Source organism: Talpa europaea (genome assembly GCF_964194135.1).
Source record: "Talpa europaea genome assembly, chromosome: 12".
NCBI classification, from domain to species: Eukaryota; Metazoa; Chordata; class Mammalia; order Eulipotyphla; family Talpidae; genus Talpa; species Talpa europaea.
Window position 1 is genome coordinate 47,781,506 of NC_140079.1, and position 248,850 is coordinate 48,030,355.

General features: G+C 52.1%; 13 protein-coding genes across 20 annotated transcripts in view; 7 read left to right on the forward strand and 6 right to left on the reverse strand.

Annotated features, from left to right (window-relative positions):
* LSM4 (LSM4 homolog, U6 small nuclear RNA and mRNA degradation associated) overlaps positions 1-7,596 on the reverse strand; it is a gene marked incomplete at its 5' end in the record, with an annotated part of 9,500 nt that extends 1,904 nt beyond the window's left edge. Inside the window, 4 exons of the mRNA XM_084250035.1 lie at positions 1-117; positions 4,399-4,497; positions 6,860-6,901; positions 7,558-7,596. The exon at positions 1-117 is cut by the window's left edge and continues 67 nt beyond it. Coding sequence (XP_084106161.1) covers positions 1-117; positions 4,399-4,497; positions 6,860-6,901; positions 7,558-7,596 — 297 coding nt within the window. The remainder of the gene's footprint in view (positions 118-4,398; positions 4,498-6,859; positions 6,902-7,557) is intronic.
* Positions 7,597-22,450: 14,854 nt separating this feature from the next.
* PGPEP1 (pyroglutamyl-peptidase I) lies at positions 22,451-39,617 on the forward strand (the record flags this gene model as incomplete). 2 transcript variants are annotated; one of them, XM_084249327.1, is made up of 5 exons in its annotated part: positions 22,451-22,484; positions 24,533-24,585; positions 31,580-31,711; positions 35,755-35,987; positions 39,425-39,617. In XM_084249327.1, 5 exons carry the CDS (start codon positions 22,451-22,453, stop codon positions 39,615-39,617), a joined length of 645 nt encoding a protein of 214 aa, XP_084105453.1. The 2 variants fall into 2 exon arrangements, with proteins under 2 accessions (XP_084105453.1, XP_084105454.1); XM_084249328.1 differs by having other exon boundaries at positions 31,580-31,696.
* A 29,158-nt stretch (positions 39,618-68,775) lies between these two features.
* Positions 68,776-71,128, forward strand: GDF15 (growth differentiation factor 15; the record flags this gene model as incomplete). Its single annotated transcript, XM_084250036.1, has 2 exons — positions 68,776-69,019; positions 70,491-71,128. The coding sequence occupies 2 exons, from the start codon at positions 68,776-68,778 to the stop codon at positions 71,126-71,128; spliced, it is 882 nt and encodes a 293-aa protein (XP_084106162.1).
* Positions 71,129-74,607: 3,479 nt separating this feature from the next.
* Positions 74,608-77,157, reverse strand: LRRC25 (leucine rich repeat containing 25; the record flags this gene model as incomplete). The annotated part of the gene is made up of 2 exons (XM_084250037.1): positions 74,608-74,776; positions 76,388-77,157. The coding sequence occupies 2 exons, from the start codon at positions 77,155-77,157 to the stop codon at positions 74,608-74,610; spliced, it is 939 nt and encodes a 312-aa protein (XP_084106163.1).
* A 12,814-nt stretch (positions 77,158-89,971) lies between these two features.
* On the forward strand, positions 89,972-102,945 carry SSBP4 (single stranded DNA binding protein 4; the record flags this gene model as incomplete). Of its 5 annotated transcripts, XM_084250840.1 has the most annotated exons (18): positions 89,972-90,030; positions 96,282-96,354; positions 96,646-96,707; positions 96,792-96,876; positions 99,871-99,960; positions 100,416-100,481; positions 100,681-100,740; positions 100,826-100,895; positions 101,062-101,129; positions 101,207-101,274; positions 101,491-101,536; positions 101,622-101,657; positions 101,741-101,795; positions 101,886-101,956; positions 102,045-102,123; positions 102,360-102,388; positions 102,476-102,583; positions 102,916-102,945. In XM_084250840.1, 18 exons carry the CDS (start codon positions 89,972-89,974, stop codon positions 102,943-102,945), a joined length of 1,155 nt encoding a protein of 384 aa, XP_084106966.1. The 5 variants fall into 5 exon arrangements, with proteins under 5 accessions (XP_084106966.1, XP_084106967.1, XP_084106968.1 ...); XM_084250841.1 differs by lacking the exon at positions 100,416-100,481 and having other exon boundaries at positions 99,871-100,000; positions 100,667-100,740; XM_084250842.1 differs by lacking the exon at positions 100,416-100,481.
* Positions 102,946-103,523: 578 nt separating this feature from the next.
* On the reverse strand, positions 103,524-106,534 carry ISYNA1 (inositol-3-phosphate synthase 1; the record flags this gene model as incomplete). Of its 2 annotated transcripts, XM_084250993.1 has the most annotated exons (10): positions 103,524-103,775; positions 103,908-104,125; positions 104,204-104,317; positions 104,401-104,565; positions 104,655-104,870; positions 104,947-105,096; positions 105,330-105,523; positions 105,600-105,732; positions 106,080-106,241; positions 106,409-106,534. In XM_084250993.1, 10 exons carry the CDS (start codon positions 106,532-106,534, stop codon positions 103,574-103,576), a joined length of 1,680 nt encoding a protein of 559 aa, XP_084107119.1. In that variant the 3' UTR covers positions 103,524-103,573. The 2 variants fall into 2 exon arrangements, with proteins under 2 accessions (XP_084107119.1, XP_084107120.1); XM_084250994.1 differs by lacking the exon at positions 106,080-106,241.
* A 4,697-nt stretch (positions 106,535-111,231) lies between these two features.
* Positions 111,232-171,206, reverse strand: ELL (elongation factor for RNA polymerase II; the record flags this gene model as incomplete). Its single annotated transcript, XM_084249095.1, has 12 exons — positions 170,972-171,206; positions 133,382-133,429; positions 128,509-128,630; positions 127,984-128,147; positions 126,689-126,954; positions 122,396-122,520; positions 117,214-117,310; positions 115,856-116,330; positions 113,151-113,223; positions 112,832-113,003; positions 112,022-112,066; positions 111,232-111,348 (listed from the first exon to the last, which is right to left on the reverse strand). Exons 1-12 carry the CDS (start codon positions 171,104-171,106, stop codon positions 111,232-111,234), a joined length of 1,839 nt encoding a protein of 612 aa, XP_084105221.1. The 5' UTR covers positions 171,107-171,206.
* A 10,925-nt stretch (positions 171,207-182,131) lies between these two features.
* FKBP8 (FKBP prolyl isomerase 8) lies at positions 182,132-189,753 on the reverse strand (the record flags this gene model as incomplete). The annotated part of the gene is made up of 8 exons (XM_084250995.1): positions 182,132-182,659; positions 183,033-183,164; positions 183,601-183,678; positions 185,719-185,891; positions 186,442-186,662; positions 186,971-187,059; positions 187,320-187,489; positions 189,444-189,753. The coding sequence occupies 8 exons, from the start codon at positions 189,751-189,753 to the stop codon at positions 182,573-182,575; spliced, it is 1,260 nt and encodes a 419-aa protein (XP_084107121.1). The 3' UTR covers positions 182,132-182,572.
* Positions 189,754-203,028: 13,275 nt separating this feature from the next.
* Positions 203,029-206,489, forward strand: KXD1 (KxDL motif containing 1; the record flags this gene model as incomplete). Its single annotated transcript, XM_084250344.1, has 4 exons — positions 203,029-203,135; positions 204,367-204,519; positions 205,577-205,623; positions 206,260-206,489. The coding sequence occupies exons 1-4, from the start codon at positions 203,035-203,037 to the stop codon at positions 206,487-206,489; spliced, it is 531 nt and encodes a 176-aa protein (XP_084106470.1). The 5' UTR covers positions 203,029-203,034.
* On the forward strand, positions 205,588-210,339 carry UBA52 (ubiquitin A-52 residue ribosomal protein fusion product 1). The gene is made up of 5 exons (XM_084250343.1): positions 205,588-205,623; positions 208,836-208,949; positions 209,153-209,239; positions 209,930-210,032; positions 210,152-210,339. Exons 2-5 carry the CDS (start codon positions 208,847-208,849, stop codon positions 210,243-210,245), a joined length of 387 nt encoding a protein of 128 aa, XP_084106469.1. The 5' UTR covers positions 205,588-205,623; positions 208,836-208,846; the 3' UTR covers positions 210,246-210,339.
* A 2,017-nt stretch (positions 210,340-212,356) lies between these two features.
* REX1BD (required for excision 1-B domain containing) lies at positions 212,357-214,658 on the forward strand (the record flags this gene model as incomplete). Its single annotated transcript, XM_084250592.1, has 5 exons — positions 212,357-212,458; positions 212,545-212,627; positions 213,004-213,208; positions 213,955-214,034; positions 214,586-214,658. The coding sequence occupies 5 exons, from the start codon at positions 212,357-212,359 to the stop codon at positions 214,656-214,658; spliced, it is 543 nt and encodes a 180-aa protein (XP_084106718.1).
* A 716-nt stretch (positions 214,659-215,374) lies between these two features.
* CRLF1 (cytokine receptor like factor 1) lies at positions 215,375-224,892 on the reverse strand (the record flags this gene model as incomplete). The annotated part of the gene is made up of 9 exons (XM_084251124.1): positions 215,375-215,395; positions 215,851-215,898; positions 216,001-216,188; positions 217,924-218,092; positions 218,161-218,318; positions 219,310-219,479; positions 219,650-219,779; positions 220,101-220,382; positions 224,781-224,892. 9 exons carry the CDS (start codon positions 224,890-224,892, stop codon positions 215,375-215,377), a joined length of 1,278 nt encoding a protein of 425 aa, XP_084107250.1.
* A 6,177-nt stretch (positions 224,893-231,069) lies between these two features.
* Positions 231,070-235,672, forward strand: TMEM59L (transmembrane protein 59 like; the record flags this gene model as incomplete). Of its 2 annotated transcripts, none has more annotated exons than XM_084250345.1 (8): positions 231,070-231,231; positions 232,055-232,220; positions 232,304-232,410; positions 233,508-233,660; positions 234,464-234,566; positions 234,867-234,984; positions 235,077-235,194; positions 235,525-235,672. In XM_084250345.1, 8 exons carry the CDS (start codon positions 231,070-231,072, stop codon positions 235,651-235,653), a joined length of 1,056 nt encoding a protein of 351 aa, XP_084106471.1. In that variant the 3' UTR covers positions 235,654-235,672. The 2 variants fall into 2 exon arrangements, with proteins under 2 accessions (XP_084106471.1, XP_084106472.1); XM_084250346.1 differs by having other exon boundaries at positions 232,073-232,220.
* Between the last annotated feature and the right edge of the window lie 13,178 nt (positions 235,673-248,850).

Sequence of the window (248,850 nt, forward strand, 5' to 3'; positions counted from 1 at the left end):
GCCCTTGGCCACCACCTCCTCCTTCACCATGTCGATGATCTCATCAGGAATGCGCAGGTACTTGATGGTACTGCCACGGATGTAGCACTCGGGCATCCGCCAGAACTTGTCCCCATCCTGTTGGGGGAGGGAGATGTCATTTCATCTCAAGTCTGGAGCATGTCCCAATAGCTGGCTAGCGGGGTATCTGCCCCTCATGTCCTGGTCCCAATCAGGCCCGGGTCCCAAACCATGCCAGGACCCGGGCTGTATGCTGTGGAGTTCTCAGGCCTGGACACTCCTTGGAGAGGGGCCTGTGGATCTCACCAGAACTTTGGGAACCTCCACATGAAGCATATGGGGCTGCATGGAAATCAGACTGCCAGACAGGAGTGGGTGGTTACCTGCAGCCTGAGGCCCAGAAAAGGGCAAAGCTGGGCTGTGGCAGCCTTCTGAACCACCTTCTGGAGCCCTCTCCAATGCCCTGACTCATCCCTTCATCCACAAAGTGTCTCCTGACGTGGTGTGTGTGGGCGTGAGCAGGATAGAGACCCTGTGTGATGGTGAGGAGGGCCCGAGGGATGGGGGAGGCAAGTCTGAGCCCGCCAGGGGCAGCTCCCCACAATACTAGTTTTCAATGCAGCTAGAGACAGGGCTGGCAAAGCCTTCTCCCTACTGTAGACAGAGCCTCCCATCACATTCCTTCCTACTGCCCTTGGGCAGGAACCTGGGGCTCTTCCATTAGAATTGTTCCCCAGCTCCACCCTGTTGCCCTTAGCCAAAAGCCCAGTCTTCCCCCCACACCCTTAGAAATCAAACCAAATCTCTCTGCTTAGAACCTAACCAGGGCCCCCTTGGCTCAAGGATGAGGTCCAAGTTCTCAGTGTGTCTCCCAAAGTCTTGGAATCCAGCCCCACCCTAGCTGCCCTTTCTGAGTCCTCAACCTGACCTGCCTTCCAGATGGAACTTTCTGGAATACACACAGCAAGCGTCTTGCCTCCAGCACCTTGTACATGCTATATGCCTAACTTTGGCCCTCCACAGACCTTGCCTCCAGTCTCCTTGAAACCCCAGTGCACAGCTTGTTAGAAGTGCCTGGGCTGGGCTGGGCTGGCCTGATCGAGGTGCTTGGTGGGACCAATGCAATGTTCAAGGGCCAACTTTTCCCAGGAACAGCAAGAGCCCCCAACTCACACAGGAACGTCGGGAGGCATTCCTTTCCCAGAGAGAGTAGGCAACGGGCCAATAAATCCATGGAGATGCAGATCACAGCCAGACAGAAACAGAAAGATACAGTCTTAGACTGGAGCTGGGGCTGACGGGTAGCCCACGGCCTCAACCACCTCCCAATCTAGTTCTCCCTGTGATTTCTCAGGCCTGAGGGGTTTCTGCATACTGTTGCCCACTCAGTGCCTGAGGGAGAGATGAGGACCCAGAGTGTATTCCCACCTCATTCCAGCCTTCTCTTCCAACCTCCAGGGCAAGGAGGGGGGTCTGCTCAGCAATGCCACTTGCTGGGGATTGTAGGCTTTCTACAGTGAGGTTATTCTTTATTTATTTATTCTTAAAGATTTATGTATTTATGCATACAAGAGCTGGGGCACAGGCCAGAGATGCAGGGAGTGAGATGATCCACCAGAGACAGAGTGGGGAACAGAACAGGCAGATCGACTGAAATACACTGCTGAGGGAAGCAGCGGGTGAAACAGGAGAGGTCTGTTGAGCCATATGGGTTCTCCCTGGCTGGCCAGGGATGGAACTCATGCTGCAGAGGCTGCGGATAGCTTCATAGGGCGGTGCTTAACCCTTTGTGCCACCAGGGAGGTCCTGTATTTTGGGTTTTTTTTTTTTAAGATTTATTTTGCATACAAGAACTGGGGTACAGGCTAGAGGTGTGGGGGTTAGAGGATTCACCAGAGACAGAGTGGGGAGGTCCCAATGAAGTTATTTTTTGTGTCATTGAAACCAACCAACCAATCTATCCACAAGTCTTTAAAGGGACGACCAGGGGCTTCCTGGGTGGCGCAAGGGGTTAAGACACAGCACTATGAAGCTATCCGCAGCCTCTGCAGCACGAGTTCCATCCCCGGTCAGGGAGCTACCCACATGGCGCAGCAGACCTCTCCTGTCTCACCCGCTCCTCCCCTCAGCAGTGTATTTTAGTCAGTCTGCCTGTTCTGTTTCCCACTCTGTCTCTGGTGAATCCTCTCACTCCCTGCACCTCTGGCCTGTACTCCAGTCCTTGTATGCACGAATAAATGCTTTTTAAAAAAGATTTATTTGTATGCATAAATAAATAAATCTTATTTATTTATTTATTTATTTATACAACCACTGGGTACAGTCAGAAGCGCGGGAGGGCTAGAGAATTCACCAGAGCCAGAGCGGGGAACAGAACAGGCAGACTGACGAAGTACACTGCTGAGGGGAGCAGCGGGCGGCAGGAGAGGTCTGCGCGCAATGTGGGACCCTCGCCGGAGGCCGGGGATCGAACTGGCGCTGCAGAGGTTGCCAGCAGCTTTGCAGCCCAGCGCTCAACTGCTGCGCCACCGGGGAGGCCCCAATAAACTTTTTTTTAAGATTTATTTATTTATGCATACAAGAGCTGGGGTACAGGCCAGGGGCGCAGGGGGTGGGTCGTGGGAGGATTCACCAGAGACAGAATGGGGAACAGAACAGGCAGACTGACTGAAATACACTGCTGAGGAGAACAGCGGGCAAGTCAGGAGAAGTCTGCTGCACCATGTGGGTTGCTCCCTGGCTGTCTGGGAATCGAACTCGTGCTGCAGAGGCTGTGGATAGCTTCATAGGTTGTGTCTTAACCCCTGCGCCACCAGAGAGGCCCAAATAAATAAATCTTTAAAAATAAATAGGGCCTCCCCGGTGGAGCAGTGGTTGAGCGCTGGGTTGCGAAGCTGCCGGCAGCCTCTGCAGCACCGGTTTGATCCCTGGCCACCGGGGGAGGGTCCCACATGGCGCGCAGACCTCTCCTGCCGCCCGCTGCTCCCATCAGCAGTGTACTTCGGTCCTTCTGCCTGCTCTGCTCCCTGCTCTGGCTCTGGTGAATTCTCTCACCCTCCCGCGCTTCTGACTGTACCCAGTGCTTGTACAAATAAATAAATAAATCTTCAAAAAAAATAAATAAAAATATAAATATAAATAAATAAATAAAGGGCCATCCAAGGTTAGGCTAATAGTGGCCACTGACTGGGTAGGCATTCTTTTGGTAGTGTACGCTTGTACTTTGGTGGTCTGGAAACACTGTTTCCCATTGCAATAATTACATGTGCCCGCTGTCAACTGACCATGGAGGCTAGACTGACCTTGCTCTAAGGTTCAGTGGTTCCAGGTTATAGAAGTGAATACAGATCTATTGGCCACATACAGAAGGACCTTGCTCGGCTACATGAAGACTGTGTGGTGGCACAGTCTTCAACAATCACAATGAACCACCCAGATACCTGCTGCTTAGAGTCGGACATGGGAAACAAAAGGAAGTTTCCAGTAGGCTGGGACCATAAGAAGCAGGCTACTGAGCCCCTCAAGAGAGCTCCCCTCTCCAGTTACCTTCCCTGTAATATTAAGAAGGGGGAAGATGTTGCCAAAGTCAGAGTGGAAGGAAAGCTCTAACACAGAGCCCAGAGCAAGGCAGAGGGAAGAGCCATTGCCTTCATCTTCATTTCACCCTGAGGGCAAGGGTAGACCCCTAGCCCTGGCCTGTCCAGTGCTGTTCCTGGTCCTATGCTTTCTGGTTTAAGGTCTCTGGAGTAAACAAGTTTCCTCGTTCACAGGGCCCTAGGGCAGTCCTAACCCACTGGAGGTTTAGACACCCCACTGCCATACCACCATGGCCTATAAGGCCAGATGACTGTCAATGTCAGGCGCAAAGGTGAGGAAGGTCTAGCCTTCTCTAGAGGCCACTTCCTACAACACAGCAGAGCAGTAGGGATTTGTAGCCCACGGTGTGCCTCAGGACTAAGTCCTTCATGGTCAGAGGTAACACCACAGACGCAGCAGCTGAGGACTGTAGGCTATCTCAGCACCGCCAGCCTTAGGCAGATTCTGAGCAGGTGCAAAATCTAGTCAACTATGCGGGCTTGGTATCCTGGTCTCCTCAGCCCAGCTCCTCCACAGCCAGTTTAATCCCTGATTTTATTCACCCAAGACTCCAACCCATCCACAAGCCCCACCCCAGGCAGGATGACAGGTCAAGGTGAGTTGGTAGGCTCAGAGGTACCTTTCCTTCCATTCCCCCTGCAGGGTCCAAGGAGGGGCTGTCACCCCACTTACTAATAAGAATGCCAAGATGAGAAAGTCGCATTAAGTAGGTCCTCCAAGTTGTTTCTCCTACTCCTTGCACCCCCGACCTAACTGGCTGTATTGGTCCTCAGCACAGGAGCAGACTCTAGGGGCACTCACCCTGGATGTGCAGATCACCTCTCGCAGGTTGATGTTCATCCAATTGTCACAGCTCACCAGGTGCCCGTTATATGTCTCCCCATTTTTGAGCTCCACCAACTGGAGAGAGATAAGCTCCAAGTCAGTCGTGGTCCCCATTCAGAAAATCTGCTTCCTCCTGCCCCTTGGCCACAGCACATGGCACCCAGGTTCCCAGCTGCCCTTCTTACAGGCGACTCATCCTGATTCCTCTATACACTTGCTGGCCATTGTAGGCTTTCTACAGTGAGGTTATTTCTGTGCAATTAAAAAAAAACCCACAAATCTTTAAAGGGACAAGCATTAACCTAAGCAAGGTTAGGATAACGGTAGTTAGGCAGGCATTATTTTGGTGGTATATGCTTGTGCTCTGATGGTTTAGAACAGTTTTTCTTTTTATAAATTTATTTATTTTTGGGCCTCCCTGGTCGTGCAAGGGATTAAGTCGCAGCACAATATTAAGCTATCAGCAGCCACTGCAGAATGAGTTCAATCCCCAGCCAGGGAGCTGACCCACATGGCACAGCAGACCTCTCTCATCTGGCCCGCTGCTCCCCTCAGCAGTGTATTTCTTTCTTTTTTAAAAAGATTTATTTAATTTATTCAAGAACCGGGGTACAGGTCAGATGTGCGGGAAGGTGAGAGGATTTACCAGAGACAGAGTGGGGAACAGAACAGGCAGGCTGATGACATACACTGCTGAGGGGAGCTGCGGGTGCGACAGGAGAGGTCTGCTGTGCCATGTGGGACCCTCGCCAGCCGGCCTGGATCGAACCCGCAGTGCAGAGGCTGCGAACAGCTTCACAGCATGGCACTCAACCGCCTGCTCCACCAGGGGAGACTCCCTCAGCAGTGTATTTCAGTGGATCCTCCTGTTCTGCTCCCCACTCTGTCTCTGGTGAATCCTCTCAACCCCTGTACCTCTGGCCTACACCCCAGCTCTCGTATGCATAAATAAATAAAATACATCTTTTTAAAAAACATTTATTTATTTTGTAACAATTTATTTTAAATCTTAAAAAGATTTATTTATTTATTTATTCATTTTTTGTGGGAACCTCGCCAGTGGCCGTGGATCGAACTGGCACTGCAGAGGCTGTGGGCAGCCTCGCAAGCCAGCGCTCAACCGCTGCGCCACCAGGGGAGGCCCCAAAAAAGATTTATTTTTTAAAAAGAGGGTTTTTTTTTTTTTTTCATTTATGCATGCAAGAGCTGGGGTATAGGCCAGAGTGTGGGGTTGGGGGTAGGTCAGGGTGAGGGAATTCACCTGAGACAGAGTGGGAAACAGAATAGGCAGACTGACTGAAACACACTGTTGAGGGGAGCAGCGGGCAAGACAGGAGAGGTCTGCTGCGCCATATGGGTAGCTCCCTGGCTGGGGATCGAACTCATGCTGCAGTGGCTGCTGATAGTTTAACAGTAAAGAGACTTAATCCCTTGAGCCCCCAGGGAGGCCCTTACTTGCCTATTTTTATGTGTTTTTTGAAAAACAGCTGAATAGCATATCATTCCGATAATGTGCTGTTGCTAGGGAAAGGCTGAGAATCCACCCAGGTTATCTGCCCAAGATAAATGAAGACACACATCCACATGTGTACATATGTGTCCACAGCAGCCAAAGTATTCACAGAATGAAAAAGTGAAAACAAATCAAATGTTCATCAGCAGACAATGGATAAGCATAATGTGGTTCCATCCATACAACGGATTATCATAGGGAACCAAGTCACGACACAAGCTACAATGTAGATGAACCTCAAAAATATGCTGAAAAGCCAGACACAGAGCATGTGATCCACTCATATAAAAATGTCCAGAACAGGCAATTCCATACACAATGTAGATTAGTGGTTAGGGGGAGTAACTGGTCATGGGGATAGGCTCTCCTGTGGTGGTGATGGACTATTCTGGAATAGACATAAGTAATGGTTGCACAACATGGTGAATATGCTAAATGCTACTGAATTGTTCACTTTAAAGGTTGAACTGTAAGGTATGTGAATTATATATGAATAATAATAAAGAAAAAGGAAAACATACTGGCAGATACCACACTGTACTGTTAAGGACAGAAGCTGTTTAGGAAATAATATGTATGCTGTGACCCTATCTGTTTGAAAAAATTATATTCATGTTTACATGCACAAGTTCAAAGTCTGAATGAGCATGTACCAAAGAACTAGTTATACTGCTAGGAAAGAAGACAGGCTTCCACTTTCTGTGTCTCTAGCGTCTGAAATTTTAATACAAATCACTTTCATAAGCAGCAGAAATGACACAGGTCCTGACATGTGTGGGAGGGAAAGGAGAGCGAGCTGCTGCTTCCTGGAGTGGCAGGAAGCAGGTTTGGCTGGAGGCCCTTCACCCTTTCCCTGGTGTCCCTGTCCCTGTTCTGAGGCTGGTTCCCACTGTAATCCACTGTCCCTGACTTGCATGTACTTACCATGGGATGATTCTGAGCTGTCTTCAGCAGCGACAAGGGAAGCTGAAAGGCAAACAAAGGCACATGACCCAGTGTGTGATCAGTGTCTGGATAGGTCAGGGTCCCTTGGGCATCTCAGGAACATCAGTCATCACATAGCATTAGGGTGCAGGACCACACACCCCTCATCCCTAATGAATCTCCTCACTTTGTCCAGCCCCAAGACACATACCTGTTCTCCAGTTTAGGAAAGAAAGCTCTGGGCAGCCTTGTGACATCCCAGAGGAAGTCACTACCTATCCCTGGTACTGACCATTCCTGGTGCAATATCCCTCCCCCCACCCCCACTTATAAATTGCACCACAGCACACAGATCCTGCTGCTACTTGTGCCTTTTGCCCAAATGATGGCACTGAGTCCCATCCACCTTGATGGATCAAATCTGGTTATCATCACAGCCATTTCACTGAGGTACAGACAACTTGCTGGGCACCAGAGCTAGAAGGTACAGAGTCTGGCCTCACCAGGTCTATGTGCAGCAGAGTGCTAAGCTCACTGGATCAGGAATAACTCCACTAGGCTCAATTGGGAGTCAGTCTCCCAGAGAAGTCATATTTGAGCTAGGTTTTCCAAGCCAGGATTTCATCAGGTGAGAAACAAGAAACATCCACTGTCTGGTGACAGTAAGGGAAGATAAAGGATAGAATCCTAAAACTCACCCAGGTTAGGTGAGCTTCTGAGACGTTTCTCTTTTCCATCATTACTGAATTTTGTTTGCTTTTTAAAAAAAGATTTATTTTTGCATACAAGAACTGGGGTGTAAGCCAAAGGTGTGGAAGGGCGAGAGGATTCATGAGAGAGAATAGCGAGCAGAACAGGCAGATCTACTGAAATATACTGCTGGGTAAGCAGCAGGCGAAACAGTAGAGGTCTGCCGTACCATGTGGGTTAGCTCCCTGTGCTGCAGTGGCTGGTGATAGCTTGATAGCGCTGTGTCTTTAACCCCTGCACCACCAGGGAGGCCCCTGAATTTTGCTTTTATAATGTAAGTGGAAAAAATCAGTTCTTTTCATTTTGGGGACACAAATCAGTCCACATACCTCTGAAACCTCTGAGCTTGTAGAGGGAGTCCTGGGTAGCCATGCTTTAGTCTGGGCCCAGCAACAGCACTTACAGTATGCACCAAGGGGGCCTCCCCGGTGGCACAGCGGTTGAGCACTGGGTTGCAAAGCTGCCCGCAGCCTCTGCAGCGCCGGTTTGATCCCTGGCTGCTCCCCGGCCACCGGAGGAGGGTCCCGCATGGCGCGCAGACCTCTCCTGCCGCCCGCTGCTCCCCTCAGCAGTGTACTTCGGTCCTTCTGCCTGCTCTGTTCTCCGCTCTGGCTCTGGCGAATTCTCTCACCCTCCCACGTTTCTGACTGTATCCAGTGCTTATACGTATGTATAAATAAATAAATAAATCTTTTAAAAAAACAAAAACAAAAACAGTATGCACCAAGGGCCCTACAACTAGAAAGTGACCAGATTCCAAGTCATTGAACCCCAGCTCTTTGTAGGAGAATCCAAGGCCCACTTTGTGCTATGCTGGAGATTCAGGCCTCTTTGGGGAAGAGGGGGCAAAGGTGGCCCTCAACCCCCTCAGTGTGCCTGGTTCCCCATGGAAAGGCTTGGGTGGGGGGATCCTATATTCCATAGGTCTTCCTGAGAAGACCAATATGGGGGTGGGGAGCGCCAGGAAGCCAGGCCCAATCCCACTTCCTGCACTGACTTCCTGGAAGGGCAAGATAAGGAGGAAGAAGGGGTGGTTGTTCCAGGCACAGACGGAGGATGTGGGTGGGCTGGGCCCAATCTGTGCTCCTATCCCACCTTTTGGAATGTGTCCATGTGATGTTGCCCCAGTGCAGGTCTGGTGCCCCGGGGCCTTTTACTATGGAGAAGCCAGCTGTGGGGATCTGCACCAGAGCAATGAGACACCTGGGCCCTCCTCCCAGATCTCAAGAGCGGACGGGGTCAGCTAGCCTTGAAAGATGAGAATGAACTAGGACTCAGCACCAAAGGCAGAGACCCAGCTGTGGCTGAGGCACCAGTGGCCAGAGCTGGGACGTGTTCAGAGACACACAGCAAAGTCCTGGCAGCAGGGGTCCACAGATGTCCTTGTAAAGCATACTCAATGCTGGTGATGGCCTCACTGGGGCTACCACCTGCTCTCAGCTGCTGTCACTGGTAGTGCTGTTCATGAAGCAGCACAGACAAGTCTGACATAGATGGGACCAGCACCTACGCATAAGCTGTCCCACGCGACCAAAGTCAGGCCTGATGTGTTGCAGCCAAACATCTCTTCTATTCCCCACACACACCTGTCCCAGCTGCCAACCTTTGTTCTGCAGCTCCCTCTGCGTGGGGTGCCAGATGCCAAGCTGGCCGGGGTGCCAGAAGTCACCTCCTTTGGCCAGGCTCTAGTAAAACCCTCATCTGGGGAAAAAGGTTTCCACCTGGGCCACCCTCCACTGTTTCTATTATAGGATGTAGTCAGTCTCTAATTAGCTTGTTTGTTTATTATGTCTCCCTGGCTAGACTGGAAAACTCAGTGGGTGTGGACTTTGTTCAGCACCCAACAGGACCAGGCACACAAGAGGGACTCAGTAAATATTTGCTGAACAAACACATAAGGGAAAGGCACATGTCACCAGGGCAGTGGGATACTCACCCCACCCCACAGATAGGAAGAGGAGCTGAGATGGGGAGAGGTGGCATCCGGAGTCTTCTAAGGCCACAGCAGCTTAGGGTAGTGGCTACATCCCCATCCTGTATCTTCTATACCCACATTCCCAAACTGTGCCAGAAACAGAGAGGAGTTCCCAGAACTTAAAACCAGGTGAGAAAAAGGAAAATGCCAGGAGGAGGTGAGGAAGATAGTAGAGGGTCTGACAGCCACTTCAGGGGGAAGTCAGGAAAGTTGTGAAAGCTTCAGGAAGAAAATCCTTTCTCTGAGGTTCCTCAGAACTTCTGGGGTTGGGTCCTCAGGCCTAGACCTCATTGCTTCCTGCGACTCTCAATTGTCTCCAACAACCCTCAGCCTCCTCTAGACCCCGGTTTCTGACTCCACCATGACCTTAAGAGCTGGGGGAATGATGCCTTGTCCACTCCTGACGCTCTTCAGCTGAAGGCAGGAGTCAGTACATCATCCAATGTTTTCCACAGGTTCTTAGAAACTGCAACTTTAAGTAATACGACATAGAATGTAAGCAGGTCCTCAAATAACATCAGTTTATTCAACATCAGCTGGGAATTTTTTACCCGCATCAACCCTATAATCAAAGCAATGTTGAATAAAACGGACATTTGAGGACCTGTTCTAGGTTCTGGGAACATACTGGGGATAAAAAATGAAGAGTCAGTCTCTCTAGCTCTGCCCATCCCATGAGGCCAAGAAGAACAGAGCCTTCCTTCCACCTCTGCAAAGCCAGCTGATCTTAGTGCAGATCAGTCAGTTCTCCTAGCTCTGAATTCTTCCATGGCAGCCTCCATTTCCCCGTCTGTATATGTGGGTACCTGCCCTCTCTGGTTCAGATTCGACTTGCCACGAACAGTGGGCAGTGTGGCCTTGGTGGGCTACTTGTCAGGGCCTCAATCTTTCCTTCTGTGAACTGGGAGGACGATCCTCTCTGCCTGGCTCAAGGTGCTTTGAGGCTCGGGAAAACCCCCTCCCTGGGTCTGTCTTTCAGTCTGAAAACGAGAGGCACAGGAGGTTGCGCTGCTGACATTCTAACGGCCTTCCAAGCCCTGGAATTTCCAAAACTAGCTCTAATTTCAAGACTCAAACCTACTTCATGGAGCTCCTTTCAAGTTATAGACTAGGTGGGATGCACTCGGAGACCCTTCCAGTGAAAATCACTCAGCACGTAATCCCCGGACCGTAAGGCGGCTTCCCGCCCTCAGTTTCCCTATTTGCAAAATGGAAAGACTGAGGCCAGGCCGCTGTGCTATGATTACCAGCTGTTCCAACTCTAAGACCCCCAAGACCGATGTGCTTGGGGGCCCCCTGCTTCCTCCGGCCTGAGCAGGGAAAGGACCAGGGCCCCGGAGGGCTCGCTCGCGCTCCACGTGGTCCCGCCACAGCGCCCACCCCCAGGGCCCACGACGACCGCGTCCCCCGCCTCCTCGCCGTCGCCCTGCCCTCACCATGGTGCCGGCGGGGACCGGACTCGCCGGTCACTTCCGCCGCTGCCGCTGCCGCTGCCGCCCGTAGCCGCCCCGCCTGGCGCCACAAGGCTGAAATGGAGCGGCAGCGACGCGAGCCAATCAACGCGGGGTTCGAGGGACGGACAACCAATCTACGCGGAGTAAGGCGGACCCGCTAGGCACGAGGGACAAGGTGGACCGCGTTCCCGCCGGAGGAAAGGAGAGAGCCGTAAAGTGTCGCGGTGAGTGCTGCAAAAGGGGGCGGAGCAATGTGCGCCCGCGCATGCGGCCTTGTGGGTAGGGGCGCGCGCGCAGGCAAGAGCCCTCAGGGTCGGTGCTCTGCGGTGGAGGAAGTCGGTTATTTTCTCCAGTTTGCAAATGGGGATGTCGGGGCTCCTTGGTTCTTGGGACAGGCGGTTCCTGCTCGTCTGATTCTCATGATTGTAGTTGATCCTTATCCAAGGCAAGTCTTTTACGAGGTTGGCATTCTGCCTGTGCACCTCTGAGCCTCAATTTGCCACTCCGTGAAATGGGCCTAACATAGTATCAGCTCCAGGAGGTGGCAGTGAGCATAAACCGAGTTAAACAACGGAAAAGCACTTTCAGCGTCTGTCACATACTAAGCATTTAGTACACAGGTAAGACCTACTGTGTGTCAGCCTCATGAAACGGCGAACAAATTTGAGGTGGGGCTTGGGAACCCATTTGGGAGAAAGAGCAAAGTAAATAGGCAAACGTGTTTGTTTCTTCGGGCGGCCGTAAAAAATTGCCACGAACTGCGTGGCTTAAGACAATAGAACTCGGGCTTCCCTGGTGGCCAAGGGGTTAAGAAGTCTCAGCGCTATCACCTGGTTAGGGAGCCACATGTCGCAACAGACCTCTTCTGTCTCCCATGCTGCACCCCTCAGCAGTGTATTTCAGTAAACCTGCCTTGTTCTGCTCCCCACTCTGTCTCTGGTGAATCCGCCCCTCCCAATACAAATACACCCTCAGTTTTTCTACGCAAAAATAAATTTAAAAAGCAAAAACAAGGGCCTCCCCGGTGGCGCAGCGGATGAGCGCTGGGTTGCGAAGCTGCCCGCAGCCTCCGCGGCACCGGTTCGATCCCCGGCTGCTCCCCGGCCACCGGAGGACGTTCCCGCGTGGCGCGCAGACCTCTCCTGCCGCTCGCTGCTCCCCTCAGCAATGTGCTTCGGTCCTTCTGCCTGCTCTGCTCCCCGCTCTGGCTCTGGTGAATTCTCTCACTCTCCCGCGCTTCTGACTGTACCCAGTGCTTGTATAAATAAATAAATCTTAAAAAAAAAAAAAAGCAAAAACAATACAACTCAACTCAGATGTCTGAATTTAAGGTGTCAGTCAGGCTTAGTTCCTTTGGAAGGCTCTGTGGGACAATTTGTCCCAGGTCCCCCTCAGCTCTGGCGGTTGTCCAGTCTTTGTTCCTTGACTTGCAGATACATCGCTCTAATCTCTGCTTCTGTCTTCTCCTGGCTTTCTTCTGTGTGTCTGTGTCTTAAACTGTCCTTTCTTTGATAAGGTCCATTCTATACCCAGGAAAATCTCATCTTCAGACCCTTAGTTACACCTACAAAGCCCTTATTTCAAATAAGGTCATATTCACAGGTCCTTGGGGGTTAGATATGTTAGAACACATCGTTTTAGGGGATATGACTCAACCCACTGCGACAAATATTAGCTATGACTTCTTTGAATGTAGACATTTATTTAATTCTTCTAGGGGACCATGCATGTATTTCCCACACTTGTGAGCCTGACTAAATTCCCAGGAGGGGCCCAGCTAGTTTTCCATGGAGGGGTCCTTCCTCTGCCTGGATCTCAAGTCTGTAAATGACCTAGAGATGCCCTCCTCTGATGAATACCCTTCTCTGGGTCTCCAAATATCAGCATTGACCTATGAGCCTTTTCTTACCAAACCCAGGGCTGGCTTCTTCCAGCTAAAAAGACCCTGTGCTTTTGGGAGCCAGTTTGGGGAGCCCTTGATGCTCAGATTCCCAATAAAAGATTCTCCTTTATCAGGCACTAGGGGACTGGGGAAAAAAGGATGGGAATGCCCAGACCTAACCACCCAAACAAACAGATGTTGAATGCTAAAATTTCCTCTCCCAGGATTCAGCAAGGAGAGAGTGGTTTAATTGCTTGACTCTGCTATGAAGTTGTTGAGTGACTCCATCAAGTTCCTCGCCTTCCCTTACTAAAAACAGGAGTAATCATCTCTACCAACCTGCATGATTATAAGGATGGATCAAATGTGGAAGCTATAATCCTGGACTGACAATGGTCCTTTATGTTTGAGTTTGGGGTCCTCCCCCAGGTGAAGACACAAGAGTACATAGTTTATTCAGGAGGTAACCTTAAGAAGCCCCACTGGGGTGGGCCTCCAAGGTGGCACAAGGGGTTAAAGTCTCAGCGCTATGAAGCTATCTGCAGCCACTGAAGCACAAGTTTGATCCGCAGCCAGGGAGCTACCCACATGGCACAGCAGACCTCTCCTGTCTCGCTCACTGCTCCCTCAACAGTGTACTTCAGTGGATCTGCCTGTTCTGCTCCCCACTCTGTGATGAATCCTCTCAACCCCCACACCTCTGGCCTATACCCCAGATCTTGTATGCATAAGTAAATAAAAATAAATCTTAAAAAAAAAGAGGCCTCCCTGGTGGCACAAGGGGCTAAGCACCACACTATGAAGCAATCCCCAGCCTCTGCAGCACAAGTTCGATCCCTGGCCTGCCAGGGAGAAACCACATGGCGAAGCAGACCTCTCCTGTCTCGCCCCATGCGCTCCTCAGCAGTGTATTTCACTCAGTCTGCCTGTTCTGCTCCCCACTTTGTCTCTGGTGAATCCTTTCATCCCCTGCTCCACCCCGCATCTCTGACCTTATATGCATAAATAAATAAATCTTAAAAAAAAAAAAGTCCCACTGGGGCTAGAGACCTGATTTAGCAAGTGAGGGATCCTGGCAGGGATCAATGAGTAGCCAGTTGAGTGGGTAGCCAGGAGTTAGTCTAGGGGGGCCCTCAAGTGGGCAGCCTGCATCTCATAGTGTGCCAGGATCAGAAGAGCTGGAGAGTTTATTCTCCAAGTCCAATCTATTACTGGCTTGGGGCTGCCCCGCTTGGGATGTGGGCAGGTGCTAGTGTAACAGGGTGGTCCCCAGGAAAGGGGGAGGTTCCCTGCCCCACCCAAGGGAGGGTGGAGCTGAGCAGGAGGAGGAGAAGCTGCAGAAGAGACTGAGGAAGGAAGCAGGATGGAGCCAGGAGACCTGGAAGAGGCGCGTGGAGCCTAGAGACACGTGAAGAAACTGTGCTTGTCTTTTGGTCGTGGACTAGGTGACAAGATGTGGGTGAGACCCGTGGGGAGGTGACCATGGCAGCTTTTATCTTAATGTTGATTTTACTCTTTTCCTTCCGGACTTGTCCGGTTGTTTGTGACCCTTTTCTGTGGGTCCCCCCTGGAAGATGCTTTAGACTTGTAGCAGGCTTTGGGGCCTTGTTCTGGGCCGATCCCATATGGATGGACTTTTACCCACGAGGGGCGGGTAACTTTGGGTGCTTCATTTAGAAACTAGACTCTTTGCCTTTCCTGCATTGTTTCCTAACTAAAGTTCCTTCCCATTAAAGTCTCATATGTTTTGTGTTGATTCGGCGGATGGCAGAACCCATTTAGAATAGGCAGGTTTGCGGGGCTTGGGCTGCCCCTCTCCCTGTTCTATAATACTAGTAAGAGGCCAACAGTGATATGCCAATTGGATTAGAGGGGTCAGGGTGATCTGCCAACTGTTGTTTACCCAGGGTAAAAGCCAGGATAAACAACAGAAACTGGTTCTCCTGAGGAGTCCCAGTATCAACATGGTGATGAAAGCAGGAAGAAAATCTCATGCTGGTTCACCCTTTTCTGAATTTTCTAGACTTTTCTATGTAAGCAGTCTTTCTCCTTTTGCCTAGCAGGCAAAGTCCAATTCATGCCTGAAACCTCTGCTTGGGTGACACCGTGTGGCAGTCTATGATTACTGCAATTTTTTTTCTTTCCTTGTGCAAGTTCTCCATTCCCTCCCCATAGTAATGGTTAAAAGAGGAGCACATGACCTGTCAAGGCCAATTAGAATCTCCCATGGGAGAGATCCTGAGATCTGAATGAGAGAAGAACCATTTCCAAAGAGGTTGCTAAGATGAGATAGTGAAAGCCCATTGCCATCAAGTCTCCTTAAAGAAGTTTTGTGCAGTTTGAATCCAACATACACAAGACAGTGCAGCTAACGGGTAGAAAGGGAGGCATGGTTTGAGCCCCTGGACCCAGTTAGACTTAAAGCTGAAGTTAAAAGGCATGGCTTTCCACTTACATGAGTCCAAGAAGTTGTACTTTATGGCTTAATCCACTTGGAGTTTGGACTCTTCTCAGCAATTGGCAAAACCTGAACAAATGCAGTGCTACTCCATGAACACTGCATGAGACTGTTAACAAAAGCTAATCATTCTTTTATACTTTGAACTTTAGTACCTTACAATCCAGAGGGAGGGAAATTTGGCAGCTGCACAATCACAGGAATGAAGTGAAATTACAACGAGTGACACTTGTTAGGAGACTGGAGATGGCATAGAAGGAGGTTGGGGATGGAACTGGATATGTTATAGGACAGGGAGAGGGGCAGCCCAAACCCCGCAAACCTGCCTATTCTACATGGGTTCTGCCATCCGCCGCATCAACACAAAACATAGGAGACTTTAATGGGAAGGAACTTTAATAAAACTAGGAAACAATACAGGTAAGGCAAAGAGTCTAGTTTCTAAATCAAGCACCCAAAGTTACCCATCCCCTCGTGGGTAAAACTCCATCCAAATGGGATCGGCCCAGAGCAAGGCCCCAAAGCCTGCCACAAGTCTAAAGCATCTTCCAGTGGGGACCCACAGAAAAGGATCAGAAACTACCAGACAAGCCCGGAAGGAAAAGAGCAAAATCAACATTAAGATAAAAGCTGCCATGGTCACCTCCCCACGGGTCTCACCCACATCTTGTCACCTAGTCCACGACCAAAAGACAAGCGCAGTTTCTTCACGTATCTCTAGGCTCCATGCGCCTCCTCCAGGTCTCCTTCTGGCTCCATCTTGCTTCCTTCCTCAGTCTCTTCTTCAGCTTCTCCTCTTCCTGCTCAGCTCCACCCTCCCTTGGGTGGGGCAGGGAACCTCCCTCTTTCCTGGGGACCACCCTGTTACAGATATACATAACTAAGCATTTGTTGATTGACTAAGCAATACGTTATGCTTATCCTTCCATATGCAAACACACAGACCCATTCTGTACAAATAAAAACAACAAGACTATAAAGACATTCTGTGTGCAGCAGTCTTTCTGCCCACCTGTGACTATGCAGGTGCTTCTGTTATAGGGCAGCCCCGATATTGAACGGGTTGCCTGGCTGTGGGTCCTCACCCGCGCGCTTAAAAGGGACTTATTAATACTTCACTACAGTTATACACAAAAGGTTAATAAAAGGTTTATTTACAAGGGAAAAAGGAAATAAGGAAAATGTACAACTCAGGGAGAAAATAGGGAAATAAAGTCTTTAATGCGTCCTACCAGATCCGACGACCTGGAAACCCAAAAAGCACTCTCAGAGCTGGCTGGAAGCTGCGAGCTGGCGGAGAGCCAAAATGGGAGAACCCCTCCAAAGCCCACGTGTCTGGCTTTATACCAACCTGGCTGCTTAACCCCACCCTCAGTTCCCAGCCACCTTCCCTTTGGTGGTGATGGGATTTGGAGTTCCCAGTGTCTTTGGCTTTGGCCTGGGCTGGGGGTGGAGTCCACAAAGCCTGTATGGAATTAGCTTTAGGACAACCTTTTCCCCCTAACAATTCCTTTTGCCAACTCTCCCTGTGCAGGGCAGCAGCCTTTCTGTCTGCCCATGACCTGTGCCATGCTGGGACTTCTCTCCACTGACCAACTTTAGCGGGGGCAGCTCTCCTCAAGGCTGCCCACCTGCAACCATGCAGGCCTCTCTCAGCAAACCTGTTCCTTTCGCGGCAGCTCTTCCTGCCTGCTTGTGTCTATGCAAGTGTCTTTTACTGTCCTATCCCTTTTCTGATAAACCTGCTCTTTAAATAAAAAAAAAGAAAAGACGTTCTGTGTAACCTCTTTGTTATTCATGCTAATGCTCTTAGACTTTACTCTCCCTCTGGCATAATCATGCCTTGCTTAACAAGAGCATGTGCTTAACAACCAGGCTGTGTTCTGAGAAATTTTGTCATTAGTTGATTTTGTTATGTGAACATCATGGAGTGTGATTACACACACGTAGATGGTACAGCCTACTTCACACCTAGGTTGTGTGGTACAGCCTATTGGGACCGCCACTGCAGGTACGGTCCCTTATAGACCGAAACATGACTGTATTATAACCATCTGCATTTTCTAGATGAGGAAACTGAAGCTCAGAATGGGAAAGTAACTCCTATGAGGACACACAGCGTGTGAAAAGTGGGCAGAATTCAAACCCTGGCCAGGTGACTCTAACCATCATACTATCCTCCCTTCTCTCCTTAAGAAAATTGCAATGAAAAATAAAAGGAACAATTCTTTACAAATATGAAGGTTGGTTTCTTTGTTTACAACTCTGGAAAATAAGGCGTGGTACCTGAGTACATTACATTATACCGATGTACATTTCTTGGTTTTGAAAATGGTTTAGTAATGGGCCTCCCCAGTGGCGCTGCGGTTGAGCGCTGGGTTGCAAAGCTGCCTGCGGCCTCTGCAGCGCCGGTTCGATCCCCAGCTGCTCCCGGCCACCGGAGGAGGGTCCTACATGGCGCGCTAGACCTCTCCTGCCGCCCGCTGCTCCCCTCAGCAGTGTACTTCGGTCCTTCTGCCTGCTCTGCTCCCCGCTCTGACTCTGGTGAGTTCTCTCACCCTCCCGCGCTTCTGACTGTACCCAGTGCATGTATAAACAAACAAACAAATAAATAAATAAATACATGCCTCTTTAAAAAAAAAAAAAAAAAGGCGCGGGAGGGTGAGAGAATTCACCAGAGCCAGAGCGGGGAGCAGAGCAGGCAGAAGGACAAAAGTACACTGCTGAAGGGAGCAGCGGGCGGCAGGAGAGGTCTGCGTGCCATGTGGGACCCTCCTCTGGTGGCCGGGGAGCAGCCGGGGATTGAACCGGTGCTGCAAAGGCTGCGGGCAGCTTCGCAACCCAGCGCTCAACCGCTGCACCAATGGGGAGGCCCAAGGATTGAACTTTTGTTGCAGTGGCTGCGGATAGCTTCATAGTGCAGAGACTTAACCCCTTGTGCCACCAGGGAGGCCCCAGAACGTTCTTCCTTTGTAATGACTGAGTAAAAGTCCATTGCGTGGATGGACCCCCATTTTATTTTTTTAACGATAGATATTTTTTTCTGACCTTTTAACTTTTGTGAATAGTGCTGTCATGACAGTTATGTACAAGTATTTGTTTGAATATCATTTCAATCATTTGAGGTTTATCCCTAGGAGTAGGATTGCTGGGTACTGTGGTAACTAAGTTTAACTTCTTGAGGAATTGCCAAACTTTCCCATAGCAGCTACACAACTTTTACACTTGGATTCTTTTTTTTTTTTTAATTTATTTTTTCATAGAAACTGAGGCATAGGCCAGAGGTGCTGAGAGTGAGAGGTTCACAGTGGGGAGCAGAACAAGTGGATGTATTGAAATATACTGCTAAGGGGAGCAGCAGGGAGCTCTCGGCAAGACAGGAGAGGTCAGCTTTGCCATGTGGATTAAATCCCTGACCAGGGATCAAACTCAGGTACTCAGGCCTTAGCGGTAACCCCTAGGCCACCAGGGAGGCCCTGCACTTGACTTTGTAATGTAATCATCTTACTTTTTGTTTTAAGAGTCTCTATTCCCTTCCCTACCCTCTATGGGTTGTGCTGGTTATAGCCAATCTTTGAGCCCTATTTTGGCAGCTCCAGGCAGGGTGATTTGGGGTCCCATTGTCCTCCCCTAAGAGTATGCTCTTGTACTCCTGCTCTAAATGCCAGCCCCACTCATGTGTGACATGTGACATGTGGCTTAGCTGTTCTGGTTCTCAGTTTCTTCACCTGTAAAATGGGGTAAGAATAGTTCCTCCTGCTAAGGGTTTTGCGAATTTGAAAAAGAGAACACCAGGGACATGTCATTTGTGGGTCAGGCTGCCAGGAAACAAGGGCCTTTAGCCCTAGTCACTCTTCTTTTTTTTTTTTTTTTTTAAGGGCCTCCCAGGTGGCACAGAGGTTGAGCGCTGGGTTGCAAAGCTGCCCGCAGCCTCTGCAGCGCCAGTTCGATCCCCGGCTGCTCCCCGGCCGCCAGGCGAGGGTCCCACATGGCACGCAGACCTCTCCTGCCGCCCGCTGCTTCCCTCAGCAGTGTACTTCGGTCCTTCTGCCTGCTCTGCTCCCCGCCCTGGCTCTGGTGAATTCTCTCACCCTCCCGCGCTTCTGACCCAGTGCTTGCATGAATAAATAAATAAATAAATCTTTAAAAAAATATATTTATTTATACAAGCACTGGGAGCAGCCGGGGATCGAACTGGCGCTTTAGAGGCTGCAGGCAGCTTCCCAACCCAGCACTCAACCTCTGCACCACCAGGGAGACCCCAGCCCTAGTCATTCTTGACGGCCACGCATGACTTTCTCCCTGTACCGCTGACTGAGTGTGCTTGGTCTCTCTGCTTTTCCTCAGTGTGATGGAGGAAAAGGAAACCTACTGTGATTTTCTTCTTGCCACATCCCAGGCTTCTAGTAATATGCACATTTTTATGGGCACATATTACATGCTGGAATTTTAAACCTGACTCTTGGTGAGATGTTTGTTCCGATCTTTTCTCCCATTTGGCTGGGGTCCGTTTCCCAGGCCTAACCCAGGCCGGCTCCCAGATTTTCTGAATTCTACCTGAAGCTGCCAGAGACCAAAATAGCTGCTGTGTGTATGTGACCTTCAATTTGAGATTGCAGGCAGGGCTTCCCAGGCAGCCCAGGAAACCTGCCCTGGACGATGTGAGGCCCTGGCCAGAGGCGGAAGATTTTTGTCAGCATACCAGCTAATCAGGGACCAATATGGCTGGAATGAGATGTCAGTGACCCAAGTTCAGGGTATGTTTCTAGAAAAAACAAATCTTGTCTCTGAGGATATAGCTAGAAAATGTAGTTTTATTTCTCTGGCTGTTTTGCAAGGAATTCTGGTCTCTGATGAACGTTGGCAGGGATCTGCTGTGTGCCAGGCAAATACTGGGTGCAGGGACATGGTAGCCATGGAAACAATACCCCTGCCCTTAAGTCCTAGTCCTATGTTAAAAGAAATAGAAAATAGGGCCTCCCCGGTGGCGCAGCAGTTGAGCGCTGGGTTGCGAAGCTACCCGCGGCCGGTTCGATTCCCGGCTGCCCACCCCACCCCACCCCCCACCCCCGCCACTGGAGAAGGGTCCCACATGGCGCACAGACCTCTCCTGTGCCAGCTGCTCCCCTCAGCAGTATACTTCGGTCCTTCTGCCTGCTCTGCTCCCTGCTCTGGCTCTGGTGAATTCTCTCACCCTCCCGCCCTTCTGACTGTACCCAGTGCATGTATAAACAAACAAACAAACAAATAAATAATACATGCCTCTTTAAAAAAAAAAAAGAAGAAATAGCAAATAGGTCCAACCGTTATGGAAAGCTGTGTGGAGGTTCCTCAGATTACTGAAAATGGAACTGCCACACGACCCAGCAATTCCACTCCTACAGCCCAAAGGACACAAAAACATTAATTCAAAAGGATACCTGCACCCCTATGTTTATTGCAGCACTATTTATAATAGGTAAGACTTGGAAACAACCCTAATGCCCCAAAATAGATGACTGGATAAAGAAGATGTGGTACATATACACAATGGAATATTATTCAGCAATCAAAAAGATAAACTAATGCCATTTGCAGCAACATGGATGGAGCTAGAAGAGATTATGCTCAGTGAAATAAGAAGGAAAAGGAAAAATATTGATGGTTTCACTTATAGGAGGAATATAGGGGAACCAAATAAGGGATCAGGGGGAGAAAAACAATTAAAAAAAAACCACAACAAAACAAAAATAAACAGAAAACTATAAATCAGAGACATTCTGCAGGGGAGGGGGAGAGATCAAAATAAGGGTGGAAAGACCTGTGGCGCAGCATGTTGAGCACAGCGCTGTGAAGCTGTCCACAGCCTCTGCAGTGTGGGTTCCATTCCCCACTGGCCAAGGAGATACCCACATGGCCTGGCAGACCTCTCCTGTCTTGCCTGCTGCTCCCCTCAGCAGTGTATTTCAGGAAATCTGCCTATTCTGCTCCCCACTCTGTCTCTGGTGAATTCTCTCGCCCTCCCGTGCCTCTGGCCTGTACCCTAGTTTTTGCATAAATAAAAATAAATTAAAAAAATAAAGAACTTTAAAAAAAATAAGGGTGGGAAGAGCATAAGGGACTATGGTGATGGTGCACAGGTGAATTGGTGGTAGAAATTCTATGAGGATGACACTTGAGAAAAGAAAGCAAGCACTGTCAAAAAAAAATTTTAATGAACAACGATGTGAAATATAAATAAATAATTCATGTACTATATAAAAAAGAAGAAATAGGAATTAAACCAGAAAAGTAATGGCAATGAAAGGAAGGGGATTTCTGAATGTGATCCCTGCTATAAAAGAGCTTGGCACAAGGAAATAACGGTGGGAACTGCAGCCAGGGAGGGGAAGGAGGACCCTGAAGAGAAGGTGATGTTGGAGCTGAGCCCTGAAGGAAAAGCAGCCGGGTTTTCCGTACCTGCGGGACTTAAGCCAGGAGAATGGAAGCAGCAAGGGCAAAGGTCCTGGGGTGCCTCAGCCTTGCAGGACTGCTGAGGTTACAAAGGGGTGAGTGTGGAGGGAGAGGAGCCCTTCACGTGTGTCCGCGGCCACCACTGCCCACTCCACAATATGGGGGCCTGCAAACAGCCTTGGCACCCTCCACACAGTTCCACACCCCAACCTCTCGGCCGGGATGCCAGGCAGCAGGCACACAGCAAGCGCCCACGGAACTCCTGCCGCATAAAAATGACCAGCTGGTCCCCAGAGCCTGGTCCAGAGAAGTCAAGCGACCACACCACACCCCACGCATCTCAGATGGGGAAACCGAGGCTGCGGGGGGGGCGGGCGCGGGCGCGCCAGCGCAGCAGCTGCGGGCGAGCGCGGATGGGGGCGGGGCGGGGCGGGGCGGGGCGGTTCGGGGGCGCGCACGCCGAGGGGCCGTTGGGGGCGGGGCGGGCTGGGGGCGTGTCCCGACGCGGGCGGGGGCGGGGGCGGGGGCGGGGCGGGCCGGGGCGGGGCCCCGGCGGGGGGCGCGGGCCGGGCGCGGCTGGCTGCGGCGGCAGATGCAGCAGCCGGGACTGCAGCGGGTCGGAAGCGCACCCGAGCCCGCCATGGAGCAGCCCAGGAAGGCGGTGGTCGTGACGGGTAGGAGCAAGGCGCGCCGGACGGCGGCGACAGCGGCCGGAGCCTGGGCTGGCTGACGACTCCGGCGGCTGGGGGCCGCGGGGGGGCATGGCGGCTCGGGCGGGGCAGGTGCCAGAAGTCGTCCCAGGTTTGGACGATGTCACCGCCCGCGGGAGCGCAGCTCGGTCGGCGCGACGTAGAAAGTGGAGAAGGGGGCCCACTGGGGTCCCAGTGTCAGGGGGCGGGGTAAGTTGGGGGTCTGGGAGTCCCGGCAAGTGCCTCTGGCGGAGCTAGCGGCTCCGGCGTCCCTCCTAACCCGGGGAGGACGGTGAGCCTCTGGGCACCTGCCCATGCAGTCCGCCTGACCGGCGGGCTCCACTGAAATCCGCCGCCCTGCCCCTCCCGGGGTCGAGCCTGTTCCCACCCCAGGCCCCAGGGGACAAAGGCCGATTTGCGGGCAGGAAGTGCCCCGGTGACAAATGAACCTCCTGCCAGCCTCTGCTCCCCAGCTCTGCGCGCAAGGGTAGCTGTTCTCCCGTGGCAGGGCAGGTGGAGGTCGGCGGACCTTGGGTGCCTGGCGAATCTCAGGGTTGTTCCAGGGACCATCTTGGTAAAAATGTTTTCTGCCGGCTGTTTGCTGGTCATCCCGGTTCCCCTTGTCACCAACTCTCTATTCCTTTTGGAGGAGACTTTGCCGCGGGGGGGGGGGCACGTGGGAGTCACCTGCAGCAGGGCCTCTGGTTGGAGGATCATTTTGATCAGCTGTCTGGAGAAGTCAGTGGGAAATTCGCTATGGTTCACAGAGGTGTTTTGTAGTGCCTGGAGGGTGGGGCTGATCCTGGAACTATCAATAAGGAGGAAGAAGCCAGGCACCAGCCTAACAGGTGTGTGTAATGTTGAGGGGAATGTCACCTCTCCCCTGCAGCCCTCCTGATTCTGGTGATTTCTCTCTCTCTTGCACTGACTATGCAGGCAGGTGCTAGATGGGTCATTTTCCTGACATGAACTCATTCCATCTTCATTATCTATATTTTGCAGAGGGGGAAAATGGGGCCCAGAGAGATCACCCTGTTTGTAAGTGACTGAACTGGGACTCAACCTGAGTCTGTGCATGAGGAAGTGGACAGATCTTGACCCTACAGAAGGGGAGGGGCTGCTTTCCTAGGGCACAGCACCCTTACTAGGGCCTTATCACCAGTTGGAACTCTCCACCCAGCTGGAGTGACCCAGGCTTCCAGGGCAGTCTCTCTTGGAGATGTTTATTTTGTAGGCAGTGTCACGGGGTGACTAGAAGAGGGAAGCTGTGGACTCTTGATGGGTCTCAGTTTGAAGCTCAGTTCTTCCATCTTCTCACCGTGTGTTGTCAGGCAGCTGACTGACCTCTGTGTGTCTCAGTCGTCCCTGCTCCTGTAAAATGCCTAAGAAACACCCTTGCTGGAAGAGGGCTACAGTGAGGCCAAATGTTGCAGTGCAGTCATTCTCAGCTTGGGTTGTAAATGGGGCCTAGAGTTGGTGTGAATGGATGGATGTTGGCAGGATGGTGCCTGGACAGCCTCGCCTGGGAGACACCCGCATGTGTCCATCCCTACGGGCCATTCCTCATTAGGTGAATGGTGGTGACTCATGGAGTGCCTATGTGACTTTGCATTTATAGAGTCCAGGGAAGAGGCCCTGCATAAAGACAGTGGTAAAATAATTATCACTTACGGGTCAAGAGTAGTAGAGAAAATGAAGGAACAAAGACTTTTCTGGGATAAAAGGAGACCACTGGTCACTTGCAGGAGGTCAGGTGGAGGTGAAGACAAGAAATGACCCACAGTTTCAATTAAGAGCAAAAAGTGGGTATGTGTATGTTTTGTGTGTGTGTGTCTGAAGGGCCACTGGATACACCCTAGAACTCGGGGCCGGGGTCCAATGTTCTTTCTGGTGGCAGCTGTTCCTTGAAGCTCCCTGCTCTGTTCCTGGGGGCGGGGGTAGGGGGTAGCAGCTGGTCTGGAGCAGACTTGGAAGGGCCACTGGATGGTAACATGCTGCTTATACTGTTTTGTTTTGTTTTGTTTTTTCCTCAGGGTTCGGGCCTTTTGGAGAACACACTGTGAATGCCAGCTGGATTGCAGTCCAGGTAACTCGGATCTGGAGGGTTGGAGTCAGACTGGGGGCTGGGCTCTGCCTGGAAATATTTAGCTCTAAAGAAAGGGAGGAATCTACAGAGAAAGTCTCCTGCAAAATATTTAAATGTGATGTGTACCTCCTCCCTGATAGCCACTGCTGTAGCTTGTATTTGTTGAGGGCTTCCAAGTGTTTTTTGCTGTCCAGTACTCTGAATTGTCCCAACTTGTACCCACTTTATAGATGAGGAAACTGAAGCCCCAGAAGAGTCAGCCCACCAGTCAGGCCGCCTTAGAAGTGCCCATGCCTCACCGGGTTTGGGGGAAGCAGGCAGGGATATAGGGGATGTGTTAACTTCATAGAGAGGGTATATTGATCCTCATTGTTGCCTCCCTACAGCTTGAGGGGTGGGGAAAGACTGCATATGGGGGGTTCTTTTCCACTATTCTGAGCAGGTTGTCAGCCTGCAAAACCTTCCAGTTTCTTTGTCAGATGGGGTATTTGGAGGGACAGACTGGGGAACAATGGACAGAGAAAAGAGGGAGACGTTTTCTCCTTATATAAATCAGATCTGCAGAGACCGGAGCCAAACTCGTGTTAATCTTAGCCCATTAGCTGCTTGATTTAAAGCATCCCCAGCTTTCCACCCCAGAGCTCTGAATTTGGAGAGAAATCCAAGTTGAAACCTCAATGTGTCAACCTCTTCTTCAAGCCTCTCATCTTTTTAATCATCCCTACTCTGAGACCTCAAAATCTTGGCCACTTTCTTCCTTTAAAAAAAAAAAAAAATCATCCCACTTTGTGAGCAGGACAGAGGGACAGAGTTCCCGGGATCCTGCAGATGGGAGCGTGTCCGAGGCCCTGCTTGTCCACTCCCTGGAGCCCCAGACAAAAAGGAAACAGCGTGTTTCTGAAGACGTGTGTGTCTGGCTTTGTGCGGGTTTCAGACAGGAGCCTTCACGGGACTGAGTGGACACAAAGCCATGTGTCTGAATTCCTGGGCCCCAGACACTATAATCTGCATCTAAATAGGAGAAAAATCAATTAAACAATCTTTGGAAATCCCTCAGATGGCGGAGGACGGATGGCGGACGATGGCAGCTTTTCAGCCTGCTGCCCAAGGGGAAAGACCCCTGGTATTTCAGTCACCCATCTTTGCAGACCTGGTTTCTGGAAGACTTTCCACTTCTATCCTCAAGTTTTTGAAACAAGAAGAGAGGATTTTCCATCCTTCCCCCACTAAAAAGAAGCCAAACTTCCCAGAGCTGGTAGTTTACCTTAAAAATGATAAAGGAGGTCCCATGTACCTCCCCCAGTGCAAGTGTTGTAAGTCCATGAAATTTGATCTGTGTGCACTGGATTGAGCTCTAGAACTTTCCAGGATGCTTCTTCGTACTTCTTCCTCGCAGAAGTCCCTTGTGTCACTTCCCAGCTTCTCCTTGCTGGAGATGTAAACTCTCTGCAGACTTCTCTGCCACACTTGGTGGCCTTGCTTGTTCTAAGACGTGGCATCGGTGGAGATGCCCAGGAGGCTGTGGTGCATGTGTCAGGTGCCCTCTGCACTTCGGCATCTGTGACAGCCTTGTATAGGTGTTCCGAGCTGCCTTTGGTACAGATTAAAACAAGCAGGCTTGCCCATTAAAAGAGTGCGGCTGTTGGATGATTGCAATCCATTCCTCAAGAGGATCTGCCGTGGAATGTGCTTGATACTGTCCAGAACCTGCACACTGCAGCTGACGGCTGTCACCCCAAACTGAAGAAGTTGAATATTAAGTGAATGTTACTTCCTGTCCCAGCTGAGTTTTCAGAAGCCCAGGTTGCCATCTGTAGAAGGAACCCGCCTGCTCTCTGAGAGAAGCGAACTTCCTCTTTGTCTCTCCCTTTCTCTCCATATCTTTGTTGCTGTCTCGTCTCCATCTCTTGTTCTCTTTCCATCTCTGTCACTGTCTCTCTTTCATCTCTCTTTCCTCTCTCTTTTTCTCTCTTGTCTGTCTCTCCTTTGTGTCTCTGTCTCTGTTTCTCTCTCTGTCTCTGTCTTTTCCCTCTGTTTCCATGTCTCTTTTTTTCTCTTTCTCTCTCTCCCCCTCCCCCTTTCTCCCTTCTGACCTTCCTTGTTGGTTTCCTGGGAAAATTTGTGTCCTAGTGAGGGAACAGTTTCCCAGCAGCCTTGCAGGAGATGTGGGAGTGTGGAGTTGGAGGGACATACCCCTTTGTTTGCCCCCCCATCGTGTTGCCCTCCAGCACCACTCCCAAGAGGGACTGTGTTTTATATTTCCGTGTCCTGTCTCCCCCACGTCTCAGGTGGGGGATGTGGGACACTTGCTGTGGGTGTCCCTTCCTAGGGGGCTCAGGTGGGTGTGAGGGCCAGTATCCCCTTGACTTGGGGCATTTGGAGCATTTCCTGCTCAAGCAGGGTAAGGAGGAGCTGGGTCACAGGTTTTGGTGACATCACGGGACAATTACTGCCACAGTGAGTCTAGACAGACCTGCTAAGGATATTACCAGGGAACAAAGGGGGTCTTTGTTGTGGGGTCAAGGGAATCGGTCAGACGCAGCTACACGACAGGGTCTTGTCAGGTAGACAGGGTGTAGACAATGTGCTGTCTGGGGCACCCGAACCCAATTCTTTTAGGAGGTGTGCTCAGTGACTGCACTCATTGCAAAGTATCATGGAACCTGGGGTGCGCTATCACCCCCCAGGAGAACCCCCTACTTTGTTGGAGCAGAGGCAAAGAATTGTACTTGATTATGGGCCTCACTTATTACTTGAGATGAATTTTCTAGCTGCTTCTCTCTTTTCCTTGTTAAAATTGGAGAAAATTTTGCATAAAATAATATGCAGCGCTTCAGCAGCCCATCACTTCAGTGGCAGGTATTAATGCCCATGTCTTACACTTTCATCAAGGTATAGAACACTTCAGAATATTCTGTGTGCCTCCCCACCCCCTATCCATTCTGCCCTGGAGGCAGCTGCTATGTTGGTATAGGTGGGGAGGTGCAATTGGTTCTTTTCATGACTTAGCCCTTCTTCCTTGGCATTTGGAGTTTTGAGGTTTGCCCCTAAGAAGAAAGCAGCTGAGACACTGATGGTCCTTCGTGAACAACACGTGGATACCTCTGGCCTTGGGGTGTGTATGAATCTTTGATGGTAGTTTTCTTAGTTTATATTTTTCTTTCCCCAGATAGGGTAGGGGTAGGTGGGGACAAGGAGTAAATGTTAGATCAAGAAGGTGGCTCACCTTGTGACTTCCTGGTGATGCCAGCTCTAAGATCTCCCGGCACTAGACAGCCATGTGGGCAGGTGGCCATTCCACTCCACCCAGCGGGACTGCATTTGAGTTGTTCAGGGTAGGCAAGGCTGCTTGGCACCTAGTGCCCATTCCTGGGGGTATAGGGATAGGGAGAATCCATGGGGTCTCCCCAGCCGGGCATCTAGCCTCCACATACATGGCATGACCAGCTGGTTACTAATCTAGTTAGTGACCTCCTCAGTCCCCTCCTGTGGGGGTGGTACTACCAAGTGACTTGCCTGGGCTTGTGGGGGAGCCAGTCTTATGGATAGCAGGCTCAATTTGGGGACAACTCCCCCCGTATAACAACTAAAGGTGATCCTTCCAATTTCTCACTCAGTCTGAAAGACAGACATTTATTTCCTTTCAGTTTATTTTCTGTCACCAAACAAGAGTTGCCAGAGTCACAGGAAAAAGATGGGAGCGGGGACAGTAAAATTTTAAGTAGCAGGAGATCAGAGGGGAAGAAAAAGTAGGGTTGTGGTTGCAAGGATTTAAAGATGGATACGATTATTTACCTTGGACTGAAATAAGGTCTTTGCTGGAGACTTCTCCCAGCCCTTGAATCTTTATCCCTATTCAGTTAACAAAGAAGTCAAGCAAAGAAGTCTTTTCATACCCTCATTCCCCAAATGTTAATATTATGATATTTACTCTTTCCTTATAGACAAATAAATATAATTTATCTAAATGAATATATAGATAAATAGATAAATACAATTTAAAAGTTTTTCTCAGTTTCTAAGTAATTTTTATTGTGACTATGTATGTGTGTATGTGTGTATGTATGTATATAATATAAAATTTACCATTTTACCCATGTTTTAGTGGCCAGTTCAGTGATGCATTCACACTGATGTGCAGCCATCACTACCCTCCATCTCAAGAATGTTCTTATCTTCCCAAACTGACATTCCGTCTTCACTAAATACTCCCACCCCTCCCCAGCCCCTGGCGCCCACCATCCTACTTTCTAATTTCATGCATTTGACTCCTCTAGAGACCTTATATGAGTGCAGACACACAGTATTTGTCCTTTGGTGACTGACTTATTTGAGACTAATGTTCTCAAGGATCATCCTTTTTGTAGCCTGTGTCAGAATTCCCTTCCTTTTTATGGCTGATGATTGTTCCCTGGTCTGGATGGCCCACGTATATTTATCCTTACATTAGTTGGTGTGTATATATAGGTTGCTTCCACTTTTTGGCTGCTGTAAGTCATTGCTGAGTGATGCATGAGCATAGGTGTATGTGTATCTATTCAAGATCCTACTTTCAGTTCTTTGGTGTATATACCTAATAATAGGATTGCTGGATCATAGGGTGAGCTTGTGTTTAATTTTTGAGGAATTTCCAGACTGTTTTTCACAGTGACTGTACCAGTTTACATTCCCACTGACAGCGTGTGTGTGGCTCCAGTTTCTCCATATTCTTGCCAACACATATTATTTTCTGTTGTTTGGATAATAGCCATCCTGGTGGGTGTGCAGTGGAATCTCGTTGTGGTTTTGCTTTGTATTTCCCTGGTGGCTAATCATGTTGAGCATTGTTTCATGTGCTTATGGGTCATTTGCATGTCTTCTTTGTAGGAGTATCTATTCCAGGCCTTTGCTTGGATTAAAATCGCTGCCTCATCTCTAAATCCTCAAATCCTTCCAAGAATGTCACTTCTCTTCCCCTTACACAGCCAGGAAATTAAGGCTTTGATGAAAAGTGAGCCCAAAGAAAATAAATATGAATGACCAAGGAAAAAGACTGTGAGAGAAGTGAAATGTTGGGTTTTTTTAAAGATTTATTTTTTATTTATACAATAGCTGGGGTACAGGCCAGAGGCATGGGAGGGTGAATGGATTCACCAGAGACAGAGTGGGGAGCAGAACAGGCAGACGGACGGAAAGCACTGCTGAGGGGAGCAGCGGGCGAGACAGGAGAGGTCTGCTGCGCCATGTGGGAATCTCCCTGGCTGGCCGGGAATCGAACCTGTGCTGCAGAGGCCACGGACAGCTTCACAGCGCTGTGCTCAACCCGCTGCGCCACCAGGGAGGCCTGAGAAGTGAAATGTTTGATCAAGTTTTCTCTTGAGTATGTTTTAAAATTGTTATTACACAACAATACAACTCCCCATCCCCAACCACCTGCCCAAAAGTTCTGTGGCTGATATGGGTGCCACTATTGGGGAGCAGGTTGGCCATGAGCTTTCTCAAGAAGCCATACCTAATCCCACACATCATTGACTTGGCTAAAGGGATGGGGTCCCAGTTTCCATGTTGGAGTTTGAGATACTACCTCTCCTCCCCACATCTTTCCTGCCTACCCCCCAGGTGTCCTTGTGTTCATAACTTTGATGTACCCTCTTTGGGGAGCAACTTGGAATTATCCATCTTTGACAAAGGACTCTGCCTCTCCAGAACAGCTTTGGTGGAACCGGTGCAGAACTGGGACAACATGCACAACAAAGTCCAGGCCAAGGATCAAGAAATCCCGAAGCTGCTGCAGGAGATGCAAGAACTTACCTAGGGTGAATTAAGCAAGACCAGACATGAGAATGCTTCTCCTAGGACTCACCCATAGAATTCGATGATGCCCAAGAGTAGTGGACTTTTCAACCTAGCACATGAGAGCTGAGAATAAGAAACAGGACTGTCAATAATAATTATTTGGAGTATTCATTTTACTCTGAAGAATGCTTAGTTTTTCATATGGAGGTGAAACTTTCCTCACCAAACATCTCTGGGTGTCAGGGCTGGTGGGATGATTTTTCTTCCAGCAAATATGATTCTAGACTCACTACACTGTACCTTGGGCTGGCTGGGGGAAAGAGGCCAGCTGGCGCCTCTCCCTGGGAGGAACTAACAGGCGATCCATGGCAGACCATGTTCAGAATCCCAGGAAAGCATTGGTGTTGTCCCAGAGAAGTATGCACACCGTGGTCAACTGCCTGATTTTGTAAATAACTCATGACCTTCTAAAACCCTGTCCCCCACCACCCTATGTGGTTAGAAGCTCTGTACAGAGTTGGGTCCATCTGTAAATGCATAGTGAGACCCTGCCATGCACCACAACTAATTCTTACCAGGTCTAACCAAGGGGCAAATGTAGTAACATGACAAAAGCAAGAGTGGTTTGGTAGCCAGCGTTATTTGAGTACTTATAATGTGCCCGGCATTGCTTGGAGCTCAAGTGTGAATTAGTTCATTGAATTCTTATAACTACCTTGTGAAATACAATCGGGCATCAATGAAGGAAGGGAACACCTGAGAAATGCCTTGGTAGGTGATTTCATCATTGTGTGAATGTCAGCGTGTGATCACACACTAAATGATACAGCCCACTGCACTCCTGGGCTAGACGGTCCTGCTCCATCGTATGTGGTCTGTTGTTGATGGGAACGTTAAGCGATGCGTGACTGTAGCATCCCTCTTTTACAAATGGGGAAAATGAAGCTCAAAGAGGTTAAGTGGCCTGTCCAAGGTCACAGAGGCAGGGTTCATTCCCAGGAGCCTAGTTCTAGTGGCCACAAAGTCCTGCCTCTGCCCAGAAATGCACAGTTCACACGAGTAGGTGAAGAGGCTGAGGACAGGCCTTTGAAACAGAGCAGCACTCACACCTCCATTGTGCTTAGTGAGCCAGGAACCCCCACTTTCTGGGGTAAGTCAATTTCCCCTCTTAAAGCAGTTATCCCTGCACCCTACCTAAAGCCTCTCTTCTCTCTTCCAGGAGCTGGAGAAGCTGGGGCTTGGTGACAGCGTGGACCTGCATGTATACGAGATTCCAGTGGAGTACAAGACTGTCCAGAGGCTCATCCCCGCCCTGTGGGAGAAGCACAGCCCACAGGTGAGTGGAGCAAAGGCACATGCTTCCTTGTTGGGATGTGCAGGTGGGCGCCCCACACATGTGACTTTTTTCCTACTCCTGTGCCATGGCCTTTTCCCCCAAAGGGCCACATTTTCCCGATTGCCTTTGTAGGTGAAGGAGGAAAGCAAATGTCTGGGACTTCACAGAGCCTGGCTCTGTCGCACTGGAATTCTGTATTAGTGACGGCATGTTTGGGCATAAGTGATAATCAGAACATGCCCTGGCCCTCCCTGGTGGTGCAGATGGGTGAGCACCGCACTGTGAAGCTGTTCGCAGCCTCTGCAGTGCAGGTTCGATCCCAACCAGCCTGCGAGGATCCCACATGGCGAGACAGACCTCTCCTGTGTCGCCCGCTGCTCCCCTCAGCAATGTATTTCTTCAGTCTGCCTGTTCTGTTCCCCGTTCTGTCTCCAGTGAATCCTTTCACCCTCCCACGCATCTGGCCTGTACCCCGGTTCTTTAAAAAAAAAAATGCCCTGGTCAGCTTAGGCACAAATGTTGGCGCTCCAGGTGTAGCTTGATCCACTGGATCACGTGGTGTTATCGCCATCATTTCTTGACTTCTCAGCTTTGCTTTGCAGTCAGCTTTTGCTTTGACTGCTGGTTCATATCTTTGCAGTCTAGCCAACTCAGCAGAGAGCACTTGTCCTGCTAATAGTTCCCTAGAGTCTTTGACTGATTGTTTTTTTATTTTTAATTTATTTGTGCATACAAGAGCTGGGGCATAGGCCAGAGGTGCGGGGTGGTGAGAGGATTCACCAGAGACAGAGTGGGGAGCAGAACAAGCAGATCTACTGACATTCACTGCTGAGGAGAGCAGCGGGTGAGACAGGAAAGGTCTGTTGCACCATGTGGGTTAACTCCCTGACCAGGGATCGAACTCATGCTACAGTGGCTACGGATAGCTTCATAATGCTGAGACTTAACCCTTTGTGCCACCAGGGGAGGCCCCTGTGACTGGTTCTTACTGGCCAGTTTGGGTCACATAGCAATCTCTGGGCCAGTCGTTGTGGGTTATGGGGAGAAGGAATGTTCTGACTTGCCAGGCCTGAATTACATGCCCACTCTGGTAGCCAGAGGGAATGAAAAAGGGGAGTGTGCGTGTGTGTTGGGGTTGGAGGGTCCTGCAAAGGGAAAGTGGATGTAGCAAGGACTGTGGCATTACCAGATGTGGTAGAACAGAGGCCATAGAGCAGGAACCACAAACTCCTGTGGTTCAGCCGAGATGCCTGGGAACTTACCTGCACTGGTGCCTCTCATAGGTGAGGTCCCGGTCCACTGTAGGACTCCATCCACCCCTACCCTAGCCTGCTAGTTTGTATTCTTTTTTTTCTTTTTTTTTTTTTTTGGCATAAAGAACTTGGGTGTAGGCCAGAGGTGTGGGTGGTGGTGATGGTGGTGGTAAGAGGATTCACCAGAGACACAGTGGGGAGCAGAGGAGATATAGCTACTGAAATACACTGCTGAGGGGAGCAGCAGGCAAGACAGGAGAGGTCTGCTGGGCCATATATGGGTCAGTTCCCTGGTCGGGGATTGAATTTAGCTTGTAATGGTGATAGCACTGACTTAACCCCTATGCCACCAGCAGGCCCGGTTTGTATTCTTTAGGGCTAATCAAGAATCTTCCTTTAGTAAGCCCTCCTGTTGCATCTCAAGAGGAATGTGCCACTTTTTAGAGGGAACCTGGACATTTAGTGAGGAGGAACTAAAGCCTCTATGAATGGACTTTTCTGCTTTGCCTATTCTAGTTAAAAAATAAAAACCTAATACATGAGTATGCTTTAAAGTTTTCCACACTCTATACAAAGGGACAAAGAAAAGGATTATGGAGTCAGGCTATTACCAATGAGTTGTGAGTTCTCAGGCAAACCCCTTGGATCCCCATGCCAACTGTAGGGTGTTGAACAGCATTCCTGCTAGGTGCTAAAGATGCTGTGCCCCCAGTGTTGCTGCCCTGTAGACACTCCAGACATGGCTGAACATCCCTGGGGGCAGAGCCGCTCCCAGTTAGTAGTGGTTAACAGGTGCTGTGGTTGTTGTGATTGTACCACTCACAGTCTTCAGACAGGTGTTTCTGCACTGCATGTATGCATGTACGTGTGCATGTGTTCTGTCTTTTTTTTTTAAGATTATTTATGCATACAAGAACTGGGGTACATGCCAGAGATATGGGGTGTGAGAGGATTCACCAGAGACAGAGTGGGAAATAGAGCAGGCAGATGTACTGAAATACCCTGCTGAGGGAAGCAGCAGGTGAGACGGCAGAGGTCTCCTGCTCCATGTGGGTTGCTCCCTGGCTGGCTGGGGATTGAACTCGTGCTGCAGAGGCTGCAGATAGCTTCATAGTGCTGAGACTTAACCCCTTGCACCACCAGGGAGGCCCATACATGCGTTCTGTTTAAGCAGCATGCGATGAGGAGTGGTTTTCCATGGCCGCCATAAAAAGTGACCACAAACTGGGTATCTCAGAATAGCAAGAGTTCATCTCTTCACACTTCTGGAGCCCAGAAGTCCAAAATCAGGGTGTGGCAAGGCTGAGCTTCCTCAGGAAGCTCTAGGGGAATATTCTTCCTGCCTCTTCTAGCTTCTGGGGGCTCCAGGTGCCTTTGACTTACGACTGCTTCACCCCAACGCAGCCTCTGTCTTCACATGGCTTCTCCTCTTCTACCTCTAGTCAGGGTAGAATAACTTTCAGTTATAATTGACTTACAAAAAAAATTGTGATTGGATTCTCAGCCTACCTGGATAATTCCAGAATCATCTTATCTCACAGTTCTTTGCTGAATTACATCTGCAAAGACCCTTTTCCCCAATAAAGTCTTTTTTTTTTTTTTTTTTTTTTTTTTAAATAGAGGCATGTTTTTTTTTTTTATTTATTTATTTGTTTGTTTGTTTGTCTATACATGCACTGGGTACAGTCAGAAGCGCGGGAGGGTGAGAGAATTCACCAGAGCCCAATAAAGTCTTAATCACAGTTTCCAGGTGTTCAGACGGGGACATTTCTTTTCTTGGTGGTGGGAGAGGTCACCACCTGACCATTCTTCTACAGCTTCTGTTCGGTTTTCACATTCATGGGTATTGAGTGTTTGAATACCCATGATAAGACAGTGCAGGCATTAGGCATCCAGTAGTGAATACAGTGGTCAGCCAGCTCGTAACTCGGGGAGTTAGGTTCTGGGGCAATGGCCCACGACTCATTCTCATGCCAGCAACTCAGGACAGCTCAAATAATTTATTTTCTTTTATTTTTTAAGATTTATTTATTTATGCATACAAGAGCTGGGGTATAGGCCAGAGATGTGGGGGTTGACAGGATTCACCAGAGACAGAGCGGGGAACAGAACAGGCAGACAGACCGAATACACTGCTGAGGGGAGCAGCAGGTGAGGCAGGAGAGGTCTGCTGCACCATGTGTGTTTCTCCCTGGCCAGCTGGGAATTGAACCCACGTTGCAGAGGCTACAGACAGCTTCATAGTGCGGTGCTCAACCTGATGCACCACTGGAGAGGCCCCTGCAATGAATATTTTTAAAAGATTTATTTTATTTATTTATGTGTTTGTTTGTTTGTTTGTTTGTTTATGCATACAAGAGCTGGGGTGTAGGCCTGAGGTGTGTGGGGTTTGAGAAGATTCACCAGAGACAGAGTGGAGAGCAGAACAGGTAGATCTACTGAAATACACTGCTGAGGGGAGCAGCAGGGGAGACAGGAGAGGTCTGGTGAGCCATGTGAGTCAGCTCCCTAGCTGGGGATCTAACTCGAACTTGTGCTGCAGTGGCTGCTGCAGATAGCTTCATAGTGCCAAGACTTAACCCCTTGTGCCACTAGGGAGGCCCCGCAATGAATATTTTTGCTTGTTTCATAGCTTTACATACTTTCTGCAAGAGTGACTATAGGATGTATTCCAGCAGCAGGAGGTCAGAAAAACAGCAAAACTGCAGGTAGAGCAGCCCAGGAAGCATGATGCCCCTTTTTTGGCCTGAGGGAATCCCCAGACCCATGGTCATACCTTGTTAAGCCCTGCCTGTCTGTCTGCAGCTGGTGGTACATGTGGGGGTGTCCGGTATGGCAACCACAGTCACACTGGAGAAGTGTGGGCACAACAAGGGCTACAAGGGGCTGGACAACTGCCGCTTCTGCCCTGGCTCACAGTGCTGTGTGGAGGATGGGCCTGAGAGCATCGACTCCATCATTGACATGGATGCTGTTTGCAAGAGGGTCACTACGCTGGGCTTGGATGTGTCGGTGACCATCTCACAAGATGCTGGCAGGTAAGGCACCATGGACCCCATGGGGTAGGTGTGAATAGGGGTTCCCTCCTCCATGGGAATAGGCTGGCATTGAACCGCCCAAGTGTGTTGACTTGGTCTTGCTGGGCCGAGTCCTCACTGTGCATGAGGGTCAGAGGTGAGTGTGTAGATACACTTCTGGGGCTCATTATGTGTAGATCTGCCCACTTCTGCCCCTCTAGGCCACTGGCATCTCTCTCCTGGACACTACCCTGGTCACCTCCCTGGTGTTCTTCCTGTCACTGCTGTCCCAATCTACATTATTCTTCTCCTTCCAGTAGCCAGTTTCCGTATTAGTTTACCAGGGCTGCTATAACAAAGCTCACAAGTTCAGTAGCTTAGAATAACAGAAATTTATTCTCTACCAGTTCTGGAGGTTAGAAGTCCAAATCAAGGTGTGGGCAGGGGAGGCTCCTTTAGGAGGATTGGAGGGCTAGTTAGTTCTCAGCTTCTCTCCCTGCTTCTGGTGGCTGCTGGTGACCCTCAGGGTTCACAGTCTTACAGATGCATCACCCCAATCGCTGCCTCTATCTCCATATGACCTTCTTCTCTGTGTGCCTTCACATGGCCTTCTTATAATGATGCCAATCTTGGACTCCCTACTCCAGTATGGCTGCATCTTAGTGACAGGCGTGCCTTGTTCTACTGTGCTTTGCTTCATTGTATTGTGCAAAAACTATGTTTTTTCACAGATTGAAGGTTTATGGCAGCCCTGCGTTTATCAAGTCTGTGGGTGCCATTTTTCAACAGCGTATGCTGCACTCACTTCATGTCTCTGTGACAATTCAGGCATGTACACTGGTTTATAGATATAATGCTATGGCACACTTAATAGACTACAGTGCAGTATAAACATAACTTTTTATGCACTGGGAAATCCAAAAATTAGTGTGACTTACTTGACTGCCATATTAGTTTTACTGAGGTGGTCTGGAACCAAACCTGCAATATTTTTGAGTTGTGCCTATAATTACCTCTGCAAAAACTCTATAATCCAACTGATGCTACATTTGGAGGTCTGGGTGAATAGGACTTTGGGAAGAAACTGCTCAGCTTACTGTGAGGCTGCTTATAAATTTAAGTCAGTTGATGTCCTTTCTGAATCCCTCCTATAGTTCTACTGCTTCCAGAATAAAATCCCAGCCTTTCCCCACCACTCACAGGTTCTGAGGGCCTGATGCTTGACCCCGTCCACTTTCACCTGCCTCCACTATCCCCAGACCCACAAACTGCTCCCCTCTGGTTCCACAAACACACCACAAACACACCAACTCCAGCCTCTGGGACTTTGCACAACGCTTCAGCCTCTTCCCCAGATAACACCACTCTAAGATCTTAGCTCCAACATGTTGATTCCTTGGGGAGGCTTCCCCAGCCTCTCAGATCAATCAAATTACATCTTTATAGTCCCTGGTGTCTTCATTTCCAACACTTTGGACACTTTTATAGCTTAAAGGTGGCAGGTGTCAGGTGGCAAGTTCAGATGACCGAATGACGAGTGACTGAATTTACTATTGTTCTCTTACTGGAATATATTCTCATATGATCCCATTGTGGAAAAGTTCTCTTTCTCTCCCTCCTTGCCCCCAGCAATCCCTTCGATAAATCAGAAACTTACATTGTGGGCCCTCTTACTGCCTCCCACATTTGCATTCATACAGTCATATACCACTTAACTATGTTCTGGTCAGTGAGGGACCGCATAGACGCTGGTGGTCTGCTACAAGAGGCTGTACCATACAGTCTGGGTGTGTAGTAGGCTGCACCGTCTAGGTTTGTGTAACTACACTCAAGATGTTCATACAACAACAAAATGACCTAATGACATGTTTCTCAGAACATGTCCCCATTGTTAGGCAGAATGACTGTACATGGAACACTTGACTGCAGGCTTTGGACTTTGCCCTGTTTCGATCCGCCTTTACCTGGATAGGGTTACGGAGTGTGTGTTTTCCTGAGAGTTCCCTTCCCCAGTTTCACTTGTGGGCATCCAACATGGGTCTTGGGGAATCCTGTTTTCCCCTAGATCTGCTCATACGGTGCAGGTTGCATAGTGGTTGTGCGGATAAGTTCGTGCTCAGCTACTCAGCTGTTAGCGAATCTGTGTCTGAATCTGTCTGGGCTGCCTCGGTAGTTTATGAACAACAGAAATTTATTGCTCACATTAGGTGATTTTGTTGTCGTGCGAACATCTTAAGAGTGTAGTTACACAAACCTAGACGGTGCAGCCTACTACACACCCAGACTGTATGGTACAGCCTCTGCAGCAGACCGCCAGCGTCTGTGTGGTCCCTGGAGTCTGGGAAGTCTAAGCCACAGGCGTGAGCATGGTCCTGTCCTCCTGACGGTCTCCTGGCTGCAGACGGCTGGCCCCTCGCTGCGTTCTCGCTTGGCTGGAGGGCCAGGGAGCTCTGCTGTATCCCTTTTCTATGGATACTGATATCATTCACAGGGGTTCATTCCTCAAAGCCCCACCTCCTAATACTCTCTCTCTGGGACATGGGACTTCAACAAAGGAATTTGAGGGGCACACAAACATTCAGACCCTAGCAAGTCATTCCTTGTTTTTCTGCTTTTATACTCATCCCTGCCATGAATGCCTTGTTCTTACTCTCCTGTGCCCTCAGGCAAACAGTTCCTGAAAGTAGATCATTAAAACTAGAAATATCACAACATAAAATCTATACATTTGTAACTTTACTAGCCTGCGTCATCACTTTTCCTGGGATAGGAGGGGGGGCAATTTACACACCTCACACTCCTGCATGTGTGAGTATACTCACATTTCTAACACTCCTATACTACACACTTCTTTTTTTTTTTTTTTTAAAGATTTATTTATTTATACAAGCACTGGGTACAGTCAGAAGCGCGGGAGGGTGAGAGAATTCACCAGAGCCAGAGCGGGGAGCAGAACAGGCAGAAGGACCGAAGCACACTGCTGAGGGGAGCAGCGGGCGGCAGGAGAGGTTTGCGCGCCATGTGGGACCCTTGCCCAGTGGCTGGGGATTGAACCAGTGCTGCAGAGGCTGCGGGCAGCTTCGCAACCCAGTGCTCAACCGCTGCACCACCGGGGAGGCCCCTCACTCCTACACTTCTAACTCCAGCACTTGGAGTTAGAAGGTTGTTTCAATTTTGCAAATCCAGGGAGGGAGGAGAAGCTATTTCTCTCAGATTTCTGGTGAGGTTGGGGTTGGTGTTTTTTGTTGTTTTTTTCTTTCTTTCTTTTTTTTTTTTTCATTTTAAAAGGACAGGTTAATTAGGAAAAGGAGAAAGAAAAAGGCACCTGCAGTCAGGCAGGCAGGAGAGCTGTGTGGGGTCGGTCTTTCGGCGCATTGGACAGCGGTTGTCTGGTTAGTCTGGGCACTGACTCTCATTCCATTTTGGTCTCCCTCCCACCCCCACACCCTGTGGCTTAGGTACCTGTGTGACTTCACCTACTACACTTCCCTGTACCAGAGTCATGGCCGCTCAGCCTTTGTCCATGTGCCACCGCTGGGCAAGCCCTACAACGCAGACCAGCTGGGCCGGGCACTGCAGGCCATCATCGAGGAGATGCTGGATTTGCTGGAGCAGTCAGAAGGCAAAATCAACTGTCATCACAAACACTGAAGGCCTGTCAGGCCTGCCAAGACACTGTCCACCCAGGGACCCCAGAAGGGATATCCACCTGCCCTCTGGGACCTGGCCGGGAAGCTAAGACCGTCGACAGAGGAGCTGATGTGGATCAGATATTCTTTGTTCTCTCTTTTTCTCTGAAAAAGCACTGGTCAGCGTGAAGGAGGCCACCGAAGAGGTTTTTCCTCAATTTCCCTTTGTATCTGGGGACACAGCCATGACAGCATCAGCCACAGGGCCCTGTTTCTGCAGAGAACCCTCGTCAGGTGGCTCTCTGCTGGGCCACCCCACGGCTGGGCCGCTTGCTCATGCGCTTTTCTAGATCTTAGCTGAGGGGTCCCGGAGTTCCCCCAGTTCCTGACTGGTTTTACCCAAGCCAAAAAGCCTCACAGAGTCCTTGCCCTGATCTGTCTCCTAACCAGCCTGAAAGCCCCAGAAAGGAATGCCTTGGGATATGGCGCGGGTTGTTTTTTCTTGTTCTCTTTTTTAAAAACTTTGCCCAAATTACTCTGTTTGGGCACAGAGTAATTTATATTCTCTTTGGTTAAAATGTGGGCTTTAGCCAGCCGCAAAAGTGTCTTTTCCTTTTCCTGGGGTGTGGCCCCTTTTGCCTTCTGCCCTGAGAGCTGGGCCTGTATCTTTGGAACTGAAGGAATATCCCCTTGCTCAGAGGGAGGCAGAGTCCACGACCAGGCTAGAGGTGGGGGCAGGACAACTGCAGGGGCAGGGTGTCACGTGCAGCCCCAGAGCACTTGGCTGGCTACCCCTTTCAACAACCTAGCAGAGCTGGGAGTTAAACCCACTGGGGCCTCCAAAGGAGGTAGAGGGGGAGGGTCACTTTGACATGCACAAGACTGTTTTCTTAATATGTAAAAATCTGTAGCAGCTGCAAACCTACCCAACATCTGGCCCGGATTTCCTCAGTCTCTGCCAGGGTCCCAATTCTTACTCTCCTTAAGGGGAGCCCCACACAGGACTTGGGAGCCAAAGTTTGCTGAGGTCTGTGTGTGCCAGCGTGTTTGAGCAGCAGGGCAGCTGGTCAGCCAGTGGGCTTTTGTGTGGATGGTTTTTGGACACTTGCCCAGGACTCAGGAGTAAATTGCTGTCTCACTCCCTGGGGACTTTGAACTTACAGCACAGGACAGGATGACATCCCCCGGAAGGACTGACTTCAACTGGACCTTGACACTCATAGAGAGGGAGTGTGGCCCAGTAACCACAAAGCCAAGTGAAAAAAACCCATTTTGGAAGTATTTTTCTATTTTTTTGGAGAACACATGGTCTTATCGTTCCCCTACGTGTGAAATGTGCTAGAGTCTGGCACTGTGTGGGTTCACATTGGTGCTTCCTGGGGCTTAGTTCTTTTCAAAACAGATTTATGTTTTGTTTTCTTAAGCATTTACCGTCTTTCCCTTGTGTGCTGATGACCAAGGTGGTTCCCACCTCTGCTGAGCTGTGTCATTTGGGAACTGGCTTGAAGGTTTCTGTTCAGTGCATTTTCTGGCTTTCCCTGGAGAGGGAAAGTGAGGAGTGAAATGGCCAGTGGGTTGGAGTGGTCTGGACTCTGCTTTCAGCTTCTTGCTAGCACCCCTCCTACCAGAAATGCCCCCTTCGAGTCCTTCATGCAAGCTTGCCTTCTGAGGACCTGGGGTGTGGATGTCACTCCACCCTCCCAGCGTCTGTAAGCAGAAGTGGTGATTCTTTTGACAGTGAAGAGCTAAAGCCTGAGGCCCCCCTCAGGTCTTACACAGAACAGCATCAAGCTCTCCCTAGCCCTGCTCCCCAAGCTCTGATCCCCAGTGCTTGCAGAAGGAAACAGGTCTGAGCAAGATGGAGAGGGGGGGAGCACTGAGCACTTACCAGAATCCAGATGCCTTCCCCAAAGTCCACGTTTTCATCTTCCCTTGTCTTCCTTTTGCCTCTCTGTTTAAAGCAACATTTTTTTTTTTTTGGTTCGTTTTTGTTTTTTAGCAACTTAGAGATATAACTTATTGTCCAATCATCATTAAATGTATGTGTCATTTTTGTGTTCCTGCTACAGTTTCTGATTTCCTCATCCATCAAGTCAGAGTCCAGTCATCCTGGATGAAGAGCATTTAGCTCATTTTGATTTCATCAGGCAATCATTAAACATTTCACTCGCTCCTTGCCAGCTTTTCCATTTCCCTGTTTTACTTTATTTTATTTTATTTACTTATTTTTTTTTTTTTTTGCTTTTTCTTTTGGTTGAGCTCATCCACTCAATGGTGTGTCTGTCTGCATGTATTGGGGCTCAGCCTAAGATGTCCTGAGTGAGAAGGGAAGGCTGAGTTCCATTCCCCTTCCCCAGTCATTTTCAGTGTCAGACTAAGGGGCACCACAGGCCCGAGCCGCTGTTCTTGTGCGTGGGCGGGGCTGGGCAGGTGTGGACAGCTGTGCTGAGGAGGTGGAGACAGCAAGTGTTCAGTGGAAGGACGACATCTGAAGGATGTCGTGGGAGGTTGGTGGGGGGAAGGTGAGAAGCAATGAGGGGTGTGGGGTAGGTTTTGATAGGAAAATTGAGAGGGTCTCTCCCTTTGGTGAACCCCCGAGGGGAGCTGAGGAGGGGATGGGAGGGGGACAGAGACAGTGATCTGGTGATGGCATCACTAACGTGCCAGACTCTGAGCCTTACACAGCTACTCTTATCTCAGTCCCCTGGCCTCCCCTCCCCACTTAAAAGAAGGTCAGTGGTTTGTGCTTGAGTATGTAGCTTGCAAGATAAATAAGATGGAGTGGATAGAAAGAAAGGTGGGACTCGAGGTAGCGGACTGGGTTTGGTGCTGTCTCGCCTACTTGGTGCTATCAGTAGTGGGAACAGCCGAGGACCCCTGGCTGCTGGCATAGACGGGGTGGGGATAGAAATCATGGCTTCCCAGTTGGCATCAGGTCTGGATTTTGGGAAATGGAGTTGGCTTTCTGCCTGTCAGCTATGTTTCTGGGGTCTCCCAACATCTGAGGTGTCTGTCTTATTCTAAATCTCTTTCTAGGAAGGACCCCTTCTTGCTGAAGATGATGGTAGATTCTGTCCCCCATTGGAGAAATGTCCAATTGCAATAGTTTTAGCTCAAAGAGAATCCTTGCCTGCTCCCCCTTTGCTACCATGGAAACTTCTGGAATAGAAAGGGCCTGCTCAGAGGAATGGCTGGAAAAGTAGATTTGAGATGCCTTTTTATTATCTTAGAAGTTTCTGCCAGGAAGCCAGCCAGCTGGCGTGTGTGTGCGCGCTCATGCGCGCATGTTGTGTGTGTGTGTATATACATGGGTATGCCTGTACCCCCCAGGGGTGACTGTGGCAGAGGAGGAGCGCTTTCATGGAAATCCATCCACCACACCAGCCTCTTTTTTGCTGCCACTGTCTAGACTGTTGACCTTTGACCTCTCCGCCCCTCTGAGTGTCTGAACCCAGAAGTCCCTTCCGGGATAGTGGGACAAAGCCCCATTCTTCTCCATGGCCTCAACCTCGCCTCAAAGACCCAAGTCTGCAGCCTGCATGGGGCACTGGTGGCAGCCATACGGGCAGGGGCAGGCTGCCTTACTGCCAGGTCACCAATCCCACAGCCTCCACAAACTTAGGGATGCTGAAAAGGGCTTTGTTTTTATAACCCAGATTAAATTTCCTTTCTCTAGAACAAGTGCCTAAGGGCCAGGCAGCCCAGCTAGGAGGGAAAGCATCTCTATTTGTGCTTTGAGGAAACACAGAAAGGTCATGATCCTCCTTTAAACCCACAGCAGAACAGCTATTTGGGGGGTGGGAGGCATTTGCCGAGATCCACATTTTCAGAGATAATTATTGAATTACCTTTGGATGCTGAACATACCTGTTGAGAGACCTGTCCTCTGGTTCAGTTGTCACAGCTGAGTGTCAAGGGCTCCCAGACTTCTGGGAGACATGGCCCAACCCCAAACCTCTCCCCCAACCCAACATATCCATGTGTTCTCTCTCTCTGCACCCAAGCCTTGTGCAGAGACCCCCAGAAGTGCCTGCCTTTCCCACATGCATGGGGCACAAAAGGAGACAGGACAGAAAGCAAAACTACTGAAGTCTTGGAGGTGGCCCTGGTTCCTGGCCCTCAGGCCAGAGTCATCCAAGCCCTTCCCAGGGGTGGGGCCTGCATGGACTGCACTTGTATCTTCCAGGAAATCCCAGACAGCTGGTTTGGAATCCAGCTCTTGGATACCATGACCACTGGTGTCTGGGCCTTGGCTGGATGCCATGCAGAGCCCATTTGGATCTCTGGAAGTAAAATTGACTTCCAGCCTGCCCGGGGGTTACCTGATATTTCTGGGACACCCAAAATATCTCAGGCTCCTGTCTTGTCCTAAATCTCTCTCTAGGAGAATTCCCTTCCTGCTGAAGGTGATCATGTTCTCTGTCCCCAAAAGGGGGGGGGGGGGGTCTAGCCCCTCTGGCCTAGGGGTGGCTTCCTTCCCCCAGAGTTCCTTTGAGTGCCTTGTCTAAAACCCCTATGTCTGGAACCCCAGGCCAGGGAAGGGTCTGCTGGACTTTGCTGGGGGTTGAGCTCGGGGAGACCCCAAACGTGACATCCCAGAAAGCAAATAAAACTGTTGAAATGTGTGATTTCTTATGTGTCTTTGTGAGAAGTTGTCATTTACCAGGGTTGTCAACAGAGGGGGCCGCAATCACAGAATTTCTATCCTTGTTGCTTGACCTGATTCTTGATTTGTGGCAGCTGCTATGAGTTTGCTGAATGAATAATGATGAAAAGATTCTTGACTGAATCCACTTCCTTTGTCTGATGCACAGAGAGGTTGAATAACTTGCCTGTGTTCACACAGGGGCTGGGGATGGCACTGGGATTTGAATCATGTTCATGCATACCTCCAGTGTGTGAAAACTCACACAAAATCCTGCAAGGAGGTGCCATTACCAACTCTTACAGAAAGGGAAACTGAGTCTCTGCCCGTTGAAGGCCCTGGTCCCACGGATCTTAGCCAGGAAAGCAAGTCTGTGAGCCAGGCTGGCTGCTCTGGAGTGGAGCCATTTGAAGACTGGAAATAGGACAAAGTCATTCCCCCCATGTTTGCCACCGCTGGAATGAGGACATGCCAGAGTTGGCAGTGTCTTTCAAAGAATAAGCCTTTGAAAACAAAGCAATCAGGAAAATATCTTGTTTCCAGGACAGTGGGTACCAGGGGAGGAGGGCATGCCTTTGAAGTGCTGAGGAGTCAGAGTCTCTGCACCCCCAGAGGCGATGTCCATGGCTGAGTGGTTCTGCTCTTAAAGCTGGCTCTTTCTGGGCCCCCAGGTTTGAACCACAATTCCTGGTATATCATAGAGATGCTCCCGTGGCCCTGGGCGGGGCCACAGGGTTCTGTATGTCCTCTGTACATAGAGAATCCTTTTCCATCCTGGAAGCCTCCCTCTGCCTCCTTTGCCCAATGGAAACCCTTTTTTCCCCTTGGTTACTCTGCCAAGGGAAAAGCCCTCTCACCCCAATGGTACCTTGTAAGTTGCTGACTAGGAGGCCAGGGCTGGTGTGAAAGGGAGTGGGTTATCATGTTGGAGGTGGGGTGGGGCAGCAGGAGTGTGGTAGAGGTGACGCTCCCACATAGGCGGCCCCTGGGAGGGGTGTGGGTAGTTGGTTTTTTTTTTTTAAGATTTTTATTATGCATACAAAAACTGGGGTCTAGGCCAGAGGTGTGGGGGGTGAGAGGATTCACCAGAGACAGAGTAGGGAGCAGAACAGGCGGATGTACTGAAATACACTGTTGAGGGAGCAGCCGGGGAGACAGGAGAGGTCTGCTGCACCATGCGGGTAGTCGCTGCTGGGGGCTGAACTTATGCTGCAGTGGCTGGAGATAGCTTGATAGCCTGAGACTTTAATCCCTGAACCACCAGGGAGGCCCTGGTGCGGGTATTATTCTAAGAGCTGTGAGAAGTAGGGGAGCAAACTGAACTCTCTTTCATTCCTGGAGCCTGTTTCTATATACTCTCAGGGCTTTTGTGAGAATTAAATGAGATTCTGCCTTTACAGCCCTTATCTGGGTGTCTGATGCAGAGTGGTGACTGATACACAAATATTACCTCCTCTTCCAGGAGGCACCCAGGCACCTCCGTCCCCAGGCACCTCCCTCCATTGGGTGGCCCCCCATTGCAGACACTGGGTTGTAACCAGCTGGCTCCGTGGGAGCCCAAGAGAGCAGGCGGGTCTGAAGTTCTTCGTGTTTTCTACGCCTAGAACAGTGAGTGGCACATAATAAATGCACAACGAACTACAGGTGGACAGAGCAGGTGAGTACTGTGTGTTCCGCCTAGCGCCAGCAGGGGGCGCAGAGAGGGTATAGGCGCCCAAACCTGGTGAGTCAGGGTCCTCCTCCAGTGCCTGCTGGCTGGTTCCTGAAACCTGACCCTGTCCTTGCGAGCAGCAGCTCTAGGTGCTGCTTAAGTGCCTGCTGTGCTCTGCTATCTGAGCTGGGGACACACCACGGACCCAGAGGTGCCTAGGCTGCGATATGGTGCAGGGCTCCAGCTGCGACGAGGGCACACAGACAGCTGAACCATCCACAGTAGATACGGGAAACCTTAATGGAGGGTAAGGCTTGGCGGCATTGGACAGTGTTTCCATCTGCTCTCGCCTGTGTATTTTCAGTCTTCCTCGGAGATGGGGGGCATGAGATACCAATGCACCCCATTATGGTCATCTGATTGGGCTCTTCCCCACCTCCCACAGTCTCCATTCACAGGAGAAAGCCAGAGTCCCCTGCTGAGCATTTGCACTCCTGTTGCTGTCTCTTTGCTAACCCCAGGCTGTTTCCTCTGCCTAGAAGACACTCTGCCTCTCCCACTCCTGACTGGAGAACTCCTATGCAGCCCTGGAAACCCAAGATATGGGGAAAGATGTTGAGATCATGTTGGAACATATTGAGTGTGACAAGACTGGATAAGCGTCGGGGGGTCAATATAGGACACCGGAAATGCTGGGAAATCCCAGAGTCCTTCCCCCACACCCTTTTCACTCTCCTACCCGCGCCTTCCTGTGCTGGCATCTTGCCTGCAGGCCATCAGCAGTTTCTTCAGATTGCCTCAGACCTGCCCAGACATGTCCCCAGAAGGGGGGAGGGCAGGCTCAGGCAGTCACCCCACCCCACACTGGTGTTGCGGGGGAGGGGAGCCTAACAGCAACAGAGATAAAGAGAAACAAAAGTTGAAATGCAGAGTCAGAAAGTGGAAATTTCCCAGCTGTTTTCTCTTCCAAGGTCCTGCCTTTAGAATGAGAACACTGAGGTACAGAAAGGGACCCCCAGCCAGCCCAGGATGTGGATTTGGAACACTGGGTGACCTCGGTTCCATGCTGTTTGACCCATGCACAGGTGGACTTAGTTTCCCCCATGACACAGAGCTGACCCCTACTGACCTGCGCATCTAGGGCCTGATACACACAGGCACTCCATAATGGACACTGTGGGTAGGGGAGCCCTTACACCAGTGAATATGCAAACTGAGGCGCTGGGTGGGTGTGTAAGTGTGGGGGTGGCTCGCATCACCCTGGCCAGCTGGTTCCTGGCAGTGGGGGGATGTCAAAGCCTGACCTCTACTTCCTGCCAGTTACTCTGTGCTACCCTACCCCCCTCCTCCAAGATCCCCAGGAACCCACACAGCCGGTGGCAAGGGCTGAGCACACTTCCGGCCCCCCAGCTGCCTCAGCAGCTTATGCTCTGCTGACTCATACTCCTCTGTCCCATCTCTCCAAGAACACTGATGGGGTGGGGACAGGGGGACAGGGAAGCCCAAACTCAGAAGGCAGAGAAGTCATGGCCAGAACATCAGGGAGACCCTACCCCAACCTTAACTCCCCAGCAAATGAAAACTTGACCTTCACAAACAAATGAGTAATTGGTGGCTTTTGTTCAGTCATTTCTACTCAATCACAAACATTTGAACATCAGAAAATTCCATAAAGAAAAAGATAAGTCTCCAACTGGGAGAAGATACCTGCCATTTATTTATTTATATTTTATATCATTTATTTATATTTTACAACAATGTTTGCTTTCCCCTCCCCTCAGGTGTAGTCCCCATAGAATTTCTTTCATCAACGCACCAGTGCGCCATCACCTTGTTATAGGGCAGCCCCGATATTGAACGGGTTCCTGGCTGTGGGTCCTCACCCGCGTGCTTAAAAGGGAGTTATGAATACTCCACTACGGGCACACACAAAAGGTTAATAAAAGGTTTATTTACAAGGGAAAAGGAAATAAGGAAAATGAACAACTCAGGGAGAAAATAGGGAAATAAAGTCTTTAATGCGTCCTACCTGATCTGACGACCTGGAAACCCAAAGTCACTCTCAGAGCTGGCCGGACGCTGCGAGCTGGCGGAGAGCCCAAAATGGGGTCCCCCAAAGCCCACGTGTCTGCCTTTTCTATCCACCTGGCTGCTTAACCCCACCCTCAGGTCCCAGCCACCTTCCCTTTGGTGGTGATGGGATTTGGAGTTCCCAGTGTCTTTGGCTTTGGCCTGGGGTGGGGGTGGAGTCCACAGAGCCTGTATGGAATCAGCTTTAGGACATCCTTTCCCCCTAACAACCTCAGTCCCCAGTGCTCCTCCCTCCCTTCCTCTGACCCTTCTCCCCCCTCTTCCCCTGCAGGATGTCTCTGGTTTATAACTGTGTTTGGTTTTTGAAAGGTTGGGTGCGGTAAAGAAAAGGAGAGCCAGGCTACATTTCTCAAAGGGAGGGAAAGTTTATTGCGCCCCGGGTGGACCTCACGCACCCAAGGTGGGGGTCAGTGAAGCAGCGCACGTTGTTAGGGGGAAGCAGGGTTTTATAGGGTAAGGAGGGGTCAGGTGGGAAGTTGAGTTCGTACAGCGGGAAAAAGTTTGTGGGGCAGGTAGAGGTTCCTTGTCTGAGAAGAGACTAGGGGGCGGGGGGAGGCTCACTGCCTGAATCCTCCAGGCAGGTATCCGCATTCCTGCCCCCCAGGTGGGCTTCCTGGTTGGCTTCTGCATTCTGGCCTCCGGCATGGACCTTTCAGTTTTGTTTTGTTGTGTTGTGTTTTGTATTATTATTTCCCTCCCATGTCTTATTTGGTTCCCCTATATTCCTTCTCCAAAGAGGAAATGCAAATGGCCAACAGACATATGAAAAAATGTTCAACATCCCTTATCACAGGGAAATGCAAATCAAAACCACAGTGAGATACCACCTTACACCAGTGAGAATGGCACATATTAAAAAAAACTAGCAACAGCAAATGTTGGCGAGGATGTGGTGAAAAAGGAACTCTCCCACATAGCTGGTGGGAGTGCAAACTGGTCCAACCACTATGGAAAGCTGTGTGGAGGTTCCTCAACTGCTTAAAATGGAGCTACTATATGACCCAGCAAAATTCCACTCCTAGGGATCTACCCAAAGGACACAAAAACATTGATTCAAAAGAACACCTTGTAGGGCCTCCCCGGTGGCGCAGCGGTTGAGCGCTGGGTTGCGAAGCTGCCCGCGGCCTCTGCGGCGCCGGTTCGATCCCCGGCTGCTCCCTGGCCACCGGAGGAGGGTCCCACATGGCGCGCAGACCTCTCCTGCCGCCCGCTGCTCCCCTCAGCAGTGTACTTCGGTCCTTCTGCCTGCTCTGCTCCCCTCTCTGGCTCTGGTGAATTCTCTCACCCCTCCCTCGCGCTTCTGACTGTACCCAGTGCATGTATAAACAAAACAAACAAACAAACCAGCAAACAAATAAATAAAGCATGCCTCTATAAAAAAAAAAAAAAAAAAAAAAAAAAAAAAAGAACACCTTGTAGGGTAAATGGTTTTCAGGCTTTTCTGCCCTCCCACCATTAGGATTGCCCTGCCTGATGGGGCACCTGCAGTTGTTACATTGTTGCAGACTATCTGGTTTACTTCTGTGGGCCATGGGAGGAGTATTGAGATAGTCACCAAGAGAAGCAGAAGCAGTGGAGAAGCTGAAGAGGCAGGAGAGAGAAGGGGAGAAAGAACGCCAGAGAAGCCCAGAGTGAAGACTTGCTCGCGGCTTGGAGTCCTATCGGCCTCCTGGCCCCCTAGTACCCCTGCCTGCCATGTACCTGGTTGCCACACTACATTTAAAGCTCAATAAAAGCCTGAGAAACCCACCGACGGCTCCAGGACTCTCCTTTACCTGTCTGCCGGATCATAGATAACCTGCTCTGTGCCCATCCTGCTCCTGCGCACCGGTGTAATATTTATTCCTGCCATGTCTTTAACTGACCAAGAAGTAGCTCATGGGTTCCACAGACCTACCTGACAGAAATAATGTGTTCTTTCACATGCTAGAGACCAGAAGGCTCAAATCAAAGTGCTGGCCCGGCTGAGTGCTGGGAGGAAGCACAGGGCGCAGGTCGCTCTCCCTACTTTTTGGTGGCTGCAGACAATCCTTGGTGTCCCTTGCCTTGTGGCTGCATACATAGCTCCCATCTCTGACTCCATCTTTACGTAGCTACGGCCATCGGATCAGGCTATTCACATCTGATTCAACTGATTGTGGATCAAAAACTGAAATTCATCTTAGGCCTATGATGTTGGTCTCAACTATACTGAGCACAAATAGACCTTTTTTCTTGTCATACACAGCATAACAACTCTTTCCAGAGGATTTACATCATATTGGATATTACCAGTAATCTTAGAGATAATTTAACTTATACAGGAGGATGTCCATGGGTTTTATGGGTGTTCTTGGGGGGGTACAGGAGCCAAGACTCAGATACTGATGAACAATTCAGGAAGACCCCAAATGTCATTATCTGAGGTTCTGGTTGGATGTGAATCTATTCAGCAAAGTACCAACATGAACAGGGAACAAAAATCATGCTAAGAACTATTCTAGGGGCCTCCCTTGTGGTACAAAGGGGATAAGTCTCAGACTATGAAGCTATCCGCAGCCATTGCAGCACGAGTTTGATCCCGGGGCAGAGAACTGACCCACAAGGCACAGCATATCTCTTTTGCCTCGCCCGCTGCTCCCCTAGCAGTGTATTTCAGTAGAACTTCCTGTTCTGCTCCCCACTCTGTCTCTGGTGAATCCTCTCACCCCCCGCACCTCTGGCCTGTACCCCAGTTCTCGTATGCATAAAATATAAATAAATCTTTTTTTTTTTTAAAGGACTCTCCTGGGCCTCCCTGGTTGTGCAGCAGGTGGAGCACAGCACTGTGAAGCTGTCTGCAGCCTCTGCCGCGTGGGTTCAATTCCCAGCTGGCCAGGGAGATACCCACATGGCGCGGCAAACCTCTCCTGTCTCGCCCACTACTCCCCTCAGCAGTGTTTTTGGTCCATCTGCCTATTCTGCTCCCAGCTCTGTCTCTGGTGAATCGCTGGTGAATCTCATCCCCCCCACACCTCTGGCCTGCACCCCAGTTCTTGCATAAATAAATCTTTAACCAAAAATAGTTAATTAATTTAAAAAATTGAAAAAGAACTCTCCTAACCCCTTGATAGGCTTACAAGCCATCCTGAGACCCGGACATTCGGGTGGCTGTGGAATACTGGTGATGGGCATGGGAACTGGTTTGATAACATGGAAGAACAATTTGGCCAGGCTGATGCAGTGAGGATGGCTGGGCCCCTCCCTCACCACATTCCAATCTTTCTGCTTTGGTGTGACCCCTACCTGAGCATGTGTTCCTGGTGCCATGGGTAATAATCAGGAAGAGCTAGAATCCACAGAAATATTAGGGTGTTCACACCACAGAGTTTTATTTAGCAGTGAAAAAGGATGAGCCAGGCTTGTAGGCAAAAGTCTTCAAACCAGAGCTTTGAGGAGAAGCAAACAAATTTCAAAAGGGAAGAGATGGTGTGGTAATGTTATATTGTTTTCTTTTAAAAAAAAATTTATTTTTTTATGCATGCAAGAGCTGGGATACAAGCCAGAGATGCGAGGGGTAAGCGGATTCACCAGAGACAGAGTAGGGAGCAGAACAGGCGGATCTACTGAAATACACTGCTGAGGGGAGTGGCGGGCAAAACAGGAGAGGTCTGCTGCGCCATGTGGGTCAGTTCCCTGGCCAAGGATCAAACTCATGCTGCAGTGGCTGCAGACAGCTTTGTAGTGCTGCATCTTAACCCCTTGAACCATCAGGGAGGCCCCAATTTTGTATTGTTTTCTAATCTGCATTTTTGAGTTGTGGCAAAATGTACAGTCATGCCTTATTTATGTATTTGCTTTAAATATTTTTTGGAGCGAGGACACCACACTTCTACTCAAGTAAGAGAAAGACTTTATAGTCCAGAGTTCTGTTATAACAGTTCTCTATAACAGAACTCTGGACTATAAAGTCCCTGCCCCCACCGCTCATGTCATGAATTCACAGGGGATGGGCTTAGCTGCTCAAGCTCCTTTCCACTCCTTTCCACTTGGTTCTCACCAAGTGAATTTTTCTGGGTGGAGCAGGCTGGCACTTCAGTTGAGCCCAAGTATTTTTCTCTTCAGTTTCTTTTTTTTTTCTGATCATCTTTCTTGTGTTTCAGGAAGCTGCCTTGGCTCCAAGAGTGCTTAATATTTTCAATACAAACATTAATTCTCTTGGCAAGACTCTTGCCCTTGTTTATTTATAACAGTGCCAATGCATGCTGGGTAATATCCAGACTCCTCCGGGTTTGCCATGGTAATATCTGTGGGGCATTTTTGTTTGAACAGTGCCCATCCCCTTGATGTCCACAGTATCACTTTTCAGATTCCATGTATGTGGCTAAAGGAAGAGCTCCGTGGTTCCTAAAAGGCCTGGAGAACGTACAGCAGGCGCCTCTCCTCTTCCCTTTGTGTTTATCATTTTGGCCACTTATGGGAAGATGGCTGTTCCGGCTGAAAAGAAGAGGCACGCGCCCTTTAACCATGGCGATGGCATCTGAGAACTGCATTGTCAGGAGAGTTTGTCGTTGTGCCAACACCATAGAGTGTAATTACATAAACCTAGATGGCCCAGCTCATTGGGCCACTCTCACAGATGCAGTCTGTTGACTGAAACATTGTTAAGTGAGCCAGACTGTGCTCCATTTTGTTCGTCATTCATGGACATTTGGGTTGTTTCCATTTCTTGGCAATTGTGAGTCATTCTGCCAAGCATAGGTGTCCATGGTGCTCAGTTCCAATCCCTGCTTTCAATTCTGTGGGGTTATATACCCTGAAGTGGAACTGCCGGGTTATACAGTTAATTCTACAATTATCTTTTTGAGGAATCACCAAACTGTGTTCCACAGCAGCTGCGCCATTTTCCATTCTCAGCATTGGTAAAAGAAGGTTCCAATTCTCCACACCAACATCTGGTATTTTGGTAGTAGCCATCCTGGTGAGTGTAGTTTTCACTTGTGTATTTCTGATGACTAACTAATGAAGTTGAGGATGTTTTCATAGGCTTATTAGCCATTTGTGTTTCTTCCTTCAAGAAGTGTCTATTCCAGTTGTTTTCCCAATTTTTTAAAAAGATTTATTTATTTATGCACACAAGAGCTGGGGTACAGGCCAGAGGGTGGGGGGTGAGAGGATTCACCAGAGAGAGAGTGGGGAACAGAAGAGGCAGATTGACCGAAGTACACTGCTGAGGGGAGCAGTGGGCGAGTCAGGAGAGGTCTGCTGCACCATGTGGGTATCTCCCTGGCCCTGGATGTCTTCCAGTTGGTGGTTCAGCTTGCAGTATTTTTGTGTGATGGTCTCCATTTTTCTGACCTGGGATGTGAGCTAGGCCATTCAGAAACAGGTGAATGCACAGAGAATTGCCAGTACTTCAGAAGGCCTCAGGCACATTTGAGCAGACAATAATTTGTGACTAATATCTGCTTTGCTATCTTCAGAAGCAGGGACCTAGGCCTGAACCAGGAACATAGTTTCGGCTGCTTCAACACCACAGAGAATTGCCACCACAGCCATGCTGGGAGGGGGTGGAAAAGGACACGTAAATATGTTAGGGGAAAAGGATGTCCTGAGCAAACTCCATACAGACTTTGTGGACTCCACCCCGACTCCATCAAGACACTGGGAACTACAAATCCCATGATCACCAAAGGGAAGCTTGCGAGGACCTGAGAGTGCGGAGTTCAGCAACTAGGTTCTCAGTTTGAATATTTAACTGGCCATGTGGCGAGTGGGGGGGGGGGTGTCGCTCTCTTGGCCACGCTGCATGCTCAGTTTTTCACCAACTCGGCAGGTCATTGGGATTCCAGGTCAGCAGAACAGAACAGGTAGGACGCATTGACCAACTTATCTCCCTTTTTTTCTCCCTGAGTTACTCACTTCCCCATTTCACCTTCCCTTGTAAATAAACCTTTCATCAACCTTTTGTGTGTGTCTGCAGTTTAGCATTAATAAGTTCCCTTTAAGCGTGCAGGTGAGGACCCACAGTTAGGCAGCCCGTTTCATATCAGGGTTGTTCTGTAACAAATATACCCAAACGTTGTTCCTGCCATTTTTTTTTTTGTAAGTTTTCTTTTTCTTGCTTCTACAATTGTCTCTTTGTTGCAAAACTGCTGTTTTTCAGAATTCTAACAAAGTGAATCTTGATCATTTTTGCTTTTTTGATATTCCTGTGGGGGAAGTGGAAGCTATGGACTTACTTCAGCATCTTGATGAACTTTCAAATATGCTTAACCTAAAAACATATGTGTGTGTGCATATATGTATTTACACACATATACATGTATACATATATATTTATATATAATAAAAGTATGTAGGAGTGTTAGAGGGAAAGGATGTCCTGAGCAAACTCCATACAGGCTTTGTGGACTCCACCCCCACTCCATCAAGACACTGGGAACTACAAATCCCATGATCCCCAAAGGGATGGTTGCGAGGACCTGAGGGCAGAGTTGTCTGACCAGAGAGCCATGTTCTCTGTTTGAATATTTAACCAGCCATGTGGCCAGGGGTTCTCTCTCTTGGCCTGACAGCGTGGTTTTTCGCCAGCTCAGTGGGTCATTGGGATTCCAGGTCAGCAGAACAGGTAGGACGCATTTATGAACTTCTCTCCCTGTTTTTCTCCCTGAGTCATTCATTTCCCTATTTCCCCTTCCCTTGTAAATAAACCCTTTATTAACCTTTTGTGTGTTCCTGCAGTTTAGCATTAATAAGTCCCCTTTGAGTGTGCAGGTGAGGACCCACGGTCAGGCAACCCGTTTTTTATCAGGGTTGCTCTGTAACAGGAGGATGGCCAACTTGGTTTCATTAGAGACTTCCCTGAGGTGGGGGAAAGGAGTATAGTGGGTGGCAGGGTTCTGTACAAGGGCATCAGTTCTCTTGGGAATGTTTCTATCTTTACCAGGGTGCTGGGTAGGTGGCTGATTTTTGTTTTATGACTGATACTTTTGAATGTACCTGAAATATTTCACAAATGACATATAAACCTGATGGGAGAAGGATTGGTTGATTCTTAGCAAATTAGTCATCAAATTACCCACATGACCCAACAATGCCACTCTTTGGCATAGACCCAAAATAACAAAAAAGGGTGTTTAAACAAAGTTTGTACATACATGTTAAGAGCAGCACTATTCACAATCAACAAAACATAATAGTAATATTGTATGATTCCATTTATATGAAATATCCAGAACAAATAAATCCATAAAAACAGAAACTGGTGGATGAGGGGGTGAAGGAGTGACTGCTCATGTGGACTGGGTTGCTTTTCGGGTGATAGAATGTTCTGGAACTGATATCAGGGCCCTGCAATATGGATTGCAGGGCAAGGCTGGTGTTTTTCCACTGCTGCCTAAGCAGTGAGACCATTAGAAAAACATGGCTATTTTTACCCACCCTTGCCAAAAGTTGTTACCTGTGGGCAGCCCCTCCCTCTGGTCCAGCCTGCAGGTATTAACTAAGGTGAGGGATCCTAGAAGGGGATATAAGGCAGGGTAAGTGCCATCTAAGGATCCCTGCCCAGACTCCCCAAACACTCCAAGATGGCTGGACTCCAACTTCCGAACTCCTGCTGCCCTGCACCTGCCTCGGAAAGAAGAATCAAAAAGCACCAAAGGCCCTGGGCCTAGTGTCTCTCTGAGCTGTTTGTTGTTGGTCTGGGCCAAGGGCTCACAAAGAGTTGTTTATCGGATTGTCTGGCATCACCTCCCATTGCTGTTGTCTGTTGTTTGGTCTAGTGTCAGGTGCTGTTCATCCTGACCTTCAAACTGCTACTCTCAGCAGCCCCACCTCCAGCTGCCTCGAGTTCCAGGCCCTCATTGTTGAGATAGCGCCATCTTAGATGAGTGGCCTTTTGTTTGGGACCTCTGAACACTGTGGACACTATCTAGGGTGAAATAGTCCTCCACTTGTGGCCTTAGAAACTCCTTGTTTCCCCTCTTTGTTAAATAAATCCTATTATTGTTCCTGAACCTGAGTGACCTTGCAATTGTGCGTGTAGGTAAAGAACCCACAGAGAGTGATCTGTCCTCTGTTGGGCACTGTATTTGAATGGTTATAATACCTTTATAGTCCTGTTTTAGAATTAGATATGAAACAGGGGTGCTCAGGGCGGGAGGCTAGATGGCAGGATGGTAAGCCACCCAACTGCCCAGGCCCCAAGACAAGAGAGCAGCAAAAAGCCCCCAAAGGCCAAAACCATAAACAAGGGCTAATGCAATATAACACCCACACAATAGGAGTCTATGGGCTATAGTCAAACAAAGACCAGTGACCGATCAGAGGACAGGTCACTGTCTGTGGGTTCTCATCTGCACGCACAATCACAAAAGACCTCAGTCTCCAGGAACAACAACAATGGGGTTTATTTTACAAATGGGAAACAAAACTTACTATAGCCATAAATGGTGGCTATCTCACCCAAGAGTGCTCACCAGAAGTACAAGCAGAGTACAAGTCACCTGTGAACAGAGCTAGACTTCACTGGCTAGTAGTGGTGGTCACCACCAGTCACCAGGAGTGCTGGACAGCACCAGCCAGTAGTGATGGTTACTACTGGTCCCCCAGAGGGGTTGTCAGAGACACCAAGTGTTAACAGCTCTTTGTGAGTTGTTGGACACTACCAACAACAAACACCAGGTCCAGGGCCTTTGGTGCTCCTTTCAGGTGATGTCAGAGACAGGACCAAGGCCCAGTCTGACAGAGGTCTTTGGCTTTTCTTCCCTCCTCAGAGGTCAGCTGCTGGATGTTTCTTTTCTCCTTTCATCTTTCATCTTCTTCTTCTTTCTTCCAAGGCCAGGAATAGAGTCCTTCCCCTTCTTTCTTCAGAGGCTGGAACAGTCTGACTCTCAGTTCCCTCTGAACCTGGCTTATATCCTCTCAGGGTGCCAGCCCACAAGTCTGGTTGGACCATTTTTCAATCCTGTGGCTGATTTAGCACCAATCATCTCATAGCTCTCACTTGATTGATCCACTCCACAATCCAGGAAGTACACAGAAAAGGGCATTTCCTGGGCTCTGAGGAGCAACTGCCACAACTGGCCTGTGGTGCAGCAACAGGGTGAGCGCTGACTGCTGCTGCTGCTGCCGGCCCCCACTGAGGAGGCCGTTAGGTTCCCACAACAGATAGAGGTGTTGCACCATATCAGAAGTGTTCTAAATTTCACTGTTATTCTCTTTGACATGATTAAAACGATGTTATAATTTTACATATATAGCCACAATAAAACAATTACAAAATTTAAAATGAATAAAATAGTGTTTGCTCAAGAAGTAAACCCTGCCACGGATTGGGCACTTTTGGGGGTGTATTTACATGCCCACAGATAGCTTGAGTTTACCTTGATTCTGAAGAGGTGCTACATTTCCAAGTGAGGAAACTGCCCTTGACAAGGAATGAATTTAGGAAGTGAGGATCTCGTTTGCCTGTCACAGGTGGATATGAACCCACCGCCTGTAATGGATGGCTATGGGCCTAGGTTCACCTTCAAGTTCTTTAGTTCACATGGGGTCTAGAGAAGGTCTCACACAGGTGAGACCTTCTGACCTCAGGTCTTCTGAGTATGCGTTGTCTCCTGCCAGGAATGCTGTTCCCTCTACTCCTCTCATACTAGCAATTTCTTTTGCCACTCAAAAGGAGGTCTGGAACATAATAGATGTTAAAGAAGTATTTGGGGAAAGAATGAATGAGCGGATGAGTAGACGGGCTCTTTTAGAGCACTTCTTCTGTGAGGACGGGGAGAAAGAGTTGTGGATCCTCACTGCTGTGGCCTTTCAGGACTCAGGATATTGAAGCTGGAGACTGGCACAGAGAGGCAAGCCACCTGCCCAAGGTCACAGAGTCAGGAACTTGTCCTGGGTCTCCTGGTCGCCCTTCCCTCAGATGGGTTCTTCCCATAATGCCCAAGAAGTATCAACCACAGGCCGTCCCTGCTGTACACCCCGTCACGTGTATGGTTAGCATGAGAAGGTAGCTAAAAATGCCGCTCCACAGTGTGCCTCTTGGGCCTAAAGGTTATTTTGAGAAAGTGCAGACACAAGAGAAACTCTGAAAAGAGAGTAGAAGACACCTTTCTGTAAAGAACAGACGTTTCCTTTTGCAAGAGGAACATCTCGGTACACTCTGCACCAAGAAGGGACCAAAGATTCTAAATCAGGAGAAAGTCTTATCAAAGGAGAAATCACATCTACAAGACAAATCTTACCCTATCCTTGCTCACCCTGCTCTTACTGGCATCCCCTCTTTGCCCCCCAAAACTCTTGTCTTCAGCTGAAGGTGGTCCTTACGGTGGTAGTTTGGGTCACCTTAAAGTTTTCCTGGGTCTCTCCCAAGTCCACCTGAGTCATGCACATTAAACTTCTGGTGCTCTTTTCTTGTCAGGTGGCCTCAGTCAAGAACTCAGAAGCCTCAGGGAATATTCCACCTCATTCCTTAGGACAAGCATGTCCCTTCTTGGAGTCTAAGAGGAAGAAGAAGAACACTGGGGGCTGCCCAGGGCCCCCACCTGAACATGGCTGCTGCTGGCCACATGGCATTGGCAAACACACCCCTTTGGTGTTCAGCACCTTCTCTGCAAAACAGCAATAACGCACTCATCTGGTGGGTTTTATTTTCATTTATTTATTTATTTTGAAGATGTATTTATTCATTTACACAAGAACCGGGTTACAGGCCAGATGCGTGGGAGGTGAGACAGAGCAGGGAACAGAACAGGCAGACTAAGTGAAATACACTGCTGAGGGGAGCAGCGGGCAAGACAGGAGAGGTCTGCTGTGCCATGTGGGACCTCGCCGGCCGGCTGGGATGGAACCAGCGCTGCAGAGGCTGCGGACATCTTCACAGTGCAGCACTCAACCACCTGCGCCACCGGGGAGACCCGGGTTTTATTTTTTTTATTTTTTTTTTAAGATTTATTTATTTATACAAGAACCGGGTACAGGCCAGATGCGTGGGAGGGTGAGAGGATTCACCAGAGACAGAGCGGGGAGCAGAACAGGCAGACTGATGAAATACACTGCTGAGGGGAGCAGCAGGTGAGACAGGAGAGGTCTGCTGCGCCATGTGGGATTCTCGCCAGCGGGCAGGGATCTAACCCGCGCTGCAGAGCCTGCAGACAGCTTCACAATGTGGCGCTCAACCCCCTGTGCCATCAGGGAGGGCCCCGGGTTTTGGGTTTTTTTTTTAAGATTTATTTATTTATGCATACAAGAGCCAGGGTACAGGCCAGAGATGCGGGGGGTGAGAGGATCCACCAGAGACAGAGTGGGGAACGAACAGGCAGACTGACTGAAACACACTGCTGAGAGGAGCAGCGGGCAAGACAGGAGAGGTCTGCTGTGCCATGTGGGTTTCTCCCTGGCTGGCCAGGGATCGAACTCACGCTGTAGAGGCTGTGTATTGCTTCATAGTGCAGTGCTTAACCCCTTGCACCACCCGGGAGGCCCTCATCTGGTGGGTTTTAGAAAGATGGTATCTTAGGGCCTCCCCCGTGGCTCAGTGGGTTGAGCGCAGTGCTGTGAAGCTGTCCGCAGCCTCTGCAGTGCCGATTCGATTCCCTGCCTGCCAGGAAGACACCCACATGACGCCGCAGACCTCTCCTATCTTGCCTGCTGCTCTCCTCAGCAGTGTTTTCAGTCTGTCTGCCTGTTCTGCTCCCCACTCTGTCTCTGGTGAATCCTCTCATCCTCCCGCCCCGCTGGCCTGTACCCCAGTTCTTATATAAATAAATAAAAATTTTAAAAAAAGATGGTGTCTTAAGCGCCTTACACATAGTAGCAGCTCCCAAATTTTCCCCTAGTATTATCCCTTTGCTCCCCATTTCACAGCAGAATTGGCATCCCCTCCCACCACCTTTCACCTGTTACTGGGTGTCCACTGGGTATTCATGAGCATGTCTTGCTATGAGGATCTGATCTCCTAACCCTCAGGTAGCTTGTTTGTGACTGTGACCTTATTTGGGAAAAGGCAAAATAAAATTCCGTGGGTAAAGTTGAAGATCTAATTGATTTTATTTTACAATTCATGAGTCTTGCAATATCCCAACCAGCAAGTAGTAAGGAACTCCAACAATCTGTGCAAAATGGAAGGTTTTTTTTTTAATTTTTATATATTTTTTAAAGATTTATTTATTTATGCATACAAGAACTGAGGTATAGGCCTGAGGTGCAGGAGGTGAGAGGATTCACTGGAGACAGAGTGGGGAACAGAAAGGCAGACAGACTGAAGTACACTGCTGAGGGGAGCAGCGGGTGAGTCAGGAAAGGTCTGCTGCACCGTGGGGGTAGCTCCCTGGCTGAGAATGGAACTTGTGCTGCAGAAGTTGTGGACAGCTTCACAGCGCTGTGCTTAACCCGTTGCGCCACCAGGGAGGCCCAAAATGGAAGGTTTTTATAGGCAGAGAGAGGGTGAAGGAAGAGGGAATTGTTTTAGGCGGGGTCACCTTCATTTAGGGGACAGAAGCGGGTATTTCAGGCAGATTATCTCATTGGTACTAATCAGAAGATTGCTGCTTCCCTGAGTTAAAGGTTACATTCCTGAGAGGCTGAAGCTGCAGTTAAGTTAGGTATTAAATCTCGGTGTGCTGATGCAGTGCTTAGCAAAAGTGACTCTATTTGGGAACTGTTGTCTCTTTTTCTTTCTTTCTTTTTATTTTAAAGATTTCTTTATTTATGGGCACAAGAACAGTGGTATAGGCCAGAGGGTGAGAGGATTCACCAGAGACAGAGTTCGGAGCACACAACAGTCAGACTGACTGAAATACACTGCTGAGGGGAGCAGCAGGCAAGTCAGGAGAGGTCTGCTGTGCCATGTGGGTAACTCCCTGGCTGGGGATCAAATTGTGCTGCAGAGGCTGCGGATAGCTTCATAGCGCTGTGCTTATTCCCTTGTACCACCAGGGAGGCCCTGTTGTCTCTTTTTCTAAAGAGTCTTTGCAGGTGTAATTAAGTTAAGGATCTTGAAATGAGATCATTGTGGGTACAGAATGCACCCTCACTCTAATGACAAGTATCCTTAGAGAAGAAAGGAGGAAGAGGACACAGCCACACGAAGGTGAGACACCGGTTGGAATAATACAGCCAAAGCCAAGGACACCAGGGGCCACTAGACCCTTCGCTGGGAGCATGGTCTTCTGATCCTCCATTTCAAACTTCTGGCCTCCACAATGCCGATGAAGTTTCTGTTGCTTTAAGTAACCCAGATGGCAGCCATGGGAAACTAATATAGTGACCATGAGGCTTGATCCTTGACAAGGTGCTGGCTTGGGGGTGGAGCACAGAGCCAGATAGACCATACCCTCCAGCCCTGCACAGTCAAGATGAGGCCCAAGGGAGGTCCCGTACCCTGAGGGAACCTGGGAGAGCGGAAAAGTATATTGGAGCATGGTGCATCAAACCTGCCATTTAAGAGAGAGGTAGGAGTTAGCCAGAAGCCAGCTCTGGCTGAAGCTGAGAGGGTACTACCCAACAATCTAGAATAATTGTGGTTATCAGTTCTAAAATATTGGGATGATAGCTTAAACCAAAACTCACCTACTCAGTGCTGCTCTATAAGGGGATGGTCCTAATAAACTGAGGTTCAGAGAAATAATGCTTCCCAAATCTATATGATGTCTCAAGGATTGAGCCAGAATTTCAACACAGGACTGGCTGGGGAGCCCCTAGATGCCACAGGCACCTATTGGCCCCAGGGGCAGTTCATGTGGTATGATAGCAATTCTCCTTGTCTTGTAAACTCCTAGGAGATTTTTATTTATTTATTTATTTAAATTTTATTTTTATATTCCCCATACAATTACAACCCCCTTATTTTGACCCCAATCCCTCCTTTCCCCACCCCCACCCCTCCATAGAGTATCTCTGGTTCATAGTTGTTTGTTGACTTTGATATTTTCTTTCTTATAGTTATTCATTTTCCTGGTCCCTTATTTAAGTTTTCTAGATTCCTGCTATGAGTGAGACCATCCGGTATTTTTCTTTTTCTTTCTGGCTTATTTCACTGAGCACGATCCCTTCCAGCGCCATCCATGTTGCTGCAAATTGCATGTGTTTATCTTTAGATTAGTTGACCATAAATCTGTGGGTTTATTTCTGGATTTTCTATTTGATTCCATTGGTCTGTGTGTCTGTTCTTGTTCCATTATCATGCAGTTTTGATGATTATGGCTTTCTAGTATAGTTTGAAGTCTGGGAGTGTGATGCCTCCATTCCCTTTTTTTTTTTTTTTTTTCAGGAGAGCTTTGGCTATTCAGGGTTTTTGGTGATTCCATATGAATTTCATCAATAATTGTTCTATTTCTTTGAAGAATGACATTGAAATTTTTATTGGAATAACATTGAATCTGTATATTGCTTTTGGTAGGATGGACATTTTAATAATGTTTATTCTTCCAATCCATGAGCAGGGGATGTCTTTCCATTTCTTTGTGTCTTCTTCTATTTCTTTTAACAGTGTTTTATAGTTTTCTTTGTATAGGTCCTTTACCTCTTTTGTTAGATTTATTCCCAAGTGTTTGATTTTTTTTTGTTTCGATAATAAAAGGGATTTTTTTTTTATTTCTTCTTCAGATTTATTGCTTGTGTATAGGAAGGCTACTGACTTTTGTGTGTTGATTTTGTATCCTGCCACTTTACTGAACTGATTGATGAGTTGAATTAGTTTTTCTGTGGAGTTTTTGGGGTCCTCTATGTATATTATCATATCATCTGCAAATAGTGATAGTTTGACTTCTTCTTTTCCTATTTGGATTCCTTGGATGTCTTTCTCTTGTCTTATTGCTCTGGCTAGGACTTCCAGTATTATATTGAAAAGCAGTGGTGAGAGTGGACATCCTTGTCTTGTTCCAGATCTTAATGGAAATACTTTCAGCTTTTCACCGTTGAGAATGATACTGGCTGTTGGCTTGTCATAGATGGCCTTTATGATGTTGAGGTATGTTCCTTGTATCCCAAGAATTTCAAGGGCTTTTATCATGAATGGGTGTTGCACTTTGTCAAAGCTTTCTCAGCATCTATTGATATTATCATATGGTTTTTATATTTCTTTTGTTGATGTATTGGATAATGTTGATTGATTTTTGGATGTTGAACCATCCTTGTGTCCCTGGAATGAATCCTACTTGGTTGTGGTGAATTATCTTATGGATACATTGTTGGATTCTGATAGCTAAAATTTTATTGAGGATTTTTGCATCAGTGTTCATTAGCAAGATTGGCCTGTAGTTTTCTTTTTTGGCCTGTGTTGTCCTTGTTCGGTTTTGGTATTAGTGTAATGTTGGCTTCATAGAATGTGTTTGGTATTATCCCTTCCTTCTCAATTTTTTGGAAGAGTTTGTGAAGGATAGGCACTAATTCATTTCTGAATGTTTGGTAGAATTCATTTGTAAATCCATCAGGTCCTGGGCTTTTGTTTTTGGGGAGGTTTTTGATTACATTTCAATTTCGCTGCTTGTAATTGGTCTGTTTAGGTGTTCTATTTCTTCTTTATCTAGCTTTGGGTGATTGTAGAGTTGTAGGAATTTGTCCATCTCCTCTAGATTGTTGAACTTGTTTTCATATAACTGTTCATAGTAGTTTCTGATTATTCTTTTGATTTCTGCTGTGTCCGTTGTGATTTCTCCTCTTTCATTTGTGATCCTGTTTATTTGTGCTTTCTCCCTTTTTTCCTTTGTGAGCCTGGCTAGGGGTTTGTCTATTTTATTTATTTTTTTGAAGAACCAGCTCTTGGTTTCATTGATCTTTTGGATTGTTTTTTTAGTTTCTATTTCGTTTATTTCTGCTTTGGTTTTTATTATTTCTTTTCTTCTACTGGTTTTGGGGTTTTTTTGTTGTTCTTTTTCTAGATCTTTGAGCTTCGAGATTAGGTTGTTTCTTTGAGTTCTTTCTTGTTTCTTGATGTGAGCCTCTATTGCTATATATTTTCCTCTTATTACTGCTTTTGCTGCAGCCCATATATTTAGGAAATTGGTGTCCTCATTGTCATTAAATTCAAAGAATTTTTTAATTTCTTCTTTGATCTCATTAGTCCCGTGGTCTTCCAGTAGTGTGGGTTTCAATCTCCATGAGGTAGGAGAGTTCCTTGCCTTCTTTTTATGGTTTATTTCTAGTTTGATGCCTTCATGGTCAGAAAAGATGCTTGGTATGATTTCAATCTTGGTGTATCTGTTGATGTTTGTCTTGGGTCCCAGTATGTGATCAATCCTGGAGAATGATCCGTGTGCTCTTGAGAAAAATGTGTACTCAGATTTGTTTGGGTTTAGTGTTCTATAGATGTCTGTTAAGCCCAAGCGCTCTAGACCCTTATTTAGAGCTTTAGTGTCTTTACTTATTTTTTGTCTCATTGATCTATCCATTGCTGATAGTGGTGTGTTGAAGTCTCCCACTACGTATGTTTTCTCTGATGTCTGTTTTCAAAGATGATAATAGTCGTCTGATATATTTTGGTCCTCCTTTGTTTGGTGAATATATGTTAATGAGTGTTATTTCTTCTTGAAGTATTGTCCCCTTGATCATAATGTAGTGACTGTTGGGGTCTCTTTTTACCTTTTTGAGTTTGAAATCTGTTTTATCTGATATAAGTATAGCTGTTCCTGCTTTCTTTTTTTGGTCCATTTGCTTGTAGGATTGTTTTCCATCCTTTAACTTTGAGTCGATTTTTATCTTTTGTAGCTAAATGCGTTTCCTGGAGACAGCAAAAGGTTGGGTTTTGTTTCTTAATCCAGCCTGCGACTCTGTGTCTTTTTATTGAAGAGTTTAGTCCATTTATATTTAGAGTTAATATTGATATGTTAGCATCTGTATTTGCCATTGTGTTTGTCTTTCCTTTGATTTTATTTATGTATTCTTTCAGTAACTTTTTTTGGCCTTCTTTCATTGTTATTTGTCCCTCTGAGGTTCTGGCTTTAGGACTCCTTGTAGTATTTTTTGGAGTGGGGGTTTAGTCGTAATGAAATTCTAGAGTTTTTGTTTGTCTGGGAAGGTCCTTATTCTTTCTTCATAGAGGAAGGAGAGCTTTGCAGGATAGAGTATTCTTGGTTGGCATCTGTTTTCTTGGAGTCTGTTAACTATGTCCCTCCACTCTCCCTAGGAGATTTTTAAATGATCTGCTTTTCTCCTCTCCCAGATCTCCCACTGGGACCTTGCTTGCCTCACATAATGAGAGCAAACAATAAAAGTGGGTTTGTGTGTTTTCATGTGTGCTGTGTGTGTCTGATATGGTGTCTGTGACCAAGAGCAGGTGGAGAGGAGAAATTCAGGGAAGTGGAGGGAACAGCCTGACCCCTACATCCATACTCTGTTTAACCTCTGCCCTGGATAGGCCTCCTGGGACCCGGGAAAGCTGCCAGAGAGGATCAGGGTGCTGGCCCCATGAGCTCACGACTGGCTGTCTGCCTGCAGCCTGCCCACTGCTCCTTAAAACTTGGCCACTGGTCTGGTCATGAAGTCATAGGCTATAGATGTTGCCAAGGGGAGACAGATGGGGCTGGTGCCAGCATTCCAGAATTTGGTGAAGTGGGAACTGCCATGGAGATAACATTTCCTTTCCCTGGGGATCTCCCAGGCACCCATCGCTACATCCCCTTGAGAAGTTCCAGGAATAAAATGAGCTAATTATTAGTCTTGCTCATAAAGTGACAGATGTCCACTCAGGACTTGGCCACTCCAATCCATGATATGCACGATGGAATATTATATGGCAAGGGAAAAGCCCAACCTGGAGGGAAGAGAGCAAAAAACACAGTAACCCTCAGACACGGTGTCCATGGAAAGAGGCTGACAGAATGGAGGAGTAGCTGAGTGGTTCTGTTGAGAGCACACTGGAAATAGGCGAACTCTTCCATGGTGACAGAGGTGGGAACAGCTAATTAACCAGGACTAAGGAGAGTGATGGGGCAGCTCCTGGATGTTCCTGGGTCTGGGAATATTTTGGAACCTCATCCAGGAAGTGGTCCCACAGGAAACATCCTTGTGAAATATTGAGCTGAATATCTAAGATTAGTCCATTTTGACTAATGTAAGTTACATCTCAATAAAAGTTAAAAAAAATAAAAGGCAAAATTTATGAAAAATAGTCTGGTGATTCTTTGAAAAGTTAAATATAAAATGACTGTGTGACCCAGACATTTGCTTCTGGGTATATTCCTACAACACTCAAAAACAGGTCCTCAAAACTTTGTACATGAATGTTCACAGCAGCACTATTTTCTCAATCACCAAAAAAGTGGAAATAGTCCAAATGTTCATCAGTGGAACAATAGAAGAACTTGTGGTCACTTCACACAGGGGAGTATCATTCAGCCATGAAGTGGAGTGAAGCCCTGACACCCCACAACATGGATGAGCATGAGCCATGATGCCAAGCAAGAGACCAAGCACAAAGGGCCACACACTGCGTGATGCATTTACATGTGAGATATTGTGATGTAATAAATAAATATTTGTAGTGAATGTAATAAATAATAAAATTAATGTAATAAATATTTGTAATAAATAATATTTGATGTAATAAATATTTATGATAAATATTTGTCATAAAATAAATATTTTATGACAAGAGCTCATAAAAGCCTTGGGATTTCCCATGTGTTGAGAGTGATTGATAAAGGTGGCTTTTGTGACGTGAGTGGGGTGACTTCTGGAAGCACCTAAGGGTGGGGACCGGTTACCTGGAAAACCAATGATATGATTAGAGGGTTGGAGTTTCCAGTCCCATTCATGATGGCTGGAGAGGTGATCTGGAGATTAAATCAATCTCCAACGGTTAGTGAGTTAACCAACATGCCAATGTAATGAAGACTCCATAAAAACCCAGAACAGGGCCTCCCCGGTGGCGCAGCGATTGAGTGCTGGGTTGCGAAGCTGCCCGTGGCCTCTGCGGCGCCGGTTCGATCCCCGGCTGCTCCCCGGCCACCGGAGGAGGGTCCCACACGGCGCGCAGACCTCTCCTGCCGCCTGCTGCTCCCCTCAGCAGTGTGCTTCGGTCCTTCTGCCTGCTCTGCTCCCCGCTCTGGCTCTGGTGAATTCTCTCACCCTCCCATGCTTCTGACTGTACCCAGTGCATGTATAAACAAGCAAAACAAACAAACAAATAAATAAATAAACATGCCTCTATTAAAAAAAAAAACAAACAAACAAACCCAGAACAGAGGGTCTCCCTGGTGGCGCAGGGGTTAAAGGCAGCACTATCATTTATCGCCAGCCACTGCAGTACAGGTTCAAGCCCCAGTCAGGGAGGTGACCCACATGGTGCAGCAGACCCCTCCTATCTTGCCTGATGCTCCCCTTGGCAGTGCATTTCAGTGGATCTGCCTGTTCTGTTGTCTCTGGTGAGTCCTCTCACCCCCCCACCCCCGGCACCTCTGGGCTGCCCCCCAGTTCTTGTACGCATTTTTTTAAAGAATCTTAAAAAAAAAAAAAAAAAAAAACACCTCAGGACAGAATTTGGAAGAATGATGGCTTGGTGAATGCAAGGAGATGTGCAGAGATCATGTGCTCTGCCTCGCTGGTGACTTGTATCCTTCAATAGCCTTTGTAATGAATCAGTAACCCAACAAGTAAAAGTTTCCTGAATTCTGTGAGTTGCTTTAGCAAATTTTTGAACCTGGGGAGGGGACATGGACCTCCAAAATGCAGCTGGTGGGTCAGAAACAGATGACAACCTGGACTTGCAAGTGGCACCTCAAGGGAGAAGAGGGATAGTCTAACAGAACTGAGCCTTCGACTTGTGGTTGGGACTGAGCTGAATTGTAGGTGTTGGACAATTGTTGGCATGGGAAACCCCCCAACACTGGAAATTGGGTGCAGAATATTTATATGAAATGTCCAGAACAGGCAAATCCACAGGTAGAAAGCAGATCAGTGGTTGTCAGGGGTTCCGGGAGGCAGGTGGGACGTGAATGCTCAAGGGGTGGGGGTCTCCTTATGGGGTGATGAAATGTTCTGAAATTATATAGAGGTGATGGTTGCACAATGTTGTTGCACAACTTGCCCAAAGTTGCACTTTCTGGCTCTTTCTCCCCTGCTTCCTTTGTTTTTATCTTCAGCCTTTGATCCTAAGTAGAGAAGGCATCCCACCAGGGAAGAAATCCCGCCACCTTTAAAGTCTTGTTACGGGGGGCCTCCCCGGTGGCGCAGCGGTTGAGCGCTGGGTTGCGAAGCTGCCCGCGGCCTCTGCGGTGCCGGTTCGATCCCCGGCTGCTCCCCGGCCACCGGAGGAGGGTCCCACATGGCGCGCAGACGTCTCCTGCCGCCTGCTGCTCCCCTCAACAGTGTACTTCGGTCCTTCTGCCTGCTCTGCTCCCTGCTCTGGCTCTGGTGAATTCTCTCACCCTCCCGTGCTTCTGACTGTACCCAGTGCTTGTATAAACAAAACAAACAAACAAACAAATAAATAAATAAATAAAACATGCCTCTATTAAAAAAAATTAAAAAAAAAATAAAGTCTTGTTACGGATCAAATCATTCTTCCCACTAGCCCTCTGAGCTGGGACAAAGTCTCCATTTCACAGAAGAGACTACTGGGTGCAGATAGGCTCCTGGAGGGGGGGAGTGTCCCCAGCTTCCACAGGAACACCCCCTCCGCAGTGCCTCTCAAAAACGCAGCTGAAGCCCCTACCAGCTGTGGTCCCTGCAGTGTTTACTCTGCACCCACGCAGCCGGGTCCAGGTAGGCGGGGCTGGACAAAGTCCTGGGACTATAAAGGCCTGTCCAGCAGCGCCGGGGTCAGTCCCTGCTCTGAGTGTAACGAACACGCTCATGCCCGGGCAGGACCTGACACCGCCGCACCACTCTCCAATGCTCGCGACGCTGCTGGTGCTCTCCAGGCTCTGGGCTGGACATGCCCTCTCTCTGGCCCAGCAGCCACTCTCCGGCCTCCCAAGCTCTTCTGACTTGCCCTTCAGTCTGAATGTCTCTAGATTTCAGGAGCTGCGGAAGGGCTATGAACACCTGCAGAGCAGACTTCAGGAGAACCTGGACTGGGTAGACTGGAACTCCGAGCTGGTCCCGGCCACTCAAGTCAGGATACTCATCCCAAAGCGTAAGTGAAATCTGGGAGACCCTGGTTCCCCTAGGCTGCTCCCATCATGTACCCAGTGACTTTATCATAGAAGCCCAAGCCTGCCCCTGAGCCTCGGTTTCCCCATCTGTGACCCTAGCAAGAAAGCCCCCCTTCCGTGGTGATGGGGGAACTTGCAGCCAGTTTGTGTCATAGGCACCAGGCCAGGCTAAGCCAGTCTGAGGTGGTACAGACCCTCTCCAGGGGCCAGTGCAGAAGCAGGTTCAGAGATGCCAGCGATTCTCTTGAATGCTCACAGAGCCTAGAGGACCCAGAGACAAGATCTGGCAGAAGGACTAGTCCTCGCTCCGGGATGTAGGGGTCTGTGTTTGGGGGGGCTAACCAGGACAGTAGAGGGGGAAAGGGAGGAAGGAGGCGGGGACATGGCTGTGTGCTGCACAGAGCCTGCCCCGCGGCTGGTTCCGAATCTGATGCAATCGAGCGCTAAGATTCCGCTCCAGTCCCACCAGGCGGTTGTCTTAGGGAGGGGGATGTTTTCGTGTCCACCTTTCAGGCTACAGGGGTAGGCACGGGTGTGTGTGTGGGGGGGTGGTGGTGGTGGTAGTGGTGAAGATCTGGGCTTCACAGGGAACGGGGAGGGGCTGGGGAAGGGTGTCTGACCAGAAGGGAGCCCTCTTAGCCTGTCTAACCCCGATTTTGCTGTGACACTCCCAGCCTGGGGACTGCATTGAGGGCACTCAAGCCCCTGTTCCCCCAACACCTACACCAGCCTGGGGGCTGGGGGCGGGGGGGGGGTGGATAGTCTAAGAACCTAGGAAGCCTGGCCTTCTTCATTTCTCATATGGAAATGGAGACTCTGAGATTTGAAGACAGAGTAACTGGCTGCTGTAGCACCAGCCCGTGGCACTGAGTAGGCTTGCTTTGTTTTTTTTTTTTTTTAAAGATTTATTTATTTATGCATACAAGAACTGGGGTACAGGCCAGAGGTGGGGGAGTGAGAGAATTCACCAGAGACAGAGTGGGGAGCAGAACAGGCAGACAGACTGAAATACACTGCTGAGGGTAGCAGGGGGTGAGACAGGAGAGGTCTGCTGTGCCATGTGGGTCACCTCCCTGGCTGGGGATTGAACCCGTGCTGCAGTAGCTGGGGATTGCTTCATATAGTGCTGATACTTAACCCGTTGCACCACCAGGAAGGCCCTGAGTAGGCTTTCAGTAAGAGGTTTTTGACTGCCAGTGGAGGCAGAGCCAGCATTGAAACCCCATTCTTTCTAAATATCGGATCTACACTCATTCCTGCAAACATTTACTAAGCACCTACTGTGTGCTATGCAGGCTGGGAAAATGTGCGGCCGGCCATGTTGAGATTTAGGGAAGCGTGTGCCTGCTAGGGTGAGCAGCATGTGCAAAGGCCCCGGAGAGGAAATGGGTGCCTCTTCCCCCAGCCCACGGGGTGACTGGCTCTCCTCTCTCTCCCCTCCATCCCCTGCAGTACAACTTGGGCCAGGCAGCGACCTGCATCTGCGCATCCCCAAGGCCGCCTTGTCTGAGGGGTTCCCCAAAGCCTCCCGCCTGCATCGCGCCCTGTTCCGACTGTCCCCGACGGCGCCTAATTCATGGGACGTGACGCGTCCACTGCGGCGTCAGCTCAGCCTTGGCAAGGTGCCCACACTCCGTCTGCGATCTTCTCCGCTAGCCGCCCAGGGGCGGGTGATGGCGTCTTCTGCACAGCCCCAGTTGGAGCTGCAGTGGCTGACAGCCGCCGCCAGGGGGCGCCGCAGCGCGTACGCGCGAACCTCGGACGGCTGCCCGCTCGGGGAGGGGCGCTGCTGCGGCCTGCGGAGCCTGCGCGCGTCACTGAAGGACCTGGGCTGGGCCGAATGGGTGATGGCGCCCCGCGAGGTGGACGTGCGCATCTGCGTCGGCGCCTGCCCCAGCCAGTTCCGCTCAGCCAACATGCACGCGCAGATGCAGGCGCGTCTTCACCGCCTGAACCCCGAGGCCGCGCCCGCGCCCTGCTGCGTGCCCGCCAGCTACGAGCCGGTGGTGCTTATGCACCGGGATAGCGACGGCCGCGTGGCGCTCACGCCCTACGACGACCTCGTCGCCAAGGACTGCCACTGCGCGTGAGGCCCCTCAGCCGTCACCCCTGGGTGTGTGCAGAGAGGTCACCTCATTCTCCTGTGCGTGCAGAATGGGCTCTTAGAGACTGAATACCCGATCCATAACCACTCCTGCCCCAAACTCTGTATTTATAGGTTTGTATTTATTATTAATTTATTGGGGTGGTATGCCTGGGAACTGGAGGACTGAGGAAAAGGCTGGTCTGATGATGCGCATTTACTTAAAACTCTGGGAATAAAAATGAAACTGTTTAACCCAGTCCCTGTGGTGTCCAGGACGGGGCGTGACCTTGGGACGAACCCTCACTTCCTTGGTCAGGGTTCCCTTTGGAAACGTGGAATGGGATGAGTGGAGGGGTCGGGAATGGGTGTTGGCGTTCTTGTGTTGCTCTGCAATGGAATGACCCTCCTGACACCAGTGGGTCTGAAGGGCAGCCTGGGATATCTCTCTCTGAGCGTCTCTAGCTCTGTTTCTTAGACCCTCTGGATCTCGGTCTCCACCTGTCTCATCTCTGTTCTCTTGTTTCTGGCACTGTCTGTGTCACCAACCTGTTGTCTCCCAGCACTGGAGTTACCTTTCCAAACACAGGCAACCCAGAGCTATACATGTCTGCAATCAAGCACACTGTGTATGATGCTGCCCCCAAACTAGAAGAGTTGGGCCTTCCCGGTGGCGCAGCGGTTGAGTGCAGGGCTGCGAAGCTGCCCGCAGCCTCTGCAGCGCGGGTTCGCTTCCCGGCCCCCCCCCCCAGGAGGGTCCCACATGGCGCGCAGACCTCTCCTGCTGTGCCCACTGCTCCCCTCAGCAGTGTATTTCGTTGGTCTGCCTGTTCTGCTCCCCGCTCTGGCTCTGGTGAATCCTCTCACCCTCCCGTGCTTCTGACTGTACCCAGTGCTTGTATAAATAAATAAATTAAAAAAAAAAAAACAACCAAACTAGAAGAGTTGCATCACCCCGCCTGTTTGTGGCACTTCTCTTCTTGTTATTGATGCCTCCCCCTTTCATATAGGGAGAGCAGGGAGAAAATAAGTCGTGTAGAACATTTTTTATGCACACATCACCCAAGTTATATATTCTTCCTTTAATCATCTTGGAATCACTGAGATGAGCCACATCCAGCCCCCTCCCCACACCCACTCGCCTGTCCCCCTTGAAAATTGTCATGGGGGTCTGGAGTAGCTCTTTCCAGTGTCAAGTGAGGTATCCCTTGTGAATGCTGCCACCCAGAGGCAGACCAGAATGGCTGCAGGTGTCCTTGAATGTGTTCAGTGATGCCTGCTCTGTGCCATGCCCTGAGTGAGCACTGAACAGAAGTAACAGGACAGGCAAAACCCACCCAACTAGCGCTCCATTAAATGAGGAAGACAATACAGAGATAAATTATAAGAAAGTGGTCCATTGCCGTAAGAATTGTGCCATGGAGCCACCACAGGCAGTGTATTATGAATTAATGAATGGTAGATGGGGGTAATGAGGAGAGGATGTCTAAACTGAGACCTGGAGAAAGAAAAAACTAGGGGGAGAGTTGGGGGATGGATATTTGAGGCAGAAGAAACAGCAGGTGAAAGACACTGAAGTAGGAATGAGCAAAGCTGAGGTGGGGGGTGGCCCCCAACAAATCTCATGGATGTTGGTAGCAGTGCAGGTCTACTGCAAAAGCGCTGGGAAGGCCTGAAGGGAGTGGACACTGTAGAGGGCTAGTCTGATTTATGCTGAGAGGACAGAGGACTTGGGCAGGAGCTGGAGCAGCATGCAGGGTGCAGATATGGGGGTGCAAGGCAGATGAAGATTCTTGTAGGTCCACTGATCTGTTCCAGATCACTCCCAAGTGTTAGGGACCAAAGGATCTCTTAAACTCAATACTAGGGCCCCCCAAAGTTTGCAGATGCCCCACTGAGTCTCATCCCTCAACATCAGCTGTTGCCTTTGCTGGAAACTGCTGCTTTGTGCCTTTCACTTCTCCAGGCTGGTTCTTGCTGGCCTGATCCCCCTGCCCTCTCCTCAACTACATATGCAGCCTTCAAAACCCACTGCATATTTCCCTCCTACATGAGGCCATTTTCAAACTCCTTCAGTTGTCTCCCTCTGAGAACCCCGGCTCCATCCTTTCCTCCAGCATAGGTTTGACCTCCCAGGATTGGGAAGTGTCTGTGTCCAGCTCTGCCTCCCCTACATTGGGGACTTGGCAGGAGCTGAGCTGGGATCAGCTGATGGAAAACCTAGCTGAAGCATAAGCTTGAACAAACTCTTGAAATACACTGAGCTCTGAGAACTTGGCTCTCAGAATGAAAGGATAACTTGGCTAAAATAGCCTTAGATGCAGCAGACCTCTCCTGTCTCGCCCACTGCTCCCCACAGCCATATATTTCAGTAAATCTGCCTATTCTACTCCCCACTCTGTCTCTGGTGAATCCTCTCAACCCCTGCCCCTCCCCACCCCCCCGCATCTCTAGCCTACACCCCAGTTCTTCTACGCAAAATTTTTTTTAAAGATTTATTTATTTATGCATACAAGAGCTAGGGTACAAGCCAGAGTTGTTGGGGGGAGATGGGGTGAGAGGATTCACCAGAGACAGAGTGGGGAGCAGAACAAGCAGACTGACCGAAGTACACTGCTGAGGGGAGCAGCGGGTGAGACAGGAGAGGTCTGCTGCACCATGTGGTTAGCTCCCTGGTCAGCCGGGGATCAAACTTGTGCTGCAGAGTCTGTGGCTCGCTTCACATTGTGGTGCTTAACCCCTTGCGCCACCAGGGAGGCTCTGCAAAATTTTTTTTTAATTCTTTTAAATAGCCTTAAAGACCAATTCTAATCATCCTATTTAGTAGATGGGGTAACTGAGGCCCAGTTATTGCTGAAGTTAGGACTGTCACCCATGCTTCCTGAGAATGGCATGGGCAAAGGCAGACAATGAAAACTTTAGTAAAGCATGGCAAGCGGGCAAGAGGCTCAGATCAGAAGGGCAGATGGATGGAAGAGGTCATGAGTAGGCAAGGCTGGATCTTGAGGGCTGAGGCTCTGGGAGCAATGGGGAGCCATGTGAGCAGGGAAGAGACACGGATTAATGAATTATAAAGTCTTCCAGGGCTGTCATGGGCTGCCCTAGGGGCTGAGCCTAGATAATAAGGGTCTAGGGGGACCCTGTGAGGAACAGATGGGAGGACAAGAGTGGGGAGCAAATTTGGGTGTCTCAGAGTGCTGGTCTCGGGAGCTCAGGAGTCTCTCCTAGAGCCAGCAGCCCAGCAGCCCCTTGCTTTTATTTACTGAGAGCCATTTGCACACAACCAGGAGGTTGATGACAGGGTCCCCACATCAACCCTCCTATCCTTGTTTTAGGGCCTTTCCTGCTCCCCTTCTCACAGCCAGGGAACTGAGGAGGGGTCTCCCTGGGTCCTCAAAGGTGGCCCTTGATTGCACCATTCCTCAGATGGGGCGATGAGGCCAAGGAAGAGTCGGTCTGCCCCAGACCACCCGGAAGGCGGCAGACTCACTGCCCAGGCATCACGTACTCCTCTTCATCCAGGGAGGACAGGTCCAGCCGAGTCCGGCCCCGTGGGGCCTGAGCCAGAGCTTGCACATTGCAATAGACTGGCTGGGCGTCCTGCTCGCCACCCTCGTAGTTCATGTAGAAGTCACTGTCCTCTGAAGTGTGGGGCCTGTAGGGACAGATAGATGGGATGGGGAGGACTTAGGGGCCCCTCGGGACAGCTTCAAGAGACAGAGACAATTTTAGGCAGTTTAGTTCATGCCTAATATTTACAGAGGAGGGAAGTGAGGCATGAGCCAGCCCAGTCCAACTGTTTCTGAAGAAAGGAAGTAGAGGCCCATGATTTAGGGGAGACTCTGTGGGTTCAGCATTATATTATGCTACGGTCCAAAAGCCTTGAGCCCCATGGTAGGGTTTTTTCCTTTCTTAGAGTTGATATAGTTGCTCATTTTTTTACATTAAAATTTAGACCTCTGTTTGCTCTTTAAAATCAGCAGCTCTGGTCACACCAATCACGTGGACACAAGTGGCTGGAGTCAAACCGAACCTGCCCCTTTAGATGGGAAATGTTTTTGCCACATCCCCGAAGCAACTGACTTTGTAACCTTGGTCTACAAAGGAGATAATTTCTTAGGAATGTCATAACTATGGCAGGCAAGACCCCAAAAGAAGAACTGCCTGCCCCTAGACTATCCTAACCTTCCCCCTCCTCTTATAACAAGGGTCTCTGTGGGTAGTTGCTGTCTATCAGTCATTCACAATTTAGTATGAATAACTGATCACATAGATGGTTGCTTAGGGATGGAAAGGGCTATAATCAGAGTTTATATGCTTCCTCTACTTCTCACTCACTGTGTGAGCATGGAAAGCCATTTCCTTTCCTCCCAGACCCTCCCTTTGTGCAACAGTAAAACAGATGGTATGGGAACAACACAATCAATTTTAAATCATATTTTTTGGAGGAGACTGGCCCTGAGGACTTGGTGACGGTGAGGTTGAGGCAAATGTCAGAATACCAGCTGCCTCTGTGAGCCTAGTGCCTTCAGCTCCCTGCCACAGACCACTTCTGCTTTTGAATCTTATTTGCGTCTTCTTTGCATATTCTCTCATTTCTCGCCAACAGCATTTCCCACTGGCTTCCCCACCTTGTGGATTCTGATTGCCAAACCCAACCATGATGCTGTTCCCCTCCAGCTTGGATCCTCCCAGACTCCTCCAGCCTCATCTCCAAGTCTTGCCTTCTCAAGGCCCTTTCACAGCTTTCTCTGTTCCCTTCTACCTCTCGGCCTTCACCGCACCCCCCACTCTGTCCCCCACTGGTGCCACCTCCTGAAATTCCCTCCAGTCTCTCATCCAATCTGAAAAAGCTGAACCCATCTAGAAGTGTCAAGGCTTCATGAGGAAAGAGGGATACAATGGCCTACTTAGCCTCTCCTGTGTGTCAAGGGGAGATGGAGTAGAGGGCTGTCCCCATTTTACTGGGACAGAAACAGAAATTCCGACTCCCAGGTCATAGGAGATCTGAACCCAGGCTGCTGACCACCACCACGGAGCCACAGCTCTGTCTTGAGAGGGAAGCTGGTCCCATATGCAGGAACTCACTTAATTCTAATCCCAATCCCTCGAGGTGGGGTATATTATCACCGTTTTACAGATGAGGAAACTGAGGCCCATAGAAGTAAAACTACTTGCCCAAGATCACCCAGCTTGCAAAAGGCAGAGATTTGAACCCTAGTCTTCTAGCTCCTGAGTTTTGCAGGCTAGTGTGTTACTCACTCACCTGTGTCCAGCCCATGGTTGGTGCCTGGCAGTTGGCTCACCCTGGAACATATTCTCATAGTCAGGCGAGGAGGGGCTGGGCAGAGTGGCAGCTGGAGGCTTCGGACTAATTGCCCGGTTACTATACCGAGGCTGCCGATTCAAGCCAGGCTTGTGACCATCCTGAGCAGTCCATGATTTGCCCTGGACTGGATTACTAGATGCCCGGCGCCTCCGAAGTCTCCAGACTAACACCGGGCCAGCAATGGCAAGCACAAGGAGCAAGCTTCCACTGGCCGCCAGTGACCCAATGGCCATCCCACTCAGGCCAGAGGGGCAATGGAAAGTGGAGAAATTGTGCCAGGTGTTGCCTATCCTGTCCAGGCACTCCAGGTAGTCAGAGCAGTTGTCTTGCCTGTCCTTGTACCAGGATTTTAGGTCACACCTGCAGTCGGCCTGCAGTTTAAGGTCACAGTATGTGGCCAGCTCACGGTCCACATCTTCCAGTGGGTTGTTTGTCACATTCAGGAACTTCAGCTCATTCAGCTCTTTGAAGAAGGACCACGGGAGTTTTTGAAGGCCATTCCCAGACAGGTCCAGGAGCTTCAAGTTTCTGGCCTGCAGAGACTGGTTCAGGGGCAGGCTCAGTCCTCCGCCACTGAAGTTCAGGCATGTGTCCGGGAACTCTTTGGTCCAGTCAGCCTCTAAGGACACATTGCAGGACAATCCCTGGCTGCCTGGATTCTGTAGCAGCAGCGGCAACAATAACACCCATGCCAGGGCGTCCCCCATTCAAGCACCTAGACAGAGACACCGGAATCCAAGCCTTGAACTCAGCCTGTGGTAACCCTTATCGCCTGGGTTTATTATTGTTTTTTTTAATAGCTCAGAGCAGCTTAGACCCTGGTTAAAATGGTAAAACTCAGCCCCTAGTTAACTAGTTTTTGCCCCAACCTCTGTCTCTCCCTCCAGGAATGGAAGACCAGAAGACCTCCCCACCCCCCCAACCCCCCCTACCCCCCCCAACTCCCACCCCAATCAGCCCCTTCCCCTTGTGGCAAATGAACCCCTTCCAGCTCAGGGGTAATAACAAAGTGAAATCAAGGACTGAGTTGCCCACTGCCATATCCCCCACCCCCATTTCGGGCACCCTCATTGGCCACTGGCTACGATAGGGCCAAATGCAATCGTTGCCCTGAAATGGCCCAGCTCTGCGGCTAGTTGTTTCCTCCTCCTATACCACAGCTGCTGGGAGCTCCCTGGCCCTGCCCTGGGGTGGGGTAGACACTGCAGGAGAGCACCCCCAGCTCTAGCCTGCAGTCCCTGCACAGACCCAAATCCTAGCGCCTCTGTCCTACCTTTCAGGTCTCACCAGCACCCTTTGCCTCGGCAGTGCTGAAAGACTCCAGTGCCCAGGGGCAGCGCCCGGGGCACTTGAATGGAAGCCAGAACCGCCGCTGGGCACACTCCACGGACCACCGGACCACCGTAGTCCCAGGCGGTCTTTGGGCTGTGCAACCTGAGACTCGCTCAGAGGGAAGAGGAACTGGTGTCCGGGTGGAGTGCAGAGGGGAAGAATGAAGATGAGACCCGCCCCCAGGCAAGGCCTCAAGGTCCGGGGTTCTCACGGGAGGGGGAGTGACGGCACAGGGTCCCACTTCCCTCTTGCCGAAACCCAATAAATACACGTCCCCCGTAAACACCCCCAAGTGACAGTTACTTCATCACCTTGCTTCCTGATCTCGTTTCACTTGATTCTCAATGCATTCATCTGTTCACTCAACACACATTGCCCGTGCTGGGCCCCTGCGAGCACTCAGCATTGGCAGGTTGGGGAGGAGCGTCCAGTCTTAGGAGAGGACAGAGCTGGACAATGACATTCCTCCAATCCCATGGAGCCAGGGCAGGGCGAGAGGGAGGGACAGGGGAAGGCTTCCTGGCAGCAGCGGCACTGGAATTGGGGTTTCTGTACCTGAGTAGGAGTTTGCCGAAGATTCCTAAAACCTGCCTTTGACTCTACCACACACTGGAAGATGGCATTCATGCACAGGGACACTGCCAGACTGGAGAGTGCTGTGGGGGGGACATTAAGTCTGGGGCTTGGAGGATGAGTCACAATCGTAGGCAGAAATGAAGGCATTGCACATTCTAGGCAGAAGGCGGGGTGGGGGGGAGCTGGCTGGGGTAGTCTGGGTAGGAGGGTGGTCAGGCTGGAGTGGAGGGAGGAGGAGATGGTGGCTGGGGGAAGTCACCTCTGACTCTAGGCTGAGTGAGGCTTTATTCTCAGGGCCATGGAGAGCCCAGGCAGGTGTGTGTGCGGGGGAAATCCCTCTGGAGTGTGTGCAAAAAAAAACCTCTGGAGTGGATCCCTTGGATCCAGAGGGAGAGGGGTTTCTGAGTCAGACCCGAGGGGGAATAATAAAGTGAAATCAAGGACTGAGTGAAGGAAGGGGTGGCTGGGTAAGGGGGTCAGTTGTGCTGGGGAACCGGCATCAGGGAGACCAGGCTGAAATCCATTCCCATCCCTGACTTACTGGGTCGCCTTAAGCACTCTGTGGCTCAGTTTCTGTGAAATGGATAAAATTCTTCTCCTGGGCCCTGGGAGATTGGAGTCTGCTCCCCCCTCCTTAGTCTCTAGCCCTCTCCACTGCCAAACTTGGAGGAATGGTTCAGAGAAGCTTCAAATTGTTCTTAACTTACCTCAACATACTTCTAATAAGAAACTACAAGTCATGACAACTCTGAGAAACTGTTTTGACCATTCAGTCTGGAAAAATTCAAAAGTGTGATGACACCTGGTACACCAGGTGTGGGGAAAAAAGCAAACCCCTTCCTAATCCCTCCACACACACACAGGCCATGGGTGTGTGAAGACATGTGCCCACTGACCCAGCAACCCCACTCCTAAGATTCCCCCACATATTTGCATGTTTGCAAAATGGCAGGTGTGAAGTGATAATAGATGAACATGACGTGGTCTGTCTACACAGAGGAGTATCACTCAGCCATGACAAGGAGTGAAGCCCTGACACACCACAACATGGATGAGCCTGAAAACATGATGCCGAGTGAGAGACACAAAAGGCCACACAGTGTGTGATCCTTATATGAACAATCCAGAACAAGCAGATCCAGACAGAAGTCAGATGAGTGGTTGTCAGAGATTAAGGGACAAGATATAGAGTGACTATTCAAGGGGCGGTGGTCTTCTTTTGGGTTCATGGAATGTTCCGGAACTAGATAGAGGGTTTAGCTACACAACATATATATATATATATATATATATATATATACTCACACTGAAAACTGAATTAGACCTCTCCTGTCTCGCCCACTGCTCCCCTCAACAGCGTATTTCAGTCAGTCTGCCTGTTCTGTTCCCCACTCTGTCTCTGGTGCATCCTCTCAGCAACCCCCCCACCCCGCACCTCTGGCCTGCACCCTAGTTCTTGTATGCATAAATAAATAAATCTTTAAAAAAATAAAAACTGCTGAATTGTTCACTTTAAAATGGTAAATTGTGTGCTAAGTTTATTTTGCACAGTAAAAAAGAAAGAAGGCAAAGGATGACATGACTACAAGATGATTGGTTGCAGCACTGTCTGTTATTCAGTGGGGAGAAACTGGAAAGAACCGAAGGGATTGGTTAGTTCAATAACAGCTCATCCATCCTGGGAGTTCCCAAAGAGTCAAAGAAATGAAATTATAAATCTCTAAGAACCAATAAGGTAAGACCCATTCATTTCTCCACAAAGTTTTAGCAAATTCCTACTGTGTTGGGCCTCCGTGGTGTCACAGAGGTTAAAGTCTCAGCACTATCAAGCTAGTCACAGCCATTGCAGCAAGAGTTCCATCCCCTGCCAGGGAGGTGACCCAATGGCACTGTAGACCTCTCCCGTCTCACATGCTGCTCCCCTCAGCAGTGTATTTCAGTAGATCTACCTGTTATGTTCCCTACTCTGTCTCTGGTGAATCCTCTCACCACCCCCCTCCCCCTGCACCTCTGGCCTACACCCCAGTTCTTATATGCATATATAAATAAAAAATAAATCTTTTTAAAAAATTCCTATTGTGTGGGCAAAATAGACAAAATCCCTGCCCTGTGGGGTTCTTGTAGCAGCCGAGGAGGTAAGCTACATGCAAGATCCATCAAGAAATACATATATTCCGGGGCTTCCCTGGTGGCACAAGGGGTTAAGATGCTGCACTATGAAGCTATCCATAGCAGCACGGGAAGCTGGGAAGTGACCCACATGGCACAGCAGACCTCTCCTGTCTCGCCCGCTGCTCCCCTCAGCAGTGTATCTCAGTCAGTCTGCCTGTTCTGCTCCCCACTCTGTCTCTGGTGAATCCTCTCACCCCACACACCTCTGGCCTGTACCCCAGCTCTTGTACGCATAAATAAATCTTAAAAAAAAAAGAAATATGTATATTTGGTGTTGAGGACTAACACAGAAAAAGATAAAGGTGGGAAGCAAGTAGGGAGGGCAGCAATGTTTTAAAAGGACTTTGAAAGGAGCCCTTATTTAGCAAGATAAGGTTTATTGAGCAAGGGGATGGGCCTCCAGGTAATGGACCTCTCCTGCAGAGGCCCTGAAGTAGGAACAGCCTTGAGTGAAAATGTTAAGTGGAAAAAAGCAAGAAAATTTCCTTTGGGTAAAACACAAAAACAAATAGCCATGGTTACCTCTTGGTGGCAGGCAGATGGGAGAATCTCACCATGTACTTTGTTATATTTTGTATTTCAAGATCTCATCAGATAGAATGGATGTAAATCACAGTTTAGTTAAAACACAAAAATCAGCCGTGAACACGTAAGACAGTGAGCTTTCAAGATGCAGAGAGGGAAGGAGGGGGTGCCAGCCCGCCTGGGCCTGGGCCTGGGCCTGGGTACAGGTGAGGTCCCAGGCCCGAGGCCATGGGAGTGGCCAAGGCCTCTTAGAAAAGGAGGAAATGAGGAAAGAGGAAGCGGCAGGCACAGGCGCCCCACCCCGGGGTGAAGTGGGGTGGGGGAAGGCGGGCAAAGGCCAGTTGGGGGCCTGGGATAGGGGTTTTGGAGATGAATCTGAGGAGGCATGGAACCTAGGATCTGGAGCATTGGGATGAGCCTGGAGTTCTGGAGATCTAGGTCCTGGAGTCCCAGGGTCTCAGGAGGGTCTCACACATGCTCATGGCCACACAGTGCCAGGTACATGCTCACGGCCACATCTGTCTCCCTGCCCTCACACCCTCCCTCTTGGTGGTTTTCACTGTCCTTTTACAGAAGAAGCAGCACAGAGAGATCAAGGGCATGATCTGGGGTCGGAGTCATGAATTGACTGGTTGAGTGTCCCATGGTGGGACCAGGATAGCTATACGGTGGTCTCATGATGCCCCCCAATTGCATTCAGAAAGTAAAACTTTGTTTACTCTTTAGAAATAACTACTTGAGGTCAGATGGCGAGTGACAATATATTTTAAGAAACCTCTAAACATCTTTGGAGGGGATAGTGTGAAAATAAAGTGTGACAGAGGCAGAGCAGCGTCAGCAAGCACAGCCTAGCTGTCACACCCACATTTCTTTGCTGAGGGGCCCTGACCACTGGGCCCTCCTGGGAGCAGCATGGACCACAGACCAAAGGAGAACTGCTGATGAAGGGCTCCGCTCCCTCCTCCCCTGGCCCCACCTTTGGGAGGGCCCTCTGAACCCAGCCAGAGCTGGCCATGGGGCTGCTCTTTGGCACCTCTGGCTCCCTGGAATGACCTCGCAAATAATAACACTCTTGAACTCCATTCTTAGGGGTTGTTTCTTGGGACCCTAAATGAAGATAAGTAGAGTGATATAAAGGAATAGTACACAGCTTCTCAATTTTAAAAACATTTAAAAATAATCCCAGTCATGAGTTGTCTTGCAGCAGGGACAAGTTCTGAGAAATGCGTCATCAGGCAGCTTCCTTTTGTGAACACTGCAGAACCATGACAGACCCAGATGGCAGGGCCTCCCTGGTAGCCTAGGGGTTAAGTCACAGCATTATTACCACTATGGCCTGAGTTCCATCCCCTGCCAGGGAGCTAACCCACCTTCACCCCACTTCTTCTATGCAAAAAAAAAAAAAAAAAAAAATCACCACCACCCAGATGGCACAGCCACTGTACCCCAAGCTGGATGGCAGAGCCAATCAGGACCACTGACACTTGTGTGATCCCTGTTGACTGGGATGTCCTGAAATGATACATAATAGCAGCAGCCAGGCACCACCTCCTTCATTAATATGATGTGAAATAATCTGCAACTTGAGATCTGAACTGTGGCTATGGCCATTTTACAGACAAGGAATACTGAGGTATGGTGTGTTTGAGCTGCTAGTTCTCCCAAAGGAGAAACACAGAAAAAAAATCATCCAGAACTCCTACACCAAACACACACACACAAAAAAAAACCCAAAAAACTTTGTTCCCATTTTGAACTATTACACATCTTTTTTCCTCTTCCCTACCCCCCTTTTTTTTCTGAGAGGCCTACGTTGACTACTTCTTTTCAAACTGTGAATCTTTCCATTCTCTGCAAATCTGCATGCTGTTAAACCTTTTCTCCACAGCACTATTATTTTCCAACCTACTTTCAATTTTCCAGTTCATGGTTGAACACATCTCCCCAGCTGCAATGGCTGCAAAGCCTTGTTGAGATCTGAACTGTCACTACAGCCATTTTACAGATGAGGAATACTGATGTATGGTGTGTTTGAGTTGCTAGCTGTCCCAAGGCTTTACAGCCACTGAACATCCAGCTCTAAGCTGATGTGGTTAAATATTAGACTACACTGTGCTCTGGGACAACACTCATTGCCCACAACCACCCGGAGGGTCTACAGAGCCATTCCAGCCCCCCACCTTGCAAATCTCCAGGCAGCTCACTGAGGCCCTGTTTGGACTTAACATCATGCTAGTGATTGTTCTGCGGGTTTGCGCTAAGGAGGTTATTTAGCTTGGTTTTATTTATTTTGTATTTGTAAGGTTTCCTTCGTTCCACAAATATTTATGAGGGCCTACTGGGTGCAGCAAAACGCCTGCGGCGGTGGGGGGGGGGGGAACCAACACTGCAGTTGGGGCGATGTGTTTGACCATAAACTGGAAAATTGAAAGAACATTGGAAATAATAGTGCTGTGGAGAAAAGGTTAAACAGCATGCAGATTTGCAGAGAATGGAAAAGTTCACCGTTTGAAAACAGGTAGTCAAGGTAGGCCTCTCTAGAAAAAAAAGGGGGGGTAGGAAAGAGGAAAAAAGACGTGTAGTAGTTCAAAATGGGAACAAAGTTGTTGGGGTTTTTGTGTTTTTTTTGTGGTGTAGGAGTTCTGAGCGATTTTTTTCTGTTTCTCCTTTTTGTCCTGAAATAATACATGAATATGTAAATATAATTTAGAAGCCAACTTGGGGACACAGGCAAGGTCAAGAAAAGCCAATTAGATTCCAAGCCAAAAATTTGTGGTCTTAAGAGCTTCTCCAAAGGTTTGTCAGGGAGATGCTGGGACAACACCCGCCCCCCCCCCCCCCCCCCCGCCCCATACCCTAGGTCCTGCTGGCATCTGCTGCCATCGTGTGCTCACACTCAGGATTGCAGGCCCTGTTGGCCTTAGTGCTGACAGAAAAAATAGGTCCCCTTCCCTACTTCTGACCTCCACATTCCACCCGGGCCACACCTTTGGAGTAGGAGGGTTATGACCATTTATGTAGACCTCATGCCTAGACCCTTGAGGGCACAGAGGCACAGAGAGGACCTCAGTAACTTGCATACGTTCAGCAACACATTTATTGAGCACCCATTTGTGTCAAGTCCTGTTCCAAGCGCTAGACCACTGAACAACATATTTGAATTACCAGCCCTGTGGAGCTCATGGATTATTGGAGACATGGACAATAAACATGTGAGAAGGTGTTCAAGGAGATGCAACAGTGCATTGTCATCCAGGAGTTGGTTGGAGGCCTTTCTAAGAGGAGCTGACGGTACCGGAGGGGCACCCCAGAAAAGGACAGCAGCCCCTGCAAAGGGCCTGAGATGGGGATGAAACCACAGCGTTGAGGGCACAGTGTGACCAGCTCCGGGTGCAGCAAACACCTCCTCTCCAGCATTGTGATTAGGCAGATGGCCTCCCACAAGGGGGAGGAAAGATCCCTCCCGCTGCACTGGCCCAGAAGGACAGCAGAATTTTAGGATGCTATGGCAAGACTGGAGCAATGAGAAGAGGAGTGTTACCAGCATGCTCCAAAGTGGAACCAAGGGCCTCCCCACTCTGCTGTGTGTCCTGGAGCAAGTTACTTACCAACTCTGAGCTCCAGTTCCATCTACAGCAATTTCTCTGCAGCTGCTGCGGACTCCCCCTTCCCCATACCTCTCTTCCCAGCCCCCAGACTGAGATTTCCACAAAATGCCTCCAATTTCCCAGAGTGAGGATCTCAACCCAAGAGCAGGCGCATGAGGGAAACTCCAGCTGACAGGGTACTGCCTCCGGGACGCCCATGTGACTCCCACGGTGCCACTTCACGCCTCAGTTTCCCCATCTGTAACAGAAGAAATACTGCCTCTCTCCAAAGGTCTGGGCACACCAGTTCCAGAAGGGTTTGACTCTGGACTTTTGTGCAGGACCCAGGGGTGGGGACTGATTTGTGGATGTGGCAGGGGCAGGGCCAGGGCCCAAGAGCGATGGAAGCAGGGTGGCGTGCTGGGCCTGAGCGCTGTGGATGGGGAGTACCGGTTCTGGAGGAGAGAACTGTAGGCGCCCCTGGGCTGAGGTGCACTTGGTTTCCCCTTCAAGGCTGCACAAGAGGGACCTGGCAAAGCCTCAGTTAAAACCCCTACCTGGAACCTAGAACCCCGCATTAAGCCTCCAGGTGATGGGTCTTGGGGTATAATCCCCAGTTAGGAAACCAGAAACTCCTAGAGGTTGAACCACCTTCCACCAGGCCGGCACCCAAGGCTGTGGCCGCCCCACCTCCCGCCACTTCTAGGCTGCAGCGGGCCTCACCCCTCCCACTCCCAGCTCCACACATGCTGCGGCTTCTCCCCTCCCGGTGTTGTTTGGATCTTCGTTTTTTGTGTCGCTCTTAGAAAATTACCCATAATTACAGCTTCTGAGAGGAAAAGACCCTGCTCCCCGCGGCGGCCTGTCTCCTGCCCCGGCTGGGGAGGGGCTTCAGGGCCGCCAGCCCGGGGCCTTCCCCTCCCAGGTGAGGCGGGAAGGAGGCTGTTTCCACCTTCTGGGGGCGCGGGGAGAGGGACCATCAGGGCGAAAACGCGAGCTGTCTTCCCAGCGACATAAGCCAAATACTCGCGGTCCCCTCAACAGTCCAGGCAGGGAGGGCCGTGCGGGCCAGGAGAGTCGCTCTAGTGGTGTAACAGGGTGGTCCCCAGGAAAGGGGGAGGTTCCCTGCCCCACCCAAGGGGTTTGGGCTGCTCCTCTCCCTGTCCTATAACAGTGGGACATGGAGGGCGCCTGATGCTGGTGCCCTGACGTCGCATTTCATCTCAACAGGGGAAAGTCCACCCACGGAAAGTCCACCCACGGCCGCGGCAGAACCGTCAGCTGCGAGACAGCCGGGTAGTGAGGAGCAGGGGGGCTGGGGACCGAGGGGCGAGGGCCGGGGAGGAGGCAGGAAGAAGGGGGAGGAGGAGGGAGAGGTCGGGGAGGACGCAGAGCGGGGAGGACGGAGAGGAGGAGGACAGGGAGGAGGAGGACGAGGACTCAGCGTGGACTCAGCTTCCCCAAGGGAGAGGAGGGGGGATGGGGAGGAGGACGGGGAGGAGAGGAGGGGGGGGGGGACGGCAGAGGGGAAGCGGGGGAGGCGAGGGAGGGGTGGGAGGGCGGAAGGGGGCTGTGGGAAGAGGAACTTCGGGGCCCGCGGGAGGAAGGCGCCTTTTTAGGGCCGGCCCCGGGCGGAGAGCGGCGTTCCGGGCGGGCGGGCGGGCGGGCGCGGCAGATGCGTCTGAGGGTGGAAGCGCCGAGTGGGAGCGAGGCGAGGCAGGTCCGTCTTCCAGGCATTCCTCTTGCTTCTTTTCAGAACCTACTTTGGGTTCCCGCAGGCACCGCCCCGACCACCGGGCCTGGGGTTTGGTGGTTCCGGAGGTCGCGAGAGGCAGACCCGGGCGGGGGACGTCCTCGCGCGGCCACACGGGGGCGGCCCGGAGCCGGGAAAGGGGTCCCTTGTCTGGGCTCCACCCTCCTGCCTCACCTCCTTCCCCGCAGGTCCCCGTGTGTCCAGAGCTATCCCCAAGTTTGCCGCGGCCCAGGTCCCCTGCCTACCTGGGCGTCTTCCCAGAGCGACCTCCTTGCCACCCTGACCTGCCCAGCAGTCCCAGAGGGGCTTCTCTAAATCCCGACGCAGACGCCACCCTCCAGGCACACCTCACCCAGGGCTCGTCAACGTACCCCAGCCCACACCCTTTCTCTCTCGGCCATCGGTGCCGTCTTCTCCTCCCGCCCCAGCCACATTGCCCTCCTGCCGCCCACACCTTGATGGTGTGCGCACTTAAGGGCCCTTGGGTTTTGTTTTGTTTTGTTTTGTTTTTAAGATTTATTTATGCACACAAGAGCTGGGGTACAGGCCAGAGATGCGGGAGGTGAAAGGATTCACCAGAGGGGAACAGTGGAGGACAGAACAGGCACATTGACTGAAACACACTGCCGAGGGAAGCAGCGCGCGAGTCAGGAGAGGTCTGCCGCGCCATGTGGGTTGCTCCCTGGTTGGCCTGGGATGGAACTCGTGCTGCAGAGGCTGAGGATTGCGTCCTAGTGCGGTGCTTAACCCCTTGCGCCACCAGGGAGGCCCAGGGCCTTTGCACGCGCTGGGACTGCAGCCTAAAACATTCTGCGTCTAGATCTTACGGATCCACCCTTCCCTCCACATGCCCCTCCCTCGCATGGGTCGGCGCGGCCTTTCTGTGGGCCCTGCCCTCCCTCGTCAGGGGCCCGGTGGGATGTGCGTGTGACTCCGCTTCCCCAAGGCCCCGTGGGGCCCAGAGCCTGCTCTGGTCGGACTTTCCGCCGGCGTCGAGGCTGTTTGGCGCGCCATCCGGTTGCCATGAGAACTGCGCTAGTAGCTCCCACGTCTCCCCCCACGCAGCTCGCAGGGCCGCGGGCGTCTCCGTCTCCCTCCTCCCTTCGCTTCCTCCCTCGCCTCCGCCCTCCTCCTGGAGCCGCGCCCACCCGGCTATTGCCCGGCACTCTCCACCCGGACCCCGCCCTCTGAACAGCACGTGGCACGCCTTGAAATGATCTGACTCGCTGGCCTGAGGGTCCGCCATGCCTTTAGGACCCTCCGCGCCACCAGCCTTAGCAGTGTGTCCTGGCTGGGTCCCCAGGCCGAATCCACAGCCGCCGCTCAATAAACATTCATGGGGGAGGGTAAAGACATCCACCCAAGGAGTCCCGGTTCAGAGAGAACAAGGGGCCTGCCCGGGGCACACAGAATCCTGGGGAGCCACGAAGCATTGGCAGATAAATGGGGGGTCACCCGGGAACGGCAAGAGGAGAGTGTGCGAGATCCCCCCGGGGGTCCCGCGGACACACAGCTACCAGTACACGCTGTGGCTTGGGTGAGTCGCCACCTCTCCAAGACTTTGGGAGTAGGCGCTGGAGAGCAGTGGTGGAAGTGAGTCCCATGATAAGGGTGTCCTTGATACCCCACACCTCGCGGTGGCCCTTCCCCGCCAGCGCTAGGCTGTCCTCGAAGCGTGCCAGCTGCGCCCCCAGGAGCGCTCAGTGCGGGCCCCTCCTCAGCACCCGCCGGGGGCCCAGGAGGCCTGAGGGAGAGGAAGTTGGGGGAGGGGACGGCCGGCTAGACAGGAAGTGGGAAGGGCGGGCGTCCCCCCAACTCCCCGGCCTGGGCCTTTCGGGGATGGGGGCGGGGCTGAGGCCAGTTTGACCCTTCCCTTCCTCTTCGCCTGTCTGGAACCCCAGCAGCTCCCGATTTCCCACCAGCCAGAGGCTTAAGGGTGTGTGGGGGAATCCTATAGCGGGGTGGGGGGGGCCTACAAAAAGGAGGCATATGGGGGGGGTCGGCTGGCAGCAGGAAGTGGCTCTCCCCCCTTCTCCCCCACCCCTACAACGCCAGGTCCCAGGGAGCCAGCAAATCACCCAGGCTGAGATGCACACGCAAGTTCACACGCCCTTGTACACCCGAAATGACGCCGGGTCACTCCACCCACAACCGCTGCGGCTACACAACCACCTCGTGAAGCCCATGGCCTTTGCCCGCACAGCGACCGTTCACTGGGTGCTTGCCAACACCTGCACAACAGTGCACACGTGCACTCACCCGAACGACGTGTTTTGACATTCACACCCGGGGTCATGCATAGGGAAAAAAAAAACCATGGGCAAACGTTCACTGAATCAGCCAGACCTAACCTACCCCACCCACAAAGGCCTGGTGCACACACCTGCAAGTATCCTGAGGCCTGCGCCCTCCCAGGCACCCCTCCCCGTGGATGTTCTTGGCTCAGAACTCCCACCTCTGCACAACCCCTAGGGGAAGGAGAAGGGCACTACCTGCATCCCTGACTAATGCAGGGGGGCAATTAAAGGCAGGCTGTGCCCCATTTACAGCTGGCAATACTGAGGCTAAGGCTGAGCCAGCTAGAGTGTTTCAGTGAACCAGCGCCTATTGTTGAAGGGGGTGACTGTGGGGCAGCAGAGAGTGGCTCAGGAGCTTCTTCTCTGTCGTGTTGGGGGTAAGGTGGGGGGGTGGGTTTCTGGTGTGTGGCTGTGGGTGTCTAGGGTCCATGTAACTGCATGTAGCTGGGTTGGCTGTGGCGTTGAGTCCTCGGGAAGCTGATGTGTGTGCCAGAGCGATCGAGTAGCAGCTTGGGCTCTTTCCACAGAGTCGGAAGCAGTTCATGGTGGTCTGTGTTCCACTTATGACAGCCACTATCGGAGCGGTGTGCATGGCCAGTGTGTCCCCGGGAGGGGGCTGTGTGTGAGGGGTGGTTTCCACCATGCTGGGTGTGGGCAGCTCTGCGGGTGACACGCCCAGCGCCACGGGCCTGTCGCTTTATGGAGCGCACTAGTTGTTCCAGGAGCTGTGTGGACTTCTGCGCGCACTGCTGCATGAGCGTTCCTGGGGGTCCCACCTGGGTGGCTGGCCCTATCTGGGGTGTGTGTGCACGCTCGTGTGTGGCCCTGATCAGCTGTGTCCCGCTGTCTATCCCTGGGTATCCTCCCCCCCACCCCGCCTACGGCGGGCACACTGCGCGTGCGCGCCCAGCCCACGACTCCAGCGGTGAAGGGACCCACCCGCGCGCCAGCCATCGCCCCTTTAAGAGCGGCGCCCGCGGGCGGCAGGGAGGCGCGGGCGGGGGCGCGCGCGGCGGGAGGAAGGGGCGCGCGCTTCCCGGAACAGCCCGCGCGGAGGAAAGAGAGGAAGAAAATAAAGCCCTTGGCCGGAGCCGAAGCTGGGGCTGCTGCCGCCGCCGCGGCCATCTGGAGCTCCCCCGCGCGGATGATGCCCGCGGTGCTCGCGCGGGGCTCTGGGCGGTGAGGCCCCCCGGCGCGGGTAGCTATGGCGACGGCGAGCGCGGCCCGGGGCGCCGCCTGACAGGTGTGGGACCCGGCGGCGGCGGCGGCGCGGAGCAGCATGTACGCCAAGGGGGGCAAGGGGTCGGCAGTGCCCTCCGACAGCCAGGCCCGCGAGAAGTGAGTCGGTGGGCAGGGTTGGGGGCCGGGGGCGGGGCCCTGCGGCCGCGCTGCTTCCCCGGGCCCAAAAGCCGGCTTGGCACCGCGCAGGGCACGTGGGTCCCCGAGGGGCGCGGGATTTCCAGAGAAGCGCGGGACCCGAGTGCCTCTAAATTTGAGGAGACTCCTAAGATCAGAGGGACTCGAGTGGTCGCGAGATTTCAGAGGGCGCCCCTAAAACCCGAAAGGCCCAAGTTGAGGGGGCGGACGAGACGCGAGAGGCTCGAGGGGGCGCACGAGACCCGAGGGTCGCGAGATTTGCGGGGGCGCACGAGACCCGATGGCGCGAGATCTGAGGGACGCGAGACCTCCTGGACAGCACCGTCAGGGCTTTGGTGCTCGAGGTTTTGGAGTGGGCCGCGTGCAGGGTCAAGATCCGCGCCGCTTCCTGAGTCCTCGAGGGCGGTGTCCGCGGACTGGCTGCTCTAGGACAGTCCCCGCTCCCCTCCAGCCCACAACATCCACACAATCCCGCACTTAGGGAAAAGCTTGTTATTGGAGAGAGCATGAGGGCCGCCGACCCACTCCTTCGTGACTACCTGTCAGCTGGGGAGGTCTCAAGGCTGAACCCCAGAATTGTCCTCACTTTCTTGTTCTGGGCATATGCTGACTGCATATCCTTGACGCCCTCTGGCTGGAAGTTGGACAGGCACCTAACTCCGAGACCCTGTGGTCCTGCTCTGAGCGTGCTCAGAGTTGGGGCCAGGGTTTCGCATGGGGAGACGTGCCCCTGAAGCCCCTGAAGTCTGTCCTGTTGGTCTTTTGGCTCTGCCACTTACCTGCTCTGTACTGTGGCTGAGGAAGCACCTCTCTCCTAGGCTAACTGTTTTGCAGGCATAGCAACCCTGTCATCTCCTAGATTTGGGGAGCTCTTGAACAGTGCTTTTAGCTGGGACAGCCCCATAGTAAGAGCAGCCACAGGTTTTGCAAGGAGAAAGGCCTACAGGAGGGAAGTTCTGTGATGGCTGATGGCCATTAGCCAACTCACAGGATCCTAGTGTTCCTTGGGGTGGGAAGTGGGCTGCTAGAGCAGAGAGGAGGCTGGTTCCTCAGGCAGGGGTACCCTGATGGCACTCCTTGAGGACCGGGCCTGGAGTCAGGACTTGAACATCTGGCAGTGAAGAGGAGCTCTGGATGAGGGCTCACTGCCCCCTTGTCCTGTTTATTATGTCTGGGCTGACATTGGGGCCCTCCTTCCCCTTTACAAGGATGAGTGTTCACTCTGTAGCCAGCCTTGGGGTCATTTTGGGGAAGAGATTCTTCTGGTCAGAAGATTGAGCTCCATTTGTAAGCACCCTTAAACTTGAAGACTTCCAGGTTGGAAGCAGGGCATGTCTGGCATGGCCACCCTGCTGCTGGGGGTCCTAGTGCCTACCTGGCCGTCCACATACACTGGGCTGCTGGTCTGAGGTGACTAGTCACCTAGTGAGAATCACTCAGTTGTTTGGCAGGTGACTCTAGTTCAGCAAACCTCAGGGGGAATCTTTAGAAGTGCAAAAGCGGGAGATGATGAAGTGTGTAGGGGTCAGGTATGTAGAGACTGTAGGAAGAGTGGGAGGCTGAGGGTGCGGGCTTCAGCCACTAAAGAAAGTTTGGAGAACACCAGATGGTCAGATTCCCCTGTTCTGCCTCAGGGGCCTGGAACAGGAAGTCCACCGAGAGCTGGGACTTAAGTCTGGGAGAGCTCTCTGGAGCATGGGACCCACAGATGCACTGGAGAGGCAGGCTGGCTATTCTAAGCCTGTTTCCTAACCTGAAATAAGGACAAGGACTCTTACAATGACTGGGTGGAGGAGGCTGCAAGTGGAACCCCTGTACAGTGGCCATGACCCAACCTTCTGTCTCCAGGCTGCTGTCCTCCCTGCTCAGGGCCTCCGGCCCCTCCTGCCCTCCTTCTTCCTCTTCGAGGCCCCTGCGCCTCGGCTCCCGTGTCAGCACGATGCCTTGCTGGTCTGCACTAGACTCAGACTTGGCATCTGCTGGGTGTGCAGCCTACAAAGTTGGGAGAGGATGATGACAATGGGGTGTTAGGGTGGGCAAGGGTCAGCTGAGGCTGCAGGAAAGTGGCTACTCCTGTAAATTACAGACACTCCCAACCCACTGGGAAGCCCCACCTGCCACTCAACTAACTAGCACTTGCATTTGATCATGGTTTTGGGTTCTTTTTTTTTTTTTTGAAAGATTTATTTATTTATGCATACAAGGGATCAAGGGCAAAGCAGAACCATGGGGAGAAGAATGGGGTCTGGAACAGAAGGCCTCTTGGGGTACAGGCCAGAGGTGGGGGGGGGTGAGAGGATTCACCAGAGACAGAGTGGGGAGCAGAACAGGCAGATTGACCAAAGTACACTGCTGAGGGGAGCAGCGGGCGAGTCAGGAGAGGTCTGCTGAGCCATGTGGGTAGCTCCCTGGCCGGCCTGGGAATCGAACTTATGCTGCAGAGGCTGCAGATAGCTTCATAGGCTGCATCTTAACCCCTTGTGCCACCAGGGAGGCCCGGTTTTGGGTTCTTTATATCAATATATTTTATTTTATTTTATTTTTTTAAGATTTATTTATTTATGTAAGCACTGGGTATAGTCAGAAGCACGGGAGGGTGAGAGAATTCACCAGAGCTAGAATGGGGAACAGAACAGGCAGGCTGACGAAGTACACTGCTGAGCGGAGCAGCAGGCGGCAGGAGAGGTCTGCGTGCCATGTGGGACCCTCGCCCGGCAGCCAGGGATCGAACTGGTGCTGCAGAGGCTGTGGGCAGCTTCTCAACCCAGCGCTCAACCGCTGCGCCACCAGGGAGGACCTCTTTATATCAATATTGAGGCAGAAATAATGGACAGTTGAAGGCTCCTTTGGCCCTGTGCATCACTACCCGTGGCTCCAAAGGCTCTGCCATCATGAATTGGGGGTAGGGGGGAGAAGCTCAGTGTTTGCCTTGTATGTTTGCATCATGATGGCTGCCACACTCACAATGGGTGTGAATGGTTCCATCAGCGACTCTGGTGTTCCTCCTCTCTATTCATCCCAGGGTCAGGTTTGAAATGGCACATCACCATGAGTAGTTGTTGCTTTACCAGGTGGGCAAAAGGATCACCTTGTGCCAGTCCTTTCCCTGGCTAGGCCTCCAGGTGTGGCCATAGCATTCTTTTGAAGGGATGCACAGATAAGAGGTTCTTGAGAAGAGTTATGTGGGGGAGGGGATGGGAGGAGGGAGGCAGGGGGAATTTATGAGGAAGGGGTCATCCCTTTGGTCACTGGGTGGAGGGTAGGAGGGAGATTTGAAGGGCAAATGCTGAGGCCAGTGAGGAGGGTGAGTGCCACCCAGGCAAGAGACTGGTGTAGGCCTGACTTCAAGGACACCATGCAAGATGGGAGGCAGAAAATATGTGGGGGTAGAGGGCCCTTTGGGGCCCTTCAGTGGCATCTGGTGGGAGTTAGGAATTACACAAGACCACAAGTAGAGTGTAGCCTCTCCCGGCCCCCAGCAGCATATGTGTCCAGGGGCTCAGGGGTGGGGGTGGGGTGAAGCATGCTTGGCAGGGAGCACAGTTACTGTAATTCTGATAATTATGGTAATTCTTAATAATTAAGGTGGCGGTGGCACATTTTAGTCCAGGAGTCTCTAACACCCATTATGTCATCCCTCCCCTGGCAGCCCTGTGGGTCTGCTTCTCCCCATAAGGACTCCAGGTTCTGGCATCCCTACCCTGCAGGCTCCTGTTCTTCTGTTGAGGAGGCCACCCACACTCCCACCCACCTGCCCTCTTGCAGAGAGCCCGTTGGTGGGGGGTTTGGGGGAGAGCTCGTCATTCTGTAGGTCAGGTAACTAACTACCCAGGGCGGGCGGGGCGGGTAAAGTACCGACCCGTAAGAGAAACCAACAAAACCAAAATGCTCTGGCTTCCTTTTGCTCTTGGGTTAAAACCCGAAATCCTTAACATCGAAACACTGGCCGTTACCAATATTTATGAATTATCTGTGCCATCCTTTTGACATCGGCGGGGTGGGGGTGGGGGGTGGGTCCCAGTATTGGTTGTTCATTCACTGGGGACCCAGGATGTCTCTGCTCTGTTGGAAGCTCAGCAGTGAACAAAAAGTCCCCGCCCAAAGCTACATTCCAGTTGGGACTGCGGCAGGCAGTCGGCAGAGAGACCTGTGCGAAGAGGGGATAAATAGGATGATGGGGAAAGCGGGCAGGGTAGGGGTTAGGGAAGCTTCTGACAGGTGACAGGCAGGCCAATGGCCTATGCAAAGGTGGAAAATGGCTTCGGTTTGAGTTGGGAGTGAGCACTGGAGAGATTTGGTGGCCTAGCCCAGATGCGAGGTGGTGAGAGACCTGGAATCTCTACAGCGAACTCCACATTGGTGGCTGTTGGCCTGGTGGCTGCAGGCCAGTTGAGAAGACTCCGGAAGCCTCTAAATAGGGAGAGGGTCACAGGAGTGATTTGGACAGGTGATCCTAGAGGATGGGGTGCCAGCAGGGGACTGGGCTAGAAAAGGGCAGACACTGGAAGCTCCTGGGGGTGTTGAGATTAGAATGTAGGGGGCGGTCTGGGTTAGGGGCACTTCCAAATGTGTGATGATGTGGCATGACTTTGCCCAGTCTTGGGGGAAACCCACCTTTGGTCCTCAGTGACCCCCTCGAGCCTACCCCTCTCAGCAACGTCCCTGTCCCCAGGGTGACTGTCATGGATCACGTGGTATGAGCTTTAGTCAGGACCTGCCCTGGATGACTACCTACCTCCACCCCTCAGCCTCTCTGCCGTGTTCTTCCATACCACACACTCACTTCCAACTCACCATACAACTCTTGATTTCTCCTTGTATTTTTTTTAAGGTTTATTTATTTATGCATATAAGAGCTGCGGTACAAGCCAGAATTGTGGGGGGTGAGAGGATTCACCAGAGACAGAGTGGGGAACAGAACAGGTGGACTGACTGTAATACACTGCTGAGGGGGGCAGTGGACAAGACAGGGGAGGTCTGCTGCGCCATGTGGGGTGCTCCCTGGCCAGCGGGGTGATCGAACTCGTGCTGCGGTGGCTGAGGACAGCTTCATAGGTTGCATCTAACCCCTGCACCACCAGGGAGGCCTTCTCCTTGTGTTGTTGCTCCTGTCTCCCCATGAGCTGGGAACCTCCAGGGAACAAAGGTCTATTGTGCACACAGCATGAAGAGCTGCTAGGTGAATGTTTGTTGAATGAATGTTTGATGAATGAAGGACAGGGATCAAGGGCAAAGCAGAGCCATGGGGAGTGGGGTCTGTAACAGAAGGCCTCTTGTGAGGTGTGACAGGGGAAGGAGGTGTGAGCAGGTGGGGAGAGTGCTGCTGTGGGGTTAAGATGTGAGGATCCCCAAGCCTGGCCAGGAAGGGCAGGAGACAGCAGGAGCATGAATCAAAGGGAAGTTATGATGGATTGGGGTGGGGGGCGGGCAGTGGAGGCTGAGGATAGAGAGACCCGGAAGGCAGTATGGGCTGGCTGACCTCCCCATGTAGCCCACAGAGGGCACTCCTGGGCACAGGATGCCCTGTGCTCTTGGGGTGGGCATCAGTCAAGTTGGTGTATCACAGAAACCCTTGGCTGTGAGCATTTGAGCAAGTCAGTGCCTTCACAGATATGTGGCACTGCTTGCCCTACCTCCCCTCACCCACCTCCACTTTTCCAGTACCCCTGGGACCTTGTACAAGTAGGTCATGATCATCGCTGGCAGATGGGCACTGGTCCCGAGAAAGAGGATGGGGTCAAAGGACATCTGGGAGAGGAAGATCCAGAGCATGGGGGCCTCTTCCTTCCTCCTAGGATATGTGACTCAGGGTGCCTTCTGGGAGGCCCCGGCCAGCCCACAGTCAGGAGTGATGGCGGGGGCCTCCCAGGGCCAGGGCTGCCTGGGGTCTCAGTGTCAGCAGGATGGGGTCAGAACTAACTTGGTCTAAGGGGGGAGGGGGCTGAGCTGGGCCGAATTTGGTCTGGGAGGGCTGCCTAGAGGAGGGGCCAGAGTGTTGGGTGTTGAGAGTGGAGGAGTTGGCCTAGCCGAGCGACTGGTGAGGCCATCTTCTGTGAGGAAAGGGGCAATGGGAAGATTAGGGGTCCAACGGGAAAGCAGACAGCGAGCGAGGCAGGGGTGGCTCTCCTGTCCACCATCTCCACATGCCTGCCAAGGGCAGGGCTTTGGGGCTGCCCTCCCCACCCCCTGAGTCCCCCCACCACCACCCGCAGGTTGGCGCTGTACGTGTACGAGTACCTGCTGCACGTCGGTGCCCAGAAGTCAGCCCAGACCTTTCTGTCTGAAGTAAGCTGGAGCCCCCTGTCCCTAGCTTGACCCTCCTTGCCACCTCCACCCTGGGTCCCCGCAACCCCGTTTCTGTGGGGTTGGATTGCCCCTCTGGTAGCCCTGGGCACTGAGGCTGGTATCAAGCTATCTGTTCCAGCTGAGGGTGTGCCCGCTGCGCCTGCTCCCTTGTCCTGGACCACAGGCCTCCTGCCGTGTTTCCTGGGGCGGGGCGGGCGGGGTGGGGCGGGGGCTGTGGCGGTGGGGAGGGGTCTGACAGGGCCCCTCACCTGCCTGTCCTCTCCCCTGCAGATCCGATGGGAGAAGAACATCACACTCGGGGAGCCCCCAGGCTTTCTACATTCCTGGTGGTGGTGCGTGTGGGACTGGTGTGGGGGCTGGGGGGGGTGGGAGGGGGCTCGGGGGAAACCACCGACCCCCCCACCTGCCGCCCACAGCGTGTTCTGGGACTTGTACTGTGCAGCGCCTGACCGCAGAGAGGCTTGTGAGCACTCGAGTGAGGCCAAGGCCTTCCAGGACTATGTGAGTTCTCCCCCTCCCCCCAAGACCCAGGGACCAGGACTGGGGCTCACTGGTGTGCCGCAGGTGGCCTTGGAGGGTTTCGAGGCCTGAGGCTGGTTTGGTGGGCAGGTGGACCAGGATGCAGGGTTTGACCCCGGATCCTGGCCACTGTTATGCCCTCCACTTGGTTCAGGTCATTTGTGGGGTTGAGAGGCTTCCTCCCATTGCACTCAGTGCCTGAGGGTCCCCCACAGTCTCCCTTGCTCTCCTGAGGTGGACTCTCCATGTGACCCTGGTGGAGGCTGCTGGCTGGTCACCACTGCCTGCCCTTCCAGGCTAACCTTCCCAAGCCTTCTGAGGGGGAGCCCTAGCTGGGGCAGTGGAGGGGGGAGGGGGTTGCTAACTGTGTCATGCACCCCAGCACAGTTTCCTGACTTTGCTCAGGACTGGGACTGCTGCCACCACATATGGCCTCAGTTTCCCTCTGGGTTGAGTGGGGGCCAGAGGCCCATCTGCAGAAGAGACTAGAGGAGTCACATGAGAGGGGGCAGCATCTTGTCAGGGGAGCAGATGGCATCCCCCTCCTGTTACCAGCTCCTCCTGTTATCCTCTCTGCCCTGACCTGTGGGACTTGGCTATCTGGCCCCTCAGTGGTCTGGGGGAAGGCCCAGGCTTAGCAGGGTCTGGGCTGTGGGCCTGAAGGGGTTGAGGGGGCGTGTAGCTCCAGGTGGGTCTTCCCTTTCCTACAGCCTCTCTGAGCATAGGGTCATACCTCTCTACAATCGGCCAAGGCTCTACCTAGTGCATCCTGCCCCCCAGGAATCATAGGCTTCTGCAGGGCTGGGAGCTCACTGAAAGTCCCGCACGCGCTATGCATGTGGTAGCAGGTTGCTGCTGTTGGCCGCCACTGGATCCCAGTACTCCTGTGCATCCCACCGTAACTGGGCCCAGGGCAGAGGGGTGTCTGAAGCTGCCTGACTCCAAGTGGGCTCAGTTCTTAGCTCCTCCTGCACCTTTCTGGTGCCCCTTGGGCTCTGTCCCCATACCTCTTTCACCCCAGCCCCCTCTCCCCCTACTCTGCTTGCTGCCTGCCTCTGGGAACGGGGGGCGGGGGGGGGCACATGGTTTCCTCTGCTGTGAGCATGCTTCCCAGGGTGCATGCCGGTTACTATGGCATGGGGGGGGGGGCTTGTAGGGGAGCTGCTGGGGCCCTGTGGCCTCAGGCAGAAGCCTATTGCTACTCTCAACTGGGCAGCCCGCGCCCCCCTCTCCAGCCCCCACAATATGGTCGGACCCCTCCTGCCCTTCAAGTGGGAACTCAACATTTCCCCCCCGACCCCCCCCCTCAGGAGACCTTGCAATCTCCCAGAAATGCAAGCTGCTTAGCCCGTTGTCATGGCAGTGCAACCCCAGGCAGGTACTTTTCCCAATGATTGATGTGGGGAGCTCCGCCCCACAGATCCTTCAACTGGGGAGGCACCCAGGTGACAACTGCCTTATCTACCCTGCCCCTCCACCTGTGGTCTGAAGCCCAGCATGCTTCACCTCTGTCCTCCAGACCTGTCCTGGCTCCAGAGGCAGACTGCTTGCCAGCTTCCCTACAGGGTTGGGGGGCAAGATCCAGGGGCCAGAGGCTTCCTCTCCAGCCACTGAAGCAGCTGTTTTAAGAGTACCCGTTCAAGGTTATCAGTGTTTGGGAGGGGGGAGGTGGAGGCAGGGGCTGAATTGGCATGTTCAGGGGAGGCTGAGAGCTGTGTCCTTCACCTGCACCCCAGGGTCACTGGGGCTTTCACAGGATGTGGGCTGGGGTCTGGGAGTGCTGTCACCAGTGGTCCTCCCTGCCCCCTCTCTCCCCCCACCCTCCCGGAATCACAGGCCTCTGCAGAGTCCCATTGCTATCTTTTCAGGGTACCCAGCTGGGCAGGAGGCCTTTAGAGGCTGACATTTGTGAAGGGCAGGAGGGGTCGGGCTGTAGCCCCCCAAAGGGGACTGGACCATCTCCAGGTACCCCTTTCCCACTCCTGTAGGGCCAGAATTGCTGTATGGCGGTGGACAACATGCTCTGAGCCCAAGTGGTTACAGTTCCACCAATTCCTGAGTGCCCTGTGTGCCCGCCTATGCAAGACCCAGGGACAGCAGTGACCCACACAGGCCATCTCTTCCTCTTGGGGCCTGGTGGCAATGATCAGAGTCGAGACCCTGGAGAAGTACCTGCATTGTCTCTCCTCCCCCTTCCTCCCCCTTGGAGTTGTCCCCTCTGCCCCCACCTCCCCCAGGGGAGGTACCCCAAAGGCAGATATGTCTGCAAATTGGAACCGGCAGAGGAAGTGGCCTGTCAGCCCCTCCCCCTGCTACCCCAGGCTACCTTAAGCATCTCAGCTGTTGGCCCACAGGGCAGAGTAGCCTTCTTTAGCTGTTCCCTTCTCCCTCTGAAGAGAGATGGGGCTTGGTGAGCCCACCTCAACCGCCGCTCCTTCTTCCACTTTGTCTTAGAGAAAGGGAGTGCTCCGAGGGGGAACCGTCTCCTCTGGGGGAGAGGTTAATCTTGAAGTTGCCCATTGTTTTTTGGTGTGTTATTTGGGATGTCTTTGCCAGCTAGGACACAGGGTGGTTGGGATGGGCCTTCGTGGGGGTCTGGGCACTCCCTGGAGCTGGAGTGGTTGGTATTTCAGACTCAGAATCCTCAGACCTGGGACTCCTTGGGACTGGGGTCCCTGTCATCCTTCCTGCCTGGTGGCCTCCAGGGTCTCTGGTGCAGTAAGGAGGTGGAACCCTTGCTGAGGACCACCCACGGGTACATAGGAGGTGGTGTCAGGGTTGCTATACCAGGTTGGGGACACTTAAGTAGTCTCCTTCACTTAGGAGACCCCCACCCCCAGACCTCCTCCCACCCAAGGATGAAGGGTAGGAGGGCCTGGGTTGCCTGTTCCCCGCGGGCTGGCTGTATGCAGAGAGGCGGGGACCCTCAGGCAGGAAGTGTTCCAACCAGACCCTTGCCTCTCCCTGCCCCTGCAGAGCACTGCAGCGGCCCCTAGCCCAGTGATGGGGAGTATGGCCCCCAGCGACATAATGGCAGCAGGGCCCATGGCACCAGGCTTCTTCCAGGTACAGCCAGGACTGGGACCCTGTCTTCGAGCCCTGGGTTGTGTGTGTCTGAGGGTGACAGGTGTGGGCACTGAGGGGAATGAGGGTTCTCCATGGGGAGAGCCCCTGAAGAGGGCAGGCTGGAGTCAAATGAGAGCTGTGGGTGCCATGGGGATGCGCATGCCTGCTCGGTGTGGCCAGTGAGGGAGGGAGTGGCAGTGTGCCCCTCGTCTAGCAGAAGGTGGACTCGCTGCACCGTCTTGTGCCTGTTTGTCAGGGTGCTTGCGGAGGCAGAGTATGGCTCTTTGAACCACAGGTCCTGCCTGTGACTCCCCAACCCTCCCTCCTGTAGACTGGCAGTTGTAGGATGGGCCCACCCTCCCTCCTCTACCATGTCCCTGCCTTCCTGTCTCTATGGCACCCTTCCCCAGAGCCACAGGACCTTCTTCCCAACCAGCCTGGTTCTGTCCTCCTAGGGCCCCCCTGGTTCCCAGCTGCCCCCCCACAACCCCAACGCCCCCATGATGGGGCCTCAAGTTCAGGTAAGGACCTATGACACTCCGCCGCCCCCTCACACCTGCCTGCCCCATGCCCACATGCACGGGGCCAGGTGGCTGCTGTTTGCCAGCTGGGCCTGGAGAGGTAGCTGTCCCATTGTGAGGCTTGGGTGCAACAGAAACAGAGTAGTTAGGGGGGAGCAGTGAGGGGTGGGAGGTGCTGATCCCAGCCCACCTCTTCCAGCCCTTCATGTCACCGCGGTTCCCAGGGGGCCCCCGGCCCACCCTGAGGATGCCGAGTCAGGTGAGAAAGGGATGAGGGGAGGGGGGCAGGATTTGGGCCAGGGTGGTGGCACTCAACGCTCAGTGCTGCCGTACCCCCTCTGCAGCCTCCTGTGGGCCTCCCCAGCTCCCAGCCCCTCCTCCCTGGCGCCATGGACCCCTCCCAGCGTGCTCAGGGTGAGTAGAGAGCTCCAGCTGTACCCCCACACACACCTCCCAGCAGTACCGTGGCTCCTAGCACAGCCCCAACTGCTTCACTGTGTAGACCCCCGACCCAGCCCCAGCACCTTCCATGCCAGGGAGCTGTCCCAGCTTGAGCCTTCTTCCTTCTGCCCCCAACCAGGACATCCAAGCATGGGCCCCATGCAGAGAGTGACGCCTCCACGGGGCATGGCTGGTGCTGGGCCCCAGGTAAGGGCTGCATTCTGTTGGGGATTTCAGCGACTGTCCCCTCTTGACCAGCACTCACAGTCCTTTTACCTTTGCAGACCTACGGAGGTGGCATGCGACCTCCCACCAACTCCCTTGCTGGCCCTGGCCTTCCCACCATGAACATGTAAGGCCCCAGAGATCCAGGCATGTGGGAGTGCTAGGGAGGACCTAAATCCCACGCAGCAGCCCGGCTCCTGTTGGGTCGGGAAGCTGAAGCCCAAAGGACAGTGAGTGATGGGGTGGTCACTGCTTCTCAGCCAATAGCTGCTGCCCAGGGGCGCATGGGGCCGTGGGCGTATACTGAGACTTGGCCTCAGAGTCCACCCACCTTCCGTTCTAGGGGGCCTGGAGTTCGAGGACCGTGGACCAGCCCCAGTGGCAACTCGGTGAGTCTTGGGGGATGGGGGCACTGGGCTGAGATCAATTAAAGGGATGGAAGGGGCAGATCACTCACAGCTGCCTTCTTCCCAGATCCCCTATTCATCCTCTTCCCCCAGCAGCTACACGGTGAGTGGGGCTACCCCAAATCGGGGAGGGGCTGTGGGGTGGCAGATGGGGACCTTTCTCACACCTGTCCCCTCGATGTACAGGGACCCCCAGGAGGAGGTGGGCCTCCTGGAACACCCATCATGCCCAGCCCTGGAGGTACTTGGGTTTGGGAGGGGTGTGTCTGGGAGAAGCCCTGTGACCCATCTACCCCCTCCCCATGCTGAATGCTGCCACCTTGTCTCCCAGACTCTACCAACTCCAGTGAGAACATGTACACCATCATGAACCCCATCGGGCCAGGCGCCGGCAGGGCTAACGTGAGTGTGGGGTAGGCTTGCCACGATGGCTACCTCTCAGACGTCTGGTGGCCAGATTCCCATGCCCCCCCTCCCCCTCTCCCCACAGTTCCCGCTGGGGCCTGGCTCAGAGGGCCCCATGGCGGCCATGAATTCGATGGAGCCTCACCACGTGAACGGATCCCTGGGTGAGTGGGTGTCCCAGGACCCTCTCAGGCCGCTCAGCACCCTAGCCTCCGCGGTGGGGGCGGGGGGCGCCAGGGTTCAATCACTAAGTCTAGAAGTGCCCAGACTTCCTGCCCTCACCCTCACGAGGAAGGCGGTGGCGCCGGGCAAGTGCTGAGCGGACGTGGAGACCCCCGGGGGCGGGGCGGGCCCGCGGGCGGAGGCGCGTCTCGTCTGTAATCGGTGGTGTTGTCCGCAGGCTCGGGAGAGCTGGACGGGTTGCCAAAGGTGAGGGGCCCCTCCCGCGGGGGCGGGGCCTTGCGCGCGGGGGCGGGGCTGGCCGCGGCCCACGCAGCTGACTGAGGCCGCCCCCAGAGCTCCCCCGGCGCCGTGGCCGGCCTGAGCAACGCCCCCGGCACCCCGCGGGACGATGGCGAGATGGCGGCCCCCGGGACCTTCCTGCACCCCTTCCCGAGTGAAAGCGTAAGCGACTGCGTCGACTCCCCTCCCGCGGCGGCGTCGGGCCGGAGGGGCCTGGCGGGCAGGCCCCGGCGGGGCGGCCGGGGGGCCAGAACAAGACCGTGACCGCGGCGGGCCAGGTGGGGGGGGCGGCCGCGGCAACCTTACGCTCTTTCCTTTGCCCTAGCCTTATCACGGCGCCCCCCCCCCACCCCCGACCTTGGGATCCGTGCCCTGGGGCTGCTTCACCACGCCCAGCCCCTTCTCCCTTCCCCATCCTCCATTCTCCCAGGGGGGCGGGTCCCAGCCTCTGCTAGAGCTGAGTCGGCCCGCGCGCCACCCTCGTCTCTCTGCAGTACTCCCCCGGGATGACCATGAGCGTGTGATGGGCAACAGCCCCCTTGTCCACTGCCGGACTCGGCTTCTGCCCAATGCCCCTGCCCAGGGCCACAGTCCAGGGGCTGGGGGTCTGCAGGGTAAGGGTCTGAGGTCACACCTCAGGCAGCTGGACTCCTGGTCAAGGCTTGGACGCTGGGAGGCCCAGCAGGAAGGACTTTCTCATTTTATAAAAAAAATGCAAGGACCTCAGAGACACTCTCCTGAATGGGCCCTGCCTACCATTTCTGTATTATGGAGGAGGGGGGCTCAATGGGGAACCTCCTTTCCCCTGGATGGCAGGGGGTGGGCCCCATCAATAAATGTAATTTGTTTTTTGGTACTTGTTCTCATGTTTTTTCATGTTGACTTGCAGCCTCACTTTCAAGGGCTTTGGTTATTAGGCAGAGGCACTGGGTTCTGGAAAATTTGGGGTTTGGGCCAACAGCTGAATGTTGAAAGATAGAGGAATTCAGCCAGACTTAAGGGGTGCTTAGGGTTAGGTCTGGCACCAAAAACCCACAGGCAGAGATATGTGGCTGACAGTGGCACTAGCTTTATTGTTTTAGTGGGGGATCTGGAAGGATAAGTTCCTGAGGGACATGGGGGCAGGAATTAAGGGACTGTGTGGCCACAGCTTCAGGTGGTAGGTGTCTTGGGTGCCTCAGCCTGGGAGTGCCCATTGGCATCACCAGTACAGCCATTGGGGGCACTGGGAGCTGACCCTTTCTTGAGTGGCACAGGGCAGGCAGCTACCACAGGCCCAACCATCTTGAGGCCAGGACGTTCCATCTTGTGTTCCAGAAGCATATGGTTCTGCGGTGGTAGCCCCACACAGGCCCTGGGGGTAAGACATGGGTTCAGTGGGGCCAGGTCCCTAGACTGCCCCCACAACCTTAATCCCTAGGATCCATGCATAGCCTGGTGGGTGGCCACCTGGGCCACAAGTGGAGACTCCCAAGACCAGGCCCACCTGAGGATGTTCTCAATGCAGCTGCGCTGGCGGAAAAGGGCGTTGACCACCGGGCTGCCAGGTGGCACAAGTGGTGCCTTGAACAGGAAACTCAGCAGGGACAGCACCGGGTGGAAGCTCTGTGGTTCCGGGTCAGCATCAGTGCAGAAGCTTACACGCTGACACAGCTCAGTCAGCAGCAGCAGGTCCAACATTATGGGGGCAGCCAGAAGCGAGTCCTGGGGACCAAGGTGTCAGGAGGAGTGTGCAGCAGGGGTGGCCCCACCCTTCAGGAGCCCCACTGTACCGCACCTTACCTCACACGTGTTGTGCAGCACCAGGGTATTGGTGCCACCCAGCATTAGCTCTGATGTGTACTCATCCATTGCACGCTTGCTGTCACCCACGTATGGCACATACTTGATGACCACCTACAAGACAGTTCTAGGTTACACAGGTAACTGCCCAGTTCTGTGCCCTCCTCCCTCTCCCCCCTGCAAGCTGCCCCACACACGCAGTGGTCTGGCTCCTCGCCCGGCGAGTACAGCACAGGGTTGCTGTGCACCATGTCATCCACCACGTTGCTCTTAGACACCTCCTTGGAGCGGAACTGTGGCGGTGCCGACAGGTTCTGCCCATCATTGTTGCCCAGGTGGTTATAGCTCACAATGGACATGGTCTGCAGAAAAAAGGGCCCCATGGCCACAAGTTGGATACTTGGCATCCAGGCCTCCCTCTCTTGAGTTGGGAACCCTCAGGCTCACGTACCTTGAGGCCAGAGCTAATAAGGAAGTCCACCAGCACAGACTTGACCTTGGTCTGGCCTGATTTGAAGTCATCTCCACCCACGAAGACACGACGCTGCCACGCAAGCTCGAGTGCACCAGGTACCAGCGTGTTCTGCGGGGACCCGTTGAGGAAGGGACAGCCCTCCAAGATGCTGGCTACAGCAAAGAGTGTGGAGGGCGACACCTCCAGGCCCAGCTGTAGACCAGGTGGATAGTCAGTACCATGGAGTTTCTAGGGGTAGCCCTGCCCACAGTACACTGGGTACACCCACCTGGATGGTGCGCAGCAGATTTTCAGCAGTGTCATTGAGGCCTGGAACCACTTCACAAAAGCGCTCTGTGTTTGCTGTCCACAGCACAATGATTTTGTCCAGCCCGGCACTTGACCGGAAGTCGCAGATGTCCCTGCGGATCTGCTCCAGCTAGGGGGTGGGAGTTGGGGGGAGGTTGTACATGCCCCCCGACCTATAGGGATCTAATCTGCTCAGTTCCCCAAGTGCAAAGCAGAGGCTGAATGCCCAGATGGGTGCATGCAGACCAAAGATGGGGAACAGGTGGAGGGGGCAGGAAATGGCTGGGGCGGGGGGGGAGGTGAGATACAAGTGGTGGTGGTGGGAACAAATGGCAGGGATTGAGGGATGGGGGTGGGCTGCACCTGCTGCGCGCGTGTGCCTAGGATGAGGTTGTCTGCACGTGCACTCTGGTTGGCAGCTATGAACTCAGGGATATAGACAGAAGGCCGAGGTCGCAGGGCCTCCATGTGTGGCCACAGCTGCTCCTGCAGCCCCCAATCCAGCACCTGTGCACGCCTCATAGCCTCAGCCAGGTTGAGTGATGATATGTCCCATCCTGGAGGGAATCCTCAAACTCAGTCGGGTCCCAGATACCCTCACCTCCCACACACCCTGCCCAGGGCCCCACCCACCATCGAACACGAGATCGTTGGGTGCCACCATTGGCAGCATGGCACTGAAGGGCACGAACACCTCCTGGCCCTCGGCGTCCAGGCCCAGGCTGACAGTGCTCACCTGGGTCAGTGAGCCGTAGTAGTTGGCCTCCTAGGGAGTAGCAGTGCGGGCGTGGGTGAGGGATGGGCATGGTTTGGGGGCCTCCAGTCTGTATCCTCTATTTCCCCCCCACACACACACTTTTAGACATCTGAGTTCCAGGCTCCAAGCCAGGGCAGAAACCACCCTCCCCTCCAGAGATCACGCCCTGGGCCCACCCTGTAAAACCCCTTAGGAGACCCCGCCCCTCTCCATGAAAGCCCTGCCCCGCACGCAAGAGCATCACCTCGCCCAAAAGGGGGCCCTCCTCCCTGGAAGCCCAGCCCTCCCCCTTACTGTCGCAGGACTACAGTGGAATCCCACTTGGGCTGCAGTGGAGCCCGAGCGGATACCCCCACCTTGCGGCCCGTGCGCGTGGGCCAGGACAGGCGCAGTCGGTTGGCCAGCACTGCGGCCGTCAGCGTGGAGCCGTTGTTCCCGCCCCAGCCGACCAGCATGACCCCGAGCCGGGGCACCTGCCGGGCGGTCCGGAAGGTGAAGCGTGTGGACGTGGGGTGCACCTGGGGGAAAGCAGCACAGTGAGCCCCGGCCCCTTCACCACAGGGACAGGGAACAGGGTCCTAGATGTTGGCCGTCCGCGTCCCTCCCCAGCTCCCCAGCCCCACACTCCTTCACCGCCCGCCTCGGCATCCAATCTCCGTTCCCCGAGGCACCCGGCCCGCCCTACCTTGAGGACGCCGCCCTCGCGGCTGACGCTCGTCGTGCGGTACTCGTACTGAGCCTCGATGGCCTCGGGGCTGTACACCACGTCTGGGCTCTCCACTAAAAACTCGAACTCAGCAGCGGCCTCCATCGCAGTGGGCTAAGGGTGCGGGTCAGTGGGAGGTCAGTGGGGATGTGAGAGCTGGCCGGCCAGGTCGACTCAGGTGCTCAGGAGCCCACCGTCCGTCCAAGCCCCACTCACCAGCGCAGTCAGCTCCGACAGAAGCGCGCGAGGGCCGGCGCGCGAACTCCGGAGAAAAGCGCCGTGGCCCCGCCCCGCCCCGCCCCCGGGGGAGGAGCGCGCCGGCCTTGGACTGGGGTCTGAGGTCCTGCCGCGGTAGCCCGCACTGCTGCGCGCCCCTCCCAACCCTGGCCTAACCAGGCACATACATGGGCTGCAGACCCCAGGTCCAAGCACCTCCAAGCCCCGTTTTACAACAGAGGACATTAGGCTGTATTAGAGCCCAGCAACCAAGCAGTTGGAGCTGGGCCAGGAAGCTGGACTGGGGAAACTGAGGCAGGGAAACCCAGACAGAGGACTGAGCCAGGGCTTAGACTCCAAAAGAAGACACCCTCCAACCCTGACTACTTTTCCTTCCCAGTAGTACCCGCCAGGCACTCCCAACCCTGAAATGAAAGGGCTCACAAGTTGGGGAGGGTTATCATGTGGCCTTGATTTCCTTACTTTAGCAGATAGGTTTGGCTGGGCCAGGCTGGAGGAGGGGGCTGTTCAAAGGGGAGGGGATGGGCATAAAGAGGCTGCCAGCTAGGGAGGAACCTGGCCACACAGCACTGGGGGCGTGGTTGGGGAGGTGGGGGGCTAGGAGGGGGGTGCTAGAGCCCAGCGATAAGAGCGTGGGAACCAGCGGGCAGTGTGAGGCTCCCCCAGGAACTTTCCAAAACAAGCAGCCTCCTCCTGCTGGAAAGTTTCCACCCCTGGAGCTGGCCCAAAAGGTGGATAGTTGGGAACTTTCGCAGGAAATACACTCAGGACCTGGCCTTGGAGGCCAGGGACTCCCAGATTCTGGCCCTGGGCTCTGTCCTCAAGCAAGGGGTCCAGTGTGGGGGAGTCAGTGAAGGTGGGGTAGTACCCCCATCAGAGAGAATTCAGGCAGGGCAGACTTCCCTTTATTGTGAGATGAATAGCTCCTCAGGCAGGAGCCCAGAGATGTGGGTTCAGGCAGCCAGGTGGGAGAGAAGGCAATTTAGGGACAGGAAAGGTACTCTGACACAAACATTTGGGTTTATTCCCAGTTCCTGGGTGGAGAATGAGACCCCAGAATGGGGTTTGGTGAACTAGAGCAGGTGTTGAGAGGGCATGGTGCCTACCCTTTTCCATACCTGCTGTGTCTCCTCCATGGCTGTGGACATGCTTTCCTGATCCTATGTTGGTCGTTTAGAGAAGTCCCTATCTGTAGCTGCTTGGTCAGAAATGAGGGTGGCTAGGGACTTGTGGCTGGCATCTGAAAGGGGGGGTGGTGGGATTGATTGTTGGGTGTCCAGTTGGTCTTGGGAGGTAAGAGGGATTCCAGGGCACATGGAACGTAGGGAGAGAAAGGTCCCAGCTGGGAAACCCAGCATTCATAAAGTAGCCAGGGGAGGTGCTGCAGGAGAGCAGTAGGGGCAGACACTGTGCTGGCAGTTGGCACTGGAGTCCCTCTCAGGAGTGCGAATGTGCTGCTTGGGGATCCTGGTCCCAACTGGACTTAAGTTACTTGTCTATCCCCATCACGTCTCAGGTTCCAAGGGCAGACGCAAGTCTGTCAGTCACAACTGAGTGTCAGTGCCCAGAGTCCAGCCTATAGCAAGGGCTTGCGGGTATGGCAGCTGGCAGAAGACAACTGACTGGGAGAGGAGTGATTATCCAGGAAGTAGCAGGGGCAGGGCAAGCAGCCTGAGAACCTGGCCAACAGTGCCTGTGGTGCAAGTAGAAAGACTCTCCTGGGCCCCCAGGGTGCTGGATGTGGGTGTCAACTCAGGCAGGATGATCAGAGAAGTGCCTACAATCATGGTTCACTAAGAGGTCAATCACCAGGGAGCCATGGGACATCATGGGTTGGGGAGGGTAGAGAGAGTTGCGAGGGAGGCAAAGCTGCAGTGGGAAACTATGGGCCTTGAGTGCTGGGCTATGCGACAGAGATGTTATTTTGGGGGGGGAATGGCTTAGTCCGGTCGCCCAGGTGAGAGCACGCTGTCCTGGAGACCCACTTGACCTTGCAATCCTGCACCCCACTAGTTCCTGGGCGACCTCAGAATTCCGACCAAGGACACAGCAGGGAGGCTCAGGCCCACAGCCCTGACCCCTAGACCCCTTCCTTAATCCTGGTCTTATTCTTTGTATGTTTTTCCTTCCAAAAATAAACACCCACTCCCAGCATGTCCTTGGAAGGCAGGACCCTGACCCTGCCTTTGGCTTCTCACCTGGAACATAGGACAATGGACAGCCATCCCCGCTAGTGTTCTGGGCCTGTGGGGCTCCACTGGGCCTCAGTGTCACCATCCCCAAGGGGGCACAGGGGACTACCCTGGACCCCAGCTTGCCAGCCTAGGAGGAATGAACAAGTGTGTTACTGCATGCAGTTTCCACTGGAGTGAGTAACAGCTCACCTCCCCAAATTAAGCATTCCCCTGCTGGGCTCCACCTGCCCATTCCACCTAGAGGAAAGTTGGGGGGGGGGGGGAGTGTCTGCCCTGCTCACACAACTGCCAGTGTCCCCCAGTTTCCTGGCCTGGCACCCGTGGGGCCTTCCCCCCAGTCAGCCTCCTCCTGCAGTCTCATTCCTGGGCAGTGGCTTGGGCAGGCTGCCAGAGTGCCTTCTCTGACTGGTCCCAGATTATGTTCCCCACCCTCTTGCTCATTTCTATGGCCACTCCGGCTAAGTCACTTGCTGACCCAGCCCACCCAGCAACACCAGGGCCCCCAGCTATGACAGACACGCACACCCAGGCAGCTGAGGCTGCTAGGTTTAGTTCAGTGAAATTTATTGTAAGTTGAAAAATCAGCATTCACCTGTTTAGTGTACAAAAAGGACACTAGATCTTTTAAGAAAATATTAGGAAACTGAAGACGTGGATGCCTTTCAATTGTAACATTTTGGCAAAGTGAAAAGTTCCTGTAAACACCAACTCCATGGCTCAAGAGTTTTTTCCACAGTAAATATTAAAGGAAAAAAAAACAACAGTATCAATAAGTTAGACCATATTTAATCAGCTAGAACTTTTGTCCATCAACCCCCAAAGCATAAAACTTTTCTGGTTTCATAATTCCTTAAAAGGAGAAAAAAAAATAAAACAAAAAATAACAATAAAACAACAAAAAAGAAATTTAACTGCACGTCCCTTGAACTGTTTCCCAGGGCTGAGGGGTGCCCACGCTGGGGCCTCCTAAAATAATTCCTTCTCACCAGGCTTCATGTGGGCCCAGTGCAGTCCACATGCTCCCTCTCTGGGGGTTCTGGGTCTACTCAGTCCCCTCCCCCGCTCCATCCCCAAATGAAAAAATAAAACAACAGTTTGAAACATGAAGGATCCTTCTCCTGGGCACTCTGGGGCAACCCTGGGGTCTGCAGGAGAGAATGTGGGGCAGGGGTGGGCACTTACTCTTTGGGAAGCCATCTGGAGACACCCCCACGGCTTAGAAAAAGATATGTCTATGTGAGCATTTCTGCTCTCCCTGCTTCTATTGTTGGCTGCAGCAATCCTTTTGACCCCCGTTTCAGGTCCCGGCCTCCCACCCCCACTGCCTTCAAGAATGTGGCCCTGAATCTGAACACAAGTCTCAGACCCACCCCCCATACACACACACACATACACACACACAGCCCCTGTCGCTTTGGGGGATACTAGACTAGGCACAGCGACTAAGCAGCAGTTGGGGTATTCATGGAGCCAAAGCTCCCAGAGCAGGTGACCCGGGTGCCTTTTCTAAGCTCACTCTCAGAGGCCTTGCTCATCACCCCTGAGGGCCCCTCCCTGAGTGCACACCCGGAGCTGAGGGACAGAGACCACGTGGTGTCAACAGTGCGGAAACGAAAGCAGCAGCAAAGGGGAACCAGAACATCACAGACCAGCAGGCGCTGCAGAGCCTCAGGCAGCACAGAAGACCCTAACGGGCAGGTGAGGACCTGGAATAGCAGGGCCTATTGGCAGCTGCTCCCTTGCCAACTGGAGGTCCTGAAATAAACCTGGAGGTCCAGCCACTCTAACCATCCCCTAAGAGCAGAGTCCCACCAGCAGGAGTGGGTGGGGGGAGTCAGGGGGCTTGGGAGGAGCCTAGTGTACAGACTTGCTGACAGGCTCCTCTGTGCTGATGGCATCTGTAATACTGCATGGAGGACGCAGGCGGTGGCCAGACCCTGGGCGTCCAAAGAGCGAGGCACGGTTTAGAAAAAGGATGCTTTCTCGTTCATATAAAAATAGACTCAAGTCTCATAAGCATTAGTTAAAAGTGGCAATCTTTGTATAAAACTAGAAAAGGCAGGCAGGCCGGCCTCATCTTCAGCAGGCCCCTTCGGCGAAGTCCCTTGGGCTGCCCGGCATGGAGGTGGACTTCATGAGCACCCTGTCCCAGGCAGGGGCTGCTCAGGAGGTGGGTGGCCGGAGGTGGAAGTGGCCACCAGCTGATCCCTGTGGGGCTCCCCCAAAAGCCGGCCTTGCTGGCTCAGATGAATGTGTCTTCCTCGTGTTTATTTTTTAAATAAATCTCTCCCTTGGTTCCCCCCGCCCCCAGCTCCCCACCATGCAGAAGGGTCAGGGATGAGGCGAGTTGCCCCCCCCCCAGGACTGGGGCTAGGGCCAGGCCTGCAGCTGCCGCTGGTCATACTCTGCGATGAGCCTCTTGATGTGGGCCAGTTTGCTATGCAAGTACTCGCAGCGGCGCTTCTCCTGGCTGTAGTTGGTGTTGGTCTGCAGAGAGCAGTGGGAGGTAAGCCTACTGGACCCTGCTGCCTTTAGGAAAACATGAGGCCCCACTGGACCCCAGGTTCCTGCTCCCCTCACTGCAGGCCAGAGCCCATCTGCTCTGCAAGGACCAGAGCACTGGCTAGTGTCCCTCCCACGTCCTGGTGTCCCCCTGGGAGATGGAATTGCAGCCAGAGCACAGGTCAGAGGTGAGATTCCTTTTGAAACCTCCATGCTGTGCTGGGGGCCTGGCTGCCAGGGAACTGGCTCACCACATGGGCGCACGTGGTAAAAACACAGCTTGTGGCTTTAGAAGGGAGGAGCTGACATTGCCCAGACAGGTCAACCAGGGGCCACCTCCTAGGAAATGTCACACTGTCATCAGCCCGAGGCTAGGGGCTCCATGCCCCCAAAGGGTCAGTCATGCCTTGAGGCTCCTGGTAGACTGGCAGCTGAAGATGCAGAAAGGCAGGCTGGGGCAAGGAACTGGAGCTCCTCGCCTTACTGCAGCTGTGGGAGAACTGGGACCTCTGTGGGCAGACGGGTGAGTAGGAGGGGCTGCTCTAAGGCCCCGAGATGCTAGTCTCTGCCTCCTCTCCCAGACCCTGGCTGCTGACCTTGAAAACAGTTTCTGCTAACACCTCCCCCACCCCAACGCAGACGCAGAAGAGAGACTCACCTTTTTGATTTTTCGATATTCCTGCAGAATCTGCCCTCTAGTAGTCTGCAGGGAGAACAAAGGAGAAAGCAAACAATGCCCTTGTCTGCAGCAAGCTCAATGCAGGGACCCCCCTCTCTGATAACCTGTGACCTGTGCTCACCGCCCACATCTGGGGACAATGGCCTCAGTGTGGCGTGAGGGAAACTGACCAAATACAGGAGGGGCAGGCAGGGATGAGCAGGCAGGCTGGGGGAGAGCAGGGCAGAGCCGGAGGAGAGTGCCTTCCCATACCAGATAGCCCATTCCCTGCTCAAGTGTGTCCCAGGATCCTCCCTGCACTCCACGTAGGAGTTTGGGGACTCCATGTGCCCTAAGCAAGAGGGTGAGGGACTCCTGGAATGAGTGGGGTAACCACAGAGGCCCTTCAGACCCTCCCACTTCCCACTATGGTTCTGCCAATCAGGTGACCCCTAGTTGGAGCCAAGACGCCTCCTGTGTCATGGGCAGTGAGCTGCACAGAGGACACAGGCACTCTTACAGGTGGGGGCTCGGGTACCCCAGCCCCACTGCTTTCTGGCCTCACTCCTAAGGGTCATCTCCTACCTGTGGAGAGGGTCACCCACAGAGGAAGCAGGGACCTCAACCCGGAGAACTCCCAATCAGTGCCCCTATTCCAGTGGGAACCATGGGGTGAGGAGGGGAAGCCTGTCAGGGTCCTCAGCCCTGCACACCAGGGAAAAGACTATCAGGGCAGTTGTGTGTGGTGTCGCAGCTGAACACCAGCCTACAGTGGAGTTGTCTGGGGTACAGCAATCCAGTAGAGTGCACCTCATATTCTTGGGAGCCCTGCGAAAGCTGCCGAAGCTGGGCATCAAGCTGCGTGAAGCGCCGCGTGATCTGCTCGATGCGGGCATGTAGGTCTCGGTATTCACTGTACTCCGCATTGAAGTCATTCTTATAGCTCTGCCGCTGCTCCGACGAGGAGATGGTGGCATATTTCCTAGGAGGATAAGAGAGGGGCCAAGGGGATCAAGAGGTGGTATGGAGGGGTCAGAAGTGCCCCACACCCAGGAAGCACTCCACCTCAGGAGCTGTCCAGAACAGAATCCCCATGAAGACATGGAGCCGCAGTTCTGGAAGTACTCACAGCAAGTAGTCAGGCGTCTCTGAGGTGGATGTGGGGGTGGGGACACTGGAGCTGCTGCAGGTCCCATTGAACCCTACAAAGAAAAAGGTATAGCTGAGACCATGGAGACCTACAGATGCTTTCACCCTGTGGTCTGGAGGACATGGAGGTATGGGGAGGGGGAGACCATACCGGAGTGCTGAGGCAATGAAGCAGGAGCTGGATGGGTAAAGGGGGTGTGAGCCTGGACTTCAGTGAAACAGTCTTTCCATGGGTGAGCCAGCATGATGTGTGTACATGTGTCCCCAAACCACGACCATGCTGCGGGGGGAACGTGTCCAGTGCCTACCTATTCAGAGCCTTTGCTGCTTCTGTTGACCATGTATAAAAGATCCCTAAGCTGAAAACAAGTGAACTCTGACCAATCCAGTCCCTGGGTTGGTCTCCAGCCTCACAGGACAAAGCCTGTTGCCACCAAGGAAAACCCTAGCTCCAGCGGCACCTCTCCCTGCTGATTAAGCTGCAGTGTTCGCGGTCTGAGCCATTCACCCTAATGTCCTACGGAACTTGAAGTGCAGACTCCAAGGAACAGCCCCAAAACAGGAGCAGCACAGGACCATAGTACAGGTCACGGGCAGTAAAGTCCAAGGACATGGGACTGACCCTGGTGCTTGAGGCTTTCAAGGACACAGCAGACCCAAACCACAATCCAGTGCACACCCCCCCCCCCCAGGTTTTCTTCCAAATGGTCTTTTCTCAACAGTGATTTTATCACCTTGTCCAGCACACAAGTATACACTTTGTGTCCGGGGTGGGGGGGGGGTAAGGGGGGAAGCAGCTCCCAACAGTTTGCCAAGCCTTCTTGGGTGGAAGATGCCCTAAAGGTAGAGTGTGTCCATCCGCCAGAGCCCACGGGCACACAATACTTGCAGGCTGAGCCCAACACACTCCCAACACATGCTGGCAAGGCTGCCCAGTCAGCGTGGCCTCTTTAACCCCAGTATCTTCCCCAGGTGACGAAATCGAGGCTCAGGGTCTGATCAGCTGGATTCTGGATTCAGGCTGCCCCTGCTCTAGTAGAAGCCACCTTCACTCAGCTGTCCCTCTCCATAGACCCCACCACTCCACAGGCTTCCTGTGAGCCTCTGCTGGGCAGGAGAGGGGAAATGCATCAGCTAGAGCCTGGAGCCTGGGTGTCTGAAGCTCAGCCGAGTGGAGTCCAAACCCCACCCCACACCCAGCATCCTGGAAGGCCCCCCCCAGGAAGGCACTCTTTAGCCACTCTTTAGCCACAGGAGGGCTCCACAGCCTGAGTGACAGCAACAAGCAGGGGCATGGGCAGAGCATCCAGGAATGTACCTGCAGCACAGGATGATGACGGGGGCCTTAAGAGGGGTCTGAGAGGTAAAAGGAGGGCCAAGGGTCCAGGGTAGCCTCAAAGCAAGGCTGACAGAGTGGAGCCACTGACAGATGGAGGATGCCATGATAGTAGGAGTCAGAAGCAACCACAAGGTAAGGCTGGGATAGCAGAGCCAGACCAGGGGACAGGGCGAAGTGGGGGATAGGTCACATTGATGCCTGTCCCTTTGTTCCACAAACCCGAAGAGTGAGGAAATGTCCTCAGGTATTGACTGTTCTCCAAAGAGCGTGGGGTGGGGGAGGGTGCAAAGGGTGAGAGAACACCATTGTTAAAGAAAAGGGTGGCTCATGCTTAGACACTATTGCCTTTCCACCGTGGCTGGGGTGAAGGGGGCTGGTGCCCACTATTTAGTCAGTTAACAGGAATCATGGCTCAGGTTGACCCTTCCCTTCCTTTTCCATTTCTTATTGGTTTGCCCATTCCCAGAGATCCCTGTATCACCCTGGGCTGCCACACACTTCCCAGGTGGGTACCATCAGAGTCCCATGTAAAGGGATGGGGGGGACAAAGAAGGGGAACCTAGCTGGGCTGCAACTTCCTGACCTGCCCTCTTCCCACCCCACAATCCTCCTTCTCCAGCCTGCAACAGCACAGGGGACTGCCTTCCTGCATGGGACAGGGTACACGCTCTGCCTTTCTGGAGGGTGGAGCAACTCACTGAAAAGCCTTGAGAAAGCAAGTTTCCCACACACCCCCAGGCCTGCACCTGATTGTACCATCTGGAGAAATAGTCCCAGAGCAGAGGTGATAAGCCCAGGCTGCCTAGGACCCAAGGCTGCAACCCCCTGTCTTCTGTGGCCACACCACTTTGACTGAGGTCCATGTACCTGCCCAGTGTCCCTCACCCCATGAAGGCTCACCCCTGTTCCTGACCCTGGCCAGCCTCGATCCCAGGTCTCCCTCCAGTTTTTCCACCAACTGGTGACGTCCCTCCAGCTGCAGTTATGTGGATGGGCTGCCAAACCCTTCATACCCACTCCTTCTCCATAGACCAAAAAAGGCCCACTGTATCAGACCATTGTCCGAGCTCCACTCTATCTCATCTGTGTCCAGGAGCCCTGTGGCCAGAGCTGTGGTCTGGAAGTCATGTCTTTGTGCACTGTCCATTCCCATGAGCCTCAACTATCAGGCTTATGCCCCCAGCACTGGCCTGGCTGTTGGCTGGGGTGCAAACTCTAAGTACTTTCAGAGGGCCAGGCAATATAACAAGGGGTGGATGTTCAGAGTGAGACCCCAGGGATAGGCACTCAGGCTCACAGAAGCCCTTCCTTCAGAGTGCCCTACCTATCCTCCTCTCTGCACCTACCTGGTGCATCTGTTGGGGCTGCAAGGGGGCCAGGTACATGATCTGGCGGCCGGGCCTGGTGCCTGTCCTCAGACACCTTCTCCTTGTCTTTGTGCTTCTTGGACTTCTTCTTGGACTTGCCTCGCGAGGAGCTGCCATGGGGCCTACTGGGCTGTGCACAGTCCATCAGCAGGGGCAGGCTCAGGCACGCAGCAGAGGCTGGGGTGGCTGCATCCCTGCGCTCACAGTCCCGGCCATTATGGCCCAAGTCATTGCTGACATCTGCCAAGGGGTCGTGGGCCCTTGGAAGCTCCAGCCTTGGGGGAAGGTGGGCATCTGTGCCAGCCAGAGGGCCAGGAGTAGGCAGCAGAGCCTCACGGCTATGCGGTGTGCTCAGCTTCCCATTGATGGCAGGCTGAGTTCTCTGGGTGAAGTGTGATATCCTGGGTCTCTTGTTGGCCAAGGGGTCAATGAAGTCAGGAGGCTGTGGCCGTTTCTGCAAAGAGAGACGATTTTAAAGGAGCCCTAGCACCAGGAGGCAGCAGACCCAGGCCCCTGCAGAAAACCAGTACTACCTGCAGGACCCACATCGGCCACATGAGGGCACCCGGACATCAGTCAGGCAGTGTGTACATCAGTGGATAGCTCCAACCCTCAGGGCCATAGGGCCCTGAACTATCTAAACTGTCACTGTGTCCAGCATCTTCCCCAGACTAGGGATGGTGACAGCCAAGTCTGAGGAACAAAGTCCATTCCATGGGCTAGGGCCCTGACTACCTGCAACCCCACAGCAACCCTGTTTTGGGGAGCCAGTCATCCACACTCCTCAGCAAGCAAGATAAGCATATGAGACAGTTGGTCATAGAAGTAGTCAGGATTGGACCAGGTGCAGTGAGGCAGGTAGGGGCGGGGGTGAAAAGAGGTGGCGCAGCGGTTGAGCGCTGGGCTGCGAGGCTGCCCGCAGCCTCTGCAGCGCCGGTTCGATCCCTGGACACTGGCGAGGGTCCCACCAAAAAAAAAGAAAAGAAAAGAGGCCCGCCATTCTCCATGTGAGCCATATGGCTGGGGCTACATACATGGCTTCTCCATAAGGAGGCTTTGGAACTAGACTCGGGTGGGTGCCTCCAGGAAAGAAGAGAAGGATGAAGATGTGGGGGAGGGGGAGGAGGAAGAGGAAGATAAGGAGGAGGGGAGGGGAGGTCCCACTTCCAGGTCCCCAAGTCTGGGGAAAGCCAGCTCACGGACTGAAGATCCTGAACTGAGTCTGATGGCTTTCTAAGCATCAAGCCTGCTGGTTCCAAGTGAGACCTGCCCTCTCCATTACCCCCACCGCACCAAGCCTCACCACACCGTCGCCCACTCCGTGTCCCTGCTCCTACCTGAGGAGGCGAGGCTGAAGTCCCATGTTCCCCTGGAGGGCTAGTGGCAGCAGAGTCTCCAGGGAGCCCACTGGTGCCCTGCGGCTGGCACAGCTTCCTATGAAAGAAAAGCAGGGTAGGTTGGGGGACTCTGCAGCAGTGCCCTGCTGGTACTCCCAGGCTCATCTGGATCTATACTGACACCAGCTGGGAACCAGGGAAGATCACCCACAGCTGGTCAGTTGGTCATACCACCCCACTTGGGGCCCAGCTATTACCACAGAGTGTCAATGGCCTCCCACTCATAGAGATACCTGTTACCATGGGAATCAAGGAGACCTATAAAACTGCCTGAACACTCAAGGTCCACACTGTGTCCCTGTGGGAGCTGGGGACACTGGGACACTGGCCCTAATTTTGTAAACAGCTATTTGACCTCCTAACAAGGCTCACTGCAGAAACTGTAGAAGGCACAGAAGAACTAGGTACTCTGCTCTGGGGGGGGAAAGCCTCATGTTCAGCACCCACTTCCTGGAAGCCTAGGGGAAAGCACCTCCCTGAGAACAGTGTGGTGGCCATAGTCTACCTAGATTGAGCACAACAATACACCTGGGTACAAGGGAAGAGACATCTGATGGGCAAAGGAAGGCTCCTACAGCACCCTGATTTAAGGTGCCTCTTCAGTCTGCCTCTAGCACTCCCAGGGGCTGTGAGTGTCAGAACCCAGTCAGCGCCAGCTATGGTACCAGGAGCCATTCACACCCTGCTATAGGCTGAGGGCTGGGGTCACAGGGGCCCATCTGTGTGGTTCTAATAAGGGAAAAGCAGAGCCAAGCCCACTCCCTAACCAAAGTCTGTACTTCAGGCCACAGTGCAAACACAATGGTCTGAAATGAGGAGAAACTTGGGGAAAGTGCCTCAGTCACACAGGTGCTTGAAGGGGGCATTTCTGCTGTGAAAGGGAAGCAACAGAGCTTCTGGGGGAAGGCAAAGCCAAGAACAGGCATTTACATCTGCTGTCTTCCAAACCCCCACTAAAAAGGTGAGGAGGAACAGACCGGCAAAGAGCAACGATGTTTAATGCTAAGAGCACAAGTACAGTGATGACTGTCTTATAACAGGAACCATGAAACCCAAATCGCAGGCCACAGAGTCAGACCTTGGCAGTTTTCCTCAGGGAAAAGTACTGACCCCCAAAAAAAGACAGGAATATGCATCTGAAAGGAAAGACTATAAGGAAACGAAAACTTTATCCACAACCAAACACTAGCCTTAATGTCCTCAGAAAGACAAAGAACTTGGACACCTCTCCAAAGGCGACACACAAAATGACCAACAGCACACAAGAAGCTGATTGGCAGATTTGTCATCAGGGAATCCCAATCTAACCACAGTGGAGACCACCTCCCCTCCATCAGGATATGCCAAAGTCAAAATGGGGCCTGACCAAGAGCTATGGAGGATACAGAGAAATCAAACCCTCGTTTATTGCTGGTGGGATGGAAAACAGCGAAGCCGCTACAGAAAACAGTCTGGGATTTTTTTCAAAAAGTGCAATTTCAGTGCCTCCCTGGTGGCACAAGGAGTTAAGATGCAACCTATGAAGCTGTCCGCAGCCACTGCAGGATGAGTTCGATCCCTGGCCAGGGAGCCACCCACACAGTGCAGCAGACCTCTTCTGTCTCGCCCGCTGCTCCCCTCAGCAGTGTATTTTAGTTAATCCGTCTGTCTCAGGTGAATCCCCTCCCCCCCTCACACCTCTGGACTGTACCCCAGTTCTTGTATGCATAAATAAATCAATATTTTAAAAAAACATAATTTCATTTCTTGGTATACATTTGTCCACATAAATCCCTATACACATGTGTTCATAGCACCGTTCACAACAGCCAAAAGGTGGATAAACATAATGTGATCCATCCAAATAGAGGAAAATCAGTCAGAAAAGGGAGTGAAGCCCTGACAGATGCTACAACATGGATAAACTGAAAACATGATGCTGACTGAGAAGCCAGAGACAAAAGGCCACACGGGCTGTGATCCATTTATATGAAATGTTCAGAGCAGGCAAAACCAATCAGAAAGCAGTTGAGTGGTTGTCAGGGCTGGGGGAGTAACTGCTCATGTGGAGGAGGTCTCCTCTTGGGGTGATGGAATAAACTAGTACTAGAGGTGAGGATTGCACAACATTGTAAATATAATAAGTGTACTGATTTGTCCACTTTATTTTTTTTAAGCTTTTTTTTTTTAAAGATTTACTTATTTATGCATACAAGAGCTGGGGTACAGGCCAGAGGTGTGGGGGTGACAGGATTCACCAGAGATGGAGTGGGGAACAGAAGAGGCGAATTGACTGAAATACACTGCTGAGGGGAGCAGCAGGTGGGACAGGAGAGGTCTGCTGCGCCATGTTGATTACCTCCCTGGTCGGGGATTGAACTTGTGCTGCAGTGGCTGTGGCTAGCTTCCTAGTGCTGTGTCTTAACCCCTTGCACCACCAGGGCAGCCGCAGATTCTATTTATTTATGTGTTCAAGAACTGGGGTGTAGGCCAGAGGTGCAGAGGGTGAGAGGACTCACCAGAGACAGAGTGGGGAGCAGAACAGGTGGACTGATTAAAATAAACTGCTGAGGGGAGCAGCGGACGAGACAGGAGAGGTCTGCTGCACCATGTGGGTTAGTTCCCTGGCAGTGGCTGCGGATAGCTTCATAGTGCTGAGACTTAACCCCTTGCGCCACCAGGGAGGCCCTGAAATGTCCACTTTATTTTTTAATTTTTTTAAAGATTTATTTATTTATGCATATAAAAGCTGGGGCGCAGGCCAGAGGTGGGGGGTAGAGGACGGAGAGAGGATTCACCAGAGACAGAGTGGGAAGCAGAGGGCAAGACAGGAGAGGTCTATTATGCCATGTGGGTCACCTCCCTGGCTGGCCCGGGAGTCAAACTCATGCTGCAATGGCTGGCAATAGCCTGATAGCGCTATCTTTAACCTCTGTGCCATCAGGGAGGCCCCAAATTGTCCAGTTTAAATGGGTGACTTGTGACAGCACCTCAATAAAGCTGTATGAAGAAATACCTTTAGTGAGGATGGATCAAAAATGACATTCCTCCTAGGGGATAAAAACTGGATACTACAGGGCCTCCCTGGTGGCGCAAGGGGTTAAGCACTGCACTAGGAAACAATTCGCAGCCTCTGCAGCACGAGTTCGATCCCCAGCCAGACAGGGAGAAACCCACATGGCACAGCGGACCTCTCCTATCTCACCCACTGCTCCCCTCAGCAGTGTATTTAGTCAATCTGTCTGTTCTGTTTCTCACTCTGTCCCTGATGGATCCTCTCACCTCCCGCATCTCTGGCCTGTACCCCAGCTCTTGTATGCGTAAATAAAATAAATCTTAAAAAAAAATAAAAAAGAAAAACAACTGGATGCTACAAAATAAACAAACAAAAACAGGTAAGACTCTGGGGAACTAGAAATGGTGACCAAATAGGATGAGAAGCAGAAAAAATTTTCCCAAAAGCAGTAAAAAAAAAAAAAAAAAAAGAGATAGAGAAATGACAATGTTAAATACACTCCTCTACCCCAGAAGAAAGAAAGGGCATTCAGACGGCCAGGGTTGCCTGTGACAACAGTACATGCACAGGACTGGAGCCTCCAAGCACTGGACAGGCTTCACTGTGAAGGCCCATGTTGTGGATCTGCACATCCAGACTTGGCACAACTGCCAGCTCCGTGCAACCATCATCCTTCATTCATGTAGACATGGAGACAATCTCCCCAAGTCCTGAGGGAGGATCTAGGAGAACCAGTCCAGAGCCAACACCCTGTGACCATACACCCAAGTGTCCGTATATCCCAGAGTGACCACACACCCAGAGGCTGACATGGAGGGGAAGGAGAAAGTGGAAGCTGGAAATACACCAAACTCCAGAGATCATGCCTCTGGGAACCTTTCACCAACACCCCTCAAGATTCACCCAAACATGATTTCTGACCAACACTCCCTCAACCTGACATGAACAAGTATACACACAACATACACATGTACACACACATGTGTACACACACACACATACACGCCGCACGCATGTCACTCACTCTCAGACTTGCCCCTCTGAAATTCAGTGAGGACAAGGCCCTGGCGGGGGGGTGGGGGGAATCTTAGAATTGAGGGGGGTCTGAGACAACTCTTGAGAGTCTTCAAAGGAAGGACAGATGGACAGCAACAGACCAGCTGATCTCCTCTGAGCCCCCTGCCACCCAAAGCACTTGGATAGGTGTACTCGATATTTCCAAAACTGAACTCTTTGCCATAAAATGTGTAATGGATAAACCACAAGTCTATCTGAGCCATGGTGGTCTGAGCCAACAGAAGGGTCTTCTGCCAAGGTCAGCAACTCTTAGCCTTCCAGGCACCCAGACCTCTCATGCTGGTCCCACAGCAGTGAGATAAGGACAGCAGATAAGGCCCCAGAGTGCTGATAAGGAACTCTGGGTTCATCAGAGTGGCCCCAACTCAGCTGTTTTCCAGATGCAATTACCGCTTTAAACAGCTGTACTTTAAAAAAAAAAAATAAAAGCACACTTCATAAATAGTTCCAAGTCCCTGAGAAATCACTTAAGGACTAATTAGCACATCAGCCTGCTCAGAGACGTTTCACAGCTGTATTCCCACAGCAGGCCTGACCGGGAAGGAAATCATTAATTGCTGGCCTGAGCCGGGAGCCTATTACCCACTTATCCCCAGAGCTGCCCAGGCCCTCCTGACCTCAGGTGCCAATTAACCTGACAGGGGAGGCATTTAATTAACGCTACTTAAGCATGTCCGCTGGGAGTTCTGTTTTGCGATGCTTCTCTCTGTTCCGTGCACTCCAAGTCCTCATTAGGGAAGTGGTCTTCAGCAGATGCTGTGGGGATGCACAGGTTTGGGCAGAAGCATGACAGGAAGGGAAGAGGGGAAATGGAGGGGATGAAGGTCTTCTCTCTGGCCATCCTGGGGTGGTGGTGACTCCTGTCCTCTACCCCACTCTGTGGGGCTGATCTTTTCCTTGATGGGAGATCATGTTGGGAAATACAGTTTCCATGGAACCCTCCACCTTGCTCTGCGGCCTCTGGGACCACACAAGGCCACTCCAGCATCCTTGGGAGAGCTGCCTCAGTCCCAGGGAATGAGTATAACTGGAGATGAGAGGTGACATTACCGGACAAGCATCCGCTTCAGCAGTTGCTGGTCACCCTCTGAGTAGCCAGGCCAATCCTTCTGTACGTCCTTGTAAACACAGTCCTTCAGCATGCATGTGCCATCCTTGGCATTCACGTTGGCCACCTGCAAGACAGAGCCAGGGTCACCTCTAAGGAGTGGGGGGAAGGCAGATGTTTCTGAAAGCATTTGATGGAGAGGGAGGGAAGTAAAGATATGCAGGGAGACAGAAATGAAAAGGAAAGAGGACAACAGTATGCCCTCACACCTGCACACCAGGGTGCAGGAGGGTCAGGGTACCAGGTCCAGAGGCACTATCTTACAGCTGCTGAAAGCCAGAGTCGCTGTAATCTATACTCCCAAGACCCCATCACCAGCCACCCCACAATGCTATGAACTAATGTTCTTCCCAAAATTCATATTAAATCTTAACTTCCAAGATGTTGATGGTCTTTATAATGTGATTGGGTCATGAGAGTGAGGTCCCCATGAATGAGACCAGTGTCCTTATAAAAGGGGCCCCAGGAAGGTCCCTCCTTCTGCCATGTGGGGACACAGTGAGAAGATGCCACCTGTGAACCAGGTAATGGCCCCAAATGGCACTGGAATCTTCCAGGGCCTTGATCTTGGACTTTTAATCTCCAGAACCGTGAGAATAAAAGTCGGTGGTTTACAAGTCCTCAGTCTAGTTATAGGATAGCAGTCCCAGATTTGCAACTCCAGGGTAGAGCTGGTTGAAGTAGGGGTTCAAGTTGCTTCTGGAGCCAAGCTATTCATGAAGGAGATTTAAAACATTTGCCTGAAAGGTGGGCCCCCCAGGTGGCAGAACGGGTTGAGCACCACACTGCGAAACTGTCCGCAGCCTCTGCAGCACGGGTTCGATTCTCGGCCAGTCAGGGAGAAGCCCACATGGCGCGACAGACCTCTCCTGCCTCGCCCGCTGCGCCCCTCAGCGGTGTCTTTGGTCCATCTGCCTGTTCTGCTCCCTGCTCTGTCTCCGGTGAATCCTCTTAACCTCCCACGCCTGGGGTATAGACCAGAGGCGCAGGAGGGTGACAGGAGACAGAGCAGGGAGAATAGGCAGCCGACTGAAATACACCCCTGAGGGGAGCAGCGAGCACGACAGGAGAGGTCTGCTGCGCCATGTGGGCATCTCCCTGGCCGGTCGGGAAGCAAACCCGTGTGCAGAGGCTGCGGACAGCTTCATAGCACTGCACTCAACCAGCTGCACCACCGGGGAGGCCCCTAAATAAATAAATATAAAAAAAAAAAATTTGCCTGAAAGGTACCTGAAGGTTCTGTCCCAAGGAGGGTACTTTTGCATGTCTCTGGGCACCCTGGTCTCTGGTACGTGTGTGTCTGTAGTACATATGTGAATTATACGTGTGTGTGTGGCTGTGTGGCTGCCACAGCACTGTTCTTTTTCTTTGATGGGCTGTAAGAAGACTCTGGGTCACAACAGTCCCACAGTTAGCATTTTGTGTGTGTGTGTGTGTGTGTAAGTAATATTCCATCAAGTGGATGACCTGTGACTGGTGGGATGTTTCTGTGCATGTTTGTCCATGCTGGCCTGTTTTCCTTGGCCAGCTTCCCAAAGTGGGATAAGCATGGATTAAAGGCCCTGACACTTCTATGGTTCCTGATATATTTTGCTGAATCTCTTAGGAAGAATGGCCCAGTGTTAGCACTCCCACTGTGAAGGCTGAACCTGGGAGCTCTTGGGCCAGCAGCTCTGCAATAGATGCCTTCAAAGTTCTCACAGGAGAAAAGAGGAAGGCTCTGAGGAGAGCAGTGTCATGAGAGCTGCTCACCAGGGCCCCATGTCACCTGGGGAAGGTTGGAAATGACCAGCATGGGTTAACTGCACCCTCAGATCTTTCCCTTTTCCTCAGTATGATAAGGTTCTGCATCTACACAATCAATGGGGAGACAAAACTGGGTAGTAAAAACTGAGGAACTAGGTGCACAGACTGTTCCAGAGAGTCAGGAGATAATAGTCTTCAGAGGCCAAATGCCCCTAGAGGCTGCAAATCCAAGTGAATTGGAGAAGCAGGGTTAACTGGGTGACCCACTGGTCCCAGAAAAGGGTCAGAAGCAGAACCACATCAACACCTCCAGAACACTCCTCTCCAGAGAACTGAGCATGTCCTCACAAATCTAAAGACCACTCAGAATGAATCTCAGGGTGGTGGTGTACTAGGTCAACTATGTTTCATGTGCTATGTTTGAGGGGCTTGTGTGCTTCTTCTGTATTCTGGGCATGGACAGGGCAAGAAGGGAAGAAAAAGTCACACCAAGGACAATGGCCAGGCCAATAAGGTGGCTATTGGCATGCACCTCCAGGGCAGCATGGGTCTCACACATGTTGTCAGTCCTGGTTTACTCTCCACAGTGATGTACCAACCCTGTCTTGTCTCCCCATGCTGTAAGAGGCAGCTCTGGAAGGTAATCACTTGGGGGTGTGTTTCCCTCAAATTCCTGAGGACAAAGCTAACACGTGTGACTTTCTAAGCAAACAAGCTCCCTGGTTACACCCTTCTAAGTTCTAGAGCTTTCTAGATGCTCTGGCAAGTTCATTTGCCAAAGAAAACTTCTGAGCAAGGAAGCCACAGATTTATCTTCTAAGAGGCACAGAGTCAAGTGCTGAGCTCACAGAGACAAACATCTACGCTTGACCCAGGCAGCATGACCATTGCATTCAAGTATCAGTTAAAGAGGCAAAATCCACACAGATGCCAGCAAATGGACATGGGACCAGGGAACTGCTATTAGGAGGCTGCTGGGACACAGAACAGGTCTCTCTGGAAGCGTAGGTGGGAAAGCACCCGTTAATGGACCCCTGTGTCTGTGGGTGGGGTAGGGCTAGTGCAGATCTACATCCAATGTGCACACTACAGCTGTTTTTTCTGCAGAGGGGAGGGTGGCACCCTGCCTTTGACCCAAATCTTTAGGGAGTGGTGGGTCATGAGGAGACCTCAGCTGGAGTACAGGGGGACAAACGCAACAGCCTCCTAACAAACATGCTGCATGGTTCCTACCAGCCTCAGGCTACACTGCAAAACTGCTAAAGAATGCTGCCACGGGCCTCCCTGGTGGTGCAAGGTGTTAAGTCTCAGCACTATGAAGCAATCCACAGCCACTGTAGCACAGGTTTCTTTTTTTTTTTTTTTTTTTTTTTTTTTTAAATTTTTTTTTTTTTTTTTTATAGAGGCATGTTTATTTATTTATTTGTTTGTTTGTTTATACATGCACTGGGTACAGTCAGAAGCGCGGGAGGGTGAGAGAATTCACCAGAGCCAGAGCGGGGAGCAGAGCAGGCAGAAGGACCGAGGTACACTGCTGAGGGGAGCAGCGGGCGGCAGGAGAGGTCTGCGCGCCATCTGGGACCCTCCTCTGGTGGCCGGGGAGCAGCCGGGGATCGAACCGGCGCCACAGAGGCCGCGGGCAGCTTCGCAACCCAGCGCTCAACCGCTGCGCCACCGGGGAGGCCCTGTAGCACAGGTTTCTCTCTCCGGCCATGGAGCTGAGCCACATGGCACAGCAGACCTCTCCTGTCTTGCCCACTGTTCTCCTCAGCAGTGTATTTCAGTACATCCGCCTGTCCTGCTCCCCACTGTGTCTCTGATGAATCCTCTCATCCGCCCCCGCACCTCTGGCCTGTACCTCAGCTCCTGTATGCATAAATAAATAAATTTTTAAAAAAAGAATGCTGCCAATGTGGACATTCATCCTCAGACACAGCTATTGGCTTTCTGCTCCAGGAGGATCTGTGGTCCTAACAGCTGCCCTCCAAGGAGGCCCATGCCTACTTCAAAGTGATGCCACAGAGAGCCACTCTCATTTCCGGGGCCCTCAACCTGACTGGGCCTGGCCACCAAAACACTCGGGGGAAGGAGGCTGAACACCCACTCCTGTTGCAAAGTCACAGCTCTTGCTTCTGAGCAGCAGGCTGTACCTGCTGGGACCGTTCCCCCAGCTGCACCTGCAAGAGGCACTGTAGGCCCTTCTAGCAGAGGTGTAAGCTGGAGGTCCAGACACAGCACCATCGCCTGGAGTCATAGCTGGTGAAGGTGACCCCAAACTCTTGCTAACTCACACGAGGGTCCCCAAGTTCCAATTGATGCTAAAACACTTGTGCTTTAAAGCCTGGATATCCTGATCTGTGCCTATTGCCTGTGGTGTGCACTGGCCTCAATCTGAGCCAATTCCTGGTCCCTGGATGCCTAGCCCACCCTACACCCCACGTCCAGTTATCTGCAGAGGTCATGCTGACCCAGACCCAAAATGAACACACCTGTTGGAGGAGGCCATCCAGTGCATCCTTGTCCGCCTGGGCCAAGCCATCCTTCTGCAGTCGCAGTAGCAGTTCAGCCTTCCGGTAGGGCCTCAGCGCCAGGAGGTGCAGCACCCTGTCTCGGAAGGGCCTCTGGGACACCCCACCAATGGTGCCAACACCACTTTTTTTGATGGCGCTTGCCAGGTTGATAGGGGTTGCTCGCTTCCGGGAGGGCACGGCATCTGTGGCTCCTGGGGCAGGTTTCCGAAACTGAACCTTCTTGCCTGCAACAAGAGCCAGATTAAGACGAGGGTAACCACCATGTCCCACTGCTGGGCGCAACGCCAAGGTCTCAAGCAAGCAAATGGATGCCTACAAGCTTGAGACATGGAGAGTGAGACTGACGGCCCCATATCCCCATCAAGCCCAATGGAATTGCTGTAGGGCCTGGTCTGTCTGTGGGGATCCTGGGTGGCCGACACTACCGCCTGCTGATCCCACAAAGCTCACTGGCACCTGCGGAACCCAGTTTTAGGAGTGGGAGCCACAAGAAGCAGAAGCATGTTTAAGGACTTAACTAGCTTCATCATGAGTGACCTAAATACTGGGACCAAAAATGACCATCCACTATGTTAAAGAGAGTCCCAAACCACTTCACAGCCCTACACTGGTCCCATGTTTCCATGGGGGGGCAGGGAGGGAAGGATGTGAAGAAGTTGGTCCTGGCAGAGACAGCCATAGCCACATAGGCTGCAGGCGCTTCCCACACAAACAGTCTAATAGCGTCTCCAGGCAGATGCCAAGTTGCCACAGTCCTCCCAGGAGCAGGGAATCAGGTGTATCCTACTTGTTCTTGACCCCATGGTCCTTCACTGCCCCCACCGCAGCAGCAGGCTCCTGGCCACAAGGCCCTGGAGAGGAGCAGCTGGGCAGGGAGAGCAGGGCTGGCATTAGAAGGAGGCAAGACACAGTAGTGCATTCTCAGAGGTGTGTTTCCCTGCCTGGCAGAGGGCCCTGAGGCCACAGTGTGGGAAAGAGGCAAGCAGACTGCGATCTAGAGTTCTTGAGCACTGAGTTCATCTGAAGGTGGCAAGAAAGCAAATGTCACAGCAGCCCCCACCGCCACCCCCGACACGCCAGCAGAACGGGACTATCCTTTCCCACCCACAAAAGCTACTAGTCCTGCAGGGGCCACACCTTTGTCAGCCACACTCCTGTTCCTGGATGGGCCCTGAGACTGCTTCCCAGACAGTTGTCTGGCAGCAGGAGCCCCCATGCCACAGTCCCCACAGCAAAGCCTGCCTCCTCCTCACCCATGTAGCGGCCTCCAGGCTTGATGACGATGGCACCACGGCTACGCGTCTCCTCCTCGGCCTGCGCCATGCTCTGCCGAGCCTTTTGGTAGGAGTCATCAGTGGCACACACAGTGATCTTGTCCTGGATGCTGCCCAGGCAGTCCAGGTGGACATCCCCATGGCTACAAGACAAGGGCCAGAGCCCAGGTGAACACCCAGGGGGTCAGCACTGGCTTGGGCTACAAGGCTTCCATAGGGCCTTCTTCCTGATGGAAGAAACAAGGGGCCCAGGCTCCAGGGCCAGAGGTAGCACCCAACACATGCACTCATCCCCTGGACACCCTGAAAGACGTCACGGAGGCTTCTGAGAGAAGTGGCTCTGGGCCAGATACGGTAGGCAAGGCCCAGGCAGGAGTCCAGCCAGAGTTGCCAGATTTAAGGAGGAAGGCAGAGACGCCAGAGGGACCAGGTAGGGGGAGAGGGACCAAGGGTAGAAGCCAGTGAATGGTGGGGTATACCGTGAGTGGGACCAGAGCACCTCACCTGGAGACGTATTGCTGGATGCAATCAAAGCTGCCTTGGGGGCTGTCACGGCCGATGTTAGAGAGGTAGAAGGAGAAGGTCCGCGCCTCTGAGGGGAAGTCAGGCTGAGGGATGCAGATGTGCTGTGTGGAGAGGGAGGATGTCACCAGTAGGTCCGCAGCATGGAGGGGACTGCAGGTCAGGCCAGTGCTGGACCCCTCCCCACCACATATCACATCCCTTACAAGACAGCATGCTAGTGCTTCCCTGTGAAACACACCTTTGTGTTCCTAACAGCAGCAGGGCAGCAGCTCATCCCACCACCATCCCTGCCACCCACCCTCAGCCACACTCAGGGTGCTTAGTTCCCACGGTGGGGGGGGAGGGATAGGTCTGGTTTGTAATGGTGGCGGCATCCAGGCCTAAGGAGCACAGATTGATCAGCCTGATCTGTTTTCCCACCCACCAAATGGGAAATGTGGCCTAGGACATCCTGGAAGATCAAATGAACCAGATGGCACTGGCAGCCAACAGAGCATACTGAGCAGACAGGACTGTCAACCCTTGCTCCCATTCAGCAACACCTTCTCTACCTCCCTTACTGGACATGACCTCTACCCAAGTGTCCACTCACCAGCCTGTGGCATAAACAGGCAGGCAGGGCTCACAGACAGGGCAGCTCCCTGACAGACCAACTTAGCTCTACACAACACAGGACACATGTCCTATGTACACCACCCTGACTTTGGAAAGTACCTCTAGGGCCCAGCCCCCCAAGAAAAGACTTGGCATTCTGCACAGAGAGAGCTGCTCCCCGCCCAGGTGCCAGTTCAGAGCAGATGGGAAAGCACCTCACCCACAGGCCAGTGCATTCCAGGTGACCCTCACAGGGTAAAGACCTAGGGAATGCTGAGGAGGGGAGGAGGGTCCCCCACGCAGGAAGGGCCTCCAGAACCCTGTCACCAGGGAGACCCCCTAGAAACAAATCCCTGGGATTGAGTGCAGGGGCTCAGCACAGCTGGACAGATATATGGAGGGTAAAGGAGGAAAGGTATCAGGCACAGTACCCAGGCAGTGTCACCACCTCTGTATGCTGAGGACACCAACAAACCTAATCAGCACCGGACAGAACACAGTACTAGACCGAACCACTGCCACTGCCCAGAGCCCAGGGACCTAGGCTCGGACCACGAAGAGGGATACTGAAGGTAGCGCATGCACACCTGGTCCAAAGTTGGCCCCAAGACACCACATGACCTCCCAGCACACAGGCAGATTCTGCTCCAAGGAGACCCAGGGATGCACAGAGAGCCAAGTGCAATGAAGCACTTCTCAGCAGGGCACTGGGGCAGACGGAGTCTGGCCAGTCCCTGCTGGATGGTGCATGCTCGGCTGGCACTCACCAGTGTCTGAGGCTGAGAACTGGGGACCTACTAGCCCCAAGGTCTGTCAGCACCCCTCCAGCCCGCCGTTGTCGTGCCTGTCCCTGAGGTGCTGGTGCAAACACAGAAGCTGCTACACACAGCAGACGCAGGTAAGGTCAAAGCTCTCCATGGGCCCCACTCAGTCATTGCCTCTGGAGACTTACAGTGTGGCAGTGCCCAAATCTGAACATAATGGCTATTTATTTCCTAGGATCTGAGAGAGAGGAGTGGTTCACACTCAGTATCTGGAAAATCACACCTTGACCCACTTCTGATAACTGACCTTAAACCAGAAGATGTGAACATGAGTGAGAAAGCATGTGCACCTGCACAGGCACTCAGGTATACACATGTACGCATATACACATGCACACAGACACACATGGAAACACCCACACACTGTACCCATAGCCCTACAGGAGCATTTGGGAGGCCTGGGCCCTTGAACTTCTCCTGCCTGTACTCAACATATCCTCGTCAGCAAGGAGAGCCTACCTGTGACACCTGTCCCCTCAGATGTGAGAAATCACTAGAAGCACTGCACTCATAATTGGAGGCTCAGTTCCGAGAGTCACTGCAGGACATGCCACACCCAAGGACCCACTCCATAGCTGCCCAATGAGGAAGGAGGCCTGGGCATCACAGGCCAGCAAATCAAAATGAGCTTCCAAAAGAACCTGAATCCTGATATGGGAAATCTCCCCCAACTATGTCCCAGGTCCTCCCTTAATCCACTCTTGATCCTCCCTCTCCATATCTGTTTCCAGGCCCTCCCCACCCATCCTGACAAGACCAACCTCCTAGGTGGCATCTTTGTCTGTCAGTTCAGGCAACAGCTACCTTGAGGGACAGAGGGTACCCTCAGCTGGCTCAAGTCTAGCTGAGTATGATGTCAGCCCCAATTCCAGATCAGGGGGGAGGGGTGGAAATCTGTGGACATACATGGACCTGAAGCAGGAAACAGATTTGACCAGTCCAAGGGTCCTAAGCGCCCACGAGGATCAACATCTTATTTCTGGGGCCTTTACTGGTTCAGGTCCCCAGAACCCTTTTGTCTCTGTCCTTTGAACTCTGTTAAGCCCCAGATTTGTGGGGCTTCATTTGCAGTACAGGTGGGAACTCTGAAAAGACAAAATAAGTTCTGAGGGGTGAGGGAAACAGTGAGGAAAGTACTCAATATTCCGTCAGGTAAAAACCAGACAAAACGGGAGCGCAGGAACCCAAACACTGACTGACCAGAGCTATTTTCAGGGAACTTTAGTTTTCTTTTTTAGTTTTCATTTCCAAGGGAACCCTTAGATTTAAATACATTCTGAGTTGGACTTTCCACCCCAAGCTGACTGACCCTCAAGAGTCACCTGTTTCTCCTTCTTAGGGGAGACCTTCACCTCCCCAACTCAAACACAGGGTCTTTCAGAGCACCCACTTCCTTCCTCAGCACTGTGGACTCCCAGAGGAACCAGTGCAGTCAGTTTTCCAGCACGTCCAAAAAGCCCATTATAAACACCAGCACACCAAGTGCACATTCCTGGCTGTTCTGCAGAGTTGATCCCAGACACAGACAGGTGCTGCCATATTTTCTACTAGAAACTGCAGTTCAGGGCCAGGAAAGCAGGCCCTCACACTTGGCAGGGAGAAGGGAACATGGCCCATCAATGACCAGGAGGAAGAAGATGTGGTCTAGAGGTCACAGACTGGGGCAGACCCAGGGCCTGACCTGATAAACAGCTGGGAAACCAGCTATACATGAGTACAGTTATACACGAGTACAGCTATACACGAGTATGCCCAAGAGAAAGGAAAAACAGGCAAAGGATGATTCTACACCATTCTAGACAGTGGGACCCCTAACTCTGGTATGGATACAGTGCTCTGGTTTTACATAGGTATTCAGCGACACAGGGCATGTTTTCCATGTGTGACCACAAAGAGACACTGTGGAATGAGCTCTTTCATTTTCCCTCAGCTGCTGAGGAATGACCATGGACACCAGAGGGCGCCACAGGGCCAGTATGGCAGCAGATCCCTCTGACCCCAACACTGACCGTGGACCTGGGAATATAAAGGGTAGAGGAAAAGGGTGACCACAGACTCTGATGTTGTGAATGGAGGAGGCATGAAGGACAGGGGGGTCTAGGTCTTTCTGGGATGTCTCACTACCAGCCCTGACTAGAATGGGTGTGATGGTCAATTCCTGTACACCCACCCTCTGCCTTAGCCAAGCTGCAGCCCCCAGAGACACCATGAACACTAGCCTGGGGGTACCATGGAAAAGTCCTGAAGATGTGGCGACATCGACATCTTTTTTTTTTTTTTTAGATTTATTTATTTATGCATACAAGAACTGGGGTACAGGCCAGAGGTGCAGGAAGCCGGGGAGAGGATTCACCAGAGACAGAGTGGGGAGCAGAACAGGCAGATTGACTGAAATACACTGCTGAGGGGAGCAGTGGGCAAGCCAGGAGGGGTCTGCTGCACCATGTGGGTCACCTCCCTGGCCGGGGATCGAATTCGTGCTGCAGTAGTCAGCTTCATAGTGCTGATGCTTTAACCCCTTTCACCACCAGGGAGGTCCTGCATGGCAACATCTTAACGCCCAACCAGCGGACTTTAAGGTGATGAACCTCGATGTTTTGGGTGGACCATAGATAATCATGCAGGAAACTGCAGTTTCACCTGTAGACTTGGAATTTCAAACTGGCTAGCCTCACAAATGTGAGCTTGAGATAAACTTCCTGTTGTTTCTGTGCTGTGTTGTTTCTGTGTTGCAGACAAAGGGACACATGCAGAGTCACAAACTGGACCTCTCTCCAGGTTGGCCCAGATGAAAACTGACTTAGACACATGTGGCAACTCCTCAGGAAAAAAGCCTTGCAATAAAGACTTGAAGGAAGTTTAGTGTGGTCTAAGGCATATTTAGTGGGCAGGGAATACAGGGGTCCCAAGACCTGGGAGGCAAAATTGTGGACAACTCACCTTTTTTCTCATCCCCCAATTCTTTCATAAGATGGACATTTAAAATAAAATACATTTCCAAAAAAAAAGGGAGTGCTAAGTTCTTATAACCACCCCCAATACCAAAGTTCAAACCACCAACCACAGACCTCATCCACTGGGGAGACACGGCTACAGATCTTGGTTTTCCAGGCTATTGTTTCAAATCATCATGAAGGCTGGGTCAGAACAAGTGCTGAAGGACCGGAGGCCAAATACATATCAGCTACATGAAGAAAGGGGGGGCTGCTGGGTAGGCGAGCTGCTTTCAGCACAGACAACCTAACCTGTTGGTGGCGCCCCAAGCACAGGATCAGCCTAGGGGTATCCAGAGGAGGACCTTGGACCTTGCACAGGGTTGAGGAGGGAAGAGGGGACCAATACAAAAATGCTGCTGCTACCTGTGGCTGCGCCAGTGAGCAACAACAGGCCCCACACACTACATTCCTAACACAGTTAAGATAGAAATGACTCACCCCTTGACTTCCTTGAAACCGAATTGATGGTCTCAGCGAAACAGAATCCTGCAAAAAAAGCAAAATGGGAAAGTGTCAACGAAGTTATCCAGAAATCCAAAGACTCACGTCCCATTTACATGCAGAGCAGAACTAGGACACGGTTTTTACTAATGGCCAGAGAGAACACACACAAAAATGTCTGAAAATTATAGAAAAGGTCACCAGAGCAGGGTTTTGAAGGATCAACAGGAGGAGTTCCTTAGAGAGCACAGGGGCCAGGGCTGGGGGCACAAAGAGGCAATTGTGGAGATACAGGCAACAGACAGCCCCTCCCAGATCTCCCAAAACAGCATCAGCCAAGGCCATCCCACCTCACAGACACCCCTTAAGAACAAAGTGGCCTGCATGAGCAGGAGGCAGACTAATACCAGCAACCACCCTAGCAGGATGCCTAACACCTGCCCAGCTGCCACGTCACAGCTTCAGTGACATCTGTCACTGCACATAGGAGAATGGAATTACCAAATGTCACAAGAATACGTACGCTAAAAATCCTCAAAATAAATATTTTAAAGTCAGCTATTCAGAGATCAAAATCTCTGGTGAAATTCTGCAAAGAAAGTGGATATCTAGATGGAGGATTGCATCCCTTCACCCATCTGGGCACTTAGTACCCTCGCCTTACCATCCTGGACTCCCAGCACCCCCTCCTCACCTATCTGATACCAAAACCTGTTTCTCCCACATCTATGCTCCACATACCCCCTTCCTCACCCAATACCACCTTCTGTGCAGCACAGCGACCCCATACTGTGGTCCTGGCCTACCACCAAGACTCCCTATCTTAGTGCACACCTCCACTCAAGGGCTCAGCCTCCTCTGTACTGCAGTAGGGAGCTGGGCTCCCTCAGCTCCACTGCCAATGTACCACTCAGGCCTCCCGCTCTGAATGTCTTCCCACTTCCACTGCCCATGTCTTCTCCCCTTCCAGGTGTCAAGATGGTATGGGAAGTATAGCTCCACATGAGTGGGGAGAGCCAACCAATTGTTGGGCCATGACTCTGATGCCTGTACGTCCACCAGTCACTATGGGCATGTGAGAGATACACCCCTTGCTTACCAGGATCCTCCCCTTCCCGTTAAGAAGTCTCATGCTGGGCCTCCCGGTAGCACAGCGGGTTAAGCGCAGCGCTGTGAAGCTGTCCCGCGGCCTCTGCAGCGCGGGTTCGATTCCCGGCCGGCCAGGGAGATTCCCACATGGCATGGCAGACCTCTCCTGTCTCGCCCGCTGCTCCCCTCAGCAGTGCTTTCGGTCTGTCTGCCTGTTCTGCTCCCCACTCTGTCTCTGGTGAATCCTCTCACCCTCCCGTGCCTCTGGCCTGTACCCCAGCTATTGTATAAATAGAAAAATAAATCTTTTTAAAGAAGTCTCATGCTGAGTGCCAACACTTACCCCAAGGAACCTGACACTCCAGAAATTGTCCTACACTCCTTAAGTACATTACCCCTTGGAGCAGACAACAGGTGGTATCCAGTCTCTGTCCTGCTCCTGGTAAGGGAATCAATCTGCAGGCAAAAGGACCCACAATTTCCTGAGAAGGGGTCAGACTTCCCCAAAGCCAGTTCAGGATGAGCCAATCCACCCCACAGCTCAACCATCTACCCGCTGCAGGACTGTCATTCAGAAGAGAAGCACAGCACCACAGAGTACCTGGCATGGCAGGTCCTTGGAAATATTCCAGGCTTTACTGGAACTGGGATGAAGAGAATAATCTCAAAGAAGGTCTAGGGGTAGCTGGGCATCAGGACTCATCATGAAGCGCAGATAGCATGAGGGGACAGTAGAGGGGGGTGGCATGCACCTATCAGAATAGCTACAAGAGACTGACCATATACCAGAAGTCCAGCCTGCTGTGAGTGGGAACACACACAATACAGCCACTGTAAGAAAATAGTCTAGAAATTCCTTAAAAGGCTAAACTCATATTCAACTCATAAACCAGCAATTCCACACCTAGGGATATACCCAATGGATACGAACATAAACATCTACACAAAAACTTATATGTAGGGCCTCCCCGGTGGTGCAGCGGTTGAGCGCTGGGTTGCGAAGCTGCCTGCAGCCTCTGCAGCGCCGGTTCGATCCCCGGCTGCTCCCCGGCCACTGGAGGAGGGTCCCACATGGCGCGCAGACCTCTCCTGCCGCCCGCTGCTCCCCTCAGCAGTGTACTTCGGTCCTTCTGCCTGCTCTGCTCCCCGCTCTGGCTCTGGTGAATTCTCTCACCCTCCCGCGCTTCTGACTGTACCCAGTGCATGTATAAACAAAACAAAACAAAACAAACAAACAAATAAATAAAACATGCCTCTATTTAAAAAAAAAAAACTTATATGTAAATGTGTAAAGCAGAATTGCCCTAAGGGTTCAAAAATGTAGCAACAACTCAATGGCTATCCATGGATGGACAAACAGACTACTACCTAGAAATAAAAGGGAACAAATTACTGACGGACACAACATGTACACTCTTGAAAACCCCATGGCCTAAGCGCAAGGAGTCTACCATGTAACAACCAAGAACTTATAGAAAAAGCAAAACTAAAAGGACAGAAAACAGATTCGCGTGTGCCTAGAGCCGTATGGGAGAGGGACCAACTGCAGACAGCTGAGGAGCCTTCTCGGGTTTAATATCAATACGGTGTGCGCCACAGGCCCTTTGTTCAAGGGCATGACTCAACGGTCCCGGTTGGAGTGAGTGTGGGTATATATGTGACATGCTCTGTGACGGAAGGGAGTTCTATCCAGGGTGGGTTCCTACTTTACCTGTGAGGTGCCAGGATGGGCTTGCCCATCTGTGGAGTAGGTTGGAAACTGAATGAATAAATAAATACAAAGATTGTTGAATATCTTGTTTAGGGTCTTTAGGAAGAAGGTTGGTGATGTTTTTGTAGTCAGAAATATACCATAAGACTGAATTCTTGTTTATATTAATAAGCATTTGGCAAAAAAAGTTTAAGTCTATGTTGTTTCACTCAAAGTCCCAGTTAACAATGTTGACAGAACTCACCTAAAATTGGCAAGTTCTAGAGGCATGAACCTCCATAAGGCCATGACCTACACTTGGGATCAAGAGGGTCTTTTTCTCTGAAGACTCAGGGGCTTTAAGCAATGTAGCCTAAAGACACAGAGGATTCTCCAAGAGGCATGGGATTCCCATCTGTGAACATGTTCAGGGCAAGGCTGACAAAGTGGGAGGAAGGGAAGCAGGAGGAGACATGAAAACACCACAGCAAAGGCAAAGCTGAAGCAAAGAGGCCCTGCTCGTTGGCACTCTCTAAAGTCACCAAATGGTCACAGTCAGGAAGCGTGTGCTAGACAGAGAGAACAGCAGGTGTGAAGCCCAGAGCAGAGATAAGGGACACAGAGAGCACAGGGCTTGGGGCTTGGTGGTGAGCCCCCAGGGACCACGACGGCAGTGTGGGCTCAAGGTCATGTTTAGGGCAATGAAGAAGAGGAAGGGGGCACTTCCTGAGGATGAACCCCACCAGGGCAAGCCAGTAGTGCCCACCTCTCAGGACCTCACATTCCCCAAGATTGTTCAGCTGTCTGATTAGTGTGTTGGCTCTAAGTTCCTCAGTCGAGGGCTGAAGACACTGACCCTTCATGGGGCAACTGTGGGCAAGCTACTGCTCACCACCAAGCCCCTGGCTAGGCCCTCTCTGAAGATCACAAAACTCTGATTTGGAGCAGCCCTCTCAAGGCAGGGTCCCTCCACTTCCTGCAAACTCCCAGCTCAGGGGCCTGATGAGAGTGTAACAACACAACAAATTTAAAATATTTATAAGGTTTAAGGAAAGTGAATATCTAAGGAGCTCTAAAATGTACTAAAACTCGCCTTTCGCCAACATTTACCCAGGGGCTACAGGCAGTTACTTTGTGAATGTAAGAGGAGCTACAATAGGTTTGGAGTTGCACTGGCACACCCAACAGACTGCGGGGAGAGGCCCCCAAGCTCAGCACACAACCTGTGGGCTTAGATGGCAGCTGCAGCACCCACTCTAACAAAGCCATCCTGTGCTATGTCACAGCAGCCTGTGGGTCAAACGCTCAGACACACACCCTGGCTCCAGGGCGGTGCCCACCACTGACACAAGACCACTGACCTCAGTATAGGTGGGGTCTGAATGCACTTGTAGAGTGTTGGTTTTTTGTTTTTTAAAAAAGATTTATTTATTTATGCATACAAGAGCAGGGGTACAGGCCAGAGATGTGGGGTGTGAGAGGATTCACCAGAGACAGAGTGGGGAACAGAACAGGCAGACTGACTGAAATACACTGCTGAGGGGAACAGCAGGTGAGACAGGAGAGGTCTGCTGCGCCATGTGGGCTGCTCCCTGGCCAGCTGGGGATCGAATTCGTCTTGCAGAGGCTGCAGATTGCTTCACAGTGCGGTGCCCAACCCCTTGCACCACCAGGGAGGCCCTGGAGTGTTGGTTTTAAAACCCACCTGCTTTCGAAAATGGACCTTTCAGGTTCAAGCTCCCACCAGTGCCATTCAAGGTTCTGAGACCATTCAGGTTTTGAAAACAGACCAATTAGGCTTGAAAGGCAGGCTCCCAGATTGGGATATAAGTTGAGGTTTTAGATGGCTCTAGCAGACTTGTTCAGACTTTCCTGTATAGACCTCTGAGACCTTTGCAGAACTCCAAGACCTGATCTCTGCTTCAAGGTGCCACCCGACTGCTGCTCCTGCCTCCAGCTGTGTTTCCACACTGCCTGGTAACAAGTGCCACTGGCCTATGCCTGACACCCTTGAAAGAGCTCTGTGCTGGTTCCTGGTTCCCTGGCACCCCCGCTAAAAGAGCTGCCTTCTGCTGGCCTATGCCCAGCATCTATGAAGGAGCTGTAACACTGGTGCCTGATCCACACTGCTGATGGCTAACTTGTGTCTGGCCATTTCTAGGAACTGTCCACTGCTTGTGAACTTTCTGTCCAGCGCCTGAGAGTCTGCCTCCAAGCATGTATGGCACCACTGGCTGGTGGTGTTGCATCCAGCACTGTCCAGTTCAGTATTCAGATTTCTACTGCACTGCTGCCTCAGCAGCTCCATTTGTGGCTCCCTCCAGCTGCTGCATGAGTTGGGTCCCGGTATGCCACCAGCTCCAGACTCTTGTCAAAGTGACAATGCCATCTTGCATGAGCAGCCTTTAGCTGTAGACTACTGGACACTGTGGACACTATGTGGTTAGGACAGCCAGCCATTTGCGGCCTTAGGAAACTTTCCATTTTCCCCTACTCCCCCTTTGTTAATAAACCCTGCTCTTGTACTCTGAACCTGAGTCGTATCTTATAGTTGTAAACACACAGGTCAGCACCCACAAACTGTGACATACACCTGGTTTTGCACAGTTTCATTAGGAGGAGGAATGGGGATCTGTTTAGGTCAAAAGCAGAAAACTGAAACATGAGGCATATACCCTTTATCTGATAATCCAAAGCATATCCAGCCCTGTCACCGCCAAAACTTACTGGGAGGAAGCTGGCTATCAGGCTGTGAAGGAAGTTCGCTTCTCTACCTTTTAGAATGGAGCAGGCCAGCTCAGAGAAAACCCAAATGCCATGAGCCTTCTGGAAACCCCACCCATGGGTCGGTCACATGGATGGAAGACTCTCGGCATCTGTCTTCCTCTTGCCACTATGAAACAAGGGTGGGAGTGGCCACTGGGTTTATTCCTGCTCCAATAGGCATGCAGTAAGGGCATCCCCACTTGGAAGTGGCTGGTTGTCCACTGGGCACATCTGGAACACAAGCCCCAGCAAAGGCCTGTGCCCAGCCCAGCAGGGGTCACTGGCAGTTGGCATGGCCGTAAGTCTGCTCACATTCACAACAAAGCTTAGGCTGACTGTTCCCAAAGACTCCAAGGAAACATGGGCAGCAGCCAAGGCCCCAGGTCAGCAACTTTCAAAACATCGATAGGCCACACATGCCAAAAGCAGATGATCTACGACCTTGAGGAAGAGCACCGACACTTCCTGACTTAGCAGCCTGCGTGGCTGATGGAGGGCAGCAGGGCACGAGTCACCCAGAACAGTCCTGCAGGCTGTGGTTGAGAGCTGCACTTTAGGCTCATTATCTAAGTTCCACCCCAAAACCCCAAATCTCAGAACCCATACTCAGTGGTGTGAGGATTCATTGTGCCCCTCCCAAAGGCCTTCTCTGTGTTGGGTAGTACACATTGGCAATCTCCTTTACTCCAAGCCCTTTCTGACTAACCTCAGGAGGATACAGCTGGGTCTGCTACCTCTACCTGTATGTCTGGGCATTCTGATGTTCAGGTTAGGCATCCCCATTCCAGCCTACTCAGAGTCAGATGATCACCTGGGCCTCAGGAAACATTCACTAGATGGATGGAAGGGTATATGAACAGACAAGAGAGTCAACTTGCTGGATTCTCCCAGCTCTGCAGGAGTAGGCATCTATGAAAGGGCCAACGGACCATCTGGGACCAGACCTGCCAATAATGAGGGCAGTGGACAAATACCCAGCAGTTTTCTGACAGTGGATACCAACTGCAGTAGTCAAAGATGACCAAGAGGAGAGAGTCCCTGACCACCTAGCTCACTGCCTTGAGGAACCTTCTCGACCATGGCCAGGGCTAGAGGAGGCCGATGGGTTACAATGTGTGTGCAAAGACAGGTAGAAGAGGTGCTCCTAGAGCCTAAGTGATTCTCGAGCTGCACCCCCCCCCCCCCCAGCAAAGTGGCGGTTGAGGCTCAGGAGTCCCCGAGGTGGATCAGGGTATGTGGATGGGAGATGAGCCCGAGTCTCGGCAGCCCTCCAGTAAGCCTTCTCTTCACTTCCCTCACCAAGTCTCAGGAACAAGCTTCCTCAGGATCAGCTGATCCACCACTAACCCAACTTCCTGCCACAGCCGGCAGTCAAACCCACACACTTCAAGAAAGAGAAGAAGACAGATAAATAAGCTCGAGAAACCCCTTTCTGCTCTAGATTTCAGCAGAAATGCTAAATCAAGAAAATTCAAGGAAAGTAAATTGCCGTTCTTGGTGTTCATCTCCCAAGGATTCTTCCAGCATGAGTGTAGGACTCTCACACTGTATAAGAAGTAGGGCCAGACACTGGGTCCTCTCTCAAGTCCTCACTTCCAAAATGACTAAGAAATGAAGGAACAATGGTCATGCCAAAGAGTGCCATGGCACCCTGCAGCCTATTCATCGCACCAACTGCACTCATGTACACCCAAGGACAAAGCTATTAACAAGTTCATCATCTTGAACACAGTAATCAGGAACATTTCTGAAGCAAGCATCTTTGACACCTATGTGCTTCCCAAGCTGTATGTTAAACTGTCTACACAGCAGGGCATAGGGCAGCATCCTGGGTTAGGAGGATCTGACAGACCAACCCAAGTACAGTCTGTTTTCATCACCCTGGCAGCTTTTGGCTGCCCCAGACTGCAATTAGCAAGTCCCAGGATAACTCGATACAACAATCAGGAAGGACATTACACATCTGTACACCTGTTACAGGGCACCTGTGAGGACTGCACTGTAGGACTAAACAACACACGCCAAGTAATGCCCCTTCTCACCACAGACCTTCTGAGGGTCACACTTCTCCCATCACGGGCTCAGAGGTCACCCCCTTCCCCAGTATCACAGGCATCAAGCACATAGAGGGCCTAGGCCTTCACAGCCCCAAATGGCAGACTGCCAGCTTTTGTTAGCCACTTGGGATGCAATGTCTCCTGAGGACAATGTTAGCAGTGCTTAACCCAACAAAGAAACCATGTCATAAAGACAGTGGCACTGGCAAGAGAGGAGAGGAGGGAGTAGTTCATGGGGGAGGAAATATAAATGCTGAGCTGACTCCTCCTCAGAGGTCTTTGGCTGTGACTGGAGGCAAAAGGATAGGGCTATGCTATCTGTTGAGTGGAGGTAGGGGAGCTGCCCAGCACCCCACAGAGTGATCAGCAATAGAGCAGCAGAGAAGCTGAGCTGACGATGATTTGCTGGACAACAGTGGTACATGGAATAAGGGGCAGGATACACTGGACAGAAGCTGGGAGGCCCAAATTAAGACCTGATGAGAGCAGGAGGGAAAGGGAAGGGAGTGTTATATGCTACCACAGACTTGACATCCACTTGGCCCAGCCACATGGAGACCCTGTAGAGACAAGAGGAGCCTGGCTACCTGCCACACAACACAGAAGTTGTGTCTATGACCCATCTCTATCAACTGACATTTGATATCATCACTGAAAAAGTCACAGGTGAAAAGATATCAGGGATTGTTTTTAAAATGCTTCAACAAAAATAAGTACAAATGGGGTGGGGGAGCATGGGAAGAGTGAGATGAGAAATCAGAGGCCAGAGGGGAGGCTGGGATTACACGGGTATCATGCTTGTCTATCCAGTCTACACATGAACACCCCCCCAAAAATGCTTCAAAACACAAAGTGCACACAGGCAAGACTGCCATCCCACAGAACAGAGTGGATAAGGATGACAAGGGGGCCAAAAACAGGGTCACATGATATGGGAAGGAGGGACAGAGCCAGTGCAGATGGGAATGTAAGTGAGGACCAATGTGACCCTGGGGGTAACAGCCCCACTGCAGCCCTCCTGCTCCTAAGTGCTCACTGGGCCGGTGTCACTGCGCAGAGACAGCACTCCTTGCAGTCTACATGGCCTGATGTTCCTGGAACAAAGACCTGCAGAAAATGAGGAAGCGGAGGTATCTCTGCCCCTCCAGAAAGTGTGCTGAGGCACGTCTCCTCAGCAATGAAGCCACCAGGATCCCCGCAGTGCCAACAAAGCACTGATCTCCCATAAGCAGCTCTGGCTACAAAAGGGAGTGCTGAGCCTCAGTAAGGCTAGGCTGCCAACTTCCTAGCAATTGCCCTACTCTCCCCTTACCCCCTTCCAGTAAAGCAGATGATTGGGAAATGCCTTTCAGGAATCTGGCAACTTCCTAGCAGGTTCCAAGTGGATATCGAGCCATGGAGAGGGTTTAGACAGAGTCTGCAACCATGAGGAGCCATTTCTGGGAGTCACAGACTCAGAGGCTAGTCTGTGATGTGCCCAGAAGGATGGTCTAGTAGGTTTGGCCAGCTGAAGGCTGAGTTGGGAAACAGGGAGAGACAGGGGATGTCACCAGGTTGTGTTAACTTGGGGAAAATGGTGGTCATGCTCCCTGGTGGCGCAGGAAGAAAAGGGACAGAAGGCCAATGCACAGCTCAGAAGTTCCTCCCCTGGGCCAGGAGCAAGGTGACCAATAAAAGCAAGAAAAGGGGTTCCAGAGGCTCCAAATCTGATAAACAGGATCCATAGAATGGCCAGCACAGCAAATATTTCTACCTAATTTCATGTATAGAAAGAGATGTATACAGTGCTCACAGCAAAGTTATTAAGAAACCTTGAGAATTAGAAAAACAAATACAAATCACCTGAAACCGGCCCCAACACCCTCCCTCATGCTTTGTTTGCTCCTCTGGGTCAGCAGGTAAACTCAGCCAGTGTGTAAGCAGCTACCCACCCTTCTACTAGAATTCCCATGCACCTGGATGAGCCAACCCACCCCGAACCCCACCATCACAAATTGGTTTTCTGTCCCTATGGTTAAGCCTCATCCAGTAGGTCACAAAAATGCAATGATATGGTGTTAATGTCCTATGGTTGTTGTACCAAAGTTCCTGTTAACAGCTTGGTGGCTGAAAATAACAGGGATATATTCTCTCCAGTTCTGGAGGACAGAAGTCTGAATTCAGTACCCCTAGGCTGAAATGTGCACATGTCACAGGGAGAGCCTTCTAGGAGAGCCTGTGGGGGGTGGGGGTGGAGGGGTATCCCAGGCATCCTGGGCTTCTGGCCATATCACCCAGTCTCCTCCTCTTTTCTATGTCAAATCTGTATGTCTCTTATACCGTCGCTTGTGACTACATCAGGGCAGATAATTCAGGGTCATATCCCCATCTCAAGACCCTTACTCTCAACCACAAAGTCCTTTTTCATGGAAGGTGACAGCCATGTAACATGGTCCAGGAGTTCAGACCTAGATGTCTCCAAGATACCTCCACACAATACTGTCTCCAAGACTCCTCTCTCATTGCTGAGCACTCACGCACTAGGTTTCACCTCTGTTTGTTCATCCATTTGTGAACTGGAAGACATGGCAGAGTGGAGGGTGTCCAGACTGGAGATGAATGAATAAAGCCATTTAAAGTGTTCACATAGGGCCTCCCCAGGTGGCGCAGTGGTTGAGTGCTGGGCTGTGAAGCTGCCTGCAGCCCCTGCAGCGCCAGTTCAATCCCCGGCCACCTGTGAGGGTCCCACATGGCGCGCAGACCTCTCCTGCCGTACCCGCTGCCCCCCTCAGCAGCGTATTTCATCGGTCTGCCTTTTCTGCTCTCCGCTCTGGCTCTGGTGAATTCTCTCACCCTCTCGCGCTTCTGACTGTACCCAGTGCTTGTATAAATAAATAAATAAATCTTAAAAAAAAACCAAAAAACATAAAGTGTTCACATACAGGTTTTTGGTTGGACATGGCTTTGTTCCAGAATGGACACATAATCACCAGTGATAAGGAGCTCCAAAGCTCCCTACAAACAAGCAGCATTTAGCCTCCCATTCCAAGAGTTCCAGAAAGCTGTCCCCCTTTGATTTCAGTCATCATTTCCCTGAGTGCCAGTGACAGGAGCACCTTTACAGGAACCTTACCACTCGAATATCCTCATGGCAAGGCTACACAAATCTCTAGCCAAATTTTCAAACTGTGTCATTTGCTTATGATTGCATTTTGAGAGTTATTTACTCTATGTTCCAGACACAGACCTTTATTAGATACGTTCTGCAAAGATTCTCCTTCCCTTGCCTCCCCAGTCCGTGGCTGTCCTTTCATTCTTTTTCAAAAAGCAATTCTTTGTTTCTAGGAGGTGGCTTTCATTTATTTTTCTGTTTTACTCTTTGGTGTCACATCACCCCTTTTCTTTTTTCAATTAGTTTTAGTTTATGAAAATCTCTTAATTTGCCGTTTTACCAACACTCCTTTCTCAAAGAGAAGCTCCAAGAAACTGCCAAGTCAGTCCCTCAACCCCCAGGTCAGTCCTCAGACTCCTGCCTGCACTTCCCTGGGTCACAACCACCAGGTGTCACAGCTCCATGGGGCACAGCCCTCCTCCCCACACCCATCCTCACTGAGTACACACATTAATAAGGCCAAGTTGGGCCTGGGACCCAAGACCACCCCCCCACACCAGGCTTCCTGGCTGTCCTTCTGTGTCAGCCTGGATGGCCCTGAAGGACCCTACAGATGTGAATCCACAAGTCAGAGCACAGGGGACACTACTTGCAGGAAGTGCAAAAGGATCCTCAGGCAGGGTCTGAGGATGTGCCCAGATGTGCCCTGACTGGAGGGGCCACGTGGAACACGGACACTCCAGGGACATCATTGCCAAGTCGAACACAATGACTAAGGGCTGACAGCCAGGCAGCTTCCATTACAAACCACTCCCATCCTCAGCTACTCAGACACCAGGGCTCCCATGGTCACAAGGCAGGTGGGGTCTCTACCAGCAAGACTAATCCCAAGCTTGCATGAAGACCAGCCCCACGCAGTAAAGCTGTCATCAATTTCATCTTACCTCCACTTCACCGTCTATCCAAGCTTTTAGTGAAACACAAATGACCCTTGAAATAGTTCTGTTCCATGAATTCTGCTCCGCTCTCCTCTGAGCACCCTCTCCACCATGTCCCAGGTCTGCTTCCAGGGTACATGGCTGTCCTGCTCATCAACCTTCTGCCTCTGAACCCCATAACCCTGCCAGGGTCAGCCCTTCTTTCATTACTATACCAGCTCTCCATCTGTCTTTCCTCAAATAGAAAAAGAAGTTGCCCTGCACATGCACACAGCCTGCAGTGGAATCAGCCCCCTCTGGCCCCATGGGAGCAGGGCTGAATCTTGGACCTTCTGTGTTGGCCTCCCCCACTGTGTTTTTTTGTTTTTATAGTTTTTTTTTATAGAGGCATGTTTTATTTATTTGTTTGTTTGTTTTGTTTATACATGCACTGGGTACAGTCAGAAGCGCGGGAGGGTGAGAGAATTCACCAGAGCCAGAGTGGGGAGCAGAGCAGGCAGAAGGACCGAAGTACACTGCTGAGGGGAGCAGCGGGCGGCAGGAGAGGTCTGCGCGCCAGGTGGGACCCTCCTCTGGTGGCCGGGGAGCTGCAGGGGATCGAACTGGCGCTGCAGAAGAGGCTGCGGGCAGCTTCGCAACCCAGCGCTCAACCGCTGCACCACCGGGGAGGCCCATGGCCTCCCCCACTGTGGGAGGGAACAAGCCCAGGCATGGATCCCCAAACCACACACCAGGGACAAGGGACTGGTAGTTCTGCCCTGGATCAATTTCAGTACTCCAGAGTCCCAATCTAGGAACGAACTGACCTCAGGGTGGTGAGCTCTTGACCTCTCCCCACTCTCAGAGAGACCTTAAAGAAGCCAACAGAGGGGGCCTTCCTGGTGGCACAGGGGTTAAAGACACCGCTGTCAAACTATCAGCAGCCCTGCAGCACAAGTTCGATCCCCAGTGGCCAGGGAGCTAACCCACATGGTGCAGCAGACCTCTTCTGGCTCTCCTAGTGCTCCCCTCAGCAGTATATTTGAGTAGATATGCCTGTTCTGCTCCCCATTCTCTTTGCTGAATCCTCTCACCTACCCCGCAACTCTGGCCTGTACCCCAGTTCTTGTAAGCATAAATAAATAAGTCGTGGGCCTCCCCAGTGGTGCAGTGGTTGAGCGCTGGGTTGCAAAGCTGCCCGCAGCTTCTGCAGTGCCGGTTCGATCCCCGGCTGCTCCCCGGCCACCGGAGGGTCCCACATGGCGCGCAGACCTCTCCTGCCGCCCGCTGCTCCCCTCAGCAGTGTACTTCGGTCCTTCTGCCTGCTCTGCCCCTCGCTCTGGCTCTGGTGAATTCTCTCACCCTCCCGCGCTTCTGACTGTACCCAGTGCTTGTATAAATAAATAATCTTAAAAAAAAATTTTTTTTTTAAAAATAAAATAAATAAATCTTTAAAAAAGAGAAAAAAAAAAAAAAAAAGAGTCCTGGGCGAGATTTTGAACTCTTCCCTCAGGGCCTGATCCACCCTTCCCAAATCCCACCATCTCCAGCCAGTGCCCACCTGACCTGCTCCACCCTGTGAACCCAGTCAGTACACACCTAGCACCCCCCCACCAACTCCATGGCCTCTAGTCAGTGGCCACCTAAAGGGTCCTCTCCTGTGCCCCTTTCACACACATAGCATAACCAGCAATCCAGGCCCAGGTCAACTTGGTGATGGTTCAGCTGGTCACCTCGGGCATGTGCTCCAAGTCCAGTGCCTGTTCACCTGCCAGCCCCAGCAAAGCCTCCAGGTAATAACAGCCTCCAACAGACCATGCTCACACACTACCTCTTGTGGGTCAGGGTGAAGCTTGCAGTAGCTGGTTCAAATGTAGGCCCCAGTTAACAACTACGTGTCTCAGAAGTACCCACCATGGGTCACTGTGGCTCTGCCACAAAGGTGTTTCCACAAAACAAGCATAATGTTAACCTTTTGAGAGACAGAACCTAATCTGACTGAGATTCTGCTGCAGATGAGAAGGACCTCCTGCCAAGTGCTCAGGTTTCATCACAACAGTGCAAGAACCCTTTGGACCTGACTTGGTCTGCAACCAGCCCAGTGTCAGTCTTGGGAATAACCAGGTCCTCTCTCACCCAGGCAAACAGAATGGGCCTTCAGCCTGCTTCACCCCTACCGGGCTGGGGCCCTGTGACCGCTGCCCACCAGTGGTGAGCCCAGCCCCACTGACCATGGCCAGGTGCCCAGAGGACATCTGCAGGAAGAGTATCCTCAACTGCCCCACCGCTCGCTCTTCTGAGAAACATGTCCAATGCCCAGGCAGGTGACCCATGATCAAGGTTTGTACCAGGCCACCTCTCCACACAAGTCACTGTCACCTGGATCCTTTTACACATAAGAGTCACCAATCTACTGCTCCCCAAAAGATGGCCATCTCCCAGCTTAAACAGCCCACAAGAAATGTTAACTACCCTGGCCAAGTGAGGCAGCCACACTGCCTCTCACAGCGCTCTGCAGGTGCTCAGCAACCACTCACCTTCCAGAGTCTGACAGTGGAGACTCCTGAAGATCAGGGCCAGTTTCTTGCAGAGGAAGAACCAAGCTCAAGGCCATCTGCTCATGGACAGCAAAATATACACTCAAAATGGGGACCCTGCCAAGTACAAGAGGGGCAGGCCCCTCTGTCACTTGGGCATGAATTTCTTCCTGAGTGCCTGCATTCCCCCATAAATAGGATCACAATGTGCAATGTCCCATATCTACAGACCCTGGTGGGGGAGAGCTTGCCCTAAAAGCAGGAATAACCAGAGTCTGAAACTGCCAGCTGCCTTTCTCCAGAATGTTTTGTCACTTGCCTGAAAATAAAAGCAACTGATCTTAATTCAAAGTGGCAAGAGAAGTATTGTATATTTGCCTGAAAGCTGATGCCCCAGAAACCAGGAGGAAACTCTCAGGTTTTCCAACATTTAGGGCGTTGGCGTTTTGGCTAACACAGGTCCCTTTTTTTATTTTTTTAACTAGAGCATGTGCATAGCTGACTGGTGTGACTGATGAACCACAGTGTGCATTCCAGCCGGCTGCATGCCTGGAGGTGGCTGTGGCTCTGAGGTACCCCACTCGAGCCATACAGGACCACTCTGCCTTTGTTCATCTTCCTCTTCCCCATGCAGTGGGTTCAGTCCCACCATCTACAGTTCTGCAGTGGTTCCCATCTCTGCCATTCTCAGAATCCCACCGTAAGCAGGAGCACTCCTGCACTCCATCATGCCTTCTGTTGGCAGTGTGATTTTTTTTTTAGTTTGTTTTTTTTTAATTTATTTATGCCTACAAGAACTGGGGTGTAGGCCAGAAGTGCGGGGGTGAGAGGATTCACCAGAGACAGAGTGGGGAGCAGAACAGACGGATCTACTGAAATATGCTGGTGAGGGGAGCAGCGGGTGAGACAGCAGAGGTCTGCTGCACCATATGGGTCAGCTCCCTGGCCAGGGATCGAACTCATGACACAGTGGCTGGCGATAACTTCATAGTGCTGAGACTTTAACCCCTGCACCACCAGGGAGGCCTGGTAGTGTGATTTTTACATGTCAACTTGGTTGGGCCACAATACTCAGTATAGTTTGGTCAAACACCAGTCTGGATAGTGGAATGAAAGCACTTCTGATGAGATTAACATTTAAATCAGTACACTCTGACTAAAGCAGATTACCCTCTATACGTCACGTCTTGTCCAATAGAGGAAAAAAGACAAGGTCCACAGAGGAAGAAAGAATTCTGCCGTCCAGAGGCCCTTTGTTTCAAGATAGAGCAAAAGCTCTTTCAGTTCTCCCACTGTCCAGTCACCCTGCACATTTGCCAGCACTCATATCACACTGAATTACCCACATCACATTGAATCTTTTAGTTCTTTTAAATTCATTTATGCCTACAAGAACTGAGGTGCAGGCCAGAAGTGTGAGGGTGAGAGGATTCACCAGAGACAGAGTGGGGAGCAGAACAGACTTCATCACATATGTGACGTCACACACTCTCCTGGTAGTGCATCTCCTTGGTAAATCTAAGTATTTTAGATATCTGAGAGGAATCCATGCCCAGAAAGGATCAAGGACCCTGCCGTGACTTCCTGACTTGTAGGAATCACCCAGCACAAGGGGACAACACCAGAGACCCTCATCGGTGGCCTAAGGACACAGTACAGTGCATCTACCTCTGACTAGGTAGTGGTAAACAGGAATCAATTACCAGAAGTCCATTCCAGACAGGTGGTACACAAAGACCACACAGGTCTTTCTACTTACTGCAGCCTCCTCCCTACTTGACTGCTTGGCACTCAGGGCAGAAAGGAAGTTACCAAGGCCCCATCTCTGCCCAGTTCAAGTCCGACGAGGCCCCACACAAGTAACAGCATTCATTCACCAGCAATCTGGTAGCCAGTTACAGGTAACTGCATATTCTAGCACCTTCTCTGCCTTCAGAGCTAAAATCCTCACAACTCTTCCACCTTCAGAACAGGCAGTGCCTCAACAATTCTGTCAGTACATCTGGCAGGTGCCATCTCAAAATCACCATACCTGGGATCTGAAAGTCAGGCATGAAGGCAGCAGGTACTATAGTACACCGAAAAACCCAGGGCCCAGGTAGGGTGGGGGGATAACTCAGAGGCCAACAAAGCAAACATGGCCCTGCCCACTTGGGGCCCCTTGGTACAGTTTCAGAGTGAACAACAGAGTGACACAAGGGGACCCTTGGGGGAAGCAGTGAGCTGAGCCTGGAAGGACAGGGGAAACAGAGACCTAAGGAAAAGCCAGGCCTAAGTATGTCCAAAGGGGGGCAGGTCAGCACCATATGCTCCTCAACCACTGCCCTAGGTTACTGGGCACAGACCAGGAGAGCCAGGTGGGAGGTGGAGGGCCTTGCTGTTCCCACTCACTTGTGGCCCCATCAAATGGGTATAGTGTCTGCCTGAGTACCCAGTACCACAGTCCCACCCCCACAAAGACCCACCCCCACAGTCACACTTCTGTCCCTCCATCCTCAGGACTCCATGGAATCTTCTAGGAAGCAGGCTCCTGTATGGGAGGAGTGTCCAACTCCCTTTATAGCAGAGGGAGAGGGGTGAAAGGCGCCAAACAGAAGCTGGTCACATGCCTACAACCCTACTGGGGAGGGAAGTAGGGATCCCATCCCCAAGCTGAGTTAGCAGAAGTCAAGTCCCTTCGGGAGTCTCCACTGGGGTGGGAGTGGGCAAACTGGCCCCAGCTCTCTGTTTCCCCTACTCTGGCCACAACCTGGCTGTTGCATTGCCCTACTGACCTGATGTGGGTTGCAAGGTTGGCAGAGGGCCACAAGCTCAGGCAGTCACTCCGAGAGGACCACTCTGGTGCATCTGCTTCCTGCCCACAGGGCAGATGCTTGTACACTGGGGTTATGGTGGGAAGGTTTGGACAGGCATGGAGATGCATCAAGTCCCACCTCTTCTCCAAGGGGCAATGATGAATCATAAGAGGCCCTTGCTTCAATGCTTGCTTCAATGTTCCACTCAGTCCCCCTCAACCTTCCAACAGGTATGACCAGCTTCTTTCTTCCAAGGGGGGCAGGGGGACGACTGAGGCTCAAGATCATGCCTGCATCCCAGGACACTCAACCCAAACTCGCCAGGATTCAAGGAGGCACCTTTTGGTACCACCAAGGAGATACCAGAACACACCAGCCATGAATGCCAGCTGTGCCTTGTGTGTGCTGTGTGGCACGTCTGCAGGCAGCCACAGCCTCGTGCAGCACCTCCTCTGGATGCAACAGAGGCCCCAGCACTGGCTCCACACCAACCCCGGCTGCAGTTCTGAATAAGACAGGCTCCGGATCTCAGAGCACGATTCAGAGTGACTGCCAAGCTCAGGAACCGGCAGTGTGTTGTGAGGAAGCAGGGGCCAGGAAAGTGGGACCACATTGGCTCAGCTGCTTTCAGGTGAGATCCGATGGGTGTACCATGCCTGGTATTTTCAACTTTCTGGGCTCCAGATAAACAAAAACAGGTCAGATGCAAGAAACCATCATTTCAAGGTTCCTAAAAGTACATCTGTATAAGGGGCACCATGAAGCCAGCCTCTCACTGTGGCCATGATCCAGCTTTCCAGATGCCAAACACCACTCCACCAAACATCAGGGAGGAAAGATGAGTCTCCTGCCTTCCTACTCATCAACTCCAAGTCCTGAGAACCATTTTATTTCAGGCCTGAAATGACACTTCAAGAGAAGCTTACCATCTGTGCCATCGCATAAGTAGAGCTGGCAGGACTCCAGTCCACATCAGCCAGAGGAAGACAGTGGTCTATCTACTTAGGAAGATAGGCTGTTCCGCCCTGCTGGTCATATGTCAGCAGGAGATGGTGCAGCACCACCCACACCCTTTCTGGACTTCCTAGCCAGGAAAACGGAACTGACCAGGATACAGGGTCTGGTTAACTTGGGGCCTCCACACCCCTCCCTCACAGTCTAGGTCAGGGCACCTTCCTCCACACTGAACCATAGCTGGGGGAAAACCAGCCTTGCTTGTACCACGTAAAAGCCATGTGACTGGGCCTCCCTTATGGCATAGCGGTTAAGTCTCAGCACTAAAAAGCTATCGCCAGCCACTGCAGCATGAATTCGATCCCCAGCAAGGGAGCTAACCCACATGGCACAGCAGACCTCTCCTGACTCGCCTGCTGCTCCCCTCAGCAGTGCACCTCCCCACACCTCTGGCCTATACCCCAGTTCTTGCATGCATAAATAAAATAAATCTTCAAAAAATAATAAAACAGAGGCCTCCTTGGTGGCGCAAGGGGTTAAGACGCAACCTATGAAACAGTCCACAGCCTCTGCAGCACGAATTCAATCCCTGACCAGGGAGCAACCCACATGGCGCAGCAGACCTCTCCTGACTCGCCCGCTGCTCCCCTCAGCAGTGTATTTCAGTAGATCTGCCTGTTCTGCTCCCCACTCTGTCTCTGGTGAATCCTCTCACCGTCCACACCTCTGGACTGTATCCTAGCTCTTGTATGCATAAATAAATAAATCTTTCTTTTTTTAAGATTTATTTATTCATGCATACAAGAACATAAATAAATAAATCTTTTTTTTAAGATGCATTTATTCGTGCATACAAGAACCAGGGTACAGGCCAGGTGTGCAGGAGGGTGAGCGGTTTCACCAGAGACAGAGCAGGGAAATGAATAGGCAGACTGACCGAAATACACCGCTGAGGGGAGCAGCGGGCAAGACAGGAGTGGTCTGTCCCACCATGTGGGTATCTCGCCGGCGGGCCAGAATTGAACCTGCGCTGCAGAGGCTGCGGACAGCTTCACAACGCTGTGCTCAACCACCTGCACCACGGGGGAGGCCCTAAATAAATAAATCTTAAAAAAAAAAAAAATAGGGCCTCCCTGGTGGCACGGCAGGTTGAGTGCAGCGCTGTGAAGCTGTCCAAAGCCTCTGCAGTGCGGGTTTGATTCCCGGCCGGCCAGGGAGATTCCCACATGGCACGGCAGGCCTCTCCTGTCGCACCTGCTGCTCCCCTCAGCAATGTATTTCGGTCTGTCTGCCTGTTCTGCTCCCCGCTCTGTCTCTGGTGAATCTTCTCACCCTCCCACGCCTCTGGCCTGTACCTCAGCTCTTTTTTTTTTTTTTTTTTTTTATTTTTTTAGTAGAGGCATGTTTTTTATTTATTTATTTGTTTGTTTGTTTATACATGCACTGGGTACAGTCAGAAGCACGGGAGGGTGAGAGAATTCACCAGAGCCAGAGCGGGGAGCAGAGCAGGCAGAAGGACCGAAGTACACTGCTGAGGGGAGCAGCGGGCGGCAGGAGAGGTCTGCGCGCCATGTGGGACCCTCCTCCGGTGGCCGGGGAGCAGCCGGGGATCGAACCGGCATTCGCAGAGGCCGCGGGCAGCTTCGCAACCCAGCGCTCAACCGCTGCGCCACCGGGGAGGCCCATGTACCTCAGCTCTTGTGTAAAAATGAATTAAGTCTTAAAAAAATAATAATAATAAAACAAAAGCCATGTGACCTAATAGAGACACAGGGTCTCTCTGGCTCTACCCTGCATGGCAGCTAGCTTACTCACTAGGCTACAGAAAGGACATGGCTACAGAAGAGCACAGACCTGCTCTGTCACACACGTGGCCTCACTTGGGTCCTGTTTCTGAACACTAGAAAATAAAGCATTGCCAACATTCTTTACAAAAACAGCCACACTAATGCCAGAAGAGGGCTTGGTTGCCAGGGTCAGGGAGACCCTGCTCCCTCCATCAGCATGTGCCCTTGGGGACGCTGGCTCTGGGACTGCACTGTAAAATGAAAACAGGTTCTTTCCTTTCGAAGGCTAAGTAGGGTGCTAGTTAGGTGACATCCTCAACCCCTACTGGCAGCACAGCGGTCACAATGGCCATGTGACTGCCACAGTAACAGATCAGTTGCAGAGGATGATGGTAGGGAGAAAGGATGCTGGCAGAAGAAGGAGGGGGTGGTGGGGTGTTTTTTCGGGGGTGGAAAGGGAGGGGGAGTGTCTGGCACACTAGAGGCTCCACCAGTGACAGCTAATGGGATAGCCTTGCTCCCAAAATGACAAGCCATCAAAGCCAAAAAATTCTTCCCAAAACCATACTGACATTCAGGAAAGTGATAAAGTGTCATGATAAGAATAGTAAGTGCTCCTTCAAGCAAAATAAGATGACTGCCATGCTTGTGTCCCACGTCTGTCACATATGTAGCAGGTATCCCCTGAGGATCCCTGTGTACAGCGAAGGACCCAGGGAACAGATACAGCCACCCTCGGGTAATGAGGCCTGTGGGTATAGAGGCTTCCAGGATCTGTGGCCACAAACAAGAGCCATCTATGCTGATGAAGTGCTTTCCCAGGGTTGTGGGTGTGACAGGAGTGAGTCAGGAGGGGATGTACGACAAGGGGGGCAAAGGGTACAGGTAGCAGGGAAGAACAGCGGGCATTCTGTGAGGTGTGCAGGGACGGTGGGGCCAACAGAACCAGGAGGTAAGTTTACCTTAGATTCTGAACAGCTTACTTTCCTCACACACAAAAATTACTGCCAAATGAGGATCAGATATTCAGAATCAAAAGATCAAATACCCCACGGAGGACATTCAAATACTTAGCATGGTACTTTCCAAAACCCCAGCTTTGTAGGAAGAAAACGAAAGAGGCTGAGAAGGCAGGGCGGCATGGAGACAACTAGAACACCCTACAGCCACATCACGAATTGCAGGGCAGAGAAGCAAGGCATGGTGTGGAACATGGTAAGAGTTCTGCAAGGAAACCTGTTGACCTTCCTCTTTTTGCTTTTGAGCTGACTCAGTCAGGAAAGTTCGGGACCATAAATGCCAAATCCTAAAGCCCCTCCCTGGAGACCACTCAGCAGCCTGACAAGACTGGGTTAAGGACACAGGCCTAGGCTCCAGCAAACAGCCCATGCTGCCATCCAGGGCATTCCACTAGAGACAGGCTGCAGGGGCTAGGAGTACCCTGGAGTAGGGGTTACTGACTAGGACCCCATAAGACCAGGAACTCAAGGAGGGCCACCAATTCCTGGGCAGAGTCAGATTCCCCTCATACCCCGCACTCACACACTCCCACCCGCAACGGCAGGGGCTAAGCATAGAACTACCTGGCCCCCAGGGAGCAGTCTGTTTTCTGCTTTATAAAGTGGCACTTTGGGGCCTCCCTGGTTGGCGCAAGGGGTTAAGCACAGCACTGTGAAGCTATCTGCAGTCTCTGCAGCAAAGGTTCAATCCCCAGCCGGCCAGGGAGCTACCCACATGGTGCAGCAGACCTCTCCTGACTCATCCACTGCTCCCCTCAGCAGTGTATTTCAGTCAATCCACCTGTTCTTCTCCCCACTCTGTCTCTGGTGAATCCTCTCACGTCCCACACCTCTGGCCTGTATCCAGGTTCTTGTATATGTAAATAAATAAATCCTAAAAAATATATATATATGTAAAGTGGCACTTTGCAGCAGGTTTTACCTGATAAAAGGGGAATCCAGCTCAAGAAGAAAAGGGTGAAATCAGTATAACATACCAGGTCCAAGCCCACAGGGATGGAGTGCATCCAGCTGCACAACCTATCCCGGGGGCATGCCGTTGCTCCAGGCAGCTTGGGAGGAAGCACCACCACCAGTGGTGAGAACCCGGATAATGTGGGTGAAAGGAGGTGGCAGGCTTTATTTTTGGAAAAGGATCTAGCAGAGCTGGAGAACAGCGAAGGGGGGCGAGAACTGACACACTTTCAGGGCCTCCCAGGACACTCACAGCCACTGGCAGAGCTCTAACAGGAGCTGGGCTATAGAATGGGCAGGAGGAGGACGCTGGCCCTCAGGCAGAGGATAGAACAGATCATAAGAGTGAGCTGGACAAAGGACACACAGATTCAGCCCCACTTTGTGTTAATCTGCAAAGTTCTCTGCATGCCAACAGGGCCCTGGAGGAACAGGAGCACAGCCCTGGGAACACAATGAGTGCTGGGGAACATGGAAGGAGACCATGGCTCTCCAGGAACAGAGGAAGAGGCCATGAAACCAGAAGGAAAAGCATTCCAGCACAGAGAACTGACGCAGCACCTACGTTTCCTAAAGCTCAGGCTCAGTGGTGCCAAGTGCCCTGGCCAGCCTGCCCACCAACAACCCTAGCAACCTCAAGAAAGGGTCTCCCGGGCCTCCTGGGGTATAAGCCCTCCCCACACATACACACCCGGAGCCAGAATTCCACTTCTTCTTCGAGTGAGAGAAAATCCCTTCTCCAGGGAGCCCTGCAGCCTGCACATGGGATCAGAGCTCAGGGACTATTACTCTTTACTCAGGACCCTGCAGTCCAGTGTTAAGGTCACACTTGTGGGCTGGCACATAGGTTTGGTTACCTGGGGTCTAGCTATTGCCTGGCCAAAGGTAAGGGATATCCAGATTTCATAGCTACTCTACCTGTCACAGCCCATTGGCTCACTCCCCTGCTCCATCTGGGATAAGGAGTCTGAGAGGGCAGGTCAGGAAGCCACTGAGCCCAAAGAATACACATACCTGTGCCAAGGCAGTACAAGGGGGTGGGCTAGATTGGGTGGGAGACTCAGTTGAAGATCTGGCCCTCTGGGCTGAACAAATCCACCCTTCTGTTTTTAAGATGTGATTTTGTGGGGCTTCCCTGGTGGTGCAGGGGTTTGTCTCAGCACTATCAAGCTATCACCAGCCATGGCAGCATGAGTAAGATCCTGGCTAGGGAGCTACCCACATGGCGCAGCAGACCTCTCCTGTCTCAGTCTTACCCACTGCTCCCCTCAGCAGTGCATTTCAGTAGATCCACCTGTTCTGCTCCCCACTCTGTGTCTGGTGAATCCTCTCATCCGCCTCCTCCACACCACTGGCCTATATCCTAGATCTTCTAAGCAAAAATAAAATAAAATATTAAAAAAAAACAGAACATGGCCTGCCCTATACCTTGACAGGACATCAGCTCAGACACATAGAACCTGTGTGCCTAAGCCCACTGAACCAACATGAGTGTGGGGCAGCAGAGACAGCCTCCCCAGTTCTGCAAGTTGGCTCAGAACCAACCCCCGCATGGTCAATGCCAGGCATCCTGCCACATAACCCTAGGCATAGGTCCCATGTCCTGTGTCCTGCTGTGATCTGTTTGTTAACACCCACCCCCGAGCTTTTCCACCCTCACGTGCAACATGACTACACTCACCCCTGAATGCTGGGTCCCACTGGGAGCCCTGAGAAGTGGTACAGAGGCAGGAGCCATGTCCATTCAGATAAGCTATTCATGAGGCCAAGCTGTGCCCAGAGGTCACAAATTTGTCAATTCCTGTCCAGGATCAGAGAATTCACACTCAACAGACCAAGATCAGGCAGAAGAGAGGCAGGCAGCAAGAGTCATGTGTAGACCCACGGAGAAGTGCAATTGGGTTCTGAGGCATGGACCCTGAGGGACCACTCCCCACCCCTGGGGAAGAAAGGGACCCAAAGCCTCGCGCCTGTGCATCAGCAGGGCATCAGTCCAATGTCTGCTTAATAGCTAGTGAGCCATGCCCTGCGTGCCTAGGTGCAGGCAGACACATTCCTAGGCTCCACCCTCATGCGGCAGGTTCAATCAGGGTCCACTAATCTAGTCTGCTCAGAGACAAGAGGGACTGCTCCCCACAGAGACACTAAGTGGGAGTGGTAAGAGCAGAAAGGGCCAGGGACCATGGATCATTTATCTTACATTCTAGATCAGATGCCACCACTGAATCCTCAATACCATTCCACGTCTAGTCAGGGGGAGCAGGCACACACTGCAGACTCAAGTGGCTCTAAATACACATGAGGCCCTGTGTATAGATCAGGGAGTCAGGACAGTCTCAACCCCAGAACAGGCTATAGACAATACGGACACATGTGACCAGTGTTGGGGTTCTGCCCCACTGTGAGTCCAGCACATTTCACGGGCACAAACAGGTGAGCAAGTGTCTGACACCAAAAATAGTGTGACCAGGGGCAGGACCTGCCCCACCTCAAGTCAGACATCCTCTGAAATCCCCCTCCTGGGACATCCCCTGCATGTTACTCCCACTCTCAGAACGTCCCCCGCAGTGTCAATCTGCACCTCACCTGTGTCAGTACTATAGCCCACCCAATTCTGAAAAGGGAAAAGCAACATGGAAAAATAAGGATAGCCAAATCATGCCATCTCTGCTGATAGAACCAGAAATCATAGCCCCTTGGAGAGGTCTGCCCAAGAAACCCTTCACTGGGGGGCTCAATCACTGGCATCTCACTGAATCTATCTACAGGTGGCCCTTGCCACAAGTATATGCACACTCACTACTGAGGAGTGGGAGACGCTACTACCCACTACAGAGACTTGCCTATAATCACTACCATGGTCATTCCCCATGCCAGAAAGCACACATTTGAAAGACCACCATGGAGGTAGCCCTTACTGGGCACAATCCCCCTCAGAGACACAATGGCCAGAAGGGGCTGTGCCAGGGCCCCAGAGGAACTGGAGGCCACGGTGGGGGGTGGGAGGAGAAAAGGGGAGTCTTTTCTGTCCAAGCTGTGGGCCTATGCTTTCAGAGTTCATCAACAGGGCACCAAGAAAAAAAAACAGCTGCTGGATACTGTGCCAGGCTGGATGTTAAGCCTGAGAAAAGCTCCTGGGAAACCCAGGGACCTGCACCAGGAGGCAGCACTCATGTCTGCAGGAATTGAGAGGGCAGGCCATCCTAGAGTGGTTGCCCTCCTGCTAGAGGCTTCATTTATCTAGTTGACCACCAACCGTGAGTCAACCACTGCCCCCTAGGACTTGCCTCAGAGAAATGGATGGGCTAGAGTAAAAGAACCCCCACAAAGTCTCAGTGGCAGGCCATCTGTCAGGGCTCAGGGCTCCAGGACCCAGCATAGGGACCCAGAAGTCAAGGTTTGAGCTTCATGTAGGACAGCATGTTCTGCACACGCAGAGGCCTTAGGTCACACTCTCTAACACTGTAACCTTGCTGGCAGGGTTCCTCGGTAAAGGGCTGAAGAATCAGTGTCTCAGATTTTCAGGGCTGCATCCCAATAAAACTTTAAGGGCCTCCCTAGTGGCGCAAGGGGTTAAGTCTCAGCACTATGAAGCTAGCCACAGCCACTGCGGCATGAGTTCGATCCCCATGCAGGGAGCTAACCCACATGGTGTGGCAGACCTCTCCTGTTTCGCCTGCTCCTCCCCTCAGCAGTGTATTTCAGAAGATCCGCCTGTTCTGCTCCCCGCTCTGTCTCTGGTGAATCCTCTCACCCCTGCAACTCTGGCCTGTACCCCAGTTCTTATATGCATAAATAAATCTTAAAAAAAAAAACCTCTATTTAGGGGCCTCCCCAATGGCACAGTGGGTGGAGTGCCACACTGTGAAGCTGTCTGCAGCCTCAGCAGCGAGGGTTCAATTCCAGCCAGCCAGGGAGCAACCCACATGGCATAGCAGACCTCTCCTGCCTCGCTCGCTGCTCCCCTCAGCAGAGTCCTCAGTCCGACTGCCTGTTCCGCTACCCGCTCCGTCTCTGGTGAATTTTCTCACCCCCTCCCGCACCTCTGGCCTGTACCCCAGTTCTTGTATAAATAAATCTTTAAAAAAAAAAAAAAACCTTTATTTATAAACATGAGTGGCAAGCTGGACTTGCACCTCAGGCAGACTCTAAGGTTGACACGACAAAGGAATGTACCAAGCCAGCCCACCTCACTGGCAATCTCATCCAATTCTGCTCACTCAACAAAATAGAAAATGTGCCTAAGCCTTGGTTTGGGGGACCGGCAGATAGGACAGCGACACTGAGCACAGATGATAGACCTAAGCTTCCCGGGGGCAAAAGAGGTTGATGAGTCTGACCACTAATTCCAAGAGGAATGAGCAGCCAGGAGGATTCAGGAGGGAAACCATCAGAACCTGAAAATGATAGGGTGAGATATGAATTTGTTACTCCAACCCTTCTTGATTCACTGAGTGCTCCTGTCAGAAATGTTATGCGAAGGCCTTTAATCACCCCCTCCTGCTTCAGGGAGAACCACAATGACCCATATAGGAAGCTAAATTTCCCTGAAAAGTGACTGTTTAAAAAGAGGGGTGGAGGGAGAGGAAGTTCCTGACCCAGTTCATTTCCTCAGGCCACCCCATGCCCACTAGTCCACACAGCACCACTCACACTGGGAGCTGCAGGAGGAAGAGAGGCAATTGCAGGCTGGGCAAAGGGCATGACCTCCCCACTGGGAACTCCCAGCAAGTGGCTATCTCTGCCCTCAGGCCGCCCTACCCTCACCTTCACATGAAGTCCCAGGCAGGATCAGGCTGGTCCCACAATGGTCACTGTGATTCAGCATGGGACACAAAGAGAACACTGCCCATTTCTGATTCACTGTGCACATTCCCAAGCTTACAGGACAGAATCCTGGCTACCCTCACCTCAGGGCCTCTGTCTGGTGTACATTAGGGAGAGGGAAGGGGGGCAAGTCCTGCTGATGACACCAGGAAAACTAAGCCACCTGAGCAATCCTGTGTCACCAGCTTCCTAGTCCTCAGTCCCACTATGTGCTCCTCCCCACAGGTTCTCCAAATCACCCAGGGCCTTTCTACCTCTTCCTGTCCTCACCAGGGCCAGCCCTGCCACCTACACCCAGTCACAGTTTCAGATCCAGGCCACCCAGCTCGCCCTGCCCTTGCTGTTACCTGTGCCCGGTGACACTGCTCTAACTCTTCAGGCAGCCCAAGCCAATCTCCAGCATGGACACCAATGTGCTCCATTCTGCTGGAGTCAGGTGCCCTCTAAGCCCACTCAAGGCTGGGAAATGTCAGAGGTCCCCCTGAACCCTCACTCCCACTGAGTCACATGCACCTCAGCATATATTTAATTAATTTATTTATTCATTTTTTAAATTTGGCCAACTTTCTTAACCAGGTGCTTTTTTTTTTTTTTTTTTGCATAGAAGAACTGGGGTACAGGCCAGAGGTGCAAGGAGTAAGAGGATTCACCAGAGACAGAGTGGGGAACAGAACAGGAGTATTTACTCAAGTACACTGCTGAGGGGAGCAGCAGGCGAGACAGGAGAGGTCTGCTGCACCATGTGGGTAGCTCCCTGGCCAGGGATCGAACTCAGGCCATAGCAGTGATAGCAACCTCAGCATATCTCAAAGACAGCCTCACCTTCACCCCATCAAGATTGCTCCTAGCAAAAAAGTAGAAAGCAACAAGTGTTCGCAAGGACATGGAAAAATCAAAGCTTCATGTGCTGCTGGTGGGATGTGAAGTGCCACAACGATGGTGGAACAGTCTGGCAGATTTTTAAAAGTTAAACAAAGAATAAAGATATGGCCCGGCATAATGCAGAAGTGGGGGCTCTGGGGAACTAAGTCAGAGAAAGGTAAATACTGTGTTCTCATTTCTATGTAGAATCAACAAGAAGAAAAAGGAAAGCCAAATTCATAGAAACAGAGTTCAGACTGTAGTTACCAAAGGTGGGGGACTGGGGATTGAGGGGTCAAGAGGCAGAAATTTCAGTTACAAGATAAGTAAGTACTAGGGATGTGATATCCAACACGAAGACTATATCAGCAGTGCTATATGGAAACAGGAAATTTGTTAAAGTAAATCCTAACAGGGGCCTCCCTGGTGGCGCAAGGGGTTAAGCACTGCACTATGAAGCAATCCGAAGCCTCTGCAGCACAAGTTCAATCCCCGATCCTGGGCCTTCAGGGAGCAACCCACATGGTGCAGCAGACCTCTCCTGCCTCGCTCACTGCTCCCCTCAGCAATATGTTTCAGTCAGTCTGCCTGTTCTGTTCCCCACCCTGTCTCTGGTGAATCCTCTCACCCCCCGCATCTCTGGCCTGTACCCCAGCCCTTGTATGCATAAATAAATAAATCTTTAAAAAAAAAAAAAAAGTAAATCCTAATAGTTCTCATCACGAGGGAAAAAAATTTTTTTGTATCTATTGATATATGAGATGAGTACTAATAACTAAGTTCATTGTGGTAATCATTTCACATTTGTGGTAATTGTCTCACTATATAAGTCACATGCTGTGTACCTTAACCTTACACAGCGCTGTATGCCAATTACATCTTAATACAATTGAAAAGAGAATGCAGCAGGGACTCAGATCCATACTACACTCATAGTAGCAATGTTTATTCACAGCAGTCAAGAGGTGGAAATAACCCATATTCATCAAAGGATAGTGGAGAAACACAATGCTATCCACCCATACAATGGACTATTATCCAGCCTTAAAAAGAAAGACATTTCTGACACATGCTACAAGGATGAAATTTAACTTTATGCGAGTAAAATAAGGCAAGCACAAAAGGAGTCACACAAACAGAAAATACGATGCCAGGTACTAGGGGGGAGAGAAAGGGTAGTATTTAACGGAGACAGTTTCAGTTTGTAAAGATGAAAAAGGTCTGGAGCTAGGAGGGCTCCCTGGTGGTGCAAGGGTTAAAGTCTCAGCACTATCAAGCTATTGCCAGCCAGAGTTAGATACCCCGCCAGGGAGCTAACCCACATGGTGCAGCAGACCTCTCCTGTCTCGCTGCTCCCCTCAGCAGTGTGCTTCAGTCAATCTGCCTGTTCTGTTCCCCACTCTGTCTCTGGTGAATCCTCTCCCCCTACCCCCACCACCTCTGGCCTGTAACCCCATTCTTGTACGCATAAATAAATAAATCTTTAAAAAATAATAAAAATAAAATTTAAAAAAGGAAAGAAAAAGATCTGGAGCTAGATGGATGGTAGTGATGGTCACGTAAGATGTCACTGTGCTTAATGCCACAGATCTATGCACTTAAAAATGATTAAGAAGGTAAATCTCATGTTATTTATAATTAATTTTAAAACCATAGAGGTTTGAAGAAGTTCCAGGTAAAGACTGGTCTTAATTGGTCTCAGCACTCTCAAGGTCCCCTGATCACAGACCCACTCAGCAGGGGGATGTCCTTAAGTGGATACAAGCAGCATGGAGATGATGCTCACGCTGGTCCTGGGAAGGGCTGTGAGCTGTCTACATCACACAGGGCAAAGCAGTTATAGCCACCTAGTCCGGGCTTCCCTGGATGACCGAATTAACCCGTTCCCAGACCAGGCCCTTGACCACCACAGCCTACCTCCCTCCCTAGACTGCGCTCTCAGATCTCGTTCAGGGATCTCACACAGACATCAGCAACCTCGGCATCATCCCACGTATTCCACCTGCCTTGCCTCTAGTGGACACCCCTACCATGTTTTAAGGTGGTCTCCCCCACAGCGCTGTGGAAGCCAGGAGGCAAGGCCTGGCAAAACTGCTTACCACCACCCTATACATAGCACAGTGCAGATACCAATCAGTCTGATAAACAGGGTACCACAGTCACATGCATGTGCCTACTTGGGCAGCAGTGGCCTGGGACTCCTCTGGCCCCTTGCCACCATGACTTGCTGTTTCTGCCCAGAAAGAGGCCAGGGGCATAAGGAGAGATATAGCAGGCGACAGCCCATCATTCCTCACAGACCTTGGCCAGGGCCCAGCATACCTGGGCTAGAAGTCAAAGGGGAGAGAAACCCCACTTCACACCCCAGGACCAGAATTCTGGAACAGAAAGGGATTTAATCCCTGGAGGCTATCCTCATGTGGATGCCCCTGAAGGCAAGACTCAATGTTCACACCCCAGCACAGCAGCTACCTTCTGGGAGGGCTCAGCACAGTCATCCCATAGATCAGCACTTCCCTCCTTCCTGGGCTCCATCTAAATGCTGCCCACTCCACCACCAAATGCTACCATCACCACCATGTTGCTCAAGGGGTAAGGAAGGAGGATAGATGGGAGGGTCCAGTTTCCTCCAACACAGTGCAGGGCCTCTGCAGAAAGAAAGCTGCTGAGGAAACTGCAGAACGTCATTTCTTTATTTATTTAAAAAAAGAAATCTTTAACAGTAGTAATAAATCCTTACTCCCAAGGACTTCCCATTCTCAGGTTGATTTCACGAGACACTCACAAAGGGGAAGGGGCAGTTAGCACCCACATAGTTCCGTCATCTGGCATCTGGGCACCCTGGAAAGCTCTGTGAGCACAGGTTCACCAGGAAACTGAGGCAAGAGCAAGAGCCAGCAGATCAGGCTCCCAGGGTGTCAGTAGATGTGTGCTAGAGTCAGCCGACCTGAGCCCAGCATGACAGCCTCAGCATCCTCCGTTGTTAAAACACCCACCCTCAGAATGAAGATGTATGGACATAGGGGCAGCAAGATCAACAATGAGGAGCTGACACTAGCCAACAGGTTTGGCACAGCCCCAGAGAAAGAGAGACACATGGGGAAGTTGGCCCCTTCACCAAGCCTTAGGCTCCCCATCTGAAGAAAAGCTAAGAGAACATCCAGGACAACTCATCACATCTCAAAGGCAGTCAATGGTGGGCTCAGCTACACCAGGGATGCCTGTTTTGGGGGGCATCTGGAACTTGGGAATCAGGAAAGGTCAAGAGGTTATCAGCCCACACTTTCTTCTGTGCATTTGCCTGGGGTCACTGCTCTCCATCAACCCCAGCCGCAGCTCCCCCAGGCCCAGTAACTACTTGACACCAGCACCAGCACAATAAGGGAAACCTGTCATCTCACTGCCCCAAGCAAAGAATACAATCCAAGAAACAAAAAGTCTGTAGCTCCCTGAGCCACCTTGTCCCTTCACAACCACCTCAAACTGTAAGAACCAAGACATACACCCCTAGGGACAAAGGTAGCAACCTAAAAAGACCTGAGCTGTGCAGCCAGCATCACCAAGGCGGTATGCCAATGCCATCCACCTCACCTACAATGCCATCCACCTCACCTACAATGCCAATGTCAAGGGCAAGGACATGTGCCCAACACCACCCGTGAACCTGTCACAGCTCTCTGATGGCTGCAGTCATCTCTCCTCCCACTGAAAAGTAATTCCAAGGGTAACCATCAGCATCTCTTCAAGCTCCACATAACCTGACTCCTACAAACACAGCTCAAAATTGAGAAGTAAGCCAAGCAAGTAAAAACAGTCCCACTGTAACCCCCCAAACAGGAAAGACTGTGAATGTCCACTTTCTGAACCAGGCTCCCAAATACTTCCCATTCCCCACGCCCACGCCCCAAACACCCGAGATCACACCCTCAGAGCCCCTATCCCTGGTCTCCTCCAGCCTCTGCAACCTTCTACCCAACAGTCCTAACTTCATCCCCAGGCTTGAATTCAACTTATAACACATACAGTGATCGCACCTGCAGCCTCATGCCCCATTCCCAAAATACAGTCCTCAGCAGGGGACTGGCACCAGGAATCCTTGGGATCAGTGTGTGCCCAGAACACAAGGTGCACAAAGAACACTGACTTCTTAAGGTATGCGCTGCACAGAAGACACAGCCACTAAGAAATAAAACTTACTCTCAGGATAAAAATCAGACCTTTACAGTGTTGGAAAGAGTGAGAGCTAGGGCTACATGGGAAGATGACATGACAGGAAGGCACGAAGGCACAACAGCCTGGGACCACAGGACAGGGATTCAGGTATTCTGCAAGTTTCCACACTGAGCTGTGCCACTTTTACAGTAAAAATCAAACTTTCACACACACCACTTTTAAACAAGAATCAGTGACCCCAAGAATTTCACAAATAAGCATAGCTCCCACTCCTCAAGGTAAACTCCTCCCGCCCCAAGGAAATAATCAGTCTCAGATTTCCATACAGCCACTTGGTGGGTATAGGAAGTCTCCCCTCTGTGAGGCTAACAGGGACACCAGCTTTTTTTAATTAAAAAGTGACAAGACAGGGCCTCCCCTGGTGGTGCAGTGGTTGAGCGCTGGGCTGCGAGGCTGCCTGAAGCCTCTGTAGCGCCGGTTCGTTCTCCGGCCGCCAGCGAGAGTCCCTAAAAAAAAAAAAAAAGTGACAAGACAGCCACACTTCATGGCTCTGTCACTCACTACACTTACAGGTTAGAGGTTGTCAGGAGGATGGTTTTCAAAAGTGTCCCTTTGGGCTCTGGGTGACCGCAAAGCAGTCCCACATCACTGGAGGTGGCTCTCAGACAATCCAAACCCTATCAGCCACAGACTAAGGAAAAACTCATAAAGGCGGATGGGGGGATTGGGGAAGGGTGCTAAAATGAAGATCCAGGAGAGGCCATCATGCTAGCTGTGCTACTGCCACAGGAGAGGCGATTTTCCAGAACCAGGATCTGCTCTGGCCCAAGGATGTGGTACAGGAGAAACAGCTTATTTTCCAAGGACTCCACAAAGATGTCACAATCTGGGTCTGATGTCAAAACCGCTTCAAAGGTGATGAACTCTGGCCTCAAGATGAGTCAACAGAGGGTGGGTTTCCGCACGCAGCCTGCTGTTTACACACAATCACCTTGGCAAAGGGAAATGCAGCCAGAAGCCCAAGTCAAGGGTCACACTGGCTGTGTGCCTCACATGCAGCCTCACTGCCAACAATCCCCACACCCCAGGTTCTTCATGCCATGAAACATGCGCCGTCTGGAAAGGCACACCCTACTCCAGAACCATCAGCACCCACCTTATATTACACAAGCAGACTGAACCCTACAGGCAGCAGGCAGGAGACAGGGGACCAGGCTCCTATTTCCCGTGGGTCAGTCCACCCCAACCCCAATGCCCAGCCCACCCACAGCCCTTCAGAGGTGACAGACTTGGCGCCACACACACATTCCAGCCCAGTTCCAGAGATTCCTAAGGTAATTCCCAGAGTCTTTGCCAGGCTCAGAACTGAGAGACAGAAGCAGGGGAGGAGAGTGGAAAGGGTGAATGGGGAGGCACTCATGCACACACATGGTCCACAGAAGCTGATCGTAGGCACCTTTAGGCTTTCTCTGGGAAAGGCACAGCCAGCAACTTCAGAAATTAAAAGGGCCACTCATCCTCCCTGGTGGTGCAAGGGGTTAAGTCTCAGCACTATCAAGTTGTTGGCAGTCACTGCAGCACTAGCTTGATCAGCTAATCCACATGACAACAGCCTCTCCTATCTCTCCTACAGCTCCCCTCAGCAGTGTCTTTCAGTAGATCTGCCTGTTCTGCTCCCCACTGTCTCTAGAGGATCCTCTTACCTCTCCCTCACCTCTGGCCTATACCCTAGTTCTTGTATGCATAAATAAATAAATCTTTCAAAAATAATAATAATGGGGGCTCCCTGGTGGTGCAAGGGGTTAAGATGCAGCCTATGAAGATGTCTGCAGCCACTGCAGCACGAGTTCAATCCCAGGCCAGGGAGATACCAACATGGTGCGGCAGACCTCTCCTGACTCACCCACTGCTCCCCTCAGCAGTGTACTTTGGTCGATCTGACTGTTCTGTTCCCCACTCTGTCTCTGGTGAATCCTCTCACCTCCCACACCTCTGGCCTGTACCCCAGTTTTTATATGCATAAATAAATTTTTTAAATAATAATAAAAGGGCCACTCATGTCAACAAGATTCACAGGAGTCTAGAACATTAATGTGTAATGGGAACTCCAGCCCACAGTGGGATCCCCTCTGAGCTGTGTCCTGGGGACTCCAAATCCCTCCCAACTCAAGAAGCATCCTGGGCCAACAATACTGCCCCTCAGAGCCTCAACTGTTTGTCCTCAACAAACAGCCTTCTAGCCAAAGGTGTCAAGAGAATGACATGTGCTGGAGAAAGGGCTCACAAGGGTCTGGTCCCAACAAAGGACGGTGCCAAATAGTCCATATGGCTAGCAAGAGGTTACCCTGCTTGGGGCCAGGAAGCATACTCCCCAGGAAGAGTCTATGATTGGTGGGAAGGAACAGGGACTAAATTAAAGCTCCACTGTTATGTGCCCAGACCCACACAACCACCACCTGTGCAGCATGGGTCCAGAACAGCTACCCCCACACTTTCCCCAACCCATCACGTCTCCAGGCCTGTGCATGTGACGAGCTAGAACCTCCTTGCTCCCCACAAGACTCCTTACCAGATGACCTTGGATCTGGCACCTCCCAATCATTATCCTTTCAGAAGAACCATCGTCATACTCCCCCAAAATTCACATCCCCCCAATCATCACATGTCCCTCTGTCATCACATTCCCCCATCATTACACTATTCATTTTATTTTCTTCCTGACACTGATCCTGATGGGTTCTCAGGCTGATTTCTGTACCAACCTATTTCTTATCTGTTTTCTACCTCTAGAATGTCAGTTTATGTCACTAGGAGTCCATCGTGCTCACTCATGGACGCACAGCCCCCAAGCAAGGGCCTGTAGACCAGTCACTCCTTTAGACTCTACAGATGCAGGAGCCCAGGCCCCCTGTCTTCTACAGAGACCACACCACCTCCAGGTGGGGACCAGCACCAAAGGCTAAAAGCACAAGGCTGAGGGCTACACAGGACCCCAGGCCCTAGGAAGAGGAATAGAGCTGAGAGAAGACAGGCCACTGGGACAGCATATTCCTGAGAGGAGGAGAATCAGGACTGGCAGGGAAGAGGGTGTTCAGCCCTGACCAAGTCTCAAACAAGAAAATCAAGATTTAAACCCAGATAGGCTCCAAGCACCAGGTTCTTGGGCCCTCCCTGGGCCTCAGTTTTTCCTGAACAGCAACATACTCCTGTCCAAACAGTTCATAGTCTAGGAGAACAGTCTAGCAACAGAACCCACCAAATCCAAGGTGGTAAAGCCAGTAAGTGCCACAGGGAGGGTCACTTTCTCAGAATGGTCACAGATACCTCTCCGGGAGGCTTGGGCTAAGATCTTGGAAGACATACACACTTCCTCTGTCCGCTCCTGGAAGAAAGCCATCACAGCCCCAGGAGAGGCTACCAGGACTCCCTTGAATTTGCATATTCAAGGAGAAATCACTTGGAGCACAAAGTGAAGATCTTAAAAAAAAAAAAGGGGGGGGCCTCCCTGTGGTGCAAGGGATTAAGCACTGCAATATGAAGCAATTTGCAGCCTCTGCAGCACGAGTTTGATCCCGGCCAGGGAGCAACCCACATGGCACAGCAGACCTCTCCTGTCTCTCCCGCTGCTCCCCTCAGCAGTGTATTTCAGTCAATCTGCCTGTTCTGCTCCCCTCTCTGTCTCTGGTGAATCCTCTCACCCCCCACACCTCTGGTCTGTACCCCAGCTCTTGTATGCATAAATAAATGAATCTTTAAAAAATAAAAAAAATTTTAAAAATGACAATAAGCTTCATTTATAACTCAAAAGAAAACAAAAACGATATAGCGCTACAGTTTTACTTTTCAGCTCTTCCAGGCTGGCCACCAGGCCTGCACAAAGGCAGCTCAGATATGAGGACCCTCTGGAGGAAAAAACAGTGGGTAGTTCTACCCAGACTGCTCCAACAGCCAGATCTCATGCTTATTATAGCAGCAGAACATTTCATGAGAAGTTCTGTTCCACATCTGAATTTGTAAGTGCCCCTTTTGCAATTAAAAAAATACTAATGAAACCCGCTCCACAAGTTGCTATTGGCACAAAGGAGTTATTCAGCAACCTTTCCCATGCCCACCACCCAAAAGCAGCCAGTGCACCTAAGTTGCCCCAGTTTTAACTCTGTCCACCACACAACCCAATAGGGAAGATTACAAAAACTGCCAAGTACCTTAAATTACCAGTCAGGTTCTGAGAAAAACACAAATTTGGGTCACCCCCAAAATTCAGGCTGACCAATCAACGTGCATCAAATAGCCTGGAAAAATTCTTCAAGGAGTCCTGGCTAGTCAATACTAACTACGCAGCTGGCATGGGATAGTCTCAACTCTGCTGCTCTACCTTCATTCCCACATGAGGAAGAGCCAGCTTAGTTAGGGGATGTAACCAACACCCAAATTAAATATAGCAGCATGACAGCATAAGGTGGACTTACGGACAGGCCTTCCTGACAGCTGGATCAAGTGAGGGCAGCAGGCAGGAAGGCGTGACCAGGTACCAAGTTCACCTCATTTACATGACTCAGGAGCTCTCCCCCAGCTGTTTCTAGGAAAGCCTGCCTTCCTGCACAACAAGGAAGAATCACTCAGGGAAAAAGACTCAGGGCTGGAATCCACCAGAAAAGGAGACCCTCACCTCAGGCCCCCTCACCTGCAGGGTTACCTTCACTTCATCTTGGGGGAGACATTGGACAAAGTGGAACTTGAGTCTTCAAAAAAAGGTGAGGGCCCTATTCCATGAGTGAGAAATAGACACCTGCACAGAAAGAAAACAGCCCAAAATGGTAGGAAGAAGCTTAGAAGGGTAGGCACGCAGAAAGTGGTGGGAACCAAACAGGGGAAGAAATTCCCGGCTTAGCTAATGGTGCTGAACAAGTCCAGGGCAGGAAGAAACCACATTCCTTCCTCGTTAGTCTCTCTCCTCACCGCCCCAGGCCCCCCCATCCCTGGTATACATAAACACAAACACACACACACACATACACACACACACACACACACACAGACTGGGCCTTCCCGAGCCTGACACCAGACTCCCCTGAGGCAAGCAGGAAACAAGCTCCCAAACCACTTCCCCCCAGGACTTGACCACTAGGCACCTGCAACTTCTGTCCCATCACAGGGGGAGGGCGCCATGACATAAACAGAAATGGGAAGCAGCGTTCTGACCAGGGCCCCAGATGTGCCCAAAGTCAGGCCTGAAAAAAAGTACACAGCAGGCCTTCCTCCCCCCGACCCCATTACAGGTGGCAGAACTGAAACACCTCCCACTTCCCCAGATGGGCCCAAATTGGCCCTTGAGAAGTTTGAGTCAGTAGCCAGGTGCAGTGGTAAGAACACCCTTCCTGATGTCCACCAAGGGCTCCGGGTCTGGGAAGGGCACCGTGCCAGAGCCCTCCCCACCCCAGGCACATGAACCTGGAGAAAAGCAGCACCCCCCTCACCCCCAAAAAACCTCCACTCTCCAAAGGTGGAAATAGGGTCACCTGGGAAAGGGAGGCCGGCAGTTGGGAACAAGCTGTCAGTTCCTGCCAAAACACCCCTTCTCAGGAACCAAGAGGAAGACCAAATGGAAGAAAGAATCCAAGAGAGTCACCCAGCGCAGACACAGGTGGGGAACAAGGCCCCCACAGGTGTCCGGACAGTCACCCCACCACCACCCTAAGGAGGATTAAGAAGCAGACCCAAACTCCCTCCCCCCACCGAGGCGCGAACACCGCTACCACACCTTCCCCCATCCCAGGTAAGCTGACCGGTTCCTGTCCAGGTGCCAGGGACGCCAGGTCAGCCTCCGAAGGTCCCAGATGCCAACACGGACGCCCCTGAGCCGGACGCGCAACTTGGGGCCCCTCGGCCGTCTCGGGGTCGCCTCTCGCAGCCGACAGGAGACGCGGCCGTCTGCGTTCTGAGTCAAACAGGCGCCCACCCACACCGCGCCCCGCCAACTCCGGCACTACAGCCCCGCGACTCCCCCGGCCCGGACACAGAGGTGGGGGCGCGTGAGGCCGGTCCCTGGACCCTGACCCCGACGGCTCACCTGGCTGGCGCGATAGCTCTCGAAGGCCCTTAAGGCGCTGTCGGTGAGCTTCACGTGGAACACCGACACTCTGCTGCCGTCGCTGACCCGCCCGCACGACAGCCCGTAACTCCGAGCCTCCTTCAGCGCCGCCATCTTGCGACCATCGTTCCCCGCCCCCCCTCCTCGGCTCCAGCACCGAAGCGCCGGCCCAGCCCCGCCCCGCCCCGCCCCGCCGCCCGCTGACGTGCTGCATTATTCATGAGACGTGATGGCCACGCCCCCTCTGCATCCAGTGTGGCGCGGCGTCGCTCCCCGCCGACGTGCTGCATTATTCATAAGACGTGGCTTGTCACGCCCCCTACTAGCCCGGCGTTATTCATATTCTTGAGAGTGGAAGTCTCTCTCCCCTCCCCGCGCCCCCCCGCGACCTCCCAAGGCCCTCAGAGGTGGCCACTTCCGTGCCCGGACTCCGCCCCGACACGCGCTCCCGTCTAGGTCCCGCCTCTATATGTATTATTCATATCTCTGACTCAGCCTGGCTCGCCAAAGCCCCGCCTCAAGGGCCTCTGACGTGATATATTATTTATGAGATATCGTCAAGACTTCCGTCTTCGGCTTCTGCAGGAGTTGCAGCGAGGGCGTGGAGGGGGCGGGCCCAACGCCAAACACGTGGTGGGCGGGGCTGGCTGCTTCCGTGTGAGGGCGTGCCTATGCAAACCACCGCGCGTTGGCTGCTGGGCTGGGTTCGTCGGGTGTCCCTTAGGTTGGCGAATGGCATTCTCACCTGGGCTGCTGGTGGTGGGGGGGCGGGGGGCGGGGGGCGGTGTCCATAAACATTGCTCCTGACGGAGTAGACTTTTAATAGAATAAAATCTTATATCAACAAGGGTTGACAGTGATTGTCCACCGCCCCTATTTAAGAAACATTTCACATAGCATAAATTAACCCATTTAAAGTACATTCAAAACTGCTACTGGTAGCTAGCAGAAACAATTTCATCACCCCAAAAGGAAAAACTCAAAACACTAAGCAGTCACTCCGCAGGCCTCCCCACTTCCTCACCCCCGCCCACCCCAATCACTAACCTACTTTCTGTGTCTATGCATTTTCTGGTTTTTTTTTTTTTTTAAGAGTTATTTATTTATGCATACCAGAGCTGAGGTATAGGCCAGAAGCTGGGGGTGGGGGGAGCAAGGTGAGAGGATTTACCAGAGACAGAGTGGAGAGCAGAATAGGCAGAGTTACTGAAATACACTGCTGAGGGGAGCAGCAGGTGAGACAGGAGAGGTCTGCTGCACCATGTGGGTCAGCTCCCTGACCGGGGATCAAACTCAGGCAGCCATGCCTACAGCTTCATAGTGCTGAGACTTAACCCCTTGCACCACCAGGGAGGCCCCCTATGCATTTTCTTATTCTGGACATTTCGTATCAATGTGTCTGACTTCTCTCATTCAGCATCATGTTATCAAAATTCATCCATGTGTCAGTGACTCATTCCTTTCTACAACTATGTAATACTCCATTGCACAATGAACTTTTTTTTCATCCACCCACCTGTTGATGGACATTTAGGCTGTTTCCACTTTTTCACTATCATGTATAGTGCTGCTGTGAACATTCATGTACAGTAGTTTGTATGGACACATACTTTCCCTTCTCTTGGGTCTCCAATTGGGAATGAGGTTGCTGGGTCATATGGTTAACTGTTTCACCTTTGAGGAACAGTCGGACTTTTCCACATGGGCTTTGCCTTACTTTTTTAAGATTTATTTATTTATACAAGAACTGGGGTACAGGCCAGAGGTGCGAGAGGATGAGAGAATGCACTAGAGACAGAGTGGAGAGCAGAACAGGCAGACAGACCGAAAACATTGCTGAGGGGAGCAGGGGGCGAAGCGGGAGAGGTCTGCTGCACCATGTGGGTTTCTCCCTGGCCAGCTGGGAACTGAGCCCACGCTGCAGAGGCTGTGGACAGCTTCACAGTGCTGCGCTCAACCCGCTGCACCACCGGGGAGGCCCTGCCTTTTTTTTTTTTTTTTGATTGATTTATGCATACAAGAACTGGGGTACATGCCAGAGGTGTGGAGGGTGAGCGGATTCATCAGAGACAGAGTGGGAAACAGAACAGGCAGACTGACCGAAATACATTGCTGAGGGGAGCAGTGGGCGAGACAGAAGAGGTATACTGCGCCATGTGGGTAGCTACCTGGCGGGCTGGAGATGGAACTCCTGCTACAGAGGCTGCAGTTACCTTGACAATGCTGTGCTTAACCCCTTGCACCGCCAGGGAGGCCCAACTTTGCCTTTTTATCAATTTCTCCCTTTACAGGTGGGGAAACTGTGGCTGGGGACTAGCCCTGGCTTACCCAGGGAAGTTCCTACCAGGCTCCCAGAGCTCCCTATCTGAGGAGAATTCCTGAGTCCTCTTCTTTTTTTTCTTTTTTCACTTTAATCACAGGTGGTGGTCACAGGATGAAGATTTTGAGGTAGGGAAGAGTCCTGCAACCATCCCAGGCCAGGTAGGTTCATTATCAGTTCTCACAAACAAAAGGAAGAGCCTTTGGTAGATTTTGCAGTCCTTCAATGCTGGAACAGGGAACCTTATACACAGGCAGGCAAACATCAAAAGGGGCTCCTGTACCAGGAGAGAGGCAAAGAGCAACTCTGCTGCTGAACCCCCTTTATGCTGTTAAGTGCCCAGAGTCACACAATGGATACATGGTTACAAATGCAAGGCCCCTCCCATTGTTTACTAGATGAACTAATGGTGAAAAACAGCATTTCAAGCTATGGGCTCTCTGCTGTGTGGAAGGTGAAAAACAGCCTGATTCATTCATTTTCCTTACAGGATGGAAAGTGACAGTAAAGGACCTTCTAATGTCACTAGTAATCTCCTTACCTTTGTCAACACTCTGCCCAAGATGGCACAACCATCCATTCCCGCTCCCACCCCCCAACCTGACTATTAACTGCTCACCCCAAAGGCAATGCTGGAGTCCTTGCAACATTTTCCTGAACTTAATTATCTCCATTTGCAAATGGGGAAAGAAAGACTGGGAGGGCTGAGGCAGATAACATTCACCCACCAAGAGGGCATGGATCTTTCTGATTCAGACCCTTCCTGATTACCTTCCCCTCTGTCACTGACACCTGGGTCTTTGTCTATATATTTCTTCAACAAGCACCCCCAGTCTAGGGCTTAACATGGAGTAGGTGTTCAGGAAATGTGTGTCAAGTGAACATAGTTCACAATAGTTACCAGCCCATATTGTGGATGAAGTGAATGAGACTCAGAGAGACTGTGAGGTTGTTAGGGGAAAAGGATGTCCTGTGCAAACTCCATACAGGCTTTGTGGATGCCACTGCCACTCCATCAAGACACTGGGAACTACAAATCCCATGATTCCCCAAAGGGAGGTTACGAGGACCTAAGGGTGGAGTTAAGCAGCCATTTTCTCTGTTTGTAAATAAAACCAGCCATGTTAGTGGGGTCTTTCTCTTGGCTCATGCTCTTGGCCAGGAAGGTTTGGTCTCTCTCTTGGCTCATGCTCTTGGCCAGGCAGCTCATTTGGGATTCCAGATTGGTGGAACAGTTAGGATGCATTTAAGAATTTATCTCCCTCATTTCTCCTGAGTTGTTCATTTCCTCATTTCCCCTTCCCTTGTAAATAAACCTTTTGTTAACCTTTTGTGTGTTCCTGCAATTTAAGTCCCCTTTAAGCACATGGTGAGGACCCACAGTCAGGCAACCCGTTTTATATTGGGTTGCTCTGTAACAAGGTGACTGTCTAAATCCAGGGTTGAAATGCCAGGATTATCCACCTCACCTCAATCAATTGATTCTACAGGAAGGTGGCCAGCACTTGCCCAGTGTGCTGACCATCTACCTACCTACTGTCTGTGCCCAGTCATTTATCAGGGAGGCTGGCAAGTATCACAGCAAGCAAGATGTGCTTCTTGGAAGGGTAATGGAAGGGCAGGAATGGGGTCGCTGGGGAGCACAAGAGCTGGAAGAGAGGATGGGGAGGATGGAGAAAGTCAGACAGCCAAATGGAGGACATGGGACAAACTGGCTTTAAGGATTGACCAGCTCCTTCTATTGTTAGGGGGAAAGGATGTCCTGAGCAAACTCCATACAAGCTTTGTGGACTCCAACCCCACTTCATCAAGACACTAGGAACTACAAATCTCATGATCACCAAAGGGAAGGTTGTGAGGACCTGAGGGTAGAGTTAAGCAACTATGGTCTCTGTTTGAGTAATTAACTGGCCATCTGGGGGTTGCTCTCTTGGCCACCCCAGGAGCTTGGTTTTTCCACCTGTGAGCGTTTAGTGTAGATGATTTTCAGGCTTTTCTGCCCTCCTGCCATTAGAATTGCCCTGCCTGATGGGGCACCTGCATTCTGTTACATTGTTATAACTTATATTGTTTACTTCTGTGGGTCATGGCAGCAGTATTGAGAGATTCGCCAACAGAAGCAGAGGCAGAAGAGCCAGGAGAGAGGAGGGAAAAAAGAACACCAGAGAAGCCCAGTGTGAAGACTTGCCAGGGGCTTGGAGGCCTGTGGGCCTCCTGGCCCCTGGCACCCCTGAATGCTGTGTACCTGGTTGCTGTGCTACATGTAAAGCTCAATAAAATCCTGAGAAAGCCACCGAGGGCTCCAGGACTCTACGCCGTCTGCTCGTATCATAGATAACCTGCCCTGTGCCCATCCTGGCATTACAGTGGGTCATTGGTATTCCAGGTCAGCAAAATGGGTAGGATGCATTTATGAACTTATCTCCCTGTGTTATTCACTTCCCCATTTCCCCTTCCCTTGTAAATAAAACCTTTTTTTAAAAGATTTATTTATGCATACAATAACTGGGGTACAGGCCAGAGGTGTGGGGGGTGTGTGTGAGAGGATTCACCAGAGACAGAGTTGGGAGCAGAACAGGCAGATTGACTGAAATACACTGTTGAGGGGAGCAGCAGGCAAGAAAGGAGAGGTCTGCTGTGCCATGTGGGTAGCTCCCTAGCCAGGGATCGAACTCTGTGGCTGCAGATAGCTTCATAGTGCTGAGTCTTAAGCCTTTGCGCCACCAGAGGCCCTGTAAATAAACTTTTTTATCAACCTTTTTTGTGTGTCTGCAGTTTAGCATTAATAAGTCCCCTTTAAGCACGTGGTGAGGGCCCACAGTCAGGCAACCCATTTTATACAGGGATTGCTCTGTAACAGAATGACCATGGGAAAGGCGACTCCTCTCTCTGGACCTCTCTGAGAAATAGACAATAGTCATAAGTCACTTATGTTGAGTGCCTAAAATGCACCAGGCTCTGTGCTCAGTGCCTAGCATACATGACTACCTTTTAGAGTGGATATGGTAGTTTGGATCCATCTGGCAGGTGAATTATCTGAAGCTTGGAGAAGGTAAGAGAATACTGCAACTGTGGTTCATGCTGTTTGACAACAACCATTTCTCCACTTTACACTTGACACCCCAGTGACTTCCAATGGGATTCTGAGTGGAGGGTCCATGAGTCCTCCAAAAGTCTCTAAGGGCCTCCCTGGTGGTGTAGGCGGTTGAGCTCAGTGTTGCAAAGCTGTCCACAGCCTCTGTAACACCAGTTTGATCCCAGCAGGCCAGGGAGATACTCACATGGCACGGCAGACCTCTCCTGTCTTGCTTACTGCTCCCCTCAGCATATGCATACAAGAACTGGGGTGTAGGCCAGAGGTGTGGGGGGTGAGAGGATTCACCAGAGACAGAGTGGGAAGAACAGGCAGATCTACTGAAATACACTGCTGAGGGGAGCAGTGGGAGAGTCACGAGAGGTCTGCTGCACCATGTGGGTCACCTCCTCGGCCAGGGATTGAATTTGTGCTGTAGCAGCTGCAGAGAGCTTCATAGTACTACACCCTAACCCCTTGCACCGCCAAGGAGGCCCCACCTACACTCTTTAAAGATTTATTTATTTATGTGTACAAGAACTGGGTACAGGCCAGAGGTGCAGGGGGATGAGAGGATTCACCAGAGAACGGAGTGGGGAGCAGAACAGGCAGATTTACCAAAACACACTGCTGAGGGGAGCAGTGGGAGAGCCAGGAAAGTTCTGCTGCACCATATGGGTAGCTCCCTGGCTGGCCAGGGATCTAACTCATGCTTCAGTGGCTGCAGATACCTTCATAGTGCTGTTCTTAACACCTAGCGCCACCAGGGAGGCCCTCCTTCACTTTTGAGTTGATTAGAGCATATGGGCCTCAGGGATTTTGAAACACACAATTTTGCAGGAGTATGAAGATCCATGGAAGTACTGTTTGTAGCTGGTCCCTCTGTGTGAAAAGCAGGACACACCTGGGTGATAGTGTAACAGGGTGGTCCCCAGGAAAGGGGGAGGTTCCAGGTTTCCTGCCCCACTCAAAAGGAGGGTGGAGCTGATCAGGGAGAAGAAGCTGCAGAGGAGACTGAGGAAGGAAGGAAGGAAGGAAGGAGAAAGGAGAGCCAGGAGACCTGGAGGAGGCACATGGAGCCGAGAGACACGTGAAGAAACTGCACTTGCCTTTTGGTTGTGGACTGGGTGACACATACATGGGTGAGACTCGTGTGGAGGTGACCATGGCAGTTGTTTTTTTTTTAAAGATTTATTTATTTATTTACACAAGCACTGTGTACAGTCAGAAGTGTGGGAGGGTGAGAGAACCCACCAGAGCCAGAAAGGGGAGCAGAACAGGCAGACTGACGAAGCACACTGCTGAGGGAAGCAGCAGGCGGCAGGAGAGGTCTGTGTGCCATGTGGGACCCTCACCGGTGGCCGGGGATCGAACTGGCGCTGCAGAGGCTGCGAGCAGCTTCACAGCCCAGCGCTCAACTGCTGTGCCACTGGGGAGGCCCTGACAATGGCAGTTTTTGTCTTGATTTTGATTTTGCTCTTTTCTCCCAGGTTTGTCTGGTTGTTTCTGATCCTTTTCTGTAGGTCCCCACTGGAAGATGCTTTAGATTTGTGGCAGGCTTTGGGGCCTTGCTCTGGGTCAATCCTGCTTAGGTGGACTTATACCCACAAGGGTATGGGTAACTTTGGGTGCTTGATTTAGAAACTGTATTCTTTGCCTTTCCTGTATTGTTTACTAATTGTATTGAAGTTCCTTTTCATTAAAGTCTCATATGTTTTGTGTTGATGCAGCAGATAGCAGCGCCCATTTAGAGAAGGCAGGTTTGCGGGGTCTGGGGTGCCCCCTCCCTGACCTGTAACAATAGGTCTGTGCCCTGCCCCTACAGCTGGATACCTCAGAGCCAACAAGTCCACCTATGGGACTCAAGCTTCATCTGTTCCATGGGGAGGCTCACAACACTTCTCAGGGTAGGGGGACAGATGTCTGTTGTTAGGGGTCCCCACACCCCTAAGTTTTGACAATTCACTAGAAGGATGCTAGAACTCAGAGAAGTTATTATATTGGTGATTGTAATTGATCACAGAAAAAGGATATGGTCTAAAATCAGCAAAGGAGAGGACTCCCTGGTGGTACAAGGGGCTAAGCACAGCACTGTGAAGCCATTCGGCAGCATCTGCAACATGTGTTCAATTCCCCAGCTGGCCAGTGAGCCCACATGGCACAGCAGACCTCTCCTGTCTCGCCTGCGGCTCCTCTCAGCAGTGTATGTGTATCAGTCAGTCTGCCTGTTCTGCTCCCCGCTCTGGCTCTGGTGAATCCTCTCACCCCCCACATCTCTGGCTTGTACCCCAGCTCTTCTATGCATGCATGCATGCATGCATAAATAAATAAATAAATAAATAAATAAATAAATCTATCTTGAAAAAAAAATAAAGATAGTCCAAGAGCCCAGAGATGATCCCCCAAGAGCCAGTTGAGGGTCAGTCCTTTCCTGGGAATGTGAAGGATTTTGAAAACCCAGCCTGCTATTTCTTTACCATTCTATGTCCAAGTGCCATTTTGCTTCATGAGTCAGCCATATCATCCTTGTATGAGTGATCAAGGGGGTGAAGCCTAGCTTTACTTGAGAAAGGTTTTTATTGATGGTTTTGGAGACCCTTCTTCAAAGATGAAGGTCTCAGAAATTTCTAGAATCAGCTAAAAAACTTCTATGTTCAGTTAACTGTAGATTCCACAGCTGATCCACTTCATGTAATTTATTTCCTTCCTTCTTTCTTCTCTTCCCCATCTCCTGCCTCCCTCCCACCATCCCTCCCTCCTTCCTTTTTTCCCTTCCCCTTCCCTCCTTTCCTTGCACAAGCATTCATGATCACCCCCCTTTTGTCCTCTGCCTGGGAGGACATGAACAGGCCACAGAAAGTAGCTGATGCAACCTGAAACATCCCTTTCCTCCAAACTTCCAAATGTGACAGAAAGCAGCCTGGTTCAAGCAAAAACAATTAGTCTCCAACTAAAGATGATTTAACTTAAGATTTCTTGACAATGATGGTGTGGAAGAGACATGTATTTAGTAGGATCTGTACTTTGAATTTTGATTTTTTTCCCCCAGGTTAATGATGTGCTGCTGTATGATCTTCCTTTGTGATGCGGGGCAACTGTATCAAGCACAGCTCCCCTTCAGCCCCAAGATCACAAGGGGAAAGAACCCACAATCTAGTGTACAGTGTCTCAATTACATGAGATATTCCACAGTTCAGTATAAAATGGGCTTTGCATGAGACGATTTTGCCCAACTGTGCACATTTAAAGTCAGTTAGTACCTCCCCGGTGGCACAGGGGTTAAAGACAGCGCTATAAGCTATCACCAGCCACTGAAGCGCGAGTTTGATCCCTGGCTGGCCCACATGGCACAGCAGACCTCTCCTGCCTTGCCTGCTTCTCCCCTTAGCAGTGTATTTCAGTCAGTCTGCCTGTTCTGCTCCCCGCTCTGGCTCTGGTGAATTCTCTCACTCCCGGCATCTCTGGCTTAAACCCCAGTTCTTGTATGCATAAATAAACATCTTAAAAAAAAAAAAAGGCAGTTAGGTTGAGCTGTCATGTTACATTAGGTGAGGTGTAGTAAATGCATTTCCATTTACACTATCTTCAACCTATCACAAATGATAAACCTATGAATCATCAGGATTGGTACCATATAATTTGAGCAAAAAGACTGAAGAAATGACAGTCTGCAGGTACAGCCAGTTCTAGGAGCTGAATGGGTCACATGACTTAGTCTCTCCCTTTTCAGCTCTGCTCTCTGGGTGGGCTTCATTTTGAGTCAGACTTCTTCACAGAGGCAAAAGTAACTACAGCAGCATCAAGCCTCCATCCACCAGCTCAGCAACTCTTGGGCAAGGGGGAAACCCATTTCCCCAGAGTTCCAGCAGAAGTATCAGGGAAAGCTTTGATTGGCTCATTGTAGGTCATATAACATTCAAGAGTCAATCACTATAGTCAGGGGATTGGAGTGTTCTGATTAGACAGGCCTTGACTACAGATCCAGATGGGAAACCAGTCCCATTTGCACAGGGGAGTGAAGGTGATCTCCACTGGGAGAAATAGGCAGCAGGCACACAGGGACACTGATGGTCCCATCTGAGTGACTGAAACCAGCCTTACCCCCACAAAGCTAGGGTGACACAAGATAGAGGCATGCACAGATCCTATCAAAGTGGTCAAGTACTATGAAAACACACACACACACACACACACACACACACACCCCACAAAGCTAGTTCCACTGTACAATCCTGCTGTGAGGCCTTTCCTCAAAGGAAAGGCCAGGCTGAGTCATAGTCCAAGGCAGGGTACTCAGGAAGCATCAGTGTTTGGATGTGATCCTGTTGTCCTCTGGGCATATCACCCACTGTCCACCAGCACACTTTTGCACATGCCATGCCAGCAGTGGGAGCGTGCCTCACTACCTTCCAAAGGCCTCCTGTGCCTTCAAGATGACTTTGATGCCCCTGGTCCTAGACACCCTGACTCCCCATCCCTCATTACAAAGACTACTAAGGGTGACTAACCAAAACACAGATCAACACACTGAATTTCACATTCCTGGCCCTGGTATTCAAGGTCTGCCTTCTGCTGTCCCCTGGCCATAACAGGGCGGTATAAAATGAAATGGTGAGTATAGCACTGGCCATGCAGACACATGGTAAGCAATGTGACATGTTAAGCACAATGACAGGGTGGTGACAAGCCAGGCCAGGTCTCCATGGCTGACACATTGTCCTGTGGTCACCACTCAGGCCAGCTTCCTAAAAAGCTGGGAATTGTCAGCAAGACTAAGGAAAGGGGGTATCCTGTCTGGGACATAGGCCTACCCCTAGGTTCTCTCAGAAAGCCTCAGTCCAGTGTGAGGGCAAGGTGGAAAGCAAAGGGCCTGAAAGTTGGTGCCAAAGTACAGGTTCAAGTCATCCCTAGATTTGTGCTCTGAGAGTTATCAAGTGACCTGACAGCAGGAAGAGCAAAGATTGGGTTCATAGCCTTACCACCTTCACTGGGTGGCTGTGGTCAGTGGCTGCCCCTCATGGCCTCTAAAGGGTTGGGTATATGCAGGACTCCTATGGGGATCTAACTTTAAAGACTCCATTTCCTGGAGGTAGGATGAAGCATAGGGAGGGCCTAGGCGCCTGGCCTACCAAGGTTCAGCTGTCCGCTCACTGTCCAAGCAGTGATGGTAGGTGTGGCACTTATGGAACACCTACAGTCCTGGGTTGTAAGGAGAACCCAATGAGGTTGGGGGCGGGGCGAGGATAGGGCTCCTGGAATCACCCCGAACCCTCCCTGTGGCCCTGCAGGGGCCAACTGTGCTGCCTACCCACCTGTACCAACCTTGAAAACACCAGGTCCCACCAAACCTTTGCACTGACTGTGCTGCTGTCAACTCATTAACCAACTGGATCCCAGCAGATGCCTAGGCCCCAGTGCTGCCCCTGGTTAGATTCCTCATTTCCATGTTAGGTATCAGAGTTGAGAGAGGTGGAACAATGGGCAGAGGTGGGTTTAAGTTCCCATGAAGAATGGCTGGGCACCCCACCCCTCACCTGACTTTTGCAGGTTTGTGTTCCTCCTCCATAAAGCAGGTTTGTGCTGACCCAAGAGAAGACAGCACAACTCCTCTAGCCCAGCTCGACCCACCGTAGTGCTGTAGAACCCTGGGTGCAGGCCAAGCAATCTGACCCTGCCACACTGGCGGTGGTGGCAGGGGTGGCGGCAGTGACCATGAAAGGAGGCTCTGGAGCCAGCAGAATGCGGGGTGGGAGGCTTTATTTCACTGGGGGGGGAGAGGGAGGGAGGAGTGGAGCCTGGACAGAGGGCATAGGCGGGGGCAGGGAGATTTGGTGTTGGACACAGACTGGGTGGGGGAAGGGCTGCCCCAGGCCTGTTGGGAAGGAAACACTGAGGTGGGCCCCTACTGGGACCTGACCCAGCAAGTGGAGATGGATTGGGAATTGGGTCTGGAGGAATGAGGGCCCCCTCCCTCCCAGCTGGACATGGGGCCCAGGTTCTACTTCACTCTCCCTATAGAGCCTCAGCCCCTCCTGTTCACTGGGCCACACAACCCCCAAACCTTGCTTCCCCTGCCCTAGAGGAGGGGGCTAGGTTCAGAGAGGGCAGTGGACAGGGAGCCTGGGGGCATCGGGGAGCATGGGGTGGGGTCCATGGTACGCAGAGGGGGTTGCGGCCACCTGGGCAGTCAGTTCCTGGCAGCGATGACGACAGAGAGCGCCACGCCCCCCAGGGCAACGGCGGTCGCCCCAAACAGCCACTTCCATGGAATGGACTGTGGATAAAGGGAGGGAAGAGGAGGCTAGAAATTGGTCAAGACTTATGTCCTGGACCTCAGTTACCAATACAAGCAAACCATTGTCTGATCTGCCTTTCCTGCCTGTAGGCAAACTCCTACTCAAGTCAAACTATCCCCATCTGTGGGATATCCTCCCCTGGCAAAGAGCCACCATTCTCCACCCTGAATCCTCCAGCCAAGGTTCTGTTTTCTGCTCTGGCCTCTCTGTGACCCTGTCACAGTTGGCAAAGTCTAGTTGATGAGAACATCAAAGTGTGCAAAATGAAGGAACTCCCTCTGAGTATAATGCCCTGACCATAGTTGCTGCCCCTCCTCTGGGAGCCCCTTGAGCCCTCTGGTCCCAGCTCACCCAGGCACCCTTGCCAGGACACTTGGCAGGCAGTCGACTGGGATTGCCCAGCATTTTCCGATATAGGGCGGTCTCTGTGCTCCGCTGGGCTGCATGCTTCTTCACCAGCTTTGAAAGCTCTGCATGGATCGTCTACAAGAGTCGGCATCAGTCAGATGAGAACACATGGCAGCAACAGTCAACCTGACTCATCATTGGTGCTCTGATTTTCTGAGGGCCTGGGGCCCATCGGGGCTGAAACCCATGGGACACAGGTATTGCCTGCCTTGCTCTGGGCATCAATAAAGTGGGGGTGGGGGGGTCTGCCATGTTCATCCCCCCAGGAATACAGTGACTGGAGCAAAGAAAAGATGGTCAGAAAGGTTCTAGAAAGAAGGCTGAAGATACTGGCATTAGCCTGGCTGCAGGAACCCTTGAATCTGGCTAGTGCCCTTGAATCACCCACTCCTGACATTGCCCAGGTGGGAACACCACAGAGAGAACCACATGAAGGACAAGGAGTAAACTACAAGCGAACTTTCCCAATGGTTTGGCAGGCAAGTCCCCAGGGCACCCCTTTTCTGCTCACCTTGTTGGAAGGTTCCAGCTTTAGGGCTGCCCTCAGGATGGGAATGGCCTCGCTGTACTCGCCTTGCTGGGCCAGCACCTGTGAGGGCAAGTGGGTTGTACTGCACTTGACTTGCACTAGGTTACACTCTCCTTCAAAAGATCCAAAATGGGCCTCCCCTGGTGGTGCATTGGTTGAGCGCTGGTCTGCCTGCAGCCTCTGCAGTGCCGGTTTGATCCCCGGCCACCGGCGAAGGTCCCACATGGCGCACAGACCTCTCCTGCCGTCCGCTGCTCCCCTCAGCAGTGTATTTCGTTCAGTCTGCCTGTACTGATCCCCGCTCTGGCTCTGGTGAATTCTCTCACCCTCCCACACTTCTGACTGTACCCAGTGCTTGTATAAATGAATAAATAAACCTTTAGAAAAACAAAAAACAAAAAAACCAACAACAACAACAACAAAAAAAAAACAAAAGATCCAACACTGCCAGGTTCCTGGCCACCCCGATACATCCCAAATCTACCTCCAACCACCACCCCCAGAGTTTTGTGACCCCAATCCTCTCCCAAGCCCTGATTCCATGAGCAACCTAAAGGGCTCTGTATCACACCCTCCCCCAACCTGCTCCTTCTCCTGCAGGTCTACCTCAGCCTGTGCTGGGGACCCAGGACCTGGCCCCATCTTTTTCTCCCTTACACCACCTTGGTTGGCTTGAGAGACTAGCTAGATACTTCAAAAGCCTTGACCATATTGAAGGATTCAGGGCAAACAAGTGACTCAACCAGCCAGTGAGATCCTGCCTAGCCTCTGCTAGTCCACTGGGTGGCAGGTGCTGAGTAGAAGATAAAGCTTAGAGTTTTCTTTAGGGGACGAGGGGAAGGGGACAGGAGGGAGCACCCTGGTCACCCTGAAAAGAGGAAGCTACCTGAGAGAGAAACCCATAATACAGAAAGGGGATCCTCACAACACTGTGAACACCTAGGTCCAGCAATGCCTAAAGTCAATTGCCTCATATTTGGCAGCTCCGTGAACCATCAATCCTTTTTGTTTAAATCTGGTTGAGTAGGTTTCTACCACCTTCAACCACCTGAACCAAACATGTATAAAACTAGTCCCACTGACCTCAGGAAGATAATGAACCCTTCAAAAACAGGGACATCATCTTCCTTCCCCCATGTTTACATGCAGAATTCTACACAAAACAAGTACTTAAAACATACTGGTGGCCCGGCTCAGACCTCTCACAAATATACTAGGTGACACAGCATTTACTGCTGGAAGGTGCAAAAAGCCCCCAAAGTAAAGCTGAATGGAAATGGGAATCAAGGTCAAGTGTGCACAGACCAAATTCACGTTTATGGTCTACAGCATTTATTGAGGCCCTACTGTGTGCCTGTTTACAAAGCTAGAGATTTATCAGTGAGTCAGACAAAATCTTGCCCTCTAGAAGGTAGATGTGGGTCAAGATGCAATGACATGGGAAATGTAAGAACAGGGCAGGGAAGAGGGTGGAGCGGCAGGAAGGGGTTCCTAAGGTGACATCAGAGCAAAAACCTGAAGATATAGGGGAAGAGTCCCATGGGGGCATGTGTGATCTGAATGTTGCAAGCTAAGGGCAGTCTGTGCAAAGGCCCTGAGGGGGAAGCAGACCTAGCCTGGGCAGCAGTAGTGAGGCAGCTGAGCAGGATGGAGGGAAGCAACAGGTGAGATGCAAAGTGATGGCAAGGGAAAGAAGACCAGAGAGCTCTGAGCCCCAGCGGCTGCAACGGAGACTTGGCTTTTTTACCATGAGGGAGACTAGAGCCATGGAGTTATAAGCAAGAAGCAGTCGCTACTAGGCCAGAGGGCAATGTGTGGGAGTGGAAGAACGTTAAGACCCAAGTTCAAATCTGGTCTCAGTGAATTGCTGTGATTTAAGTTAAACCCCAGCAACAGTTTCATTCCCCACCACTTGCCCCAGAGAGCTCAGTTGGCTGACACCTGTGCCCTCTTCAAATCCAGGACCGGCTTCATTGCTCTGGGCTGTAGGAGCCAGTTTACCGGCCATAGCCTACATTCCGCCTGTGTCCCACCTACCTACGGCTCACCTGCCCCTGGCCTGCCCACCCATGGCCCATTCATCCATGAAGCATGGCCCACCTTGCCCTTGCGGAAGAGCGCCTTAATGTTGTCAGGTTGGTGTTCGAGCACCAGGCTGCAGGAGCGCAGTGCTGCGCGGTAGTGGTCTAGCTTCAGTTGCGAGGCTGCCAGGTTGTTCAGACACTTCACCTTCAGCTGCAGGAGTTGTTCCTCCTCCTCGAACGTCATGTCCACTGTGGGAGGAGAGCACTCAGCCCTGGCAACTGCGACCTGACCACCCACCTCCACCCGTCAGGAAAGCACACACCCCACTGTGTGATCCAAGCCAAGGCCACCCCCTCTGAACCTAGAGGCGAAGGAGACAATGGTAGGGAGCTGTCACTGAGCACTCAATAGTCAAGGGAGGGAGCAGCTCAAACTCTCAGCTACTGCAAGGGGCACCTCAAGCCTTTCTAGTCTGTTTTCCCATTTCTAACATGGGCCAGGATCCCCCATCCTCAGGGCACCCTCAAGGAGTCTAGAGAATAGAGCCTAAGTAAGTGAGCGCTTAAACACGCGGCACAGGGATGGACACCATCTGAAGTCACTCCCATTCCAACATGTCCTGCTGGTGTGGAATAGATCACAAATCTGATATCTGATATGGATCCAAGTCTAAAGGTTAAGAACAGCTGAGCATCTATCCATATTTTGGAACATTCCAGAACATTCTGAGTCTGAGGCTTTCTGTGTCTTGAGCTTTCTGGCACTAATAGATGCCTTTGCAAGGCAGGTGGCTGTCACCTTTGGCGCTGGAAGTGATGGCCTTGATGGCGAGGTCATAAGAGTTGGCAGCCAGCACAAAGTCAGCCCGCTGGTAGTGGGCATTGCCACACTCCCGCTTTCGGTTGGCCAGGGCCACTCTCTCCTGCCCCGTGAGCATCTCCAGGTCAGGCCCATCCACTGCAGTCTTCAGAGTCACCTCCAGGCATAGGGCTGCGTGCGGGGGGATATACGGGCTCCTGCTGGGGAGTGGGGTAAGGGCAGCACTCAGACCTGGCCATCACCCTGACTCTACCTCAGGCACACTGGGGTGACTCAAGCAGGTAGGAAAGAGAATGAGTTCTGGGGCTGGCCCCCTACCATTCACTCCCCAGCACAACCCAAGGGAAGTAACTCCACCCTGTGGGCTCCCTCACTAGGTCAGTGAACTCCCCTCTTTGTGCCTCAGTTTCCCTTTCTATAAAATGGGCAAGCAGATGATGCAGAGGAGAGGGGCATCTGCTTTGCCCACCTCCCCAGCCCTGGGCCCCAAATGGCAGTTAGCACTCACCTGCCCTGGGGGCCGTAACAGTACTTGGAGTCAGCAGTGACCATCGCTGTCTCCCCGACATCCATGAGTGGGACACTGAGATCCAAGGCCTGGGAGTATAGGTACAAAAGTCAGGGGGTGCCCTGGTGCAAAGTGGGGCATCATACCCCCCCAGCCCTGTCACCAGCCCACCTAGCCCCACCCCCATCAGTCCAGTTATGACCCACTTAGGTACCTCCTACCTCCCCATATCACCTCCCATATTTATTCTAGCCCCTGGCCCTCCAAACTCCCCCAACCATCCTGCCCCAACACCCCCAGGGCCCCATCTCACATCGACCCCAGCCTAGCTCCCCATACCCTATCCCACCTGGATGACATCACAGTCCCCCAAGGTGAACACCAGCTCAGGATCCTCCTGCACCCGGGTGCCATTCTCAAGTGATGTCTGCAGCTGCACAGTGACTACCTGGCCCTTGGCTGGGCGGCTAGAGCCAGGTGGGCCTGGGACCAGAGTCTTCTTCCTCAACAGCCCATTGCCTGCCAGGGATGGAGACATGCAGCCCTGTCACCCAAGCGATTTGATAGGGTATCCACCCCCAGCTCCACTAGTCCTGGGGGTGGAAAGCCAGCACAGCTTCTCACTGCTACTCTGCCACTCACTGGGCAGATAAACACTGCCTCTGGGCCTCAGTGACTCTAGCTGAAAACGGCATGAAGGAATGGATTTGGGGGTGACAATGCAGACCCTGAAACTGGCTCAGTGACTGAGCCACACATCCAGGGTAACAAGGACACCCAGAAAACAGACTCTGGTGCCCCCTTCCAATCACAATCTGTGACATTTGGGCCTCGACTGACTCAGTCATGAAATGGGGCAATGATGGTACCCCAACAATGCCCAGGGAGCAAGTGCCTGTGACATCACAAGTGTGTCCCTATGAAAGCCCCATGTCACTGAATTCATAGGTTAAACAGAGTCAAAGAGCCTATAAACAAAAGCAGTTCTCAAAATCCCATAGTTGCCAGGAGACCATGGAGTCTCTCTACACCCCAAGCCTTTGAAGGAATGGCAAAATGGCCACAGCAACCACATAGCACGAGGCCCAGCAGCCTCAGTTATCTGCTCAAAGGACCGCATACCACTGTTACCTGCTGTCACCCACATCCACTGGGGGCCATCAAGAGCTTAGACAGTAGAAACTCAGTTATAACACTCGCCTGCCTTCTGTGATATTCTACTGGTCTGGAATACACTGCAAGTCTAAGTGGCCCCTAATCTAAAGTTAATGACAAGGAGGTATCTATTTATATTCTGGAACATTCTAAAGTGTTCCCAATTTCAGAGTTGCTCCTCCACTTGTCCTTTTACCACATCCAGTCTGCGTCACTGATGTCGCAGATCCCAAGGGATATTGTGTCTTGAGGCTTCTGTGCACTAACGGTAGATTTGTAGATGGGGTACTGCCTCTGAGGGTGGACTCTCTCCTCTCAAGGCCTCAGTTTCCTTGTTCTGGCTGCTTACAAAGCAGTCAGCTTGCATATAAATGGACAAAGCCAGACTCACTCGGAGGGATGTGGGGCAGCTCTTGGTATTAGCAGAGAAGAACTTCCCAAACTCCAACACAGGCAAGGAGGCTGTGTGACCTAATCCAAACTCTTCCACCTCTGAACCTTAGTTTCCCCATCTAAAATGGGAATATGGTAAAAATTACATGATGGGGTTGTTGTGAGGATAAAATAATGAACCAGTGCTTGATCTCACCTGGGCTTAGTTTTACAAGTAGTAACATTTTAACATTTGCTATGTGATTTTAACAGCAACAATTCTGTTTTATTAGTGTATTACCTAACACCTTTGCTTTGGTATCATCAGTACTACCCTTAGCAGTTATGCTGTTTTATTGTTATTGGTGTAGATGCTAGCGTTATTTAATACATTAAGTATTATCACTGGTAGTAGCATATTCCTTAGGCTTCCAGAGTTGCTGCCACAGAGTACATGGGAAGCACATGTGTGGATTCAGTTTCCTTCTTGCAGGACTTCCTGAGTAGTGGACTACACAACATGGGCTATTCCCCAGACCTAAGGACACATTTTACAGGGACTGGGCATTCAGCAGAAAAAAGCTGAAGAACCAGCAGTGAGGGTCAAGAGCTTGCCAGTGCCTAGCATCCTTGCTGTGTGGCCCTAGATAGTTGGCTCAGCCACTCTGAGTTGCTATCAGAAGCTCTGGAAAACAGGGACACAGCACCTCGGGCGTACATGTGCGTGTGTATATGCATCACAATGAATGGGGTCATAAACACCAAGTGTCTCAAACAGTTGCCTATTCAGGCAATCACAGTGGTTACCACACATTTTACTTCCAACCTACTTCACAGCAGAGACCAGAAAATGAGACTCAGGGGAGCAGAGGCCTGGGCCAAGGTCACCCCTGAACCCGATATGTTTGGGCGCTATGGGTCAACCCAAGCCACCCCTGCTCCTTACCCAGGATGTCCAGCCACTCGTCCGGGGCCGGGGCGGGCTCAGGCTCAGGCTCCATGGCAGCCAGGAACTCTCGGGCTAAGGCCCCAGGCTGCTCAGCCTCCTCCAGTGGGGGCTGCCCCACATCCTCAAGTGGTGGCAGCTCGCTCAGATCCTCTTCTTCCTCTTCTTCCTCCTCTTCCTCCTCCTCCTCCTCACCCTCTGCATCTTCTACCCCATCCAGCACCTCGAAGTCCTCAAGCGGTGGGACCCCAGCTGGAGGTGGGGCAGCAGGCTCGGGGCCCATAGCAGAGGGCTCAGCACAGGATGCCATGCTGCTGGGGGGACGGGAATTGGCCCTGGTTGGGGGGGGGTGCAGAATAAATGGGGGTAAGAATCCTATCCAGTCCCTCAAATTCCCAGCCCCATTCTCCCAAGCCCACCACTTGCTGTGAAACTCAAAGGTACCATCCCTTTCCTTGTCTGCACAGTGGGTACAGCAATAACTCTGGCTGGTCCTGGGCTTTCACCATGCAGGCATCCAGCCCTGGCCATCACGTTCAAACAGTATGTTAGCTACTACCAGAGCTAATTATTTGATCTTTACAAATATCCCAAGAAGCAGGGAATGTCCCCCACAGTTTTGCAGAAAAGGAAACTAAGGCACAGAGAAGTCAAGTCATTTGACCAAGGTCAAGGAACAGAGAAAACATTAAGGGCAAAATTTGAATCTGGGGGTTTTATCTGATTAAATGCCCAGAGGGGATACTGGGATTTCTTCAGTGAGACAGTCCCTGAGGTCTTGGGTAGGCTATTTTGGGAACCCAAGAGAAAGGGTACTGAATCCTTACCAGGGATCCCTCCCCACCTCCAGCTGCCCCTCCTCCTAAAGGAAGCCCCTGTTACCTGCTTACCACCCAGAAACCCATACCTCTTTTTTTCATACCTTGAACTTAATACTACCAGTACCACCCCAAATACCAGAGAGGCCCATACCCTTCCTTCAGGACTCCTGACCACCCTCTCAAAGTAGTCTCCTTTCCACGAAAGGGTGGAGACCCCCTCCCAAGGCATCCTACAGACTCTTCTTTCCCAAGCTCAGAGGAGGCTCTCAACCAGCATCCTCTCCCTAACTCTCACCTGCCCTCCCTCCGGGGCTCAGGCCCCATTTTCTGAGACCCTCCCAGCCCTCACCCCCACAATCCCCTGCGCCAGCACAAATCTCCCTCCCTCTCTCCCCCAACCACCGCCCCCCAATCAAGGCCAACTCCCCCCACAGCTGCTCCGTCGCCCCGTAAACACCCGGTGTCCCCAGGCGCCCCCTCCCTAGCCCACAGAACCATGCGCCCTCCAGATTCCCCCTACTCAGGCCTGGCCCTCCGTCGGTCTCCCCCCCAGGTCCCCAACGCCCTAGGCCTGTTTGACGCCACCAGTCTGGGGCCCACGACCCCCGCACCCCTTAGGCGCCCCGACTCTGCACGTCTCTGCTGCCTGTCCCCCCGCCGGCTCCCCTTGGCTCCCACCATGCCCCCCACGTCGCTGCGCACCACCCCCCGGTCGCACACCCTCTGACATCCCGACCCCGGCGTCGTTCCCCCCCTCGCGCTCGCCTCCCCCGCGGCCCTTCGTCCCGCCCATCGGCCGCAGCGCCCGCCGTGCCGGCCCCCGACCCGACCCAGGGCAGGGCAGCGCCCACGGCCGGCTCGACCCCGCCGGCGCCCCGGGACACGTGCCTCCGGCTCCGGGACCCCCACCTGGGGTCCTGCGCCCCCCTCCCCGCCCCCAGCCGCGGCCGCCGCGCCTCGGGAACCAGGCTCAGGCGCCCGGCCCCGCCCCCGCCTCTCCCATTGGCAGCCGCCGCCGCGAAGAAACCGCCCATTGGCCTGACCGCGCGTCCGTCTGAGACGCAGGCCCCACCCCCTTCCTGCTTGTATCCGCGGGGCTTTCTTAAAGGAGCCGCAATCGCCGAGCCACCCCGGCGGGGGCGGGGCTTGAAGCTTAGGGCCAGAGACTATTCGCAGTACAACTCGGTGCAGGCTGGAGCAGTTTATATCTACAGTCTCATCCCTAGCTTAAGTTCAACTAATCTGCGAGATGAGGATGAGCACCCTCATCTGTGCATTCCTACCTTGGGGAGTTTAGTACTAAGTGATATTTATTAAGGGAAACCAGACTGGACGGTCAGCGTATCTTGGACTGCGGGATAACCCCACTAAAACTCTAGTTTCAGGAAAACATCAGGTTCAAGAGCAAAGAGAGTCTCTTCCCCGCGTGGTCTGTCTAATACCCAAAAGGTTGCCAGACGCATACTGGAAGAGCTCAGTAGTGTAGGTGAGTGCCCAGGCTGACAGGGCCTCCTTCTTGCACCTTCTGTTGGAGTGTGATAAGGTGCCCATGGCCCCCCGGAGAGGGTGGCAGCCTCTATTAAAAGGGTTTTTTATGGGTCTTGTTTTGAAAGGAGGACGGTCAGTTACTTCTCCTTGGCTAAACTGTACTTCCTTCCCAGAGATTATCCCCTGGGAGTAACCTAGTGATTACTCCCAGAATGATCTGTTCATTCTTTTGCTTCTGTACCCTTCACCCCCACTTTGTTCCATCCTGTAAAAGAATTTTGCCTGTTCTGTCGCGGTCACACCCTTCAAGGATGCCTAACACCTATGGAAATTCAATAAATGAATTAATAATTGAATGAATGTGTGGGTGGGGCATTGACTTTTGGAGGTAGCTAACACTGGAGGAAGTAACTGGCTTTTGAAGGTAGCTGACTTGTTAGATCCAAATTCCCAGATCACTTCCAATAGGAAGTCCTCTCTGACCTTCCCAAGCCAAGACCAGGTGCCCTGCACTTACACTTCTTAATTCATTTACTTGTATTTGTGCCATTATTTTGTTAGGGGGAAAGTCTGTCCTGAGCAAACTCCATACAGGCTTTGTGGATGCCACCCCCACTCCATCAAGACACTGGGAACTACAAATCCCATGATCCCCAAAGTGAAGTTGCAAGGACCTAAAGGTGGAGTTAAGCAGCCATTTTATCTGTTTGTAAATAAAACCAGCCATGTGGCGGGGGTCCTAGGCACTTGGCTCTTGCTCTTGGTCTGGTAGGGTTGGGCTCCACGGGTCATTTGGGATTCTAGGTCAGTGGAACAGGTAGGATGCATTTAAGAGTTTATCTCCCTCTTTTCTCCCTGAGTTGTACATTTCCTCATTTCCCTTTCCCTTGTAAATAAACCTTTGTTAACTTTTAGTGTGTGCCTGCAGTGTAAGTCCCTGTTAAGCACAAGGGTGAGGACCCAGAGTCAGGCAACCCATTTTAGAGCGGGGATGCCCTGTAACAGCTTGGCGCCCAACGTGGTTTCCAAGTTACACCCATGGTAGAGCAGCCCAAAGTAACTCCTTGCGTTGGTCACCTTAAGCACACTAGGTCTGCAGGACACTGGTAAAAGTCTTTGTCCCAGGTCTTTTTTTTTTTCTCTTTTTTTGTCCCAGGTCTTGAACAGTTTTGTTTTTTTTTTTCTTCTTGTGTATGGCTCTGTCTGGTCTTTCAACCATAAGTTTAAGCAATCTCATCCCTAGCTTAAGTTCTTTTGGTTTTATTCCAGCCTTGACTTTAAGTAGTCTTTTTCTGTTAAATATCACTACTAGCCTTATAAAAATAAATAATTTGGTCAAACTGGGGCTGTGGCAAGTGATTTTGCTTTTATATACTTATGTGGGTGGCTTGCAAGCCATCCCTGCTTTGCAATCTGTGCTTCTGGCTGTTTTTCTGATAGCTTGTATGAGTACCGTTGGCTACATTGTTGCTTCTCTGAGAGCTAGATGCTGCACTCTACCTATTGAGACCATGCAGCAACAAATTCAGGCTCTCAATTTAGCTGTGCAGAGTATGAGGGAGGAAAACCCCGCAGTTCTTAAGCAGGACCAGATACAGGCTGCTCTCCAAAAATTGGATGTGGGGGAGGTGTGGCTAATGACACAGAGAAGGAATAAACCTTCCCCTTCTCATGAGGACTGCAAGAGGGCAGAATTAGAACAGGAGGATTAGTATTTGTTGCATTCTGAGGCTGCACCCCAGCATCCATATACATGATCTCCATCACCGTGGAAATGGTGGCAAAAAGTGAAAGGGGGCAATTGTTAGGGGGAAAGGATGTCCTGAGCAAACTCCATACAGGCTTTGTGGATGCCACCCCCACTCCATCAAGACACTGGGAACTTCAAATCCCATGATTCCCCAAAGGGAAGTTGCGAGGACCTAAGGCAGAGTTAAGCAGCCATTTTATCTGTTTGTAAATAAAACCAGCCATGTTGGGGGGCGGGTGTCTCTGGCACTTGGCTCATGCTTTGGCCAGGCAGGTTTGGTCTCTGGTGTGTCATTTGGGATTCCAGGTCGGCGGAACAGGTAGGACGCACTAAAGAATTTAACTCCCTTGGGCCTCCCTGGTGGCGCAAGGGGTTAAGCACTGCACTATGAAGCAGTCTGCAGCCTCTGCAGCATGAATTTGATCCCCAACCTGCCAGGGAGCAACCCATATGGCGAAGCAGACCTCTCCTGTCTCGCCCGCTGCTCCCTCATCAGTGTACTTCAGTCAATCCGCCTGTTCTGTTCCCCACTCTGTCTCTGGTGACTCCTCTCACACCCCGCATCTCTGGCCTGTGCCCCAGATCCTGTATGTATAAATAAATAAATCTTTTTTTAATATTTATTTATTTATTTATATAAGCACTGGGCACAGTCAGAAGCATGGGAGGGTGAGAGAATTCACCAGAGCCAGAGCAGGGAGCAGAGCAGGCAGAAGGACCAAAGTACACGGCTGAGGGGAGCAGCGGGCGTGGCAGGAGAGGTCTGCGTGCCTTGTGGGACCCTCCTCCAGTGGCCGGGGAGCAGCCGGGGATCGAACCGGCGCTGCAGAGGCTGCAGGCAGCTTCGCAACCCAGCGCTCAACCGCTGCGCCACCGGGGAGGCCCTAAATAAATAAATCTTAAAAAAAATAATTTATCTCCCTCTTTTCTCCCTGAGTTGTACATTTCCTCATTTCCCTTTCCCTTGTAAATAAACCTTTGTTAACTTTTAGTGTGTGCCTGCAGTTTAAGTCCCCTTTAAGCATGCAGGTGAGGACCCACAGTCAGGCAACCCATTTTAGAGCAGGGGTGCCCTGTAACAATTTGACTTACCTTTCTGCTTTGCCTACTATATTGGGAGACCCTAAAAGTTGAGAAAGGGTCTGTTGTTTATCATTGTTTGCCCAGGGATCTGGACAGTGCCTGGCACAAAAGGAAGCGGACTCCAGGAAACTACTGTGGAAGGCAGGCAGGCAGGCAGGCTAACTAACCAGAATAGATGATAGGGCAGCAGGAGAATGGAAAAAAATGCCTGGAAAAGGACACCAAATAAACCCTCAGCCAGTCAGGCTTCTGACAGAACGGACTATTTACTGCCCATCTCTGAATCCCAGTGGTTTTATCTGTAAGGCAGTAACACTTACCCAACCAGCCCCACCTTGTGATAGGGACCAAGGGATTGTAGTAAACAATATTCTAGTAAAATAAATAAACAACTAAATAAGTACAAATTAATAACAACCATAACAATCATAACAATGACGGACCCTGAGGTATCACAGGTGTGGGCACTTTCCATGTCTTTTATACTCATCTCAGCCTTCTGAGACAAATATTCCGATAATTCAAGGTCACATCATCCTCTACCTGCAGTTACAATTGTCATATTTTCCAGGTGAAATTAACTTTTTTTAAGATTTATTTTTATTTATTTATACATACAAGAACTGGGTCTCAGGCCAGAAGTGGGGGAAGTGGTGAGAGAATTCACCAGAGATAGAATGGGGAGCAGAACAGGCAGATCTACTGAAATACACCACTAAGAGGAACAGCAGGTGAGACAGGCAAGGTCTGCTGTGTCATGTGGGTTATCTCCCTGGCTGGGGATTGAAATCAGGCCATAGTTGCTGGCAATAGCTTGATAGTGATGAGACTTTAACCCCTGCACCACCACAGAGGCCCCTGACATGAACTTTTATTGTCATGACATGCCCCTCTTTATCTCCATGCTTCTTGCCTCAGTCTGGACTTTGATATCAGCATCGCACCACCTTTCCTGTTTGGCTCTTGTTTTAAATATTCCATCCTTTTCCACCTTTTTTTTTTTAAAGCTTTATTTATTTATACATACAAGAACTGGGGCATAGGCCAGAGGTGCAGGCCAGAAGTGCAGGGAATGAGAGGATTCACCAGACACAGAGTTGGGAACAGAACAGGTGGATTGACTGAAATACATTGCTGAGGGGAGCAGCTGGTGAAAAAGGAGAGGTCTGCTGCACTATGTGGGTAGCTTCCTGTCTGGGGATCGAATTCATGCTTCAGTGGCTGCAGATAACTTCATAGTGCTTCAGCCAGAGCAATTTTTAAATTGCTTAACCCCTTGCACCACCAGGGAGGCCCCCTTTTTCACCCTTTTATCTTTTTATATCCTCATGTCATACCTGCTGGTCTTGTGAGCATAGAATTGGCTTTTGCTTTTTGATCCAGACTGCCCATCTTTTTCTTTTAACTGGGAAATTTGGTCTTTTTACATTTAATATAATTATAAACCTATTTGGATTTATATCTGACTTCTCAAGTGTTTTTCTTTGCCCCACTAACTCTAGGTTCCTTTTCTCCCTTTTTTCTTACCTCCTTTGGAATTGGATACATGTGTTTTGGTAAGATTCTTAGAATCTTCACCTTATAGATGATAGGAAACTGAGAAAGTTTTAAGGGCCAGGTCTCTTCCAATTGAGGTTTTCTTCCAGACAGGAGCCAATATTGCACAACAGTGATGCACATAAGTTTCTAATTGTAGCTGTGATGAGTGCTACATGAAAACAAAACTGAAAAAAATGGGAGAGAAAGGATTTCGGTCCTGAGACTCCCTCTCCCCCCAAGTTTCCCATCACAGAGCATTCCCATCAATTCCCACCCTGTCTCTGAAACATAGAAAGGAGGGAAATATTTTATTATCTCCTCTCGCTACTGTACACAAAATATCTGGGGCTGGCAGATTCCTTTTGGCCTCAATATGCATTCCCCCATCCCTTCCAGGATCCTTGTGTTTCCTGGCCGATGCAGAGCCCTTGGTTTCTCCAGCCTGGGACCCTCCTGCTACAGTTTGTAGATAACCATGGTCCCACTTTTCCCAGAAGCCCCCACCCCAGCTCCTCCCTGGAGGCTGTCTGGTTCACTGAGCTCTCCAATACTTACAAAGATCATATCCACCCTCTTGTGCTTGTCTACCATCCTGTCCTGCCCCTGAGACTCCCTCACCTCAGAATGATTTTCAGCACCTAGAAGACTCTTAATCCAACCTTAAAACTCTATCTAGATGAAGCCACCTCATTGCAATCTTCTTTGCTCCCCAAATGAGTCATCCACTATTCTTCAGTTTCCTCTAACCTTAGTCCCTCCCCACTCTAGCCCTGCATCATTCCCCTTGGCACTGGGAGTATCTGTGTCAGACTTTCTCCCTTCCTCTGCCAAGGCTGAGGACTCTCTAGATCCCCAGAATAATGACCATGCTGGAGGGTTTACTGAGTAATTTTTAAAACTGTTAGTTGAATTAAAAATGTAAAAACCCAGGTTCCCATTAAATTGTCAGTGAATGAAGGCAAAAGTATGGGAGTAGTAATTTTACCTACAGTTTACTGAGGGCTTACAGCATGTCTTTGCTTGTAAGGATTTCACCCGCCTGATAGCATATAGTTAAGTCACTTGCCCAATGCTATCCAGCTAGGATGTGACAGAACTGGAATTAGAACTCAGATATATCCAATTCTAAGGCTCTCAAACAGTCTTTCTTGAGCCAGAGGACATGTGTGTGTTTCCCAAACTCTCGCCAACAGAGTCTGAAGAGGCAGACTCTGTGATACCTGACTCACGGTTATATATAAAATATAGCATGTACACATGTACACATCATGAGATTCCATAACTAATTAAATTTGCTAACATTTATTGAGCAATTCCTATTTTCCCTGTTTAACTTGTGTTATCTCACTTAAAAGTGCATTGTTTAAAAAGATTTATTTTATTTATATAAGAGCTGGGGTACAGCCAGGATACACGGGAGGGTGAGAGGATTCACCAGAGACAGAGTAGGGAAGAGAACAGGCAGACTGACGAAATACACTGTTGAGGGGAGCAGCGGGCGAGACAGGAGAGGTCTGCTTCAACATGTGGGATTCTCGCCAGCCAGCTGGGATTGAACCCACACTGCAGAGGCTGCGGACAGCTTCACAGTGCGGTGCTCAACTGCCACACCACCAGGGAGGCCCTAAATAAATCTTTAAAAAAAAAAAAAGAAACCACAAAGATATGATCACCAAGATATGAATCTCTTAAGGGGGTGGACCCCAAGTTCCCAAGGAACATGTATTTTAACAAGAAACACAAGAAGAAGGACCTGAAGAAGATGCAGGCCAACAATGCTAAGGCCATGAGTGCATGTGTTGAGGACATCAGAAGCCCTTGTAAAGCCCAAGAACACCTAGGCTAACACCCCAAAGGGCAGCAGCTGCAAGTCAATCAACTTGCCTACATCATTCACCTGAAGCTTGGGAAATGTGTACACTGCCAGGGGTCTCAGGCTCTCCTGGCCAAAAATGATGGCTCAAACTCAGGCCAAGGATGTGGCTACAGCACAGGTTTCCAAAGGTGTGCAGGCTGCCAAAGGTACCCAAGTCACCAATGGTGGTCAGGCCTCCACAAAAGCTGTAGAATAGAGAACCCCATGTGCCCACGAGAAGGAAGAAGGACTGGTGTAACCCCTGGTCTGCTGTTTGCAGGGCACTGGTATTTACCTGTGCTTTTGTAGAAATAAACCTGAAGCAGAATCTGTCAAAAAATGCATTATCTTATTAGTATTAACTTATGTTTTTCAGTATATATTAAGGGGACAACTATAGAAGTAAATATAGATGTGCATATATATTTATGGGCTAGTAGATATATATGTAGTTCCTAACTCTGACTGCTGAGAGAATCTAGAGTAGTGACACCCCAGTAGCAGTGAGCACACCCAGCACCAACATCTTGGTTTCTAAATACCATTCCTTGGAAAAGTAGCTGCTTTTTAGGCTTCTTTTTTTTTTTTTAATTTTTTTTTCCTTAATAGAGGCATGTTTTATTTATTTATTTGTGTTTGTTTGCTTGTTTATACATGCACTGGGTACAGTCAGAAGTGCGGGAGGGTGAGAGAATTCACCAGAGCCAGAGTGGGGAGCAGAGCAGGCAGAAGGACCGAAGTACACTGCTGAGGGGAGCAGCGGGTGGCAGCAGAGGTCTGTGTACCATGTGGGACCCTCCTCCAGTGGCCGGGGAGCAGCCGGGGATCGAACTGGTACTGCAGAGGCAGCGGGCAGCTTCGCAACCCAGCGCTCAACCGCTGCACCACCGGGGAGGCCCAAAGTAGCTCCTTTTTACATTGGAATATCTTGTGATTCTGAAAGTAAGATGTGGTCATGTGCCACTTAACAACAGGGATACATTTTGAGAAATGGATCATTCTATGATTTCACCATTGTGTGAATGTCACAGAGTATAATTATACAAACCTAGATGGTATAGCCTACTCAGATGGGCCATCTTTAGGGACCACCATCACATAAGCAGTTCAGATGTAGTTATGCATGACAGCAGTGAAAGGAAGATGGAGATAGTAAAAGGCACAGCAGCTAACTTAAGAGGCAGCAGAAAAATACGTAAAGAAATTAATTATAGGGCCTCCCTGGTGGCACAAGGGGCTAAGCACAGCACTGTGAAGCTATCTGCAGCCTCTGCAGCATGAGTTTGATCCCCAGCCAGCCAGGGAGCTACCCACATGGCACAGCAGACCTCTCCTGTCTCGCCTGCTGCTCCCCTCAGCAGTGTATTTCAGTCAGTCTGCCTGTTCTGTTCCCTAGTCTATCTCTAGTGAATCCTCTCGCCCTCTCCCCCCACCCCCGCACCTCTGGCCTGTACCCCAGTACTTGTATGCATAAAAAATCTTAAAAAAAAAAAAAGAGGGCCTCCTTGGTGGCTCAGGGGTTAAAGACAGAGCTATCAAGCTACCATCAGGCACTGCAGCATGCGTTTGATCCCCAGGCCCAGCCAGGGAGCAACCCACATGGCACAGCAGACCTCTCCTGTCTCACCCGCTGCTCCCCTCAGCAGTTTATTTCAGTAGATCTGCCTGTTCTGCTCCCCACTCTGTCTCTGGTCAATCCTCTCTCCCCTCAACTCCACATCTCTGGTCTACACCCCAGTTCTTGTATGCATAAATAAATATTTAAAAAAAAAAGAAAAAAGAAAAAAAGAAATTAATTATAACCCAGAGTAAAATAGTTGAGTTTATGATGACATAAATACTTGAATACATACATAATTGGAGAATGGTGGGTTTCTATTCGCCAGATGTATCTATTAATAGAAACAAAATCACCATTATGCAAACACTCTAGTAATAAATGTGACCAATGAGAACCATAGATGCTAAATCTATTGGATGAAAATATCATTAAAAAACAAAACATGTGGTGAGTAAGGTGTGATGACATACATTTGAGGAAGCGTGAATCACTTCACCTAAATCATATACAATATTGTAAACGAATGTCAAAACAAGCAAAACCAAAAAGCTGTATCACCCCATTAAATACTCGTTAATTGCAAAGGGGAAAAGTGACTTGGCAATTGGCAGCCACTGCCTTAAGTAAGAAAGTTCAACATCACCAATAATGAGATATTAAAAAAAAGTCCCGTGTCTCCTGATGATGCACTAAGATGAACAGATCAACATTTTTGTGGGATTCTTGCTCCAACAGGGCAACTTCAGTCTTCTCATCCATAAAATGGGACGCCTTTCAGCCTCCCCCACCCGCTTCCGGGCTTCAAGAAGTTCCGCTTTGGTAAGTAAGCAGGCGCAAGAAAGACTGCTCGATTGGCTCCCCGTGGTGATGCACAAGCTGACAAGAGGCGCGCTGAGTCCCGCCCCTTCCTGCCGCGCCTCCACGCACACAGTTGGCCCCCGGCACGTCGCTGCCACGCGCACTTGCATGCATGGTGCGTGGTGACGTCCCGGCGGCGCGGACGCCATCCCGGAAGCGCGAGCAAGGCCGCCAGATGTGCAGGTGCCGCCGCCGCCGCCGCCGGGACCGACGGATGGGTGGGGTCAGGGGCGACGGGGGCCGGGACTTCGGGTTGGGGCGCGCCGCTGGACACGTCTAGGCACCCCTCCTGCGCACCGGCCTCAGTTTCCCGGTCTGCGCAGTGGACGCTCGGGCAGAGCCACGGGCGGGATCCGCATCCAGATTCGGATCCGGGGACCGGGAGTTGGGGCCGCTTGTGTTCAGGCCGTGCCATGGAGTCTGGAACTGGGCGTTGCCCTGCGTGGTCCTTAGTCTCCCAGCTTTGCAGGGGCGGGGCATGAGGGGATCGCTAGCCTCGACCCAGTCTGGGGTTCTGCCTAACTTGGGCGAAATCAAGTTCAGTGAAATTCCCGTGTGGAGTCGCCGCGGCTCTCCGTGTGACCTTGGGCAACCCAGCCCACCACCCCTGTGAGCCGTGGTTGCCCCTTTAGGGTGATTGGGGATTAAAGGAAGTGCTAACTTGTGTTTGCTGAAATCCTTGGAAGCACCTAGGAGGCCCTCGTTAAATGCTGATTCCTGGGCCCTGTCCTATGAATTCTTCACACTCCCTTTGGAGAAACAGCCAGCGTGCTCCAAGGCCATTCCCTTATCACTGTTGGTTTCAGCCGATTATTTTCCATATTCTGCATGAGAAAACTGACGCAGAGAGGTGATGTGACACTCCCAAGGTTACACAACCTGCCTCTCTGCGTGTTTCCCCCTTTAATATATTTAGAGCCTTGCTGGGTCATTTCCACTCTGCACTTGGACCTGACTAGCTGTTATCCAGGGGAGGCGTCCTGAGAGAGGCAGAGAGCACGCTTGCAGTGGCTTTAAGTCTGTCCCTCATATCTGGGATCCAGAGACAGGAAAGAACCCCACTTTGAAGTCTAACTTTCTCAAAGGTTCAAATCCTGCGCCCACCAGGCTCTCTCTGGGTTCCCAACACGTGACTGCCCTGTCAGCCAAGTGTTCTCTATAGTTGCTCATGCTTTGGAAATGTGGAGACTGTGGGTGCCCCTTACCTTGCACGCGACAGGAACCCAATAAGCAGTGTTTATTGGTGGTGGTGCTGGTGGGGGCTTCACCAGGTGTGGCAACTTTTTTCTAGAAGGCACAACAGGGCTAAAACCACTCCGCCTCTTCGGTGTTTTCTGGGACAAAGTATTTGTCACGTTTGTAAATAAGGCGATTTCATGGAAGAAAAATCTGTATTTCCAGGCTTTTTTCCCCCTGGAAAAAAATCAGAGGTCTGGCAGAAATCAGTTGCTCTAAGCAGCAGCTGTCCTGTCATTTTTAGTTACTGAACGCCTGTTTAGTTCACACCTTTGTGGAGCCTGGGGAACATAGGCATTTGTGACTCAGGTACACGAGTTGTGTTACAATGGTCAGTTACAGAACCTCCATTTATTTCATATATAAATAAGGAAACAGTTCCCAGTGTGTGAAGTTGGTGCCTTCTTTAGCATAGAGTAGGTGTTCCATAAGGAGGGGGGATTCAGTGGACTCTGAAAGCCCTTCCTGATTCTCACTATCTTACCACAAGTGCATCTTTGCTTGACCAATAAAAGTATGGCCTCTAGAACCAAGGTACTTTATGATTCTGAGTTTTTCCTGAATGTCTCCAGGAGGGTCAGTGCTAATGCTGTGGCCCCCCACTCCTGTCATGGTCCAGGAAGCCCTCACCCCCCTGCCCCACCTGCCTTAATGGTCATCTGTGTGCCAAGGAAGCTGGAAGCTGCAGTGCCATCTGTGTTGTGGTTGGCCAAGAGTGCCTGGAATTCTTGGCTTTAATTTGCTAATAAAAGTTTAGTGTCAGTGTTGAACTTGAAAGATTCTGTGCTTCTGCCAAACTAAGTTCTGGACATCCCTTGCTGTGAGCCAGGTTCTAGGCTAGCTTTCTGGAGCATGAGGAAGACATTTGCTTCTGTTCCCTTGAAGCTGCAATAGGCAGGCAATCCACTGATACAAGAAGAGATGAATCCATGAAGCAGTTGAAATAAGGTGAAATGATTAGGGTGACTGGAATAGGAGTAACTACCTAAAACAGAGAGAGAGAGCGCACACACAGGCTCTGGTGATGATTCAACGGGGCAGCCATGCATGCTCCACCAGTGGGCACAGCAGATGCAAAGGCCTTGTGGTGGGAATGGGCCAAGGCAGGGGGTGTGGGAGGAGGCTGGCAGATCTGTGCTGGTGGGAGATGCACATGGAGAGTGGAGACCATAGAAGTGAGTGGTGATGGGAATCTGAGGTGCAGTGTGAAAATAGGACCTGCAATTCACTCAACACTCTGAATTCCTTAGATGACAAAGCCAGGTCTCAAGGGGTGTGACTGAGTTAGGTCAAGTGACCCATGGGATTCCCACCCCGCCTCTCTGCCCCTCTTCCCCCAGTTCCTGGTGCAAACCAAAAACTCTTCCAGCCTGTTTCAGACAGCGTAGGAGGAGGAAGAGATGGACCCCCCGGACTCTGCCTCGAGGGTCTTTTGCAGCCGCATCCTAAGCATGGTGAATGTGGACGATGTCAATGCCATCATCCTGGCCCAGAAGAATATGTGAGTGGTGAGCAGGTGTGGGAAGGAATTCACTCATTGGCCAGCATTGTTCTTCCCCTGCCCACTCCTACCCTAGGCCCACCCTGGTGATAAAATGAAGGCAGCAAATCAGGCGGCTGTCTCCAGAGTGAATTCCTGCCTGGTTCAGAGGCAAAGCCTTGGCACAGGAAGCAGGGCTCCAGGATGGTTTTGCAGGTGTGGCTGGGTGGCAGCCATAGCTGTTCCTATCCCAAGGCCTGGGTGAGAAAAGTTGGGTGACTGAGAAGGGCAGATAGGGATTTAAAGGAGCTGGTCTCTCAGAGTTTAGGCTATCTCTGCAAAATGTCCATGGACTCTTGCAGGGGCTATAAATACCCTTTGCCCTCCTTGGGGCTTAGCACTGTGACCACTGTAGCTTCACCCTCATTCTGGCCTGTCTTACAGGAACAAGGGTCAACACAATCTTGGGGTAGAAGCATTTATCTTTTTTTTTTTTTTTAGAGGCATGCTTTTATTTATTTATTTATTTATTTTATTTGTTTGTTTGTTTTTGTTTTATACATGCACTGGGTACAGTCAGAAGCGCGGGAGGGTGAGAGAATTCACCAGAGCCAGAGCGGGAAGCAGAGCAGGCAGAAGGACTGAAGTACACTGCTGAGGGGAACAGCGGGCGGCAGGAGAGGTCTGTGCGCCATGTGGGACCCTCCTCCGGTGGCTGAGGAGCGAGCCGGGGATCGAACCGGCGCTGCAGAGGCTGCGCGCAGCTTCGTAACCCAGCGCTCAACCGCTGCGCCACCAGGGAGGCCCAGAAGCATTTATCTTTAATGCAAAGGCTGATCCTTCCAGATCTGATGGAAGGATCACATGCCTTACAAGTGCCTTACACTGTGACAGGCATGCTGGGTATGTGTAGATCTCAGCAATATCTATCTTTCTCTTCAATCTCTAGGTCTGATTCTGACCTGGCCCCTGGGAACTTCCACACTAAGGGGAGACAGATCTCCCTGGCTAGTAGAGTAAGAATCTGCTTGAGCGGGGTGGGGGTTGGGGGCAGGTGAAGGCTACACAAGGACCCTTTAAGAGTAGGGTTTTGAAGGTTGAATAGTTTTCTGGGTGGCTCAAACGGCAGATAGGGCACTGCAGTACAAGAGAACTACACACAAAGGCTGTGGAGGAGGAAAAGGGCTAGCATGAACAGTTGGCAGACCTTGGGAGCCAAGCAAAGGAACCTGTGCTCTCTCTTTGCTCCTAGGCTAGATCGCTTTGAGAAGACCAATGAGATGCTGCTGAACTTCAACAACCTGTCAAGTGCTCGCCTGCAGCAGATGAGTGAGCGTTTCCTGCACCATACAAGAACCCTAGTGGAGATGAAGAGGGACCTGGACAGCATCTTCCGCAGGATCAGGTGGGTGTGCAGTCCCTCAGTCTCTGCCCCCTGACCTGGGCCTCAGATTCTTGCCTCCTGATAGCTCCCACTCCCACCATGTGCCACACAGCAGGGTGTGGTGAGGCTTCATCCTGTGCTTAGCATCTGAAAAGCTCTGCACTTTGGGATGAAAATCTTAAAGTTTCTTAATTTAAATTTTATTTCTTTCCAAAATTGCAACGTAGTAATAATGGGAAAGGCAGGCAAGAGTAGACACAAAAAAGATAGCTTCCTGAGTCCATGTCTCCCAACCTCAGGTCTTTCAAGTGGCAGATGAACTTGCTGGGTTTTGCAAGTCCTTCCCAAGCTGGTGAGGATAGGGGAAGTTTTCCAAGTCTCCTGGCATACAGAACATGCTAGGCAGTGCCAAGAGCCTGCATCATCACTGCTGCCAAATTCAAAGCACAACCTGGAAACGGCCAACCCCACAGCTATATTTCAGGCCAATTGTGCTGCTCCCTTTTCCTGGAGGCAACTGGGTAAGCAGGTGTCACAGATTAGAGGAAAATTTATCCTTGAGCAGGCAGTGTAGAAGCCACGAGATGGGCCAGTGAATCCTTTGAAACAGCACATTTTTCCTGGAGGGTATCACTAGGCTGCTCTCCCAGGTGTGATGCTATGGTGGGGAGATAGGATGCCAACGAACGGCATTTTTTGTGTGCATCACCCAGGATGGAGATGGGTAGAGTTTGCTTATTTGTCCCTGGAAAACTCTGTCAACTCAGCAATAGTGCTGTTTTGGGGGGCCGGGGGGGTGGGGATTGGCTAGGGAAGGGGCAAAAAGCTTCCAGAAGGTTGTCCTGGCAGAAGACGGTAAGATGGAAGAATGGCCTCCCAAGTAGGCCCAACCAGTGCACAGGCCCAGTGCCCAGGATACCTGGAAGCTGCACGTATGCTGGGCGGTAGACACCGACTCTGGGGTGGTAGGTCCACAAAGCTGAGCTCTGGAGCTGGCAAGGGGCCCTGGCCTGCACCAGATGCAGTCTGTCCACTACCATGGCAGGGTCAGCCCTGTGTGCTTTCCCTTCCTCTGCAGGACGCTGAAAGGGAAGCTGGCCAGGCAGCACCCGGAGGCCTTCAGCCGTAAGTGTCATCCAGAGAGATCTGGGGCAATGCCAGGGGTGGGAAGGATACTAATCTGGTCCTTGACAACCTTGGCCAGGGTTCCCTCCCTGGAGGGGGTTTTTGGGGGGATGAGGATAACTCTTGCCCTAGTGAGTGCTACATATTCTTATGAGCCAGGCTATTACCCACAACTACCATGCTGTGGGGCTGTAAGCACCCCTGTTTCACACAGGGAAACTGAGGTCCAGTGGGACATCAACTCTTCAGAGGAAGCATTGAGCTTCCCATGCCCAATTTTGGTTTGTCCCATCTCTGGAATGGGCCAGCAGCTCCCCACCCTGCGGCTGCTGATAATCACATATATGACGGTGATTGATGCTGTTTATAGAGCAGGGGGTTGGGGGTGAGGGCAAATGAGGGGCCTGACCGAGGTAACAGTCAGAGGGCACAGCCAGGCTCATCCCCAGAGACCATGTCATCCTGACCCAGAAAACCCTGGTCCTCACCTCCCAGGGAGGCCTCTTACCTGCTTGGGCCTCAGTTTCCTCTTCTGTGAAATGATCCATCTTGCCTGTGGGGTGGGTGGAGTTGTGTCACAAGCCTCAGTTTGGCACTGGCCACAGGAAGGCCAACCCTGGGACCTCCTTCCCCCAGATATACCAGAGGCGTCCCTCCTGGAGGATGAGGATGAAGACCCCATCCCACCTAGCACCACAACCACCATTGCCACCTCAGAACAGAGCACCGGTTCTTGCGACACTAGCCCTGACACTGTGTCGCCTTCCCTCAGCCCTGGCTTCGAGGATCTGTCTCATGCCCGGCCCAGCTCCCCTGCTATCAATGGCCGCAGCCAGACAGATGATGAGGAGATGCCGGGCGAGTAGCCCTAGCCCTGGTGCCTAAGGGCAGTAGGGAACCTGGCCTCAGCAGCAGCAGAAGCAGCAGCAGCTTTACCACCCTGTTCTGTCATCTGGGGCTCCGTAGGGGACAAGACTCCCACCAGGGGCAAGGCATTCCTGGGGGCCTTTCATCCCCACACCATCTCCACTGAAAGCATCTCTTCTGCAGACCCTCCACCTGTCCCAGGAATGAGCAGCCCCACCAGTCAGGGGCCACAGGGAGCTTTTCCAGGATGGGCCTAAGGTCTGCTCTGAAAACCACCTGAAGGTTCCCAGAGCCCAGAGCCAGATGCCCCCTGCCCCTGCTCCCTTGTCAGGACATTTAGGTGGACAAGTGCTATAATATCCAAGGTCACTGCAGCCTACCCCTACACCCACTAATTCTGGTTCTTTCTCCTGCACCTTCCTAAAATGAAAGTATTGAATACTTTTCTGTAATCCTATGTCAAGGTTTCTTAGATAGCTATAGAAGGCCCAGGGTGGGAGCTGGCCATTCACTTAGCCCCAAGCCTGGTGAGGCCTGTGTTTCTCTGACCAGAGGTGTGCTCCCTGAGGGCCCAGCAGGCCTCTCCCAGGGCCTTTGTGGCTCAAGGCAAGCCACCTTGGAAAACAGTTTAATGGAGTATTTTTGTACCCGATGTTTACAGATGCTGTTGGGAAGTTATCAATAAAGACTCTTACTAAAAAGGGAAGGGTACACCTAACCGTGTCTCCCTTCTGTTCTGGAACCCGCACACTACCCAGCCCATGAGTAATTCCTTAGCCCTCACCTCTAGGTCGAGTGCCCTGCACTTTTTTAGCCATCCACGAGTCTTGGCCTGTATCCGGAACAGCCCCTGGTCCCAGCCCACCTTCCCGAGCGAACGCAGCAGCCCTTCCTGCGCTTCCTGCTCCCCCAGGGCAGTCCCGAAGTCCAGATGTGCACAGCGGTCGTGGAGTTGCCAAGTGACCGAGTCGGCGGGGGCCTCGCGCCCTAGGCTCTTGCCGATACTCCTTTTAGAAACCTTGCTTTAGCGCCAGTGTGCTGTACCCTAGGGAACCAGGACTCCGAGTGCCTGCTGCGGGATCTTCAGGCCACCCCGAGGCAGCAGGTGGGCAAGCCAGGCGGGGAAAGGCGCGGCGCCTCCACACTGGAGCCGGCAGGCGGGGCCCGCGCCCGGGAGCGGCCAGGAGATGCTCGCCTACAGGTGTCGCGGCTCGGTTCGCCTGCAGCCAACGCGACGTGGGTGTGGCCGAGGGCGGGGCCCGATGAGCCTGGATTGTGACGCAGGCGCGCAGCGTGCTCCGTGCGCAGGCGCTCTCGGCGGCGAACTGGAGGTTTCCGGTTCCGCCGCCCTCTTTCTCTTCAACGAGGCGGCCGCGCGGGTTGGTGGCGGCGGTCTTGCGGGTTCGCGAGCGGCCAGGGCCGGGCGGGGACTGCGGGGGTCGGGTAGCGGAGGGGGCTGCCGTGAGCTCGTCCGAACGAGGCGCGTAGGGCTCGGGTTCTGAGTCCCGACTGGGCCCCGGAAGGCGACTCGGGATTCGGGAGAGCGGCCTGGTTGTGCCGCCAGCCCGAGCGTTCCGCGAAGACTTAGGGCGGCCCAGGGCCCCCGCGAACTGAGCCGAGTTGGGGGGGACGGTATAGGACATGTAGCTCTTACTTTAAATTAGAGGGAATATTAAACCTTGGGTCCGAGTCTTTCCCAGCTTCCATCCTCTAAGGAGAAAACGGTAGTTGCTTCCATCTTACAGGCATTACCCCTTCTGTCCCCCATTTCCCTTTTTTGGGAAACGGAGTGTTATGTGTAAATAAGGGCCTGGGACGTGGTTGGCACATGTTATTTATAGGTTGGAACATGAGGCATGGTCTGGCAAATTTGAGTCTAACAGAAGGAAGCCAGAATGTTGGGTGTCCGAGCTTGGAGTGGCACAGAGGCGAGGGACTGTTGGGAGGAAAGTGTGTGGTGGCATGGCTGATGAATGGGGATCACACCCAGGCTGCAGGAAGGGCATTATATGGAGTAATGTGACCGGGGACTGAGAAGAGGGAAGAGAGGGTGGTGCCTGGCCACATATTTATTGTTCTATGGAGTTGGTAGACTCTCTCCTTTACCGAATCTGAGGAGCATAACCATGTGCCCTCCGTGCCACACAGGGGACTGGGAGTAAGGTGGAGGAAGCATCCTCACTTACAGGACATGTTGTTTGGGCTTCAGACTTGGAGGGCCGGGAGGTAGTGGGCACTGGAATTTGGATGCTGGCAGTCAGGGCCAGGGCTGGGTAACATCCCTGTCCCTACCAGCCACTCAGAACTACAGTGCTTACTACTCCATTCCACCACTCCCTCACTAGCAGTCGCAGAAATGCAGATCTTTGTGAAGACCCTGACGGGCAAGACCATCACCCTCGAGGTCGAGCCTAGTGACACCATTGAAAATGTCAAAGCCAAAATCCAAGACAAGGAGGGTGAGTAGCTGAGGCTGTGGGGGGCTGTGCAGTAGGGTTCTCTCTGCCAATGCAGAGAGCTCCCCAGTGGTTACTGGGTTGGTGCAATCTGCTTGACAGTGCTTCCTCTATGTGATGATCAGGAGGCAACTGGTCATCTTTATTTCATTTCCCTTTTGATAGAGCCACCCAACACCTCCATAATGTAACATTCCTCACTTTAGGCATCCCACCTGACCAGCAGCGTCTGATTTTTGCTGGCAAACAGCTGGAAGATGGTCGCACTCTCTCAGACTACAATATTCAGAAAGGTATGGGAGGCTGAACAGGGACCCAGGAGTCTAGGCTCTGGGGTGGACACTGACAGCAGCAGCTACCAGGATTTGGGGGGCAAGGGGACGCTGTTCTTTAGGTGAGGGTGAGATGGGCTGAGAAGTTCTGCTTCATAAGTTGTTTTCATCACTGGAAAGTTTCATTTCCATCTGATTTTCTAAATGATTGGTCTTCTCTTCTCATTTGTCTTTTTTTTTCCTTCCATATAAGACCTGGGTCTTGTTCAAAAGTTGTAGCTATTGTAGGGCCTCCGCTGGTGGTGCAGCGGTTGAGCGCTGGGCTGCGAGGCTGCCCACAGCCTCTGCAGCGCTGGTTCGTTCCCCGGCGAGGGTCCCACAGAAATCAAAAAACACAAAAGTTGTAGCTGTTGTAAGGGAAATCAGTGTTGCTTATTGCAGCAACAAGATTTAACTACGACCTTTAAGCAAAGGTCACCTTTGCTTATCAGGAAACTCAGAAAGATACTTTGGCATATGTTAGCCTGAGAGTCCTCCAAGAATGGTGGGAAATGATGGAATCGAAGTTCTTTGGGTCTGATTTGTCTGTCACTACATGTAGAACTCCGAAGGGGTTCTGATTCAGACCTGCCCCCATGGCACGTGAGGTGTTCTGATTTGTACTTGGGGCACCAAGGCTCAGTCTTTGTCTCCAATCTTCATTTCCTATAGAATCTACCCTGCACCTGGTACTGCGCCTTCGGGGTGGCATCATTGAACCTTCCCTCCGCCAGCTGGCCCAGAAATATAACTGCGACAAGATGATCTGCCGCAAGTATGCGCTCTTAGACGGGGAGAAGGAATGGTTAGAGATACAGCTGCAACCAGGTGATCTGGTTCAAAAGCTCAGATGTGGAGGAGGGGGCCCTCACCAATCCCTCTATCCCTGTACAGGTGTTATGCTCGCCTGCACCCCCGTGCTGTCAACTGCCGCAAGAAGAAGTGTGGCCATACCAACAACCTGCGCCCCAAGAAGAAGGTCAAATAAGACCCTTCCTTCCTTTGCCTGCAGGCAACTCCTGCCCAAGCCCCTTGACGCTGGGCCCTCAATAAAGTTTCCCTTTCATTGACTGAAGCAGTAACTAGTGTCCAAGTGTCTTGATTTATCCAGTGGGGCGGTGGCTGAGCTCTGGATGTCCCCCCGGGGACTCTATAGTCTATTCTGTATAGACTAAACAAAATAGACTCACTGTTCTGTGTAGATATTTGGGAGTTTGGGTTGTCAGTTGTAAAATGGGCTGTGGTCCCTGCTCCTTAGGTCTGACAGGGTCTGTCATAACCATAGCGTGGTGAGCAGGGTTCAGTCCCAGTCCTCTGCCACAAGGCCTGATTTCTGCTGGCAAACAGCGAGACCTGCTTGCTGTTTTGGGTCTTGTCATTTGTAACATGGGGACAAAGACTCCCTAGTCCAGGGACTGGTAAGACCACCTCAGTTTTTTATTTTTTTAAGTTCACTTGTGTGTGTGTGTAGAATAACTGAGGTATAGGCCAGAGGTGCAGGGGGTGAGAATGCACCAGAGACTTTGGGGAGCAGAGCAGGCAGATTTACTGAAATAACACTGCTAAGGGGAGCAGTGGGTGAGACAGGAGAGGTCTGTACCATATGTAGGTCTGTACCATTGTTCCTTGGATGGGGATGGAACTATGGCTATAACTGTGATGTATCTGAGACTTAACCCCTAGGCCATATATTAGCATTCAGGCTGTGGCCCTGGTGTCCAGAATATCCCACCTAGTTTTTTTTAAAGATTATTATTTATGTGTTCAAGAGCTGGGGTACAGGCCAGAGGGGGTGAGAGGATTCACTAAAGACAGTGGGGAAAAGAACAGGCACATTGACCAAAGTACGCTGCTGAGGGGAGCAGCGGGTGAGACAGGAAGCTTTGTGCCATGTGGGTTGCTCCCTGGCCGGCTGGGGATCGAACTGCTGCAGTGGCTGCAGATAGCTTCATAAGTTGCATCATAACCCCTTGCGCCACCAGGGAGGCCCTTTTTTTTTTTTTTTAAAGGATTTATTTTATTTATGCATATAAGAACTGGGGTACAGGCCAGAGTTGTGTGTCTGTGGAGGGGGGGGGGGCGGAGAGGATTCACCAGACAGTGAGGAACAGATGGATTGACTGAAATACATTGCTGAGGGGAGTAGCAGGTGAGACAGGAGAGGCCTGCTGCACCATGTGACTTGCTCCCTGGCCAGCCAGGGATCAAACTCATGCTGCAGTGGCTGCCAATTGCTTGATGTCGCTGTGTTTAACCCGTGCCACCAGGAAGGCCCAACATCCCACTTAGTTTAAGACACCTCAATTTTGAACATTAGGGTCCCACCTGAAACACGGTCAATCTGGGAGGGACAGGCCTGGGTGTTTGTAACACTTCAGATCTTCCTACAAATTGATTGTGGGTTGTGCCATGGACTGGCCCTGACAAGGTTGGTGCTTTTGTGTTAAAGCAGTGGGGTCTTGGTATAGGTGACATCCCAGGATTGGACAATGATGCCTGTTGTACTGGTAAAGGCTGGGGTGTCAGTCACCATAACTCGGCCAGTTAGGCTTCATGCCTTCAATTTCCTTTGGTCTCTACTTGAGAGAAAACTTCCCAAAGCTTAAATTAGTTGTATCTTTCAGCAAGAATTTCCTCTGTATTTAAAATGAGGCCCTATTAGCCTCATCCTTGTGCCAGGCTCCCACCCCAGGGCCTTTGCACAGATGTCTCCTGCCTCAACTTATTTCGGAGGTGTGGACAGCCTGCAAATCTGGGGGAGTTAGCAAAGGTTCCAGCAATTTGAGCTCACCAGTGTCAGAACCTTCTGCTCTTGGCACAGCCTTGTGAATATCACTTTTCAGTTTTGCACTGAGTGGGATCAGGATGGGCGGAGGAAGCGTTGACACAGATGTATAGGGAAAAAAACCCTAGCCTGGCTGTATTAGACTGATAACGAAAACAAGGCAGGTGCTGAACCGGAAGAAGTGGGGTGGATGGAGGGTGCCTTGGCTCTCCATTCTTCACAGGTCTCAGTTCGGTGTCCGGAGGCCTCCGGGCCTGTAGGGGGCGCCTGTCGGGGGAGCCACCTACTCCCCGGAGGAACCCCGCTGCGCAGTCATGTTCACTGCCGAGGCGACCACTGAGGCGGCAGTGCCAGCGGAGCCCAATGCTGCGGAAGCCGCCGGAGTCTCGGAGCGCGAGGAGCCGACGTGGGCCTGGGTGAGCCTCGGCCCGAGCGAGAAAGGGCGCGGAGTGGGAGGTGCAGTTCGGGGACGCAGGCTTCATGCCCCGGCCCTGCCCTATAGAAAGATGCCCCGATCCGGACGCTGGTGCAGCGCATCCACCAACTACAGGCTGAGCGTTCGCAGGCCTTCCGCCGCTTGGAGGAGTGAGTGCAGGTTACGGGAATGGCAGGAGTAACGAGATTCAGCCCCTGGCCGGCTCGGGGGTGGGCGTTCCCGGGGACGGTATAGTCACTGTGTGGAGAGGCTGCGGGGGCTGGGGCTGGGCAGGGGTCAGGGACTAGATTTTTGCTTTTTGCTCTCAAGGACCCATGGCTCATCCCCATTGCCCGACGTCCCACTCTGCAACGAGTTTCTCCCTTACCCAGCGCCGGGGTCTGTCTCTAGTAACCCTGTGGAAGTTAAGAGTCCTCCACGCTTTGGGGTCCAGGGATACTTCCTGGGGGAGGCTTTCTGGTGGTCCATGCGGGTGCAGGGCTTGAGAGCCTGGGGGCGTGGCCTCAGCACCCCCACCTGCCGCAGAGGCCATCGCCAGTACCTGCTCAGCGGCCCGCCCCATGACTTTCCGCGCTACCGGAGCACCGTGCACGAGGTGACCCAGATCTTCGCTGCCGCCTCGCGGGAGGTGCTGGCGGTGGAGGCTGAACTGGCTGGGCCGCGAGCGCAGCCGCTTCTCGCCGGCCATGTGCGCAACCTTCAGCAACTGGAGCAGACACGCCTGGCCACGGTGAGGTTCCATCCCACTCCATGATTGGTCCCTCCTGGTTTCTCCGGCTGCGGCATGCTCAGCCTACTGTGAGCCCCTTGTGGGAGGGGTCATATTTTGATCCCCTGCCCCGGGATACCGGACTCTAAGTCCCTTCTCTTCCGCCCCCAGTTTCCAGGTTTTGGTCTCAGGACGCGCCCACTCCATCCCAACCCTCACACTCTTGCTATATGCCCAGAGTCCGGCCCCACAGTGCCCCGCCCCATCTACCTTTTCTTAATGTCTTGATGGGGTCCTTAATCTCCTGCTGAGGGTGGACGTAGATTCCCAAACGACGCCTCCTTTGGATCTCTTCCTAGGTTCTCCCCCTACTCCGCCCCTACAGCCAATCCTGGCTGAGATACACTATATCCAGGTCAAATTCACGTGAGGCCACGCCCATGCCGCTCTCACAGCTGGGCTGCTCGACCACGCCCCTCCCAATCTCCTATCCCTAGGTTTTTGACTGAATTACACCCTCGGATTATAATGCTTTGCCCCGCCCCCTGAAGCCTTGAGGCCACGCCCGCTCCTCTCCACGGATCCCTGGCTGAGCCTGAGACTTGATCCCCTGTCAAGTGCTCTAGGCCGGCAGACCAGGTCCTGAGGAGATCCTCTAGACTCCTCCTAAAGCACTGATCCTGGTGCTCCCTCTGGGATGCCCCAGAGTCTTCCTGAACTGGATGAAGGCTGGGGGTGGCCTATGACATTCACCACCACCCCACCAGGTGGCCCTACTGCAGTTGATGGGGACACCGGAGCTGAATGAGCAGGAAGACACTCTACAGATGGACCAGCTGAAGATCAAGTGAGCACTGCCATCCAGTGGGTTGCCTGAGCTAGATTTGCACATGCACCCATGGGTACCCATGTTTTGGCTTGCACACAACTCAGGGTAGACAGGCACCTAAGTCCTCACTTGGTAGCTCCCAGCCATGCAGCACACATTCCCCCAGTATACACCCTGAATTTTCACACTGACTGGCTGTGCATTTCCAGGATACACTGTGCACCTCACACAATCCTGCTCATGTGGCCAGACTCTGAGTCTGGCCCCAAAAGGCACATGCCTGCATATTCTTGCCCTTGGCCCGCAAGGCACACATGTGCACACCCACTCAAGATCTGCCAGTCACACAGCACATCCTCCAAATGACACCCCACCCCAAGATGACCACTCTTTGCCCACTCTGCCCCATTCCTCCCAGGCATCCAGTGGTCCTCCCAACTGCTGTGCTGGCTAGAGGTTTGGCGGCAGGCAGGAGGGCCCAGAGCTTGCTACAGCCCCCTTGGAGCTACGCAGCAGCAGCTAATTCACCCCATCTGGGTTTTATTTATAGTTCTCATCCGCTCTTGTAGGGTAATTAAAACCATGGAGGCGATCAGCGAGGCCCTCCAGGACCTCAGGTTTGATGCAGAATCTGCCGAGTGATGGTGGCTCCCGAGGGACGCACTCAGGGAAATGGGGTGGGTGGTGCCCATCCCAGCCCCGAGCACCTTCTGGTGGGGGTTGCACCCTGCTGAGCTGCTGCCCCTCAACTTTGCTGCCCCTCCCACAATAAAGGACCTTTTGTCCATAACCACTCCATTGTCTCTGTGTCCTGGGGTGCTCAATGGGGAGTGGGCCCCCACGGGGCCAGGGATGGCAGTTGGATGATTTCATACCCATCTCAGATTGTAGGAAGTCTGGCATTTGTAATCACATTCTCCAAGGAGTTAAGAATCAGCTGCTTCAGATCCTGAAGAGAAAGAACCTGATAGTCTGGGAGGTGAAGACTCCATCCCCAGAGTCATTAGGATTCCTCATGCCTCCCCTAAAATCCACTGTCCCCAACCCAGACCAGGCCACTCAGACTCCAAACTCACCTTCACAATCAAGGCACCTAAATAGCATGTTTATTTTAAAAGACTCTGGAGGGGTCCAGGGTGGGGGAAGTAATGACCTCTCCACCACAACTCAGGCAGGGGTTCTGGGCAGCTCAGCCACTACCACCCCCGCCAACACACCCACTGTGGCACACATGGAGATCAGAGCTGTTGTGGTCCTTGGAGCTCGAGTGCCCACTCCCTGAGGCAAGGGTACAGAGGTGGCTCTCAACTGGGTGTAGCCTCTAGTTCTCCAGGCTGCAGGGAGGTCAGCTCTATCCTCTAGAGTTTATCTGGCAGGACCTGCAAGCAAAGAGAAAGCCAGCTTAGGCAGGGGCCTTGGGAGAAGCCGGTAACAGAGCAACTAAGGTCTCATTCAGGCCTCACACCCACCACTTTCAACTGGATGACCTTGGGTAGGGCACTGCCCCTCTCTGGGCCTTGGTTTCTTCATCAGAGAAGTAAGAATATCCATCATGAGGTGTCCTGCAGGTAAAGCACTTGGCACAGGGCCAGCATGCAGTAGGCGCTCAGACATGCTAACTAGGGTATGTTCATCAGACATTCTCAGGGGGCCGGTTGCCCTTACTGAGCTAAAGACCACAGAGTCAGGCATACAGTTAGGAGTTAAGTAAAAGCCAATAAAGGAGCAGGAGAGTCTATCTCAGCTTCTCCAAGGCCAAGGGTAGAGGACCACAGCCTGTGGCCACCAGGAGGGGCCCTTGTCTCCCTACCGCCATCCACCGGGGCCCCCTTACCTCTCGCCGAGCCCCGTCTGCCCGAGGGCAGGATCCCCTCGTCCTGTGCTTGGAAGGAAGGACGCAGTGTCTGGGGGCTGCGGACCTAACTGCCCGCCGGTTTCCCTCCCTGCGCCCACCTCCCGGCTCCCACCGGTCCCTCCTTCCTACCTGGTTTCGGGTCTTGTGTGACTTCTGCATCCAGGCTCGCCACTGGTCGTAGAGGCGGAAGCTAAGGTTCGAGCAGTACGCGTGTTTCTTGAGCCAGCCCAGGAACTGCTTGAGCTCGCGCCGCACGGGCCCCGAGCTCGGCTCTCCACCCCGCGGCTCGCACGCCCCGCCGCCCGGGCCCGGGCGCTCTGATGGGGGGCGGAGCGGCAGGTCAGGGCGCGGCCGGCAGAGGGCGCGCGCGGGCAGGCGCAGGAGGGCCCCGCGCGGCGGGACTGAGCTCCCCGCGGGAACCTCCCTTCGGGTTTCTCCCGGCCGGGGGGCCTCCCCACGGCGCGGCACAGCAGCCCAGCTGCGCCCCTGACGAGGTGGGGGTCAGGGGAAGAAAGGGCCTTCCCAGGACCCGGGTTCCCATGGTCTGAGCCAGGTGTGAGTGGAAGGGACGGGGGTAGGGGCGGGGGAGGGGAGCGGGGATCACGGCAGAAATGAGCCGCCGAGAAAGCGAGAGACCTCGATGTGAGCGGCAGGGATGGAGGCTGGAAGAGACATGGAGGGCAAAAAGCCATGGGGGGCGGGACTCTGTCAAGGGGATGCCTAGGACCGAGGGATGGAGACTGCAGGAACAGGGAGGGCCTGGACCCCGAGGATGAAGGAAGACAGGAGACAAAGGGAGGGTAGAGGAGATACTGAGGGGAGGGACAGGCCTGGGAGCAACTAGCCCGTAGGACAGGGAGTGGGCCTGGAGGGTCAGGTGGGAGGCCTGCCTGTCCGTCCAGCCGCAGCCAACCCCCAGCAGGCCGGCGGATAAGGACATCGGCCTCACGTCATAAATAACGCCGGGGACCTGCTGACAGGCCCTGGCACGGCCCCGGCCCCCACAGCCCCTGCGGCCTCCCCCGGCCTCCCCAGCCTCCCCAGCGGACACAACCGCCTTCTGGCTCCCGTGCAAGAATCGCAGGTGCTGGGCACGAGCAGGGGCCAAGGCTCAGGCCCCTCCCGGCCGTGCTAGCTCCCTCCCACCCCGAACCTGGAGGGGCCCGGGCTGGGGGCTGGGAACTAGCTGGAGCCAGTCTCTGACCCTCCCTGGCTCTGGCACCCTCTCTGGGCCTTCCTTTCCCTATCATCTCTCATGGGGCTGGATTTCCAGCAGATGGAGTTCAGATCCGTGTGTAACCTTGGGGTCTGGCTAACAGTCTTCAGTGTCCTCACCTGAGAAAAAGGGGTTTCCTTGGGGTGAAATCATGCAGGGGGAATGGGACAGGAGCTACAGTAACCACCATGCAGACACTTAGGTGGCACCCACCATGAGGACATTTTACATGAATTATCTTATCTAACCTTCACAACCACCTGAGGCAGTTTCCCACTTCCCAGATGGAGAAACTGAGACCAAGGAACAGATTTACTACCATTTCACAAAGAGAATGCACAGAGGGCAAGGGGTGTCAGGCCCAAGTCCCTGATCATTCTGATTTACCTGCATTGATCAGAAAGGGAAACAGAGACCCATTAGAGGGAGAGCTGGCCTTAATAGACCTCAGAAGGAGGGGGTCTCAAACTTGCCCTTAGGGCATGGTGAGGGAGTATAGGTGGGGGGAATCACCCAGGTTGGGGTAGGGCTATTGGAGAGAGAGGACCCCTCATGAAGAGGTGACCTTTGCTAATAGGGACTACGTCCTGTTATATTTTCTAGAGAATTACTTTTTCTAGGGAATCTAGAATATTTGTAGAAAAACTTCCTATTTTTAAATATCTGCAAGCAGGTCAAAAATTTTTTTAATGACAGGCCAATATAAATAGATCCTGGGCCCACATTTGGTCTGCAGGGGTTACCAATTTGAGACCTTTGCTCACTTGGCAAGAAATGGGAAATCTAGGCTGTTTTGGGATGGTTCCTCGACCATCCAGACCTGTTGGGGTGCTCACCACTTCGGGGGGTTGAGGCAGCTGTGGGGTGGCTCCATTCACTCCAGATCCCAGCCTTTTTGGAGCCGTAGATGCCGAAGGGGTTGCAGCGCACTTGCACGAAGTACACAGTACCTGGCTTCAGGCCAGCCAGGCGGCATGAGGTCTGGTTGCTCACGTCGTCCACCACCTGAGCAGCAAGGGCTGGGTCAGAGGCCACTCAGAGCTAAGCCGGGGGTGGGTGACAGGGATGGGCACCTTCCAATCCACGCTGTCCTCCACACGGTAGCGGATCTGGTACTTGGCTTGGAAGAGGAAGTCCTTGAGGGCAGGTGGTGAAACCCAGCGTACGCTCAGCTGGTCCTCCAAGCCCCCAACTCGGCTCACGTGCACATCTGGTGGGGGATCAGTGGTCACTGTGGGGCAGGGACAGGCGTAGTCACAGGCCTCTCCTGGGACCTGACAGGCCCCTGTCTGTATTCAAATCCCAAGGCACAGATGGCACACCTGCCTCATTCTTCTCCCTTTGTCCCCCCAGGATGGGTGGATTACATTAGATAAATATTTGAGGAAGACTCAGCACGTAGAAGCATTCAATTAGCGTGAGCTATTTTCACCATTATTATTTGTGACAGGAGATACACAATCCTGACTTAAGGGAGCTATTAAAAAGAAGACAGTGCCTAGCCCAGAATATTATTATGCTGGGGGTGTCTAGGCCCCCAGACCCCTGGGAAATTCCCTCGCACCACCCCTGCCCACCTTCAGTGACGTCATTTGATGTTCTTAAATATGACAGCCTTGCTGGCTGCCCAATGACAGCTAAGGCTTAGAACATGCACACTGTAGCTTCAGAATTTAAGGAGCAAAGTTGGAAGCAGACAGGGGTGGGGAGTGATCCCAAACATCCCAGGGATCCTACTAGAAGCCCTGTGGGCAGCAGGGAGGACTCATTGCTCCCCCTGAGGCCTTAGTGAGGGGCTGAAAGGGTTAAGGCACAGGCTTGCTTGGGGCTGAGAAACACCCTAATTAGATTAGGCCCAATTCTGCTCACAGATCATCCATTTCCTGCCTCCTGCCTTGCACACCACCCCCCCCCCCCCAGCTCCAGGCCGCAGCTTCCTGGGGCGCCTCCCGACCTGGGCGACTCCTTCTAGCTCCCCCAGGGGCCCCCTCTAGCACACCTGGGCCACTGAGGGGGCGGCAGCCAGACCAGGTGTTTTCCACAGAGTGGGGGTCTCCTGGCTTCTTCAGGGGACTGGGGACCGATGGTGCATGCCCCACCCCAATCATACAGTTGGACCTGGAGCTGCAGCCAAGGCTAGGTGGAGGGGGTAGGACCCTCCTTGTAGAACAGACAAGTGTGGGGCCCTTCAGGATGTCAGGGAGATTTGGGGGAGGCCTCACCCACATCTAGGATGTCCAGTGTGAGCACATCGGAGCGGGCTGATCCCAGTCGATTGGTGGCTTCGACCCATATCTCATAGGGTGTGAAAAGAGCCAGGTCCTTGGGAATGTGGCAGGAGTGAGGTCCTACTGTGTGGTACTCCTCACATGTGTTGTCCTGCCCGTACCACCTGCAGGGTAGGAGGGGTGCCAGGACACGTGAGGCTGCTCCCCCTCTGGGCTCTCAGACCTCCCCAAGGCAGTCCCATAATGGGGACGGGACATGGGGCTTGGAGCGGGCAGGCTTGGCCAAGACCACACTGCCAGGCTGGAACACACGTCCCTGATGGACGCCACCAACCTCAGCTTGTACTTGAGGGAGTAGTTGGTATGGAGGAAAGTCTCCCCATGGGCCCCCGGCGTCCAGCGGCAGGTCAGGTCCTTCATGTTCTTGGACCAGCAGCTGATGTTGAAGGGTTTCTCTGGGGGCACTGGGGAAGGGCACAGGGGGCTGAGGGTCTGGACTGACTGTGGACAGGTGGAGATGTTGCTGGCCACAAGTCAGGTCCCCACCTTGGCATGGGAGGAGGGTAGACAGAGTCGATGTTGACATAACCTCCTGCCTGGGTTTTCTTGAGGATGCTGAGTTGGTACTCTAGGCTCTCAGTCCCACCCCCAAAGCTCCTTGTCCTCAACTTGTGTCAGTGTGCCCACTGTCCAATCCCATGCCAGAGGGTTCATGATTCATGCCCCCTCTCTAGACAGGGATGCTGCTCCCAAAAGCCACCCCTGGGTGTCCTGGGGCCACTTACGGCCAACATAGAGGCAGGATCCAGCCAGGATGCTGCCGTCGCGGGCATGGCACACGAGGTTGTCCCCTGACTGCTGCCTGGATCCGTTGAGGTTGGCCAGGGCAAGGGCCAGGGTGGAGTCGTTGAGCACACGGGAGGACTCAGGGGGTAGCCGGCGCCCGTTGAGGGTCCAGTAGAGGCCCTCGGCAGTGGCCCCAGGCAGGTCCCCATGCACTGAGCACGTGGCCTGCAGGGAGGAGCCAATGAGGAGCGTGGGGTCCTGGGGGCTGATCACAGCTGTGTCTGGGGTCAGAAAGGAGTGCTGTCAGGCCAAGATTAAGCAGCCCTGAGCCCCCCACCATACCAAGATCTCCAGGGCTGTTTATTATGGTTCCCCCATTTTACAGATAAAAAAATCGAGCCTCAAGTGACTGGTCCAAATTGGTGTGGGTGAAGCCAAGGTAATCCCAGGTCTGTATCCCTGACTTGCTCAAGGCTCTCTGAGCAGACTCAGACATAAGTGCTCGCTCAGATCCAAGTCACTCTTGCTTTGCACATAGTCTGACAATCACTACACTCTGCTTTTTCATTTATTTTATTTTTAATCATTAGAAATAAGAGCATGAGTTCTCCCTCTGACACCCCAGAGGGTGAGTGTCTTTAAGGGTGCACTGACTTAAATACTGTTTATTTTATTGATGAATACACCAAAGCTTTAAGAGGTCAAGTCCCTGGGAAGGAGGGGACATTATTTAAATCCAGATTTATAACTTTCCAAGTTCCTCTCTGTTGCCCTGAGCTGAAAGTGGTTGTGGCAAGTTTTAGCCTTCCAACTCCCATTCAATGGTACTTGACATCATGGCACGTCCCCTTGACTCGGTTTCCCTAATCTGCAAACTGGGAGAGAGACTCAGTCCTTGGAGCCATTGTGAAGCTCAGGTTCTATGAACTGTCTTCCTAAATGTGTGTGATTTGGGTTGTAGGCATATGGGTCCGAGACACTGGCTGGTAACTCCCCTCCTTTCTGTTGTTGGGGGATCCCAGGGCTTAGAGTCTTAGAGGAGTCTGTTTTACCCACAAGAAAATGGAGGCTCAGAGAAGAGAGAGTGGATACCCAGTTCAAGTCCCTGACTTTTCTCTTGGTCTCAGTTTCCTCATCTGGGAAGTGGGTACATGGTATCAACCACATGGGTTTTTTGCAAGGAGTGAAAGTATGGTCTTAAGGACAACTCTGTGGGAGCTTTAAGCCAGGATGACTTGGGTTCAAAAACCTGCAGGTCGCTGTGGAAGCTCTACTTCTCTGAGCCTCTGGGAATGGATCGTTCCCTCCAAGAGCAGCTGTAGACCATTCATACATTCACAGAGCATCTACAGTGTGCCAGGAGCTGGGGTTACAACAGTGACAAAGACATACAAACTTCCCGCTTGTAGGCCGTGAATGCAAGGGAGCAGCAGAAAAAGAATAAATATGTAACAGAATAAATTCAGGAAAACATAAAGCCCTGGTCAATGGTGATGGCTCAATGACCTAAGAGGCCTGTCTTGGAGGCGGCCTTTGAGTTGAGACCTGAATAAAGAGAAAGAAGTGGTTATGGCATTACAAAGGAGTGTCCTTTCAGTGGGAGTTGCACGTGCAAAGGTCCTGGGGCAGAAGAGATAGGAAATGTTGTCTGGGAGGTCAGCAGGAGCCTATCTTGGGGAGGCATTATTCCAGGCTTCTGAACAGGGGAGGGATTTGCATATTAAAAGGATCCCTCGGCAGCTGTAGTAAGGTACAATGGGGGGTGGCGTGGGGGGAGGAGTGAGGAGAAAAGAAACCCAGCTTTGTTGAGATGGCAGCCAAGGACAGGGGGATCCTGGCCGCCTAAATACCAGCAGCTATCCTATGTTGGCCCTCACAGCCCCAGATGGGCGACGTGGGGTGAACACGGTTCCTGAGCCCAGCCCTGACAATTTTCCGGGGCAAACTTGGCCATGTCTTCCTGGAGCCTGGGATCATAGCTGCGTTTGGGGCTTGGCCCAGGGCTCGCCGGAGGTCTCAGCGTCCGTGCGAAGGAGCGGGCCAGAGCTGAGGAGGCGGGGGCGGCCGGGGGCGGGGGGCCAGGGGGCCGCCCCGGAGGTCCCAGGCAGCCAGCCGCCCGCTAATTCGGAATTCCTTCGGCATGAACTCGGGCGTGCCAGCGTTTCTGCCCCGGCCCACCCACCGCTTCCTGCTTTGGCCCCCCCCACCCCCCAGCAGGGTGGGAGGCACAGCCAGGCTTGCCCGGACCCCAAGCCCACTCTCAGCCCTCCAGGGTGGTTCACCCTTCTTGCCCCCACCCACTGTCACTGCCAGATCAGGAAGGGGCTCTCTGGGGGGTCCTGGCTGGGGGGCACTGCCCCTCTGCCATAACTGCTTGGCCTGGGTTGGTGTGGCCTGCCTGCCAACAGCTGCAGCTGCCCTCCCAGGGCTGGGCGGGGGACAGGGCGAGAGGGCAAGGCCAGACGGGCCTGGACAGGCCAATCCCCCCATCCCAAGCTCCAACAGGAAAGGTCAGAGGGAGGCTTTCTTCTCCCAGGATGTGGCTGCCAATTTCAGCTGGAGCACCTGGGCAATTGGCTGCCCCATCCAGTGCTCAGTTTTCTCTTCTATAAAATGGGAGGAAAATCCATCCATCCTACCTGCTAGGGAGACTAGTCAGATAAGATCCCACTGTCCAGAGGGTTCAGTTCAGCCTAAGAACTATTAGGATCATGATCCCTCAGTCTCGGGGTTCCTAGCTAGCTCAGCACTCCCTCAAGACCTCCCCAAACAATGAGCCACAGGGCTGGGAACTGGGATGTGCACAGTCCAGGCCAGGCAATACAGCTGGGGACAGCCCACTGAGGTGGGGAGGGGGGTGCCTGGGGTGGTTTGGGGGTTCCTAGAAGGCTCCCCAAGGCATATCTATGGTCTGTGCGTTTGGAGAGCCCTCTCTTCCCTCCCCCCTCCCCGCCTTCCCTGCAGAGCTGGGGCCTTTAAAAGTTTTTCCTTCCCCTTTTCCCCAATCTGGAGCCACTGCCGTTATTAAAAAAGAACACCATGTGTTTTAAAAGGGAAAAGTGTGAGATCCTCTGCTAGCGAGGCAGGAGGGTGGCCTCCATCCCGGGGTCCCCATGGGGTTCCCGTCTCCCGTCTTGCTGGTACCTGCAGACACTTTACGACCCACCAGCCTGCTGCTCAGGTGCTAAGACACACCATAAGTAGAAACATATTGCAGAGGTGTGAGAATCTTTTATTTAATTTCTTCCCCCTAAAGGAAAAAGCACACGCACAACACCACCCGCCCCCCCTCCACCTTCGCCTGCTTCTCTAAGGGCTGGGAAACAAAGCCTGCCACTCACAATGGCACTTTCAGGCACTGCCACTGCCTGGCAGGGCATCAGGGACCCTCAGACAGTCCCCGACAGTCCCTCACCTGCCCAAGCACCTTGAACAAGTTGGACTTTCAGCAAGTGCCCCCCAGGAGATTCCTAGACACTGCCCTTCCTGAGGTGCTCCGCAGGGAGCTGGCAACAGTTCTGTGCAGTGTGGGACAACCTGGGGAGCAGTATGTGCCCACTCTGGGGGACCTGTGCCTGCATGGAGTTCCTTAGTGATTGTGAACGTCCAGGGCATGCTGTGCCTGCGTGCGTGCCCCTGTGTTGCCTCCCTCATGGAATGAGTGTGAGACCATGAATGTGTGTGTGTGTGTCAGGGATGGAATGTGTATATGCGCGCCCCGATGGTGTGCGAATGTGCATCTGGGATGCAGTGTGCGCGCGTCTGAGGGCGAGGGTGACGGGCCACAAGCCAGTGTGAGTCTTTGTGTGTCTCTGGGTGTGTCCCAGAGCGGGTCTGGATGTAGAGACGGTGTCCTGGCGAGGGTGTGCATTGGGTGGGGGGCCTAGAGTGCCTGAGGCCAGGAGCTCCAGACAGGGCGGGGGTCTCAGCCAGCTCAACTTTGGTTTCCCAGCGAGGTCCCCACCCCCACCCCCGCTGGTGCCCGAGTTCGCAGGCTCCCGCTACCTCTCCCTCTCACCCACTCGCTCACAAAGATTTCTTTCGCTGGAGGCTCCCAGTCCGGCACAGCCTGGCCCGGAACGCTTCCAAGAGCCTCCAGTGGTGGGGACTCCGCAGACCCCCGCGTGCGGGGTCCCGCAGGGGGAGGGCGGCGGCGCCGACCCGCGGAGAGGCGCGTCCCCGGGGACCCCGGGCCGCGCGCCAGGCGGCCAGAGCGGCCCCCTCCCGCCCCGCCTTCCTCGCGGGGCTCATCCCTCCACCCGGGGGGGCCCGCTTGGGGCCCGCACCCAGCGCGCCTACCGCGTGCGCCCCCGCCCGGGAGCGGTGCCCCGCGGTCTCCGTGATTCCGAGTCCGCAGACGCTGTCGCGTGCGCCTGCCGCGTCCCAGTGTGCAGAGGGTCCCAGGCCTCGGCCCCCCGACACCCGGGGGCCGTGCCGGGCGTCTTCGGCTGGGCGGCCCAGGTAAGAAGGCCTTGAGAGCGGAAGCCGGACCCTTGGACCGGAGGGCTGCGGTGCCGTGCGCCCCGCAGGTGAGGGCGCCCCGAGGGCCGCGCCGGGGGCGCCTTCCTTTGTTCCCGGGCCGTCCAGGTGGCGCCCGCGCCCCCTCCCCCCATGGCTGCCCCCTGGGCGCACGCTCTCGGCCCAGGCGGGAAGGGGGGAGCGGGGCGCTGGGTACTCACAGGCTCCCGATCCGGCTCGCGGCGCCCCGAGGACGCAGAGTAGCAGTAGGGGCAGCAGTGGCGGCGGCCGCCGCGCGGATTGGGCGGCGGGGCCCGGGCGGCCGGCGGGCATGGGGCCGGCGCTGCCGGGGGCGCGCGGCGGGCGGCGGCGGTTGAGGCACAGGACGCGGGCCGGGCGCGGGAGGGCGCGGGCTGGGCAACCCGCACGTCGCTGGGCGCGGGCGTGGAGGCCGGAGCAAGTCTGAGCAGCCGAATTGACAAGGCGCTAATGCGCCGCTGGCCCCGCCCGGCCCCGCCCCCGGCCCGGCCCGGCCCCGGGGGGGCGGCAGGCCCCGCACCGGCCTCCCCGCTGCCCGCCTGCCTGCGGGCACCGCGCGCCCCACCCGTCCTGCCTCCGCCCCGCCGCGCACCGCGCGCACCCTGTCCGGCGGCCGAAAACCGACCGCCTCAACCCCTACGGGCCTGAGACTTCCCTCTCCAACTCTGCCAGCTACAGGATCCCCACCCCCAATCTTGGACCAGGCGCCCCCAATCCCTTCTTCATCCACTCGCCCACTTCCCTGAACTCTGCTCCCTATCTGTGCCCCTTCAGTGTCCCCTGAGGCCCCCAACACTGGCCAACTTCTTTCCCCTCATCCTCAAGCCTCGGTTCCCAGCCCAGCTGGCCCCGCGCCTCCACTGAAGCGGTCCCTGAGTCCCGCTTGCTTCCATCTTCCGTGCCCCTTTCTCCCCACCATCCTGAAAGTTGCGCCTCCTCACGCCATGCCCCACATCTTCAGCGAGTCTCCGATTTCGGCCAGCACCCCTTTCCACTCGACCAGCATCCCCTCCGACTTCATCCCGCTTCTAGCTGGTCCTCCGCTAGCAGCCTCGACCCCGGGCTTTGCTGGAGGGAAGACAGAGAAAAAGCTAGAAGGCATGAAGTTCCCGGCCCTCCTGTGGCTCAACTGTACCCCTGCCCCTGAACAGGGCTACAGTTCCTCAGGGGAGCTCCCGCATGGGCATACCGATGTAAATGGCCCCCTCGGGTGCGGGGAGGGGTCCTGCGCGGCAGGCAGGATTCCCAGGAGGAGAGCGGTAAGGAGGCCCCCTCCGGACTCGTTGACAACCCCCCACGGAAAAATCCGCTCAGCGGCCCGCGGGTGGGGTGCGCCACGCAGTGAGTAATCGTTCCGGCGGCCACCGCCCGCCGCCGACTCCAGGTAACCTGGCTGCCCCAGCAACGCATAGTTTATCTTCCTTCTTTTGCGCAGGATTCTTCTCCACGTTATTATTTTTGACCAATGCTTGGGTTTCGGGACCCCTCCATGACGGACCCTTATCCCCCTCCTCCTCATCCCCATGTGATACCGGCGCCCTTGAAAAAAAGGGCTTCTAGCCTCCAAAGCTTCGGTGGAGAGAATGCCTGAAATGAGAGTTCCAGGGCCATCTCCAGTCGGGTGGTTAGGGTCGCAGCCCCGCCCCCAGCCTGAAGACGGAGATGAAGAGCTCTAACTCCACCTTCCAGCAGTTTCTATAAAGGCCTGACCCATGTTCCTTACCAGCCAAGGAGATAAAAGTGTTTGAGGGGGACTTGGGTATCCCCATATTGTTGCTCAAGGCTTCCCTCGAGCCCTGCCACTCAGGTCCCCAATTCGGACCCCAGACTGCCAAAAAAAAAAAAAAAAGGATTGGAAAATGTAGCCCTGGGTACACTGTGCACCCATCCCACCAATCTGGACTTTGGGTGGGTTTGTGGGGAGGGAGTGGTGCACTGCCATTACTGGAGTAAGCCAGGCCCTCTGCCTCAGTTTCCTCCTTGGCACAGTGGCAACTCACAGCCAGTGTAAGGGCTTCTGAGTAGATGCCGGCAGCAGAAGATGCTGCTACCAAAGTGTTTAACACTGCCTCACAGCACCAGGGCACTTTCTTTTGGAGCAGAAGTTGTCCCAAGGCCTTAGTTTGTCACTTCAGGAAAATGGGGCCAAAGTCCCACCTGCCAGGTGGCCCACAGAGTTAAGTAGAAGTGGCCATCATTGGCTGAAAACTATCCCTCCCACATAAGCCCTGCCCAGCAACTTTTGACTCCCTCCTCTGAGGACTTCAGGTTCCTGGAGCAAAATCTTTATACGTCCCCCTCCCCCAGCTCTTTCCCCATTTAGAAAAAACACTTCCCCATCCACCCAGGTGCTCAGGCCAGAGACCTGGAGACGCTCATGAAACTCTCCTCTTCGCTCATCCCCCATGTCCAATCCATCAGCAAATCCTGTTGGCTCTGATTCCAAGATACATCCCTTTTCTGAGATTTTGACCCCATCTCCTCACCCCACTGGGGTCTAGGCTTCACCATCTTCCTCTGGGATGCCACCTGGCCTCTGCCTGAGTTTCCCTGGTAACCCTCCTGCCCTCCACTGCGCATCAGGCAGAAGGAACTTTTAAAAGAAACAGAGCAGGTCTTATCTGCCCAGTTCTCCCCCCTCCCCTTCTTTTTTCTTCACACGCTTACTCTCACTCTGCTCTAGCCACTGCAGCCCCATGACCCCAAACACATCAGACTTGCTACTGTGGCCAGGTCTTTGTACACTTGCTGTTCCCACTGAAGGGATGCGGTTCCCCCAAGTACTCCCCCTTGTTAGCACATTCTCTTCATCAAGTCACAGGTCAAGTATCAGCTTCTCAGAGCACAGACTCCCAACACTCTTCCCTGCCCCAATCTCTTACCAGGCATTCTCCATCCCTTTGCCCTTTTCAATTGTCTTCATTCTACAGCTCTTGGAACATCAAACATTGTCTTTCTCAGGCCAGACACTCTAAGTATGAAGCCATTAGGACTTCATACTGGGCCCAGTGAGGACTGCAGGACAGCTCAATGAATGCTTGTAAAATTAAAGGATAGATATTTCTAAGTTCTTCCAAGTAGCAAGAAAACTCAATTGCAGTGAATCCTGCTGCCTGGGGTCCCAGCCAGGTCCATGCCCCATGACTTGCAGTGTAACCTAAGCATGTAACCACCCTTCTCTGTTCCTTATCCATAGAAGGATATGGATTGTTTGTCCAGTCCAGACCTGGAGCTTGCCCTCTACCCTTTAGATAAACTTTGCCCTATACTTTCCACTAAAGAAAGAGGTTTGGCTCCTGGGTGCACCCTGACATGCCCTTGGTTCCCCCCTCCCCCACAGCTTAACCCTTTCCTGACAACCACACTGACTCGGTGCAGGAAGGGAAAGAAATTGATAGAATTCTGGCAAATATTGACCCAAGTCCTTGAAGGTGGCTGGGAATGTTCTTGGGACAATTGGAGGGCCCCACCTGGGCTGGGGGAGGGCACCTCCTTAGTCCTTAATCCTCTCTCTGGGCCTCTGGTGATATGTAGGATTAGGTTGGGGAGACCAGCCCCAGCTCCCCTGATAAATACAAGGCCATGAGGGTCACCAGGAAGAAGGTAGTGGTGACACCTTCAGGGTCCCATAGGGACTCAGAGCCAGTGGGTTTGGGTTAAGGGGGCACAGAGCTGCCTCCTCTCCCATGCAGAGACCTGGTATTCAGGGCTCCTCAGTGGGGGTGGGGGGATAGGGGTGGGGAGGATTGATTAGCTGTCTGGTGTTCCCACTGGGTGTTTCCAGAAAAAGGGGGTGCCTTAAGGGTCTGGACCTAGACTTGACGTTGGGACAGCAGAACCCAGGTTTAGGACCTGTGTGTATGAAGAGGTGGGGCCTATGTATGCCTTTATCATTTCTATGAGGCGGAGGACAGAGCCTTGGGAGTAGGGATCAGGGGTCAGGATCTTTGTGCACTTTGTACTTCAGAAGTTCCGGGTCATGAACACTGGAGGTAGGGGTCTCAGGAAAGTGAAATTGCCAAGATCCGGGTCAAGACCCGGTGCCCACCCTCTATAGAGGTTTGGGTTTACAGCCCTTCTGTGCCCTGGAGCTCCTCGGATGTCCAAGTTCCAGGAGGCCCTTGTAGGGGACATCCGTGTCCCTTTCCCCCCACCCCCCCAACCTCCCCCAACCCCCACCCCCACCCCCCAGTCAGCTGCTAGGCGCCACGGTGCCTGCAGTTCTTCCCAGCCTTTACCCGGCTTGGGGGTGGGGGTCAGCGGGGTCGTGGTGAGGGCGGCAAGGGACAAAGGGCGCTTGTCCGATGCCCGCCCTGACCTCGGTCGCTGCTTCCCGGACGCCTGGCCCGCGGCTGATTCACGCCCAAGCCGGCAGCAGCCCTCTCACCACCGCTCCCCCCAACAGCCTGCCGCCCCCGGCCGGGCCGCCCCGGGGGGTAGGAAGTGGGGGGGCGCGAGGGGCGGCGCCGAGTCAACTTTCCCTCTTAAGCCCCGAAGGAATGTCGGCGGATTTCCTGAAACCCGACCCTGGCCGCCCGCCGGCCCGCCTGCCCCTCACCTGGACCTGCTCCCTAGGGACCGGAGGGAGGGGCGCGGGGCCTCACCTGGGGGGCCTGGGTCGAGTCCTCCTTCCGCTCTCACCCTCAGCGGCCTCGTGGAGCTGAAAGCGCGGGGGACGGTCATTAAACTCACTCTTCCCTGGAGAAACCTTGGTGGATTCCCAAGCCCCAGCCTCAGTTTCCCTTTCTGCAATTGGCCAGGGGTGTCCTTCCTGGTGCGTCTTCAGCGGCTCCTTTATGCCCAACGCCCCTCCACCCCCACCCCTGCCTTGGCACGATTTTGCCTATTTCTCTTTGCTTCTCTCGCTGGACACCTGGGCAGACCCTTTTTGCCACCCCGTGCCTCAATTTCCTCATCCGTAAATTGGACTAAGCTGCCAGTACTTCCTTACAGTGCAGTTGCGAGGAAACACCTGGGAAGTGTTTTGTTTGTAATGAACGGAGGACCGTGTGCAGGGCTTAAGCGTGCGTGGCTCTGGAATCGACATACATAGGCTTGAATCCTGACTCTGAGGAGGGGTCTTGGAGCCTCAATTTCTCATCTGTTACTCGGGGGACCGTATTGGTCATCACCAACGGCAGTTTCCTCAGACGCGGGTCTGGCGCGCACTTGGAGTCTCAGGGTCCCTAGCTTGCGCGCCAACCGCGGGCTGGAGGCCCTCGCCGCTAGGTCGCGGCGGCCTAGCACTGGAGGGGCGGGGCGGGGCGGGGGAGGGGCCGCGCCGGGATCCAGATGTTCAGGGTCCGCCAGGCACAGCCGCGCCTGATTAAGCCACGTGGGGGCCGGCCCAGGCCGCAGAGATGAAAGCGCGGCGGCTGGCCGGGGGAGGGGGGCCGCCAGCGACCCCCCCCAGCCCCTTCCTCCTCCGCCGGAACCTGCGGCGCCCTCTGACCCACTGACCCAGCGAGGCCGCTACCCCGTCTGCGGGGGCGGAGCGTAGAGGGAAGATGCGCCCACGGCCGCAGCCCGGCCAGCCAGGCACCTGCGGGAGGGACGCCGGCCAGAGGGAGTTATTGCAGGGGACCCGGCTTAGAGGGGAGCCTCCATTCTGAACCTGACATAGAGAGAGCTAGGGGACCCTCCTAATCTGAGATTCTTGCGGTTGCGATATGTCACCTAGAAGGATGACACCGAGGATAGACATTTTCCTGTTTTCCCACGGGAATTAGAAATTTCAGCAGCAACCCCTACCCCAAACTGCACCTCCGTATCTCTTCTCTCTCAGCCTAGGCCGAAGGACCCGCAATTCGGGGCAGGAACCAGATCGGCCGGGTCTGTGGAGGGGGGCTGGGCCTGAGGGAGTGGAGACAGCCGAGGGAGGGAGCTCCGGGGGGCGGGGAGAGCTTCCTAAAGACGGCAAAGTGCTTAAGCTACGGCACCTCGGACTTGGGCATTACAGGAGATAACACAGCCCTTCCCAAGGCCTCGGCCAAGCCCGGCCCGGCCGACCCCACGCCCCTCGGATCCACCGCCCTCTCCCCTCCCCTTCCAACAAGCTCCTCGCCTCAGAGCCCCGCTGGGTCCTGTCTCCCCTCAAGGCCCGCTTGCGCTGCACTTGGTGGGTTGGAGGGCCTCCCTGATCAGCCCCAGCCAACAGACTCCCCCTCCCATCCCCTGCATTTGTTTTCTGCGGGTCTCCTGTTGGCTGAGACCCCCTGGCCCTTGACTACCCAGGGAGGTGTCTCGGCTTTCCCGAGGTGGGGCACACGGCGGGAGCCCGGATCACCTGCCCCGCCCGCACACCGACGGCACCGCCGCGCCACTCCCCGCGCGTTCTCCGCATCCCCCTTCCCAGGCTGCCTCGCTCGGGTGACGTCAGCCGCCCGGTCCCCGCCGCCGCCGCCGACACCGCCGCGTCCTCCGCGCCTGCCAGGAGCCGGCGTCCCCGCGCCCCTCGCGCCCGGCCCGGCCATGGCTTCGGTGGCGCTGCTGCCTCTGCTTCTGCTCCTGCTGCAGCCTCCGCTTGCCACCCCCGCGCCACCCCTCCGGGACCCCTTCGCCCCGCAGCTCGGGGACACGCAGAGCTGCCAGCAGCGGTGCCGCAGCCGCTATCCTGGTCCGCAGCCCCTGCAGGTGATGCGCTAGCGGCGCCGCGGAGAAGCAGCCCGCTCTCCGGTGCGGGGAGCTAGAGCCAGGCGCTCCATGGACGGGAAAGGGGTCAGAAATGGGGAGGGTCTCTCCAGCAGACCTGGGCCTCTCCCGCTGGGGGAAACGGTAGCACACCTCCGACGAGAAGGGATGCGTTCCTCCTGAGAGGGAGGGGCCGAGTTCCTTCCACGGGGCAGGATTTGGACATTCGGGGCCCTCGGATGAAGGCGGGATTGGGGGAGTCCCTTCAAGAGTGGGGTGGGGCGGGGGCTGAGGGTCCTGATGCCCTCCTTGGGCCCAATCCACACGCTGCTGCGCAAGGACTCTCGGGCACCCAACCCCCACCTCAGGCCTGGCAGTCCCCTCCTCCACCTAAGCGGCTTCCACATCCTTCTCCCTACACCCCCAGGGCTCTCAGCCCCATTCACATCATCACTCCCTCCTGGCCACATCCGAATTTTCCCAGGCTTATAGGATAGCAAAACCTCTAAGCCCCCCTCATTTCTCAGGCCCGAGAATCTCCTTTAACTTCCCCACTGGTCTCTAGGGCCTGTGGGCATTTCCCCCCTTTTCTCCTCCTCAGGGCTAACAGCCCCCACCCACTAATATTCTTAGCCTCCATCCACCATCCCAATCTCCCTGGATTTGGAGGAGGGAACCATGTGCTCTGCCTTCTACCTGAGTGCTTCCAAGGGGCTCCTCCCGTCCTACCTCCTCCTGGCTTGAGCCATGACCATCCTCCCCCATGGTTTGAACCCCCTGCCCCCCTTCTCCCCTGGCCTGAGCCCACTGTCCCCTTCTACCGCAGGTGGAGTTTGGGAGCCAGTTGGAGGACACCACAGAGTCCCCACAGAAGAAGTATGACAGGGCCGTCATGATCAGTGCCTGTGAGCGTGGCTGCCGCCTCTTCTCCATCTGCCGCTTTGTAGCCAGGAGCTCCAAGCCCAATGCCACCCAGGCTGAGTGTGAAGCAGGTAAGAGCTAGCTGATGGGCCAGGCCAGTATGGGGGAGGTGGCTAAGAAGGGTCCCCCCAGTCACACCCTCTTGCCCCTGCAGCCTGTGTGGAGGCCTATGTGAAGGAGACCGAGCAGCATGCCTGCAGCGAGGGCTGCTGGAGCCAAAACCCAGAACCTGAGCCTGAGGAGCCCCAGCCTGAGCAGAAGGTGGGAACCCTCCCTTCTGTCGCCCCCGTCTTTGATCACCCGCCCCCCCCCACTTGCCTCCCAACCTGCACTCACATCCTTCAGGTTCTTCATTCTATCCTAGGTCTACTGGGCACCTGGTTTATAGCCATGTCACATCTCAAGCTCAGTGGTGATTTCTGTGACCACCCCCCCACTCCCCACACCTGCCATCTTGCAAGGCGTTAATGGCAGAAAACAGTCACCATTTATCAGTGTTTGTCCTTGTCTAGGCCTGATCTCAGCCAGGTCTCAACCGGTACCTCCAGAGGTACTTGGGACAGGGTCATCCATTTGGTGTGCATTTAGCACCTATCTATATAAGGTCATACAGGTCTGAGCAGGGGTGGCATTTAAAGCCACTGGGCTTGTGAACACCTGCCCCCTAAATCTTCTTCAGTACCACCAGAAGCTGCCTTTATAGAGCACCTACTGCATAACAATTGCTGGTCTAAACACTTTCATTGTCATAGAGTGGGGCAGGTGTCAGAATTGAGATTCAGAGAGGAGTGTCCTCTCATACACGCACACACACTGTTGTCTCCACCCCCCCCCCCATAGAGAGAGCAATTGCTCACCTCACATGGTTCATGAGTGGTTTAGGCAATGCTACAACAGGGTAAACCAAGGCACAGAAAATCATCACAGCCATAGACCGATGGGCTGAGATTTCCCAGAAAGCCCTAGGCTGCCTTCACGCATTTCCTCCCCTCTACAAGCTTTCACTGTTCATAGAAGACTGCATGGGCATTCCTCCTACTCCTAGTTCTTTCCTAATGTCAAAATAAGAATAATCATGATGGTGAAATATTTAATAATAGCAGCTATTACATATTAGGCACTTATGGGTGCCATTACCTAGTTAAAATCTCATAGCATCCCCACAAGGGAAGAGAATCATCCCAGTTTTAGGAGTCAGAGAGGGCACAGGGCAAGTCAAATGCAGTGCAGAGGTCTGTGTTCATTCTGTGAAGTCTTGTTGCCTCAAAATCAGATGAGGAATCCATTCAGCAAGGTCTCCCAGCTTGCCTCCCCTTGACTAATGACCTACCTTGGTGACATTTCTGTGCCCTTGGCAGAGAAAGGTCCTTGAAGCTCCAAGTGGGGCTGTCTCGCTCCTGGACTTGTTTTCCACCCTCTGCAATGATCTTGTCAACTCGGCCCAGGGCTTCGTCTCCTCCACCTGGACATACTACCTGCAGACTGACAATGGGAAGGTGGTGGTGTTCCAGGTGAGGGTTATGGCAAGGGTCACCTCAGAGTGGTAAGTCGGTGGTTGGGGTGAGAAGGTGGGATGCCTTGTTTCTTGGCTCATGAGATGCAAAGTCCATGGCTGAGAGAGCTTCAGGTACAGCTGGATTCAGATCTCAGCGTCTCACTCCACTTCTTTTTTAAAAAGATTTATTTATGCATATAAGAGCTGGGGTACAGGCCAGAGGTGTGTGTGTGGGGTGAGAGGATTCACCAGAGACAGAGTAGGGAGCAGAACAGGCAGATCTACTGAAGTACACTGCTGAGGGGAGCAGCGGGCGAGTCAGGAGAGGTCTGCTGCGCCATGTGGGTAGCTCCCTGGCCGGGCATCGAACTCGTGCTGCAGTGGCTGCGGATAGCTTCATAGGTTGCATCTTAACCCCTTGCGCCACCAGGGAGGCCCCTCGCTTTGCTTCTTGACTGCTTTCCTCTGTGATGGCCTTGTTCCCAAGCAACACTAAGAGCAGGGTAGACGCTTAAGGCTCTAGATTACAACCTTGCTGGAGTTTTAACTTAGCTGGTATTTTACTCTGGTTGACTTAGTTGGGTCATGTGACCACCTCTCAGACTGGAAGATGGAAACAAGAGAAATTCCCTGCCCATATAGCAGGAAATAACAATCCTCTTGTCACAGCTCACAACCCCACAGGAGGGTGTCCTCCATGCATCCAGTGGCCCAGGTGCCAGCTGGGACAATGGAGCCCACATTGGGCATAGAGATGCCTTCCAGGGCCAAGGTGGTGCCTTTTTTAAGAGCTCTTTGTGCTATCTTTTTCTGACCCAGACCCAGCCTGTGGTGGAGACCCTGGGGCGCGAGGGGGCCCGTCTGCAACGAGTCGAGGTGACCTGGCGTGGATCCCACCCTGAAGCTTTGGAGGTGCACGTTGGTAAGGTCCATGCCCAGACCAGTCTTCTGTCACTGTGGCCCCACCATCACAAGGAGTCCTCCTGGCAAACAACCCTCGAGAACTGAGATTTCCACCTCTCAGGGTTCCATAGACCATCTCCAGGGTTCCATGGTCCAACTCCAGTGTTCTATGAGCCATCTCTCAGGAGTCCCATAGTCTTTCTCCCAGGCTTGATCTCTGTTCTATGACCATGCCCCATTGCATTCCGACCTCCTTTCTCCTCACCATGGTGACTGTGGCCTCTTGTGGAAGGCGGCTGAGAGGTCTTCTGTCTTTCAGACCCCGTAGGCCCCTTGGACAAGGTGAGGAAGGCCAAGATCCGAGTAAAGACCAGCAGCAAAGCCAAGGTGGAGTCAGATGAATTGCAGGACAATGACTTCCTCAGTTGCATGTCTCGGTGTGTAGTGGGACCCTGGGGTGGGATGGTGGTGAGGGTCCCCCTGATCTACTAGGATCAGGACGGCTAAGCATGCCTGTGGGGTGGGGCAGGCGTTCTGGGCTTCCTCGCTGGATCCTGGCCTGCTGCCTCTTCCTCTCGGTGCTGGTGATGCTGTGGCTGAGCTGCTCTACTCTGGTGACCGCACCAGGCCAGCACCTCAAGTTCCAGGTGAGTGGGGCCAGCACTTCAAGTTGTGGGTGGGTGGGGTTAGTACCTAAGTGTCTAGGTGGACAGGACTGGTGAGTGGGGCCAGTTCCTCAAGTTTTGGGTAGTTGGGGGACTGGGCAAGGGGAGCGGGCAGGAGAGCTTCTCCCTGGTTCTGAATGGGCCTGCCCCTTCTCCATGGAGGCAAGGACCCCTGATTTGCTGCACAAGTTTCTTTACTCCCCTATGAAATGGGGGAAAGGACACTCAACTGTAATCAGGGTGACCTGAGGTCAAGGGAAGGAGCCTTGCCAGTATGGACCTCAGAAGCCCCTCTTCTTCCTCCCCCTGCAGCCCCTGACCCTGGAGCAGCACAAGGGTTTCATGGTAGAGCCTGACTGGCCCTTATACCCTCCCCCATCGCACTCCTTTGGGGACAGCCCCCCATCCTACAAGTTGAAACTGGACTTGACCAAGCTGTAGGCCTCCATCTGCTCCCCAGAGTGGCTAAGTGTGTGGTTCCTTGGGTCTTGCTTCCCTGCACCCTGGAGATGAGGCCAGGGTGGGACCTTCCCAGGGCTCCTTCTCACCCCAAACCTTTTCTCCCCAGCCCTGCTCCTCACCCTTTGGTTCTGGGTTAGCCACACCCCTGCTGGGGGCTGGGGAGCGCAATCTGACCTTGGTTTCTCCCCATCCCCTTTTACCCAGAACGTGATACTTTCTGTCTTTGTGGTGTAGCTTCTTGAGTATTTGAACCCCAGTTCTACGCTGCCTTATTCCTCCCACTTCTCTTCCCTCTCTGGGGGGCTGAGGCCACTGGGAAGCCACCTTATCTAAGGGGCTCCGTGTTTCTTCCCACCCCACCTCTGGAGATCCAGCCCTGAGACATGAACCTCACCACATGCTGGAGGGGGGGCAGCTGGGGTTGGAGTTGCAGCATGGGGATCGGGGAGGAATAAACCATGTATATAAAGATACCTTGGACTGGGCCTGCTTTGTTTGTCTGTCTGCTCTTAAGGGTGTTTTCTGAACATGGTTTATGACCTGTGCCCATCACATCCTTTATGAGATAGGGGGAGCTGGGAACTTCCTGTGGTTCTAGGGGTGCAAACCAGTTGCCACCTGGAAAGAGCCCCTGTGTTGCCCAGCTCAGATCGCAGTCCTGACTAGGAGTATCCCTGGAAAAATGACTGTGCCACCGGGCCTGGGTCGATCAATACCCCTTCATGGTCCCCAGTATTACTCCTATGAAATGGATAGATGGCATCTTGAAGAGGTCATTTGTTAATTTTTCGACCATCTGGCTTCCATCCTCCTATCTTCTGTGAAGGGGCTCTCACCCATTGGGGGAAGTCTCAGGACACTGTCTGTGGGGCATCTCCCCTTCCCCAGTCACAGAGTTCAGACTGGGCATCCTTACCCTGTGCTTTGCATTCATGAGGAATCTTGCAGAACAGGAACTTGCCCTGATTGAAGCCACAGCCCTGGTTTTCCAGCCTTCCTGCCCTTTCTGCAAACTCCTCAAGATCCTTCCAGTAAATCTCTTCTTAGCAACAGTTGACTGGAACTGCTCTGTTCCTGACAACCAGAAGCTCCTGGCTGGTGGAGGGCCATCCCCTGAGGACATTTGGGGATAGTGGGGGGCCAGTGGAAATGAGATTTACAGGGGCTGATGGATGGGCAATGGGTGGGGGAAGGTGAGTCAGGGAGTTGAGCGGGCCTGGATATGGTCCTTCTGCTATCTCCCAGTCGTGCCTCCCTGTAGGCTGCATCCCCCACCCAAGGCAACAAATTCATCAGATGGCCCTTGCATTTCTGTGAACTTCATCCTGGGCGTGGTAACGGCTCGATAGGTATCCATCCTGGCCCCGCACCACTCAACAAAAACTTGGGTTTGTCATTACCCAAACCTGTCTGCATCTCTGCAAATGGCCCCTTAATTAGGGCCTCCCTGGTGGTGCAAGGAGTTAGGTCTCAGCTCTATGAAGCAGTCCACGGCCACTGCAGCACGAGTACAGTCCCCGACCAGGGAGCTAACCCATATGGTGCAGCAGACCTCTCCTGTCTCACCTGCTGCTCCCCTCAGCAGTGTGTTTCAGTAGATCTGCCTGCTCTGTTCCCCACTCTGTCTCTGGTGAATCCTCTCACCCCAGCTCTTGTTTGCATAAATAAATAAATATTTAAAAAAAAAAAAAAGGCCCCTTAATTACAACTCTCTGGACTTGCCCTGAATGGCCTCTCTCGCTGCCAGCAACCTTTCCTTGAGTTTGTGAGTACCAAGATTCAACATACAGGCAGCATGGGCCCCCAGGGGCCATTCTGGATCGTCACGGGGTTCAGGGCAACCCCTAGAAAAGTCACCAGGAAATGAGGCCTGGGCAGAGGTGGAAACTACACAGGCTGGTGCTGCCCAGCAGAAGTCTGCAATGGTGGGGGAACACTGTGCCACTCCTGTCTCGCAGTGCTTGGAGCCTTTGCCATGTGGTTGGTGCTACCAAAGAACTACCAAAAAGAATCTTGTTTTATTTTATCCGAGTTGGTGTGCATTTAGGTTTTTCCTCTTTTTTAAATTATAGTAAAATACATATATATCACATAATTTGCTATTTTCACCAGTTTTTGAGCATGCAACTCAGTGGCATTAAGAACATTCACAGTGTTGTGCAACTATCACCACTATCAACTTAAATGGCTGCCATGACTGCTCAGCCCAGCTCACAGGGGTCCCTGGGGCCCCTTCCCTTGACCCTGACCTTCCCCAGCCCTAGCCTGTCCTCTCTCTACTTTGTCTATCAGCACAGTCTGTCCCTCTACCTCCAACCCATGCACTTCTCTGTCTCCATGGCAACCATCAAGGTCCAAGCTGCCACCACCTCTCACCCTATAACTGTGTCCAAGAACAATGCCCATCTCCTCTCAGTGTTCCTTGTGTTTCCTTCAACCACCTGTTAGCTTCATGCCGGGATTAGGAGAGTGTCAGAATAAAGCATTTTTGTTTTTTTATTCAAAAGAATAGGTTTATTAAAAAGGGAGAGAAGAGTAAAGGACACTTGCACAGACATAAGTGGGCAGAAAGAGCCAATCTTAATGACTGTAGAAGGAACTGGTTTGCTAAAAGAGAGACCTGCATAATCACAGGCGTGCAGGTTTAAGAGGAGAGCTGCCTCTGCTGCTTTGCAAAGGGAGGATGTTGGTGAAGAGAAGCACCTGCATAGTCACAGGCAGGCAGCAGAACTGCGGCAGAATAAAGCTTTCTTTTCTTTTCTTTTCTTTCTTTCTTCTTTTTTTTTTTTGTGTAGAAGAACTGGGGTGTAGACCAGAGGTGTGTGTGGGGGTGGTGGTGAGAATGTTCACCTCTGACAGAGAGGGGAGCAGAACTGGTGAATTTACTGAAACACACTGCTGAGGGGAGCAGCAGGCGAAACAGGAGAGGTCTGTTGTGCCATGTAGGTCAGCTCCCTGGCCGGGGATTGAACTCAGGCTGCAGCAGTGATAGCACTGAGACTGGAGCCTAAACACCCACATGCACCAACAAAGCTCCTCACCACACCTCCAACCACTTCTACAGAGGCTCTGCCTGTAGCTCACTATGTGCAAGTCACATAGGTTTTCTCTGGACTCCTCAAGCTCATCTGGTCCTTCCAGTCCCAGGGCCTTTGACTTGCATTGCCTTCTGCCTGAAACACACTGGGGGCCTGCTTTGCCTAGGTTCTTACCTCAAAGGCCACTCGTGAAAATCTCCCAGCTTCCCCAGACTGGCTGGCATCCCCTGGCATCCACGTACAGCTCCCTGTCCATTTTCCCTGACCTTACCACTTTTAGTTGATTAATAATTATTTGTTCTAATATTGGCATCACATAATTTTGTAAGCTCCATGAAGGCAGCTCCCCAGGGCCTCATATGTGACATAGGGAGTAGTTATCAGTAATTATTTTTGCTTGGATGTCTCTCCATTTCCTTCTCAGATCCCAGAAGCAGTCTCACTCTGTCATGGGGTCAGATGATGTTTCTCCTCTGCTGGCCCCCATGACTCCCTGTTGCTCTCTGACACCACCTAAATTCCCCTGCTTACCTCATAAAGGTTTTCAATCCTCACTCCATGGCAAACACCTCTTCAGTATACCCCTCCCACCTTTTGGTCTCCAGATTAAAAGGGTTCCATCCTCACTGTACCCTGTGGTGATATCAATGGTCCAGCCTCGGCCCAGGCCTTTGCTACAGGCTCCTTTTGGTCAGAATGCTATCACGCACTTAGTAGAATCTGATGGCTAACTGGCATCCTCCTCTTCCTAACAGAACTCTGTTTGGTCTAATATAACTTATGTTGTTCAGGGGAAGTTGAGCAGCAAGACTCACACCCCTTCAGGTAATGGTGGGATTTACTGGGAGAGACATGCCCTGTTACCTTGGGTCTGCTGAGCAGGGAAAATGTCAGTCAGAAACTGTCAAGGACCATTTGTCGCCACAATGACAGAGCCAGCCAGAGGGATTGAGAGAAGATGTATCTTTTTGCCATTACTGAATGTCCTGGATCAAGCTATTCCTGAAGCTCCAGACCTGCCCATTGATTTTGCTTGTTTTTGGCCTCATTGAAATAAAAAGTTGTGACTGTTCCCTGTCTCTTTATCCTTCCTCCTCTTTCTACAAACTTAGCCCTGAGGACAGAGTGTTTTGCTTGCTTTGCTGTTGGTATAGCCTAGTGCTTAATTCTTTATTTTTTAAAAATTTATTTAATGCATAATTCTTCAGACAGGGGTTGGACCCAGAGTGGATACCTCTGCCTCATAGACATGCAATGAATAACACCAGGTGGTGTGGGTAGAAACTGTGAGTTCTCTGTGTATGCAGAGGTGGGAGAGGACTCCCATCCTGGCGGGTGGTGAATGATGGCTGCCTGGAAGGGTTGGCAGCCATTTGGGTTTTGAGGGATGAACAGAATCTGGGGAGAAGAAAGGGTATCCTAGGGGTGTGTGTGTGTGTGTGTGTGTGTGTGTGTGTGTGTGTGTGTGTTAGAGGTTTGGTCTCCTCTGTCCCTTCTGAATCCTCAGGAGAAAAAGGGCCCTCTGCCTTTGTCTGGGGCAAATTCTACGTGTAGAGGCCAACAGGGTTTACATTATGGATGAAACTTGGACTTACCACAGTCTCTATCTGAGACTCAGTTTCCTCTTTGTTTCACTCTCACCCCCAACTTTCAAGGCATCTGAGCAGCCACCCCCTCTGTCCCTTTCTCCTTCCTCCTTGGTGTCTGATACAGACCTGGTGGAGGGTAGGTGGGTGTGTGGTGTCATGGCAACAGGCAGCAGTGCCCATGTGTCCGAGTATTACAAGGTTGCCATCGCAACCAGTGGTGCTGGTTCCCTGGCAACAGGCCTGAGTTCTGGACCCAGGGTCAGTTATCTGCTGGGGAAAAGAGGGAGGGAGGTGACCCTGGCTGCCCTCTATAAATACTAGAAAGATAGAATAGGGACTCGTGTTCTTACCATCTGGTGGGGTGGACATTCAGGCCAGGCCCCAACTGGGGCTGCCCAGGTCCCCATTCAGGGGCAAGCATGAGCACAACTAGGGAGCTGAGGCCTCCAGGGGTCTTGTATCACATGATGCTGTTCATTGTCCCTTCACACCCAGTCCCACCTTGCTAATGCAGCTCCTCAAGGTCTCCCCACAGGCTGTTCCCTCTGTCTGGAAGACTGTGCTTTTCCTAGCCAATTCTACCACCTGAATGTCCCTCCCTGACCTCCTGACCCTAGTCTGGCCTCCCTAAGTCACTATGTCCCAACTCAAGTCTCTATCATGTTGACAATTAAGTTATTGCTTCTTTGCTTGTGTGATGATTGGTTTAATAAATGTTCCCTCTACCAGATGTGACGCCAGCAGCCTCAGTCACAGCTGTGTCCCACACACAGCAGAGGCTGCAATGAATACATCTTTGTCAACACCCTCCCTTCCACTTCAAGACTTGCCCAAGGCACTCTAGCCAGTGTGGTCTCCTTTCTGTCCCTCAAGCTCTTTCTTGACCCTGGGCTTGGACCCTAAACATTACTTCCACCTGGAATGTTCAGGAACATTCTGGCCCCTTCCGTGATGCTCTGGAGTGTTCTGAAACATTCTAGAACATTCTGGTCCCTGTTCTTTATGAAGCTGGGACATCGCCTCCTCAGGGAGGTTGCTCTTCCTGACCCCTCCCTCATTCACTCTGAGCCCATTGCCTTCGAGGCAGTATCACCATCTGAAAAAGTCTCAGTCACCCATCTGTTTGTGTTTGTCTTTCCTATTAGAATATACATTTCAGAATATTCTGGAACAGAAGGGGCAGGAATCCTGTCTGGTGTGCCTATAGCCTAATCCCCACTACCAGCCGCATAACTGGTCATAAAAAGTGCAGTTGATTGGGTAGAGGGAGTAGCAATGAGAACAGGAGACATTCAGTTCTGGGTATGACACTTCTGATATTGTCCTGCTGGGGTCTGAGGCATGTCTTACCTGTCTGGAGGTGTCATTTACAAACAGTTATAATTCCAGGCATGTTTATACTCCTGCAAACCAAATCTAGAGCATCTCCAGCCCCCAGGGGCTCCCATGGGCCCCCTTTGAGTTTATCACTCCCAGGGGAAGTCTGATGTATGACCTCTATCATCTGATCTGTTTTATTTATGCTTGTTTTTAAAATAACTCCATTTGGGGCCTCCCTGGTGGTGCAGGGGTTAAAGTCTCTTGCTATTAAGCTATCACCAGCCATTGCAGCATGAGTTTGATCCCCAGCGAGGGAGCTAACCCACATGGCTCAGCAGACATCTCCTATCTCTGCCCTTCTCCCCTCAGCAGTGTATTTCAGTGGATCTGCCTGCTCTGCTCCCCACTCTGTCTCTGGTGAATCCTCTCACCCCCTGTACCTCTGTCCCATACCCCAGATCTTATATGCATAAATAAATAAAAATAAACCTTAAAAAAAAATAAGACAGGACCTCTCTGGTGGTGCAAGGGGTTAAGCACAGCACTGTGAAGCTATCCACAGCCTCTGCAGCATGAGTTTGATCCCTGGCCATCCAGGTAGCTACCCACATGGCGCAGCAGACCTCTCCTGTCTTGCCCGCTGCTCCCCTCAGCAGTGTTTTCAGTCAATCTGCCTGTCCTGCTCCCCACTCTGTCTCTGGTGAATCCTCTCACCCAGCCCCCCACACCTCTGGCCTATACCCCAGGTCTTGTATGCATAAATAAATAAAAATAAATATTTTTTAAAAATAAAACAACTCCATTTTAATAAGGCATCATCAACATTCAATAACACAACCATTTGAAACACCCCGTTCAATGTGTCTAGACAAATATAACACCCACCCTGGTGCCCCCCTAATAAAGATATAGAACATTTTTATTGCTCACGCCTTGTATTCCCCTCGTCAATGCCTACCTCCCTGCTGATTGTCCCTAGCAACTCCTAGCTCAACCTCTGTCATCTCACATTAGTGTGATTTATTGGTGAATGTCACATAAATGGAACAATATGGTGAGTCTTCTTCATACCTGCTTCTTTTGCTTGATGTTGGTGAAGTTTCTCCCAGGGGAATGTAGCAGTGGTTCATTCTTTTTCCCTGCTGTGTAAGTATTTCTTGTGTGAACATGTCACTGTTTATCCATCGACCCGTTGGTGGGCATTTGGGCTGTTTCTGTGTTGAGCTGTTATGACCATTTGAGTTCATATTTTTGGTGAAACCATGTCCTCCTTTCTGTGAATAAATATCTGCACAGTAATGCTGTCACTGAATAATAGGGACACATTCCGAGAAATCAGTCATTATGTGATTTTATCACTGTATGAATCATAGAATATATCATATGTACCACATATGATATCTATGATGCATATGACATATATGTATCACAGAATGTAATTACACAAATTTAGACGGTCCAGCTTACCACACACATTTAGGGTATATGGTATAGCCTATTGGGACCCTGTCGTAAATGTGGTCTGCCATTGACTGAAATGTCTATGAGTGACAGACACATGACTGTAGAGTGGGTAGAATGGCATCCCCAGCCTGACAGCTCTTGACCCCCCTGAAACTGCAGAGTGTGACCTTATTTGAAATAAGTTCCTGGGACCTCCCTGGTGGTGCAAGGGGTAAAGCACGGCACTATGAAGCTATATGCAACCTCTGCGGCATGAGTTCGATCCCCGGCCGGCCAGGGAGCTACCCACATGGCGCAGCAGACCTCTCCTGTCTCACCCTCTGCTCCCCTCAGCAGTGTATTTCAGTAGATCTGCCTGTTCTGCTCCCCACTCTGTCTCTTGTGCATCTTCTCACCACCCGCACCTCTGGCCTGTACCCCAATTCTTGTATGCATAAATAAATTAATCTTTTAAATATATGAAATAAGTTCTTGCTATGTGATTTAGCTAAGTATCCAGAGGAGGTCTATCTAGGTTAGGGTGGTCCCAAATCCAATAACAGTAGTTTGTAAGAGGCAGAAATGAACATGTAGAGAGACACAGAGAAGACTGTGTGAAGACAGAGTACAGATTGGGGTGACATAGTCACAAAGGACTATGATGCACACAACCTTAGAAGCTAGGAGAAAGGGGTGATTCTTCTTGGGAACCCCCAGAAAGAAACACCCCTGCTGACATCTTGATCTTGAGCTCCTAGCCTCCTGAACCATGAGAGAGGTTTCTGTTGTTTTTATCACCAAGTTTGTGGTCATTTGTTCCAGCCACACTGGGACGTTCAGACAATGCCCCAGGGTGGAACTGCTAGAACAGAATGTATGGAAATTCCCCCTTAGCAAGTATTGCTATATGGCTTTCCCAGGTGGCAGTACCACTGACATTCCTGCCAGCTGAGTGTGAGATGATCGCGGGATGGTTAGAACCATTCTCTTCCCTTCAGAGAGTGAGAACACACTCAAAGGCATAGTAAATGATAACTTAAAAAAAGTTGCACACGAGATTCAAACTTGACTCCATCGTCTTCAAAACTGGGGCCTTTTGTTTGTCCCCTATCCCTGGACACAGGTTGGGCAGAGGGAATTGGGAGGTTTGTTGGCAGCCAAGAGGGCTTCCTGGTGGAGGAGACCAGCAGTGTGTCAAAGAGCATGGGCAGGTGCACAAGGAGAATATTAATCTTCCTTCTGCCTCAACTAAGTGTCTGAGTGTCCTAGGACCATTGTAACAAATCACCACACACTAGGTACGTAAAACAACAATAATTTATTCTTTTACCATCTCAGGAGGCCAGGAATCCGAAATCAAAGTGTCAGCAGGCATGTTCCCTCAAGAGGCTTTAGGGGAGGGCCCTTCCTACCCTTTCAGCTCCAGGGTCCCCTGTGTCTTTGGCTTGTGGATCTATCACCCCAGTCTCTGCCTCCATCTCTATCTGATTTCTTTCTGTGTTTCAAGTCTTTCTTTCCTTTTTTTTTTTTTTTTAAGATTTATTTATTTATTTATGCGTACAAGAACTGGGCCACAGGGTAGAGGTGCAGGGGGTAAGAGGATTCACCAAAGACAGAGTGGGGAACAGAAGGAACAGAACAGGCAGACTGACTGAAAAATACTGCTGAGGGGAGCAGCGGGCAAGTCAGAAGAGGTCTGCTGCACCATGTGGATAACTCCCTGGCAGGGGATCGAACTCATGCTGCAGTGGCTGCGGGCAGCATCATAGGTTGCATCTTAACCCCTTGTGCCACCAGGGAGGCCCTAAAGTCTTTCTTTTTAGAAAGACACTGTCATTGGATTTTGAGCTGTTCCAATCCCGGATGATCTCATTTTGAGATTTTCACTTTAATAACATCTACAAAGACCATTGCTCCAAAAACAGCTGCATTTTTAAAAACGATTTATTTATCCATACAAGAACTGGGGTACAGGCCAGTGGCATGGGAGGGTGAGAGAATTCGCCAGAGACAGAATGGGGAGCAGAACAGACAGAAGGACTGAAAACACTGCTGAGGGGACCAGAGGGAGAGGCAGGAGAGGTCTGCTGTACCATGTGGGAATCTCCCTGGCTGGCTGGGAATAGAACCGGCACTGCAGAGGCTGTGGAAAGCTTCACAGCGCTGTGCTCAACCTGCTGTGCCACCGGGGAGGCCCCCCCAAAAAAAAAACCAGCTACATTTTAAGGTAGCCATTAATCTGGGGGCAACACCATCAACCCATAACTCTGAGAGTATTTTTTATTTTTTCAGTAAGATCACTTACCTGGACGCAAGACTGGCTGTCTTTCTAGCACTTTTCTCCTGGACCCAGCACAAGGCCCGGGATCTAGGCGACAAGTGTACTTCTTATTGAACGCCCAAATAAAGGAAGGGAGAAGGGAGCCAGCGCGGGGTGGGTGTGCAGAGGTTATGAGTATTTTGTACAGAGAGTGTGGGGGGAGTCCCTTCCTAAGTCACTCCCTCTCTGAGCCTTACTCTCCCTACTTGGCAAGGCTGTTGTGAGGGCCAGGGTCAATGTCTGGGAATTTCCAAGTACCACAGAACCCAGGAGGCAGAGTTATGGTTGAATGGGAATGAGTGCCCAGGCAGGTGACCTGAATGCTGGCAAAGTCAGAGAAGCGGAGCTAAGACAGAGCTCCCTTCAGAGGTTCTGGGAGTGCTGATGGCTGCAAGACAGAGAGACATCAAGGTCAGGGTAATGGTCTTCGTTTGTTGCTGAGTCTTGCTTGAGATTCCTAAAGGAAATGTATCTCCTTATTTTATTTTTATTGCAATGAGATTAATGTAATGTAAAATTCACAATTTTAAAGTGAACGATTCATTGGTGGTTAGTTCACTCACAGTGTTGTTTAACGACTACCTGTACCTGGTTCCAGAATATTCTATCACCCCTAAAAGAAACCGCATCCCCATAAGCAGTCATCCCTACTCCCAATCCTCCTCCCCAGTCCCTGACAACCACTAGTCTACTTCTTGTCTGTGGATTTGCCTGCTTTGGGCATTTCATATAAAAGGGATCACACAATATGTGTCTGGCTTCTCGCAACATCGTATTTTTGAGGTTTACCACTTTATATCATGAATCAATGCTTTGTTCCTTTTTACGACTGAGTGATATTCCATTGTATGGATCAGCTACACTTTTTTAATTCATTTATCTGCTGATAGGCAATTGGATTATTTCCACCTTTTGACAACTGTGAATAGTGCTGCAGTGAACATATGTATACAAGGATTTGTTTCAACAATCATTTTTATTTAAAGATTTATTTATTTATGCATACAAGAACTGGGGTCGAGGCCAGGGGTGTAGGGAGCGAGATAATTCACCAGAGACAGAGTGGGGAGCAGAACAGGCAACTCTACTGAAATACACTGCTGAGGGGAGCAGTGGGCGAGACAGGAGAGGTCTGCTGTGCCATATGTGGATTAGCTCCCTGGCTGGGGATCAAGTTCATGCCACAGTGGCTGGGGATAGCTTGATAGAGCTGAGACTTTAATGCCTGTGCCACTAGGGAGGCCCCTGTTTCAACAATTATTTTTAATTCTCTTGGGTAGCCATCAATTTTATTTATTTATTTTTAAAGATTTATTTATGCATACAAGAGCTGGGGTACAGGCCAGAGATGCAGGGGATGAGAGGATTCACCAGAGACAGAGTGGGGAGCAGAACAGGCAGATCTACTGAAATACACTGCTAAGAGGAGCAGCAGGTGAGACAGGAGAGGTCTGCTGCTCCATGTGGGTTGCTCCCTGGCCGCTCGGATTGAACTCGTGCTACAGAGGCTGTGAATTGCTTCATAGTGCGGTGCTTAACCCCTTGTGCCACCAGGGAGACCCTCCATCAATTTTTTTTAAAGATTTATTTATTTATACAAGAACTGGGGTACAGGTCAGAGGTGCAGGAGGATGAGATAACTCACCAGAGAGAGCAGGGAGCAGAACAGGCAGACGGACCGAAGACACTGCTGAGGAGAGCAGCGGGTGAGGTAGGAGAGGTCTGCTGCACCATGTGGGTTTCTCCCTGGCTGGCCAGGAATCAAACCCGCGCTGCAGAGGCTGTGGACAGCTTCATAGCACAGCACTCAACCCGCTGCCCCACCTGGGAGTCCTTCCATCAATTTTGAAGATGAGAAAACTGAAGCCAGAAAGGGGTTGGTCTATGGTGGGAGTGTGAATTTGGGAAAAAGCATTATTTGGATCTAGTTTGAGGTTGGGCTCTGGCTGGCACTTGTATGTGATCTTGGTTGTAGGGGAATATCGGGACCCCTTGTTTACAGGAAGAAGCCTCAGGAGGGTGAGTTGTGGTCCACATCAGCCATTACATTATTCACATAGTAAATCCACATTAATATCGTCTACAGTTTCTTGGAAACTGTGACTTTAAGTGAGAGGAGGTATAAGAAACCAGTCTCCAAATAATGTTGAGTCATTCAGTATCAACCAAGATTATTTCTTCCTCATCAACATTATAAGGAAACCATGCTAGTCAAAGACCTGCTGTGATAATGAGAGGGAAGCCAGGATTCCCCCCTCCCCTAAAGCCCTCTTCTGCTGGGAATTAGTCACTGGGGTCTGCTCTGCCCTACATGAATGAGGTCCCCCTGGGGTTGGCTCACCTCTGGGCAGCAGTACTGGCCCTGCCTGGCTAAGGAGTGGTGGCTGCCCTGACTGATGTCAGGGTCCCCTAGAGCTGCCTCTTATTCACAGCAGCCTGCTGTGTCCTCACTGTGTGACTGACTGCAGGACCCCCTCACCCTCTCTGCATTTGATCTTGGCTGTTCTGATCCCAGTCCTTGAACAGCTTGGAGGCAAGAGTGGGGGGAAAGACTACAGATTGGTGATTCTTTTTTAGGTGATAATTAACCGCCCATGGGAACTAATTCTTACTGAGCAAACTGATTCATTCCCATTTCACAGGCTGGGGTTCTGAGAATCTAGGAGTTATTGCCCACTCAAGGGTCACATGAGCTATCCATGCACCATGTACAGTCAGGTGCCGCTCAGTGATGTTTCAGTCAATGACATACAGCTACTAATGTCATTGGTTTGTCCCAGTAGGTTGTACCATGTAGCCTAGGTATCTAGGTTTGTGTAATTACACTCTCTTATGTTCACATGAAGAAGAGATCCCTTAACAGCCCATTTTCTGAATATGTTCCCATCATGAAGTGACATACTAAGTGCTGCCCAGGGCTCAGCAGAACATTCAGGAAGAAAACAGACTCCTGTCCTTGGGGAGCTGATATTCCAGAGAAGGATGGATGGTAAGCAAGAAAAGGAAATGCAAGACTGTTTTCCCAAAAGTTAAACAGAGATACCCTGTGACCCAGCAATTTCACTCCTAGCTGTGTGCCCCAAAGTAGTGGAAACAGGGCCTCCCTGGTGGCGCAAGGGGTTAAGTACAGCACTGTGAAGCTGTCTGTAGCCTCTGCAGCATGAGTTCCATCCCTGGCCATCTAGGGAGCTACCCACATGGCACAGCAGACCTCTCTGGTCTCGCCTGCTGTTCCCCTCAGCAGTGTATTTCAGTCAGTCTGCCTGTTCTGCTCCCCACTCTATCTTTGGTGAATCCTCTCACCCCCCACACTTCTGGCCTGTACCCCAGTTCTTGTATGCATAAGTACATGAATTAAAAAAAAAAAAACTGGAAACAGGGGCACAGACAGGTACTTACACACAAGTATGTGTCCACAGCAGTTCTAATAGCAGCAGTCAAAAGAGGAATAACTCAAATGTCCATC

What these genes read in the sequence shown, in the direction of transcription:
- UBA52 (XM_084250343.1), top strand. Translation starts at nt 208,847, where the DNA reads ATGCAGATCTTTGTGAAGACCCTGACGGGCAAGACCATCACCCTCGAG. An exon ending in AGACTACAATATTCAGAAAG is followed by an intron (nt 209,240 to 209,929) that starts GTATGGGAGGCT and finishes CATTTCCTATAG; the next exon opens with AATCTACCCTGCACCTGGTA. An exon ending in GACAAGATGATCTGCCGCAA is followed by an intron (nt 210,033 to 210,151) that starts GTATGCGCTCTT and finishes ATCCCTGTACAG; the next exon opens with GTGTTATGCTCGCCTGCACC.